Source organism: Perognathus longimembris, chromosome 16 (assembly GCF_023159225.1).
Source record: "Perognathus longimembris pacificus isolate PPM17 chromosome 16, ASM2315922v1, whole genome shotgun sequence".
NCBI classification, from domain to species: domain Eukaryota; kingdom Metazoa; phylum Chordata; class Mammalia; order Rodentia; family Heteromyidae; genus Perognathus; species Perognathus longimembris.
Window position 1 is genome coordinate 8,647,136 of NC_063176.1, and position 288,358 is coordinate 8,935,493.

The 288,358-nt window shown below is 34.6% G+C and overlaps 1 pseudogene; it reads left to right on the top strand.

Annotated features, from left to right (window-relative positions):
- The first annotated feature begins 53,811 nt into the window (after nucleotides 1-53,811).
- On the top strand, nucleotides 53,812-208,085 carry LOC125365030 (annotated as a pseudogene).
- Nucleotides 208,086-288,358: the final 80,273 nt, after the last annotated feature.

Genomic DNA, 288,358 nt, shown 5'->3' on the forward strand with positions numbered 1-288,358 from the left:
GCCTGAAGAAGTGGAAAAGTAGTGTGTATTGTTTAAACAGCTAAGCTTGCAATATCTTGTTACTTAAAGTTGTTACATAGCAAAACAAAACTAATACAGAAACTATTTAATTTCCTTTGACCACTTAGTTGTTCACTCGCCTGCCTTTGCCACTAGAATACAAATGCTTGTTGCTTTTTATGAAATTACATTTAGAAGTCAATTTATTCTTAACCTTCTTAATCACAAGCACCCACACACAAAAATAAATTATTTGTTAGATATTTATCATAATGTTGCATGTATTCTAATATATTGATCTAATGAACGAATACATGAGTAATTGAAGAAGTAGTGCACCAGGGACATGGCTGTAATGCTGGCTAATCAGGAGACTCATCTCTGAGGATGATGGTTCAAAACTAGAGTGGGCAGAAAAACCCGAGAGACTTTTTTCCAATTAATCAGCACATTGAAGATTGAGCTGTGGCACACAGTAATAGATCCCTAGCCTTGATAAAAAAAAATCTCAAGACTATTGCCCAGATCCTGAGTTCAAGCTCTATGACAGACAAAAACAAACAAATAATAAATAACTTATTATTTATTTCTAAATGATCTTGATAAAAGTCTAAGAATATCATGTAATTTTTAAAGTCAGGACATAAACTAATAAGAATATTATGTAGTTTGGCAAGTCTAGGTTTTGAACTATTGGAGACATAGACTGGTACAAGTAGAATATTTAACCTTGAGCAAATCTATTATAGAATTAATAGGATTAGCATGCTATAGATTAAACAAAAAAAATAGCTGGTGTGCTTAAAAGATCCTCTAAAATTTGACGGGTACTATTTTAATAAATTTCCCATGTCTTTTATTATTCCGCAGTTCCAAGAAAATCAGATCTCAAATTTGTAGCAGTCTCCAATTTGAAGTAATCTCAATTTTATGGCAATTATATCTTCCTTTTATGAGTAATTTTATTTTCATCCATTTAAATTTCACTTGTTTCAAACACATATTTTAATATTTTTTGGTTTTTTTTTTCTTTCCTGCCAGTCCTGGGGCTTGAACTCAGGGCCTGAGCACTGTCCCTGGCTTCTTTTTCCACAAGGCTAGCACTCTCCTACTTGAGCCACAGCGCCACTTCTGGGTTTTTAAAAAATATATGTGGTGCTGAGGAATTGAGCCCAGGGCTTCAAGCACTCCACCACCAGGCCATACTGTCAGCCCTAATAGTCTTATTTTATATGTTTATAAGACATAAGTAACACAAACACAAACATCCATTTTTAACATTGAAAATACATTATATATCTATATACTCATATATACATATGTATGCATAGCTAAATAAAATATACAACCGCATACAATTCAGAGAATGCTTCTTTTCTTTTCCAGAATTTAAAAACTTGAAATCCTTCTAATACATCTCTGTCTAAAACTTCATTAAATTCTAATTTTCACATGACAAACACTGGGAACATCACTTTTCTGCCTTCTCAAATGCTTCTATTCAACAGAAAGTGTACCTATCCTCTCTTGCCAGGGCTCTTCATTTCCAAACTGCTAATACAGCTGACATGTTCAAACCACTCAGAGTATAATGTCTATAAAGGCAGAACACAAATTCAGGCAGAGAAAGCTCTTTCTTCTTTCTGAAAACACACAAAAACTGGGATTTTATAGTTTCTATAAAACATGAATAAAATTTTATTTAGTTGTTTTTTCCATAGCACAATAAAATGTTTTAAATAATATGTAATCCATACATCTTTACATTTTTTCAGTAATTTGATCTAAGTATTTTCAGAAGATATATCCATCTAGTTAAATTATTTCTTCTTTGTGTTATAGTAAATGTAAGAACTAAGTAACGCAAAACCTATATGTAAATATGATATATTTGTTGCCCACAGAGGATAAGAGAATTCCTGGGACATTTTGCCTCCCAGAAATAATCAGTCATTCTTGTATTTCCCCCAAATACCATTTCTAGGTGGTATTTGCTTTTACTCAAGCTACATTGTTCAATAGCTATGTTAGTCATCTCTTTCTCCCCCCAAAAAACAAAACAAACAAAACAAAACGACAAAAAACAAGTACCACATCTTAGAACAATAGCTGTGTTTTAAGGAAGTACAGGCTGCGGTAGGACAGTCAGACTCAAATAGTTATTGGTTTACTGACTGATGGATCAGGCCTTTACATTCACAACAATGTTGTAATCCAAGAGAAAAATAGAAGACAGTAAGTCCTCTGAGGCCAATATTGAGTTGACACATTATTTACTTTAACAAACCTTATTAGACAGAGCAGATATACACCTATACACCCAGTTCATAAAAGAGCAGTGAGTTAATAAAAATGTAATTTTTGAAGGAAGCCCCTTGAAAAACCCTTGGACATAGGGATGGATGAACATTTGTGTGTGTTTTTTCAGGTAATATGCCACTATGAATCTCTATAGATTTCATTATGTATGCTAGGTTTCCTTGTTTTTTTCTTTTTCTTTTTTTATCCTTTTCTAGCAACATTTGATGTTGAAAGCAAAATTCTGTGTCAAAATTACTTAACATCCTGCCTATTTATGCAGACAGAATATTGCAAGAAGACAGAAAAAAAAAAACCCTGCAGATTTTTCTGGATGACCGATATTAGTCTTCTGCTGTCAAGTCCCATTTTTAAAGTACTCAAATTTTATCTGCTCCATTTCCCACTTCCCTGAAAATCCAGGGGCCACACAATCATTGCAGTGCACATACTTTGTAAGAGTATGAACTTTGGAAATCTAGAGACCTGGATCCGAAGCCCAGATTCTGTCCTACTACATGACCCTCAACAAATAATTCGTCTACTCTTTGCCTCTTTCTTTCCTCTAGAACACAGGTGAAATGGCCCATGTTTCACAGGTCTCCTGTGAAAACTTAGTGATTCTCAACAGCCCAAGAGAGTGATTCTGTAGTAGAATCTTGACACTTACTCATTTCCTCTACTTACAAAGCTTTCATAGAACATATTTTATCATTATAGAATTTTTTTTTCTGTAAGGTAATTCCCAATTTTTTTCATAAAGGAATGAGCTTATAATATTTTAGTGTGGAATTATATAGATTTCAGGATACACATATACAAAGCAAATTCAATTCAAACTATTTTGTAAGATATACAATTTTTTAGGATATTCTAATAGCTTTTTTCCAATCACTCACACATAGATGATAGAAAGATAGGTAGATAAATTATATATACATCAACACATGTGCCAGGAGTTGCATATTTCCAACGTTTTCATGGTATATGATGAGATTAGAGACCTATACTATCTTTGGGGGATGCATATTTTATGAGGATTTAAAATACTAAATAGGCAATCAAAACAAATATTTGATGAATTGATATTATCAGTCTTTGGGATATTTGTGGTTGTCTTCAGCAAGGGGATACTAAAGTTATTAATATAAATATAAAGAAAAGACATAAATGTCATTGATTCATAGGACACCAGAATATATTACTTGGTGCAGTGTAATTATTTAAATGGTCTCCACTTAAACTGATGAGGTTAGAGCCTCTTCATTTCTACAGGTGTGGCTCATTAGCCAGGCTTCACAAAAGCCAGAAGGGAGTGGATTATTTATATTCCCTTCAACACGAATAAGTTAGGTAAAACATTCAATCTCAGTAATGAGTTTTAAAGTCTAGTTTCATTCCATGTGGGGATAAGAAGAAGCAGCTTGTTTTAAAATCATATACAAATATCTTTTAAATCTATCTTTTCTCATTTAAATAAGCAGGCCCACATCCTGTCTTCTGAAGAGGTCTCAGCAGTATGTGTTTGGTAAACAATGAATCTGGACAAGTTATATTTTTTACTATACACTTACAGCTGCAAAGCTGCTCCCTATAGCCCCATGAAATGGTCCATGAATCAGAACTTCTTCTGGAACTGTCACACCTAACTACTCTTTAGAACAAATTTTCCCTTGCAAGCAGGTTGCTCTCAACCTGTGGTAAATTACTGATTGTTTAAGACTTCTCAAGGCCACCTCTTGGGGAAGGCTATTGTTATTTTAGGAAGTCTTGTCAAGTTTCCTCTCAGGGGTAAGCATCAATGCTTTGTCTACTTCTTAATGTTATTGCTTACTTCTTGCTTTCTTTAATGATAGTCGTCTTGTTGAGGTTTCCGTGTCATGTAAGGCCTGGTTCCATTAATGCTTGCCGAAATGTGTTACTAGGTGTGTGGCACTTAGGATTTTGTCTCTATGAGCTGCCTTGTGAGATCAACAGTCCTGATTTTTTTGTAGACCTGTTGACTTGGGCTCTTATCCTTCTCCCTGCCCTTTCTCTGTAAACACCAGTCTCCTCTACATGTACTGACCAATAACAGTCACTATTACAGATCAAAAGCCGTTGCTGACTTTACCACATAATGTGTACATATTGTTCTTATAACTTTCAAATAATAGGCCTTTTCAAATAACTCTGATTTATACATCCAGAAGTCAATGGAACGCTTATTTCATAAGACAACTTGGTTTTCGGGCTGGGGATATAGCCTAGTGGCAAGAGTGCCTGCCTCGGATACAAGAGGCCCTAGGTTCGATTCCCCAGCACCACATATACAGAAAACGGCCAGAAGCGGCGCTGTGGCTCAAGTGGCAGAGTGCTAGCCTTGAGCGGGAAGAAGCCAGGGACAGTGCTCAGGCCCTGAGTCCAAGGCCCAGGACTGGCCAAAAAAAAAAAAGACAACTTGGTTTTACTTCTGCTTTTGTATTGAGATTTTTTTTATATAAACCACTTTGCTTGAGGTCTTCCCATCCTCCAGATTATTAGCACACTCACATTTCTAAAAATACTTTATTTTTAGTGTCAAATAGTTTAGATTATGATTATCAAATATAACAAAGTTAAAGGAATACCTTGAAGACATTTTTTAAGTCTATGTTGTATGTTAAGAAAAAGAATCCCATTTGGCATGATAAGCATAAATAATGTTTTGGTTTTTGCAGAAGTCTTTAATCCTATTTATGTAGGAAGCTAACATCTGAGAATTTTGATTTGAAGCCAGAAAAGCCAAAAAAGTCTATGATTCACTTGCAAATTATTCAGTAAAATGCTGAAAATTGAGCTCTGCCTCAGGTGGTAGAACACCAGCTTTTAGTGAAAAAAAACTAAAGGACAATGCTGTGCCATTGAGCCCCAGTATCGACACACACACAACAACAACAACAACAACAACAACATCATAATAATAATAATCTTAGCATTTTAGGAAATGAAAATAAGAATTGGAAATGTCTAGCTAGTTTTAGAAAAGACCAACTAGATATTTCTCACATTACTGGGGTTAAATTCTCCCCCAACCGCTTTTTGCTTTTTTGCAGAATTTTATATCTTTTTACTTGCTAGCAACAAACTCACTTAAAAATACAAAAGGGTGAGTTTCCGTTTCATGGATAGCCATTAGTGTTGAAATAGATATCCTGTTTCCTATTCTTTATCAGATTGTCAAACCTATAGGCAGGGAGAGGCACAAGTACAAAAGAGAAAAATAGCAGCTGAGAAAGAAAGGCAACTGAAAATCTCCAGAGCTCATACTCTATTTTACTGTTCTTTTAAGTAAGCCTTCAAAATCAAGTTGATCCCGACCAAGTCCTCCTCCATTGGCACACACTTCTTTCTTACCAATATCTGCAAAGTGAAAGTTAGATTAAGCTTATTGAAATCATTCAGGTTGCAATGAAATTCTTCTGCTATTTATTAGATAAACTGCTGAAATACTGGGGAAGTACATGGAATTAAACCTAGAATTGATGAATCAAAGTGATAATTATATCACTAGTAATACTTTACTGACTTTTGAATGGCTTTGTGATCCCTCGGTGATTTGCAAATCAGAAATTAAAGCATTCTTCCATCGTGATGGGAGCCAACAAGAGAGAAAACCCGAAGATGTTAGTTATTAAGTTTTAATATATGAGATGTAGCTCTGACATGATTGTAAATCTATATATAACCTATTAGTGAAAGACCATTTGTGAAGGTTGTACTACATACATTTTTGCTTTTAAAAAATACAGTTAAAATTCTACTTGAGTATCAAGAATCAGAAATTTAAGTTTCCATTGAAGGTTACCCATTTCAGCCATAAAAACACGAATAAAATATGAACAAATATTCAAAACTCTAATTTTTGTACTGTCTAACAAATAATTTGAAATTTCAGCAAAAAAATGTGGATAAAAATTTTTGGACACATATGTCTTAATGAGTATGAAATAATGCAAAGATATTCCATCTTAACCCAATGTCTATAGTGTATATGATGATGATAAAAGTGCAAAAATATGAAGATACGTATGCAATCAGACTAAAATGTCAATTCTACAACTGTACCAGAAAAAAAAATGAAATTACATTACTCTTCTTTTTCTGTTACCTATCATTTGATTTAGTGCAGTGCCATACTTCAAGTAGCTGAATTTTCAAACCATGCACTTAAATCATATATTGATGACATTTATATTTCTCTCTTTTTTTTCTGCTCTTATAACAACTGCTCAGTGAATATTTAGAAGCAATTATTTGGGGCTATCCATAAATTCAATAATTCCAACTAGTTTGGGAGGTGGAGTATTTTGTCAGTAGTGAAAAATATTGTCCTTATAAGTAAGTGAACAAAAATCATGTCAGGGGCAGCTATAAATTACTTAAATCATAAAAAAATCCATGCTAATTCTCTCCGAACATGAATGTGTATATGTGTACACATGTATACAAAAATACTCAAATCAGTTTTGAAAAAGAAAACACCTGCAAAATGGATCCCTTCAAAATAATACTTATAGATCATGATATGTCTCTCCAACTTCTTAAATGAAACGCTCTTGTAAAAATTCTGATGGATTTTTAAAATTGTAAGCTAATATGCAACTCCTCTGCCTGAATAGATTCCATAGTGTGAATCCCAGAGTGTCATTTGCTCTCCAGCTCATCCCAGCTGCCCTGTGCCAGGTTTCCCGCCTCGTCACCAGCCCTGCCCTCCGCAGCATCGGTTCCCAAGGCTGGGATTGTCTCATTTGCTGCCGGTTTATCTTTCTACCGGTGGCAATCTACATCATCCATGGACCTCATCTGTTCCCTTCTAGACTTTCGCCATCCTTTAAAATTCACTCTATCATCAGCCTATCTATAAGTCACTCTGAATATCTTTATGGAGTATTAATCTGCATCACTTCTAATGTATTATTGTGTTGTATTTTTATTAAACAGATTTATCACCGTTTTCCTAGCATTTAGAAATTGTATCCATACCTGTTTTATTAGATAGTAAAAAGTTAAGAACAAAACCATATCTTGTTTCTTTCTATATGAGTAATTCTTTGAAGCATTGTCCTTTGTCAAAACTAGATGCTCAGTAAATATCCGTAGGATTACACTGAGAGGGGACAAATTGAATTAACTCAAGGTTGTTCCGCATGGAATTTGTCTAGTGTTCAGTATACATTGTTCTTGAATTGCACCACTTATCTCAGGTGGTTTTTTTTCCTGTACTTGAAAGCTGAGGTACACTTGGCACTTTCTTAAAGAATTGAGGGAATGACATTTATTAATACATTTGCATAGCTGACGAACATTCAAACTGTGAAAGATACTGAACACTGAAAAGGATTTTAAAAATAAAAACATGTATAGTAGAGCAAAGTTTAGCAGCACAACACAATCAGTGCATCTCAGTTTTTTTTTTTATCGAAATATTGAAAGAAAGGAGCACCTGTTGTACAGCTTCTGAAACAATGGAGCACAACTTCATTTGTAAAAGGTGTTATTGTCTTGCTGAAAGGAAAACCTGAGAACCGTTGCTAGGGATCTTGTAAGCACTCATGGTGTCTATGGAAACTAAGCCCACACGAAATGTGTGGGGAGAATAAAGAGATAATCTACAAGATCGCCCAGTGTGAAAGACCATGAGGAGATAGTTCTTCCAAGTGATAAGAAACAAAAACTATTTAAAAAATAATACTTACCTGGAACTTTGGACATCAGTGGAAAGTTTTAATTCTTGCAAAACTATAAAAACAATTTTAAATCATAGCTTTTTTCTAAAGAAGTATCTTGCTTAAAATTACCATTGTATTATGAAAATGTGAAAAACAATGGAACACTCCATGTAAAGTACTGCTCTCCACCAAACTGCCTATGCCCATTTAGTATCTGTAATTTCTGCAATAGCGTAGGCTCTGCAATCATACAAATAATTCAAAAGACATGGAAACATAATTTATTGTCTTTTTGAACACTCAGTTCCAATGTAGCAATGATTCTAAAACAGCACATTATTAATGTCCTCTTTCACAAAATATGAATGTATGTGACATGTTAGGAATAACTACCAGATAGCTCGATTTGAGGGCAAATAGACATAAATGTTATCCTCCTGGAGTATCAAGTTTTTGAGAAACAAAGAGCCATTGATGGTTGCCAAGTGGTTCATGCCTGTAATCCTAGCTAATCATGAGTTCAAGATGTGAGGATCGAGTTTCAAAGCCAACTCCAGGCAGGAAAGACTGTGAGACTCTTATCTCCAATTAACCACCAGAAAACAGGAAGTGGCACTAGGGCTCAAGTGGTAGAGCACTATCCTTGAGCTGAATAGCTCAGGGACAGTGCCCAGGTCCAGAGTTCAAGCCCCACCCCTCACCCCCACAAAAAGAAGAAATATAGTATAAATGAAAGCCATGTGGTAAGGACAGTTCTCTTTAAAATGAAAATAAGTATCCATTTTATTTAAATGAGGTAACAATGGTTAAAAAGGTAACTTTTTGCTAAGTCTTTAAAGCAATATTTGCTTTGGTATTATGGATCAATTAGCAACTACTTTGGGGTGTGTGTGTGTGTGTGTGTTAATGCTGTTTTTCTCTGTTCATTGAGGAGTGTATTTCATATTCTGCAATGTATTAATATTTATATATTCTAAATTACTAAGCAAATTCTTTACATTGAAGAATTAGTTCAAAGTTTTATACACTTAATTAATTGTAGGATTTGAATGACAAGTACACTGAGAGATTGTAAAACAGGTGAAAGCAGGAAATTGCTACAGAAAGTGGCCAAGATTGTAGAAAAGAGGAACCTGTCTCCAGGGACGTGTTTGGGCCTTGTTGAAGTCCATTACTTCGGGAAGAACTACTGGAGTTCAAACCAATCAATCATTTCAAACTCCACCACAAGAGGTCAACTTCTGCCCTCAATTACACGCACCTAACTTTCATTCAAGTCCCACAGAGTTATATACACAGTCCAAGGGGTAGAATATGGAGGCGGTGTAAATTGAGTGGGGAGTAATTGATGACTTTCTTCTTGCTGAGCTTGGCTCAGTAAGCGCAGCTAGCTGCAAAGGGCCTTACTCCTAAGCAGGGTTGGGAGGGTGCTGTAAAAAATACTCAGCCTTGAGATCTACCTCAGAGCCTTGGCAGCCGCTCTTCACTGTAAATCCACAAATGCCATCCATCTCTGCTAAGCCTTACGAGGTATACATTTTCTCGCGTTTTTCTCACTTTGTTTCCACTTTTGCATCCTCAATTGTCATTATTTTACACTCCAATAAAGTATTACCTTTTCTCTCTTGCTCCGTTTTTCCCCTTGTCTTTTTTCTGCCTTTCAAACGTATTAACGGGATCCAGAACTTCACATCTTTTGACATCATAAAAGTTAAGCAAATGGCACTTTTGCTCCGAATTTTATTATTCTGTTTTATTGCTGTTGTTAGAAGTATCATTATTTTTCATATTTTTCATATAATTCTTCCTGCTTTTTTTCAAAGTTAATTAGAAGAATTTACTTTTAGTGCTTGCCTGTATTTCAACTTGGACTTACATATATATTGACATTTGTTTAAGGACATTTTAATTATATAACATGTCATGAGAAAAGCTAAATATTCCTGTAGTGTAAGACTGTGAGAATGTTTTTCAAATATGAAAATATGTCTAAGCATGTTAGAAGAAAAGCTAAAAAGACAATGAAATTTAATGTGACAAAATTTTAGCTTCCTGAAGTAAATCAATGGTTAGTTGATTTCCTTCATTTAAAACATTTATATTTTAATAACTGCTGCTTTATGTTTTAAGACAATATAGATAGTTAGTTTACATAGTTTAGAGCTTGAAAATAGCTGAAAATATATTATACCTTTAAGCAAATTTTGCTATTTTATAAATACACATCCTACACATAATACACATAATACTGTACTAATCCTATATACACGTATATGTATATGCACATTTACATACATATTATTGTATATTATATATTACATTATATGTATTACATATGATAAATATTTGTACATATATTTAAATTTTGGATTTGTAAATACATATTTTAACACCAGTACCCTCAGTAGTTAAAAATATATACTGCATGAATTTTAAAACAATCTAAGTACAAAAACACAATGAACTTTTCAAAATACTGAGATTTTATGAATTATAATTTTTATACATACAATTTGAAGGTATCTCTGTTACTTAATTGGCCATTTTTTAGTATATTTCTCTCTTCACATCCTATATTCAAAACCCCTGGTATATATTACTGTTTAGTTTACTTCTCAGAATTCCTCAGTTTTTTCATGGATGATGCTGACTTTTCCTGTTCATCTCAAAATGTCAGTAAAAATATTTAGTATTTTATTTGTTATTTAAGGTTATCAACAAGTACATGAATGCTTACTACAAGCTAGGTACTGTTGCTTTAGTCGATGAATTATTCAGATAGATACTGCACTATTCCTTCTTCCAGAGATCAAGGCAGACATTGTAAACCACTCCCTTGTGAGTATCAGCTTCACGCTCCTACACCTATTTTGCGTTTTAATAAGTTAACTATTTAAATTATGCTCTCATATGTTACTAGATTTTGTCAAAAATATCACCATAACCATCATCTATGTACACGCACATGCGTGTGCGTGTGCACACACACAGACACAATCAGATCTTCTTTCTATCCTTTTATAAATCGATCTTTACTGTTGTTAAACTAAACTCCCCCCAAAATAGTTGTACCTTTCTCACTGAATATTCAGATCTTTCAAATTTATTATCTGTAAGTGAGATGAATAGTAATTTTCATAGTATTAATAACATTCAGTAGGCTAGTTTTACATTTTTTACAAGTACAGATATTTTGAACAATACCAAAAGTTATTTTCCAATGGAAATAAATAAACAAGGATATCAATGTTTCAGTCAACCTTCAGATAGGATTGTTAAAACAAACTACCAGATAGTATTAAGAGCCAATGACTAGGGTATGTTTGTCTTAAAATTTTGGTTTCTATAGCCAATCACAAATAGGCTGTGCCTAGAATCCTAGCTACTAAGAAGTCTGAAATTGGAGAATCATGTTTTGAAACCAGCCAGGTTGATAAATCGGACAATCTCCATATTTCATTAGCCAGCAGAAAGCCAGAAAGGTATGGCTGTCATGGTAGAATGCAAAGAGATCTGGTAAGCCAAGTAAAATGGAAGCCTTTATTTCAAAAGCTAGTACAGGCTATCTATTTATCTATCTATCTATCTATCTATCTATCTATCTATCTATCTATCTATAATGAATTGATACAAGTGTTAGTTTCATGGCATATCAATTAATACTATATGAAAAAAGTCACTACACATTCTCAAATAGAATGGAAAACTCAATATTAATAAAAGGTAAGATGAATAATAGACCTTTCAAAGAATTCATATGAATCCTCTGAAGATGTGTAACTTAGGTCAGATTTCTGAAACAAATTTTGTTTTGAAATCAAAACAGTGTCTCAAGGATTTGTCTACCCTACTTGCTCAAATGGTGATTCTCAAATCTAAGGATCCTGAAAACCTAGGTATATATGCTTGAACTACCTTGACTGAATGGATTTGGATTATTGAGCTCCAGACTTATGAAATAATAAATGTGGATTCTCTAATGTCAGTGATTCATGATAACTTATACAAACAGTAGGAAACTAATTCATTGAGTATGTTAATTTCAGATTTTTGTACAATCAACTGAGACTCCAGAACTTTATGAAAGGTTCTGTATTATATAGAGCTTATCAATAATGCAGCCTTTGTCACTGTTTTTCTGACTGTTGATTAACTCTACTACTCAATCAGACTCCAGATACTACCTGTATTGAAGACCTGATCTCTGAATATCCCTTTATTAAAACATGTGGTTCTGAAAGAAGGCTTTAAGTCCTTAAAACAGCTCCCCAGAAAGGAAAAGTTTAGGATTAAGTGCTCATACCTGTGATGATGAACCAAATCTTAGACAAAACTCTCCATGAATCTTGGAGAAAAATGTGTTTATCACAAATGCTATAAGATTATTAATGTTGAATTGAAGTTTACATACAGAGTATTACAATTCTCTCTTAAAAAGCACTGTTTGTGATTATTAAGTGCTTTCAGAGCAACTGCCAATAAGATGTATATGGGCATAAACATTAAAAACCTTAATCCAGAATATGAGTTTTAAAGTCCTCCTGGTTCAAGGTAGAATACTGCTTTATAAATAGAATGACAAGCATTGGTGGCTGATAGGAATATGCAAGTTATTTCCTTTGCTTTTCAGTAGTCATTACAGTTTTTTGTATTGATCAATCTTTTCTGGACTCTCTATCAATATTCTACCTTTTCGATAACTTCAATATAGCTAGCTTCTCTTTCTAAACCAATCCAGGTGTGGTCTAACCCTCTCCTATACTGAGTAAGTGCCACTAAAATAAACATTAACTCCTTTATTTTTCAAGGCCATTTTAATGACTTCCTAAACCCTGCACTTCAAATTTATTCTTTGTAATTGCATTGCATTAAGTTTTCTTGCTTATTCTTTATTTAAGCAGTTGTACAAAGTGGTTTCAATACAAAATAGCAATTAATAAATATAATGTATCTTGATCAATGTCATCCCTTCCACCATATCTCTGTCTCAGCCCTACTCTTTCACCTGGTTGCCTTTGAGAGATTCCATGTTGACAGTAGTCACTGGCTACCATGACTGTATCCATCCATCTTTTATTCTCTCCATTCGTCTGCCGTTTCCTTGAGTCACAACTCCCTCCTGCAAAACATGTTTCAGGGCTGGGGATATAGCCTAGTGGCAAGAGTGCCTGCCTCGGATACACGAGGCCCTAGGTTCGATTCCCCAGCACCACATATACAGAAAACGGCCAGAAGCGGCGCTGTGGCTCAAGTGGCAGAGTGCTAGCCTTGAGCGGGAAGAAGCCAGGGCTACAGTGCTCAGGCCCTGAGTCCAAGGCCCAGAACTGGCCAAAAAAAAAACATGTTTCAGGTTTCTGTTTTACATTTTCTTAAGCTGTTAGTTGTGCAAAGGAGTTACACCTTGCACTTCTCCCCTGTGGATGCCATGCTTTAGTCACTGTTTGTCTATAATGCATATGTCTCTGCATATGGAATTTTTTTTTCACCAGTCATGAGACTCCCCTTTATTCAAATGAGGGGCCCAAGACAATACCCTTTATTTAAATGAGGGACCTAAGACACACCCCTTTATTCAAATGAGGGATCCAAGACACACCCCTTTATTCAAATGAGGGACCCAAGTGTTTCACTCAAATGAACAATGCAAGCTCAGGCTGGGAATACAGTGGCTGGGAATCTGTTCCTGCATCCATCTGTCACATGGCTGTCACATGTCCGAGACATGTCCATCCATCACATGTCTGCCCATCCATCACATGTTCATCCCTCACATGTCGGTCCATCCATCACATGTCTGTCCCATGTTGGTCACATGTATATCGTATGCCTGTCATATATCTGTCGCATGTTGGACACATGTCTGTCGCATGTCCATCACATGTATTTCACAAGTCAGTCGCATATCAGTGCCATGCCCATGAAATGTACCTCCTATGTTGGTCATATGTTGCATGTCTGTCATATATCCAATGCATGTCATTCACATTACTTACATTTCTGCCACATACCGTTCGCATGTTAGTCACATATTCGTCACATGTCTGTCACACGTTGTTCACATGTCAGTCACATGGTCATATGTCCATCGCATGTAGGTTAAATGCACACAGCATGTACTTCACACGTTGGCCATATGTCGGTCGCATGTCAGTCACATGTTTGTCACATCCACATCACATGTCCTTTGCATGTCAGTCAAATGTCGGTCGCCTTTGCTGCATGTCAGTTGCACGTTTTTCACATGTCCATTACATGTCCATTGCATGTCAGTCACATGTAGGGTGTGATTTTGTTGCATGTTGGTCACATGTCTGTCATGTCTGTCACATGTTTGCATGTCAGTCCCATACACGTCAGTCACATGTCTGTCGCATGGCTGACACATGTCAGTCACAGGTCAGTCACATATCTGTCACATGTCTATTACATGTCAGTCGCATATCTGCTGCTTGTGGGTCATATGTCAGTCACATGTCCATCACATGCATGTCAGTCGCATGTCATTACCAGGCCCTTCAAATATACCTCCTATGTCGGTCACATACACACCTCATGTCCTTCACATGTAGGTCACATGTCGGTTACATGTTCGTCTCATGTCCATCTTATGTTGCTCACATGTCAGTTGCATGTTGCTCACATGTCTGTCGCATGTCCTTCGCATGTCCTTCACGTCAGTCACATGTCATCTCATGTCAGTCATATGTCCGTCGCAAGTCGTTCACACGTCACTTGCATGTCAGTCACATGTCACATTTCTGCCACATGTTTGCATGGCAGTCACATGTTGGGCACACGTTCACCACATGTTGCTCACATATTGGTCACATGTACAACACATGTCCTTCACATGTCGTTCACATGTCAGACACATTTCAGTTGCATGCCTGTCACATGTCCATCACATGTTGTTTGTATGCCAGCCACATGCCTGTCACATGTCATTCGCATGTTGTTCGCATGTTGATCATGTGCACATTGCATGTCCTTCACATGTCAGTCGCATGTTGGTCACATGTCCATCATATGTCCATCGAAAATCATGTGTATGTTGGTTACATGTCCATCGCATATCTGTCGCATGTTTGTGGCATGCCAGTCACATGTCTGTCGCATGTCCATCACATTTCAGTCACATGTCTAACGTATGTCTGTCACATGTTGGCCAAATGTCTGTCATATGTCTGTCCCATGTCAGCCACATATCTGTCTCAGTTTGATCGCATGTCCTTCACATGTGGGTTCCATGCCCATCACATGTCTGTCACATGTCACCACATGTCCATACCATATCAACCGCATGCCAGTCACATGTCTGTCATGGGTCGGTCATATGTCGTATTGGGGAGTAAGAAGGTGGGAGAAAAACAAGGGAGGAGGTAACACGTTTGACAAGAAATGTACTCTCAGTCCCTCATGTATGTCACTGCAACCCTTCTGCACTTCATCTTGACAAAATTAAAAATAAGAAAAGTCTCATGAACTTTTCTGCCTGGACTGGCTTAGAACAATGATCCTCAGATCTCAGCCTCCTGAGTAGCGTGGATTACAAGTGTGAGCCATGGGCTTCTGGTCCTTTATATAAATTTGATTGCTTACATGTGACCACACTGCAGGATTATTACATATGATTTATTTGTGGAGTACCATGTGTTTAAATCATAAAAGCAGTTACTTCGAAGTTGTGCTTTTCCTCAAAATAAAACATTAGCTTCACTGCCTTCTAGTGGGCAATATACAATATTCATTAATAGTTATTAATGTTTGTATATTCCCAGTATTTTCAATCATTGTTTTGTCAAACTTGCTACTTGCTAATTATAAATGTGACCACATATTTGTGCTAAGGTAGCACTTCTATTACTGATCATTATATGAAACTATAGAAAATGTCTTTGTACAGCAACTGGAAATTTCTCTAGTATTTACCATACATCATTGGAGTGTATATGTATATCTTAGTAAGACCGGTTTCTTTCACACGTAGAGTTAATTCACTATAATAAAAAAATAATATCAGACATTAGTATAGCCACTGAATAAAACACTGAAATAATCTTGTAACTGTATTTGAAAAACAGGCCAATGTCCAGAAAATTGCCCAGCATGAGAAATAAGAACTGGGATCCAGATCCTACACAATAGTTTATATTTACACAGATTTGTTCAAATAATATAATTTATGCAAGTTCTCACTCCAATATCTAAGAAATTGGGTGACAAAGTATATAGAGGGATAAAAATTCTTCTCTATATGTTTTTATAGCAAGTTGCATTTAGCAAGTTGTATTTAGCTCAAATTTGATATTTACTTTAATGATAAACTAAAGCAGGTGGTTATATCACATGATCTTTTAAGAATTGTTCGTGCACAAAAACAGCACATTTTGACAATACCAGTTTCTTTCCTTTTGAAAGCATATTAAAAAAAGAAGTCATTCTAAAGAAAAATAGTGTATTTTTTTTGTTTGATATCTTAGACACTCTCAACAACTGAGGCTTCCAGATTAATTTTAAAATTTCTTGTAATAAATAGTGATACATCTTTTCAGATCTATTGTCTATATATTGTCAATATTTGGTAAAACATAGCTAAGTAAACCATCTTTAAAAAATACATCACAATATTTACTCTTATTAAAATTTCAAACTTATAATGAGTAAAGAAATGACACTGTTCAAAAAGAAGAAGTATTTATTACCTGACTTATATAACTGCAACTGCTTTGTATATAACCTTTACAATAAAAACATTTAAAAAAGAAGTAAGACTTAGAACATTAAAGAAGTCAAACATTAATCAAATCACATGTGCTGGTCAAATGGCTGTCACTGCAATAAGATATCTGAAAGAAGCCAATTAAAAGGCAAAAAAATGTTAAACTGGATTATGACTTTGTGAGTTATGAGATATGATTACAAGAATTCACTTTTTAGAGCCTGTGAAAAGTTTATAGTTGGTGTAGTATGGTACAACAATACTACTTCCTGGTGCTTTGGAAAGACAGAGAGTGGTGGGAGGGAGGGAGGAGAGCAACCGAGAGGGAGAGGGGAAAAGACAGGCAGACAGAGACGGAGATTGAGAAAAGAGACAGAGTACAAGAGATGGACTTAGAGAGAGAAGAGCCAGAAGGAGAGAGAGAGAGAATCCTGAGCCTTGGAAGTTTAAAGGCATATGGTCTTACTATATACCTTCATCCAAATACACTCCACCTGCTTCAGGTTCTACCACTCTGGAATATTACCACAAGAATGAAGTCTTTAGCATATATTTCTTTAGGTTCATCTAAGACATAAAGCATATCATTCATTCTATCTCTGGTACCAAAAGGCTCAATATTCTCACTATGTAAAATGAAATTTAGTCCATCTCCAAATCCATTGAGACATAGAGTCTATTTTAAAAAATATTTTGGCTAGGCAGTAGTATAACAAAGTGAACATAGGGAAAAAAGACTATTCCTTGGAACCTATATTGAAAATTAACTATAAAATTTGTAAGTGGGATCAGAGGGGGAAACTAGGGGACAGCAAGTTAAGTGGTGACACTATCCAAAAGGAAATGTAACCTTGCCTAATTTGTGTAACTCTAACACCTCTGGTTCCAGCATCTTTCAAGTAGCAACAATATGTATACTAAAATAGATATTTACATATTATATAATATATATAAATATGTATTTATACACACACAAATATAACCAAACATATTTAGGGCACTATTCCTATATGCACAAACATAGTAAGTAAAACATGGTATGTGTTAGTAAGCATTTCATTGACATAACTCATTTAAACAAATAATATACAGTACTAGAAACCTTAGACCTAATTTCTGGTGTGCTACATTTTTTTTTTTGGAAAATGGAACTTTGCATATATAAAAAATTGAGAATTTTTGACAAGAGGAAATCATCTGATTACCTAATGCAGGTATGCCATAACTATTCCTTCATATTCATTTCATCACTGTAAAATAAAAGATATACAAATCATTCATTTTAGTTGTGAAAAGAAGGATGTTACCGTGGGTCTTATAGACATGGAAGTATACAGAGACACCATTATTTAAAAAAAAAAACATCACCAGTATGCATGAACACATTTGAATGAAATTGATTTATTTTAAGAAAATAGAGCTAATAGGAAAAATAAAGAAAAGAATTGAAAAAACAAATTTAAAAAGAGAAGTATTTTATGCTCCCCACAAAGGAATTATTAAAGACCCTAATAAATTTAAGTTTTATCCATGCCCAAATTCTTAAATAAGCAAAGTATTTATATACTTGTTACAATATTTTAATATTTGAGTGAAACAAATTTATATATAATGCCTATATATTACATATGTTTATATGTCTTGTTACGTTTACCTAACTATTCATATTAGATCATTTATATATGCACATATATCTATATAATGTAAAGCTAAATAGACATATACATGTGTATATTAACAAATTCTGAGTGTAAATATTTATGCATCAATGTACTGAAGATATTTTGTTTGTTTACAAGACATGTAGATATTTTTGTCATTTCTAAGAAATGCAATGTGACATGTGTTTCGATATTGCTATGCTATATTAGATGATATGGAGTTTATTTGACAAGTATAGGATATTTGAACAGTTTTCATACAGTCCTACAACAATTTAGGTTAGAGATTTGAGTGTAGGTTTATTATCTGTGGGGTAAGGAGTCATGCGACCAACCCTAAGTGTGTTGTGAAGTAAAAAGTTTACTCCCTTCAAAGAATGAAAATAATGTGAGTCCTTACTATCAATCCAAGTGTCATTATACTTTTAAAATTAATAATGTGTAGACATAAATATGCACATGCATAGTTTCAATGAAATATACACACAAAACTAAGTACAAATTGGAGACAACAAATAGTTTTTGTTAATAGAGTGAATCTGTCTTACTTGTGAAAATCTAAATAACATAGCTGTTCATTTATTACTGTCATTTATTTATTTATGGTTACTATTGCACTTGGACAATGCTACATTTCTACAAGTGCTTAATCTTTAAAAATACATAAGAACCCTGAACAAATACGTATTACTATAATTTATCATAGTATTTTGCCCCAAATTTTGGTGATCAAATTGAGTTCATCTTATCATCAATGTGACACCCTTCCGTTAAGTTAACATCGTGTCTTATTATGTAATCAAGTAAGTTTCAATCCAGTGTCCTCAGCCACCACTGAAAGGGCATTAGAATAGCCCCACACCTCAATGAGATTATTACTAGAGTGTCAAAACCGAGTAGGCAGCACATTGCTTGTAAGCAATTGTGTTAAAACAAAACCTCAGGCTAAAGAGCATTTGGATGTCAATTTAGAACAGGTGGATGGCACAATAGGGGATCTCAAGCACCAGGCCTCAACACTCAAGCAATAATGGACAAGGGTGCTATCTGGGCTATTTGGAATTTGAGAATTCATTCCTTCTAAAAATCTGTTAAAAAACCATTCACCAGATCTACAGATTGTGGGGGCTTCTGTAGAAGAAACCTTGCTCTTACTGTAACTTCTCACCCATTTCCCATGCTCCTTCAGAGCATTCAAGAACGTGTCAGAAGCGGCTGGGAGTGTCAGTCTTTAGGAGGTCACTGTACAAATCCATCTATCTTTCAAATTACCAACTTTCCTAGCCCATTTACATAAGTGGTAATTACATATAAAATTCCAATTAATTCTGAGAAATACCTTTAAAGATGTTGTTGTGTTTATGAAAACTGGCCATAGACTAAGTACTGGCAACTTTGATTCCTATGAAACCATATACAATAAGGCCTTGTGAAGTTTTCAGTCTCTATTTCACACATGTACAAATAGAATGCACAGGAAGAACAAAGGAATGTAAATCACAAGTGGTAAGCTGCACTTTCACAAACTTCTGCCACTTCTGAGCTGAGGATTTTTTTTTATAGTATCATTTCTTCCATATAATCAAATTGTGTTAAATCCCTAAATATAAAGGCAGAAAAATTGCATGTATTTGTAGAACTGTCAAAGTTATTTTATAACTGATTTTTCAGCCAAAAAATCTTTCACTTCCTGAAGCAAATGCATATTTGGTACAGGTGTGGCAATGTTTTTCTTTGTCACAACTGATGGAGGTGCAAGGGATGGCAGCAGTAACTATCGAATAGAGACCATGAGTGCAACTGTGCATCTTATTATGAAGGAGGCTTCCTACTACGAGAATGATTTCTCTATAACTTCAGTAATAGCACCTTTATGTAAATCCTGATGCAAATAAGTAATATAAAAAACCAGATACACACTAACACAGAAGAAAAAAAGGAGATATATAGTAGAGCAGTGCTTAAATTTATATTGATGAGGAATACTGACTTAAAAATAACACTGTGAATAAAAGCTAAGAAATAAGTGTTTTAGTGGTACATTCTAGTGGTTCATTCTACTAACTGGAGCAATTCTGTATTTGCTGAAGTTCCAGATCTAAGACATTTCCAATAATCTCTTCCTTTCACTCATAATTTTATAGTATGCCAAACAAGTGACATTTTATAGAAACTGTAAACATATCTTGGAAGTAACCTAGAAATAAATTTGTAAATTTTGCTAGGACATGGGAGGTGGATCATGAACTTATTTCTTACAGGGGCTTTGTGCTCCTGCCTACTCCGAGATCCTTTTTTGTTCAGAAAGTCCTGAAACTAGGATCTGAATAATAAACTAACTACTGGAAAGAATTATTTTTCCTCTGTGAAAATTTTTGCTCATATATAAGCCTTCATTAGAAAACATGTATAAAGAATATAATTCCAGGGGCTGGGAATATGGCCTAGTGGTAAAGTGCTTGCCTCCTATACAAGAATATAACCCCATTAGCAATTTTATGGGTCAAATCCTATTTGGAATTCAAGAATTAATTCCTTCAAAAAATCTGTTAAAAAATCATTCACCAGATCTATAGATTGTAGAGGCTTCCGTAGCAGAAACACTGCCAAGTGATACTTCTACTGGACTTCTGTGTTAGGTCTGAAGTACTTTGGAAGCAAACTTCTCTTACTGTAACTTCTCACCCATTTTCCATGCTCCTTCATAGAATTAAAGAACATGTCAGAAGCAGGCTGTATGTATTTCTTTAAAATCTAGTTCATTTTTGCATCTTTACCTATATGTCTTCTCTCCATTGTTGTCATTTCAAATTTTGAATGTTTGTTCAGCACCTGAGCATTTGGTACCTGTGATGTGTGGGAAATCATTCACCCCCTGAGAATAAGGAAACACTACTTCCATTCTTTCTTTTACTCTACCTGTAAGACAGTATTGGTATTATTATAACTTTTCCTTGCACCGCTCAAAAAATTACTAGCAAGATGAATAGCTAGAGAAACAAAAAAGCAGAATTTCACGTACAAAACTTTAAATCATCTACAGAATATTATAAGATTGGGAAAGATAAATAAGGTCAGTGCATAGTCCTATTATTTAAATCTGATTAAAATATGAAATGAGCTAGTAACAATGTTTGATAAATCAGTCTGTTTTAATAAAGTAATTCTTATATTATTAAGAATAAATTGACAGTAAGTCTCACAAATTTAATATAAACAAAGTTGTGAATAAGTAAATAGTTCTTTATTCCTTAACATACATTTAATCAACACTGTTCTTACTACCAAAGTAAATCATACATACCACCTCTTCCAGTTGTTCATAATAATAAATAAATAACATAGAAGGATAACACTGATACACATAAGTCTTGTTATAATACTTCAGAATTTCAGGTAGAATCATTTTCAATTATTTTCTTTATATATTATGAGAAAATTGTCACATCTTATCCATACTACTACTGGAATGAAAATAAGCACAAATTACATGAAACACAAAATATATATTTATTTCCTTTGTTAGTGTGTACTTGATTCATTTGTTTTATTCTCCTTTGATGGCATTGGGATTTGATTAAGGGGTTCAAGATAGGAACATATATTGCTGACAATTCATTTTACACACACACACACACACACACACATACACACGTCTCTATGGAGAATTATATTACCTTGTAACTCTTTACCTGTATCTGCTCTGCATGACTAACATATTTGTTTTTCTGGCACACATCTATGTGTACTTACAGGTGCTTTGCTTTGTCCAGCTAAATGCAACAGAGGGGTCTTTGTCAGTGGAGTCTTGTATTAATTATTATAATCATTGAGAACACATACCTTACACAAATTATTTTATTGAGAAATTATGTATGTGGCTTACAATTTCAGAGTGTTCAGTACCAGGTTGCTTGAAGAGGAATTCCAGGTGATTAGAATGTGTAACAGAAATACTGTTATACTTCATCATGGTCAGAGTGCAGTCAGAGAAGAGAAAGAGCTTGGAACTTATGATAGCCTTCAAAATCATTTCACCTGTGGCTTGTGTCTCCTACCCATGCCCAACCTCTTCAATGTTTTCACAACCTCACAAATCAACACCAGCAGCTTGCGGCCATTGGTTAAAAATATGTAGGGGTTATTTTATATTTAAGCTATAACATTGTATACGGGCCTCCAAAGATGTGTAGGTATCTCATGATATAAAATGCATGAAGTCAACCTCTAACAATTCGCAAAGTCTTAATAGTTCCAAATATTGTTCATAATTCCAAAGTCAAAGTTTCTTCTGATATTCAAAAGAAGCTTTAACTGTAAACGTGTTACAAAACAATAAACCATGTACATCCTAGATAAAATGGCACAAAGGAAAATTTTCTCATTCCAATTGGTTGGAATGGAATAATAAGAAAGGATTGAGACAACATAAGACAGATCTGACAAACTCTCGCTCCTGTCAGTCTATGAATAGCATCTTGGAAGTGTGACCCTGATGCAAGTTTCAAAAGACCCCTATGGCCTGGGTATTTGTACAATCTTTAATATTATCCCAGTGCAAAGTACATGATCAGTTTTTAGTGACTTAAATCTCTTCAACAATTATGCCCCTGTTCACAAAGTCAAACAGGCTCCTTTTCTCATCAACTCATATTATCTTGAATCTTTCAGCTCTCCTCTTTTGGTCTCAGTTATCATTAAAGCATAATTAAATACAGACAGAAATTGTCATGTCAAAGCTTGAATTCGATATTTTCTTGCAATTCCCTGTACCAATTTAATTGTTAATATTTTGAACTCATCCTCACTCAAAGTCTCAGAACTCAGACCTACTTTCAGCAGATTCTTTGTTAGAGTAAAATATATATGGCAACTCAAAAAAATCCTAATTTAGTCATCATATTGACCAGTACTATTTATTAAGTTCCTCTCACAGCATTTTAGAGAGGCATTACTCTGCATCTTTAAACTCTTTCAAATTCCTGTTCTTAAGGATTAAAAGTTATGTGGTTAGATTAAGTGATAGTAATTATCTTGTTTATTCTACTAGTTTTCTGTACTGCTTCCTTTTACGTCACCATGACTAAAATAAGTGACTAAAATAAACAACAAGGGAGAAAGGACTGCTTTTGGCTCATCATTTCAGTAAGTTCAGTCCATAGTCACTTAATTATGATTTTAGGCACATGGCAGATATGTAACACAGGGGTTTCTTTACCTTATTGAAGACAAAGAGAGCTAAGAGAGAAATAACAGGAAGACAGCAAAGGAAGATATAGACCTCAAGTACACATTTCCACTTCCTCTAAACATAAAGAAACTTCCACCACAACTCCATAGTCCATTCAATATTAGAGCATAATAAACCATTTTTATGGGAAAAAGCAAAGGAAGAGGTGATATTGCTCAAAAAGAAATGTACTCTTTGTCTGACTTATGTTAACAGTAATCCCCCTGAACCTCACCTTTATAATAATAATAAAAAATGCATGAAAGGAAAAAGGTCACTGAGGGAAAAAAACATGAATTAAATCAAAGATCTATTGATCTAATTGTTCCTGCAAACTCCACCACATGTACCATCAGAGGTCTGCTTTTCTCATCTCCAACCAAATTAATAACTAAGATCAACCCGCTCAAGGCTTTAAGATGTTTTGCTCAGTGCTGTACAAAGAACAGTCACGCCTTATATAGCTGCTAACCCTAGAAAATGAAAGGTTTAGAGCATACTTTGCCCCTATTACAGAATTATCACAACAAATCTATATATTTTAACTTATGAAAAGCTAGTGTGGACAAGAAATATATGTTTGTTTTGGTAAGCTACCAAACGTTCATTTGGTTAGCAACATTATTATTGTAATGTATGGGTAATATATTATTTTCCCGGGCAGTAAGTGAATGGTTTTTGTTTCCCAAAATGGCAATAGAAAAATTACTATTCCAGAAAAAGGGTTAATAGGAATTCAAGGTGGCAGCAAATTTTTATTATATGTATTTGGGAATATGTAATATATATGTATATGTATATGTATATATATATATACGCTTCATTAAATGAGTGCAAGTTACGAAGCCATAAACGGATTTACAATGACTAAATTGGTGATAAGATATTAGTAACAAAATGAATAGCCTCAGTATCTTAATGTAAGTTTTCTAATTTGTATGAGTTTCAGCTTTTATAGAAGAAGTAAATAATTACACCTTCGCAGTTTGTAACAGTCTAATACAAAAACAATCCAAAGTATGTATCATAATTTATAGCAGATTTTAAGGTCAACCAACTTTCATTATTGTTATTATTGAACTATCACTTTTTCGAAGAAAAATGGTTCTAGATAACACGAACACATTCAAATGTTTCTGATATCAATTTTTATTTTAGTATTTTCTAATGAAAGAGACTGTTGATTTCAGAAGTGAATGACAAGAAATAAAATTAATAAAGAAATAAAACAAGTTGTGGCAAAAACCTTGCAATTATTTATATAGGCTAAGTTATTTCAGCTATGCAGCAGACAACTCAAATTAAATTAACTTTATTATTATAAAATGCATTAACACACACAGACATTGAATACTCATTATGGATGATTGTTTTTTCAGTCTCTCCCATTGATCAAATTCTATATTGACTTAAGACTTGATAATATAGTTTTCTCCAGAATGCAAAGAAACTTCTCTTAGAAACTCCCCTAAATAATTGCTCTGATGTTTTACTCACCAAGACTGAACACTACATACTATGAAGGAAATAGTATTTTAAACTAGGATCTCATGTAGAGTTCGGGGTAGGTAGTGAGGCTTCCTCTGACTCATGAGGCACTAGGAACAGAGGTGGGTACTGAATCAAGCAGGGGTTCTTGTAGTAAAGAAGGCAAGTATATGACCTGATATATGGCTGTTCCTATGACAAAGACTTCCTTCCTTTAATAACATATATTTTTTAAAAGATCAACTAATTTTCAGCAACAAAAGGAACTTTTTTTAAAAAAGACACATGACATATTTGAGCCTTTTGACCATTAAACCTATAATTGATTTGGATTACAGCCACCACAAGCTATTCCAAGGAAGAAAAAAATAAGGAGCTTTTATGAAACATGCATCTAAGAATAGAAGTATGCATTTTCCCTCTACACAGGCAAAGCATATTATAGTACTTCTTGAAGAACTCTGCAAGAAGTTAAATTGCAGTTGTAGAAGTACAGCTCCACACAATGGTCCCCTGTTAGGCTCCTGTAGTCATTCTTGCATATAAAAATAGCTGTTTTAGGTCAACTAGAGATAGGGAATTTCAGAATCTGCAGAAGAAAAGTCTTGTCATATTTACATTCTATTCTAGTGTTACCATTTAAGTGATACTTTCCATTGTGTGGTCATTTTAATATATTTAAATTCTTCCAAATATTTTCCATCTTCAAAATAGTACCTCTTACATTTAATGTATTTTCATATACCATTTAGAAATAATTCATTCGTACAGAAATCTCATTATTCTTTTAAAAATCTTTTTAATTTAAATTTTATACAGAAGGGTTACACTTATATTCATCAGGTAATGAGTACATTTCTTTTTTAACAGTGTTACCCTTTCCCTCATTTTCTCCCACTTGTCCCTGTCCTGGTTCCATGTCTCCCTCCCCCCACCCAAGTTGTAAAGTTTATTGACAACAAAGTGTCTAGTGAGTATCATTCTTGAATTGGTTCACTCTTTGTCCTGACATTTCTCTGATTCCCTTTCCCTTCTCCAAATCAGTTAAACTTCTATAGTATACAAAAGATACAGAAATCAAAAAAGGTGACATCAGGGAATAAACCAAAGGAAAGAAAAGAAGGAAACTGGGCATAACTGTAAACTGTATAATACAAAAATCTCTTCTTTCCATTTCTTGGAGTACATTTTGATCAGCATCATTTTATATGTCTATATGCACATAACATTCTCCTAAGAATATGCTAGGCACATTCTAGTTACTACAAATGAAGGAAAATGCAGCCTAAGTCTCTTTGGGTCTAGCTTACTTCACCTGATATAACTTTTTTCCAAGTCTTTCCATTTCCTTAAAAACCAACCAATGCTATTCTTTCTGATGGAAGCATAGAATTCCATTCTCTCTCTCTCTCTCTCTCTCTCTCTCTCTCTCTCTATATATATATATATATATATATATATATATATATAATCTTTTGATCCATTCATCCACTAAAACAACAATCTTGTAATGAGTGAGCTACAGAATTAAAGAGATTTCTCCAAAGAAGAAATAACCATGGTCAATAGATACATGAAGAAATGTTCAACATCTCTGGTGATAAATGATATGCAAATCAAAACAACACTGATATTCCACCTAACCCCAGTTAAAATGGCCATTATCAAGATAACTAATAATAACAGATGCTGGTGGGGATGTGGCCAAAAGAGACCACTACTACCCTGTTGGTAGGAATGTAAACTTGTTCAACCATTCTGGAAAGCAGTTCAAAGGATTCTTAAAAGACTAAACATCGAGCTTTGCTGTGACCCTGAAATCCTACTACTGTGCTATTACCCAAATGACAACCCAGCCTGCACTAAAGCTGCCATCACAACCATGCTTATTGAAGGATTATTTTCCATAGTTAAGATATAGCATCATTATTCTTTAGAAACTGAAGAAGATTATATAACTTCACTATTTTTTTTCCTTTATATCCACTTTAAAAAATATATACCAGGATGGTTACTCCCAACTTATACTTACAAGCTAGGTACTTTACCAATTAAGCTTAATCCTTCCATCTGTGTTTTTTTTTTTTTTTTTTTTTTGCTTTCATTATTGTTTTGAGTAGTATCTCTCTGTACTCTGAGGGAATCTTGGCCATTATGTTCCTATTTATGCCTCCAATCATCAATGAACAGATGTGATGACAAGGCATACCAATGTAAATAGTTTTATTTGTGAAGATGAGATGTCCTAACCTTCTTCTCTCATACAAAAATCTTGATTTCAGTCTTTAGAGTATTTAGGGTTATAGGTATAAGCCACCAGCTAACATCATTTGAAATGTATTGCACATATACCACAATGCGATATCTTACAATACTCACTTGAATAACTCATATATGCATAAGACCAAAATATAATGAATACTCAAGTAATGATGGAGATTGTTGTGCAGCGTGTTGTGAGTCTTCAGTTGCTGCATATACCTCTACCATTCTATGTGAGTTTTCCTATTGTATCTCATGGCCTCACTTGTTCAATGAGTGAATTATGGATTTTCTTTTCATGTTTCCACGATTACGGATCTTCTTAGGCAAATTAGGTAACTGATTTGTGGATACAGAAACCTGTGCTGAATAATCATCACCTTCATGACCTTAAAAGCAACGCAAATAAATGTGTGTCTGTGAATCTCCCCAAATACATTGAGATAGATCTAGGCTTAGACTTTATCTCCTGGATTACAAGTGCTCCCATGATATCTATGTGGAGAAAATATGGTAGAACTTTGGTTCTCTGTGAAAGAACTGCTGCTCCTGAGATTTGCCGTGGGAACACATACCTTGTATGGAAATGTCATTATTATATTGCATTTGGTATCATTTCTAAACTCAGTAATTTTGATGCTATAATATGTTGAATTTTATACAATATCATCAGATACATAGTAGTTTTACCAGCAGCTTAATAATCATAATTATCTCACCTGCTTTTAGGACAAATTCCTATAGCAAACTCTACAGAGTCAGACATGGAAATATTCAAGTTCAATCTTGAAGTGATCTACATATTAAGTAAAAAAATTTATCTTTTCTAAAAATAAAGTTAACAACTGAAGGGCCATTAGGAATATTTTGTGTGTTTGTATTGAATAACTGAAGCTTAATTCTATTGGAAATAACCAGGAAAGGGTTTGAAAAACAAAAGTATTCTTTTCAATGTCAAAGGAAATTTTCCATTAACAAAACTTTTGTCTCTCATACTTGTAAGGCGGCTTTCAAAAGTTGTTAATTTTCTTTCATTTTTATTAGTTTCACTTTCTAGCAGAAGAAACTCTTTAGAAGATCAGAAACTACAGTTAGAAATTCCGTAGAGCGTAATGTAACTAAGAAAATAGATCTCTATGTGTGGTACTGATATTTTCTATTATTATTTAAATATTGGAGACTATCACAAGACTAGAAGTTCTGCCTCTCTAAATTTGGCTTTTCGTCACAGTTGTACTATAATTTTGTTGCTTTCTGATTTGTGTTTCTAACATGATGGTCTTCTATTTATAATAATTTTATAATTTCTGATATGTTGACTTTTTCTTTTTTTTTCTTTCTATTATATGTATTTTTTCTTTTTCTCTTGCCAATAATGGAGCTAGAATTCAGGGTCTGGAATTATACTTTAGGTCTGTTTGCTCAAGTCTGGTGCTCTACTCCTTGATCCAAAGCTTCCTTCTCAGCTTTCTGGTGTTTAATTGGAGATAAAAAAAAAAATCTCATAGACTTTTCTAAGTGACTTTGAACCACACTAGGCAGATCTCATCCTCCTGAGTAGCTACGATAATAGGGAAGAGTCCCAGGGGCCCAACTTCTGACACCATTTTTTTTTTAATGAAATTGTCCATCATATGCCCTGAGCACAGTCCAATCTGATCCCGTGTGCCTAAAACAACTTGGGCAACCTGTTTGCTGAATGAATTTTTTTTTTTTAAACTGCACAGCCACATTTATTGTTCAGCCTGGAAAAACATCCCTTTTAAATTTCACACAGCAAAGCAAGTTAAAAATTTCACTCATCAAATAAATGATCATTTAAACAAGAACTTGCTAAAGAAACCTCATCACAACAACATTTTTGGGGCTGATCACTTTAAGTCCATGGGGCCATTAATGAGTATCAACCAAGTATCTCTTTTATAATCTGCAAGTCTTTTTTTCCTACAAGAAGGAGTATCATGTTTCCTTGACCCAGGTGATACATTTAGAAAAGAAATCATGATTTTTTTTTTCTTTTGCTGTAACAGGCAGACACGGATTTCTTGTTGTGATCAGGAAAGATGGGATAACTGCTGCCCTTCTCTCGCTGCTATCAACAGTTTGTCACGCATTATTTCAATGCTGGAGTAGTCCGGCAACTTAAGAAGTTCACACAAGTCATTACAGAAGGTAAGAAATCATCTGGGTTCTCTGTTGATTCAAATGTCTTCCGGACAATAATCAAAGGTGGATTTAGACTCCGAAATACTCCAACAGGCAGTCGTGGGCTACCAGTCACAAACTGGAGAAACAACCTCTGCTGCTCATTATCAAAACTACTGAGAATCTCAAACAAGAACTTCACCGCTCGACTGTCATGAGTGTAGCCATGATCAGGCCTGCAACACTCCAGCAACGTCTTCACATCCCAAGTGTCTGCTTTACCGCCACACAGGAGCTGATCCAGTTCCACTGGGTAAAAGTACTGAAGTATGGAAGAGTAAGAGAAGATGATGAAGACAGTGATGATGATGGATCAGATGAGGAAATAGATGAATCTCTGAATAATATTTTTATCAGGATTTAAGAGGACCCTCGATTACCTTTGCTTATCATGTCTTTCCAGGATTTTTGAATCTTGAATTGTCTTCTTTTTGTCATGATATCAGTATAATACTTTTTATTATCTAACCTTTAGTATATTTGCCCTTCATATATTTTCTTCAAGTTAGGCATAAGTTTGACTGAATATATAAATACTTTGGGCAAGGAAAACATAAAGCCAATCCAGTTCATTTTGTACTGACTAAAAACTAAAATGCTTATTAATTTAAATGGCCATTCAATCATTATATGTGTGTATGTATGTATGTATGTATGTATGTATGTATGTATATATGTATATATTATATTGAGGTCTATATACAAATGCATATATGTTTATAAATAGTTCACAAAAAGTCAATATCCATTCACCTCATTATTGAACAATATAGACAATGAGGATTAGCAATGTCAGGAGTATTTAGCCTATTTTTGCTATTTTGTTTTTATCAGGTAATTTTGCCCCTTAATAGATAAACTTCTATATCTCTTTGTGGTTTTTTTTTCAAATCTTAAAAATTACTTTGATATGTGTATTGGGATGAAGAAATGGTTGCACTTATTGTTTTTCAAAGATAATAAAGTACCATCGTAAACTAACATTTATTTTTCAAGTATTAAATTCATTTAAACCCACTGTGGTATTCAATTTTTTTTTCTGATTAGTTTTGCAATTTTGTAAAGCAATAAAACTGATTCTCAGATAAGTATGAAACCCATTCAGCATTTTAAAATAGGTCTTGTTTATATCCTATTTTCTCGGAAACATCAAATCACTGATTCCCTTGTTTGTTTGGCTTTTGTAAGCCTATCTTACTCACCTTGAATTTACCTACCTTATTAATCTTGAATTAGAGTGAAGGGTTTCGCTGCCCTGAGTTAATTATCCATTCCCTAAGACATTGACTCTTAGTCATTTCCTACTTCTGTATCAAAACAGAACACAGAAACAACTAAATTGAACTCTTCTTCACCTGATCTGTGCTCTCTAGTGAATCCAAAGTCTATTACATAGTTCTCCTTTAATAAACATACCATAGTTAGATATAGTCTATTCACAATTTCAAACTTTGCATTTGGAGATATGAAAACTTAATACAATGATAAAATATTATATGCATATATTCTAGCTATAAGTCTTATAAGAGTTTTAAATTCTTAACAACCCAAATAACAAAAATATCTTCTGTTCATTTAAAATATGATTGTAATGAGAATTCATTTGTTTTAAAACTTTAGACTAAGTTCACATTTTATTTTATTATGATAATTGACTTTCAATCTATTTTTCTTGCTCTAAAATAGTTAAAAGAAAGCCAAGTCATGAAATTACTGTTAACTATTCTTATACTTGAAATAAGAAATCTCTGCTCTAATACAATATTGCTGGTTGGCATAGCATAGTCTTTCTTTAAATGATCAACAGCAACAAATCACATTACTACGTAAAACTTATTACTTTGGAATATTTCTCTAGACATTTGATGTTAATCCCATTATAGTGGACCAAAATCAAGAAACTGTGATAGTAGTAATTTTCACTGCTTTTATAGAAATTGTAGATGGATTGGACTCAGTCCAAAACCTACTCAAATAAAACAGCTATCCTTTTTTAAGTTATTGATAACACTAAAATCTGAACTGTCTTCTGTTTAGGAGAATATCATAAAACTACACAGTAATTTCTTAGAAATTATAATGTTTAAAGTTCTATGTTCATTTTTACTTTTTTTAATTCTACAGTAATGTACAGAGGGGTTACAGTGAGTATATTTCTTATCAACCTTTTTACTTCCTCCTTTTTTTATTTCCAACCTTCCCCCCTCTCTAGTTTCCTTCCCACCCTCCCCTGATTTGTACTGTTGGTTTATAGCATATTGTCTTGTAAGTATTGCTGTTGCATTGGTTCAAGTTTACCCTTTGTCTCTCCATTTTGGTCTTCAACTCGTCTAGTACCAATAAATGTAAATACAATACCTATTGTACCAAATCAGTTGAGGTGACATCAGAGGCAAAATCATGGGGAAGAAAGACAAAAGAAAAAGTGATAATTTCATAGGGTATATTGGAAATACCAACAACAAAGACAGACCACTTATTTCCAAATCTTGTAAAAAATTTTCATTGTAAGTTATTTTGAACAAACCTTAATTTTAATATTCAAAAGTTAAAGTTTTAATTACTTATAGATATGTTTTCACAGATCAAGTCTTCATGGCGTTTACAAAGATAAATTTGTTTATTAAGTATTCTGGTAAATTTATCTCTGATAAATTATGAAATCACTATAAAGACTAAAATAATTTGCATAAAAGTCTTTTAGCTCTATTTATACACTATGAAATTGAATAAATGAAATAGTTTTGATTGAAATACATTTAAAGAAGTATACACTTAGTAGAGTCTTTATCATATGCATTTGAACTTTCTTCTTCAGTTGTCTAACAATTATGAGAACGGTGCCTGCTAATTTTCAGGAGCTGTGTTTCAAGATCCCCACGGAATGCCTGAAACCATGTATGCTAGGAAGCATGATTATTTACTGACTTGATTTGGGATAGCAAAACTAGCATGAATTTCTTTTTCCCTTTTAAGTATTCCATAGAGAATAGGCTCATTCATATCATAGATACTAGGCAGCACACTGCCTTTTTGTATTGCCTAGCACTTTTGTGCTTTTTACTTAAAGAGAATATATATTTCAATTGTTACTATTACTGCTCCTACACTTAGGGTCCATCATAAATAAAGAAAGACCTTTTTGCACAAAAGCACTGGAATATTCTGATCATAGACTTGATAACCCACACAGCAGTGCAGTGACAAATATGCAGGTACAAGCAACAAAGGAACGGTTCATATCTTAGCTGGTATGGAGTAGAAAAGTGAGATTTCATTATGCTTCTTGGAATGGTGTCCAATAGGAAACTTATGAATTATTTATTTGTGAAAAATTCCATCTAATATTTTTACTCCATGATTAACTATGGAAAACTGAAACCGTAGGCAATGAAAATACTGATTATTGACTTTTTATGTAGTGAATTCACTCTGTGCTAAGACCTGTGCTAGGTGTCTTAATATTGCTCCTATATAGAAGCCAAATATAACCATTGGTTTAAACATATTAGAACAAATCAGCTTAAAAAATACAAGGCTAAAATTGTAGTAATACTAATGTGTAATGTTTTTGAATAAATCTTTTAGTCATCATGGTGGCTTGACAAATGTTTCATATAACTTGTAAATCTAATTTTTATTACTTTCTAAAGATAGCTCTTTTCTAAATAAGAGAACTGTAATAAAATCAAACCACTTTTCCAATGACATATAGCTACTAAAGAGAAAATCTAGGGCATTCACTGCCTATCAACAGGCAAATCTTTTAATGGTATAAATTGATTTGAGAACTGTTTAAGATCTAATGTGGAAATAAGCATCACTTACTGTTTAGTTTTAACATTGAAAAATCATATGCCAGGAATCAATAGCTCACTCCCATAACCTTAAGTACTCAGAAGGCTGAGATCTGAGGACTATAAATCCAAGCCAGCAGAGGAAGGAAACCTGAAAGACTCTCATCTCCAGTTTATTACCAAGAAGCCCGTGGTGGAGTTTTGGGTGAAATGGGAGAACAATAGCATTGAACTCAAACTTCATGCATAGGACCCAGGCTCTGAGTTCAAATCCTAGGACTGGCATACATACATACACACACACACACACACACACACACACACACACACACACACACACACTGGAAAAATATTCAGTAATTTGGATTGAAATAAGAACGATACAATTTCACACATTTAAACAATTATCAATTCTTAAAAAATTGGAAGTGCAGAAATGTACATGTACATCAGTATTCCATACATATATACATATTATAGAAGCAATATTGTTAATATAGGTCAAAGTTCATGAAGAGTTCAAATATATGACATATGTCTCCTTTAAAATATACTATAAGAAAATAATGTTTCAATAACAGTTCAAAAATAACATTTTCATAGGGATATTTTACATAAAACAGTTTAAAAAAGAGAACTATCTACATTTCTCGTTGCAAAGTATTTTAAATTTTGGTCAATAAATTGTATCTTTTAAAGAATATATTATTAGCATTATCTTTAAGTAATTGCACAAAGGAGTCGTCATGTAGTGAAGCAGTTTATGAATATAATGTATTTTCATCAGTATCACCCTCTTTCATTTTTCTTTTTCTTTTTGTATGTCAGTAGTGAGGCTTCAGTTCAGGGCCTGGACACTGTCTCTGAACTACTTCACTGAGGGCTAGTGCTTTGCCACTTCAAGACACAGATCCCCTTTCAGTTTTCTCGTGGTTAATTGGAGATAAGAGCCTCACAGACTTTCTTCACCTGGCTGGCTTTGAACACAAATCCCGAAATTTCAGCCTGCTGAGTAGCTACAAATACAGGCCTGAACCACTGGTGTCCAGCTTGATGCCACCACTTTCTTTGAAATAATTTCAAATGAAAATTATAAGATTAAGTGGAATATATATTATATTATATTAATTATGTTATACTATTGAATTGACAAAACTGTATAGCAATAGATATAAATATTTGCAGTGATGAATAGTTTAGTTAATGTTCAAAAGTAAAACAAAACTGAAAACATTTTGTTTTGATGGGCTGGAAAAATGAGTAAAATTTTCTCTCTTCTTTAAATAACTTCCAAAAGTTATTTTTAAAGCCCATGTTCATAAAGGGTATCTTTAGTTAAAGATCAGAAGAGTATTTTGATATAATCCCATTAAAAATAATCTGGGCAGGGGCTGGGAATATAGCCTAGTGGCAAGAGTGCTTGCCTTGTATACACAAAGCCCTGGGTTCGATTGCTCAGCACCACATATATATAAAATGGCCAGAAGTGGTGCTGTGGCTCAAATGGCAGAGTGCTAGCCTTGAGCCAAAAGAAGCCAGGGATAGTGCTCAGGCCCTGAATCCAAGGCCCAGACTGGCAAAATCATCATCATCATCATCATCATCATCATCATCATCATCATCATCATCATCATCACCTGGGCAGGTAACCAGGAAACTGACCATAAGGGGATTGCAGTTTAAAGTTACCCACCAAGTTGAAATAGGTATAAGACACCATCTCGAAATAAAAATGTGAAGGTGGGGGTCTTTGGCTCACTGCTGTAAACCTAGCTATTCAGGAGGCTGAGATCTGAGGTTCATAGTTCAAAGCCAGCCCAGGCAGGAAAGTTTATGAGACTTTAAATCTCCAATTAACCACCAGGAAACCAGAAATGGCACTGTGTCTCAAAGTGGCAGAGCACTATGCCTTGAGCAAAAGAGCTCAGGAACAACACCTAGGCCCTGAGTTCAGCCCCGTGACAGACAAAAAAAAAATTACACTGGTACTATTTGTGATTACAGCTATGATAGGAAGTATAATTAAAAGCATTGCCATCTAAGCCAGCCCAGTCAAAATTGTAAGTCCATTATCTCATAAAATTCTGGGGTTTTAGCACAATTGGTACAGTGTCTTCTTAACATGATTGAAACCCTTCAAATCACATTACCACATACGTGGTTTGTGTGAGTGTTCATAATGTGTAATTTGTACTTTTACAGTCTAATAGTGTCTTAGGAATTTCTTGTTGATTCCATTCTGCCATTATCAAATAATCAGCTTTACTATATTATAGAATTTCATTGACCTTTTCAAGAGAGTATCACATCATTTTAGATATTGTAAGAAACTCTTCAATAACTGAAGGTTACCTACTGAAACAAAGACACAAAGCATTCTACTGCTGGAAGAAATGGTTTTTCAGTTGATAATGGCTTCTACTCTATAAAGGGTGGATACTGATGTTTGAAATTGTGTGGGAGCAGAAGAGAAAAACCTTAATTCCCAACTCTTTGAACTGGGCCAAGAAGAACAAATAAAAGTTGGAGACAGACCATTAAGAAAATAATATAGAAAGACTTGACTTCAAATCAGTTAAAGAAGTATGAAATAATTTTGTGTAAAGGGCTTAAAATAAAGGTGACATTTAAAAACCAACAGTGTGAACTTCAGATTGGAGAATATTATATTTAAGAAAAAGGGAAAGATAAGGGTTGGAGAAGCAGAAGTAGTAGCATGGGCAGAAAGTGGATGGGTCCTCAGAACATTCAAAATATTTGTTGTAAAACTGCAATCATAGTATTTACTAGGCAGACACTATATCGCTTGAGCAATACCTCCAGTAATCATAACAATTATGAGGCAGTAGAGAACTCCGAATCACGGGCATTGTGTCTCAGGGGCATTCTGCTTTGGAAAATGTAGCTGACTCAAAGGAAGGATTCATGGATGTAAGAACACATTGTTCTTAGAATAAACCTTAAACTAACCTTTCTCCCAAAGGAATCATCAAGGAATAATAATAGTAATAATTAATAATAACGAAACAAGTAGCAATAAATTACTTTCGTTGTTTACAGTCATAATTAACTGAAAAACAACCAACTATTTAAGAAGTTGTTTTGATTTCTTTTGGTGTGAGTTTGGGCAATGGAGAGGAACATTGGGAGATTGCTAAGGATTTTAAAAGCCAAATAAAACAACAGGTGAAAACATTTTCATCTACTGAAGTCACTGAATCAAGGAGGGGAAAGAAGAAAGATATCATTTTTATAAAGAGTCATCTGAAACAGGAGAATCTCTGTGCTTAAATTCTTTGAAGAGCAAACTTTTTTTTCTTTCTGTCACTGTTATTTTACATTTAAATTGTAGATGTCAGTATTGCTTCCTTCTTTAAGAAAAAGAAATCCTAGAAGTCTTGCAAATCATTCATAGCACAATGTCTTTGGAAGGTGATTTTCAGTTTTTCTTAGGAAAGGAATTGCAGATAAGGCATGTAGAAGTCAGAGTCCCAGTGAAAGACAGGAAATGAAATGGATAGCAATGGAAATGACAGCAGCACTCAATGTGTAGCATAAAATTATTTGATTGTGAAACTCTCAGAAATAAAATAAGATGGATCCCAAAAGCTATTAGACTATGGATTTAGTGAAAGCAGTTTAAATCATTAAGTGTGTGCTTTAAGGAAGGGGTCACTGGATTTCTGGTAGTTTTGTCTAAATCATTCATAGTGTTCCATGAAGGGGATATTGGGACATTGGCTGTTCTGTCTTTGCTTTCAAACAATCTTTGGGTGAGAAGAAGTCTTGGACAGGAACTCCATAATACAACATACAGTGCTGCTAAATGTACAAAATGTTAGGGCCAAGAGGCCTTGTTCTGGACTCTGATATGAACTCTGAAATTATGACCCAAAAATAAAGGATGTCCTAGAAGAGCATCACAATAGCTCAATAGCTACGTGTATATGACCATATAAAATGATGCTAATTATTACCAGTGAGGAAAACCATAGAGTCTATGTTTTTCTTATGTCTGGCTCACTTCACTTAGTGTATTTTTCTCCAAGGCCTTCCATTTCCTTACAAATAAAGATGTGTCATTCTTTCTGATAGAATTCCATTGTGAGTATGTACCACATTTTCTTTTTTCTTTTTCCAGTCCTGGAGCTTGGACTCAGGTCCTGAGAACTGTCCTGGCTTCTTTTTGCTCAAGGCTAGCACTCTACCACTTGAGCCTGGAATTTCTATATATGTGGTGCTGAGGAATCAAACCCAGGGCTTCATGTATAGGAGGCGAGCACTCTTTCAATTAGGCCATATTCCCAGCCCTGTACCACACTTTCTTGATCCATTCATCTACTGAGGGTTGGTTCCATACTTTAGCGATGGCAGATTTTGCTGGTGGTTTTACTGTGGTCTTGCTTGTAATCTTTTAGGTACATGCCCAAAAGCAGGGCTGCTGATTCAAAGGGAGTTCTGTGTTTAGTCTTTCAACGAACCTCCATAATACTTTCCAGAGTGATTGAACAAGTTTATACTCCCAGCAACAGTGTAGTAGGGCTCACTTTTGTCCATATCCTCTCTAGCATCTGTAATTGTTAGTTTTCTTGATAAAGGACATTCTTACTGGGAGAGGTAGAATCTCAATATTGTTTTGATTTGAATTTCTATTATGGCCAGTGATGTTGAGCACTAGCTCAATAGCTATGTACATATGAACACATAAGATGATACTAAAGGTCGCTGTTATTTTCAATGTATCATCTGAATTTATGCCACTTTCTTTTGTCTCTTTTCCATAGGATTTTACCCCTGATGCCACTGTTACTGATTTCAGTACCCTAGTTATTGTATATATGTTTACTGGATCTAGGAAAGGGAAGGAGAACACCAAAATGGAGAGACAAATCCTAAAAGGTGAAATGATGCAGCAACAATACTTACAGAACTATATGCTGTAATACAACTGTACAACTCATGGAGGGAGGGAGCTAGGGAGGGGAGAAGAATGGAGAAAAATGAGACAAGAGGTAACAAGTTTGATAAGGAATGTACTCACTGCCTTATATATGAAAATGTAACCTCTCTGTACATCACTTTGACAATAAATAAACAAAAAAGAGAAAAAAATGATGGCAATACAAATGAACTACAAGACATGAAAAATGAAATATTTCCTCCATGTAACTTTTTACCTCAGGAATTTGTCTCATCCTTGGAAATATGACAAAATTGAGTAATATTTTTGTATGTCACCAATATTTGTGGATAGTTTATAACACAGGAGAAAAGAAAAGGGATAAATACCAATGTATAATACTATGACAATATGTCACTTTGGAAAAAAATGCACTAATCTGCACCTGTATAATAGAGTAAATTTGATTTGAAATATCTGGAAAACATTAAATTGCTCATCACTATATGTGCATTTGAAATTTTTATTTTATTTTAATTTTGTTGTTGTTGTTTTTTGTCAGTCCTAGTGCTTGAACTCAGGGTCTGAGCACTGTCCCTGGCTTCTTTTTGCTCAAGGCTAGCACTCTCTCACTTGTGCCACAGTGACACTTCTGGCTTTTTCTATATATGTGGTGCTGAGGAATCGAACCCAGGGCTTCATGTATACAAGGCAAGCACTTTACCATTAAGCCATTTTCCCAGCCCTGAAATTTTTATAACAACATAGTTGGCCACAAGTGGCAAGCAAATTAATCTCTATTATTGTAAAGATGAAAGTGAAGTGCTTTCAATTCCAGAACTTAAAGAGCAAAATATATGAAAAAGACAAATGAAAAATAGCATTTTGTAGTCTGCGCTCTGCAAAAGCAATGCTGCTGGTACTGAAATAAATCTCTAAATTTAAAACATATTTTCAGTATTCAGAATTTTGCATGTCATTAGAATAAAAGAGAAATCTCAAGGGAACAAATGTGAAATAAAATATGGACATTTGAGCTATTATCAGAGGAGACACAAAGCCCTGGACCTAAGAATATTTCCTCTGAAATAATTTTTCAGCTGTTAGATTTCAAAGGAAGCCAGGCTTATTCTATGTAAAGCAAAACTTCAAAATCATTTTTTAAAAACTGTTCCAATAGAGAAAGAATTCTTTATCATATAACTTTATCAAGTCATTCATCTAAGCATCTAAAAAAGGAAATGAACTTATTGCATTGATTGAATGTTTTTTAATATTAATGACTTAAAACAAAATGAAATCAATTAAAAAGAAATAGAAATTTATTATAATGAAAACCACTTTCTATGTCACATATAAGGTTAGTTGAATATAGAAAAGTCTTAGCTGATATCCCTTTTATGTCTCTGTGTTCCTTATAAATATTCTCACTATATGAACCAAGCCACAGGCAACGTCCTAAAGGTAACAAGTGTTTCACTCTGCCAGAAAATCCTCCTTTTATTCTTAGTAGAACACTTATTTTAATAAAAAAATTTCCATTTGAAAATATATAGCTACTACCTTCAGGATTCTTTATAACCCAAGGCCTCAGATAAAATAAATAAATAAATAAACCTTAAAATACTGCCCTGCTCTTTACCATCAAGGCTACTACTACACAGTAACATAGCTCCTGAGATATGATTTACATGCCTCTAAACATCCTATCTACTCCCAAATGAGAGCTATATATTTAAAAATAGTTTCCTAGCTAACTATGCTTATATACTCCTTTATTAAACCTTCTATAAACATTCTTTGTTGAAACTGCAAAACTAGTACAACTTTAAGGCATATCGTTATGGACTAGAATTACTCCTCCATGACTCAGCCTCAAAAGATGTTCAAGGTTTGGGTAAATAAAAGAAAACTTAGACTCTATCCTCATCTTGGCCTGATGTATGCTTAGCTTTTGTACAATGGAAATGTATTGAAGTGTCCACAGCACCTTGGTTACCACACTGTTAAGAAGTTATTGTTTATGTTTAAACTTAATTCATAACAAATATAATTTTAAAAAAGAAGTTATTGTTAGGTTGAGAATGGTGTCTCCTGCTTATCATTCTATCTACTTTGTAGATGAACTCAGTTAAAGAAGACACTAGTCAAAAAAGTCTGTTTCATCAGGTGCCAGTGGCTCACATCTATATAGGTTTAGTCTCAAGGATCATAGTTTGAAGCCACCTTGAGCAGGAAAGGCTTTATAGATGCATCAAAGAAGAAAACAGTAAGAATGTCCATTATCAGGAACACTGATAATAACAAATGCTGGAGGGGATGAGATCAAAAGGAAACTCTACTACATGTTGGTGGGAATGTAAACTTGTTTAACCACTCTGGAAAGCAATGTGGAGGTTCCTCAGAAGGCTAACCATAGAACTCCAAAAGACCCAGCAGTCTCACTTTTGGACATCTACCCAAAGGATTACAAGCAAGACCACACTCAAGCCACTAGCACAATGCAGCACAGTTTGTCATTACTAAAATATGGAACCAACCCAGATGCCCCTCAGTAGATAAGTGGATCAAGAAAATGTGGTACATATACACAATGGAATTCTATGCCTCTATCAGAAAGGATGACATTGCCCCATTTGTACGGAAATGGAAATACTTAGAAAAAAAATCATACTAAGTGAAGTGAGCCAGACCCAAAGAAACATAGACACTATGGTTTCTGTCATAGGGAATACTTAGTGATTCTCTAGGATAGTCATAACAGAAGATCACAATAGCCCAACAGCTATGCCCCTATGAACACATAAGATGATTCAAAGTGAAATAAACTCCAAGTTATGGAAGTAAAAGTGGTATATCATTGTAGTTATTTTCAACATGCCATGTGAAACCATACCTTTTTTTTTTCTCTTGTATTCCTTTCCTGTGGTTTTACCCGTGCTATTACTGTAAGTGATCTTAGTATGCTGGATAATGTATATACATGTATTGGAACTAGAGAAGGGAAAAGGAATACCAAAATCGAGAGAGAAAAGATAAAAAGACAAACCATTGCCATAGCTATACTTACACAACCAATTGGTATAAACCAAATGCACAACTCATGGAGGGGCAGGTGGGAGACGGGTGAAAAATGAGTGAAGTGGTAACAAGTTGGATAAGAAATATACTTGCCTTACATATGAAACTATCACCCTCTGTACTTAACTTTGGAAATAAAGAGGAGGAAAACAACATCAACAACAAAAAAGCTGGAAGTAGAGATGTGGCTGAAGTGTTAATGCTAGTCTTGAGTAAACAGAAGGTCAAAGGGCCAAGGAGCTGAGTTCAAGCACCAGGAACAGCACAAACACACACACACACACACACACACACACACACACACATTTATTCCTAATCACAAACATTAGAACTACTTTTCTCTAGTTTCTTAACTTTTAATTGTTTTGAATCCATAAAAGTATTCAGCCATTTTTATTATCATTTGTAAATAAAGCCAGGATTAATTGCTATAAAAATAAATCTCAAACAATTTGTACATCTTGTAAGTAGATGTTAATAAAAATAATTCAAATCAGCTGCTGACATTGTAACTAAATGTGAAGGAAGAAAATCCAGAATATTAAAAGGTAGCTATTTAAAAGCAAAACAGTAGCAAGGAATAACTGCCAGTTTCTTGCCAATTTTACAATATTGTCAATGTTTTCCTGCTCACTGAGTTGAAAGGCCCTTGCTGCAGGACCAATTCATTTGAAAGGAAGACTAGTTAGTCATAACCGAACCAGAATGGAATTTGTGATAATATTAGAATCTCCAGATGCTATTTATTTGTAAAGAAAGCCTAAGAAAATGATGCAAAGTCAGAAAGTATATATCACAAAAGGTTCTTCTGCCCTGTCAAACCAAAGGGAAGAAAATGAGCTTTGAAACAAAAACAAACAAAAACCAAACAAACTTCCTCCTGATCTGTCAGTTGTTTCAATGAGTGAGGAACTCAATGGATAAAATTTTAATTCTTGCAAGTACTTAAATTGTAAGTTTGAAAACTACCTATGACCTTAATCCATCCAGGAAAAGGTAAAAAAAAAAAACCCTTTTTCAACAATGAATGGAAATATGTTTGTACATTTGAGGAGATTCTCTGCATGTATAGGTTTCAGATTCAGAAAACAATACCTAAATGCATTATAAATGAATCAAGGCACACAGAGAATTCAACTTATCACCAAGCTTTAGAAGAGAACTATGTAGATAAATCCTAGAGCTACTTCTAAAAGCCTTTGGTAGATTATATCTTCTGTTCCAACAGGTACATATTGACCTAAATTCAAAGTGAAAATATCTAAAGCAGTATCAACCATAATAGGCATAATATATTTTCCATATAAGGCCTTCTAGAATGTACTTGAATAGTAAAGTAACATGTACATTCAATTCTATCTGTAGGTTTTAATGTTATTTAACAAATGGTATTTTAGGAACGTCTTAAGAACAAAAATAAACACTAATTTATGGGTTATCTCTTACTGTAAGACTTCAAGAGGAAGTAATATTTTATATTTTCAAAATAGTAAGATATTTAATACTATGCTGTTTATTAAACTATAATTCCAAATTTCATAACTTCCTGATTATATATCTCAAGGAAATATTTCAAATGAAAAGTTCACCTCATAATAGAGGTGCATTTATTTTAAAATCCACTGCTCATCATGTATTACAAAAGTCTCTGCTATTGCATTTCCAAGTGTTGTATTTTGAATATACTCATAGGAATTCATTCTTCTGAATACATTGAAGGGTAACTCTGGCATAAAGTGTGTCCTAATTTGAACTACAGTGGATATAAAAGTTAAATATTTGTGAATGATGTGCTAAATCTTCAGGCTCAGTTAAACTATTCATTTGATAACTACATTCTTCTGTCTTCTTTTTAAACTACTCAGCACTGTCACAGAGAAAATTGCTGCAAAAAAGATGATACTGTAAAAATATGAGAACATTTCAAAGACAAGAACACATCTGAAAAGAAAAAAAAACTAATGTTTGAAACACTTTCATTTATCTCAAGGTTTTAAATGAAGGCAGTAAGATACATTTCCTCCAAGGATTTGAGCAATATAGGCTGGTTATTTCAGCTCTCATAAGGTATATCTTGAGTAGCTTTTACACTTAATCAGAACAGCTTTCTGCAATTGACTCCAAGTAGGTTTCCATGTAATTACTGGGAAGAAAATGACAAAAAAATTATCATAAGTTTTCAATACTAGAGACTTTTTTTTTAATTGTCAAGGTGATGTACAAAGAGGTTATGGATCCATACAAAAGGTAATGAGTACATTTCTGGTCAAACTTGTTATCTCCTCCCTCATTTTTTTTTTTTTTACCGCATCTACAACTTAAGACATTAACTCATAACCTGGATACTCTGTAGTTCATGTACTTAAAAAAAGATAAAAAGACTCAGAAAATTGGAAATCAAATTGGATTGGAAATCAAATAACTAAAAACCTTATTTCTAAAAACAATGATTTTTTCAACAAAATGGAGCTGAAATACACTTTTTGAGGGGACCATTGGTTCTTTGAGGATTTTTTTAGAGGAACTTAATTTTTTGAGTTCTATGTATATTTTAGGTCTCGTGAGGCCTTTGTCTGTTGTAGGGCTGGTAAAGCTATTTTTCCATTCTGTGTGCTTTCTATTTATCTTGCAAGCTATGTCCTTTGCCATACAGAAGCTATGCAGTTTGATGCAATCCCATTTGTCCAATCTTTCTTTGAATTGTTGCATGTCTGGGCCTTTATTAAGAAAGTTTCATCCTGTGCCAAGGAGTTCAAGTGTTTCTCCTATTCCTTCTTGTAGTGTTTTCAGGGTATATTCTAGCAACAGCAATTGGTTTTCACTACAGAACTTCTAATAATGAACTCCTATGCCTTTCACACCCAAGGCTATCCGGTACCTAAGCCTATCACTGGACTCATGTTAGACTGACCTTTGTCCAAAATTGCAACATAAAGCCAGCTCCATCACAGTGACTGTAGGACAGTGGTCCCAGGATCCCTGATATGTGATTGTTCTTTATTTTTAATCCCTTAGAATGGCTTCGTCTTAAAGAGAATGATACCTGGCTACCACACTTCAAGACAGGGGGAGTAATAAAAGCAAAGGATTTCTTTTTCAATGCTAGCCTTTCACAAAGAAGTCAATCTCTTATCAAGTGTTCCACCTTTACTGAATTTAAGGCTTCTGAGAAATCGTGTTTTCCCCTGCTGCCACCAAGGCTACCTCACCCAACTCCAATTCCTGGCTTTGCCCCCTCCTTCAGCCAGGTATGGGGCCTCTTACCCTTCTCTACTTGGCTCTACCTTGCCTTTCTGCTTCCTCTTCCTTGTCAGCTGCTCCTCAGCTCATTTTTGACTACTGGCATTCCTCCTCCTATCTCTTTGGAATACACCTCGGTCTTTGTTAATCTAACTCTTTCAGTGAGGAGGCTTCTAATTTGACATCTTACCCAAGAAGCCTAAAAACTATAGCAATACTATCATCCCTTTTATTTAAATGCTGCTTTCTATATATCACATAAAATCAGCTTGCTGGGCAGGACATTTTTATGGTACTATAAAAACAAATTACATGAACATACACACACATACATGTAGATATGTTTGTTACCTACTTTGATTATGTATGTATATATCCATGTATATATGCTATAAAACGATTTATATTGTTAGTAAATATCTGAAGTTAATATCTCTTGCTAACATTAATTGAGCCAGTTATGAAGGCATAAAGTAAGTAAAAATTATGTATGTTTGATTATGAGGAACAAAGAAATAACTTTCTTTCTATAATATGTTTAATCAGAGTAGGTGACTCAACACAATGTATTATATTAAACAAGCCTCTGTTGCCCTTCTTTTCCTGGATTATTTGAATCTCAAAGCATGAACTTGGAAATGTGACACATTAAAAATAGAACAAAAATTCACAAAATAGAAGCCAGCAACTGAAGAGACATTTTTCATTTTATGCTTCTCTCTTTTATTCTCCACATTTACTTCTGTGTTGTTGTTTTCTGTAACTCCATCAACTTGTTTTGTGTGTTTTCTAATGTGGATAACAGAATCATCAAGGATTGTTGTGGATTTCATTAGCCTTGTTCTTTTCCTTCTTCTCAATACCTTGTCCATGCTAACGAGCCTTTGAAGTAGATGGGGAGTCCACAGTAGATGTGATTAGTAAGGCTTAGAACAAACCAGAATAGCTTCTTAAAGGGCAGAATACTTTTCCACAAATATTTAGCCTGGAGTGCCACAACCCTTTTTAAATTCAAGTTACTTACCTGTTCTCACGTTTTTAGCCCATGTGCCTTAGATCTGTTTAAGTCTGTTTGAGAACTTGAAACAAACCTCTCTTTGAGTGTACCCTGAACCCTGAACTTTTCTCTCAGGACTTCTATCGTCTTATGGCACCATGTCTTTGTGTCATCTTTTGTAGAAAATTGTAAAGGGCCTGAAAAGTTATGACAGGGTGAAATAAAAATGGTAGCTGCTGTCAGGCACAAAAATGATGAGACAGATACATTTTGAGAGGGCTGTTGAACCCTGACAGATGACAGAAAGCTAATCAGGTAAAGCAGCTCTGTCAATGCCAGGAAGAATCTTGGCAGGGAGAGGTGTACGTGTGTGCTGAGAACTATGGGACATTGACTAGTACGTGGGAACACAAGGAGGGTTGATCTTTTCTTTTTTCTTTTTTTACTTTTCTGTATTGATCTCTCTTGCCAACCCCCACTTACCTTTGGGAAAGAGAATTCATTTCTATTAGATGTTTCCTAATAAAAAAAATAAGCTGGGTAAAGAATGTTTCTAACTTCTTTTTCTGAATAAGTAGGGTATTTAGTTATCCAAATGTTTGTATCATCACCACAGGTAATAGGAGGATAATTAGTAGTTGAGATTGATTTTTTTTTTAAAAAAAACATTTTAGGATCAATAGCAGTAAAGGAAAAAAATATATAAGACAAATAAATCAGATGTCACTCACTCACAAAACCTATTAACATTGAAATGAAAACTCAGAACTGGAGAAGCTGGAGCTAGCACAAGGCTTTCTATAGGGAGATAGCTTTGAGTGGGACATGTCTTCCAACTCATATATCTCCTGTCATCTGTAGGTAGTTTTATTTAAAACTCAGAACACGTTTTTCTTTTAATCATTGTCAACCTAGAAATCAGGTTTTTATATTATTCATTTTGAGACAAGCAAAACAAGATGAATAAATGATTTCCTTCAGAATCATTTTTAGCTTTATACTTCTAATTCTTTTGATGAGAAATGTGTGATTGATGAGATTTTTCTTCATCAAATATGTCTTAGGCTTCCATATAACACAAACAGAACCTATTTAAAGCAAAAACTTACAAATTTTGGAAATTGCCATTGATTTTCTTGCTAATATTTTTATAAACCGAAATGTCAAAAGTAACAAAATTTTCTCAGAAACAAGCCAGGGACTAGTTATTGTAAAAATAAATGATATTTATTTTGCTTATGAGAAAATTTATTTATATAATAGGCAACAAGTTCCAGGGTGTTCTATTTTGGTACCAATATCAATCCCATAAACAGTGCAGACATAAATTAAGTCTACAGGAAATAAAAGGAAAATAGAGAGTTATACGATTTGGTGGTAAGAAGCTAGGAAAAAGTGAGTCACCTTTGAATCATGGTAGGATTATACATTACAATATTAACAAAATGGTTGTAAGAAATAACAGTGATTTGCAATGAGAATGGCATGAAGGAAAAAAGTTCTCAGCACAGAAGATATTGCTTTCCAACTGGCAGGTTTTTTGGTTTATTTTTTTTCCCCTCTCTAGTAAAATAATTGATTTCTGCATCAATGCCTTTCAGATAATAATTAATGAAATTAAAGAACAGTAGATGTAACAGAAAATCATAGGCACATGTTAATTGTGTGAAAATTTTCGCTATTTCTGCTTATGGGCTCAATGATCAGTTAAATGAGGGAAAGAAAATAAAAATAAAGATTGTATCTTTAGAATCATGGTATATTGGCCTGTTTAAAGAGGAAATAGAGCATATTTCTTAAATTTATTTCTTAAGGGTAAGAATTGTCTAATGAAAGAAATGCTAATTCAACTTTAGTGTAATTCGATGTTTATAAGTAAATCAATTACAAAGCAAATTAACATTATCATCACATTTTATTTCTAAATCTTGTTAGAAATACATATATATACATATATTTCTCTATATATGGTACTATTGGGTTTTAAGAGACATTTTTGAAGATTCTAAAAAGAATCACTATATTTTTTTCTTTTAAATGATTCATTTATTTTTTTAATATATACACCACATTTATCAAGATACAAATATACTAAGGTTAGAGAAAGATACTTTAGCAATCAATATGTCAATAATTTTTGAAACTCTAAACAACTAAGAACAGAAATAGTAAACATAAATTATCTGGGGTAATGATTGATAAGTCTTAACCTTCTATGAATCAAAGATAGTTTGGGATAACTACAAAGAGTAACAAATGGCTAATTTCAAATTGTTAAATGCTTTATACAGAAGTCAATGAACACAATCGAATGATAAAATGTTATGTAACATAGTAATACAATGAATGGAGTCTATAATTAACTTGTTATCTTAGGTTGCACAATGACATTTATTTTTCATTCAATATTTAGGATCAATTTCTCAGTTTTTAAATGTACATTTAGGTCTCATTTGCATTTTGAAAGTGAGAAAAATTTGGCAAACAAATATATTTACTAAAATGACACTAATTAAAAATTAGTATGCTCTATCAGATTTAAAACAGTTTAACATTGAGTTAGTAAGTAATTTTCTAAGTATATTCCAACAGAATTCTCAATTGCTTAGGGAATTTGGATGGAAGAGAATAGTACCACTAAAATAGGGGAAATGCTGTGGAATGATGCATTTGTTTTGTTTTAAGATTTGATAATATCTCAATCTGATGGCACAAACTCTCTTGTTTAGCATATATCAAAGATTCTTGATTGTAATGATAATCAGATCTTCAAAATTACCCGAAATCACTGATGAAATGTTTGGGCATATGAGTTTTACCAAATACACCAAATAATTATTGAGATCCAGCACATTTGATTAACACAAATTGGATTTTATGATATCAAAATTTAATTTAGAATCTTAAAAGTCCAGAAGTGATCTGCTTGACATAATGACCATGTTTTCTTTAATTAATTTTAGCATGATGTTAATAAATTTTATATGTTTAGAAAGTATTTTTTGCTTGGTCCTTTACATGCATATTCTACATCTTATTTTATAAAGTGATAGGTTCAAAAAAGACACTTTATAATGTCTTGCCTAATACAAAGATCACAAGAACCATTTTTTTTGTTTGTGCCGTTTTTAAGAGATTTATGGGAACAGAAATTAGTTGGAAAATATTGAAACGAAAGAGATATATTAGAAGTTTAAGCACATTAAGATTATTTCAAAAGCTTTTTCAAATACATTTCAGACACTCTATTAAGCTAATCAGATGAGACATAGCTATGATTATAGGAGTCACATTGAAATGAGAATTATATTCTTAGAATGGCATAAGAGGATTGATGTGAATAAGATATATGTATTTTACTTTGCCAGATGTGTGGCAATATGACAAAAATATTTGTGGCATTGCATTAATTGTCATAAAAAATAAATATTGACCTTATAAATGTGTTTTCTTTAAGCCAAAATTTGACTCATGGGATATTTGCCTTGTCTCTGATATATGGTTTTAATAATCAATTTATTTTGGTATGTAGAAACACAGGTGCAGTGAAAATTTGTTGGTAGGATATATTCATATTAAGTGAATCACTAATTTATTTATTTATTTATTTATATTTTTTATTTTTTGGCCAGTCCTGGGCCTTGGGACTCAGGGCCTGAGCACCTTTCCCTGGCTTCTTCCCGCTCAAGGCTAGCACTCTGCCACTTGAGCCACAGCGCCCCTTCTGGCCGTTTTCCATATATGTGGTGCTGGGGAATCAAACCAAGAGCTTCATGTGTAGGAGGCAAGCACTCTTACCACTAGGCTATATTCCCAGCCCCTCTTATTTATTTTTAAAAAGGAGTCTTCTGTATCAAAATTATGGAAGAGGTTCTAATTCAAGAATGGTTATTGATAATTACTGTGAAGAACTTAGATATATTTGTCTATCAAAGGAATGGCATTATCCCCAACCTTATTAATAAGGGATGAACTAATTAACATAGTAATCAAATTTTCAGTATTATCAAAAAGATTTATTTAAGTTACAGTATTTTGGGTGTATGCTGATTGAATTATCTAAGAAACATAAATATTACATAAGAAAAATAAAATAGTCCTGTATAACATAACACCAAATATTTAACGTTCAAAAAAGGATTTTATACTATGGTATACAGAGACATTTCCATAATATATCCATATATAAAAATTATATAGACATGTACACTATATAGATATAGATATATTTATGTAGATATACAGAGAGATTTATATAGATATATAGATATGTACGTGTGCATCTTTTTTGTATTTATCTGTCTGTCTGCCCATAATATAGCTATCTATCATCTATTTATTATTTTCTAGTACTGATATTTGAATGTAGGATTCTTGTTCAACTTTCTCACTCCAGCCTGGTACCTTACTTTACTCACAGCTATAGTCAGGCTTTTTGTTGGTTATTTGGAGTGGAGTTTATGACCTTTCTAACTGAACTGGTGTCATAAGCACAAAAATCTCAGCCTGCTGAATAGCTTAGATTATAATTATGAACTACCAGCATCTTGCTTATATATTTTAGACACATGTACAAAAGTGATCTAATCATCTCGGGTTTATATGTATTGAATCACTATTCTTTCAACATTGACAATATTATACTATTTGAAACATAAAACATTAATTCAGAAAGTTCAGTATCATAGGAAAGATTGCACATTGTCATAAGTGTGTAACATTTTTGGCCAATATAACATGCATGTTTTGTTTGTTTTTTAATAATTTTAATCATTTCCTTAAGTTTTATGGTGACATTTTATGCATATTATTTTCCATTTTGTTCCATAATGTAATTTAAATGTTTTGGATTACTTTAAAACTTTAAAACAGAATTGCTAAATATTCCTTAAGTGTATTTCCCATCTTTTTAAGTTGTCATTTGCTATTTGATTTGTTTATTGCATGATTTTTCATGTTTTGAAATTGTGTTTTTCATATTTCTATGCACTCATATATTTTCTTAGACACAGGTTTCCATTCCGTTGCGGGAAGAGAATCTTACAACTTATGTTACCATTCACTTTTCTAATATTTTCTCTATTTTGGGGGGTTTGTTTCATTTTGATTTTGCAGAGTTAGAAGTTATCTACTTATTGTAGAGAAAATAAAAGACAGAAGAGATACTTTTGCTTTAAAATAGATAATCATTTAAGTATGATTATTCATATAAAACATTTTTCCCACTGAATTGACATGTGACCTTATATCTGTGAAATTTTATAGATGAAATATTAAATTATTCTAATTCATTATACCTATGACAATTTCATATTGTTATCAAAAGGAGTTTTGTCTAGAAATATTTAATTTTAGGTAAATCCAAGCCTTTAATAACTCTTTGTTGCTCTTCCTTACTGCCTTATCCAGTTGATTTGGGACTCAACTAATTAATATTAGAATCTAGAAAACTATCCTCAGGGACCATCAGTGCAATTTCATAATAATTGTATTTTGTGTTGGTTGGATGGTTGTTTATTCTTTGAAATTAAATCTTCTCATTAGAAGTGTAACTCTGTGTTATTCCACATTATGTTAATATTCTTAGAAAATTGGTTACTTCCCTCTCAGAAGTTATACATATTCCTAAATTACATCATCTATCTTGCTTCTTATAGTTTTTATTCAATAGTTTGCCTAGATATATGTGTATTTTGCTATTTATTGTTTTTGTTAAATTACAGAAAACTATGTTGTATCTTTATTTGTGTCTTTTTTTTTTTTTTTTTTGAGACACGATCTCACTGTCTAGCTAATGCTGGCCTGGAAATTGTAATCATCTTCACTCATCCTCCGGAGTTTTGACTTTACAAGTATAAGTCACAAGGCCCTGATTGTACGTTTCTTACATCTACGCATCTCAAATAAGATTATTATAGCTGAGCTTCAGTGTCTCAAGTCTGTATTAGTATTTACTATGGTGGCTGAAAAGATGGGGATGGAATTTTAACCTCTTGGTACAACTACTTCACAATAATTTGTTTTTGAAAGATGCAAGGCCCTGAGTACTCATGTGTTTTAAGAATACTTTTTGTTCCTAAGCGTTTAATAATATCATGAATAAATATACATATATATAAATTCATCTTCTTTTAAATTTAATTGGGAAGTCAGTACTCTTCAAAATCTGTCTAATATATATTTACTTTGCTTTCATTATCAATTTTATTTTCCTTCTATTCCTATATATTTTGTATACAACAATAACTGTCACATTTTTTTCAGTTGCTCTTTGGAATATATTGTTGACTGGATGTCAGTGGTTCGTGCCCATACATGCTCCTTGCTAATCAGGTTACTGAGATCTGAATAAAGAAAATGTGGTGTATGTACACAATATTTTTATATAATTTTAGCCATAAGAAGAATGAAATTAGGGATCAGAAACTCTTCCCCTCTCTCCATTTCCATGGGCACCTTTACCTTTCTATTTGCAATAAACTTCTCTTCTGCTCAAATTAAATTAATTAAATTAACTTATAATATAAAATGAATATATATCTATAAAAATTAAAAAATAAAGTATATTGACTTGCAATATCCTCTCAGCTCCACTAGGCTGTTATGTAGCCATTTTAGTTTTAGTTTGTTCACTGTTTGTAAAAGGAGTATAAGTAACTAAAACAAAAGCTTTCACCTAAGGAAAACAGTGTTTTAGCCACATTTCAGGACAAATATTCACATTTTTGTGCTACTAGAAACTTGTGTTAATACAGATCGTACACAAGTCAGTAACTCTGTACTCAGTAAGGGTATGTGTAAAGAAAAAGTACCATTATGAGGCTGGGAATGTGGCTTAGCGATAGAGCGCTTGCCTAGCATGCATGAAGCCCTGGGTTCCATTCCTCAGCACCACAGACATATATAGAAAAAGCCGGAAGTGGTGCTGTGGCTCAAGTGGTAGAGACTGGCAGAAAAAAAAAAAAAAAGACTTTAAAGAAAAAGTACTATTAAATCTTTTAACTTTAGTTCTATGCTAATTTCTCGGTTTCCTGAGAGGGTTTTTTTTTTTCCCCCTTCTCAAAGTACGTGATAGAGTATACTTGTGCCACATATATAAGAAAAATGTTATAACGACCTTATAAATCATGAGTTATAAATTAGAAGATTGCCTTTGCTTGATTGCTTACAAAAGTTTTCTCTGGTTTGCTAGGTGTCTGTTCGAAGCAAGATGGTGAGACAGTGGCAAAGTGGCACATGCATGTAACCTCAGCACTACCGGGATTTAGGCAGGAGGAGTCACAAGTTTTAAGCCACTTGAGACCAACTCAACGAAACGAAGCAGTAGCAATGCTCCTTGGAATGCATTCTCACTTTTCCCTGATACCTAAGCTTTCCAGTTTGCCTATGCCTCATTTAAAAGAAAAGACACTGAAGTTGCACCAGAAAGTGTCATAGGTATGAAACGTCAATTAAGCACATTAAAAGAACACTCATAAGAGCCTAAAATGCCACAAGTCAGTAACTATCAGTTACTGCTACTCTTAATATCTGTATGATTATTTTGCAATAGCCCAAGCATTACAGTTCTCATGAGAAGTAAACCTTTATTTCTAAAATTAGTCTTAAACATTTTCGAGTGTTGAGTTTCAGCAGTCAAATCTTTAAAGAAGCTTTAGTTCTAATGGAAGAAAAAACATGTGTAATCTTCTACCACCTTTAAACAAACAACATGTGAATAAGAAAAATAAAAGCATTTCTTTTTAGCTACATTTACTTAGTACCCAAAGTAGTTTAAGTGCAATATTACTTTATCTCATATATATATATACTGTTGTAATATATTTAACTATTATATAATATATGCATTACTTTGCAATAGTATAAGAAGACTTTTTGTTAAAATCCTGATAAAATTATAAAGAAATAGAAATTGGTGATTGTAGGCTGGTTTTCATTCGTGCCTTATTAAGGCAATGCTGTTTGATTTTTCCTAATGTAGCTGAACATTGTTTTTGTCCTTGGACCTAGGGTTTCAGTTCTGGATCTATCACTTATTAGTACTACTAAATTGGCTAATTTGTTTGTTTGTTTTGTTTTGTTTTTGTCGTAAGACCTTAGTTTCTCCATGCGTAAAACCAAGATTATCTTTAAATCAGAAGAGAGCAGGATAGATGTCATGGCAATATGGCCCCTCGGTGGTATCACACAGCTTTTCCCTTGCGGATAAACATACATTATTCTCAAATTTTATTCCCTCAAGAATGGCTGAGGATATTAGTGTGCGTAAAAAAAGTAGTTTTTATTCCATCAAAATCCCAAGCATAGATGGAAACTGCATCCAAGTACCTCATCCTGTGCAAGTACTGAAGATGGTAGGGAAACTGATTATAGAAACTCCAGGCAATGGGCCTGCCCAAACCAACTATGTCACAAAGCACCCTGTGAAACAAAGACAGAGAGCCCCAGAGGCAGAGCGGAGCACCTCTTCCAGGTGGAGCAGCACAGATGTTAGTGAGGCAAATAGCACAGTACTGCAGTCCTCTGACCTGGAGGCTATATGGTATCAGTGTAAAGAACAACAAACTTGGTGTCAGTTAGGAACTGAGAGAAGTAGGAATCCACAGTGAAGTAGAATGAGTGAGGCTTGGAGGTGGAGACCCCAGAGCCCAGAATTGTCTCTGGATAATGTACACAGAACTCCAAACCCTCAATATACTAGAAAACAAGCCCAAGCCAACCCTTCAAATAGGCAGCCACTTACAGCCCTGAAGCACCACTCAGACTTTGAGGGAAAAAAAACACAAAAATGAACAGAGGCCAGCTACTCTGAAGAACAAATCAAATAAAATTCAGATTCTTTTTTTTTTTTGCTTTGGTCTTATTTTGGTTAAAAATGTAAACTTATTTCTTTTGAATAGTTTGTACTTTTTCTTTTTCTCTCAGTATTAAAAAGGATCTCAGCTCTCTCTCTCGGTATCTCCACAAAAGGCTGGTGCTCTACCACCTGAGGCACTCTTCAACCTGTGGCTTTTTACTAATTAGTTGGGAAGAATTTCATAGACTTTTATGCTAGGACACCTTTGAACTATGATTGTCAACTCATAGCCTCTTTTTTAAAAAATTTCTTTATTGTCAAAGCGATGCACAGAGGGGTTACAGTTTCTTACGTAAGGCAGTGAGTACATTTTTTATCCAACTTATTACCTCATCATAGCCTCTTGAGGAGATAGGATTACAATTAGGAGTCTCTGCAGCCCAGCTATTCTTTTGTTAGTTCTACTTTTTTACCTTTATTTTCTTTGTGGTCATTATATGAGACACAATACCTACACTTCAGTGTTAATCTTAAACCAAATAGTCTTCTTCTCTTCCAGTTACTTTCAGCCATTTATTATTTCCTTCCATCAGGAATTACAACAGCGCTTTCATTCAAATTTCCTCACATCTTGTTTGTTCCATCCGTACCTCTTTTTGTTACCTACACTTTTAGCATGAAATAAATTCATCCGGGAAAATTAACAGGTATTAAAAACAAACTTTGTCTTCTTTTTATTATTTTATTTTTTACTTTTATTTTATTATTTGTCTTCTTTCTCTTCCTTGTTTCTCCCTCAATGCAATATTAACTAAATCTTTACTACTTATAACATTCCATTTTCTTCGTTAATCACTTTCCTCTGCCTTAGCCACAACCTTTCCTGGTCTTATACAGCTATAGAACTTACATTATTCTTTGGCATTATTTCCTCTATGTGCTTCCCATTGCCATGCCTTTTTACTAAGTGTTGCTTCCCAAATCAAAAAGATATCATTTTTGCTCCCATATCGAGTAACTAACTGGTATTCATGTGGGATTGCTGAAATCTTAAGGTTGCGGTATGTTAAATGTTGCATTTTCTCCAGGTAAGCTCCTCTCCCTGATGAGAGGAGGCAATGAATCCAGAATGGGGTGCACTGTGACTGAATGTCAAACTGCTAAGCCAACCCCTACCCAACCCTAGAAATGAGAAAATAAACAACTCAGCTGTCAGTCAATTTTACCAAAAAGTTATGAAAACTTCAATAGCAAAGACACAGGACCTTGGGCCATCAATAAAAATCATGGCTTCAGATACATAAATGCCAATATATTGTCATAAACAACATGAACACAACAATATTGCTCAAAAGCCATCAAGTTTACAACAAAGAGCTTGACACAGTGGAGTGGGTGAAATTTCACTGTGAGCCCAAAAGAACAATAAAAATTACAAGAAATACCTCATTATAAAATTTAGAGTTTACACTAAAACTATTTTCTTAACTGTGGATATGGTTAAAAAAATAAAACATTTTTTTATCCTGAGTTGTAGCTTTCCTTAAGATCATGAACAGGAAATTTTTTTTTACGGTAATGATATGAACAACTGTTTGTGGAAAGCCATACTTCTGACCACAGTGAGAAAAACAGCTGACCAAACAAGAGTGGGTGAGGAGATGCCAATAAACAAACTCTTGTAAAACTCCTGGATGCAAGTGGTGGCAGACTTTGGTCATGAATATTGTTAGCATTTAAAATATTTCAGGAAAAAATCTGATATAAATTGACTAAACTGGATAATAAATGAATAAGTATGATGAAGGACAGGAGATGTTAATGATGACACCCAGCTTTTTTGATACTGCAAAGTGAAATGGATATGGTAGCCATGTCAGCAGCATCAATAATAATTAATGAAGACCATAAAATATTAGGAAAATTTCCTACAGCATTGAAGTCTGAGTAATTGCTTTCACTCCTGCTAGAACGATTGAACTGGGCTTCCAGAATGTAATCCATTGTTCAAAATGTATTAGAATAGAAAACAGTTGAATATGAATGAACTGGACAAAATGACATTATTTCTAATATTTTCTAATCTTAAAATTTTTAAAGACAAAAGAAAGAATTTTGGCTACTCACTCTATTTCCATTTCAGATGTAATAATAGGAGCGAAATTCCATTTCCTGCTTAAAACAATTAAGGCATAAAGTGACAGTTACTTATGAGTGACTGTCAAGCTCGTTGCTTTCCTAAAACAAACAGTATGAGCCTTGAATATGAGATTGTTGACTGTAGTTGGTTTCTAGGTATATTCCAAGGGAAATGAACCCAGACAGAGTCCAGTAAAGAAAGATACCTGAGAATACAGAGAGAACAAGCAACTAAAGTTATAAAATGCAACAGAAGAATCAGAACACAAGGAAAAACTAAAAACCACAAGTTTGAATAATTTTCCATAGAAAGATTGCTTCTCTAGTCCCATCAAACAAAATGACAACAAAAAATCAGAACTTGATAAACGTCAAACTGACCTAACATTCATGGAGATCAACAGTTGTATAAACATATAAAATTAAGCAGGTTAATGGTGGTTGATACCTGTAATCCTAGCTACTCAGGCTACTGAGAGCTGAAGATCACAGTTCAAACCAGTGAGGCAAGAAAGTTTGTGAGTCTCTTACCTCCACATAACTAATTGAAAAAGCAGAAGTGAAGCTGTGGCAGAATGAGAGTTTCAAGTGAAACAACTTAAGAGACAGCACCTAGGCTCTGATTCCAAGCCCTGCGATTGACAAAAAAAAAAAAAGCCTATAAAATTATTCAACACTAGATAACATAAAAATCATACAATAAAAAGTCACATGCAAATAAGTTAGGTTAAGTTTGTTATTTACACTTTAAGGGTAAAGACAATTAAGATGTGTATTTCACATTTACTATGCTTTCCTTTGTCTTTTGAATGTCATAATAATGGTAATATATACAGGTCTAGTAAAAAAAGACTTCAAGAAAATGAGTAGCAAAATAAAATAATGAGTTTTGCATATAATCATAGAAAGATTTATGAGAAAAATTTCTCCATGGAATTTCATTGTCTATATTCTCCATAGACTCAGTGTACATTCAAAAAGCAGGTTACAACATTCCAAAGTACGTCTTTCATCAGAGAAGTACTAGGAATCATTAAGTTTCCCCACTGACTGGACTATATCATTCTTTGAACCATAACAAGTTTTATGCAGCAAACTATCTCATGAAGCTGATCAGTAAATGTCTTCAGTAAGGAATGCAACTAGAATACCTAGCTTAAATCTTTCATGAGGCTTCTGGTGCTTGGATATATCTAGACAGCTTCTTCTCTACCCTGTATTATCATCTCAAAGTAATCATCTCTGCTGAAGAAAATATCAACTGACTTTTCACACAAGGGAAGACCACACATAACCTCCGAGTTTTATTCTGTTAGAGTAAAAGAGCCCTCATTGAAAGCTATAATTCTGGCACTCAACGAGACAGTAATATTTGAAGCTCCACTTAGAGAATATCTGCCATTTTGATAGTTCTTGCAGGCCTTGACCCAGAATCCGTTATCTGAGCACTGACTCAGTATCAATTACTGATTGGAGAAGAGTGAAGTAGAACTGCAAAAAAAGATAAGACAGCAAGAACGGTAACCAAAATATAGAAACAAAATAAAGACCAAGGAGAAAAGTGAAACTTCTTTCACCGTATCCGGTGATTCTCTATTCTTTTCTCCATTTGTTTCCACTTGACTCAAGCCTTGTCAACATGTCTTCACCTCTCTAGTATAGCATTCATTTTACAGTATTTGTAAATCCCTTGTGTTGAATTGCATAACCCTTTCCCCAAAATCCTGCTGCTTAGTCTGTTTCCCATGCTTATTTCTTGAGCTAAAACGTCTTATCTTTTCCATTTGCTATTACTCACCATGTTTATTCTTGCTAAATGATCCCCTTGTGTCACTGCATCTACATTTCTCTTAGCAGAAACAGGACCAGATGAAATTTATTTTTCCATGGAATACCATAGGAATATTATGACTTTTCTTGTGACATTTGATTGTCTCTGTTGCTTATTAATCACTTGATGCCTCCTGCTGCAGTACATACTTCCAGAGTGCTTCTTGTGCTGAGCAGCTAATATGCTGGGAATTCATTAAGTCCCTTATGTATAAATTATTTATCTATCTATCTATCTACATCATCTATATCTATCTATCTATATATATATATATAAATTCATGAATATGTCTGGAGGAGTTTAAAAAAAAACCTCTTGTCTGTTTACTAAAATATGAAAACAACAGAAAATCCCATTCATTTTTGTTTCATGTTCTGGTATCCTGCACAGAATAGCTTGAAACAATTTTTCAAGTTTTAAGGTACTCAAACATAGGCCTTTTATTTATTATTTCATATAACCTACTTTGTGGAATATCCAGATTTCATTATAAAAGAATTCAAAGTCATGGGAAAAATTGTATTGGGGATTACATGACAAAATCAATGAGCAATAAGCTTTTAAACTAGCAGTTTATAAACCACTATATTTTACATTACTATTTATTAATTTATGCCCATCCACCTTCAGAAAAATTTAACAAATCAGCTACCAGTTTACTATTTACAGTAGAGCTGGTCAATTTATTTGTGATTAAGTAATTATATAAAGAGTTAACCAATTAGGTTTGAGATAAAAGCAAATAAATGAGTAAATGAAACCAATTTATAAAACAGACTTTCTTATTTAAATATAGGAACACTAGTGAAATTTATAATCAATTCCCAACATATACACACATGCACACTCACAGATATATGCCTACTTAGTAACTGATGTATTATATTTGAGGTATTTTATTTTTAAATGAGCACATTAAATTATTTATGAAATTTTATTTTCTATTCATATACAAATGTTTGAGATTTGGCTTATTATCTTTCAACCAGAATGGTAAAAGTCAAAGTTAAATATAAATGCAATAGTGATTAAAATACATGTGTCAATGGCCATGAATTCTTACCTAGAAATTAGTCTGACTTAGAGGCTGATGGTCATATGTAGGAGTGTATCTCAAATAGGAAATATGGGAATTTTTTTATCAGTTTTGAAAGTTATATATAATACTATTTACATTTTCAGTATCTTAAGTCCAAGCTGTTTCCTCAAGAAATATTTCTGCCCAACATGTTGCCATTATGTTCAGATACACAGTCATATATTTTCTCTTGAAAAAAAACACAGCTTCTTTTTAAAATTTCTTTTCTTAATTTATTGTCAAAATAATGTACAAAGGTGGTTACAGTTTCATGCATAAGGCAATGAGTACCTTTCTTATCAAATGTGTTACATCCTCTTTCATTTCACTCCCTCCTCCCCATGAGTAGTACAGTTGGTTTATAGCATATAGTTTTCTAATAATTATTGTTGCATTGGTTCCTCTTTTATCCTTTGTCTCTCTAATATGATGTTCCTTTTCCCTTCCCTAGTTACAATAAATATATATACCATCCCCCAAACAAATCAAATAAATGTTGAACAAATGGGATTGCATCAAACTGCAGAGCTTCTGCACGACAAAGGACATAGCTTGCAACATAAGTAGAAAACTCACAGATTCGGAGATCTTCGCCAGCCATACAACAGACAAAGACCTCATATCTAAAATATACGTACAACCCAAAAATTAAATTCCCCCAAAAACAAATCCTCAAAAAATCAACTGCTCAACCCCCTCCCCCCAACAAATGAGCTAAAGACCTAAAAAGACAATTCTCTGAAGAGGAAATGAGAATGGCCAAGAGACACATAAAGAAATGCTCAATATCACTGGCCATACAAAAAAGAAGCCTTCGTGGGATCAAAATAGGATCTTAAATTCCATAGATGAATTTGCAACAGGAGCAAGGCAAGTGGAAACTCAAATCAGACTGGAATGTACCTTATGAGTAAGAAGACTGCAAAGGGCTGAAGCATAGATTAAGCTAGGAGGGCAAGAGAAGGAGGAAGTGAAAAACAAAGAGGGAGAAAGGAAAGGAAAGAGGGAAAGATGAAAAGAAGAATCAGAAAAATAAAATGAAACTATTCAATTTAATGAGAGATTTGTGACCTTGAGAGTAGAGGGAAAGTCAACCTAAATTCTCCTTGAGAAAAATAATCTTCTCTGAACAACAAAAACAAAACCCTCTTCTAGCATTCTTGATTTCACACAGAATTACCTGAAAAATTTCGCAGGCACAGCTCAGTCTCTATGGGTATTACGGATATCTAAAGTAGGTCACTTTGAAACAATTCTTTATAAATATCCTTCTTATTCACTCAGAAACCAATATGATCAAAATAATATAAGAATCACAAATAGCACAATGGTAATGATGCATAAAAGGTGATTTTGACAGTACGCCTTACCTGACCATATGGACAAACTCTCGATAGAAAGAAAGTAGCAGGAAATCAGAGAAGTGGTATTAATGGTTGATTTCTGATGACTGGTTTTGTTGTGGTGGTGGTGGTGGTGATAGTGGTTGCAAAAGTTCATGTTATTTCATCAGTAGAATTTCACAGACTGATGAAGGAAGCAGATGGCATAATCATTTATTTTAAAAAATAATTCACCTCATATATATGATAACTCTTACTTCATTCTTTGAGATTTGCATTTTAAATGACCAAGAATCCAGTAAGACAGCATGAAACCTCATTAGCAAAGATATATCTTCAGGCCTGTACCTGAAGGCAAAAGTGATGATTTTTCCATTACATAGGCTTCAGTTTAAATACCTGCTGATTTGTTTTATCTTTACGTACTTCAAAGAATTTCAGCCACAATAATGCAGCCTTTAAGTGCAGAAACCATCAGAATACAAAAAAAAAGCTTTTTCTTATATCCTAAAGTAAACAAACTTTGGAAAAAATTTATGAAGCTTTTGCTATGTGTGGCAGTTAAGCAAGGGTTCCTTTTGATGATAAAAAAAAAAAAAACAAGAAAGAAAAAAAAACTGGACACAAAAGCCTGTGATTTTTATAGTATATCATGAGAACTGACATATCAGATTTACTCATAAATAGATGTGTGTGTATGTGTGTATTTAGCCACTGCTTTGAAGTAAGAGTCTGAGAGCAATAGGGGTGCAGACATCATAGATTCTCATTGTACCTATTGAAGAGGCATGGTAATAATTAAGGTTTAATCAGAACATTCTCCCGCTGTTTTGGAGTCACTGCTGAGGTAATAATAGCACTATGGATTAAATAGCAGACTGCAACAAACTTAGGAAACATCATCATAAAAAGTAATATTGATGTATGAAAGAATTAGGTAAACTTAAGTAAATGAAGCATAACATCTCATTTATATTAACCTCCAGCAGGGCTCCCACAGTCCTAGACATCGATCCAATCATTTGCTCAGTTAAATGTTGTCTACCTTCTGTTCAGACTGAAGACTTTTCTGCAACAATCACTCTTTAGATTATTTTCTGTTTTAATAGAGAAAACACAGGGTTTTCTCTATTTCAGGGTAGACCTTGAGGGGGAAAAGGGGTTGACTATTTTCCACACACAAAAAAAATATTAAGTTACATGCAAAAACAAAACAAAACAAAACTGAAGGTATACACTTGAATACACTATTCAAAACAAAAGGAAGACAAAATTATGAAACATAAAATAATGAAACAGTAACCCCTCTGTACATAACTTTGACAATAAAGAAATAAATAAATTAAAAATAATATGTATCTATATATAATGAAAATAAAAGAAGACAAATCCTTTGCAGTTTGTATACACACACACACACACACACACACACACACACATATATATATGTATGATCTTATGACTATAAAGAGGCATTTCACCTTTGTTTTTCTCTCCGAAGAGTATCATTTTTTTTTGGTCTTACAGTGTATGAGTATCGAGAATTCTGTATAATTTATCATATTCTAGTGTATTTTAGATCTAATTTCCACATATCAGAAATAAAATGAGATTTTTGGCTCTCTGAATTTGGCCTACCTCATTTAACATGATTTGTTCTCATCCCCATCCATTTTCTTGCATATGCCATTATTTCTACAGACTGTGAAAAATTCCGTTGTTTTTAGGTACCACATTTGTTGGCTCCACTCATCTATTGTGGGGCATCTGGGCTGTTTCCCTGTGTTGGCTATTGTGAGTAGTGCAGCAATGAGAATGCATGTGAAGGTGTCATTATTATATCTTGGTTCATTATGTTCAGGGAAGATGCCAGAAGTGTTTTGGCATGGTTGTGGAGAGGTCTATGTTTAGTTTTTTGAGGAACCAGCTTAGGAAGAGGGTACAGAATTTCAGGAGGAAAAGGGTGAAAAAGAATTCACTGGACACTGATGAAAGTGAACTATACAACTCATGGGAGGAAGGGACTGGGAGAGAGGAAAGAACAGATAACACTGTATGAAAGCAAAGGTACTAATCACCGGACTCACGTAACTGCAAACCCTCTGTGCATCACCTCTATATGAACAATAAATTAAGTTATTATTTTTAAAAGGAAAAAAAAAATATCTGGAGTTTTTTTTTTGTGTGTGTGTGTTTTTCCCTCATGACTTGGCCATTATCAGCTTAAGTCCAGCACAGCTTCCAGCTGACTAGCTTTCCAGAACAGTAAGGTGTGCATAGCACTATGATCTTCGTGATGAAAGTCAGAGAAAAGGCAATCACAGATGTGGGGGGTTGGGAGTGGGGAGCGTGGATGTGTGTGTTTACCAACGTAAAAGCATTATAGTGACGGCGAGTACTGTTTGAATCGTCTTTTCCTCAGTCCTGAGGATATCCTGAAGGTTTAAAATTGTATTTCCATGGTAAACATTATACAACACAGAAGAATAGTGGGTACCCTAGTAAGTGAAGAAAATAGTGTTCAGAAGAAAGAGTTCTTGGTCTGGATGAATTTTAAACTATATTAGCAGATAAGTTGAGTGAAAAGTACAGATTCTATGGAAAAAGAAAAATTCTACTCTAGAATCCTTAAAATCCCAGTCTTTCAGCCATCAAACATGCAAAAGAATAAATAAAAATGTACTTATGAAATATTATGTATTATAATATATTGATAAAATACATCATAAAACATATGAATCCAAATGTAATCATGTCAAACATGATAAAATAATTATATTAAAATAGTTTAAAATTTACACTAAATTTTTATTAAATATAATGGTATTACATTGCATAATATATAAATGTTTATATTTTATATTGTATATATTCTTATATAATCATAAGGTAATTTTATATTGATATACTATATATGATACATGTATAATACATAGTACATAAATGTATAATTATATACATTTGTGTAATTATATGTAGAATGCATTGTTATATTTTTATACATTTTCCTCATTTACATATTTCATATTTAGTTGCTATCTATAATGTTTGATACATAATTTGATAATTAATAAATATCATAGAAAAATGATGTAACATTATATTTGAATTACAATTAAAATATAATATATTTCTAAAGTATGTTAATGAAAATAAAATATGCCTCAATAACCTACAAAAGAAAAAATAATCATTTAGGAGCACCGTGGAAGTAATATACAGTCAAGTCATAGATTCATTAAGAGAGGTTTTCAACTAAGATAGAGGTAATATGAAAAGAAATATGAGAAATACATAAGGTTTTTTTTTAAGCTATAAGTATTCCCTAATTAATGTATATCCATGAATAATCTGTCTTAAAATACTGGAGGAGTAAAGGAAAATATTATCTGCTATGTTAAGCTGTCAAATATAATTTTTTAACCTCTTTAAAATGGACACCAATAAAATAAAAATAAGTAGCAAATTGTTTTCCTGTGAAGAATATCTAATTTTAATAAGAATATTTTGATTAATGAAGAATAGATACAAATATTCCATGTATTATATAGTATCACTGGATGCTTGAAGGGTAACTTTAATTCATTAGGAAGATAAGCTTTTAGTTAAACTTTTTATCAATAATGAAAATGAGTTTCATAATATGTCACTAATCACAATGTTTCCAATCATCTTACCTGCTGTCAGCACTCTACCCAGTAGTGTTCATGGCATCAGAATGAAAATATAGAGAGAGAAATAACTAAATAAATAAATAAATGATAAATCTATGGGAACATAGCTTTCCTGTATGTAAAGTATATGAAATCTATATTAAATAGAACTTTACTATAATATATTCTTATAAAAGGGAATGCTGGTACAACATAGCATAATTATCTTCTTGTTTGCAAATGAGTTGATATCCCCAAATTCTTTATCATATTAAATAAAGGTTAATCTCTCTTTCTATCTGTGTGTTCCTCCCCTCCCTCTCATCCCTCCTTCGCTCCTTTCCCTCCTCTCTCAATTTCTCTCTCCCCATCTTCTCCCTCACTCATTTTCATTGTATTATCTACGATCTCCCAACCACCTGCAGGACTGACACAGTAACAACAACAAGAAAATAGATAACTATTAAGTACTTAAATAATTACCAGACCTTGAAATACTTCTTGCAGGTGTTTTATTCTTTAGATTATTCACCTCCAGCCCTCTAAACATTAATGCTTTCAGGAGTTCAAGGATGTTTTGAACTTGAATAATAACCCACAGAGATAATATGAATCAAGTTTGCTTCAAAGTTATAGCTTAAACTATTTAATTAACAAATGAGAATTCTACTTAAAATAAGCAGAACTTAAGTAATACTATGAATAAATTTTACACAAAATTTAGACAAATGATGTCATTTGTCCATCAGCATAAGCCTGATATTTCTTTCTATAGCACTTTTGTTTTGTTTTGTTTTTCTCTTGCTCTCTAGTTCACTCATGTAATATAAAATTTGATGAGAATAAAAAGTAAAATATATGCAGTACATGAAAATTATTAATTGCTTGGAAATTCAAAGTGAGAAAAGAAATCAATTATGAGTAAACATCCCAGAATGAGGCCTCTTGACCTTCTCTGATGCTTATGGTTGAGACCCTTCAATCATAAATGTGCTGATGTTGAATTATCACAGGATATGATCTATCCCTCAATAATTGAAAACTACCACTGTTGGAAGAGAACTAGCTGTTTTTTTTTTCTTTTGAACAGCCACTAATTTTTTAGAGTGGAAATTTAGTGCACTAAGAGACTGCACATTTATCTACTCTGATTTGTACACACACACACACACACACACACACACACACACACACACGAGCACATTATGGCCCACCAGTTTTTATTTTTTTTTCTTTGTTGTCAAAGTGAAGTTCAGAGGGGTTACAGTTTTATATGTACTGCAATGAGTACATTTCTTAGCCAACATGTTACCTCCTCCCTCATTCCCCCCCCCCTTGCGCATCTCCCCTCCCCCTTTCCCTCTCCCCACCTTGAGCTGTACAGTTGGTTTACACCAAATGGTTTTTGTAAGTATTGCTTTGGAATGGTTTGTCTTTTTACCCTTTGTTTATCTCTCAATTTGGGTTTTCCCTTTCCCTTCCCTAGTTCTAAACGTATATAAAGTATTCAAGGTACTAAGATCGGATACAGTGATAGGCCCACCAATTTTATATACCTACACTGGCTTTTAAGAAACACTACTCCATGATAAATTATTACAGGTTTTATAGATTCACTTAGTACTTCGAACATGCATTCTTTATCAGATCATAAAAAATACATCATTATACCACAAATATCTTGCATGAAATGAGGATGAAAATTTGGAGTTTATTACCTATTTTGGAACAAGGACATGAACTAGAAAAGAGATTACTAGTTAAATTTTCATTTCTTTATTTAATTAATCAATATATCACTAATGGAAATTTTTTGTAGCAGGCATTAAAGTTATTAATACACATAAGATGGGTTCAACAATTTCATGTTTTGGTTTTGTCATCTAGATATAGTTAGTTACATTTGTATCATAGAAACAAGGTTACTCGTTATAGTATTTGTTGTTCTCCATATGCCTGTTTTCAATGCATTAATTTTTGCTGTGGTAAAAAATATATAACATAAAGCTTCCCATCTTACTCATTTTCATCTATATATGTCAGTGGTATTATACACTTTCGTAACATTGTGAAAGCATCTCTAATATCCTGTCCATAACTTATCTCATAACACTTAAACTCTGTACCCATTCCATAAGGATTTTCTTTCTCCTACTCTGCTGAGCCCTAGAAGCAAGCATGCTTGCTTCCTTTCTCTTCATTTTTAACTATGCTAATTCCCTCATTTGAGTAGAATCATACAATATAGAGTTTGGTGTGTGTGATTAGCTTGTGCTAATGTCCTCACGTCATTAAAGTTCATGACCATACACTCATGTTTATCATATGCATATACCAGATTTTCTTTATTCATTTGTCTATGAACACTTGAGATACTTCCCTGTTATAATTACTTGTGAGGAAGACTGCTATGAATATGGATTCGAAATGTTCTTTGAGAACCTTCTTCCAATTTGGGGATATTTATCTGAAGTGGAAGTATTGGACCACATAGTAATTCTATTTTTTACTTCTTAAAGAAAACCCCTAGTATTCTCTACAGAAACCATACCTTTGTATATTCACATCACTAATTTTCAAGGATTCCAATGTATTTATATTTCACCAGTATTTGCTAATCTGTGTTTTGTGGTTGTGATTGTAATTATATATTCTTAATTAGCAGTAAGTGATATTTCATTATAGTTTTGTGTCCCGCTGCTGATTGATAATTTTATAGCATTTTCTTTTATACTTGTTTTATTTTCCTTGGAGGAAAGTCCTTTGGCTTATCTTTAATCTTCCTCTTTTGTTTGACTTTTGCCATGGGATTTGAAAGTTCTATCTATATTTGTAATTGCAACCCATTAGATATACATTAACTACATATATTTTCTCATTGTATTGTTATGCTTATAACTCTGTGGATAGTATCCTTTGTTGCTCTTAGTCTAAAATTGTCTCTGAACACTCAAAAAATTAAATATGAACATAAAATGAAATTATTCAAGATAGTTATTCAAGATAATTTTGCTAGGTATTGAAAAAGCAAAGGATCACTAAACAATGTAACTCATTTTCACTGATAGCTTTGCTCAATATGATATCAAATTAATGGATCTTTCATCAAATTAGTATATCTTTTCTGCTCAAATATATGTAACAGCTACAAGAGGAAAATATCATGGTTCAAACTACTGTAGCAAATGAGATAGATATCAGAAATACTAAGACATTTTTTTAGAATTTGAAAGAGTCTCTAAAGAGTACTATCTTTATTATTCACAGCACTAGAGAAACCTAATAAAAATAAAAATTTAAAGAATTAAAGATATATTTCTATTTGTAAAATACATTTACCTTTCCCATTTTTAACATTCATTAAAAATAATTTGAGCACTTATTCTTCATAGATATTGTTCAAGATTCTAAAAACATAATACTGAAAGTTATAGTGAATTTCTCATCAAATAATTAGTGAGAAATGCAGAAATAGGAATTGTAATTGACATGAATGTCAGTAGGGATGAGATTGGTTTTTCACTTTTCTAGTCTGGACAGTGGCATGAGGATAAGGTTAATTCAATAAGTAGCTATGATTTTGTGACACATAAAGAATACTAATATTGATCAGGAGCGGATGTGACATGATCTCAATTTTTTCTTTCTATTGACATATAATTCCAGTAAAAAGAAAAGTTTCCATCATAAGCAACTTCTAAAACTAAGCATGGATATGAAAGCAAATAGATACCTAGGACCGACTTTGTTCTTATGTTTGTAGTACACGAAGTCTACATGAAGCAACAATTTCTCTTGGTGTCTGTCCTAGGAAATTACATGTATTTTGTTCTCTAAAACAATTCAGAAAAGTACCTGTAATTTGAGGACAGGATACACTCCAGGTAACTTGATTCCTAGTTCATGATGTGTAATAATGACAAATTCTGAAGAGAACAAAGATCAACTTTAGGTTAGAGATAGAAATGGTCTAGATTAAGTGTTTTAACAATGATTTCTTAAACATCCGAGATGATACATCTTCAATTTTTTTAAAAAATTCTAAAATAGTGATAGCGATTATTTTACTGGCCTTTTGTAAAGATTCAATAAAGGTTCACATTTGTTGGAACAGATCATAGGCCCAATACATTTCATTCCCTTTTGTTTCTTTTAAAGTGTTTTAAGCATTCAATTGAGTGAATTAAAACTCAGTTTCCTATCCTGTGATTTTTTTTCTAAACTTTTCTTTGTGAGTTGGCTAGTCCATTGGAAAAATATATCAATTTTTCCAGCTAGGTAACTGAAAGATTGTCTATTTACAACATAATAAATGAATATATTTATGTGGGAATTAGGTATGTTGCATATATTTATCTAATCTTCTCTTGCTCAACAAGAAATGAGCCTGTTATAAAATTAAATGAGAATCACTAGTACCCTAAGTTTTAGAAAATAATTTGTAAATATATTTTAATAATGTAAAATGGATAAAATCATTTTAATAAACCAGAGAGAAGTATTGGCCAGGTACTGGTGGCTCATGCCTATAATTCTAGCTACTCAAGAGGCTGAGATATGAAGACTGCAGTTCAGAGCCAGCCCAGGCAGGAGAGTTTATGAGAATCTTCTCTCAAATTAACCCACCAGAATTAGAATGCTAATCTTGAGGGATAAAGCTCAGGGACAAACACTCAGGCCATAAATTAAAGCCCTGTGACTGATGAGAGAGAGACAGAGACAGAGAGAGACACAGAGAGAGACAGAGACAGAGACAGAGAGACAGAGATGCTACACTCCTCACTGAAATAAAAAAGAAGAATCTGTACATCACTTTGACAGTAAGAAACGAAAAACAAATTAAATGCAAACCAAATTAAAGGAGAATCACCCAAGCAACACCATCTCCAAATTTGCTAAAATACTTGGAATACTAGCCTCCCAATGTCCTTAATACAGGAATATTCAAAAGTAGGTCAAGGTTTGAGTGATACTCTAACATATGCAACAAATTCAAACAAATATATATATGTATATATATTATAAAAATATTCCATAAAGGAATCATCTCTCCCCTTCACCTTGACTATGTTTGATGGCTGTAGTTTCTGGAGATTACAAATGACCAAGCCAATTAATTACTCATTTTACATATTTTGATTCTTTGATTTTCACTTCTGTCTGACCACCCTTGGTCAACCATCTGCTGCTGTGATTAAATTCTGATTTCTATCTGTATATATGTAGACGCCAATTACTTTAATATTTAACAATTGCTCTTCCCAAGTAACTTTCTTCAATACCCTAAATGATCAATCATTTCTGATATGGGTAATAAATGTGTCAACACTCCCTTTATAAAGGGTTTCATTTTCATTGTACTCGCTAAAGTCAGAAGTAATTCCTCAATATCTGACATTGAAATTGCTGATTTCGGAAATCCTTCATTCCTCAATCCACACATCTGGGAGAGCAGAGATAATTGTGATGTGTATGGTGATCCTGTCCTTGGAGCCTTTCTCACATCAAGAGCAAATCTCCCTTTTCCTCATTAGTGTAGCTGCACCTGTCCACACACTGTGATTTCAAAGGCTGTGGGAAAGGTTAGCTACTTCTCCAGCAATCTTTCTCCACACCTCTAATTTTTCTAATTGGGATAAAACCTTTCAAAAGAAAAAGAATGCATTGCTAGTATGTGATACTTTTCCAAAAAAAAATACATAACATTGAGACGAAATAGAAAAATGCAAGTTTACTAAACAACATGACCCTGACAGAGATGGTTTTGGACTGACGATTTGCAATAAATAGTTAAAATTAATTGGAAAAGAGAAATCAAGGGGATTGAAAAGGGAACACATTCTCCTCTCAATTACATTTTTCTTTCTGCACATCTCATTTTGGTTTACATTCAAATATATTTCTGCCTCAGCAGAAAGTACTTTGTGAATATAATTTAGGTGAGGTATCAAAAAAAATCATGAGCCCTCTAATTATTTTTGGACCTTTTGTTTATGGAGCCTATGGTTATGGTTTTCTATATTTTGAAATATTTTGACCATGGGTGACCTTGACCTTTTCTCAGGAACATAAGCTACATGACCCACTCCAGTGATGTTCATAAAAAATAGCTAAGTATAATTATGCCAAATATTTTCCAATAGAATTTGTAAAAATCTCACATTAAATTTCCATTCATTTGAAGCTTCCATTTACCATTTACCAGATTTTGCAAAAGTCAACAGTTTCATATGGAAAACATATTGTAAGTAGGATGGTATTAGCCCTTTACACTAAGAAGCTAGAGAAACTATCCTATTTTTAAAAAAAAAATAGCCTTAGTATAAATAAAACTAAAAATCAATGATGAAATGCAGTTTACCAACACATTTTTGATGAGCATTGTATGGTGATGCTGATTTTCACCATCACAACACATTTTGTGTGTGTTTGGAACTGTCCTTTGTTATTTAAATATAAAGGCCAAGAAAATAGAAACACCATTTTATATGTTACATGATTAGTAGTAATTAAACTGGTCTAGAAGTGCAGAACTTTACGTAACAATTTTCTTCTTTATTCTGGAACTTTTTCTTTTGAAGAAAAGTGATAAATCACTATCACCTAATTTATTGTATTTAAATTCAAGGTCTACGCTTGTTGTATTTTTACTTATAATTAGCTTTAAAAATTCAACTCAAATATTCACAAGGTAAGTTCTATTGTTAATAGGGAATTTGTTTTTGTTAAAATGTAACTGTCCTGAACACAGTTGGATGAATTATTGTTGGAAATAGGTGTACAAGTATTTTTTTGAGAAATACTTTTGACAAGTTTTACATATGTAAATTTATTTTTCTGAGCTGTCACCAATCCCAGAATATCAATTATAGTGGGGATTTTTTCCCCCACTGTTTGCAAGGAAATTCTATTTTTCTTAGAGCGTGACATACTCCTACTTTCCTGAACATCTTGGGTCATATTTCAAATAAAATTTCACATCCTGCCTCTCACATGGAGCATGATTTTATGATTTTCACATTTCTATATTTATAAATCCTCATTCTCTTCTGAAATACTATTTTGCACACACCATCGTTAGAGTCAACATAAAATCTTCTTTCAATAATCAAATAGCACTTGCACTGAATTAACTTTTTGATGACTTAAGTCCACAGTACATTTTCTTTCTTGTGCTTTCTTAAAAATACAAACTTTATTTCTTTGCATTGCTAATAAAAGTTTACCCTACCTAATATCATCCTGACTAAAATTGTGACCAAGTTTACAAGACAGAGAAGAACAACATATATTCAAGTGAGGGTAAGTAGAATCTAAAAATACATACCATGCACTACACTGCATCTCATCTGCTTCTTTCTATACTATACAGAAGAAATGACTCAAAACCAGAAAGTGAGGGTGTGTGCCTCAGTGTGAGCAAGTGTGAGTTTAGTAATAGGATCCCCAGTACTGCAAATAAATAATGGAATAATGGATTTAACACATGAACTAGCATATTGTTCAAAATATAGTTGATTATAGAGGACTTTCCAATTAAAGGCAAGGAAATGTTTTCATCACAAATATTAAAGCATGAGTGAATCGATGTATTCCAGATACATTTCGCTGACGTTTTGTATAATGCAAAAAAAAGGTAACATCTACTTTTATTCTTATTCCTTCTTATACGAATATCCTACTTTGATTTTTTTTAACCCCACCATGGGTTACTCATTTCAAAATAAGATAAGTCCTTCAGAAGTAAACCCAAGAGTTCACAGATTGAAAGATCTGCTTCCACACCTGGATCTTTTTGGCAGAACAGTGCTTTCTTTGGAGAAGAAAATTAGACTAAGATCCAAGAACGGTCGTCTAATGTACTTTGGCAGGTCTTTTTTAATGCCACCATACTTTCATTTTCAGTCTCTTGTGATAATTTCCAGAAAAGAATCTTCTAATGTGTTGCTGAAATATCTGTTATATTGACAGCCAAAATAAAAACTAACTCAGCTTTCTTAACTACTTAAAAGATACAACTACTTCAAAATGTTATAACATGGTAAATTATGGAATAAATTAATATTAAAACACAGTGCCATTTTCACAATATTAATTCTTCCAATCCAGGAGGATGAAAAGTCTTTCCATTTTGTTAAATCTACAATTTCTTTTTTCACATTTAAAACATTTTCCCTTCACCTATTTTGTTAAGATTATTCCTAGGGATTTTTTTTGTAGTTATTCTGAATGGGTTCTTTCCTGAATTTAGTGTCTTATCATCTTATTGCTGGTACATAGAAAAGCTATTAATTTTTGTATATTGATTTTATATCCTGTTGCTTTGTCATGGTTTTTAATCAACTCGAGTACTTTATCAATTCCAGTACTATATTGAAGAGGAGTAGAGAAAGTGTTCATTCTTGTCTCATTTCTGATCTTAGTGAAAAATGGTTTTAGTTTTTCACCATTAAGCGTAATGCTGGCTTGTAGGTTTGTCATACACAGCTTTTCTTATATGGAGCAATGTTCCATGTGTTCCTAGCTTCCCCAGAGCTTTTATCATAAAGAGGTGTTATAAGTCTATAAGGACACACATTGGGCAATATGCGTGGGGTTACAAATAAATTAACTGAAGTATAATAGTGTGTTTGGAAAGCTCAAAGAGTACAATCATTTAGGAAGAATAGGTTAAAGCCCTGCAAAACCATATTCAGGCCATGAGTATTCTGGGGGAACAGGCTTCATTCTTGACGGCGTTCCTGGAAAGCATCACTCCTGGACAGAGACTCTATCTACCAACACAAGTGCAGAGCTTGGTCAGCTCATATGAGAGAGGATGAGGCTCTTTAGAGAAGTTCCTCCTTCCCAGATCTCCCATTGATATTGATTCAGGATAAGTAGGACTTCATATCAATAGATATTTTTGCTTAAATAATTATGGTATTTTCCATCACTTGAGAAGTCTAGGGCAACAACATTTAGAAATACAGTGACTTCTTTCTCAAATTAGAGTAAACAGAACAAAAGGCTGACAGAAACCCTTTCTTATGCAAACAGAGTAAGAAATATTAGTGAGTTGTCAACCCACACATGTGCATCACATACACACACACACACACACACACACACACACACACACAAATGGTGCACATTGCTGACAAAAATTACCAAAAATTAAGTAGCATGTTGTTTATGCTGACAGCCTGGTAACCTCACAAAGTCAATACACGGCATATTTCTTTAGGCACAGTAGGTTCAAACTTAATTCAATGTTTTCAAGCACCTGATAGTTTTCATTATAGAAGAGTTAAGAGATTATTTTAGAATATATTTCAGTAGATAGTAATACATAAGCACAAAATAGATACATCACATCAGAATAAATAATGATACAAAATTGGCCAAAAAAGTATACCTTACATTTTGATCCACTATTCTAGTTTCTGAAGAACTATGAAAAAAATAAGTAAATGCTAAAGTGAAGAGAAAAAGAGAAAATAATTTCTTTGTACTTTTTCAATGGAAGCATATTAATTCTTGAGTTTATTTTTCCAAACAAAAACATAAAACTTTTCCCCAAAAGTAGAATAATGTTGTTCCTTCCATTTCACTAGGAGCAGAAAAGATTAGCCTGTATAGCAATTTTATCATGATTATGCAGGTGAAAAAATATCATTAACTATGGAAACATTAGTGATAGTGATAGTGGACTGCTCGTTAAAATAGAAAAAAAAACTGATGTTATAGTGATCAAAGCAAAAATACTGAAAGGAAAAAGACTCAAAATCACAGAAAACCAAAACTATACAGTGCGTTAAAAGAATAGTTTACATTTAAAGAAGATAATGTTTTTGTAAATAGCTAAAGATTGTGATAACATGAGTTTGAACGTTGGTTGGGCCTTCATTCTACTTTTATAAATAAACTATCAATGATAAAATACACACACACTTATATAAAACTAATATAACGAATTCTGCCTTGATGCCGTGGCTATTATTTTGATACCTATTTAAAATATCAACTTATCATCTCTCTTTTTTTTTTTTTTTAGCATTTGTTGAATCCCCAGCCAAAAAAAATAGGGAGTACAATTCAACATAAGTAAGAAAATTTGATGGGGCAAGGATTCTGCTTATATTGTTTAAATGTGTCTCTCCTGCTCAAAATGTGTATGCTGAAATTCCAATATTAGGTATATCAGTATCAAATTATATTTGAAGATGGAGATTTGAAGGGATAACTAAGTTGGAGAGAAAAACCTTTAAAGAGATGACTATATTAAAGTAGGCCATTAGAATGTACACTGTTCCTTTCTGACTGTCATTAAAATAGGACTAGAAGAGGACCCACAAAGAGACATCAAGAACACTCTCTCGGGCTGGGGATATAGCCTAGTGGCAAGAGTGCCTGCCTTGGATACACGAGGCCCTAGGTTCGATTCCCCAGCACCACATATACAGAAAACGGCCAGAAGCGGCGCTGTGGCTCAAGTGGCAGAGTGCTAGCCTTGAGCGGGAAGAAGCCAGGGACAGTGCTCAGGCCCTGAGTCCAAGGCCCAGGACTGGCCCAAAAAAAAAAAAAAAGAACACTCTCCCGGGCTGGGAATATGGCCCAGTGGAAAGAGTGCTTGCCTCCTACACGTGAAGCTCTTGGTTCGATTCCCCAGCACCACATATATGGAAAACGGCCAGAAGGGGCGCTGTGGCTTAGGTGGCAGAGTGCTATAGCAGCCTTGAGCGGGAAGAAGCCAGGGACAGTGCTCAGGCCCTGAGTCCAAGGCCCAGGACTGGCCAAAAAAGAAAAAAAAGAAGAACACTCTCCCACAAAGAATAAAGGATATGGATATGTGAAGACATAGAAGAGATAGCCTTGTGCAAATAAAAGAAGAAAGACATTAAGGAAAAAAATCAAATGTACCAGTTCATGGTTTGGGCCGTTTCTCCTCCAGAGCAGTGAGAAAATGTGAATTTTTCAAGCCCCAGCAACCTGTAGTAAGTATTTGGTTATGGCAGCCATTGGAAATTAACATGTAATCCCTCACTCACTGGGCATTGTACCTTGTTCAAGTCTTCCTAAGTAGCTTTTTGTAAATAACTCTAGCATGATTCCAGAATTAATGCCTATGGAAAAGCTTTCCTTAAGTAAACACCACAACAGTAAGAGCAAATGATAAAGATAAGTATAAATAGTCTGCTAATCTATAAATGCTTTATAATTAATGGCTTACTGTAGTTAAAATCTCTAACTTTAAAGCAACTTAAACCTCTTTATTGTGAATATCTGTAATCGGAGTGACAAGTAAATTTAGTTGTTGTTATTTTTTGCTATGAAATTGTTCAAAACAATTTAAAGATTTGGAGAAATTTGATTCTCACTTAAATTCTAGTATTCTTATCTCTTATTAAACAACTACTTTCCATTAAAATAGAATGAGCATGAAAATGTTAATGAAATGGTATTTGAAGCCACTTCATGACTGTCAAATGAGTTCTTCTTTACTTCTACTTTAATATATTTATTTAATAACATAGTAATATGATATTCATAGCGCTTTCTTGTTCATATCACTTTAGCTTATATAAGTTTAGTTAAAAACTCCGTATAACAAGTTTGTCAGTGCTTAAGATTTGTCTAATTCTTTCTTGGCACAAAGCTAAAGTTATCAGGAAGACCATAACCTGTTCAATACTGACTAAAGTATGTTTTCCAGAGAAACTTAGCCTATCATCATAATCTTGACTGGTTTTAATTTATATGCATTAAATATGCTTAAATTATTAACGTACAATGTACTAGACTTAAATTAGATATTGCATGTGCCCAATTTAGTGATCATTTAAATAGAAACAGAAAAATATCAAAGAAGATTGGAAGAACAGATTATCAATTCTAGGTCCCCATGACAAAGACAATATAATTGGGAAATGTTCCTTTCAGGAAATCATTTCTTTCATGTACTTCTTTTTCCTCTTGGATATTTTCTTCGTATATGAAATTTGAGCTTGCTGCAATTTGTGTGTTCATCATGTGTATGTATTTCAACTCTTTGGCCAGGGTAATGAGAAAACTTAGTGAACTGAAGCATGTTGCCTGAGCAGGTAAACAAAAGAGCTACAAACAATTTTTGAACTTATATTTATTATCATTCAACAAGCTTATTAAGCAGTCAAATCAATTATGCAATTATGTTACTTCAGTAATCAAGCAGCTAAGCAAGCTGGTGAACACGGGAGAGGGTCAGGGATGGGGATGTACAACATGAGTTCTCTTACTAGGAATTAACCAGTCTCTTCATTCCCATGAGAACTGGGCACTCCAGCTGGTGTGCAATGGTGTCTCTTTGCTGATTCTCTTAACCCAAGCTGTGGAAGGAATAGAGTAGTTTATTGCACACGGTTTTCATTCCAACATGTAAAAGCTGCATATTTTTCCAAGAGATAGAGTGATATCACTATGGACTCTAAGAAATTCAATGGCAAAGAGGAATTTTTATGCTACTAATAAACAGGGGTGGCTGAGAACTAACCTATATTGTTTTGGCTCAATACTACTTCAGTCACATTACTGAATTTATACCCATAGTATATAATCATTTTAAATGCTTGATAAATTATGTTTTATCTGTTTAAAAAACTAGGATGGTTTACACTTTAAGCATGTTGCAGATAGTTACTTTTCACTGAGTTAGATTAATAAAGGCTAATCAGTTTTGCTTAAAGTTATTTTGCTACATATTGAATTGTGGTAAATAAAGTGTACAAATATTTAATTTATCCATACTGTATCATATTATTAACTATGTATCCAAAATACACATATATGAACACACATATATCTATGCTTATAGTACATATTTTTCATCATAATGACATATATTTCATATATGTATTTATATATAATATACCATTGCAAATATATTGCATTATGAAGCAAAAACATATTTTACAATATTTAAAATCATAGACACAAAATAGACTTATGGATATATGTACTAGTATTATTTTAGGGAAACAGAAGTCATTTTATGCAGTTTAATACAAAGGAGATTCAGTAGAGGAAGATTTGCACTTGCAAAGGGATCATTGCAGTGGATTTGAGAAGATGACTTAGTCAAGGCCATGACTAACACACCAGGAAACAGTAGAACTTGTCAGTGCATATTAGTATATCAGCTACATGAAATCTGAAGAAGATTGCAGTCACAATATTCTGCATACTTTTCTTTTCTCTTCTACTCTTGACTCAGCTTCTACTACTGCTGTCAAAGAGAGTATTGCCCCATTCATAAGGAAATAGAAGGACTTGGAAAAAATTATACTAAGTGAAGTGAGGCAGACCAAAAAGAACATGGACTCTATGGTCTCCTTCATAGGGAATAATTAGCACAGGTTTAGGCTAGTCACAGCAGAGCATCACAAGAGCCTAATAGCTATGCCCTTATGAATGCATAAGATAATGCTAAGTGAAATGAACTCTATGTTATGGAAGCGACTGTTATATCACTGTTGTAATTACTTTCAACATGCATGTGAAACCGTAGCTTCTATTGTTGATGATCCTCCTGTATCCCCTTCCTGTGGTCGTACCTGAACTATCACTGTAGCTTATCTGAGTACACTGGAAACTGTATATACTGGCATAAGAACTAAGGAAGTGAAAGGGCATATCAAAATTGAGAGACAAAGGATAAAAAGACGAACAACTCCAAAAGCAATACTTGCAAAACCATTTGGTGTAAACCAACTGAACAACTCATGGGGGAGGGGGAGGGGGGAATGAGGGAGGAGGTAACAAACATTACAAGAAATGTACCCAAGGCCTAATGTATGAAACTGTAACCTCTCTGTACATCACTTTGACAATACATGAGAAAAAAAAAAACAAAACAAAGAGAGTAGTCTTCTTTTCTACCATACAAATCCCATCTATATACTAATTATTGCCAATGAGGGAAACCATTGAATCTGTTTCTTTGGGTCTGGCTCACTTCGTTTCATATAATTTTTCTAAGACTTTAAATTTCCTTATGAATGGGGTGATTTCATTCTTTCTGATAGAAGCATAGAATTCCATTGTGGATATATACCACAGTTTCTTGACCTATTCATCTACTGAGTGGGAGCTGGGTGGCTTCTGTGTCTTAGCTAGGGTAAATAATGTTGCAGTGAACATGGTGGTGCTGGTAGCTTTAATATGGCTTTATTTGTGACCATTTGGGTAAATGCCTAGAAGTGGGATTGCAGGGTCATAGGGAAGCTCTGTGTTTAGTCTTTTGAGCTATCTCCATACTGCATTCCACAGTGGTCGAACAAGTTTTCTCATCAATAGTGAAGTAACATTCCTTTTGGGCCATATCCCTGCCAGCAGCTGTTGTTATTAGATTTCTTGATATTGGCCATTCTATCTGGGGTGAGCTGGAAGCTCAATGTTGTTTTGATTTGCATTTCTTTTATGGCCAGAGATGTTGAGCATTTTGTCAAGTGTCTATTGGCCATTCTTATTTTCTCTTCAGAGAAGTCTTTAGTCCACATTAATAAATGGGGTGGTTGTTTCCTTGAAGATTTCTTTTGGGAGGATTTAATTTTTTGAGTTCTACATTTTAGGTATGAGGCCCTTGTCTGTTGTGGGCTTGTATTAGTGTATGTCTAGAATAATACTAGCAGAGGATCACAATATCACAATAGCTATATACATATGATCACATAAGATGATGTTAAGAGAAATGAAATCCAAATATGGAAATAAGAAGACTTTGATTGGTATTGTTATTTCTAATGTACTACATGAAATTATTATTTTTCTTTTGTTTTTCTTGCCTGTTCTTTAGCATCTATTGTTTGTGTATTTGATTTTGGTGCCCTGGTTATTGTATATATGTTTTCTGAATTAGGGAATGGAAGGGGAACACGAAAATGGTGAGATGAAGGATAAAGGGTGAACAAATGGAACTGTGGTATTCCCAAGACAATTTGTTTGAAACTAACTGTACACCTTGGGGGGGTGCCGGGGTTGGGGGAAGGGAAAGTGGTAGGAAAATGAGGGGGTGACAAGTTTGACATGAAATGTACTCACTACTTTATGTATGTAACTGTAACTCCTCTGTACATCAACTTGACAATAAAATTAAATTAAAAAATCCCAATCCCATTCATATATTTCTTAACTAGTGAGCTCTAACTAGAATATTGCTGACACAGAAACTTTGAAATGTAGGTAGCCATAATTCTGGAAGAGATTAAGAATTTAGGCATAACATACAGTATAAACATATTCTGTCTGTCGTATTTTAAATAGCCTTTAATACATTAAATTATTTAACTCTACTAGAATAATACTCCAATTTTTCAAGCGTATGAAATATGATAGTAAGGAATTTTACGCGGTGTTTTTATGGATCAAGTTACCTCTAGTTATGACAATTCTCATAAACCAAAGAAAAATATTGAAGACATACCTTGTTCTTTTTTGGGGCAATGGGAGTTTTGACTTCAGAAATATATTATGTTTATCTGGGTGAATTTTAAACTAATAGAATATAAGAAATGATGCCAATGACATTTGTAAAATGTTTCAATTAGTGCTGTAATTAGCTTCAGAACAATCTTGATTATAATAAATATTTTGATTGCCATCTGTAAGTTTCAGAGCTTTAGATAACGTTTTAATTTTTTCTAGAAAATCTTCTTGTGTGTAGAAAACGATAACTAAGAAATAAATTCTAGTAGGTACTATTATCATGTTATCTCTCTATAGTGAAATTTCAAGATACTATGTAATCTTATACTGTAAGAAATACTCCAGGTATCTGCAACAGGATGAGATTTGTAAATAATAGTAAAAGCGCTTAAGAATTTACTTTTATGGCATGATTTCAGAAGCTGGATATTTCTGAATTACTATGATAAATGAGAAGCTGCAAAGTTAATGGTTTTTCTAAAACTACCTATCTCCTCAAATTCATTTCATAAAATCCATCATTAATGTGTTTCAAACTGGAAAACAGTGATACTGATTAAAAAGAACTAAGTGGGTTTTTTTCCATACTTCTTAATAAACCCTAACCTTTTCTTAGTGTGGCTGTGTTTCTTTGATCTTAACAAAAATAGACTCAAAGAAGGCCAAGTAGAAAAGTAATCTCTAAAACGAGTATTTTTGTTTTAATTAGATGAAATTATTAAAAAGAAAATGTTTAGTTTCTCACTTTCTTCCTGTTTTACATAATTTAAAAATATATACTCTATTATTATTTGTTGAATATTACTTTATGTACTAGGCATTCAAATGCAAGATGGATACTGGGAGACTTGAATCTAATTGTATTTTTTTTATCTTATAGAGGTGAAGCTAAAAAGAGAGAGCCAGTTTAAAAATTAAGGATATACGACCTATTAAAGATATATTACCTGCTTTTCAAAAAGGAATTTATGCAAGTAGCCTACTATTCCTTTTATGAGTGCCCAGAAAATACATAATATTCAGGTTGCTTCCTCATTCTCTCTGGAAAAAAATAATTTTCTCCTTATTAAACCGTCAGCATAGAGAAAAGGTCAAAATAGTCCTAGTATGTCCTGAGGCAGAGGCCTATGCCTGCCATTGAACTAAAATGTAGAAGGAAAGGTTGAGCTCCCAATGCTAAGCTTGAGTGACTCCCTTTTCTGGAACAGAATTCATGATTCTTGACATTAACCTCTAGCAGGGGAACTTGTCATTCGAAAGGATAAACCTCAATCACAGAGGATTCTGTATAAGAAATGGTAGTGGGCAAGCGAATAAATAGTATCTCCAAACGACAACCCCATTATCAAGTGGATAAAAACTCCCCTGGAGAGGATTCTTCATCTCAGTCAAATGACTGCCTGGGAATTGTTTTTCTTTTCTCAGAGCATGAATATTTGCCAAGAATGCTCAGTGTAATCTTTTCTTCCTGTACTCCACTTCAAATGGCAACTACGATTGCATTTCTAATGCACCACTGTATTTCAGAGGAGTGTGAGTTTGTAAAATTGATCATTCCTTGGCTATGTTGTGATCCATCTGGACCTCAATGAGAAGAAAGCTAGTCATTTACGTATGAAGCTGGAAAAACGGTGTTCTCTTCCTGTGGAGATAGCAAAATTGACTTTTTTTTATTAGGTAGACATAGTTGAATTATGTTTAGGGTAATTTTTTTAAAAATAATTTTTAATTTATTTTTGTGCTTATGCGGTCCCAAGGAATTGAACCCAGGGCCTCATACATGCTAGGCAAGCATTATACCACTAAGCCATATTCCTTACCCCTAGGGTAAAAAAAAATTAAAGTGTACTGAATGGAGAGGAAATTTCTGGGCCCCCAATGAAATCACAACATGACGTTCTAATACCATTGACAGAGGTGATTCTCTTAAGAATTATCCAATCTCAAAGAGCATCAGTGTGACACTGAGGTCAAGACCAGTTGCCAGGCATGAGCAGATGTGGTAATCCTAACCAATGAGAGCCCTTTCTTGTTAGGGCTACATTGGCTGTTTTAAGCATAGCCATAACAAAGGGAAGCACAAATTAGAGAGTGAAAATTCCTAGTTAGTTGTTTGGTGCCACCGCAATAATGGTGGAAATTCCTGTGTAAAATTTGCCTTTTCAATGAATATAAGAGCTCAGTGGGTCCGGATTATTACAATACTCCACATGTAATGAGAAAGCATCTAGAAGATAACAGGAAGATAACTATTTGTTTAATTGAATCAAATCAAATTCCATTTAATGGTATAAATTGTTCCTCGGCTATAAAAATAAAGTTCTCAGATGAAAGGGAATAGGAAATTGTATCACACAATGAAATGTGTGTGAATTAGCTCTGAAATAATTGGTTTTCTTCCACTGGACATTTCATCTTAAAGCTTACCTTTTTAAAAAGGTCTTTGTTCTCAGCTGCACTCTTAAACCACAATGCAAAAAGCAAGGGCTGCACCTGCCAATACCATTCCTTCCTCATGGCTTACAAAAGACTTTATTTTTATCATTAAGATTTTTCCATGAGTATATTCCTTTCATCAGCTTGTAGTCTGTTCATGATCCATTGTTTCTTTTCTTTTAATTTTCTGGCAAAAACCTTTGCTGACTAGATAACTGAGACATGAAAAGTTGAGAGATAAATATTTGATACATTGGGATATATTGTGAGAAATTTAGTGAACAATATATAGGTAGAGATACCTGATATGTACATTCACTGTAGGTAAGGAAATTTGTATTTGAAATGGCACATTTCAGATTTTTAGTTTTATACATTTAGTTTGATTTAGACATTCAAATAAGACAAACTTACTCGAGAATATCCAATCTAATTGAGAGATAAAGGATAAAAAGACAAACGGTTCCAAAAGCAATAGATACAAAGCCATTTGGTGTAAACCAACTGTACAACTCATGGAGGGAGGGAGGGGGAAGAGGAGAGGGGAAGGCAGGGGGGAAGATGAGGGAGGAGGTAACAAGTTGAAAGAGAAATGTACTCACCGCTTTACATATGAAATTGTAACCCCTCTGTATTTCACTTTGACAATAAAAGGAAAAACGAATACCTAATCTCAGAAACAAAGAATGAATCATGTGGAAATATAAGGACGATGAAGAGGATCATGCAAGCAGACAAATGTAACTGTGAAAAAGAAATATCCTAAATTAATCAAGAATAATTTTTCTCCTCAATTGGCTATTTTAATTCTATAATCCAGGAACAATTTTAAATGTTAAATGCAAGTATTGAATGAGAATCATTTGGCTAGTTCAACCACCACTATGATATGTTAGACAATTTTCTCAAATAAATGAAATAGATAATAAATCAATCTCTATTGTTCAGACATTTATTTGACCACTATCCTGCCTTCTACATATTAGCATCACAGAAGAAGACAGACAAAAGGCCCATGAATGATATAAAATGAAGTGCCAGTATGCAAAGAGTATCCATCTCTTGTTCAGCCTGATTCAAAACTGATAAAGGCCATCCCTTGGAAAATTAATGGGAGAGCCAAAAAAGGAAACAGAATGAGAAGACTCATGGGGATATCATATTTGCACTCCACATAAGTAGTTGTCATTCATTTGGGGGAAGTGCCTGAAGCATGTTCATAGTGGGTTACGTGATTGTACTGGGTAACACTGACAAGGGCCTAACAAGGTAAGCAATGTTTGCCACCACAATCACTGACCGTAAATGCCATAGACCGAAGTGCATCAGAACAGCGACAAGGCCTTGTGTTTCAAGTGGAGCTGAAGCTCCAAAGTTAGCACTGAACGTGGTTTGTGTTTTGTGAACCATACAATCCAAGATATCTACAACCACAAGGGTAAGGGTCCCGAAAGCCCTTCAGAACATACAATTGGCCCTGCAAGGAAAAGTATGTTTCATAGACCCTGAAATTTATACTTGGAATTAAATATACTTCACTCCAAGTTCTGCCAGAGCCAATCTAACTCCAGGTTATGAACTAACAGAAAAATTTGAAATACTGTACACATATATACACACACGTATACAGAAATATATACATGTGTTTCTATGTGAATATATAGTGCATGCATTCATATATATAAGGATATGTATACATGCACATGTACATATACATACATGTGTATATAATAAAAATTAATTTACATATAATAAAAATAATAAGAGTACATAAAATAAAAGTAAACTAAAAAATCTAAAAGTAAAAGAGGACATATACATATGTATGTATCTATACACACATGTATATGTGTGAGTATATATTGCATGCAAATATGTATATGTATTTATGTATATGGTGATTATTAACAATAAGCACCAGCTTACAGTTGTGGTTTCTTTTTTGAATGAGCTTAAGTGTCCTAATAAATTAATAACTGTTACCCTAGAAATAAAGGACATATATTGGAATTAGGCACTCAATTTCATAGCATGTAACAGTGTGTGGAAAGGGTAGTGGTGGTGATACCTGTAGCCTGGTTACACAGAAAGCTAAACAGGAAAAAACGAAGATCTAAGGCTTTTATCTTCCCTCACCCAGCAAAAATCTGGAGGTGAAAGTTGGGTTCATGTGTAAAGCATGAACCTTAAAAAAATGAGGAAAAATCCCCTCTCTCTCATGTACACACACACACACACACACACACACACACACACACACACCCATAAAACAACCTATCGAGATAAGTATTTCTTCAATACTTCAATGAGATCATATATAAAAGACAAATTGATACTGCTACTTTATTATTTACTGTTTTAACAGAATAAACAATCTTCATTCACAGCACTGACAATTATAATAAAATGCAAACTAAAAATCAAAGAGACCATTAACTTAGAAAATAATAAATTCCACATAGTTTAATGAAATTGAGGACAAACATGGTACAATAGCCAGTGCATTTGCTTATTGGTTGGCAGCAGCAAAATGGAGTATATCAATAATAATTAAAACATGACACCTATCTCATTTTGTACCATTTTACAGTTTCTCATGGGTGTTCACTATTTAAGCATCACTGTGGATTAATATTACACATAGAAGTACGTTCAACACAAAACCTAAAATTAAGGTAAGTAAGAGAAGGGATGGTTTGGGAGAGGTGGGAAAAAATGTTGAAAGGAGTGACATTGATTAAGATGCACTGATAATAAAAATATCCACAAAAAGAAATAGAACCAAGAAACATATAAAACTTGTTTTCTACAATATGATCTCTTGGTTCTCTTTTAGTACTAATTACTGTAATTTCTTCAAATATTTTCTGTGTGTTGTAATTTGTGTCCAATTTAGTCTAGACACTGGGGAAACTTCTTACATTTTGATGAAGAAATAGGTTATAAACAGCCTAATAAAACAGTGTTACTAATTCTAATGAATGTTTAATGATTTTTTCATTTTTATAGTCTTGACTTTCCAGTAGGTCACAGTCATCTTTTCTTCCACCTAAATACTTTCAATTATTTTAAACTATAAGAAATATATAGACTTTTTTTTTTTTTTTTTTTTTTTTTTTTTTTTTTTTTTTGGTCAGTCCTGGGCCTTGGACTCAGGGCCTGAGCACTGTCCCTGGCTTCTTCCCGCTCAAGGCTAGCACTCTGCCACTTGAGCCACAGCGCCGCTTCTGGCCGTTTTCTGTATATGTGGTGCTGGGGAATCGAACCTAGAGCCTTGTGTATCCGAGGCAGGCACTCTTGCCACTAGGCTATATCCCCAGCCCTAGACTTATTTGCAAGGCCATATATCTATGCTGGACTCCCTATTTGAACCATAATTCTAGATTTCTGTCTGCTCCCTCTTAGCATTCTTGCCTGGAACCCCAACAGGGTTATCAAACAGAATTTTTCATTTAAACTCATTTCATGTGGAAGTGGGTTTATAGCAGGAACAAAGGAGAAGAGCTTAGATATTTTACAGCAATTAAAGACTGAAACTGAGCTAATAGTATTTGCATACAAGCAGAGCCTTATATGATTTTAACCTTATATGCTCTTTTTGGTGCCCAAAGAAGAATAGGTGTACTTTATAAACTTTCTCAGACATGGAGTAGAGGGGAGATTGGAGAATTAAAGCAGCCTGTAGACAAACATTAAAATGTTGAGTCCAACTTTTATTCCAACTCAACCATTATGAGCTGAAATAAACACAAATATTATCACACTAATAAGCATGACTTCTATAATAAGATAATATATAATACATAATAATATAAAATAACATGTTTATGAATGCAAAGAAATATAAATTAGAAGTTCTTAGTTTCTGTTTTCTTTCTGTATGTTTGAGTGGGTAAGGGGCACAGAAAAAAGGGGAAAAGGGTGAAAAAGTATAGTACTGGTGCTAATAGTACACTGATGAAAGTGAACTCCGATACAACTTGAGACAGGAGGAAGGATGTGGGAGAGAACAAACGATGGGATGACAACCTAGGAAAGGAAATGTACTCTTTGGCTGACTTACATAATTGTAATACCTCTGAACATCATCTTTATAGTAACAATAATAATAGTTTTAAAAATGTAAATACATTCAGCTTCTCTATTTGTCCCCATGTATTTACAATTGCTTGACAAATGTTGTTTTTGTTTGTTAATGGCTTCTGTGACTTTGTGTCTAGAACATGAATATTGTAACATCAGATTCTTACTGCTTTGTTCACTGCCATATTTCCAGGAGTGAAATGGCATCTCTCACATAGGAGATGCTTAAACAAAATTCAGTGTACATGTCTAAATATGTAATCATGTAAATTGAGGGAGTTGGTAAAGTTGGAGAAGATGGGGACGAAAAACAAAAGTAGTGACATTGAGGAAGATGAACTGGTCTCACAAATTGATGTGTTAAATTGAAATCCCTTTGAAAAAGTACTTAAAATAAAATTTAAAAAGTATGAGATGAAAGTTTATTTACTGTAGCTGATATTTTAAATGAAATCTTAAAAAGAAGGAATTTTAGCTTTTAAAAGAAGCACGGTAAGGAAGGTGTTAAAAACACAGAAATTATGCCTCACTAAAAGTACTACTGACTTCATCCTCTTGTACTTTGGCAATTTTTTCAATGCCTTTAACTCCAATTTATCCACATTAAGTCGTCATTTAGTGTGTTCTTAGGGTTGTCTCACCTGTCTATTGTAGCAGAAAAGACTTGCAGTGAAAATGACTTTGACACTGATTGAGTAAATGCTCTTTGGTGATCTTGTTTTGTCTATAGCATTAGGTATGGCTCATTGGTGGTTTTAATGGAGAAGTAAAAAAAAAAATTCAAAATGATTTATGAACTCTATGTCCTCAACACATTGCAACAGAGGTGTCAGAGCAGCGTGTCAAATTAGTTGACTGAAGTTTAAGAACAAAGACCCAGACTCAGGAATCAAATTAAACCTGTGTTTCTATTAATGGTTTAATGATACTCACACATCTAAACATAGTAGGCTTTCCATTACACAGACTGGAAACTTGTATTGTGATCCCATAGTGTCTGTTTGAACTGTTGTAACTTTTTCTGCTTATAATTTATCAGTCTCATTCTTCTGTAGACATTAAGATATTAAAATCAAACAAGGGGATCGTTCTTCCTTTCAGTTATTTACTCAGCAAATGAATGTTGTGCACTTCTACTATACAAGACAATGTGCTAGATATTGGATTGAAACACATACAAAGGTTGTTCTCAAAGATTACCTAAAATTCTGTGGTTTTCTTTTACATAATTGTGTGTTACAATGAATTTCTCTGAATAATTATCAAACAAATTATCATGTACTCAAACAATATGGAAATTTTTGAATAGATTAAATTCTTAATATGTATTATGCCTATAGGTTAACAGAAATTCATATTCAATAATTTAGTGCTCTAGTCTATTCCAATTTTTGCTGAAGAATTTGTCCAATATACCATGTGAAATTCTGCCCCTTTTTTTTATCTTTCTTTCCCATGGTTTTACCACTGACATTATTGTAACTGATTTTGGTACCCTGGATATTATTTATGCTTGTATTGGAACTAAGGACAGGAAAGGAAATACCAAAATCGAGAGATAATGTAAATAAAAAAATGCAATAGCAATACTTACAAAACTATATGATGTAAACCAACTGGACAACTCATGGGGGGGAGGGAAATATAGAGAAACAGAGTGGGGGGAAATAAGGGAGGAGGTAACAGGTTGGATAAGGAATGTACACACTGCCTTACGTATGAAACTGTAAACCCTCTGTACATCACCTTGACAATAAAGAAGTGGGAAAAATATATATGTAGCTATACATATAGTGCAAACTCAGCAGTTGTGGAAAAGATATTCTGTAGAATATCCTGCAGAAATATTTCTTTATTTTGTATGTGAAACAACTTCACACTTGTGCTATATACACATTTTCCCTCTTATGAAAATTACTTCAATAAGCATAAAATAACTAACATTTTAAATTCTACAAATCATATATAAGTATCATTCATTTTAATATTTCCATTCACTTCAACCAATAACATATTGATCAATGCAAATTAATAAACAAATAGACATCAAGTCAAGTAAATATGATAACATCAAGATTTGTGAGAAATGAGAATAAAATTCCTTAGCATCCAAAAAAATTTTTATTTCACAATCTAGGATTCAATCATTAACGAATTTAACCTTAATCCTCAGTGACTGGTACCTATAATGTGAAAAACAACATTACTATTTACTTGATATTCTAAGAAATTTAGGAAAAATGATTATATAATATTTCATATACCGGTAATGTTCAGTATCAATGGGTGAATAGCAGTATATTAAAATATGCCTGAATTTGTCTGTCCACAAGCCAGAAAACAGCATTTCAAACAAAGCTTATTTTTTTAATGAAAACAGGATAAATAGATAATAAGGTCATGCTGAAATAATTTACAATTTTTCTTTCAAGGTAAGATGATTAGAGAAAAGTAATTTGCTGTGTGCAGAAAACATGTTTCATTAACAACCTAAAACAATAAGGGCTGCTTTCAGAATTTTTAAATACATCAACAAATTTTCATTATTTTCCCTAGAGACAGAGTGTTTAGTTTTCTTCATATTAGTATTCAACCTAGGAGCAAATTGCAATAGGACTTTTACTGGTGTGGACTGCGATATCCTGGAGCTATTTACTAGAGCCAAAATCAAATTGATCGCCTATCATGTAAAATGCCTACCCTAAAGAGAAGTGTTATTTTAATAAAATACAAATGAGCAAGAGTAATAACAGAAGAAGACACTAAGCTTAATAAAAGAAACTTATAATATCACATAGCATTTCAATGTGTTTAGCAACATTATTTTAAGAAAAATGTTCGGTAAGCTTCTTTAGATTATTTTGAGGTCCAGATAATGTCAACAAAGCAAAATCTCCTACATCAATTTGCATGTAACAAACCAATTTTCTCCCATTTGAGAAATACAGATAGTAAACTTTAACATTTAGTATATGGAGAATGTCATAGATCTATAAAAAAAACAGTCAAAAACTACTATTCAAACACAACTGACATGAAGACATAGATTATCAAATCCAGAAAAAAGTAAACATAAACTGAAGACTGAGAGTATGAGAAAGACTATTTTCAGACAGAACACTCAAAATTGGAAGAGTTAAATTATTTTTTTAATATGAATCTGAAATAAAATGCAAGGTGAAAATGAAGATGATGTGATGATGATGATGAAGAAGAAGAAGAAGAAAAAGATAATATTGATGAGAAAACATAGCAATACATTACCAAATATCTGATTAAATGGAAGATTGCACCACTGCTATCGCTATTAACAATATTATACATTGAGCTTCTCCCCAGGCATCATGATACCATTTTTAAGAAGAATAATACAAATTATTTTTAATTAGAGCCACATTGATGTATCTTGATTCAAGTAAACCCACAGTTATACCTCAATATTCACATTAGATAGTCATAATCAAATACTATTGCAAAATCATGCCTGTAGTCTTACAGGAAGATGTGCACAATGCCCAGAATGTCAAGAGAGTCACGTACTAGTCTGGAATCTTTTTTTTTTTTTTTTTTTGGCCAGTCCTGGGCCTTGGACTCAGGGCCTGAGCACTGTCCCTGGCTTCTTCCCGCTCAAGGCTAGCACTCTGCCACTTGAGCCACAGCGCCGCTTCTGGCCGTTTTCTGTATATGTGGTGCTGGGGAATCGAACCTAGGGCCTCGTGTATCCGAGGCAGGCACTCTTGCCACTAGGCTATATCCCCAACCCTAGTCTGGAATCTTAAAATTCTCTCTTTTCGAGCCTTCCAAGCATCGGTAGCTGTTGGATTTTAATTATACAAAATTTAGTATATATTTCTCTTGAAAATGATAAAACTATCAAGAGTGGCAAAGCATGTGTTTCATAACAAATTGTTAGAAATCAAAAGTGGGTGGGTGGGTAGTATTGTTATAAATATACTCTCCAAAAGCTACTGAAGTCACAATGACCAGAAACAACTAATGAAAACAATTGTCTCGATAAAGCAAATTTCCTTCTGTACAGAGGTAAATCATCAAAGAATCTGCAAAAAAAAACTATGAAAAATAAGCACACAGAGCAGGCAGGATATTCCATTTATCCTTAATGAAGTAGGCCCTGCCCTGCTGCTCTAATCGGTTAAGCTCAAGTTCACCAAATGCTCAGCACTGGGTAGTTTGGAGAAGTTAAGTTGTATTTACAGGTAGTGACCATTAAAAGTCTGAAATAAGGTGATCAGGACATAGTCAATCCCAAAGCATACCCACACCCTCTGCTATTGAGGTATATCAATTCCATCTTGAAACAATCATTTAAGACAAAGCCTTACATTTCAAAAATCATTCTTTAACCCACCACAGTTTCTTTTTCCTTTCTTGGCCTGATGATATTGTATTAGTAGAATAATCAGTAAGGGTAAAGCCTCCAAGCCAAAGAGGAAATTTCTAAGCAGCCCAGTTTGCTAGAAAAGATGACATTGCTCACAGATGCACAGATTGAGCTATACAGTGAGAGTCTGTCACAACTTTCCAAGTGAATAAAAATGAATATACTAGAAATACCTTGCCAAATCATTGGAAAAGCATATATTCCATCTTTTATTTCTTTCTGTTGCTTTCCTTTTTTGTTACATCTTTTTTCTTACAATAGTAAAAAAATAAAAATAATGAATTTTAAAAACAATACCATTCATATCAACATTTTCCTTGTAACATCCATATTATTTTCTATGTTTATTTTCAAAGAACAGTTTTCTCTTCCTGCTACTTGATATACTTCATATATATATATAATATCAAACTGAATTACAGAGAAGTTACAGTTTCGTACATTAGGCATTGGATACATTTCTTGTACTGTTTGTTACCTTGTCCCTCATTCCCCCCTCCCACGTCCGCCTTTCCCTTCCCCCCTCTCATGAGTTGTTCAGTTAATTTACACCAAACAGTTTTGCAAGTATAGCTTTTGTAGTTGTTTGTCTATTTTTTTTCCAGCAAAATATATCAAGGAAAGTTTATTACGTAAAAGTTGTGTTTGTTTTTTTTCAAATTTTTATTATCAACCCTGTGTCTCTCGATTTTGGTATTCCCTTCCAATTTCCTAGTTCTAATACAAGTATACCGGTTTCCAATATACTCAGATAAGATACAGAGAAAGTGTAGGTACAACCACAGGAAGATGATACAAGATCATCAATAATAGAGGCTATAATTACATATGGCACGTTGAAAGTAGTTACAACAATCGTTTCCATAACATGGAGTTGATTTCACTTAGTATTATCTTATGTGTTCATAAAGGTATAGCTATTGGGCTCCTATGATCCTCTGCTGTGACTTGCCTAAACCTGTGCTAATTATTCCCTATAAGGGAGACCATATAGTCCATGTTTCTTTGGGTCTGGCTCACTTCACTTAGGATAATTTTTTCCAGGTCCTTCCATTTCCTTACAAATGGGGCAATGTCATTATTTCTGATAGAGGCATAAAATCCCATTGTGTATATGTACCACTTTTTCCTGATTCATTCTTCTACTAAGGGGCATCTGGGTTGGTTCCAGATTCTAGCTATGACAAATTGTGCTGCGATGAACATTGTTGTGCTGGTGGCTTTAGTGTGATTATGTTTGTGGTCTTTTGGATAGATACCCAAAAGTGGGGCTGCTTATCACTATAATTTAACATAGTACTTTGAGGTTTTATAAAACTTTGGACAGACATGAACCTTTTCAAAATATTTTTTCAAAGGAATTTGTGAAATGACCTGGTTTCCTTGATAGATGGCTTCAGAATGACAGTGTATGCAATGTTCCCATGTTATGAGCTTGTCTGCCAGTGAAGTACTGGAATACGGCAATTCTGGCAACAATTAGCACAGAAACATTCACATGCAAGTACAAATGCTGTGGGAAAACATAGACTTCGTGAAGGAAACCAAGGAGAATGCAAATTAAAGAAGCAAATATATAGATTCTCATGACATAAAAATTGATCAGTGATCATTGCATATGCTACAATTTAATACATGAGTATTAATTCACTTACTGTTTATTAAGAACCTATCATGGACAAGCCACTCTTTTAGCTTCTGGAAACTCAAATCAATTAACTTGATTTTATTAATCAGTTTAGCTTCTGTACCTCTGAAAATGATTTTTAAAGATAAATAATTATACTGTATATATTCTATTATTTCTTGAAAAAATATTAATGTCTATTAAGCAAAATATTTGAAATGGTAAATAAAATTGTAAAAAAATGTGCTTGAAAAGATGTTTACACTATATTCTTTTTTGCTTTTACTTCATTCTTTTCTCCTTTGTTTTACTAATTTATGAAAATCAAGATTCAGAAGATATTGGACTTCAGATTCTTAAAAATGATATTATAATCTAATCTTGCTGGAAAAAACTGTGTAGATTTATGTGTAAGTGCAGACATAAAAATATATAGGAATATACATTTACAAATACATATATGCATATGCAAGTATATATACATATATAAGCACCTAGATGTGTGTGTTTTTACTTACATATATATTTAACAGTCACATATATAGATTTATAATACTATATATGAAGACATGTGCACATGTATATATGTGATAGTGTGTATATGTATGCATACACCTGCAAATGTATATACATATGTGCATTATCAAAAAGAATTTGGGGGTTTTATTTTTAAATTATATGTGCAGTCAGATGATGAGCAATGTATTTTTAGTTCTCTCACTGATACCTTTTACATTTCAGTAAAAAAATAATGTGGAATGAGAAAGAGATCTGTGAAACAATTTTGCAAACACTTGGAACAAAGTGATTGTGGTGGACCTCTCAGTCCTTTGAAATCTTGAGATTTGGGCATGTAACTCTTTTATCAAAAATTTTAAGTGATCTTCTTCCAGTTCCCACAGAAAGTTTACAAACGAATGCTGACACATCATTTACACTTTGTGTAAAATCTACCCTTATAAAAGAAGTTTGCAACACGATAGTGTCACATTGAAAACAGGCTATTCCCATTAATAAAGTTGTGGACTTCACTCAGATATTTCTAGTTTTTAATGTGTTTTTGTCTGTGTAGATACATAACTGTATACTACATTCTTTGAAATTTTATTGCCTGTGTAATAAAGGTGAAGTAAAAGAAATTTCAGTATCACTTCAAGTAAGATACTTTAGTTTCTTTAATGATACAGGCAAAACTTTCTCATACTTCAGAATAGCAATGAAAAAATAGACCAATTTAAATGTACAGAAATAGTAACGATTTCTAACATGAAATATAATGTGAAATGGTGTTAAAGAATATATTATTTTGACACTTGTGAAAGTGCTAAGAATGACTGTATTCAAGAGTATTGCAAATGCTTATTTGTAAACAGACTAAAGCTAAGTCTTAACTGCAAATTTAAGGGCCGGTAGACATGGAGAGCATAAAAGTAGGCTAATAGAAGAGCAATTTCTATGACAGACAGATATCAAAGATAGTAGAATTTTTGGTAGACCAACTTTAAAAAATTTCTGTGAAAACCATTACAGGATGGAACAGACAATTGTGGTGAAAGATAAAGGAACTGAGGAGATTTTAAATGTAATCAATAACTAGGGATATATCTAAAGTTCTTGTGAAAATAGTCATTCAGGAAAATCAAGGACAAATGAGTTTGAAACCTACTTGGGAAAGAGAACTCAGAGGAATCCAACTAAAATTTACTCATCAATGAGTTTTTCTAAAGATCATTTGGAATTTATTAATTTCATGTTTGTAAATAATTATATTTGGTCTTTTGCCAATTTAATTATTGGGTTGTTCAATTGGGGGGGGTGGTAATTTTGAACTGTAAGTATGTTTTAGATATGAGGTCCTTGTCAGAGGCATACCTAGTTAAGATCTTCTCTTAACTTAAATTATATTGTTAGCTATGTTCTTTGCCAAGACTGAGGGGCATCTGGGTTGATTCCAAATTTTGCCTATGGTAAAATATGAGGCAATTTACATGGCTGCACTGGTAGTTTTAGTGTGGCTTTGTTTGTGTTCTATTGGATAAATGCCCAGGAGAGGGATTTCTAAGTCTTAGGGTAGCTTTATATTGAGACTTTTAAGGAACTTTCTTACTGCTTTCCAGAGTGGTTAAACAAATTTACATTCCCTCCAACAGCATAATAGAGTTCTCTTTTGGCTCCATCCCTGCCTGAATTTGTTATTGTTAATTTTTTTTATTTTCAAAGTGAAATACAGAGGGGTTAGAGTTAAATATGCAAGGCAGTGAGTACATTTCTTGTTCAACTTGTTACCTCCTCCCACATTTCTCCCCTCACCCATCCCATTTACCTCTTCCCCCATGAGTCGTATAGTTGATTACACCATATAGTTTTGTAAGCATTGATGTTGCATTGGTTTGTCTTTTTATCTGTTGTCTCTCGATTTTGGTATTCCCTTTCCCTTTCCTAATTCCAAAACATGAATATAAAATATCCAGGGCATTAAAATCAGTTACAGTGCTATCTGGGGTAAAACCAAGGAAAGGGAATTCCGGGGGAAAAAAGGGGGGGGGCACTGTTTTCCATGTCATGTTGAAAATAACTACAACAGTGATATACCACTTGTTTTCTCTTAGGATCATCCTATGTGTTCATATGGGCATAGCTCTTGAGCTATTGTGATCTTCAAGGACTATCCTAGACAGGTACTAACTATTCCCAATGAGGGGAACCACAGAGTCCATGTTCCTTTGGGTCTGGCTCACTTCATTTAGTATGATTTTTTTCAGTCCTTCCATTTCCTTATGAATGGGTCAGTATCATTCTATCTGATAGAGGCATAGAACTGTGTATATGTACCACATATGATCCACTCATCTACTCAGGGGAATCTGGGTTGGTTCAATATTTTAGCAATGACAAATTGTGCTGCGATGGACATAGTTTTGGTGGTGTCTCTAGTCTCGTCTTGCTTGTAATCTTTTGGGAAGATCAAAAGGGCGGTAGCTGAGTCTAGAGGAGCTCTATGTTTAGCCTTCTGAGGAACCTCCATACCGCTTTCCTGAGTGGTTGAAACAGTTCATATTTCCACCAACAATGTATTAGAGTTCCCTTTTGGTCACACAACCCCAGCATTTTGTTATTATTAGGTTGCCTGATAATGGACATTCTTACTGGGGTGAGGTGGAATCTCAGTACCTATGAATATCCCAACACCATTCTTTAATGAAATAGAGGAAGCAATCCAGAAATTCATATGGAAAAATGAAAGACATGAATAGCAAAACAATCCTAAGTAGAAAGAAGAGTGCTTGAGGAATTCTAATGCCAAACCTCAAGCTGTATTACAAAGCTATGGTAATAAAACCAGCTTGGTATTGGCACAAGAACAGGCCTAAGGACCAATGGAACAGAAATGAAGACCCAGACATGAACCCGCAGACCTATGGCTACTTAATCTTTGATAAAGGAGCTAAAAGAATAGGATGGAAGAAAGATAGCCTCTTCACCAAATAGTGCTGGCAAAACTGGTTCAACATCTGTAACAAACTAAAACTAAATCCTTATATATCACCCTGCACCAAAATTAATTCCAAATGGGTCAAAAACCTTGAGGTAAAGTCAGATACCCTGAATAAACTACAAGAAGTAATAGAAGAAACCACTGGGCTCTTTGGCACAGGATGAAACTTTCTTAATAAAGACCCAGAAATGCAACAAATCAAAAAAAGTTTGGAGAAATGTGATTGCATCAAAATACAGAGCTTCTGCACGGCAAAGGACATAGCTAGCAAGATAGAGATGATCTTAACTAGGTATCCATCTGACAAGGACCTCATATCTAAAACATACTTAGAGCTCAAAATATGTATCATATAGGTGTAATCTCATATATAACTCATGTATTAAATATATATATGAATTCTACTCATCCATCACAAAAAGTGATATTGAACCAATTGTAAAGAAGTGGAAAGACTTGGGAAAATTGTATTAAGTGAAGTAAACCAGAGCTGAAGGGACATAGGTTGAATGGTTCCCCCTTACTTGTGGTAAGTAGAAGGTACCTATAAATCTAAGTAAGCTTATTGAATGATTAATATATGTGTTTGTGTATACATATATACACATATATTTACCTGATTAATGTGACTGTAAGCCCTTGTATATGAACCCCCTACTAAAAATTCAAATTAAATTAAATTTTAGACAGGAAGGTAAAAAGAAACATGAAAAAGAATTGTATTTAGTACTATGGATTAAATGATCACATACCAAGTTTTCATTATGTTTTTAGTCAGTGAGGAATAAAATGCTGAAGAAAGATTTTTGTCTTGTTCAGATGGAGGAAACAATACATAGGCAACAATAATGATTAAATAACCTGAGTTTCTAAAGAAAGCAGAATAGAGCAATGTCACAAAGAGCATAGGGGATGGTCTGTTATTATTTGCCGACACCCAGCATGCCACAGTCAGATTCTGTGCCCTTACTGCTTCCTGGACATTATGTGCTTATGTCAGTCCTTCACTCAATCTAAGCCTCTATCTCTCCAGGAAAGTAGTCTTTGCAACCATTATGCACTACATAGCTTAAAATCTCCCCAGCTTTCATTTATTTAGGTATTTTGTTCCACTTCTCTGCTACTTGGATTATGAGTTCTAGGATATCAGAAATTTTTTCCCTTTGTTAATAATATTCTCTACTCCCAGAAAGCTTACAAAATTAAATTAACACTCATTCTCTGTGTGTGCCAGTACTGGGTCTTGAACTCAGGACATGAACATTGTCTTCTGGCTTTTTTGTGAAAGGATGGAGCTCTACCAGTAGATTCAAACGTTTTCACTTTAAAATTTTTCATGATTGAGGACCAGTCTCACAGGCTTTCAGACCTAGGCTGGCTTCAAGCTGCAATCCTCAGATCTTAGGCTCCTGTGCAGAAATGAGGTGGGAACCACTGATAATTGGCAACACTAAACACACACACACACACACACACACACACACACACACACACACACACACACGCACACACACACATCACTGAGTTAAAAACTTTACCAGTTATTCTGACTTATTTGTTTCTGAATTATTTCACTGAATTGCATGCCATTACAATATTCATTGGACTCATGAGAGAATTGTACCATGTCATGCTACTTATCTAAAGCTGCACAATATAATGCTAACTATTATTGACTAGGGGAGCTGTGATTTGTTTGTAGTGATTTTAAAAGATGAACTTTTAAGTACTGCTTCTTCTTTGTTTGATTTATGCTAGGAAGGAAAACAATTGTCTATACATATATAAATTCACATAAAAATTTAGGTAGTCCAATTCAAACCAGGAACTGTCAAATTAAAAAAAGTATAGATTTCACTTTCTCATTGCCTGATCTAAGGACTTACATATTTACATCTTGCAAAAGCTTTCATGTGCTTTACAATTTCATATGTTTGGGAAATTGCAGAGTTTTTGTTAATGGTAGACGTTAGGATGAAAAGCATCTGCAAATAACCCATCACATATGAAAGTAAGGCCACTGTAGACATATCACAAAATAATTATTTTTAAAGCTTTTGGATGAATGTGTGAGATTAGTGATAAAAGAGCAGGTAGAATGATTACTTGATAAATTAGAGTATTGTGTTTTGAAAGGAAGGCAAATACTAAGCAACAAAGACAATTGTAAAACTACATAATTATGTCCTTTCATGAAAGAAAAAAAAATTCCTCCTCATACCCATTTGAAGTTCTCTTTAGAATAAAAGATAAGGTTGCAATTAGAGTGGTGCAAAGCACAAGTACCAAATTATGTTTATTAGTGAATAAAAGATTTAAATGTAAGTATTTTTCATGTGCAGTTACAAATGAAAATTGCATGACCTCTCTTTGAAAGAACATAATAAACCATTTTTTGCTATGATGGTATATTTTCCTTTTAAATGGTCTTCAGTGAAAAATCTATAGAAATAGCTGTTTTTCATATTTTAGCCACTTTCAGTTGAAGATGTTGGAGAATGATGGAAGGGATGACACTGACCAAGATTCATTGTACTTATAAATTGACATGTTGAATTTGAGCCCCTTTTACAATGCCAAGATCAGAGAGACAAATGACACGTGTTCTCTGTGATATGCAGAATTTAGATCTAAAAAGCACTGGAATATGACAAATTGGAGAGGATTCTAGATTCTCACAGCCTTTGAGACCGAAAGAGTCTAGTCTCAGTAGAGAATCCAAAATGTGAAATATCCAAGTGTCTTTTCTTGTGTGTGTGTATGTGTACATATATACATGCATATCTATGTGTGTATATATATTTACATATCCATGTGTATATATATTATACATCTTGAAGTGAACACTGATCATATGGAAAGAAAAGACTTTTTTTTTCTTTTTCTGATAATTCTTTAAGCTCTTCTTTATAAATAGTGTAGTCACATGCTCAACTGTGGGAGGGTGGGGTGGAGGACACAGAATCCAGTGGAAAAATAGAGAAACAGTGAAGCAGTGGAACACACTGGACACTGACGAAAGTGAGCTATACGACTTGTGGGTGGCGGTGGGAGGGAGGGAATGGGAGAGAATGAGGAAACAGATGACACTGTATGAAAGGAAATATACTTATTACCTGACACATGTAAATGTATCCCCTCTGTATATCATCTCTAGGAAAACAATAAAGTAATTTTTTAAAGTGAAAAGCAAGTCATATGGCTTTCAATAATATATTGTAGTAAAATAAATTAAAGCACTGATGGTGGGATTGTAAACTAGTACAACCACTCTGGAGAACAGTCTGGAGGTCCCTCAAAAAACTGAGCATAGACATACCCTATGTCCCAGATATACTGCTACTAGGCATCTATTCTGAGCAACAGGATCCAGGATATGACAAGGACACCTGCACATCCATGTTTATCACTGCACTTTTCACAATAGCCAAGATATGGAAACAAACCACATGCCTACTACAGATGAATGTATCCAAAAAATGAGGAACCTGTACACAATGGAATTCTGCACAGCAATTAGAAATGATTCTATAATGGCATTCTCTGGGAAATGGACAGGGCTAGAATAAATCATATTGAGCTACATAAGCCTAGAACATAGAAACTAATGGCATATGGTCTCCCTGATATGTGGGTGTTATAACTAAATAAGAAAGAGACATGACAAAGAAAGCAGGACCCAAGGTCCTAATTCACAGGGAAACAAAAAAAAAAAGTCAGTCTTGGGAGAAAGGCACCCAAAAGTAAAACACAAACACTAATTCATATGTACATAAATTTTTACATACATAAATTAATATCCAGGCTGTAAAGAACTCCAAAGATAAGGAAGCAAAAGACTTCTTAGTAATTAGTCTTAGAGAAATTAAAGGACCCTATAACCTTTACCTCACGCAAGGTGTAAACATTTGCTCATCCGAAAGAAGCTGGAAAGAAGGTACAGAATGGAAAATGGGAGAAAAATACAATAGAAAGGGACAACAACTGCAATGGACACTGATGAGAACAAATTAAGCAATTCAAGAGCAGCAAGGAGGAGAGCAAAATAGAGAAAAAGAAGGAACTGTTAACACTAAGCAAAAGAAAAGCATATATATAATCATCTGATCTAGAAGAAATTGTTTTACAGTTACACTTATGCATCACTGAATGAAATAAACTTAACAAAGCTAATAATTCCTTTTGTTAAGCTAGTTATTGTAATGAATTATTTTGTTATATATGATGCCATTTTGGAAGAAAAATGCATTTTTACCTAATATTCGCACATGAACTCAGGACCTGCTTATGGCCTTATGTTCTACTACTTGAGCCATGCCTCAAGTCCTGGCTCTCTTCCAGATGAATAAATATGAAAATCTACAAGATTTGTCTACTTGAACTAGGTCTGAGCCTTGATTCTCAGATTTTAGCCTTCTGAGTAGCTAAAATTACAGGCAAGAGCCACCTGTGCTCAGCTGAACAATGAATTCTGGTTAAGTGAAATGTCCTTTATTTTAAAAGTTATTTTGAAGTACTATTCTGAAAATATGAAATGATATATCTTCATGTTAATGAAGCATTTAGTAATGTGATGCTTTCATACATATGCATATGGATTTAGATGCAGCCAAGTTTGTGAAAGTACCTACATCACTTACTTTGATTAAAACTTTTGATATACTTTCTTCCAGCTTTTTGAAATGCACAGTACATTACTGTCATGTATACTCATACCCGTGTTCAATACAGAGTATCAAAAATTCTCACTCCTGGAATTGTAAATTACTATCCACTGTCACTAGTTCATTTCTTCAAATTCATTAAATGCATTTTGTGTCAACTGATCTATCATTAAGAAAAGGAACTCATCAAGACTTCAGAAGAAAGAAATACTCATTATATTTGTCCCTGTGAAAACACAAACATTCTCATGGTCTTCATGTTACGGTAACACTGTCACATTTTAAAGAGTTAAGACACTATTGTTTTTTGTTTGGCTACAGCATCAATAATATACTATCCTTTAACATAACTTGAAAATTTTAAGTAGAATATAAAAATATGTAAGAATCTAGAAAGGTTCCCTGTTTTAGCAATGGTAAATTATGCGGCAATGAACATTGTTATTGTGGTGGCTTTAGTGTGATCTTGCTTACAATCTTTTGGGTAGATGTCCAAAAGTGGGGCTGCTGGGTCATAGGGGAGCTCTATGTTTAGCCTTCTGAGGAACCTTCACACTGCTATCCAGAGTGGTTGAACAAGTTTACACTCCTACCAACAGTGTAGTTGGGTTCCTATTTTGCCACATCCCCTCCAGCAGCTGTTGTTATTATTTTTCTTGATAATGGACATTCTTACTAGGGTGAGATGGTATCTCAATATTGTCTTGATTTGGGGCTGGGGATATAGCCTAGTGGCAAGAGTGCCTGCTTCGGATACACGAGGCCCTAGGTTCGATTCCCCAGCACCACATATACAGAAAACGGCCAGAAGCGGCGCTGTGGCTCAGGTGGCAGAGTGCTAGCCTTGAGCCGGAAGAAGCCAGGGACGGTGCTCGGGCCCTGAGTCCAAGGCCCAGGACTGGCCAAAAAAAAAAATATTGTCTTGATTTGCATTTCTTTTATGGTTAGTGATGTTGAGCATTTCTTCATGTGTCTCTTCGCCACTCTCATTTCCTCTTCAGAAAAGTCACAGATGCCCCTCAGTAGATGAAATGATCAAGAAAATGTGGTACATATACACAATGAAATTCTACATCTCTATCAGAAAGAATGGCATTTCCCCATTCATAAAGAAATGGAAGGACTTGGAAAAAAATTATCCTAAGTAAAGTGACCCAGACCCAAAGAAACCTAGTCACTTATGGTTTCCCTCATTGGTAATAATTAGTACAGGTCTAGGATAGTCCTACCAGAAGATCACAATAGCTTAATAGCTAGGCACAAATGAACATATAAGGTGATGTCAAGTGAAATGAACTCTGAGTTATGGAAATGAGTCGTTTAACATTCGCGGTTATTTTCAATGTACCATCTGAAATTTTGACACTTTCTTTTGTCTTTCTCCCCCAGGGTTTTACCCCTGATGTCAGTGTTACTGATTTTGGTACCCTGGGTATTGTATATATGTTTATTGGAAGTGGGGAAGGGATGGGGAACATCAAAATTGAGAGACAAAGTGGAAAAGTTGAACTGATGCAACAGCAATACTTACAAAGCTATATGTCATAATCCAACTGTACAACTCATGGTGGAGTAGGGAAAGGGGGAGGTGGGAAGAAGGGAGAAAAATGAGAGAGAAAGTTAGGAACTAACCCCTCTGTACCTCACTTTGACAATAAAGGAATTAATAAAGAAAATCTAGAAAAGGGTGTGTATAGTGCTGGTAAAATAAGTGCTTTCACAAAATAAAAGCTAAGGTGGGTAAGTCAACAAAGATTAGTTTCTAGAAATAGATAACCAACACAATGTTTATAAGGCTCAAGAACATCTGAATTATCAAAGGGAAAAAAAAAAAAACAGAAATCTACAGAATTTCCTGAGAAGCCATCATTCTCCTTAAACAATGACAGTTAAAACAATTTATAAATAGCATCAAGTTGAGTTGGAGTAAAGGTTGATTTAAAAAAAAACTTTCATTTTAATTTGGCAGCAAAATATACCACATAGAGAATGAATGAAAGTAAAATTTCTGCATAACCATCTGAAAAATATTAAGTATGTTTGAAACTGATTTTTGAAATATATTTCCTAGCACTGTTATTGAAATGTACCGAAGTCTGTTGGGTGCCAGTGGTTTATGAGTGTAAATCTAGATGCTCAGGAGACTAAGATTCAGAAGATTATGGTTCAAAGCCAGCCCAGGCAGAAGAGTGTAAGACAGTGTCTTCAAATTACCACCAAAAGAATAGGATTGGAAGTGTAATTCATGTGAATAATACCAGCCAAGCAAGTAAGCTTAACGCCTAATATCACAAAAAGTATCAAAATATGCTCAATTTGTAATGATGGAGATTAATTGTTGCTTTGTTTTGAAGGCAGTTGGTAGCTGAGGTGTTGGTGAAGGCCCTGTTCTTTCTGAAACTCCTAGAGTACAATACTTTTTGCTTTTATTAGTGGCCACACATCCATAGTGTTGTTGGCTGTGAATACCTGGCTTTCCTTTCTTCCACCATAATCATTGGTCTTCCTGGGTTCTGAATTGTCCTCCATCTGTGAATATCTGTTTTATACCCCAAATATCAATTTATATGTCTGTATTTGGTTAGATTAGGGAGCCATTCTCATGACTTTAAGTTGATGACTTCTATACAGGCATCATGTCTGTATTAGGTTAAATTTTGAATTACTGAGCATTAGGATATCAACATATTATGGGAGAAGGGGGAGAGATAATTCAACACATAACCATGTTACTTGTGATATGCTAAATTAGTAAAATATGCAGTTAGCTAAATCCTAAAATCTGCAAAGGAAGTCTATAGGAAAAATAACCAAGCTGCAATTTAGACCTATTATATTGAGTTTACTTCTTATTTGGAGTGGTTTCCTTTCTCCCGTGTATCACCCATTCTTTCAAAGTTGTTTCATCTGAATAATTGCACTCTCTGCAATAGCTGGGAGGATTCACAGAATTCTGTCTCCTTGCAGTCTAAACTCAAAAGTACCCAGTTCATCAAGGTTGAAAGAGAAGTGGTCAGATGTAGAAAAGTCAGCTGGTGTACATATGGGTGAAATGTAATGCAGGTTTTCTAATCAAGGGACCAAATTAACCTCCTATCAGGAGTTTTCTCCAACTGCACAAAGGCAAGGTGTTTTATCTCCCCATTTCAAAGTATATGTCTTGTCATTGAATGTTTTGGGAGTAATCTCCAAACTGAAAATCACTGCAGATAAATTGAAGCATAGTTAAGTCCTTTGAAGTAATGCAAAAATAGCTGTCTTTAAATAAAATAAAATTCCAAATAGAATAGGAACACACTTTTAAATTAAATTTAAAGTAAAAGTTTAACAATCTAATAATTATTTGTAACATTTCTAATGAAATAATGGCATTCCTATATCATCATATTGTATATGAGAGAATGTAATGCCAACATTGTTCAATTTTCTGTCAGTACTACTAGAAAGATATTCAACTTTACTTATAAGTAAAGAACTATTTATGTAGTGAACAATATACAGCAACTCTTTCAAAAACAGAAACATAAAGTTATACAGATGAATACTTCCAACACCATTTGAATTTCATTGTTTTGTTTTGTTTTAATAGTCATCTTATTTTTAGAACAATTTTATAATTATAGATAATTGCAAAGAAAATTCAAAGGCCCCAGTTATCCTTGTGGAGTTATTACCTTAGTGTACTCCATATTAAGCTTTTTAAGGTCTGAGATTCTACCCAGAATACTTCATTTTAGTTATCGGGCTCCTTTGCAACCCTGCATCTTAGATAGTTGTTAACTAATTGTGAGATTTTTTTTTATGTCTATGACCATAATAGTTCTATTGTATATTTACTGATTTTAAAGCATACACCTCAACTGGGATTTAATGTTTATCTTATGATCAGATTAGGTTTGGGGTGGTTTTTGAGATTGGTAAAAGAAATAAGTGGCATTCTACTTGTTTCATCTACCCAGACGGAACTTTCAACAAGCCTTCTCCATGTTGATGGTAATTTTCATGTACTGAATATGGCAGGGTTAGTTGGTCATATATCCATATTAAAAAAATATTTCCCCTTGTTCTGTGCTATGCCTCTGTGTGGCAAGTGGATATTTGCTGCTCATACTTAAAGGGTTGGAAGCGTCTCAACTATATCATTTTGTTCTGCCTGAATAACTACTTACACATCAAGAACATTCCTTCTTGGCTTTTTATGAACTGCTGAATAGTATGATTTGCTTTCATTAATTTCAGAATACTGCCCAGTCATAATTATTTCAGATGTCTCATCTATTTTTTTTCTACTTTTCACTTCCTTCAAATATTCTACATGTGAATATGTTATAGGGCTTTATATTATCCAATACATATTAAATGCTTCAATGAGTATTTTATGTTTCACTCCAAAGGAAGACAAATTTCTGGATTATTTGTTTCTTCAGAGAATGATGAAAATTTTCAACTGAATCTGTACTACCCTGAAATAATGGTTTATATGGAGAGGGCGAAGGAGAGGGGGGAGGTTATACCTTCTGACCCACCACAAATGTTTCTACTTTGCATAGTTGCTATTTATTACCAAACTACATCTTTTGCTGATGTCAAAACATACTTTTTTCTATAACAGGAAAATACATTTTCTAGGCAAATTCTCTCTACATCAAAATTAGTTTTATTTAAAGTGCATAAGCAATGCATTTGGAGAATTATAAGTAATTATGAAACAGTGGGAGGTGTAAATTAGTTAATATATTTAGAGGACTAAAATACAAAATTCAATACACTTTTATACTTGAAAATTGCAGATTAGCATTACATACACAGGGAAAAATTGCTTTCTCAATTAATCCATACATAGAATCAACACATCCTCTAAAACTACATTTATTTAAATTCTTTTACAAGCCTATACAAATAAATATTTAGTAAATATTTATGGAGAGCATAATTGATGCCAGACTCTAAGAAACAGAAAAACAAAGTTTAAGAATTCATACTTTCTTGCACTCATGATTTCATAACTCTTTTCAGATATAATTTATATTTCTAAAAGAAACATGAACTGTAAACTATGTTAGAAAATGAAGAGTTTCTTTGTACTGAAATGTTTGTATATAAGGGGAAAAATCATGAAGAAAACTGAGAACACTGAGATGATATTGCAAGCATTGTTTACATTGTTCTACCCTCATTTTCTTATTGTTTCTTTCTTATTCTTTAGGGTTGAATAAGAAATAAAGTTTGATGAATATATTTTTTCCACTTTGCATGTCAATGGCACAGAAGTGTGTCAGTCGCATTCAGATTTGATTTCTGGAACTCCAGAGGATAATTGAGATATTAATGTGTCCTCACAAGTACAGGTATTTTTCTTGTTTTCTTTTTTTTTTGGGGGGGGGGGCCAGTCCTGGGGCTTGGACTCAGGGCCTGAGCACTGTCCCTGGCTTCTTCTTGCTCAAGGCTAGCACTTTGCCACTTGAGCCACAGCGCCACTTCTGGCCATTTTCTGTATATGTGGTGCTGGGGAATCAAACCCAGGGCCTCATGTATATGAGGCAAGCACTCTTGCCACTAGGCCATATCCCCAGCCCAAGTACAGGTATTTTTGATGAAGAAATAATGTAGATAGTTGTACAGTTGCCAATCTAAGAGGATACTGCTATAGTACTTTTTTTTTCTCAAGTACTAGTACTTGAACTCCAGGTCTTGAATTTGTACTGCTTTTTTTGTTTGTTTGCTATTTTTTTTGTTTTGTTCTTTTTTTTCCCTGGGTTTTGTTCATGGCTGGTACTCTACTGTGTAAGCCATCTGGCTTTTTCCTGGTTAATTGGAGATAAGAATCACTTGGATTTGTCTGCCTGAGCTGACATCAGCTGTGATTCTCAGATCTCATCCTCCTGAGAAACCAGGATGCTAGGTGTGAGCCACTGGCTATGGGTTCCTTCATAAAGATGAAATTTTAGTTAAAAAAAAGGAAGCAGATATTAAAGTTTTGAAACAAGGTCAATTTTCTGTACTTAAAGAAACAAGAAAACATATTCTTGAAAGAACCTGAAGTCATGACTTTATAAGTATATTGAATATGATTAGGCTATGTCTATGAAAGAGAGATACAAGCTCTTCTAATAGGAAGAAATGACTGAAGCCTTTTGGGAATGAATGGGGCTATAGGTTTTATCACAGACAAAACAAAGCAAGGGTTTGAGGATAGAACATTTCCTAAACCAGGCCTCATGTGCCTTTCTTTGTGTAATGCCACTACAAGTTTCTGCCTTCCACATTCTGAAGCTGTATTAATTACCCACAAGTAAGTAGTCTGTATTCTTTATTCTACCAAGAGAGAAAAAAATCACTAAGTGAATGAGAAAAACTATATTTAATTTATGGTTTTAAATTCATTGCTACATTGTTATTTAATCAGTCATCTTACATATTTTGTAGTTTTTATCAAATATTCAGGTTCAGTTTCCTCCCCCCTCTGCATTGTTACAAAAATGGCCTGAAATATCTCAGAGCATGGATTTAACCAGCCTCATACTGATGAAGTGAAAATCTTCTTGGAGCTAAGTAATATTCTCAAGATCATTTATATCCCAAAAAGTAATTAAATGATTTGTCTGCTATCTGGACCAGTTTGTATTAGAGTAAGATTGGACAATTTGTACTTTGGTTAAGAAGTGCTATTCTGGATTCTTAGAGCCAACATCCTGGTGTCACTTGGGAGTCACCATTTTTAGCAAAATTTGGCTTCATTAATCTCAAGTAATGTCAAGTAATGTTAGTTGAGGTCTTCAACCATTTCCTATGATATATAAAATTAATAATACCATGCGACAGGTATAAGGAGGATATTTATAATCAATTTAAGTTTTTCTACTTATATTTGCTTTATAAATTACCTACAGAAATCTATTTATTGCTTCTGGTTGTTTTCATTTGAAAGAAAGAAAGAAAGAAAGAAAGAAAGAAAGAAAGAAAGAAAGAAAGAAAGAAAGAAAGAAAGAAAGAAAGAAAGAAAGAAAGAGAGAGAGGGAAAGAAAGAGAGAGAAAGAAAGAGAGAAGGAAAGAGAGAGAAGAGAGAGTGAAAGAGAGAGAGAAAGAAAGAGAGAAGGAAGAAGAGAAAAGAAGAGATAAAGGAAGAGAGGAGAAAGGAAGAAAGAAAGGAAGAGAAAAAGAAAGAGAAGGAAAGAGAGAAAGAAACAGAAAGAGAGAGTGTGTGGGAAGGAAGAAGGGAGAGAGGGAGGGAAGGAAAGGGAAATGAAGGGAAGGGAGAAAGAAAACAACCTATCTCTAAAAGAACCATTGAAAAATGGCAGGGAGCATGCATAGTTCATGTGGTAGTGTGCAAGATTTGCAATCATGAGACCCTGAGTTCCAACCAATGTATCATATCCTGTCTGTCTGTCTATCTATCTATCTATCTATCTATCTATCTATCTATCTATCTGTCTGTCTGTCTGTGTGCATGTAAGTAAAAAGAAATAACCTTGAACTTCAAGGTAAATAAAAATTGGAAATAACACTGAATTTGAATGAGAAATTCTGACTGTATTACAAAACCATAGATCCATTCCTTAAATTTCTAAGACAGCTTTCAATAGGGAAAGCAATTAAGTATGTGATCTTTCATAACTAGGTTATAATTTTAAGGCTTTGCAGGTTACATAGTTTGAAGAGATTTAACTCAGAATGGTGTCAACAGTGCAGCTTTTATTTGTTTTAATCATATAGGACCCTTTCTAACAAGTGGTATTACTGCCAGGATAGCTCTCCCTCCCTTCCTACTCAACTGTCATTGCTACTCTGTCATCCATATTTCTAAGTCAAGAAAATAATTAATTCTCAGTCAAGTCTCTGTCCAGGACAATGATTTATTTCACACATCTCACTGATGTCCACATTTCTTTCTCCTGTAATGATCCCGTGACCACTCATAGCTGCAGGTGTCTGGGAATGAATGTAGCTGAGGAGGCAAGTAAAACTAAAACTGAGGCATTCTCTTATCAAACAGAGAGGAAAATGATTTGGGGTGATAGTTTAGTAATATTTCCTTTTTATTTTTTATTTTTTTATTGTCAAACTGATCAGTAATATTTCCTTCTGCCAATAAAACCTCTGAAATTATGGAGATACCTAAATTTTATACTCAACAAAAATAAGGTTCATGTTTCCTTTGTCTTTATGAGAAAAAAATGGCATCATAAAAATTGACTGGGAAACAATCCAACAAAAATAATTTATGGAAATAGATTACTTCTGATCATAAATGTAACTTAGCTCATTTAAATATTTCTGATATGTACTCAAATTCTATATTCTGTACATTATTTTTTCATCTTTGTTACTACTATTACAAAGTCTAAAGTAACTTTAGCAAAACATATGAGAATGAAAATCTTTAGTCATAGAGTTTGAAAGACAATCATATTACATGACAGATAAACTATGAATGAAATAAGTAGGAAATACAGTAAAATGAAAGATAAGAGATGTGCATGAATGTTCATATATTGCCTTCACATTTATCTGTAGATAAGTAATGACATAAATTTAAGTGTTTGGCAATAAAAAGTAAATAAAAAGGCAGATTAAAGTAGCAGTTCAAAGAAACAGATTTGTGTGGATATTGCACATATGGTGGCTGATTTTATGATAGCCTCTAGGTACTATTAAAATACCCACAAGTAATCCGATTGCTTGTCCCATCTGGAATCCACAAAGTTTCAGGTTAGTCGTTATGTACCGAACTGTATACCTTTAAAATAAATGCTGTTATCTTAATTTTTTCCTCATTGGTATTTTCAAACACAGTAAAAAATGACATGGATATAATACGTAAAGTGTCTGACGCTAAAAAATAAAGGGTATCATTTTTTTTGTATAGGTGATATATGGAGGCATTACAGTTATATTAGTAGGGTAAATGAGTCCATTTCTTTTTGAACAGTGTTACTTCCTCCCTTATTTTCCCCTGCTCCTCCCCCACTCCCCTACCACCCCAAGTTTTAAAGCTCATTTCCAACAGAATGACTGTTGAATTGGATCACCCTTTGTCTAACCACTAATGTGATTCTCCTTCCCTTCCCCAAATCAGATACACTTATTTACATGACCAAGGGCACATAAATCAAAAACAATGACAACAGGGAATAGACCAAAGGAACAAAAGAAAGTATGCAAAAATAAATAACTACTAACAGTACACAAAAATAAAAAAACAAACAGAGAATCCCTCTTGTTTCCATTTCTTGGAGTTCATTTCGATAGGCATCACTGTATATGGTCATATGCGCTTGATATCATCAGTCTTTTTTTGAAGTTTTGTAGAATGAGAAACATTTTATTTCATACTTTCTCCTTCTGTGCTTAAGTTTAAAAATTTTTGCCAATTAAAACATGTCATGGTCTACATGCCAATTAATAAGCATATGTGTGTGCCTATGTTGTATCTACCATCTATTACAAGTGAATGACAGGCCTCTTAAATCAATAAAGCAAATCTCTCATTATTGACTTTTAATCCCCACTCCAAATTTGTCTGTTTAAGACATTTCCTTAGAAAACCAATATCCTAGCTATTTGCCAAACAATGCTTAGATGAACCTTTTTACTTCCAATGATATTAACATATACACTTTTATTTTTAAATATAGGTATTTATTAAAAGGGATTTAAAATTTTTAGATTACACAGAGTACATTATTTCAATTTCTTATGCATTGTAAAGTAGGCCAAGTGAATGACAATGTCCTTCAATAAAGTGGAATCCTTAGAATCGTAACTCCCTTTTTCTCTTTCTGTATTTCTTTCTTATGTTCTTTCTGTGTCCTGAACATTCAAGGTCTTGAAGTACTTAATTAAGACAGAAAAGCCTAGCTCTTCATGTCTTTCATGATGACTGGAAAATAAATATTTAGTTCCGTGAAGCTCACAGAAGGCTGATAAAAACTAAGGAGTCCAATGCAAAGACTAGATTCTTTGACAAGAACAATTTTCAAAGCCAATTTACTTGGAATTACTTGAATGCCTATTCTAAATCTGGTTATTAGCTGTGAGGAAACCTGAATACTGAAATAATTATATTCTAGTCTCTCAGCATACCATTTAAAATGAATTCAGGTTTATTTCTCCATTTAGTATACACTTGACCATAATTAATTCTACTTTCTAGCATTTTTAGTTTCAATAAATTTAACTTATCTTTATCATCATGCTTTCCTTCAAATTAATGAATTACTTTTCCTCCAAGGTAACAAAGTGCCTCATTTTTTCCTTTGGCAAACTATTGCACAAGCGTTTCATAACCACACCTGCCTTGTTTACTCTCTAATTTAAAAACAAGGCAAAACTAAAATCTGAAATTCCTCTTTGGAGATCTCGATCGAAAGAGCCAATACCAATAAAAGTCAAATCAGAATGAGAGCAAAAATAGAGAACAAAGGAGGATTTCACAATGCAAGCAAAGTAGATGAAGCTAGATAAAAACAAAACATTATAAACTTTATCAAGGCCTTAGGTGTATACTAATAAGAAGACAAAACTTGGATGACTTATATTTGGTTACATAGCAAAATCATCCCTTAAATGTATTCAGAATTACTCAGGACATTAAAAACTTCACTGGAAATTGACGGGAATTAATTAATCTATGTTGGGCAATCTCATTAAAGCAAGTGAGGTAAATTCTTAACACAAAATTTTAGTCAGGCAGCAGTATATATGAAGCTTGAGCTATAATCAAAGGACTGAATTTGGCCAGCAGAATCCTGTCTAGCAAATAATCAAATCCTCATTTTTTGTAATTTTACTAACACAAAACTCAGAATAATCATTCGTACGTGTAAAATGAGTTATTGAAATGTAACAGAAATGGAGCCTAGGGAGCTACATTGTAGAACAAGGTAAACAGAACAGCATTTAATTATGTTCTTAGCTTGTTAATTTCAATGAAACTATAAAACATATTTACTTTATGTATATGTATTTATTTTAGTGTCTGTTAAATTTAAATGTACTACATCATGAAACAGTTCTTAGGAATAAAGTTGTTCTTCATTTCTCTACATTGATATGAAAAATTTATATTACTATTAACTTTAAAGAAATGTTTTACCCTTGCTATCACTGTATCTGATCTTAGTACCCTGGATACAATATATACATGTATTAGAACTAGGGAAGGGAAAGGTGAGGGAAAAATGAGGGAGGATCTAACAAGTTGGATGAAACCATAACCCCTCTGTACTTCACTTTGACAACAACAACAACAAAAATAGATGTTTTGATTTTTGAATGATATATTTCATTTAAAACACAAACATATTTGTACACATGTGTCAATAACTCATACACCTTGTATGTAATATATATTAACCAATTTAAATATATACATATATTATATATATTATGTATATAGATATAAACACACATATATATGTATGTACACACATGTACATATATGCACATCATATTCCCTAGTATTGGATTTTACTAATGCATACATTTTCTGGAAATTTTTAACTAATGTTTATGTGTGTGTGTGTGTGTGTGTGTTAAATTATGTGAATGTATATTTTCAGAGTTGTAGCTGCTATGAAAATGTTCCTAAAATCCAAATAAAATGTACATTATGTATGCTACTTTTTCTATTTTGAGAGTGGGGAAAATATTGGGCTATTTATGTTGTCTTGCAGTTAGGGGTGATTACATATCTCAGTAAATGATTTATGACTAAAACTAGAAGCAAGGGTTATTTTCACCCAATGTAAAATAACAGAGAGATAGTTTGTAATCTTTGACTTTCCTTGTCCTGCAAAATATACCTGGAGTTGAGAGATAAGCTAATGCAAATATATAATTTATAATGCAAAATATACACACTATAGGATAAAAGAGGGTGAGATATTTTGACATAATTATAACACCATAGTCTCAACCAAGTTAGAAAGTTAAATATGTTTATTCTGAAAAAATTCTGTCTTCAGTTATGAACTTGAAAAATCAAACACAGTATGAGCTTCCAAAATGCAATTATGGATAGATCTCACACACAAACACACACACACACACACACACACACACACACACACACACGACACTATCACTCCCAAAAAAAGAATAACTGACTACTAGGTCTAAAATTAGTCTGAAACTCAAGAATACAGATATAGCTCTTGAACTTCAGGCTCAGGACTTATCCATTCTTTCTCATTGTTCTGCCCTCAAGGCCCAATGTGATGAATCTCGGCTTCTGCCTTTGAAGGATACAGAAACTATACTTTTGAAATCTAAGTGGAGACAACTATGTCTCCAGGAATCTTGTGCTCTGTGATCTGACAAAGACCATGCAAGATGACCAAATTTCTGTCTGTGCCTTAAAGATAGTCAACGGCACACTGAATATATGAGCTATACCTGATGTTATGTCCTAGAAAGTTAATCTGAGCCCATGAAGTGATAGTTTACATCTATCTTCTACAAGAAGTGGCCTTTATCCTCAAATTATTTTTCACTTAGAGATTGTACTTGGGACCTGCAATTACAAGGTGTAGTATTGATAAGTCTATATTACCATACTGAAAAGATTATTAGTCCGGTGTCTTGCATAGTAATTCTTAACTTCTATTGTTATTATTGAGTCACATAAATAACTACGTTCCTCTCGTTGCTGTATCCTATCATTGTGTTCTCTGCCCTCAAATGCTTTCAAGTGCATATAGACACACTGAGAGTTCTCCATATCTTTAAGTTCTGATTCTATTTTGATTGTGATCATTTTATGTTAATTTACCTTTTCAATTACTTCATGCAATCAGAAAGAACAAAATTGTTCCTTCCTTATTTGTCTTAAACTTTTTCCTCAGCCAAGTTTTTACTTTCATTGTTCAAATGCTCTATTTACCATAAAATCTAAGATATGCAAACAGAATTCAGTCAAAGTCCTCCTCACTTTTAGGGGAGATCATTTTTCTACCATTTCCAGTGACACTCCTTGTTTCCCAGTATGATCCCTTTAGCATGACCTTTAAGTAGCCATCCATCTACCTACATTACTCAGGATTCCTTGGTTATAGTCTCAGCAGTTTGATGCTTTTTCTATAATTTTCTTTTTAATTCTGAATTCTTTCTACAATCACTTTGAGTATCCACTGGTGGATATTCAAATGTAGAATTTTTCTAGCATGTAACTCACAATACTTCCAACCCATATCCATTTCCCTCTTGCGAAAACACAGTATCTACAAATCTACATTTTTTTGTTTTAGATAATTTAATCTTCCAGAACAAAATATCTCTCAGTGTTGGAGGCATTATACATAATCAATGTTCCCTGGACTGGAAAATCTGAGATCAGGGCTGGGTATATGGCCTAGTGGCAAGAGTGCTTGTCTTGTATACATAATGCCCTGGGTTTGCTTCCCCAGCACCACATATATAGAAAACGGCCAGAAGTGGCACTGTGACTCAAATGGCAGAGTGCTAGCCTTGAGCAAAAAGAAGCCAGGGACAGTGCTCAGGCCCCAAGTCCAAGTCCAGGACTGGCAAAAAAAAAAAAGAGAGAGACAGAGAGAGAGAGACAGAGAGAATGAGGGAGAGGGAAAAACCGTTCAACAAGAAATGTACTCATTATCTCATGTAATAATTGTAACACCTCTGTACATCACTTTTACAATAAAATAAAATATTAAAGAAAATCTGATATCAATGCAGCAATGATGTCATCCTTCCTATTTCACACTGTCAAACCATGATGGCATGCCCTTATATGTTAGGAAGATGTAGGAAATATTTTGAGGTCTATTTGGAATGACAGAATCTCATTCATATAGACTCCACCCAAATATTCATTATCAAAATGGAACAAATTTTGCAGGGCCAAAAACATTCTGCCTACAGCAGGAAGAAAACAACACTGGAAAGAAAAAGATTTGAGCATCGGCTATTTGTTTGATTTTGAGGGTCAATTGGAATAATGATTTCATAGGTGGAAGAAAACACCGAAGAATTATAATAAATAGCTAGAAACTTGGTAAATGGAAATGTAGTGGAAAATATGGTAGTATATATGGTTTTCATGGATTATTTTGTATGACAAATTCTGATCATTACATTCAGCACTTACAATTTATTGAATAGAATGGAAATATTTGAATTTGTGACAGTAAAAGAATCCTCTATCTGAAAACATCTCTGTTAATACAGTATTTACAGGAGGATCAAGTATTAAAGACAAATAATAGAAAGAATGCTACAGTAGAAGTTGAACTCTATGTAACACTTGTTCCTCATACAACAGGCAACATCGAATTAAGTCAAAGGAAGGAAATAGTGGGGGCAGGTTATATTTTCCTACTAAGTGGATGATACAATACTGATATAACATAGGACTAAAACAAAGATTATTTTATTTGATTGTATGCACACAGATATTGATATAGAAATGAGCTCCAAGGAATGGAAGAAAGAGAGCTTTTATTGTTCTGTTTTCAACAGTTGTATTTTCTTTCCTTTTCTTTTTAATTTGGTTTATTCCCTTCTGTCACTTTTTTTTTTAATTTCTGTGCCTTTGATCTTGTATCTATGATCAACAGTGGGAAAATGGGTGAATCAAACTTAACAGTGAATGCTAGAAATGAACTTGCAATTTGGGGATGGGGGAGTCAGGAGCGGAAAAAAAAAAAATACCTGGAAGAGAATGAGGGAAGAGATGACATTATTCAGAAGGAAATGTACTCATTTCCTGATTTATATAACTGTATCCTCTTTGTATATGACTTTTACAATGAAATTTCAAAACAAAAATGATTACTTAACTTCTCTGGAAGTCTCATAACATACCTTTGTATCTTACAAAGAAATCATACTCTCATTATTTTGTGGATAAGACAATATTCCTGACAGTTTCACAAAACTCGATGGTTATGGACAAATACCAGTGACTCCATCGCAACAAATAATGAATGAAATAATATGGGTAAGTTGCATAAAAAGTTAGAGAGATTTGCTCTCTGAAAAACAGCATTTTAAAGGGTTTAAAATTCTGGGATTTTTTTAGACACTAAATTGTATATTTGAAGCCAGGTATTATTGGCTCATATCTGTAATCCTAGGTATTCAGGAGACTTCTATCTGAAGATTGCATTTTGAAAGCAGCCTACGCAGGGAAGTCTATGAGACTTTTATCTTAAATAAACTAGTCCCTCTTCCCCCCAAAAAAATCTGAAGTTGAGCTGTGCTCAAATTGTAGAGTATTAACCTCAAAAAGAAAATAATAATAATAAAAGCTCAAACACAGCAATTAGGCCCTGAGTTCAAGCTCTAGGACTGGCACGATAAACAGATAAATAAACAAACGAACATTTGAGCAGTTTTCAGAAAAAAAATTATCTATAAGCATCTTCCAAATATCACAGTAGCTTGCATACCCAGTGCCAAATGCAATTTGCTATTCTTTTATTAACCCTTCAGAAAAAATTCTGAGAGGCTGAACCAGAACAGTTGATGTGGTATAAATTAAGGCATTTAGACGAATTAAACAATATGGGGCTTATTAATGGGCTGATGATAAAAGCAGACATCCTTAAGACCCAGGATAAGCCAATTATCTGAACCTAACAGTCTAATGAACACTTACAGGAAAACACATATGGAAAAATAAAAGTTGTACAAGCCTCTTGATGGAAAAAGTAGGAATTTTTTGACAACTGATTTGTACTTTATGCACTCTACACTGGAGAGAATAAGAAAAAAATTGATTTTTCTGTTTTTCTAGTCCTGTTGAAAATAGGAATCTCTAAATCAAAACAGCATAAGAATGAGGTGAAGGGAAGGGCAAGGTGAAGCAAAGGTCATCATCAGTAGTAAATTTTTAATCCCCTCCTCATAAAATACATGGTGAGTTATTTTCCTTATTATTGATGAGTATAGCAATATCTCTTAACCTTATTTGAAGTTAAATAAGTATGTTGAATCCTGTGACTTAGAAATATCACAATTCTTGTAAAAATTGGAGGTAAAACATATTATTGTCTTAGGAAATCACAAATTTTTGAATTCAATATATGAAAACAACTGGCTAAAATAGCATTGAAAGGAGCAAAGGGAAAGATCTGAGGTCAATATTTAAGAAAAAAAAAAACATAGACAAACAAATTGGGCAAAGCAGAGTCTTGACTAAATTTCAACTTATCTGTCCAATTATACATAAAAGTACTAAAGCAGAACACTATTACTTAAAATTCAATGAAAATCAAAGATTAGTTATATGAAAAATGTATAGATTCCTTCTACTAACCTCTGAGTGGATATTGAACTGAATTACACATGATTTCACCCTAGCAGACTACCAATAACAAGAAAGCCATTAAAATTTTTTTTTTTAAAATTTAAGCAACTAAATCAATCACAAAAGTTGAATAATTTTATTAATAAAATGAGAAAAAATAGATTTCAACCTCTTATAAGGAATATTTCACCAAAGTTAGAGATACTGTTATGCAAGTTTTTTTATTATTATATCATAGCTTTAACTTATTGGTAAAACCAGTATCAATAAAACAGAAATTCAAAATATAGAAGAGTTTATGTATATAGTTCATTTTCAACATAGGGTCCTCCTGTTAGTTCCGCACTTTGACCCACCATTTCTCTGCCCATTCATAAACCCTCCCAAAGACAGATAAACAAGCAAGACAAAAGGAAATGGAAACAAAACTGGTAACAAAGCAGGAAAAAAATCCCTCTTGTTTCCACTTCCTGGAGTTTATTTTAATAAATATTATTCCATATGATTTTATGTGCTGTAGCTCTTGCACCTACATGATCCTCTCCTAAAAATATCCTTCTTTAGTCTCTAACCTGTGCAAATGCCCAGAGACCTGTATAATTTATCATACTGTGTGTAGCTTTTCCTTTTTAAGACAGTCTTCCATCAGAAATCAGTGAGTTGGAAACATGACTATTAAGTTCCATGGATGACTGCTGATCTTCCCGGAACTTCCACAAGTACATCACTGAGGTGTGTGGGAGAAAGCACTATACTTTCAAGGCTACTGACAACTGATTGAAAGGTAAATGAACACATCAAGACAAAAGAAAGACATTGGGATTTTAAGTTCCTTTTTTATTTCTTCCTGTTCCAGTGATAGATGGTACTAGGCTTTGAACTCAGAGGTAGAAAAGCACTCTTTCACTTGAGTGACACTCCTTTTTTTTTTTTTTTAAATTATTTAGATAGTTCTGTAAGAGTCTTGTGCATTTTGCCAGGGAGAGTCTCCCACCACAATTCCTGGTGTTAAGCTTATTGTATGAAATGTAGTCATGCTAACATTAAGACCAGGCTAACCTACAACAATGATCCTTCTAATCTCTGGGATTGTAGATGTTCAACACTATGCTCAGCACATGGTTGTTTTATTTTTTTTTCTTATTTATTGTCAAAGTGATATACAGAGAGGTTACAGTTTCATACGTTAGGCATGGGTACATTTCTTGTACTGTTTGTTACCTCCTCCCTCATGGTTGTTTTAATTTCTTATTCTTCTTCCATTATTTTAAAGGAGGTGACTGGGGAAATTTTTAAGTTTTTTTTAATATAAAATGTGGCATAAAAATGAAAGTATGAGGCAGACCCAAAGAAACATAGACTCTGTATTTTCCCTCACTGGTAATAATTAGTATATGTCTAAGATAGTCCTAGCAGAGGATCATATTTGCTCAGTGACAAGCTACAGATGACCATATAAGATGATGCTCAGCAAAATGAACTACAAGACATGGAAAAAAGTGGTTTTTTATTGTGAGACAAAGGGCAAAGGGTGAACAAATGCAGCATTGATACTTACAAGACAATATGTTGTAAACTAACTGTGCAACTTGGGTAGGGGGAGTGGGGAGGGAGGAGGTAACATGTATGCCAAGAAATGTACTCACTTCTTATGGATGTAACTATAACTCCTCTGTACATCACCTTGGCAATAAAATTAAAAATAAATACAGGAAAGATGTGTTAAATCATAAGCAATAAGTTGAAGCTATATTAAAGTTAAAAGTAATTAGTATTGATAAAAATAAGTGAATTATTTTATTTGAGACACATTTTCCACATAAGAGACTAAACATATTATTGTGTCTCTGCTAACAGAACTTTCTTAATTTATAGAACTGGATCAGAAAAAGAACTAAGTTAAGCTTGTGTTTATAAGGTAATTAACAATATAACAATAAGAAATAAAAGATAGGTGGAATATGAAACAATGACAAAGGGTTGATTTTTAAACTCCCATTTAAGATTGATTCACTGGAATACTGCTGTGAGCATAGATTCACTTAAAGTATAAGCCAGTGTAAAAACAAAACTCCGAAAGAGCTCTAGTGGCCTGTATATATTCATGTGACTATATCTTATATATTAAATTTTTTTTCTGGATGGGAAAGAAGGGTTCCCAGGTAAAGACTGTGACTAAAAGAGAATATTTTAGATTGATAATGGATGGGTGTCATTTGTAATTTAGTATTTGTCTGGGGTTAAATGCTGGTTATTCAACTATTTCCCACTTCATTTGGATTGTAAATATAGTTAATGAAGGAAGAGAAAGGACTTTGGAATCAATGAACAGGTGAATTAAAGGTTGCAGGGGTTTGTGTTACCACGTGGGGAATTTGTAAAAACAGGTATATTCTTTATTAAAGTGTGAGAGAAATATTAAAGGACTAGTACATTTAACTTTCCTCTGAGGGATTGACGTTATTGAAGGTATTATGAGCTTAATTAATTTTGAATATTTTGTATTCTGATTCATTTTTGTTTCTGGCATTCAGGAAGTGCATTCTCAATAATTTAGTTCTAATCTTGTATCTTCAATGGTCAACCATTCCTTTTAGGTAATTCTGTCATTCCTATTCCTTGAAGAAACCAGCTTTTTGTTCTCTGACACCCTCTTAATCTATTTATCTCTGATAACCTATAACGTTATAGATTTAACATAGCATGCCTGCATCTGCCACAAAGCCACCTACTCATCCGACTTCATTACCAATAGCAATGGCACTAGAGACATGAATTAGCTGTCAAGTGTTATAAGTTCTAACCAAATGATCCTTCTCGGGGTTGATCTGTACAAATGCATGTATTCTAAATAAGTTTTGATTCACTTTATTAAGATTACATCTTACTTCTCCACATTAATCTTGGGAATGAAGACCTTTGATAACTATGGTTATAGTTCTACGCACTGTTCACTAGAACCACCAGAGGAATTTATTACATAGCAGATTACCGCATCTCTATCTAGTAAATTCTAAGCCAAGAATTGTGAAATTGACCAAATAAATGTAGACCCTAAAATGGAAATGTGAGCTTCAGTGTCCTTCCCCTTTGGGATGGATTCCGGGGTTTGAAGAACATTTAATCTTTTAATGTTCAGGTCCATGAGGTCAATACGATGCACAAATACCGACATGTCTTCTTCAGTGATGGTCTAGCACAATATCAAAATAACATTACGGGATCAGGCCCAACTCGTGGCTCACACCTCTAATATGAGCTACAGAGGATGAGGATTTATAGTTCTACTGGCACAAACAAGCTGCAAGTGGAGCAGTGGCCCTGAACTAAAAAGCTCAGGGAACATGTACCACCATCATAATGCCAGCCCTAGGATTGGAAAAAAAAAAAAAAAACATGATTTTTCCACAGAGGATTAATTTTTTCTACTTTTCATTTATTTTCTTTTTTTATCACTCTACATCACAAAGGAAGCCATATGTGTGCTCACTCCGGAAGGAACTGTTTTCCCTGTTGATTGTGAGGTTTTTCTTATCGGATTAACAAGGAAAGCTCAAGTTACAACTGTTACATCATTAAGTTAAAATAGCACAAAACTTTCCTGAACTTACTTAAGAAGACATAATGATATTTTCTGGGTCTTTTTCCTTTCCTTACTTTAGTGTAAGAGGTAAGGGTACTGTATTTATCAACACTTTAGTTTTTTCCTCCCATAATGACTTTTGCATGTTAATTACAGACTAATTGCTTTATTTAAAGAACATAATCTCAAAGAAAACTCTCAGGGTTAGGAAGAGATGTAATTAAAATGGAGTTAAAAAGGGATTTGATGGCCTAATATTTTTAATTATCAAGTTGCTATATAATAGACTATACTTTTGTGTTTGTATATTAAATATTATTAAATACAATTGCTTTAACATGATCTATGTCTCTGAAATTATTTTTTTCTTTTTTGGGCGTGTCATGGTATAGCAATGGGGCTTTGAACTCCAGACGTAGCACATGCTAAGAAAGTGCTTCCCACATGAACCACGCCTTAGTCCCTTCCTTCTCTAATTATTTTTGAGATAGGCCTGACTTTTGGCTTAGGCCTACCTGAACTACTACTCTTTCTTTTTGCTGTTTGTGTTGATAAGAAGACAGTCACATCTTTCTGCACCCAGTGATTAATAGATATGGGATCTTACAACTTCTTTGCCTTTAAACTTCATTTCTTCCTGATGTCTGCCTCCCAAGTAGCTTGGATAACTTCAGATACCCACCTTGAAGTTATCTTTTTTTTTTTTTTTTGCCAGTCCTGTGCCTTGAACTCAGGGCCTGAGCACTGCCCCTTGCTTCATTTTGCTCCATGCTAGCACTCTACGACTTAAGCCACAGTACCACTTCTGGCTTTTTCTATACATGTGGTACTGAGGGATCAAACCCAGGGCTTCTTGTATACAAGGCAAGCACTTTACCACTAGGCCATATTCCCAGCCCCTGAGACAATCATTTTTATAGAAACTATAGAATATCAGCAGTAAACTAATATTTTCTTAATTCATAATAATTTTCTTCAAAATTATAACTAACATTTTTCAAAGAGTAAATAAGTATTATATTACAAGAACATCTTACATTAAATCAACATTTCAGTAATTAGAAACTGAGGTGTTTTCTCATGTCTCTGACTATTCTGAGAAGACAGACTGCTGCCAATAACTACATTATATCTAGCAGATATCACTGTGTCTGCCTGAAAGTCAGTTTTAAGCTTAAGATACAGTTACTTTCCACCATAATTTCTATCTTTCCCCACTTTAAGTCATATTTGGGATGATACGATGTAATCTAAATTTATCACTTCTATTGTCCCAGTCTTCCTTTGACAGGTGAAATTGGCAGACAAGAAAATGAAGATGTTTAGAGCAAAACCTAAACATCATTATTCTAAATATTTGTTACTTTTTTGTTTCAGCTGATATTATTCAGATATCTGATGTTCAACATGGAAAATGACAAAAAAAATTCCATGACATAGTACAAAAAAATACAAAAATAAAAATCATGGATTTATAAAACCATAAGGGGGGCTGGGAATGTGCCTTAGATGTAAAATGCTTGCCTAGCATGCATGAAGCCCTGGGTTCAATTCCTCAGCACTACATAAACAGCAAAAATGGCTCTGTGGCTCAAGAGGTAGAGTGCTATTCTAGAGCAAAAAGAAGCCATGGACAGTGCTTAGACCCTGAGACCCAATCCCCAGGACTGGCAAAATTAATAAATAATACCATAAGGAAGAAAAGCAAAATCTAGTCTTTTCAGTTTCAGTAACGTATTTAGAGGAGTTATCTTATTCTAAACTTCAATTATCTTATTTCTATAAAACATGTGGAAGTATTATTTATACACTTCTTGTAGGTTTATTGTGGTTACTGAGTCAATAACATACTTACATAGATTTCCCGAAGATGTCCGTTTATGAAAAGATCAGTATAAACCAGAAGCATGTGGGAAAACATGAAGACTTTTCATGCATTTTTGTTTTAATGTTTTATTCTCTAAAGGAATTCCCACCTTGTAGTTTCCTCATGGTATGTGGTCCAGTATGTACTGCTGAGTAAGGAGAAAATCTTTTATAGCTAAATTTACATCATATGGCCAGTAAGGGTCATTTTGTTCACTCTGCAGTCATAATTTATTACACCAGCTTTTTATTAGTTTGAAGAAGTCTATGCTAGCATTCCCTATACACTAATATGGCCAGGATTATTGTTGTGAAAGTGCTATGAAGTGTTCAGTGAATAATATTCTATAAACATAATTTGATGATGTTTTAATAGCAAAGGGTTGGTAATAATTATGCTCTCCATTGTGCTGAGTAGAAAAACTCTTTAATGTCTTGTGCTCTTGAGGTCTTAACTCTGTAACATGACTCTTGCTAAATATCTGCCAGCCATTCTCCCAGGAACATAACTATCAGCTTTCTATTTGGGTGTGCATGCATTTTCCACACAGTGAAACATCTTGTCTTATTTCTAGTTGATGTAGTTGTGACACCACCTAATTACATTCTTCTCAGGAGTTAATATGACAGTAACTGTGGTGGACACAGTAGTAGTCATGGATTATTTCCCACAGTGTGCTTGCCAGCCATTAAAACAAAATCTATCCAAAATTACTATTGAAGCAAAGACATTGCCCATTGATAAGCATGTTTGTTGCACCCGAAATCAGAGAAAGCTACTGAATATAAATATTTTAAAACACTATAATTTATTATGTAAGATTATGTGAGCACTTCATTTGATCTTCCCAATTCTTTACCCAATTATTTCATATATTTACTTCCTAGAACAATTAACTAACATTATAAATCCAAAATAGCAATAAGTACACTTTCAATAATTAATGTGGTATTTTTGCCTGATAGAAACTTGCAAATTAATGGAAAAAAAAGAGAAAGAAATAGTAGGTTTGAATGGACTGTATTAATTTTTAAACCTCTTTTTTCGTTGTTGTTGATCATGGGGCTTGAACTTGGAGCCTGAGCACTGTCCCTGAGCTATTTGCTCAAAGTTGGCAATCTACCACTTGAGATTCAGAACCACTTTCAGTATTCTAAGGGTTAATTGGAGATAAGAGTCTTGTAGACTTTCCTGTCTGGGCTGTCTTCAAACTGTGATGCTCAGATCTCAGCCTCCAAATTAGCTACATTTACAGGCGTAAGCCACTAGTACGCCCTTTTAAAGCTCTGTAGAAGGTAAATCTGAAATGTTTATAGAAATGAGGGAGAAATTTTCATGACTTTAAGATATTAAGTAGATCTCGTAGAGTGGTACACTTTATTTCTCCTTACCTTATTCTTGATACATAAAGCATACATTTATCCATAAACAAAGGAGTCTTTTTTGTTACAGCAGGTTCATTTTAGCTTACATATGAAGTAACACAAATGAGTTTTCAAATTAGTCATTTTTGTAAAAAAATGTGTTGTGTCTGATTCTCAATATACTGTATCATTTGTTACATTCTGTTGCTTGTCAATGAAAGTGATCAGAGCTTGCACCGTTAAAAGAAAAGTGATGTTACACTTTCAAATAATTAACTTCCACTCAACAAAAAATTAGAAAAATGATTACTATAAGTCACTTACATTTTGGACTACTGAGAGAAAAACTTTTACATTTTAAGTTATTTTACTATTCTTTTGAACATCATTCATATTTACCTTATTTGAACAGCGTTTTAGCTATAATCTCTGGTACTGTTTTGCAGGGAAGTATCCTCAGGTTAGAACCTAAATGATAATGTATCACTTTTCTCTGATTCTCCAGAAACCATTTTGTATGCACAGCAGACTCAGACCTACGCATTATCTATCTCATTCCCTCTTCCTCCCTTTGCTACAACTGGCATAGTCATTCTGACTTCCTCTATGAAATGTACAACCTGCTCTGAATTCTTACAATTAGCATTTGGAATCTCTACTTGAACAAACCCTTTTTGTGATCTTCGATCAAATTCATATATTTACATTTGTAATTTTTCCGTAACCTCACAATCCTTTAATTTCCTTTATGCCTCTTTCGGTTGTTCCTCTCAACATCTTTTCAATATCAGTGTCAAACAAATGATCAGAAATCTGACATTTTAAAAATCGTAAAAATGCCTGGCACTGGTGACTCACTCACAAATGTTCACCTAGCTACTCATAAGACCTAGAGCTGAGGGTCACAGCTGAAAGGAATCCTGGAAAGGAAAGACTGTGAGATTCTCCAGTTAACCACCAAAAAATCTGGAAGAGGAGCAGTAGTTAGGTGGTAGAACACTGAGCAGAAAAGCTAAGGGACAGTGCCCAGGTCCTGCAAGCACCAGAACCAGCAGAAATAAAAATCAGAAAATTATTCTTGCACAGTTCTGCAGTCCAGAAGATTCATAATGAATTCTTAGAAGAATTGGTCTACTATGGAGGTTCTGGTGAAAAAAAACATTATTACTTACATCCTAGCATCAGTGGTTGTTGTGAACCCTTGAGAGTAAATTATTCTAGTTTCTCTCTTTGACTTTTGTATGTCCTTTTGTATCATTTATGTGCTTTCAAATTTTTCATATCGACACATTAAATTTAAGGCACCATCAATAAAAACGAACTGAGAATTATCTCATTTCAATATTTTTAAACCTAGTTACATCTGCAGACATCCATCTAAAAATATCATTAACAAGTACCACGGTCAAAGATTTGGACATACAATTTCCATGGGAAATCAGTAAGTATGTATTAATCTTTTATTAATTTTCACATCCTTACTAATGTCAAATGTGTAAACAATTATTATGCATGTGAGTATATATATATATATATATATGTGTACATAAATAAATGTATATAGCTTGCATTTTGTGATGGCCAATTTATGATATAAAATGGGTGGTAAAATATTCAAATAGAGTTTGTACGTCTTGGTCAAAGAAAATGTTGGGAAATACAGGAGAGGACTTCAGGGAAGACGGCTTAGGAGCAGCAGAGCCCTAGCTGAGCTCCCTCCGACATCGGTTTTCCCACCCCAGAGAAACTTTTACTCCTAGAAAGACAGACCAAGTAAGTTATGACAGTACAGGGATTCTGGCCAGGAAGGAAAAATCGACTTTGCAGGCCCGAAAACACAGATTTGAGCTCCAGGCAGCGACCCACAGCCACGCCTGTGCCTGTGCTGGCACAGAGCCCTGGACTCCACACCTAAAGCACACAGCAGTGAGCAGAGAGAAATCCTCCAGATGGCGGCAGACACATGCGGATCATAGGCTAAGCACAGGTGGGCTGAAAGCACAGAGAAAGCGTGAGTACTCCACGAAAGACACTATCACTCGTGCCCACAGAGCAGCTCCTTGAAGGTAGCCCTTCTCCCACTGCCAGAACAAGCCACCATCTTTGGTCTGGCCTAGGGCCAGACCAGACTGGAACTAAAGCAGGCCTGGGGAAAGTGAGGACAAAGTGGCCATCTTTGAAAAGGGCAAGAGGGACCAATCAGTGAGTGCCAGCTCTGCCCAAGAGAACACCCCCTGCCCAGGCAGGGGGCTCGTCCTGGGCTGCAGCTCACACACTCAGGTGAACTCAGCCAGAGGAGCCCTACCCTGCCCGCTGGAATTTCTAAATTAACCCTGAAAGTGGTGAGCAGCTACTGGGGGCACGGAACAACCAAACGGGAGAAAAAACTTCCAGAGACAGATAAATGGTCCCATCACAGAGGAAGCCCAATTCCCAGCCCGAAACAGAGCTGAATTCCATAGCCAGCTTCGCCAGGAGGCCGCCTTGCGCAGGATGGAGGAGCCTCCCCCAGGCAAGCAACTCTCAGCCAGGTCAACCAGGCCCCCGGCCCTGCTGAGTCCACAGCCTATTCAAAGCCAGGTGTTAAAGGCAGTAGCCCCACAGCAGACAGAGGAGCCATGGTTCCCAAGTCTGTTCACATCCCCATCTACAGTGGACGCCCAAAGCCTACCTGCAAGCTGTGTGAACCACAGAGACCCAGGATTGCACCAACAGGGGAGGAGGGTCAGAACAGATCCACCCCCTGCAAACTGAAAGTAAGTCAAACCAGCCAAGCAGCAAAATGGACTGCAGACCATTGCAAGGAAACCAGAGACTGGAGAAAGCCCACCAAAACAAGGAAAACTCCATTTTTTTTTCTTTTCAAAACATTTTTATAAGCTTTTGTTTTTTTTTAATTTCTGAAACATCATTGGTTTTTGGTTCTCCATTTTTACCTGTTTGTTTTATCAAGTTTTTTATTTTTTGGTTGTTCATTTTACTGTTTTTTTTTTTAAATAATTTTTCTCTGTTTTGTGCATTTGTCTTCCAGTATTTTTTCTTTATTTCTCTCTGCATATTCTGTTTCTTTAAAAATTTACTTTTGTATGAATAACACCTCTATTCTTTTCTGCTAACACTCCATTGGCTATCATTTTAACCTTGTTCTTTCTACTGATTCTACTCTTCACCACATTTAGTTTCACTGAAACTAAAACAAATCATCACCCTCCCCCCATACACTTTATTCTCTTTACTATCTCTAACTTACCCTCCTGACTTACTTCCAGGACCTCCAGGTTCCATTGACCCCTGGTTATTGGATAGAGGGTATCTCTGCTCAAAAAGAGTGAATCAAAAGGGTTCAAAGACAAAGCCACACAGACCAAAAAGAACTTAATATAAGAACAAAAATTGCTCATAGGGTTGTAACAGTAAATAAGTAACTACTGAATACAGGGCTCAGGAGTGGTTATTATATTGAAATTATATTCTTTAGGAACACCAAATCTAATTTTATATACAGGTATACAAGGTATCTGTATATAATTGTGAACTACTAAGATTTACACAACAGTGCTTGGTAAGGTCTGCTTTGGGTCTAAAACGGTGCTCACAAGTGCTTGTAGATTGGCATCCCCAATCCAAATGGGCAGAAGAAACACAAGGAAGATGGCAACAATGGAGTCTCATTTCCCACTCAAAACAAGCAGGAAGCAGAGCAGTAAGTCAAAGACATAGAAAAGAACCCTCAAAATACTCTACAAAGACTACAGATAAAAATGATAAATGAACAGTTTGAATCTCTTCAGTCAACTATTCTACAGCGTGAGGAGGCAAAGCAAAAATTAATGGAGAATTTCATGGTCTCAACAAATAGAAAGATAATTGAACTTCAAGAGTCAAACGAAAAGATAATTACCCAGCTAAAAGACTTAAGAGACAGCACTCAAAACCAAATCAATGAAGTAAATGAAGAAAAGAACTCCATGCATGACCTAACAGATAAGTATGGCAAGGACATGGAAATCATCAGGAAAGTCCAGTCAGAAGGAAAAGAGATTTGAAATCAAGTAGCTAGCCTATAGTCCCGACTAACTGAAGCTGAGGATCAAATCTCAGGAGCTGAAGATTCCCTAGAATCTATGGAGAAAAATAAAAAAAAAAACAATACAAAACCAATCTAATAGACAAAACAGATTGCTCCAGGAGATTCAAGACACAATCAGGAAGCCCAATTTAAGGATAATAGGTATTGAGGAAAACCTGGAGAAAGAAGTTAATGGAATATGCAACCTATTTAACAGAATATTAGTGGAGAACTTCCCAAATATCCAGAAGGAAAGGCCTATACAGATACAAGAAGCACTTAGAACCCCAAACCTACCAGACCAGAATAGGACATCTCACCAACACATAGTGATCAAAACAGGATCAGTAGAGTACAAGGAAAGAATCCTTAAAGCTGTTAGGGAGAAGAAAAAAATCACATATAAAGGAAAAGCATTCAGAATTTCCCCAGACTTCTCAGCAGAGACCAGGAAAACAAGGAGAGCCTGGAATGGGGTACCCCAAACCCTAAATAAAAATAACTACCAACCAAGAATACTATACCCAGCTAAACTCTCATTCATAGCTGAAGGTCATATAAAAGTCTTCCACAGTAAGGAAAAACTGAAACAATATATCTCCACCAAACCAGCTTTACCAAAAATACTTAAAGATATACTATGCAGAGAAAATAATCAAGATCACAGTACAGACAAAGAAATGGACCCTAAATAGAAAACTAGTATATTAGATCTATAAATGGGAAGACACAGTTTTTAACAAGATAGATATAATGAAAAGAACAAATGATCATCTCTCAGTCCCAACTCTCAACATTAATCAAACGACATAGTCTCATAAGTTGGATCAAAAATCAACAACCACCTTTCTGCTGCCTCTAAGAGACACATCTATCCAGCAAAAGTAAACATCTTCTAAAAGTGAAAGGCTGGAATAAAATCTATCAAGCAAATGGCCCCCATACGCAGGCTAGGGTTGCAATCCTAGTATCAGATAAAATTGACTTCAAATTAAAAACACTAGGAACAGACAAAGAAGGTTACTACAGTCTAATAAAGGGAACTCTCCTACAGGAGGATATAACCATCCTAAATATCTACACACCAAATACTGGAGCACCCAACGTCATCAAAAAACACTACTGACTCTAAAAACAATCATAGACCCAAAGACATTGATAGTTGGGGACTTCAACACTCCACTATTACCTCTGGACAGATCAACATGCCAAAAAATGAACAAAGAAACCACAGAACTAAATAATTACATAGACCAACTAGACTTAGTCGACATCTACAGAATATTCCATCCAGCAACAACTGAATATACATTCCCTTCGGTAGCTCATGGAACATTATCCAAAATAGATCACATCTTAGGGCACAAAGAAAATCTGTACAAATTCAGAAGTATCAAAACCATTCCCTGCGTTCTCTCAGACCACAAAGGAATAAAATTAGAGCTCAACTCAAACATCCACCTCAGAATATCCTACAATACATGGAGAATAAACAATACACTGCTGAACCATCAGTGGGTCATTGAAGAAATTAGAACAGAAATTCAAATGTGTGTGGAATTCAACCAAGATGAGTACACAAAGTACCAGCTCCTTTGGGACACAGCAAAGGCAGTACTCAGAGGGAAATTTATATATCTGAGTGCCTACATCAACAAACTGGAGAAACAGCAACTCAACAACTTAAGGAAACACCTTAATCTCCTCAAAAGAGAACAACAATCCAAATCCCAAGTCAATAGATAAAAGCAAATAATTAAAATTAAATCAGAATTAAATGAATTAGAGACAAAAGAAAAAAAATCGAAAGAATCAACAAAACAAAGAGTTGGTTCTTTCGAAAAATTAACAAGATAGACAGACCCATAACAAAGTTGACCAAAGAATGAAAGCTGCAAACCCAGATAAACAAGATAAGAGATGAAACAGGTAACATCACCACAGAAACAACCAAAATTCAGAACATAATAAGGGATAATTTTGCAAACCTATAAGCCAACAAATTCAAGAACCTGGAAGAAAGGGATGATTTCCTAGAAAAAAAATGATATGCCCAAACTCAACCATGAAGATTTAAACCTTCGGAACATACCCTTATCCAGCATTGAAATAGGAATGTCAATAAGTGATCTCATATCCAAGAAAAGCCCAGGTCCTCACGGATTCACAGCAGAATTCTACAAGGCCTTCAAAACAGAACTCACACCAATATTTCTCAAACTCTTCAATGAAATTGAAAGAGATCGTTCACTACCAAACCCATTCTATGAAGCCAGTATGATCCTCATCCCAAGACACCAGGCAAGGACTCATCACGGAAAGAGAACTATAGACCGATTTCCCTGATGAACATAGATGCAAAAATAATCAACAAAATTCTAGCCAATCGACTTCAAGAGGTCATCAAAAAAATCATACACCATGATCATACTGGATCCGTCCCAGGGATGCAAAGTTAATTCAATATACGCAAGTCAATTAATGTAATCCACCACATCAACCGCAGCAAGGTAAAGAACCACATGGTTATATCACTGGATGCAGAAAAGGCATTCGATAAAATCCAGCACCCATTTATGCTAAAAGCCCTGGACACACTGGGATTCCAGGGAACACTCCTGAATATAATAAAGGTAGTCTATGGCAAACCAACAGCAAGCATAATTCTAAATGGTGAAAAACTAAAGACATTCCCTTTAAAATCAGGAGCAAAAAAGGGATGTCCGCTCTCTCCCCTTCTCTTCACCATAGTCCTAGAATTCCTAGCCATAGCATTTAGGCAAGAAAAAAATATAAAGGGGATCCAAATAGGAAAAGATGAAGTTAAACTTTCTCTCTTTGCAGATGACACGATCCTATACCTAAAGAACCCCATAGACTCTACACCCAAGCTACTAGAGCTGATCCAAAACTTGGGCAAAGTTGCAGAATATAAAATAAACCCTCAAAAATCAATGGCATTTCTCTATGCTAATGACCCAAACACCGAGGCTGAAACCAGGAAAGCAACTCCTTTTGCAATAGTGTCAAGAAAGATAAAATACCTAGGAATAACCTTTACCAAAGAAGTGAAAGACCTCTATGATGAGAACTTTAAAAACATGAAAAACGATATTAAGGCAGAACTAAGGAAATTTATAAACCTCCCATGCTCCTGGATTGGGACGATTAAGATAATCAAATTTGCAATATTGCTAAAGGCTATCTACAAATTCAATGCAATACCCATTAATATCCCAACACAATTTTTTAATGAAATACAGAGAGCAATCCAGAAATTTATACAGAAGAATAAAAGACCTAGAATAGCAAAAACAATCCTAAGCAGAAAGAACAGTGCTGGAGGAATTACAATATCCAACCTCAAGATGTATTATAAAGCTATTGTAATAAAAAAAAAAAAAAAAAACAGCTTGGTATTGGCACTGGAACAGGCCTGAAGACCAATGGAACAGAATTGAAGACCCAGAAATGAACCCACAGAACTACACCTACTTAACGTTTGATAAAGGAGCTAAAACAATAGTTTGGAAGAAAGATAGCCTCTTTAACAAATGGTGCTGGCAAAACTGGTTCAACACATGCAACAAACTAAAACTAGATCCTTATATATCACTCTGGACCAAAATCAATTCCAAATGGATCAAAGACCTCAAAATGAAAAGAGACACCCTGAAAACACTAAAGGAAGGAGTAGGAGAAACACTTGGGCTCCTGGGCGCAGGACGGAACTTCCTTAACTAAGTCCCAGAAAGGCTACAAATCAAAGAAAGGTTGGACAAATGGGACTGCATCATACTGCAGAGCTTCTGCAGGGCAAAGGACGTAGCACGCAAAATAAATTGAAAGCCCACAGATTGGGAGAAGATCTTTACCGGCCATTCAACGAACAAAGGCCTCATATGTAAAATATATGCAGAACTTAAAAAAATACCTTCCTCCAAAACAAAACCACAAAGAACCAATAGCCCCCTCATCAAGTGGGTAAAGACTTAAAAAGAGACTTCTTTGATGAGGAAATGAGAATGGCCAAGAGACATAGGAAAAAGTGCTTTACCTCACTGGCCATAAAAGAAATTCAAATCAAAACAACATTGAGATTCCATCTCACCCCAGTAAGAATGTCCTATATCAAGAAAACTGACAATAACAATTGTTGGAGGGGATGCGGCCAAAAAGGAACCATACTTCATTTCTGGTGGGAATGTAAACTGGTTCGCCCACCCTGGCAAGCTCCTCAGAAGGCTAAACATAGAACACCCCTATGACCTAGCAGCCCCACTTTTGGGTATCTATCCAAGACCACAAAGATCACACTAAAGCCACCAGCACAACAATGTTCATCACAGCACAATTTGTTATAGCTAGAATCTGGAACCAACCCAGATGCCCCTCAGTAGATGAGTGGATCAGAAAAATGTTGTACATATACACAATGGAATTTTATGCCTCTATCAGAAATTATGACATTGCCCCATTTGTAAGGAAATTGAAGAACTTGGAAAAAATTATACTAAGTGAAGTCTGCCAGACCCAAAGACACATGGACTCTATGGTCTCCCTCATAGGGAATAATTAGCACAGGCTTAGGCTAGTCAGAGCAGAGGATCACAAGAGCCCAATAGCTATACCCTTATGAACACAAAAGATGATGCTAAGTGAAATGAACTTCATATTATGGAAACAACTGTTATATATATATATATCACTGCTGTAACCACTTTCAACATGCGATGTGAAACCGTAGCCTCTATTGTTGATGATCCTCTTGTATCCCCTTTCTGTGGTTGTACCTGCACTATCTCTTTATCTTATCTGAGTACATTGGAAACCGTGTATACAGGTATTAGAACTAGGAAACTGAAAGGGAATACCAAAATCGAGAAACACAGGGTAAAAAACAGAAAAGATTACAAAAGCAATACATGCAAAACTATTTTGTGTAAATCTACTGAACTACTCATGGGGGGAAAGGGAAAGGGGGAGTGAGGGAAAAGGTAACAAACAGTACAAGAAATGTATCCAATGCCTAATGTATGAAACTGTAACCACTCTGTATATCAGTTTTACAATTAAAAAAAGAAAATGTTGGGAAATACCATTGAAAATTAAGGAATAGATAAATATTTGAGGTTATATTGAATTCCTTTGTGACTATTTCATGTAGAAATGCTCAAATGACATCTAAAGACAAATGTTTAATTGTTTCTTACAAATGAAGGTTTGGAGTTCAAGAATTAGGCAAAGATTACAAATGGTGATTTTTTTTTTCTGGATACCCTAAATGATATTTAAAATAAATTACAGATAAAAGAACTCCACATTGAAATCTTGGGAAGAGAAGGGTCCAAACAACGTACTCAAAGGATTTCAATATTACCAAAAGAAATGTAGGACAAAATAAAAATCTTAAAAGTAGCCATGCAACTTCAAAAATGATGCAGGAGAAGGGGGAGAGAGACAGAGACAGAGACAGAGAGACAGAAACCGAGAGATAGATACAGATGGAAGAGAAGGGAGAGGGGGAGAAGGGGGAGAGGGAGAGGGAGAGAGAGAGGGAACCTCAGTCCTCAGATCTCAGCTTTCTCAGTTGTTAGTTGTTCTTAAAAGTTCCATCTTGTTTCATTGCCAGAAGCCTTAGAGCCAATTCTCCAATCAAAACTTTTGGAAGGACACAATGAAACTGTATTAAGTCATGACGGTGGCTACTTTTTCACCGTCTTCATGATAAATTCACTGAAAATTTCACTGAAGTTAAAGAAAGGAAAATACAAACCGATCTCTAACCTTTAGAACCAAAAGCATTAATGTTTTTTGCTGTCCACCCCTTACTTTACAAATAAAATAAAATAATACAAATAAAATAAAGGAATTTACAAATAAAATAGAGATATAGGACGGTTTTTATGGATGCAGATCCTCTTCTGTAAATATAAAACACCAAGCTTGAAAACACAGATTAGCTATATCTAATTTGTATCAGCTTAACTATTATTCTAATTATTTAATAGGTCATAAAAAGTAAATCTTATAACTTATAATGCAATATGAAGAGTTTATGTTTTACTTTTACTGTTTGTATTTATGTAGCTTACTGTTCACTGTTTACAACTATTGTTTTTAGTTTATATATGTGCTTTACTGAAATAGTGGCAATCTGAGATTTTGATAGCAAACACCAATAGACGGGAGCTTTATCGACTAATGAAAAGTTATATATATATATATTTTTTTTTTGAATAGTGGCAAAATATATTTGAACAGCCAAAAACTATGGCTTGAATTCAGTGCTGGATTCTTTTCCTTTTGCGAACTGAATAACAATAATTCTCTCAAATATTATTTGCCGTGTTTCTAGAAGGAGGATTAATAAAACAACAACAATAACAATAGCAATAACACAGTAACACTAACATTTATCTGTGAGTTGTTATTATGATTTTTCTGTAATATAAATTTATGAATATTAAAATGAAGCTTACAGTAGAAAACATAATTCAACAAAATGTCAAAACAAAAACATGAAAGAGTGAAGAAGTAAGGTGAGGTGAGGTAGAAGAGAAAGCTTTTAAATATGGAGCCTTTTTTCAAAAGATGTTTACTGTGAGTTGATTTTTTTGCTTTTTGTCAAAAGCAAAACTCACAGACTGAGAAATCAAAAGGTTCCCAAGATTATTATGTCAGTCTCCTTTTGTAATCCATGACACTTAAACTTTGAGAAATAATGCCATCAGCCAGTGATTCACAAAATTGTAACCCTCTTGTATGCTGATTGCCAATATTGCTTTTTCTTTCCCTTTTCTTTATTTTTTTATAATATCGCACCTTCTCGCAGACACAAACAACACATGTCATCTCAGTGTGTAGAAAGAAACAAGATAAAAGGTTCCGATCTGTACCCCATTCAGTCATAAGTTCAAATGACTGACATTCAAAATCAACTCCAGGCAATGTCAGATGAAAGGCATATCACTCACTACTTGATAAAATTGCTGAGGATTGTAGATTCCTTGAATAATACAGAATACAATAATGTGAATGCTTGGTCAATCAAAGTTCTGAAAACTCAAAACACTGCAATTCCATTTTGTGATTAACTACTATCTACCTTCCCGGTAGTCTCTGTAACTTGAGAAACATCACTTGGTACTTTCCCCAAATTGATTGCATTGTCATATTGATGACACCAAAACAAAGAAAAATGTGCTTCCCACATGGATTAACAGCAACATCTGGTCCTATCAGTATAAGAAAAGAAAAACACATAATCCTCTATAAAGCACATGCATAATATGTACTCCAAGTCTAGTACATATCTTGCATTGCAATGTGACACAAGTTTCTGTTCTCTGATGATTTGGTTTTAGTCTCTGATTTAAAGGTTGCCAGCTGCAGCTAGAGTATTTGGAGAAACCCACCTGGGACTGCAGATAAGTCACTCTAGTATGAATATTTGCTCTTGCTGAACATCGGGATCCTACAAGCCAATTCAAAAGGAGAGAAAATGTCATTATGCTTAAAGATGCTCAATTATAGATTCAGAGGAATCTGCTATTCATCACTTTTAATCATTGTCATTGTCTGATAAGAACACCAAAGGAGGAAAGCTCAGTGTGATGCTGACAAGACCTAGTCTCCAAAACCATTCCAGTTCTCAACTATTTTCAGAGGGTGAAAATAGGTCAAGTGGCATCCTATGCACTTTGTAATGACATAAGATTGCTGAGAAATAAATATTGGATAATGCTAAAAATAAATTTCCCTTTATTTTTTTCTTTAAAGAAATCACATTTCTTCAGAGTTATTAGCTATGAATTTTAGGTTGAAGTTCAACATAAGGTTTGTAATTTGTATTTTATATAAAGTAAACTGATGATCTGAGAAACACTTTGATGTGTGGTGTAAAATTAATGACCTATTTAATAATGAGGAATCAGTGAAAGGGCACAAATAACAAATAAAGGAAATCAAACAGTTCCCGTAAGAAATTTCTCCCAGCAAGTTTTCATCAGCTTTATTAATTTTAATTTATTCCTTATTGTAAAATGCATTCCCTTGAAAAAGGGAAGATTCAGTATCTAAGCATATTAACTATGTGTGTACGCTACAGTTTTTATGAAATAAGCCTACCATTTTTACAGCAGAAATAAAATTTCATTGTAGATGATATATATTATCTGAAACTACAACCAATTATTTCTTAAGTAACACTAGAAATACATGCTGAAAAAAATCTAAAATGAACATATGCTAAAACTTTTAGTGATCTTTTTAATTAGGTCATGTGTTCCTTCCTTCCTTCCTTCCTTCCTTCCTTCCTTCCTTCCTTCCTTCCTTCCTTCCTTCCTTCCTCCCTTCCTGCCTGCCTGCCTGCCTGCCTTCTTTTGTGCTGTTGCTCATACTTGAAATCAGGGCCTTGGCACTATCCCTCAACTTTCGTGCTTAAGTCTAGTGCTGAAATATGTTAAACCTCTGCTCTATTTTAGATTTTTTTTTGGGGGGTGATTAATTGGAGTTGGTCTCATGGACTTTCCTGCCAGGGCTGGATTTGAACTTCAATTTTTAGATCTCAGCCTCTTGAGTAGCTAGGAGTACAGGTGCAAGCCACAAGTGCTCAGCCTATGGTAATGTTTTAGCTCTTTAATTGATTAGTCCATTTTATCTTTCATGTTCCTATATAAAAGTCTATTTAAATCAGGTAATGAGTAGAGTTCTCTTTGAACAGTAACACTGATTCAGAGCTATGTATGATACCAAAATCTTATACATATGGGACTTATCATAGAAATTTTCCTGTTTGTTAGCTTTTTTTTTTTCAGTAACAAAAAATCACAGCAATCAAATAACTGAATAAGTACATAATTACAAACAATTTGTGCTAAAGCAAAAGAGCAGATTAATTTTGAAGGAATTAGCAGGGAAAAATTAAAGTGAGAACCCACGGAAAATCTTTTAATAGAGGTGATTTAACTGAATACCCAATGGAACATCAAAGAAAGAGTACAAGGAAAAGTGAATAAAGTCTGAGAAGAATGAGTGTGGGCTAAATCTGAATGTGAAAGAATAAGCCTGTTAAAAATATTAAACCCAGAAAAATAAAAGCAGTCAAGCAAATATCAACAAAGAAGCAAAGTAGATTAATCATGTAAAATAATAAAAATTTCAACCCTTCTTTCAGTGTAGTAGATCACCTTATTGAGAGTATTTCTTAGAGAATATAATTGGAAGAATTGGTGGAGTTTGGACTTTTATGATTTCAAGTATGAGAGAAGTATTGTAACCATTTCTAAGAGAAAAGTTAAATCTCAGTGCAGATTATAGAGCAAGAGGACAGACATGGAATTATTTGATATGTGAACACACTTGATCAGTTAAGACTATATTGTTTGTTTGCAGTCATAAAGTTTCACTGTTGGTAGCTAGGTGTGCAAGTCCTATATGGGCCTTTTAAGTCAAGCACATATCACCAATAGAATGTTTAGTGTAAATGGATTTTAGTATGGCAAAGTTTATTGGTTTAAAATTTCTAAAGGAGAATAAGTCATAAAACCTTAATGGTTATTTCTATGTGATGTATTCTTTTCCGAAACCTATAGATACAATAGTCTACATAAAACTAGTCAAAAGATGCGATCGAATATTTAATAAATACTCTATTCAAGACCATTCTTTTGGAAAACAACAAATGTAGTTTTGATCATATTATTTATATCACTGACCACTTAAAAACATATTTCAGACATATAAAGGCATTTAAAGGAATAGAATGATAATTACTCTGTAGTATGAGTAAAGTTCCATTGTGTATATATTCTGAATTTTCTTAAGCCAGTCTTCTCCTGTAGGGAATCTGGGCTTTTTCCATTATGTAGCTATTGTGAATAGTACAGAAATTAACATGGATTTGTCAGTATCTTTACCATATTCTGACTTGCAATATTCTAGGTAGATGCCCTGACTTATATAACTGTAAGCCCTCTGTATATCACCTTGACAATAAAATTATTTTTTCAAATGACCTAGAACTACAGAAAAAAACACAGTGATATACCTGGATTATAGAGTAATTCTATGGATTGCTGTTGTTGTTATTGTTGTTTGTTTGTATTTTTGAATAAACTCCAAATTGTGTTCCAGAGTGGTTGTACTAGTTTACATTTCCATAATCAGTGAAATAAAGTCCCCTTTTCCCCACATACCCTCCAGCGTTTGCTGTAGTTTGAATTCTTAGTGCTATCCAATCTTACTGGGGTAAGATAGAAGCTCAGTGTTGTTTTGATTGACGTTTCCTCTACGGACACAGAGGTTGAGAATTTTTACATGTTTATTGATATTTCTTCATACTTTTGCTGAGAAATACCAATTTTGCTCTTTTGCCCAGGTTATTGATTGGGTTATTAATTTTGAAGTGGTTAGTTTCTTGAAATCCTTTTCTACTTTGGATATTTGGCCTTTGCCAGATATATTATTATGTCATTTGTAGGGAAATGGGTGGACCTAGAGCAAATCATTTTAAGGGAAATAAGCCATGTTCATAGAGACAAACCGCACATTTATTTCCTCACATGTGAAATCTAGATAGAAAATGAAAATAGGCATGATAACATACAGAGGATTTTCCATTTGCACACAAATAAACTGGGTAAAGGAGTGTACACTTAGGGGAGGAATCCCAAGGCATATATCCTCTGCACCAGTGATAAACAATACTGCTTATCAAAATGAATTCTAGGAAGTGGAAACAGGTGTGGTTGGAGGTGAAGAGTGGGCACAGGAGTGGAGAAAGGAAAGGTGAACAAATGAAGCCATTTGTAATGTGGGAAGGGACAGGAATAGGAAAAGGAGAGAGAACAATGAAAGAGGTAACAAATACCAAAAACATTGTACTCACAACCTGACTTAAGGAATTATGATCCCTTTGGAAAACTACTTAGTGAAAACAATAGAAAATAAATAAGATACAAAATATTTAAAAGTTTCAAAATGACTTGACCAAAGAAGTCACTCTACTACCACATTAAAGGTGAAACATACACAAAAATATACTCTACCAAGTAGCAAATATATTCTTTTGAGTAGAAATATTAAAACTGAAAAGAAAAAAAGGATGTAGTTAATCATATGTATTTCATTATGTGAATAAGGTCCAGATAGGTATAAAAATGTAGTTAATATTTTAATCAGTGGATGTGAGTTTGAGAGAGAACATTATTTTTTGTCTTTATAAATTCAGAAAGCTATACTTTGAGGGGAATATCACCTTTCCGAAGATGCCTATTTTGCCATTGTTCAATTTCTAAGCAATGTCAAGTAAACCCTTTAGAAGTTTCATTGTGAATATCAATTATGTATCAGTTATAAATCATCAAAAGCACTCTAATATTTGGCAATCATTCTCAGGAGATGATATTTGAAATGTTTTCCTTTCAAACACAAGAAAAATCTAATTAAATAGTTATAAAGTTTTATATATATTCATTATAGTCTCTTACAATGCAAACTGTATTTCTTCAGACTTATATTGGTAATGGGAGTCCCAATTTGTCATTACATGACTTCCTTAGTTTTATGGCCTTTAGCTATTTCATTTATAACACATTTATCGTCTGATTCTCTTTTAGCCCTCATGAATCTTGATTTCACAGCATAATATACTACACAAATACACTACAACATTGTTTTCATTTAAATTATGTAAAATTGATATTGTGTTGCATTCAAACATCTTAAGGAAAAATGTGTATTGTGTTTGGTTATGGCAATACAGTCAGAGGCAATGGACGCAAGTGTCGACAAAAGAATACTCTGAAGTTCTACTAAATTCCAGAGAATTGTTTCAATTTGGATACTTTCATCTTGGATTCAGTTACAAGCCACAATGTGACTTTCAATTTGTACCTTTGCAAAGTCTATTGAAAAAAGTGATTAGCGTGTAGTCTACTCTTGTTAGATGTCAAGTCTATTTTACATGAGAAATATTAAACACCTTCTGTACCTTAACAAATGCCATTTGCTTTTATCTTATTGTCTAATGAAACTAAGTTATATATCACTTCACAAGATGAACAATAAATCTGTAAAATGTATATAGCATTCCAGAGACTAACAATGGGTATATTTAATTCAGGTAGAAAAAAGAACATGTCAACATTCTTTTGAAGTCATTCATGAGGTTGAAAAATAGTTGAATCCTCTATTGTTATTTTTCTTGTGCTTTTTGAAATGGACAATTAGCCTTTGAGGAGGAGCACCTTGCACACTGCTCAGATGAATATCAAGATACAGTGATTTATTCTTAAAGTCTATTCTTATGTCTATTTTGGCATACTAACCTTATTGCTTTACTGATTTAATATTAGTTCGGTGTGTGATCAAAACTTCCAACTTAGTAACTTCTGGGATCCAACAAGTCCAATAACCCAACTAAAATAAAATCAAAATATCAGGGAGATTCTTACATGAAAATACTAGTCATCTCAGCCAAATGTTACATATATTTGAAATATTCATTTGGTAGGTAAAAAACAATGTTCATTAAACATCAGGTAGATTGCTTTGCAAGTATGTTCCCTGGAAAGGGTTTAAATTTCAAGCAGAGGAGTGTTTGCATCCTCCACTCGTGCTGGTATCTATGTAAGCGTAACAAGATCATTGAGGATACTTTTATTCCAATTTGCTCCTCTCTAAAGTATAGATGAGAGACAATAAATATAAAAGGAAGTCACTCAGTACAGGATATAAAGTAAGTGGTGAATATTTAAGAGTTATAAATATTGCACACATATATTACAATAAAAGTATGGAATAGTCGCTTTTTACATTAAAGATAAAACATAGATGGATAAAATAGGTTTGTCTGTTCATATTGTACTGACTACATGAAGGGAACCTGACAATCTTGCAGTTTTGAGTGTTACTGTACCAGCAGGTGCTGTTCTTTTGCATGGTAGAAGTTACAGAGCAGTGTGGGCATGAACAAATGACTCTTAAAGCCTGCAGATTTCAATTTTGTATCAGAATCACTTGGGGACTTTTCTTAAAACTTCCTGTTCTTTTTAGGGCATATAAATTCTTTTAAAATTAAATGTTTTATTATCCTTGAAATTCTAACAAGTGGAGAAATTTAGATAAAAATAAAAGCAGATGTATTAGTTCCTGCGGTGAATTTGAAGGTTGATTCATGTGCTCCATTTGTGAATCTCTTCTGGAAACCTTTTGCATGTCTTCACTGGTGTTGAGATCCAACACACCTGGCAGATTGCCTTTATGAATTTCTTGCTGATCATCTCAGCAAAATGGTGAACATAGAAAGGCATGGATTTTCTGAGTATAGACAGAGTAAAAATAACGCACTGAATCTGGTTGATAACTCTTAATTTTGTTCATTAGTCAGTGACTTCTAGTCTCCTAGTAGTGCAAATCCATTCTGCCAAGGGACACAGGCCCACGAGACCCTGCGTGGTAAGGATTCCAGTGGTATCAGATAACAAGTTTTGACAAGCTGAGCTTTGTGAGACTCTCTGAATTTTGTGTGTTCAATAACTAATGCATTTAGAATTATTGGTAACTTCCAAATCATTTTCAAACACTGTCATTTTGTAACATTGTGATTTTGACTATTGACTTTTATGTTTACATCAAGCAGGTAGCATGTTATTTTCTGCGGACCAGTTTGGCTATTGCAAAGAATTTAATATTTCAGAACTGATGAAAGCTAAAGACCTTCAATTAATTAATTTTCACTATTTTATTTTTATTTAGAAGCGAATTCCAATTTTATTACCAATACTGACAAATAGTTTAACCAAAATGTGAATATTCTAATGAACTTATTTTAAATCTATTTAAAATCATTTCTAATTTTAAAGTGATAAAGAAATTTATGACAATAAAATAGTATATTTTCAAGTTTAATCAAAATTGCTTTGATCTAATGCCCTGGCATTAGAATCATTTATCTCCATTTTGATAACAATTTTTAATTTTAAATTCATTTTCAGTATTTGTAGTAATTAAACCACTGTAATATAGAAAATAAATTAAAATATGACAGGAAAATACTCAACTGCAATTTTACAAATCTGTATACTCTGTATTTGCAATTATCTTCAAAGCAGAGTTTCAATTTTTATGAGTGCTGTTCCATTTTCAGTCATCTCTCCTTTATTCTATGATAATTTGTAACACTAAAGGCTAAAACCACTTGCCTTATATCTTTTAATGTAGCATTTAACACGGGAAAAATACCTATCACCACCCTCATTCTATAATCCTAAGCACATCAGTTCAATTTTGTTGGTCATTTCTTGAAACTCCTGTTGTTCACTAGAGAGTGTGGAACACTACAGGACAATATTTTAAGATACTAAATATGAAAGATTTGAATTTAAGTTCCTATTCTGCTTTAACCACTAATAAACAGGTTTAGATATATGCTTTTTATCTCAAATTTTCTGTTTCCTTATCTGAAAGAATGTAGATGACAACAGTATTAACTAAGAACTTCCTACTTGAGCTAAGATAGTTCTAAACAACCCATATATGCATTTTCCATTTAATTCATCTCATGTGGGTCATGTGTAATTTTTTTTCTTCTTGTAGAAAGGAAAACCATGAAAGTACAATATTAATAATCTTATAGTTTATAAATTATTATACCAATCATGTTGACATCAATTAAAGCTGTTTCAGTATTAAATCCATATATACTTACCACTAACAGTATCTACCTCAATGACATTAACATATTTTTCTATTAAATATAAAGTGATATACACTGGAAGCTATATTAATAGTGATTTAGGTGAACAATATTTAAAGTGTTTCAGGTGAATTAGTTATGCAACAGTACTCAAGTTTAAAATATAAACATACGGGACAAAAATTCTGTTCTTAAAATCAATTACCATTCGAAGTTTTGTATTACTTAGATCAATAAGGACACAGTGTGCTCATTAAAAAGCATTTAGACTGGGATGGAAGACATTATGAATAGCTAAAATCATGTCACTTAAAACTTACTGAATAAAATGAATTATTTACTGTGTTGCTTATCAATGAGTACAGTTGTATGAATTTAATAGCACTATACATATATACATGTGGTTTTAAAAGGCAAGTTAAATTGAAAATAATATATTGTCTCTGCAGCAAGCTTTATAAAATATATTTTTCCATATTTCCTGTATGTTTATGTTGTTTATTCAATAGATGGATAGATAGATTATAGATAGGTAATAGATGGTCATTAATGAATGATAGATATTAGACATATAAATGTATAGATAGATAACAGATAGTTGATGGATCACTACACAGACATATAGCTACATTGAGAGACCCCTGGTTAGACATACAGATAATAAATACTTGGAGGGCAGATAGATATAGGTAATAGATGAGAGACAGATTTTTTTCTTATACTTATCAGAAATAAAGCAACTGATTATCAATTCATGAAAATTAACCTTGTTAATTTAACATAATAAAGTAAATGATGACACAAAAAATACCAAGTATTTAAGATCCCTGTCATTGTTCTTTTGTTTGTATATAGATGCTATGTTGGAAACTTACGCAAATATATTTTTGTTTGTTTTGTTTAACTTGTGAAAAACGGAGGAGGTCACATGTTTATTTACTAAACACAGCCTTCTGTGTTAATCACTATGTGCCGTTCAGAAAATATTTTTCTAAAATGGTGGGCTTTGATAACACTTCATGCAGCAAAATTTTCAGATTGCATTACAGAAAAATCACAGATTTGTCAATTAATAACTGTTCTTAAATATGACATTTTGGACCTTCAAAGGGGCAGACAGAACAAATACTTGAGAAAATATTTTTAATTAAAGACTAAATTCGGAGTATAATACACCATGACTAACAAACAACTACAACTGACTTGTTTTTTGTTGTTGTTGTTTGTTTGTTTTTGTGCTGGTCTTGTAGCTTGAATGCAGGGCCAAGGCACTGTGCTTGTGTTTCTTTTGCTCAAATCTAGCACTTTACTTCTTGAGCCACAGCTCCACTTGCAGAGCAAATTTTTGGTATGCCATTGGAGATTAGAGTCTTCTGGACATCACTGCCTGGGCTAGCTTTGAACTGCAATCTTCAGATCATAGCCTCCTGTACATTTAGGATTGCAGGCACAAAGCTCTGGTGCCTGGATTACAATTGATTTTTAGTTAACAATTCTTCTGGTATCAAGCTATTTTTATATCAAATTTAAAGTATTTAATAGCATGTGAAAGGACTGACATGCATTGTGGCTATCTTTTTGTGCTTTTATTATATTTCTACTCAGGTTTTCATTTGTGTATGCTACAACTATTCCCTTACACAATATTAACTGAATTTAGCTGGAAACAGCAAGATGTGGTCAGCCATTAAATTTCTTCAACCTAAGGCAAAGGAGGTCAATGTAAATATTATTTGTTATTTTTGTAACCCGTTGTTCTCAATTAATTATGCCATATATATCATTTTTAGACTGCCTAGATGTTCATGATTTTGACAGTATGAAACAAATGCATTTAATAAAATGCACATTATCCAAGATATGTGTTATTAAGCTTAGCTATTCTGCTGAGAGAAATAAGCAAGTAACTGAGATTAATTTACAGAATGAGGAAAGAAAGTTTCCTTGAGGAATCCAAAATATGAGCTCAAACCAGCTCAAGGTAAGAATTTAATTTAAGATTATTAAAAGTTAGTATTGCTCCTTTATGAATTTTATAAGCAAATACAAATATTTCATCTTTCTCTTCTTCCTCTTGAAGACTCTTGCCTTCAGGAATTCCTAGCAGTAAAGCTTCAAGAGTAATAGTATAATAATGATAAGAGAACAACTACAAACAACCACAAATGGCAAAGGAAAATAAAAAACAAAACAGAGATGCACAAAAATTTCATTTATAAAAATTAATACACATGATGGCTATAACGTATTAAACATTTGATTACAACAATGATATTGAAATGAATAATGGGTGAGGTTCATTCCAAATGGAAAACAAGATTCTAGAAGTCAACAATATAGTATGTACCTAAACACTTAATTGATCTGTTTAACAGTAGATTAAGTATTAGATGAGGAAAACTGTGCTTGTTCTAATGTAAAGAAATTATACAAATTGCTTATTAGTGGATCAAAAGGCAAATGGTAGGAAAACACTGACTATGGACATAAATTGAAGTTGAAATATCTCGTTTAAATCAAATTGAGGAACCAGAAGAGCATGAAAAATAAGAAAACAAAAACAGAACAATAAAATGGATAAGAATTTCTTCATTGGGAAATAAAACATACGCCAAGTTCCCAAAGACCATCTAATCCCTTCTCAAAACTGGAGAGACATCGTTGACACTCAGAATCATACTGTGCAAACCCCTGAAAACAAAAGTCCACCAAAAGCATCAAGAAATTAATATTAAATGGATTTGTGAACCTGTTATAAGGAATTCTTTTCTTATTTTATTAAATTATATTTTAGAGGCATTACTTAAATCTTCTTTTCATTCACATATATTACTTATGCAAGGCATTCAATGTGATGTTTGCATATGTACATACAGAGCATTCTAATCAACTCATTCCCTTCATCAGTCCCCCTCATACACTCTTCTCAGAAAAAGTTCAACAGATTTCATTATTCTATTTTATAAACACACACACACACACTAAAACACACAAGTAAAGCACTTCAACACAATCAACCTTCAGTCCTCTCTTTTTACCCTCTTTCCTTTCTACTGATACCCATTGCCCTATATAACCTGTTCTGCATTCCAATTATTTATCTATTATTGCTTATTAATGAAAAAAATTAGTTACACTATTTTACTCATGAAGATATGGATGAGTAGCTGAAATATGAAGATGATATAAAGACAGATACAAAAATAGATATGTTGGGACAGATGGAGATAGATAGATAGATACATACATACATACATACATACGTGCATGCATACATACATACACATATGAGATAATTAGAGAATATGTGTGTTGTATTTTAGGTGCAGATTCCAATCTTCTTAGTGGAAATAATAGCTTCTTGAATACAGTAAAAGTAAAAGTTCAATGTACTTAGAAAAATGAATATCCACCTCAGATATAATGCAATGAAAAAAAAATACCCCTCAACCACACTTCATACAAACAAAACCTCATAAAACTAACAAAAAAAGAACAAATGAAGATCAAGATTTTAGACACATATACTTATGAATTTTATTTCAAAATAAGGTATATATTTGCATTAAAGGTAGAAATATTTGAATTAATAGAAGTCTCATTTCTTACATTTCTAGTAAATTCCATTCATTTGGTAAGACTTAATAGCAGTGAAGAAGAAACATTAGTGAGTGTAGGGAATTTATCCACAGACATATTCAAATCCTAAGTATACATTTACATTTGTGAGAAATGTATGATCTTGAGATCAAATGTGAGATTATCATGTATGCAAAAGTTTAGTATAATCATGGACACTGATGAAATCACACCATGAGAGAACATAAACTAAAAAGAAAATATTCAGCTGGCACAGGTGGTTCAGTCCTTTAATCCTACCTACTCAGGCCGCTGAGATCTGAGGATGTTGGTTCGAAACCAGCCCAGGCAAGAAAATCCTTGACACTCTTATCTCCAACTAATCCCTAGAAAATTGAAAGTGGTGCTGTGGCTCAAAGCAGTAGACCACTAGCCTTGACCAAGAGCTCAGGGACCTATTTACATCCTGAGATCAGACCCAATGACAAAACCAAAAGAAAAAAAAATAACAAAAACAAAAGCTACGAATGAATGTCATGAATGTGGAGGATCTGAATAATTCACAAGTAATTTTGGTAATCAGTTAAAAATCTGAACTCAGTTTTCTAAATTTTAAGAGGATAAATTTCTTTACAAATTCATAACATTGAGTCCATCTAACCCTTACTTTCCATAATTGTAATAATAGTTGCCAACAATATTTAATGGACATTTAAACGCTGTATTCAAAGGAAGTATAGAATAGATTATATGAATGTATGGAAGGCAAATGCTATTAATTTATTTGTAATGACTATAGTAGTCTCTTGTATTTCTATTCTTTCTATATACTATAATAAAAATTTAAAGGGTTTCTCTGTATCTGCTTTGGACATTTGCATAGCTTCCATGCCAATAAAACAGAAAATATATAAGTTGGAAACAATTCTACAATGAAAAATAGACATAAAATGGAAAAAAAGAAGAAACTGACTTCTTAGATGTGAAGATTCTAGTTCTCTAAAGAGATGTGCCAGTGAAGATACAAAGGAAAGAGTGGAGGCGGGCATGCAGACATCTGGAAGGAAGCATTTTATAAAGTTTAGTTTGTTTGGGAAGACTGGAACCCAGCTGGCAAAAAAAGGATGTGATTCAATTTCACTAAAAGAAATTAACCTGTATATAGAAAAATGGTAGCAGCATTATCTGTCTGGGGGGTATTTGTAATAAGCAGACAAAAAGATATGAATCTTTCCTCCAAACCATAGATCAAGTGGAATTGTTCACCAATAAAGTGTCATAGGAAAATTTAGAAGTTGAATTTAGAGAGATGGGCAGGCACAGAAAGACACCAAACAAACAAAAATATTTTTTATTTATCATTAGGGGTAACTTGATAAAAAAACAACATTGTCACATCCAGGTAAACATTAATGTACCTTTATTTAAATGCCAAAGGTAATTTGTTTACAATGTGATATAGCTAAACACTATGCTGTGGATTCCTTAGAAATACATTAGACACAAATGCAAACTATCACATCATCCGAAATTGTCAGTTAAAAGAGTTTTAATTCAACCCTGTAAGGTATGAAAATCCTGAGTGGAAAGATTACAGTCTAGGCCTGTCTCAGCAATACATAGCCAATCCTCTCCAAGTCAAAATGGATTAGATGTATAGTTTAAGTGCCTGCCTAGGAAATGAATGACCTTGAGTTCAAGTCTAAGTATTACCGAAACTAACAAAAAGAAATAAGTCAAACCAGTGAATCTTATGCTAAAAAATACCTTTTCCCCTAAAATGTGGCATGTTCCTATTATTTTCAAACACATAGTGATTTTTGTATCTCTATTAAAAAACTGAAGAGCAGGGGGCTTACAGTATCATAAGCAAGTAATGAGAACATTTGTTTTTAAACATTGTTAACCCATCTCTCATTTTCTCCCCACATATCCCTCATGACTCCCCTCTCCCAGGAGTTTGAAGGTTCATGTCCAACATAGTGTCAAGTGAGTATCAATGCTGCATGCTTTCATCCTCTGTCCTGCTGTTTCTGTGATTCCCTTTCCTTTCCATAGATCAAATAAATTTATATACAAGGCACAAGGTACAGAACACTAAGAGAAAAGCAAAAGTAATAATTACATACAGGACATGATAAGAACCTCTTCAAACCCATACTTCTTAGTGTCCCTTTCAAATTATCCTGTCTCTTTTCTATTATACTACCGCTTGCATTGATCTTTCATTATTGTCTGTAAGTTTCACTTCACATCCGTGCGTGTGAATTTATATTCTTATTGTTGAGGTTTGAATTTCTGTTTCCAAATTTTGTGTAAAGCATTGCTGTAGTTGAATTCACTATCAACGCATACCACCCTACTATCTTCTCCAACTGTAAAATATCTATTTGGTACAAATGTTTTCAATGATTACTAGACTTTGGAAAAAAAAATCAACACAAGGTCCACCTCAGTGCTCAAATACATAGCTCCATCTACAATCACATGGTAATCTGTAGGTCTTACGACTCAGTAAATAGATACCCTGTAATTTGCACTTATGCATATTTATCCCATTATCATTATCCCATTGCCTTTTGCCTTCACTTGTAATCGATTTTGGTGGGGTTCATCATGCCATTTTCATACATAATAAAATTCTGAATATTCAATGTAATTTTTACCTGTGATGCTCTAAGACATAGTATGAAATGAAATCTCAAAATAAAATGCACAGCAATACGGAAGCTAATCTGACTCCAGAACCATAGGCTTGAATGTGTGCAAGTGGTCCAAGCCAATAGCTTTTAAGTAGCTAGTGGGCATCACAGAATTTTCCTCAGAAGCAGACATCCTAAACAATAACATGCGTTCATTGTGGATCATTGCATAATTCCACCTATTCTTCCGAACAGTAAATCATATTGAAACAACATTCACCTATGAGTGTGTGAAGGCATATTCTGAGATGACAACACCTTGTCAGCACATTTACAGGTAACATTATTAGAGTGAGCATATGACTGATGAGAAGAAACACTAAGAGTTGAAATTTCCATAGGCAAGTTGTGCCAAACCCCTGGCAACTGCATTCAATATTCAAAAGGTTCATGTCCACAGAGCAGATGGTACATTTGTTAAAGAAATTGTCAGAAATTTTTTTATCAAGGTAGTGTAGCTATAAGGAAAATATAATTAATACCTTGACTAATATTTATTCATAGCTAAATTTAAACTATCACTATTTCCAAATATCTAATGATATTGAATGGATGCATGACCTCCTGAATAGCACTTTGTCTGATCCTAAAGGTACTTCATGTTTCTAAAACACTCACATCAAATACTTTTCCTGCACCAATAGTAAAAAAAAAGCTATGTGGCTTCAAATGAAAGAAAATTATAAAACAAGTGAGTAGATTAAACATTTCCACTTACAATTTGTTAATTTAAGGAAATAACTTGTGATTAAATGGGTATATAGTATAGCATGTGTTCTGAATAGAAACAACAGTGTAATGTATAAATATTCTCAACTTAAATATGATGAAATTGAAAAATATGGAATATCAATATAGAACAAGCAGCTTTCTGGTAATACTCATTTACTACTAACTGAGAGAGGATGTAGGGAAAGGTAATTTTACTAGGTCCAGTAGTAGTTGGCATTGTACTTGTTTCTGAATGCCATTCAATTCATGAGGGTATATGAAATCAGATCATGTTCCCCTAATCCTATTTCCTCAGAAATCTGAGAACTGAGGATCATAGTTTTATGCCAGCCAGGGCATAAAGGTTTGTCAGTCTCTTGTCTCCAATTCACTACCAAAAGTGCAGAAGTGCATCTATGGCTCAAGTGATAGATCATTAGCTTTGAACAGAAAAATAAAACTCCGGGGGAGTCCATAGGCTCTGAGTTCAAACTCCAGGACCAGTGCAAAAATATTATTTCTTGCCAGAATAATATTCCAAACCAAATAGTAAAGAATATGTTATATAATTTGCAAGAAAGGAAAACTTAAAATGTTGGACTACATACATTTCTGTGTTGATAATAATCATATATAGGCTTATTTTCATATCTTTTGTACTTTACATTCTCTTTTTTTATTATTGTGCATTTATTGAAGGTAATGTTATGGGGCCCGGGGAAGGTACTCCAAGTGGGACTCAAACCCACGAACCTCCAGAGTCCACCAGGAAGAGACAGTCTCAAGCAAAGTTGGATTTAGTGGGGAAGTAAAAAGCGAACCTACCGTCCAGGGAAGCAGCACAGACTCGGGAGCTGAAACTGCGACCCCTAACAGTCCTTGAGCTTGGGTTTATAAAGGTAAAAACGTAGCACAGATGTAGGGGGTTGACGCAGGGGGTAGAGCAAGCAACAAATGAGTTAAGCAAGCCATTTACAGAAGCAGAATTTTGCAGTCAGGTTGACCTTAATATTTAACTTCATTTTAACAACTGCTGCCATGTTTACCTAATCAAGATAGAGTCATCTCTACTCCCTACAACAGTATGAGAGTAAATGAATGGGTATGCACTAGTGAAAGGAAGATTCAACCAGGCATGGTGGTACACACCTGTAACTCAGTTACCTTGGACTGAGAAGCAAGCAGATCACAATTTTAAGACCAGACCAGGCAACATTAGTTACATTCTTTATCAAGAAGAAGATAAAACCCAGAGGAGTGGGGACATGGCAGAAGTAGTAGAATATATGAGATCTTAGAGTACTGGGTTCAATCTATGGTACTGTAGAAAAAAAAAATAGAGCAATCGATTTTGTATGCAAGGAGTCTATCTTTTGTTTCTCCTTGTTCTCTATTACCATATTTAAAACTAATTGATTTTGCCATGGTGTATATATACATGCTTTAACTTATGAATAAGGGAAAGGGGATAAATTCAGTCCCATTGAAAAGTAAAATAGCAGAAAGCTGTTAATATTAAGCAATCATTTTCAGTAAGCTCTTATCACAGTATGATTGACTCATCCTCTCTTGTCTTCATGGCCTTATTGTGTATAAAATAACCTCTGAAAAAAATCCAGTGGGCTCAGTGGTTTCCTGTTCTTTATCTTGGAATCCACACTGCATTGCAAACATGTTCCAATGACACAATGGTTAATCATTTGGATAAATTCCTTTTGCAAAACAAAAAATAAATTGCATGACATATCTAAACACATGTTATGAAAGTTTAAAAACACAGAATAAAAGTTGAAAAGGCTATTACTCTATTGTGTCTGTTATTTGTATTTGCAAAAAATAATTATGTGAAATCCAAATAATAAAGGTATATATCCAGTAAACAGAACAGGATACAAACACACTGGATGCTTAATAAGTGTTTATTGATAAATAATATTGTGTATTAAAGACTTTGCAATTAAAGTATTTCATATCGCAAAATTGTTTTATTTTTTAACAATCTTTAGGTAAAATATAAAAATAATTGTTCAGTGTCTGTAGGCTGAAATTTATCTTCCTAAAGCCTTCTCATACACAGGTAAATCTGTATCGATTTTGTGATTTAAGCATTGGCCAATGTACTCAATACAATTTCCCACTGGCTTTGTTGAATTGTACTATATATTATGTCTTTTGCATTGTTACTAGATATTACTTTTCCTAAAGGAATATATCAGCTTGTAACCTTTCGATTGCTTCTTATTATCTATAAAATATTCTCACATTTTTTTCTATTCCTTTAAAGAAAAGCTACCGAAAGCAACTCAATAATTTCCTTGAAACCTTTCCCAACTTCTCTTTGTTACTAACTTCTTTAGCACTATATTTTGCCTCTCTGTGTTCTAGAATTTCTCTGTAACTCTTCAGTTCACATCTATAATTTTCTTTTAGCCAGTCAACAAGTCCCTTTAATAATTGCAAACTCTGTTTTGAGCAACAAATATTCTTAAAAGCAAGAATCTCCTATATATATTTAAGTGTTACATATAACAACTGGTGTCCATGTCTTTATATTATTTTAATTTTCACTACAAATAAGTATTAAGGGTAATTTACTTATACTATTTTTAAGTTAATTCAATAATAATAAGCAATAGGCACAACATACACCTCTTGATCTAGTGACTAAGTTTTAAAGTTGTTAGAGAAATTTAACAGAAAACATCAGGTCTAGAATACAAACATGGGTTCCTTCCAGAAAGCAGTAGGTTTTTCCCTGTAGGTAATAAATGTCATTCTAAAAAATTGCAAGAGCATTAAAATTAGATTTACGAAAAGGAAAATCATGGAAACAGCACCACAGGCAATAGCCTGAAAAAAACAGCACCTAGGAATTAACCTAACCAATGATGTAAAATATCTTTATAACAAAAACATTAAAAAATCTGAAGAAAGAAATTAAAGAGGACACCAGGGAATGGAAAGAACTTCAGTGCTCATGGATAGGTAGAAACAATATTGTGAAAATGGCCATACTGCCAAAAATTATATGTCTACCTATTTACACACAATTCATTGCGATACCCATCAAAATCCCAATGAGGTTCTATACTGAGAGAGATAAAACGATTCAAATTCATTTCTAACAACAAAAGACCTTGAATAGCCAAAGTAAATCTAGGCCAAAAAAATTGAGCCGTATCTCAATACCAGATTTCAAACTCTACTACAGAGTCATAATAACAAAATCAACTTGGTTTTGGCATTAGACCTAAAGATCAATGGAACAGATTAGAAAACCCAGAAATAAAACCACATACTTACAGTCACCTGATATTTGACAAAGGAGCCAATGATATGTAATTGGTGCTGGGAAAACTGGGCAGCCTATGCAGAAAACATAAAGTGGATCTCTGCTTGCAATTATGTACTAATATCAATTCAAAGTATATTGAACACCTCAACAGCAGACCAAAACTCTGAAACTACTGCAAGAGTGAGTAGGATAAACTTTAGAACTTATAGGTATAGGCAAGGACTTCTTGAATACAGCACAACAGATAGGAGAAAGACTCAACATGTGGGAATACATTAAAATAAAATTTTAAAAAAAAGTTTCTGTATAGACAAGGACACGTTACTAAACTAGAAAGATAGCCAACCAACTGGGAAAATATCTTGACCTGTAATCCATCACACAAAGGCCTGCTATCCAGTATCAACAAGAAGCACAACCAACCAATCCCTCTCATACTTAATACAATAATTACTAAGTGGTCAAGGGAGCTAAGCAGAGACTTCTAGAAGAAGAGGTAAGAATGACAAAGAAATACATGAGGGAAATCTTCTAATCCCTCACCATAAAAGAAATACAACTCAAAACAACCCTGAGATTTCATCTCACCCTAGTTAAATTGGCCAACAATTTGAACTGAAACAGCAACAAGTGCTGGTAGGTATAATGAGGGGAAAGTAACCCTACTGCAAAGCAGGTGGTAATGTAAACTAGCACAGCCACTCTGGAAAGCAGTCTGGAAGTTCCTCAAAATTCTAATCATAGACATTCTCTACAACCCAGCCCTACCTCTCCTAGGCATTTATGTGAGCAACATGAAAAAGGATACTATAAGGACACCTGCACATCCATGTTCATTGGTGCACTATTCATAATAGCCACGATACAGACACAAACCAGATGCCCCACAATAGATGTAGGGTTCCAAAAATCACAGTACCATATACAATGGAATTTGACACAGAAATCAGAAATAATAATATGATGTAATTTGTAGGGAAATGGAAGGGACTATAACAACTCATATTAAATGAGGTAAGCCAGCCTCAGAGACACAAACAACACATGTTCTCCCTGACATGCGGAAGTAGGATCTAAAACTGGTATATGATAAATAACACAGGATTCTAGATTGAGTGAGACCAAAAGAAGATAGTCTTCGGAGAGTATCAAAACTGTGAAATGCCCCAAAATGATGTTACTGAAACAAACTCCAAAGATACAAAAACAAAGGACTTTTTAATTTTTTTGATGATTCTGTATTCTTTACCTTATATCCAGTATGTTCACATGAATTTTTGTCAAGGGTGGGCGGTGGGCAGAGCACACAAAATCCAAAGAAAGCGGAGAAAGTGCAGCAGTGGAGTGCACTGAACATTGAGGAAATTGAACTATAAAACTCATTGGTGGAGATGCAAAGGAAGGGAGAGAATGAGGGAACAGATGACTGACACAGTACAAGAGTCTTATCACTTGACACATGTAAATGTAACCCATCTGTATATCATCTCTATAATATATAGAGCCTTTATTATACATAGCCTTTATTATGTTGAGGAATGTTCCGTGGATGCCTAGCTTCTCCAGAGTTTTCATCATAATGGCGTATTGGATTTTCTCAAATACTACTTCGGCATCTCCACAGATGTTCGTGTGATTCTTGTCCTTGCTCCTATTGATGAGTTGAGTAAACTAATTGACTTATGCATATTGAACCAGCTTTTCATCCTTGGAATGAATCCCATTTGATCATGGTATATGATTTTTTCATTAGTTATTGAATTCAGTTGTCAAGAATTTTATTGAGAAGATTCGCATATAATTTTATGGGACTCTAAAACTCTGCTACTTCGAAGAGATCTCTGTTAATTTTCCAAAATTTTCCTACAAACTCTCCTCATTCAAATTTTTTTTCTTTTTCTTTTTCTTTTTTTTTCTTTTTTTTTTGGCCAGTCCTGGGGCTTGAAATCAGGGCCTGAGCACTGTCCCTAGCTTCTTTTTGCTCAAGGCTAGCACTCTGCCACCTGAGCCACCGCACCATTTCTGGCCTTTTCTATACATGTGGTTCTGAGGAATCAAACCCAGGGCTTCATGTATGGGAGAGAAGCACTTTACACTAGGCTGTATTCCCAGACCCTCCTCATTCAAATTTCTTAAAGAGTATTAATTAAAAGTACTCATCACGCTTTTAGAAAACAATTTTGGATTTATGTATTAATAAAATTATTTAGGAGAAATTTGATTAAAGGAAAATTCTGCATTGTGTTTGGGAAAGGCTCTATTAGATATCAACATTTAGAGAAATGGAGGAGTTGATTACTAAGAGAAAAGGTCATGGAGTTAGACCTATGTTCAAGCCAGGCCTTCCAGCACATGTTTGTATTTCAGGCAGGACAGATGACACCTCTGAGCCTCAATTTCATTATGTAGAATAACACTAGTCCTTAGTACTTTAACAACCATAATTTTTAAAAAGAGAACATTAACACAATCTTGAATAGGGAAAAAATGAGTTTGATAACTGAAATGTCTTTTCTTCTGGCAATCGGGTGTTTTTAATCTGAAGACACTATGACTTGGAGAGCATGGTTTCAGTTTCTTGATATGGCTTTGATAATTTTTGTGTAATATGGTCTCTGCACTTTGGCATGGTCAGAACACCAAGTATTTCTTTTTTAGAAGAAAAAAGTGTGTCTATAGATTTAACTTCAGAGTATGAGACTCATTCTTACTTTTCGTCCGATTTGACCCATACTTTTTCATCATTTCATGCAAATCCTTACGGAGATATTTTAAGCAATGATTTCATCACTGACTTGGACCAACTCAAGCACAGACCCCCGCCCCCCAGCTCTGCTTTTTCTCATTGTTTGTAGAAAAGTGCTGCCCACTTTTCCTGAGATCATTCAGCTTATGTAAAACACATATTGGGTATAATACCAAAAGATATTGCTTCAATGAACACTTCAGGTCTCCATTTTCTGGTTTTTAAACCCTCATTATTTCTGTCTTAGTGGCCAGTGATCCTTCCCATAATCTGCTCTCTTGGTTCATGGACTTCCTTACCTCTGGTGATTTCCTTCTTCACCTTTCCTCACCAGCCAATTCATCTATCCATATGACAGGCATTACCAATAATGGCACCCCATTCAGATCTCATCTACATTTTTCCTTATCTTCTAGCACAACTTCTCACTTTTCTGCCAATTTCCTTATACACTCACTACCATTCTAAATCTGTGAGCCACAATAAGAATTACCCTAGCAAACTTACCATATGTTACCACTTTGCTTTCATTGGTCTCTCATGTTAATCGCCACCTTGAAAACTACTTAAATACTCTTCGTTTCTTTGTCCTTCCACTGCAATGAGATTTCTGTTATTTGCAATATGACAGAAACCAAATAATACCTGTTCAAAAATGTCATCCTTTTTGAAGATAATTCAAATAATAACATTAGTCAAAATATAATAAAGATTTCAAGTATTTTATGATAGTATACTCATAATATAATATAATGTTTTGTAATATTACACCAGGACAATAGAAACTATCCTTTCTATTAGGGTAGAAAAATAAGGACCTCAGTTTTCTTTTAACTCCTACTGTACTTGCCTCACCACTGGCCTCTGAAAATGTGACCCCCTCTTGCTTTAGACCACTTTTGATATTTAGGTGATTCCAAATATTGGCATGGCCCACTGTGATTCTGACTTCTGCTTAAACATGACATTTATAAGAAGACCTTCTTTAAATAGTCTGCTTAAAATTGTACCTTTTTTCATTATTTTTTCTATCCCACTATTTATTTCATCATTGGGCTTATTCTTCTGCACTAACCATATTCCCTATTTATTATTTCTCTCATACATGAGTATAAACTCTTAAAAGCCCTGGATTCTTTTCATTCTGTATTCACTAACATATTATTAGGAGCTAGAAAATAGATGGGCATCTAGTAGGTGTTCATAATTATTTGCTGGAAGAATGAATAATATGGGGAAAATAGAACTGAATAACAATTCTAAGAGAAGAATGGGAGAGAAAAAAGTTTTAAAATAAGCTTTAACCTGTCAGAAGAATATTATTTTTAATGAATAATAATACTGTGCTTTCTTTAGCAACCAAAAAATCTCGTTTTTGTCCAAGAAGAGGTGTTAGTGGCTAATAATGTTGGCCAATTAACATTGTAATTATAAATAGATACAATAGAATGTGTATGACAGCTTGTATACCAAGAGCTTATGTACATACTTTTTTTCTGTGTATAGCTATTATTAAGATCATAAAATTCTTAATACTTGTCTGGTTGATGAAAGGTAAAAATAGCAATTTTCTTATATTAATCAACTGAATAGAAGGATATTATAACAAAAATACTGGAGTAGGTAAATAGCCTAAAAACCCTATGACCACTGGTCATGTAAATCACATATTGGTGTCTAGACAAGAACTGAGAAGTTAAGCCACACACATATATTGATTTATACTTGCCTTTTCTGCACTAGCCTCAGGCTAAAGAGCTATGGTGACAAACAAAAACAAAAGATACAATCAAATATAGAATTGCAAATGTTCACTGCACTTGTTACCTGACAAAGCTGTAAGCTCTATGTGAACATTGGAGACATATGGTCGCCACAGTTGTGGTTAACAGGGATGCAATTGAAGGCCCATTGAAGGATGAGATGCTGTGAAATCTTTTAAACTGTTCATGTATACAAGGAATTGCTCACTGAGTTCAAATACATGCACGAACTGCTTTGTCATTTCTTAAGCAGCAATCAAATCATCTCTGCACCCCAGAAGAACCTTAACTCGCTTGGAAATGATAGTGAATTTTATGTTAGGGTATGCATCACAGGGACATCCATACACGGAGAAGGTTTGCAGTCCTGTAATCCTGCCTTCATGTGACAGAAAGAGAGTTTAACTGACATGTTGTTGTGGCTTTGGCAACACTGGAAGAGGTGTGCATTATCAACCTGATGTGTGACAGAAGAGAGGACAGTAAATCTTCTCTAGACATTAATAAAGACTTCAAAATGAATGATAACCTTTTAACTTTTTAAAGAATTGATCTACACAAAAATCAAAGTGATTTTCAAAGTTAAAAGAAAAAAAGATAAAATAAAGTCCTCTATAGAAACTTTAACATGAATGTTCTTGGACAATATTCCTACTTGTACTATTAATGTGCTTTTAAAATATAGTTGAAGTGGTGGTGATGCTTTTCATAACAACGTTCACATATTTTTCTGCTACTACTATGACTTGAAATCTAGTCTAGTTGTTAAGTGAGGGAAAGTGAAGAGATGTTTACCTGTATCTGTATGTTTATTTTGGAAAAGAACATGTAGTCTGTTTTACGATGAAGATTATTGATATCAAGGTTGTGTTTGAACTAATAATCATTTCAGGTCAATTATTAGGTCAACTGTTAAATATTTTTCTTCCAGCTTTTTCAAGATGTTTTAATTGAAGGAAAAATTTGAATTTGGTTCTGTAAGTAATAAAAAATGTACTATATGCTGTAACTAGCCATTGACATCCTGAAAGGAGAATATAGGTATCACAACTAAGAGAAAACAAATTAGATCCTAACTGAAAGTACATGGTTTAAAAAGATGAAACTCATGGAATTATCAGATGGCTAAAATAAAGGAATGAAAAGTCTAGTGCTGGTGGCTCATGCCTGTAATCCTAGCTACTCAGGAGGCTGATATCTAAGGATCACGGTTCAAAGACAGCCCTGGAGGAAAAGTCCCTGTGAGATTCATGTCCAATTAACCACTTAAAAACTGAAAGTGGAGGGGCTGCGAATATGGCCTAGTGGCAAGATTGCTTGCCTCATATACATGAAGCCCTGGGTTCGATTCCCCAGCACTGTATATAAGAAATGGCCAGACGTGGTGTGTAGCTCAAGTGGTAGAGTGCTAGCCTTGAACAAAAAGAAGCCAGGGACAGTGCTCAGGCCCTGAGTGCAAGGTCCTATGACTGGCAAAAAAAAAAAAAAAGCAAAAACTGAAAGTGGAGGTACGGCTCAATGTGGTAGTTTGATACCCTTGGGCCAAGTAGCTCAGGGACTGTGCCCAAGCCCTGAGTTCCAGCTTCCATCATAATGATGATGATGATAATGATGATGATGATGATGATGCTAATGGAATGAAATTGAACTTGACACAATGTAACATTTACAAATAAACTAAATATGCTTTTGAAGTTTTATTTTGCACTACATTTCAGAGTGAAGCATTCATTACTACAGCATGGAAAGTCCATTGGACCCAAACTCCAGATTCAATTTTAACATTCAGAAAAAAAACAAATTCCTCACAAAAGTTCATCCAATTTAATTTTATTTTTTTTAATTTTTTTTGGCCAGTCCTGGGCCTTGAACTCAGGGCCTGAGCACTGTCCCTGGCTTCTTTTTGCTCAAGGCTAGCACTCTGCCACTTGAGCCACAGCACCACTTCTGGCTGTTTTCTGTATATGTGGTGCTGGGGATTCGAACCCAGGGCCTCATGTATACAAGGCAAGCACTCTTGCCACTAGTGCATATCCCCAGCCCCCCAATTTAATTTTAATTGTGCCTCTATTTTAAGCCTTGTAATGACGGACTGGTTATAGGTGAAACAATGAGTGACAGGTGAGGAAAAGTAAAGGACCAGTGTACCAATTCACTTTAATGCACATTTTATAAATAGTGTACAATCAAGTTTCAATAAGTTACTTTAAATTTTTCAATAACAAATTAGTCATAGGTTATTATATTAGACATATTTGAAAATATTTTCATGAGATAATAGACTTTAGTAGACATTTTCACACATGTGCCCATTGTACTTCAATCACATTTCACCTTCTGTTGTTCCTATTGTAGAACAAATAATTTCTCTTCTACTAGCATGTTTTTTTTTTATCATTTTTGTTCAATTACTAAAGAAATCATAGGGCCTGTATATGGAAACAAACATTAAGGTCTCTGATCTATTTTTTTTTTCACTTAACTTAGGGATTTCCAGGATTATCAGATTTCCTGCAACTAGTATACTTTCATTCTTTTTCTTTACAGACGAATATTATCTCATTGCGTCTACATACTTGAGTTGATTTATCTTTTCATTGTTAATGATTTTACAGGCTAATTCCACAGGCTAAAATGGATACTTCTGAAGCATGGCAGTATACTAATCTCTATTCTATGGTGAGTTACATACCATACAGATATGGCATCCCTGAATCAAATGGTAATCTATTTTTTCTTAATTTTTGAAAAAAAATAAAAGCCTATATACTGATTTCCATAGTAACTGGGATAATTTGCATGCCATCAATAATGTGTGAGAGGCTATTTTTTCCTTAATTGTCACTAGCAAGCTCCTTTTATTTCTAATTAACCATTTTTGATTATTTTAATTGCATTTTTCCATCTATTTATTATGCACTAGTATTTCTTTTTGTTATCATATAGAAAACTAATATTTATGGTGAAGAATGACAAAAAGTATCCTCAATAAAATAATAGTAAACCAACTTCAACTACTTATTTTTTCTTTGTTGCTGTTCTTGTTTTCTTTTTTTTTTAAGAGAGAATTATTTTTTTATTTTTTTTATTTTTTTATTTTTTTTCAAATTTTTATTATCAAACTGATTTACAGAGAAGTTACAGTTTCATACGTTAGGCATTGGATACATTTCTTGTACTGTTTGTTACCTTGTCCCTCATACCTCCTTACCTAATCCCCCTTTCCCTTCCCGCCCCCCACCGGAGGTGTTCAGTTCATTTACACCAAACAGTTTTGCAAGTATTGCTTTTGTAGTTGTTTGTCTTTTTTTACCCTGTGTCTCTCAAATTTAGGCATTCCCTTTCAATTTCCCAGTTCTAATACCAGTATACAAGGTTTCCAATATACTCAGATAAGATTACAGAGATAGTGTAGGTACAACCACAGGAAGGTGATACAAGAACATCATCAATAATAGAAGCTACAGATACACATGGGACGCTAAAAGTAGTTACAACTGTGATATAAAAATCATTTCCATAACAAGGAGTTCATTTCACTTATCATCATCTTATGTGTTCATAAGGGTATAGCTATTGGGCTCTTGTGATCCTCTGCTGTGACTTACCTAAACCTGTACTAATTATTCCCAATAAGGGTGACCATATAGTCCATGTTTCTTTGGGTCTGGCTCACTTCACTTAGTATAATTTTTTCCAAGTCCTTCCATTTCCTTACAAATGGGGCAATGTCATTATTTCTGAGAGAGGCATAAAATTCCATTGTGTATATGTACCACGTTTTCCTGATCCATTCGTCTACTGAGGGGCATCTGGGTTGGTTCCAGATTCTCGCTATGACAAATTGTGCTGCGATGAACATTGCTGTGCTGGTGGCTTTACTGTGATTTTGTTTGTGGTCTTTTGGATAGATACCCAAAAGTGGGGCTGCTGGGTCATAGGGGAGTTCTATATTTAGCCTTCTGAGAAATCTCCATATTGCTTGCCAGAGTGGCTGAACCAGTTTACATTCCCACCAACAATGAAGTATGGTTCCTTTTTGGCCACATCCCCTCCAACAATTGTTATTGTCAGTTTTCATGATATAGGACATTCTTACTGGGGTGAGATGGAATCTCAATGTTGTTTTGATATGCATTATGGCCAGTGATGTAGAGCACTTCTGCATATATTTTACATATGAGGCCTTTGTCCGTTGAATGGCTGGTAAAGATCTTCTCCCAGTCTGTGGGCTTTCTGTTTATCTTGCGAGCTATGTCCTTTGCCGTGCAGAAGCTCTGCAGTTTGATGCAGTCCCATTTGTCCAACCTTTCTTTGAATGTAGCCTTTCTGGATCTTTGTTAAGGAAGTTCTTTCCTGCGCCAAGGAGCCCAAGTGTTTCTCCTTCTCCTTCCTTTAGTGTTTCCAGGGTGTCTGATTTGATTTCGAGGTCTTTAATCCATTTGGAATTGATTTTGGTGCAGGGTGATATATAAGGATCTATTTTTAGTTTATTGCATGTGTTGAGCCAGTTTTGCCAGCACCATTTATTAAAGAGGCTATCTTTCTTCCAAACTATTGTTTTAGCCCCTTTATCAAAGATTAAGTAGGTGTAGTTCTGTGGGTTCATTTCTGGGTCTTCAATTCTGTTCCATTGGTCTTCAGGCCTGTTCCGGTGCCAATACCAAGCTGTTTTTATTACTAAAGCTTTATAATACAGCTTGAAGTTGGGTATTGTAATTCTTCCAGCACTGTTCTTTCTGCTTAGGATTGTTTTTGCTATTCTAGGTCTTTTATTGTTCCATATGAATTTCTGGATTGCTTCCTGTATTTCATTAAAAAATGGTGTTGGGATATTAATGGGTATTGCATTGAATTTGTAGAAAGCCTGTGGCAATATTGCCATTTTGATTATATTAATTCCCCCAATCCAGGAGTATGGGAGGTTTTTCCATTTCCTTAGTTCTGACTTAATTTCATTTTTCATGTTATTAAATTTCTCATCATAGAGGTCTTTCACTTCTTTGGTTAAGGTTATTCCTAGGTATTTTATGTTTTTGGGGGCTATTGCAAAAGGAGTTGCTTTCCTGAATACAGCCTTGGTCTTCAGGTTGTTAGCATAGAAAAAGGGCATTGATTTTTGAGGGTTTATTTTATATCCTGCAACTTTGCCAAAGTTTTGGATCAGCTCTAGTAGCTTGGGAGTAGAGTCTATGGGATTCTTTAGGTATAGGATCACGTCATCTGCGAAGAGAGAAAGTTTAACTTCATCTTTTCTTATTTGGATCCCTTTATGTTTTCTTCTTGCCTAATTGCTATGGCTAGGAATTCTAGTACTATGTTGAAGAGCAGAGGAGAGACTGGACATCCCTGCCTTGTTCCTGATTTTAAAGGGAATGGCTTTAGTTTTTCACCATTTAGAGTTATACTTGCTGTTGGTTTGTCATAAACTGCCTTGATTATATTTAGGAATGTTCCCTGGAATCTCAGTTTTTCCAGGGCTTTTACCATAAATGGGTGCTGGATTTTATCAAACGCTTTTTCCCCATCCAGAGATAAAACCATGTGGTTCTTTTCCTTGCTCTGGTTGATGTGGTGGATTACATTAATTGACTTGCGTATATTAAACCAACTTTGCATCCCTGGGATGAATCCAGTTTGATTGTGGTGTATGATTTTTTTGATGACCTGTTGAAGTCGATTGGCCAGAATTTTGTTGAGAATTTTTGCGTCTATGTTCATCAGGGAAATCAGTCTATAGTCTTCTTTCCGTGATGAGTCCCTGCCTGGTTTTGAGATGAGGGTTATACTGGGTTCATAGAATGTGTCTGGTAGTGAACGTTCTCTTTCAATTTCATTGAAGAGTTTGAGAAATATTGGTGTGAGTTCTGTTTTGAAGGCCTTGTAGAATTCTGCAGTAAATCCGTGTGGACCTGGGCTTTTCTTAGATGGGAGATCATTTATTGCCGTTTCTATTTCAATACAGGATATGGGTCTGTTTAGAAGATTTAAATCTTCATGGTTAAGTTTGGGGATATGAACTTTTTCTAGGAAATCATCCATTTCTTCCAAGTACTCAAATTTGTTGGCATAAAGGTTTGCAAAATAGTCCCATATTATTTTCTGAATTTCATTTATTTCTGTGGTGATGTTACCTGTTTCATCTCTTATCTTGTTTATTTGAATGTGCTGCATTCGTTTATTGGTCAGGTTTGCCAGGGGTCTGTCTATCTTGCTGATTTTTTCAAAGAACCAACTCTGTTTCGTTGATTCTTTTGAAGGATTTTTTCGTCTCTAATTGATTTAATTCTGATATGATTTTAATTATTTTCTTCCATCTATTGACTTGGAGTTTGGTTTGTTGTTCTCTTTCAAGGAAATTAAGGTGCTTCCTTAAATTATTGAGTTGATGTTTCTCCAGTTTGTTGGTGTACGCATTCAGAGATATAAATTTTCCTCTGAGTACTGCCTTTGCTGTGTCCCAAAGGAGCTGGTACTTTGTGTCTTCAACTTGGTTGAATTCCATAAACATTTGAATTTCCATTTTAATATCTTCAATGACCCACTGATGGTTCAGCAGTGTGTTGTTTAGTCTCCATGAATTGTAGGATTTTCTGTGGTGGCTGTTTGAGTTGAGCTCTAATTTTATTCCATTGTGGTCTGAGAGAATGCAGGGAATGGTTTTGATACTTCTAAATTTGTACAGATTTTCTTTGTGCCTTAAGATGTGATCTATTTTGGAGAATGTTTCATGTGCTGCGGAGAAGAATGTGTATTCTGTTGTTGTTGGGTGGAATATTTTGCAGATGTCAATTAAGTCTAGTTGGTCTATGCAATTATTTATTTCTATAGTTTCTTTGTTCAGTTTTTGGTGGGTTGATCTGTCCAGAGGTGATAGTGGAGTGTTAAAGTCCCCGACTATTAATGTGTTTGGGTCCATGAGTGTTTTTAGAGTCAGTAGTGTTTGTTTGATGAAGTTGGGTGCTCCTGCACTTGGTGTGTAGATATTTAGAATGGTTATATCTTCCTGTAGGAAAGATCCCTTTACTGATATGTAGTAACCTTCTTTGTCTCTTCTTACCTTTTTTAATTTGTAGTCAATTTTGTCAAACACTAGGATTGCAACTCCAGCCTGCTTATGGTGGCCACTTGCTTGATAGATTTGATTCCAGCCTTTCACTTTTAGAAGATGTTTACTTTTGCTGGATAGATGTGTCTCTTGGAGGCAGCAGAAAGATGGATCTTGATTTTTGATCCAACTTATGAGCCTATGTCGTTTGATTGGAGACTTAAATCCATTAATGTTGAGAGTTAGGGTAGAGAGTTAGGATTGAGAGATGATCGTTTGTTCCTTTCATTATCACTATCTTGCTTGCAGCTGTGTCTTCCCATTTCTTGATCTGATGTTTGCTATTTAGGGTTCATTTCTGTCTGTATTGGGATCTTGATTATTTTCCCTGTATAGTACATGTTTGAGGATTTTCTGTAAAGCTGGTTTGGTGGAGATATATTGTTTCAGTTTTTGCTTACTTTGGAAGACTTTTATTTGACCTTCGACTGTGAATGAGAGTTTGGCTGGGTAGAGAATTCTTGGTTGATAGTCATTTTTATTTAGTGTTTGGTATACTTCATTCCAGGCTCTCCTTGCTTTCATGGTCTCTGCTGAAAAGTCTGGGGTAATTCTGATTGCTTTTCCTTTATATGTGATTGTTTTCTTCTCCCTAACAGCTTTAAGGATTCTTTCCTTGTTCTCTACTGATCCTGTTTTGATCACTATATGTCGGTGGGATGTCCTATTCTGGTCTGGTCGGTTTGGGGTTCTAAATGCTTCTTGTATCTGTATAGGCCTTTCCTTCTGGATATTTGGGAAGTTCTCAGCCAATATTCAGTTAAATTGGTTGCCACTCCCATTAACCTCTTTCTCCAAGTTTTCCTCAATACCTATTATCCTTAAATTGGGCTTCCTGATCGTGTCTTGAATCTCCTGTAGCGATCTGTTTTGTTGATTGGACTGGATTTGTATTGATTTTTTATCTTTCTCCATAGAATCTAGGGAATCTTCAGCTCCTAAGATTTGTTCCTCTGCTTCAGTTAGTCGGGACTGTAGGCTAACTACTTGATTTCGAATCTCTTTGCCTTCTGACTGGTCTTTCCTGATGATTTCCATGTCATTTCTTAGGTCCTGTATGGACTTCTTTACTTCCTTAACTTCATTACTTTGGTTTTGAGGGTTGTCTCTCAAATCGTTAAGCTGGGTAGCTATCTTTTCATTTGACTCTTGAAGCTCATTTATCTTTCTATTTGTGGATGCCATGAAATTCTCCATTAATTTTTGCTTTGCCTCCTCACGCTCTAGAATAATTGACTGAAGAGATACAACCTTTTCATTTATCATGTTTATCAGTAGACTTTGTAGAGCATTTTAGGGGTTCTCTTCTATGTCTTTGATTGACTGCTCTGCTTCCTGCTTGTTTTGAGTGGGGGGATAAGTCTTCATTGTTTGCCATCTTTCTTGTGTTCCTTCTGCCCATTTGGATTGGGAATGTCAGTCTACCAGCACCTGTGTGGACCGTTTAAGACCCAAAGCAGCCCTTACCAAGCACTCTTGGGTAAATCTTAGTAGTTCACAATTATATACAGATACCTTGTATACCTGTCTATAAAATTAGATTTGGTGTTCCTAAAGTATACAATTTCAATATAACAACCGATCCTGGGCCCTGTATTCAGTAGTTACTTATTTACTGTTACAACCCTATAAGCAATTCTTGTTCTTATATTAAGTTCTTTTAGGACTGGCTTTCTCTATGAACCCCTTTGATTAACTCGGATTAAGCAAGGATACCCTCTATCCAATAACCTGGAGTCAATGGAAACTGGAGGTCCAGGCAGTAAGTCAGGAGGGTAAGTTAGAGGTAGTAAAGAGAACAAAGTAAAATGTATGGGGGGGTGATTTTCGATTAGTTTCAGTGACGTGGAAATGTGGAGAAGAGTAGAATCAGTAGAAAGAACAAGGTTATAATGATAGACAGTGGAGAGTTAGTAGAAAAGAGTGGAGGTGTTATTCATAGGAAAGTAATTTTTAAAGAAAGTAATGCAAAGAGAGAAATAAAGTAAAAATACTGCAAGACAGATGCAAAAAACAGAGAAAAATTATTTTAAAAAGAAAAAAAAAATAAAAAGGAACAAAACCAGAAAAACGAACAACCAAAACAACAACAACAAAAAAAAAAATACTTGATAACACAAACAGGTAAAAACGGAAAACAAAAAAACCAACGACGTTTCAGAAGTGAAAAAATTAAAAAAAATTTTTAAAGAGTTTAAAAAATGTTTGAAAAGAAAAAAAACAAACCAAAACTGGAGTCCTCCTTTTTTGGGTAGTCTTTCCCCAATCTCTGGTTTCCTTGCAATGGTCTGCAGTCTATTTTCCTGATTGGCTGGTTTGACTTGATTTCAGTTTGCAGGGGGTGGATCTGTTCTGACCCTTCTCCCCTGTTTGTGCAATCCTGGGTCTCTGTGGTTCACACAGCTTGCAGGTAGGCCTTGGGCGTCCTCTGTAGATGGGGACGTGAGCAGTCTCGGCAACCGTGGCTCCTCTGTCTGCTGTGGGCCTCAGCCTTTAACGCCTGGCTTTGAATAGGCTGTGGGCTCAGCAGTGCGGGGTGCCTCTGGCCTGGTTGACCTGGCTGAGAGTTGCTTGCCTTGGCGAGGTTCCTCCCTCCTGGGTGGGGCGGCTGCCTGGTGGAGCTGGCTATGGAATTCAGCTCTGATTCGGCTTGGGAATTGGGCTTCCTCTGTGATGGGACCATTTATTTTTCTAAGGAACTGTTTGTTCCCCCATCTGGTGTTCCTGTGCCGCCAGTATCTGCTCTCTGCTTTCGCTTTAAATTTAGAAATTCCAGTGGGCAGGGCTGGGTACCTCTGGCTAAGCCGTGGCCCAGGAAGAGCCTCCCTCCTAGGCAGGGGGCGTTCTCCTGGGCGGAGCTGGCTCTCACTGGTTGGGCCCTCTTGCCCTTTTCAAAGATGGCTCCTTTGACCTCGCTTTCCCCGGCCCGCTTTAGTTCCAATCTGGTCTGACCCTATGCCAGTGGCAAAGATGGCGCTTCGCTCTGGCGGTGGGGGAAGGGCTGCCTTCCAGAAGCTGCTCTGTGGTTGGGAGTGAGAATATCTTTCGTGGGGTACTCACGCTTTCTCTGCGATTTCAGGTCGTCCGTGCTCATCTGCCGTCTGGAGGATTTCTCCCTGGTCTTCCCTGTGTGCTTTAGCTGTGTGGAGTGCAGGTTGCTGTGCTGGGCGCTGTCCTGGCGCTGGCACTGGTGCGGTGGCGGGACGCCACCTGGAGCTCAAATCTGCGTTTTCAGATGAGCAAAGTTGATTTTTCCTTCCTGGCCAGAATCCCTGTACTGTGAGAACTTACTCTGGCTGTCTTTCTAATAGTAAAAGTTTCTATGGGGTAAGAAAACTGCGATGTCAGAGGGCGCTCACCTAGGGCTCTGCTGCTTCTCCGCCATCTTCCCGGAAGACCCAGTAGTAGTTCTTTTGAGGACAGTCCAGTCTTTCAGCCTTTTAGTTCTTCCTAACGTCTCTACTCAATTTCACATACAGCTTTTTTCTCTCCTCTTACCAGAGTTCCTTCTGCAGATCTCCTCCAAGGCTTTTTCTGTTCTCTTGTTCCTGGCTAGTGTTTCTCTTGCAAGTAACTGTGTTTGTAAATCTGACTCTAAGTCACAGCCTGGTCCTGGTCCTACCCTGACTCTCAGGGTGGTCACTAGCTTAGCCAGTGCATGGCAATGAGACCTATAAGTCCAGAGAATAAAATTCTGAATTTCTGCTCTCCTTAGACAGTAGATTTGACATTGGAAGCTTTCATACAAGAATCTCCTTCCACAGCACTAACAAGCAAGCTAACAGTGGTAGAGGCCTTTTGTCATCATCTGTTTGCTGAGCGGGGGGTGGGGGGGGACAGATTTTTTTTGCATATTGCCAGCAGATGCACCTCCTGTGTTTCCCAAGATTTTATTCATTTGTTTGTAGCCCTATTGAGGGACTCTTCCTCAATATTAACTGCTCAGTATCAAGGTGAATTGTTTCTTTTATAAAACTTAAATTTAATATTTCTTCCTCCAACCCCCAGTTTCACCCACGACTCTCTTTAGCCTGATGTTTCATTTTAGCTTTGTCGGCACTGTAGAAGAATGCTGGAGGATCTCATCCTCCATTTTCCCTCTGTTAATTCTTTGCATAGTTTTAATTTTTAAACATTTTTGTTGTTGTGTAATAATACTTACTTCAACATAAAAACATGGTAGAGCTATACAAGATATTTTCTTCATAGTATTATTCTATAAGTTTTGTACACATGCTTATTTTGCTTCAAAAGTTTCCCTCGTATGTATGGCATCTGACTATAGTTAGTTGAGCTGATTAATTAAACTGTATTTTGTTGAAATATTTAGAAAAATAGTGGGCCATAAACATTTTTTTCTAATTGAATGCCTGAATGTGTCAACCATAATCATTGTCTAAATATCAGGCAAATCTTTCATTTATTAGATATCTGTTAGCCTATGAGAGATGGTTCATTGTTTTTGAATGGGTAAAATCATATAGATCTTGGAATGACAATATGATTTCCATGATATGAATATAAAAACACCCATCAGTGTAATGAAAGATCTCTCAATTTTCAATTTGCTACTTAGCTGTTTTAAAAAACATTGGTCACACTTTCACACATTTTATTCCATGTTGTTAGAATTTAATATGAAGAAAGATCAGCATACTAGTTGCACCTCAACTCATCTTTCCTAGAATAAAATAAAGATATATAATCAAATTAATATTTTTATAAAATCACTTTAGATTGAAAGATTAAATACATACAATTGTAAAAATTAAGAAAGTTGTAGTGCTTTCTTTAAAAATGCTTTCTACTTTTAAAAACAATTTTAGAGGGGATAGAGAAAATAAGTAGTTTATGTTTTATTACAGCTTTTGGGGGCATATTAAAATATTTTATAGGCATTTAAGTCATTCTATTTCAAGGATAGCTCAAAAAAAGAAGACATAACAGCTCTGAAAATTTGGTGAGATCTAATTGTAATTTTATGTTTTGAATACACTTTTTTTCACCAATCCTTTGCCATCCTCCTCCATATTTAGGGGCGGATCCAATGATTTGCCAATTTGTTAGTTAATAGGGAGAATAGTATATAATCAAAACTTGATTTCATGCCTGATTTGATTACAGGGTACTGATTAAACCAATGCTAGCAAATTCAATTTAACTCAGTGATTAGGAAAGGGGTATTTTCCCCAAACATTTCTTAAAAGACCAATCAAAACAGGTAAAATTCCTCTTTCTTTATGATAAGGAGAAATGTAGCATGCTTTACATAATGTATTCATTCTTCTCAGTGTTAATTTATGAACAGGTTCCTAGGTTTTCCTGAGAGAACTGAGACACTATGTTCCTAGCTAAGTAAGAGCAGAGTGATCTCCTTGTCCCTTGAGCTTACTGACACTTATTACTTCATGATTTTGACAAGTCCTGTACTACATTTTTCCTTCTTGAATAGTAGCAGTATGCTAGCTTCGGAAACTGACATAGCGTTAGATATCTTGCCCAGTAGGGTTACAAGTTAATTCATTAAACCAACTCATTTTCATTAGAGCACTAGTTTCATGCGTTACTTCTAGCACTAAAAATAAATCATTTCATTCTCTCCATTATTGTAAGTGATACATTGGATAAGTTTATTAAGTTAAAGTGTTCTTTCAAACTCACATGTTCAATTATTCTTGTCACCACTCACTATGCTGATAGCTCTCTTAGGAATCTTTACCTATAAGAATAAATCCCCAAATGTGTTTCCCAGAACTGAAGCTCCTCCAGAGGTTCAGCATGGCCTGCTATTCTACCCTCATGTCCTGCTAATTACATACACAAACCTTCTATGCCATGAGACTGTCCTAGCCATAGTCCAAAGGTCCCCACACACACTGATACTAGCTCAATATTTCTCTTACATTCAGAAATCTTCAACGTCTCTTCGTTTAGTAAATTATATTCCATCAGATTCAACCATCTTGGGCTATATAAAACTCCCTGCTACTTCTTATCTGCACTTGTCTCTTTGCAGATGACAGGTTCTAGATGACCATTATATGTTGTATTTACCATGTTGGTCATTCAATAGCTGTTGTATACTCCTCTGGTAAATACTCTTTTAAACTGCTACCTGTGCTTTTATTCTTTACATATTTTTTCTATTTTATGTTTCATTTTTCCCCCAAGTTTGGCACTGAGAACATAGGAAAAAAATGTTACATTCATGAAAAATATCACTTGCATATTGTATTTGTCTTGGACACACAGTTGGAGGCATACATCTACCAAATGTCCTTTGAGTCAGCTCTAAGCTCTCATTTAACATATTGGTGACTATTCTAATTTCCTTGAATGTACTAAGAAATGTCATGCCTTAGAGCATAATTTCTTTCAGACAGATCTTTCTATAATTTTTGAAAACTTTCCAGACAAGCATGTACACCGAATTCTATAAGTGCATAATGTCTATTCACTTTTTCAGCAGTATGTGGTGTTGTATATTCTTTGCATGTCCTACTCCAGAGTTCAATCAGTTTGAAGGCAACAAAGTAATCGATAATCCTATAATTTGGTCACAATATTTCCAAACTCAAAAAGATTGGTTAAAATAAAACAATAATAGAGCAAACAGTGGAAACTCCACAACATGCAAACATAGAGTAGCTCAATCCAGTGCTTACTTTTTGAGTGGTGGTGATATGCTACAAGGAACTTCTTTATTATAAATACAACACACAATTTAAATTAGCTAACTTTCAGTGACTAAAAACATAATGCAGGAACATTATATTAATAGGAAAATCTAGTATTTTGGCATATGTAGGTATAATGTTTGCATATGAATAGCTATACATATATAGATTAAATGTGTTAATGAAAAATATTGTAATAAACTAACAGCATTTTGCAAATATAAGTTTAATATACTGAAAATAAACTCATTAAATGTGATATATATCCCATATGCAATGTGTATAATCACTTCCATTCTATAAAACAGATGAATCAAATTTTTGATCATTATAGTAATCATTCCATAAATTTCTGACAATATTTATTAAATATTCCAATAGTTTAACAACCAAGGATCCAAATGTTAAATCTGGAATATGAGATATAATATTAAACAAGAAAATCATGGCATTATCTAAGTATAAATATTAACCTCTATTGACTTCTAAACCAATATGATGTTTTGAAATTTGTCTTTATTTTTATGTGACAACTTTGCTATGCTACAGTCTTTATGTAAGCACATGTTTATCAAAGTGCTGTTCTGAACATTTTCAGAATCATCTTCTTCCCTTGTCCTCTGCAAAGTCCTATATCACATCATCCTATATTCAACTGCAGTTTTATCATTATGCACCTTTTGTGAAGTGCCTATGATATACTTTAAAGATTCCAAGTCTTTATATGTACTCAACTCCTAACACAGGCTTTCTCTGACAGTCATGCACTAGTCAGTACATGTACTGCAATGTGTACCTATGAATCGTAGTTATGAAGCTGAATTTGTTTGTAAGTCTTTATTTAATAGGTAAAATATACACAATGCCAAAAAAAAAAGCTTAACACATTTCTACTCTCTGTTTGTTTTACAATGCTAAAATAATTGAGAACCATGAGCTCACATTGGACTCAAAAGGAATGCTACACACTTGACATGATTCCAACCTCTTTGGTAGTATCTGTTCTTAACTTATCCCCAAATTTGTAAAGTATTTCCATCAACCATAGTTCATATTTTTTAACTATAACTGTTTTTTGTTTTATTTTCCAGTTTACTATTTGAACCCAGAGCCTTCCATATGGTGGTGAAAGTTCTCTAGCACTTGAGCCAAATCTCCATCTCTTTGGCTTATATGTTCAGAGAAGGTACTGCACAAACTACTCTGGCTAAATTTCAACTTAAAATTCAACTGCCTCTACTTCTTAAGAAGTTAAGATGACATTTGTTTGCTAATACATAGGGATGTCTTTGTCTTGGAAATGTCCACTTGACTCATTCAAAACAATAATACTCTGATATAAAAAAGTTACATTTTTCACAAATAAAGTTCTAATAAACACTGCCTGAATTTTATCTATGTTATTTATCAGTATAGATGAAACCTTCAATATTAAGGAATCATAGGATATATTTACAGCTCAATAGAGGCCATTATATGAAATTCCAACCAATAATGCTTGTTTTAGACACCAGTGTTTTTAATTTTTAATTCCATTTTATCTAGTAGCTAACACGAATTGCATTAAATTATAAGAAATGAATAGTTTATCAAACAACTCACAATTTTATTGTCATTACTAAAATATTACAAATTGAAAATATTTTTGCCGTCTCTTACATAAAACAAAGGGTGATATTTTCCTTAAAATTTCTTTAAAGATGCTATGTGACGTGTCTCTGCTTTTGAATCCTGTGTCCGGTCTCCTGGCTCTTCTCCGGTCACCATGGCATTCCACTTCTGTTCTCCATTGAAACTGAATTGGTTTGCTGGTATTGTGTTAGTTCTTTCTTTCCTATCTGTCCTGTTTCCTAATGGTATTAAGTGTATGTGTGGGCTGCAGGCCTTTGTAGCAGGTGGATGCCTTCAGACTGCTAGTGCTCTAAAAGACTCCAAGTTTTGACCTCTCAAAATGGGGCTTCTCTGATTGATCACCATACAACAATGTGGACAGGTCACACACACGAAAGAGTCCTGCCTCTCCATTACAACAAGGCACATGAACACATATGTCAATCAACATCTGGACCTGTCATATCAGCTAGGTGGGAGGCTAACCTTTCTGGGTCCAGGCCAGCTGGAACAAAACGGTTTGTGACAGCCCATCTCTGTTGAGATCATCTTGGTGTGGTGTTGTGTGTGTCGTGTTAATTTAGCTGCGGTGGAAAGTACATAGGAGGATCATAGTCCAGGAGGTCCAGAGTAAAATTTACAAAGAAGGTTGTAGGCATGGCTCAAGTAGTAGAGCACATACCTAGCAAGTATGAAGCACTGAGTTCAAACTCCAATAATACTGAAAAAAAAAAATAGAACAAAATGGGTGCTGAGAGACACATCTTTCTCCAGGCCTTGAACCTAATCTACTTTGTGTCCTGTTCCTGTGTTGACAGGAGAGTCTTTTCTTCTCTTCTTTCATCTCCTCTCATTTCTTCTCCTATACTTTCTCTTCCCTTGTCTTCTTTTCTCTTCTCCACCACCTTCCCTCCCTTCCTCCATCCTCATTTCTCCCTTTTGTTATCCATTTTCTCTATATATGTGTATATTCACACATGCAGGTACTACATACTTCTTTTCCCAACTCAGCTTTCAACTATCTCTAAGTAGTTTGGCCAATGCAAAGAGGTAATAATGTTGGAGCTTCTTGGTTAGGGAGAGAGGATTGTTTACAACTATTTCCATTCCTGACCAAGGTCTCCATATCACGCCTAAGCACTCTCAGTTTTTACAAGGTGACCAGAGCCATACAAACATTTCTAATGGTCAAGTAATCTGAAAAGGGAAGGGAGACTTCTTCTCTGCCTCATCCTTATCTCTAAAGTCCCATGTCTTTGTCTACCAGAAACTAAAAGAATGTGCAGACCTCTACAATGAACATTCGTTTTTTGAACAGATTCTCCCAAGCAAGTACCCTATGGAAATGGGATTGGGTCAGCAATTGCCCCATCTGATGGAGGAGACAACGGAGCCTTAGTGGGACTATAGTGATGTATGTAAAATCATTCAGCCAGTTAGCCAATGAGTGGAAGTCTCCATAGATTCTAAAATACAAAAAAAAAAATATATATATATATATACTTTAGAAATTTTATCAATTTTGTGAAAGAACGTTTTCAGTCTTTTCTTTCTTCCATGTCAAAATATATTTTTCTTTATTTTTCATGTTTATTTAACAAAACAAAACACTTGAAAGAATGGTAGAATAGTAATCTAGTCTTTTTGTTTGTTTGTTTTGTCAGTTATGGGGTTTGATTTTTGTTAAAGACTAGTGCTCTACCATTTTGAGGGCTACTTGTCCTTTTTGAGTGGCTAGTTGGAAATAAGGATCTCGCAGACTTCCCTGTGTGGGCTAGCTTTAAGCCTCCATTGTCATATCTCAGCCTCCTGAATAGTTAAGTCTATGGGCGTAAGCCATAGGCATGAACTTTTGTTGTGCGGATTTTTGAATTCTTTGTGTATAGAGAGAAAATATTGATTGAGTCAAAATGCAAAATAAAATAACTAAGTCGAAAAATGGCTACGATTATAACTCAAATGGTAAAGAACCAGACTAGCGTACATTGAGGTCCTGAATTCAATGATGCCAAAAAGAGATTTCTACTGTCAGTTAAGAAATGTGGAAAAGTTATTTCATGAATAAAACAAGGAAGTAAGTGATCATAGTTACAAGTAACTTTGATGATAATAAGGAAGGACAAAACTAAATCAACATTTAATAAAAAGAAATATAGACCTGTAAATAAAACTGCACCAAACCTTAAATAAAGGGTTTTAAGTAAAATTTAACTGATATTGACCCCCCAAAAATTTATAAATTATACAGAGATCAATTAAAAGATTTAAACAATATCCAATAACAAAACTATGCACAGATAACTTGAACAAATCAGAAACATGATAATTAAAGACAGAAAAATGTTGCAATTGTCCTAGAAAAATTTGGCAAAAAAATGGTAGACTTTAAGTCACTAAAATGACTTTTTATCAGAAATTCAAAATAACTACATGCATTCAAGGTGCACAGTAACATTGGAAAAAAACACATTGGGAAAATATCACTATATCTATCTGTGATACTTATTATTTTTTACAATATGTGAAAATTTATGAGTAGAAAGCTGGAAATAATATTTTCATGACGTTAGACCTCTACAACTCCAATGATGGTTTAAAAATTAATGTCTTTGTTTATAAGGACATAATCAGATTCCTATATTTTCAGTTACAGTACTAACAGGGCCAGTTTTATGTTTCTAACTGAATAAACAAAACATGAAACTATGGTAATACAAATATGAGGGCAGTGCATACAGATTCAGATATTTCAATTTCATCATATCTTTCCTTGCAGTCTCATACTCGTATCTCTAGACCAAAATTCTAATTCAAAGTGTCAGTTAAATTAAAACCATAAACCAAGTACAGAAAATAATAAGCAAACTTAAAAACCATAAGACAAATTCCTATTGCCACCCAACCAGATTATTCTCATAGGTGGCTATTCTGTGATGTCAGTACCACATCTTTCCCTTACATGTTTGATCTCAACTGATTGATCTTTGGGTAAATGTCACAGAGCTCACAGCAGGATCAAACATATCCAAGTTCAGTGGCATTGTTACCCTTCTTCATAAAAAGCTCTTGATTTTAAGATCCTACAACTCTGATTTGTCCCCTGACCCTTATCTTCTCATCTTTTCTACTATGGCACCTTTATTTTTTGCTAAATTTCTTCAACTCACAATTTAAGCACTTCATCTCTCTTTGCTTTCTCTTTCTCATGATGCTTGCCTCCTGCCTACATTTTCTGTGTCATATACTTTTCCATGTCTCAAGGTCTCAGAGCCATCAGCAGTCAGTCACGTTCTCTCAGAACCTTCCATTCTCAGGGGCCTGACATAGGGCTGGGGATACTTATCTCAGTATCAGGAAACTTCCTTCTAAGCACTTGAAGTAGAAAAAGAAACTGGCCAATGATACCAGGAAGGTGAATCAAAACACATCTGAGCTGTCTTCTGTTTCTTTAGCTTTAAACAACTCCCAATAGAATAAAAGTCACACATCAAATGTGATAGCTGTATGGAACAGCAGACATTGAATTCAGTGTACTTGAAGCATAGTAATTATTCTATCATCTTTCTCTCTATCTTTTTTTTACTTTCAATTCTCCTTGACATTTCTTTTGACAATATCTTATAAAAAAATCATGGACACAGGACCTTTGCCTTGTTTTATCTGTAGGAACAATGAATGATGTGATTAGAGGAAATGCTAGCCCTGTATACTTCCTCTGGTGTGGCTATTAGTTACTAAAAATCTATGTTAGGAATAGTTTCTGGCTGCACAGTTTATAGAATTCAGAGCATAATAGGTTATAAAGAGAAGATCATTATGAAAAATTCTTAATACGTAATACCTTAATAAATATGAAAAACATCATCATTACACTTGCACAATGAGACATTTTTTGATCAATGCAGAAATTGAGAAGTAGAAAAACTTTTACTTTGTATTTGAGAAGCTCACACTGTAAGGTGTGAAATGGCCTTTCAACATTGATGTTACAGGCAAGTTATGGAAGGGCAACCAGACACATTATTTTCTCTCTCCACAAAAACAAAACTTAAACATTCATTCAATTCTTGATTTACTTATAACTTTATTTTCTTTCTCTGATTAAGAAAGGAAAAGTGTTTATCTACAAAGAAGAGAAGTAAAATCACCTGTCCTGAAAGGAAATGAACTCACAGGATGTATTAGCTATCAGGAGAAAGTCCTGTCTGTGGAAAATAAGCACAATATTTTATTTCCATCCATGTTATTGCTGTCGTGCTTCTCTTTGTCTTCCTCCACAATTTCACCACTAGTGCCTATTAAATACTTTCTGTTGATAAGAAATATTTTAAAGGGATTCTATCTTATTCTCCTTAGCTTATTCAGTTTTCAAACTTCATCACTTTATACGCCTTATTATTTGTATATTTTATGATATACCAATTATACTTTAGCTTCTTAAGAAGTTAATAACTATGATTTCAATACCTGAGCCCAGACAATCATGGGATAAAATCTTAATCTCTAGCTTGGCACTATTTAAAAGTAGGAGAAAGTTGAATAAATTAGATGTTGGGGGAAATTTTCAAGTCATTGGGGTTATTTCCTTCTGATTTGTTTTGTTGTTGTTCCAGGGCCATGAACTGAGATTTTCCTCCTGCCACCAACTTTCTTCATGAAATATTACCCAAAGTCTCCAGATAAATTGATGAACTGAAGCCCCTAAAATTGTGAACCATATACAAATTGGTTATCTCCAGCATTTGTTATAGTTATAGAAATCTGACTGACCCATGATATTCTATTTGTCCTATAATATCAGGAGTTTGCAGCCTTGCTATCTAAAACAGGAGATATCATTGTTTCATAAATTTAATAGTAAATAGAATTTAAATTCAATTGTTTTGCAGTGTCCTCCATATTTTAAGGGCTCACTAAGCAAAAAGAGCTACTGGTCTTAAATCTATAAAGTTTATTTTAGTACAGAATGCTCTGAAGTGAAGTAAACAATGCTTGATGATGAATTCATAACCCTTATTTTTATTGTGATTAATTTAGTTGATTTTTACTGACCTTTCCTGCTATCTTCCTTTTCCTAAGCCATTTTTCCATTATGTTTGCAATTCTCTCTTTCATTTTCCCCTTCATTCATTCTTAACTACCTCAGCATATCTCAGAGAATTCCTTTTAACCTATTCTAATAAAAAACTGGACTTTAAACAATACAAACTCCTCTCAAACTGTTTAGTGCAGGTTGCTACTGACTGATTGCTTTCATATACAAACGGCCACTCGAGTTATAATCACACTTGTTCAACTGATACCTGTGGATAATTTTTATTAACTACTGTACCTTAAAACATATTATATCCTAAATTAGTTTTTATGATATTTTGAAGATGAGTCCCAATCTAACTTTCCTTATTCTTGTCTAGACTTAATCCATTTCAATCTCTTATCAGTAAGAAACTTGAGTGCCACTTTAATGTGCTTTTTCAACACCTTGATCAACATTACACTTTTCAGTCTTACTGTGTGGCTTTGAAAAAAATACACGAGTTTAATGAACATCTTTCTGAATTAAAATGCATACCTAAATATTAACTACTGTCATTACTATGACTAAAACATGCCTTATCACCAAGAGAAATCTCTTAGTAATAAAAAAATATATTCACAACTTCAGTATGCAACAAGATTGCCTTAACAGCATTTTCTACATAGTATCTATCTATACAGTTTATATAGATGAAAAATGATACTTTGTTCTACATATATTGGAAATCAGTAAACTTCAAAGATTTTAATTACAACATATGCAAGCAATTTGAATTCAAATAGAAACAATAGAGTATAATCCTCTACTAGATGAAAGAGAAATGTAAAGGAAATCAGTTCTAAATTTCTTAACATCAGTGTCTGTTGTTTATTTGATGTTTAACTCCCATATAAACAACATTTAAAAGGAAACACAAGAGCTCATTGTCAAATCAAACATACTTTCATCTAACAAAGAGCAAGAACACAAGGACACAATGAGCTTCTCATACTCCAAAGCAATTGCTCCAAGCAGTCTTCTTTCTCCCCTTTGGCAGATGGTACTTGTTACGATTGCTCTCAAATGAGAGACTAGATTAAAACAGGCTTCTATTTACAATTATGACTTTCACATAAGGAGGTTTACTAGGGTTCTATAGCCAATTAGCTCTGTCCACATCTCAAGTTGTTCTTCTAGCACATAATCATTTTGGTAGTTGTGGGGGGAGGAGAGCCTGGGGAAAGAGTCATGTGACGCTGAGTATAGATGTGAAACACTAATAATGTGTTGTTCCTCCAGAAGTTTGAACTTAAGAATCATCATAAAAGCAAGGCTATGATGATGAAGTCCTGAGACAGGGGGCAACTCAAGTGAGTCGTGACGAGTCCAACATGAGAGATGTACCTGTAAAATCCCAGTTTGGGTGTATTTGTCTACATTATTTATACACCTACACAAAAAAGAAGGCTTGAAGCCATAGATGATCATTGGACAGTTGCATACATGAAGAAGTCTAAGGGAAGATTTTTAACTTCTATCAAACTAAGGAATCATTTTATCACCTCAGTTAAACAAACACAATACAAAGATACCAAGATATATTGTTATTGTATAATGTTAAGAGTGTGAGGACAGGCAAAATAAGTAGAGACTGACTAAAGTTGTGCAGATAGAAGAGCTTTCCTGAGGAAAATGAAGCCAGGAAGCCAATCACCATCCATCTACACTCAGAGCAAGGTGCTATCCAAAATAAAAGTATATTAAAATGTCAGGTGCTCCATTATTGATTTTTAATAGTTGTCACATAAATAAAATCCTTGTAATCAAGATCCAATAGTGGAATTTGGCAAGCTCACAAAAAGAGTCTCCAAAAAAAAAACATTTATATCAATAAAACTATGGAACTTGGCCTTCTTAAGGTTAATACCGCTCCCTTACTCTTCTGCCTTTCTTTCCTACTTCTCTCTTTGGTTATAAACTACATCATTCATCTTTACATCACTTATTCCTTAGAAAAGAGTGTCTTTATAGATTTATAAAATAGTAAGTCACTAGAGGTCAGAAAATATTGACATGGCACATCTTGCTATTCTAATACTAATGCTAATGACAGTACTACATAAGAAAAAAAAGATTAATAATAGCCCATTTTTCTACATATTTGTTCTCTAAAAGTTGATAAAAATTCCTGAAGATAAGAACAAACTTGAAAATATATTGAAATAAAAAGTGCATAAAGGCTAAAAAATATACAGGTGCCATATAGATTATAAATTATCTAAATAAATCATGCTATTTCCCAATATAAAACCATGCAATACTAAGTGAAGGAAAACAGGAAATATGTAACACACAAAGCAGGCAATATCTGCTTTTGGCTGTAATTTTTCATTACATGTTTATATATTCATAAAAGTCATGACAGTAACAACATAGTTGAAAATGTCATTACTTAAGTTAGTCTCATTGTGTTTTACTGCTCTGGGCTACCTGGCCTCTGATAAGATACTTATACTTTGTATGTTGTTGTATGTAACCTGCCATTAAAGTACATCAATTTACTATGAATGAACCCATTCATTTTAGATAGTTTTTGCATGGTATGTTTTAATACATGACTTCTAGATATTATTGAAATTATCTGAAATCTCATACACTATGTGGTATAAAGAGTAATTTTTTAAATAGTATATTATTATGAATTTGGATGCTTGTTATTCTACATACTTCTTCAAATTGATACTGATCATTATAACATTGTTAAAGATTTTTTTTGTGTGTACTGAAACTGGAGTTTGAACTGAGAAGCTTGTTGGTGTCCCTTAGTTGTTTAGTTCAAGGCTGGAGCTTGACCACTTGAGCCAGTGTCTCACTTTTGGCTTTTTAGTCATTAAAATTGGACATAAGAGTCTCATAAACATTCTAGCACAAGCTGGCAGCAATGAGAAAGAAATAGAGACATAGGGAAATAGAGATAGAGACAGATAGAAAGTTAAACTCACATTGATTTTAAAAAAAAATTATACATAAATATACATTTTGAGTTGGAAAATAAATCCATGACAGAATTAGAGAAGATGGTAGATGGCTAGTTAGCCCACCGTTTTGTAACAATGTTTTTCATGAAACCAATGTGAAACAAGTTTTTAAAGTGAGCCAAGTGCCAGTGGCATGCACCTGTTATCCTAGCCACTCAGGAGGGTGAGATCTGAGGACAGAAGTTCAGAGCCAGCCCAGGCAGGAAAGTCTGTGGTGAGACTTTTATTGCCAGTTAACCACCAGAAAACCAGAAGTGGCACTGTGGCTCAAGTGGTAAGTAGAGTGGTAGCCTTGAGTTGAAAGAGCTCAGGGACAGCGCTCAGACACAGAGTTCAAGCCCCATGGCTGACAAAATAATTAAGTGAATAGTGCTTACATTGAGATACTGTATATATTGTAGTAGTGACTTTGCAAAGGAAAAAAAGGGGGAAAAGGGAAGGAAAAAGAAGAAACACAAAAATAACTGCAAAAAGAACATTGAAAAAATTTCTTGTTTCAATATCTTGGAAGTCATTTCAATAAGCATCATTTCATATGGTTATATGCACATAGCTAGCTACTGCGTCCCTGTGATTGTCTCTATAGAATATTCTCCCTTGGTCTCACTGTGTGAATGTGGAGAGTCCTGTCCAAAAGACTAAACATAGAGCTTTGTCTTCTATATAAATTGGGAAAGGGAAAGGGAATCACAGAAATGGTGGGGAAAATGGTAAACCACATTCAAGAGTGATACTCATGAGATATTATGTGGGAAATTAACATTACAACTTGTGGGGGAAGTTGGGTTGGTGAAGTGGGAGCAAATGAGAGAGGGGATATCATTATTCAAAAATACTTTTTACTTTAATTATGTAACTCCTCTGAAGATCACCTTTACAATAAAATTTAAAATTAAAACTAAAAAAATGAAAAAAATTCAGAGAATGAAAAAAAAGGCATAATGCCTTAGTCTATGTGCTCAAACTACTTCTATTTGCTAAAGTAAAGTCTCAGCCATGAATTTTCATGGTACATTTGTCCTATAACAAAACCACTGATGGAGAAATAGAAATCAGTAGTTTATGTCTAGGAGACTTTCACCTTTATCTTCCCTTCTAGCGTCCTTGGATTTTCTTTTCAGATATTAAATCTTCCATCTTTCTTTTTTTTCATGAGTAAAAAGTTGACCCACCACAGGAATCTAGAAAACCGGAAATTCATTTGTTTGAACTGGTTCCCTGGATTAGAACTGAGAATGTGTCCCTGAGGTATTGTTTTGAGTCTTAAGAATCTCATGGCTAGGAAGTTAATAGACTGATAGTCATTGTTTTATATTTACTTGTCACATTCTTAGTTACATAAAATCTTGGCTAAGGTTCACTTTTAGCCCTTGGGATGGTGATCTACTCTTGAACTTTGTGGTTAATTCCCCATTCATTCACTCATTCATTTATTCATTCATGCAGCCCATATTTCATTTTGTCATTCATAGTTTCTGAAACACAGATTTATTATACCTCACTAATGACCTTGCCCACATCTCTTTTACAGGAGAACTGTAAAAATCTGTATATGCAAGCATTATCTAGAAATCCAAAAACTATCTCATTGCTCACCAGTGTCATTGATCAAATATTCTCTCACTGATCCAAACTCATTTGTATTTTGTTTCATTTTGTGTGTTTTTTCTCCTACAAACAAAGTGTAAAAGTCATTCTACCTTTCTTGAAGTGGGTACAGTCTTGCCCTTCCTGCCTAAAGAAAGAAAGCCTTGTAAAAATGATTTTGAAGTTCATTATAGCTTTGAAAAATCTTACTTTTTAAATTATATAGATATTCAAAGACATGGCATTCTCTGAAAATTTACTAGACTAAAAAGCAACAAAGAAGCAAAAATATATTTATAGCCTCTGGCAACAATGTTTGGCATGGTAAATATTTTAACGGAGTATTTCCAACAGTTATTCTTTTATACTACTGAAGGATCAACATTCAGATATAGATAGAAAATGATTATAGCCATTGATCTCTTGAACAAAAAAAAAGTGCTGATGGATTTCTTAGTAGGGAAATAAGAAACACATCATTTGCTCCTGTTTAGGTCTTGTGAGTGTCTTAATGAGTCCTGCTCTCTGGTACTTGTGAATATAAAACTTCCATTGATTCAAATATACTTCAGTGTTGCTTAATACAGACAGAGTAAGAAAAGAGATTTCTCCTCCGTAAGTCTTTAAGGACAAGTGGCATTAGAGAGTGCACAACTCTTGCCACCCAATCTACATTGATCAATAGTTATCTTCTTACAGAATCCTTTCTTTCCTCTGTCCCACATATGATTCATTTTTATATAAATGAGATCTTGTCATCAATGCTAGATTATAAGAACCCATCTTGAAATTTTCCTGATTATTACTTTTATGTGGTAAATGATCATTATAAATGTGTTATTATTTTCAAAACACAAAGGGATGTTGACTTGTAGAAGAAAAGAGGTTTTCCTACATATACTGATGAGATTTTGCAAATGCTGTAACTCAAGTTCATTGCTTTCCTGGTGAGCATGCATTCAAGTGCTGGCCAACACAACCTGGTCCTATAATCACTGAATCCAAGCCTGTTTGAAATTGGTGTGTCATTCCTGAAGACAGAGGAACCATGGCCATGTCCTTTGATTGGCTAAATTTCTGCTTCAGAAAGTGTGTGTGTGTGTGTGTGTGTGTGTGTGTGTGTGTGTGTGTGTGTGTATGTATGTATGTAGGCAAAAAGAGTATTTTGAAAAAAAATACAACACTGCAACAAGATTAAGTCCTATCATTTGAATATTCTGTCCTGAAAGTACGTAGCAGACTCCAAGAAAAGAAATTTAGTGTTTATATTCGTATATACTATATACTACAAAATATTACATATAATATATTATATATTAATATTTTATATGTTATGTATTTTTAAGATGAATATATGTATGTTTATATGGAATTGATGGCTGCATAAGTTATTCACTGCTTTGTCTGAACAAATTTAGGTCTCTCTCTCTCTCTCAACACATGAGGTAATAACACATTCCACCACTGACCAGATAGCACAGATTCACCTAGCTAAGCAATTTTAGCATATGTCAACCTGCAGAAATCACAAAGTAGGATTTTACCCCCATCTGCCTTCATTTTCCTGGGACGTGGATTCACCACTCATTAGTAGATGCTTAAAAAGCAAAAAGTTGTGGGGGGATGGGAGGGAATGCAAGGAAGATCTGAAGGAGAGTGGAAATTTTCCAGTTGCCAATAGACCTCATGCTGGATTTTTGCATCTGAAAATGACAATGTTTATACTAAAATACTAAATGACTACTATGAGCACACGAAGAACACATGGACAACACACACACACACACACACACACACACACACACACACACACACACACACACAGAGACCCCACAAGAGAGATACCAAGGAAAATGAAGTTGATTACTAAAGGGACTGAGTTTTTGCTTACCTTTGTAAGGCAAGGCATGAATATGTGCATTTGTACTGCCACAGAGAAGAGACTCTGGTACTCCTGAGTGTTAAAGTTCCAGTGGGGACTAATGAGCATGCCTTCTAGCATTTACTCATTAGGCTCTAAGTCTTTTCTTCTGCTTTCTGAATTTTTTCCACTACAAATGCTAGATTCAGTTAATATTAAAATATGCAGAAATCACTGTTTTCTGGAAAAGTCAGCAAACTGCAGCATCTCTACTGTTTTCAATAATACATTGCACAGCGACCTTCCTTCACAAATAATTTATTTACCAACTAAAATGCCATAGTCTGAAGCTAGATATGTAATATTAAGAAATCTTCCACAAATATATTACAAAGAAGCAGCTTTCCAGAAAGCTGTCACACTTCATGTCCACAAACCATACATTCTAAGCCTATACCAAAAGACACCTGATTTAAATAAAGGCTTTCTCACCCAGCACAGAAAAGTCATGACAATTTCAATTACAAGTAATAAAAATTGCTCACATGTACAGAATACCACATAGTTTAAAACAGCTTCACACATATACAAACCTTCTTATACTCTGTCATTATTTTAGCCATTGTTTTTCCAGATCGCTATAAAGCTGGTTCTTCAGTTTGATTTTACTACTTGTCATACTAAAGGGAGAATGATCTGGAACAGCTGGTCAGATTACAAACAGGAAGAAATAACAAAAGATTTCACTAAATATTCAAAATCACTTTCAGGACATGAAACCTCCCTACTATGTCCAGTCAGTGTCTTTAAAGCAACTCAGCAGTTATGGGAGGAAGTCACCCTTTAAAAGTACCTAGTATTGTTGTATCCTAGTCATCAAGGTGAGACTAACCAATGGTGGAACTCTAACCCATGGCCAGACCTGTGGTGTTTTATCCTGAATTCAAAGGAGACTCCAAGGTACTCAGTTAATTGAATAGGATTTTATTATTCGCACTGTGTCTGCACTCCACCAATCAGGGAGCTAAGTGCAGCACTCAATTGCCTGGTTTGGGGTTTTTGTTTTTGATTTATTTATTGACAAAGTGAGTACAGAGGGGTTACAGTTTCCTATGTAAGTCAGTGAGTACATTTCTTACCAAATTTGTTACCTCCTCCTTCATTTTTCTCCTGCCTTCTCCCCTCCCCATCTCCCTCCCCCTTCCATGAGTTGTACAATTGGAATATGGCATATAGTTTTGTAGTTATTACTACTGCATTGGTTCACCTTTTACCCTGTGTCTCTCCATTTTGATATTCCCCTTCCATTCCATAGTTCCAATAAACATATATACAATACCCATGGTACTGATATCAGTAACAGTGACATTAGTGGTAAAACTCTGGGGGAGAAAGACCAAAGAAAAATGGCATAATTTCACATGCTACATTGAAAATAATAATGGCAATGGTAATCCACTTATTTCCACAATTTGGAGTTCATTTCATTTTGCATCATCTCATGTGTTCATATGTACATAGCTATTGAGCTTTTTTTAATGATCTTTGTCTGGGACTATTCTAGGCATGTACTAATTACTACCAGTGAGGGAAACCATAGGGTCTATATTTCTTTGGGTCCATAGGCCTGGGTTTTTAATGGTGAAAACCACATGCAGGTGGTTGAGCAAGGTAGACAAAGCAAACAAATAGATCTACAGAAGCAGAATTGGTGGTTAATGGTTACAGATGATTACAATTCCCATAAAAAAGGTAATATTGACCAGAACACAGTCCAGGTTTTCCTTTTCAGATATAAGACCAGACCATATCCTAGGCTTTTTTCCACTCTTCCCAGTTTCACTATTTACTAAATTCTGGTAGCCTGTTATTACATTGCCTAATTTATCTTAACTCTCTACTTCTGGAATTCCCCATCCCCAACTGGGCATTTTGAGGGGAGTCATCAAAGTCGGCATGTCACAGTATCAGTTAAGTCACAGAACTTTTTGGCATTTCAATTACTGATGAAAATTTTAATGTTCTAGCTAAATTAAAGGATGTTTAAAATTTGTTCTAAGAATTATTTATTCACTGGATTCTTAGACTTTTGAAAAGGGAAGAACAACACAATACACAGCTATACTTCTTAATGATGATTTTGCAAATTTAAAAAAAAATAATAGTTTTCATACGTTTGTTTTCTTTTTTTTTCCTCTTCTATTTTCTTGCAGTGGTTTTACCCCCGCTATCACTGTACCTGATCATAGTACTCTAGATACTGCATATACGTGTAGTAGAACTAGAGAAGGGACAGGGAATTCTAAAGTCGAGAGACAAAGGATAAAACAACATTGCAAAAGAAATACTTACAAAAATACTTACAAAACCAGTTGGTGTAAACCCACAGTGTAACTCATGGTGGGGGAAGAGGGTAAAGTGTAGGGGTGAAGCAGGGGGAAAATGAGGGAGGAGGTCACAAGTTGGATAAGAAATGTACTCACTACCTTACATATGAAATTATAACCCCTCTGTTCTTCACTTTGACAATAAAGAAGAAAAATAATGGTTTTGAAGAACGCAGTGTGAGGTCGACCTCCATTGTGTTGGATGAGAAAATAGAAGGGTGAATGGCCAGAGAGACCACTCAGGTTGGATTTGCAAGTTTGGTTTCCACACAGTAATCAAAATCATTTTGTAGGATGCCTGAATATTTTTGAGATATTATATTTTAACAATTTTGTTATTTCAGACTGTGTTGGGGAAGGAACAGAAAAGAAGAATGGAAGATCCCCAATAATATTTTGTTTCTATTTTAATGTTATCACATATTAATTGTACAGAGTAAGGGGTTTTATTATGCAGTTCTATAGCTACAAATAATGAACTTTGATCACATTCACTCCTTCTGTTTCTCTTTTTGTCTTCACACTCTGAAGAATTATTTTTAACTTTTTGACCCTTTTTAATTTTCTTACAATTTTATATGGAATTCATTGTGGACTTTGAGAACATACACGCAGTGTCCTTTGATCATAACCACTTCCCCCTTAACCTACACTTTTCCTCCTCCAACATTCTTCAGCTTCAGAGCCAGTTATCTTCCATGTTCTCATTCTGTTCAAGTTCTTCCTTTTTGGACCTAATACTGCCTATGAAAGAAAAGAGGCAATACCTGTCTTTCTGAGTCTGTTTTACCAGCTTGGCATGGTCATCTCTAGATTTGTACATCTTTCTATGAATGATATAGTTTGTTTCTTCTTTGTTACTGAACAGTCATCTATTGGGGACACATACCACACTGGGTATATGCTACATTCTTCATCTTCTACCACTAGTCTATGGGCAAATAGACTAACTCAATGATGAGCTATTGTGCCCAGTGCTGCACTAAACAACAGTGTATGGATTTCCATACTATGATATATTGCTTTCCTTCGAGCATTCAACATTTAAAAAAAAAATAACATCCTAATTTATTCACTAACAGTGTTTTCATCTCCATTCTATTGTCTTTAGAAAAACAATAGCTATAAAGTGTATTTTTTACTTGTTGTCTTCTTGGAATTAAAGTTGAACAACTGCTATCTCCAAAGGGGACTTCATAGTGAAGAAAGAGCAAATAAAACTATATTGAATTATGGGACTGATAGTGCAAAGGTTTATATCTATTGAACTGGTAGCTAAGAAGGAATGCTATATTTATACTTTCAACAAATATTTTTGAGTGTCTAACATATATCAGCCATCATTTCTGGATTCCCAATTCTTACGACAGTAAATAAAGGCTGAAAAAATCCCAACATGTGATTTTAGGTATAGTGCTATGGCCAAGAAGCATGGAGAACAGTTTTGTGGTCCTAGTAGTTTCTCTGTAATTTAGAGCAAATTTTGCACCAAATTTTCAGTCAAAGTTCATTTATAAAGAGAGTTTTATCACAAACACATGTGTTTTTGAAAATTGAAAACATGGGAGGGAGTGAAGGAAAGGGAAACATGGTTAAATAAAAGCATTTTACTCATTACCTGATCTATGTAACTATAACCCCTTTATATATCAACTTTACAATAACAATAAATTAAAAATATTTAGTATCTATTAACTCAAATCCTTCAAGATAAAGTACATGTGTGTAATTAATATCACCAAGAAATTTTTCTCATTGAATCTTTTTTTTTTTTTTTTTTTGGCCAGTCCTGGGCCTTGCTTGAGCACTGTCCCTGGCTTCTTCCCGCTCAAGGCTAGCACTCTGCCACTTGAGCCACAGCACCGCTTCTGGCCGTTTTCTGTATATGTGGTGCTGGGGAATCGAACCTAGGGCCTCGTGTATCCGAGGCAGGCACTCTTGCCGCTAGGCTATATCCCCAGCCCTCTCATTGAATCTTTTAAAAAAATAAAATGGAATGATTTTTAAACTAAAATTATTTGTAAAACTTTCCCATGCTCCTGGATTAGAATGATTAATATAATCAAAATGGCAATATTGCCAAAGGCTATCTACAAATTCAATGCAATACCCATTAATATCCCAATACCATTTTTTAATGAAATAGAGGAAGCAATCCTGAAATTCATATGGAACAATAAAAGACCTAGAATAGCAAAAACAATCAAAAGCAGAAAGAACAGTGCTGGAGGAATCATAATACCCAACTTCAAGCTGTATTATAAAGCTATAGTAATAAAAACAGCTTGGTATTGGCACCAGAACAGGCCTGAAGACCAATGAAACAGAATTGAAGACCCAGAAATGAACCCACAGAACTATGCCTACTTAATCTTTGATAAAGGAGCTAAAATAATAGTTTGGAAGAAAGATAGCCTCTTTAACAAATGGTGCTGGCAAAACTGATTCAACACATGCAACAAACTAAAACTAGGTCCTTATATATCACCCTGCACCAAAATCAACTCCAAATGGATCAAAGACTTCGAAATCAAAACAGACACCTGAAAACACTAAAGGAAGGAGTAGGAGATACACTTGGGCTCCTTGGCAAAGGACGGAACTTCTTTAACAAAGACCCAGAAAGGCTACAAATCAAAGAAAGGTTGGACAAATGGAACTACATCAAACTACAGAGCTTCTGCAGCACAAAGGACATAGCTCACAAGATAAACAGAAAGCCCGCAGATTGGGAGAAGATCTTTACCGGCCATTCTACAGACAAAGGCCTCATATCTAAAACATATGCAGAACTAAAAAAATTACCTTCATCCAAAACAAAACCGCAAGGAACCAATAGCTCCCTCATCAAATGGGCTAGAGACTTAAAACGACTCTTTGATGAGGAAATGAGAATGACCAAGAGACATATAAAAAGTGCTTTCCATCACTGGCCATAAAAGAAATGCAAATCAAAACAACATTGAGATTCCATCTCACCCCAGTAAGAATGTCCTGTATCAAGAAAACTAACAATAACAAATGTTGGAGGGGATGTGGCCAAAAGGGAACCCTACTTCATTGTTGGTGGGAATGTAAACTGGTTCAGCCACTCTTGCAAGCGGTATGGAGATTCCTCAGAAGGCTAAACATAGAACACCCCTATGACCCAGCAGCCCCACTTTGGGTATCTATCCAAAAGACCACAAACACAATCACACTAAAGCCACCAGCACAACAATGTTCATCGCAGCACAATTTGTCATAGCTAGAATCTGGAACCAACCCAGAAGCCCCTCAGTAGACAAATGGATCAGGAAAATGTGGTACATATACACAGTGGAATTTTATGCCTCTCTCAGAAAGAATGACATTGCCCCATTTTTAAGGAAATGGAAGGACTTGGAAAAAGTTATACTAATTGAAGTGAGCCAGACCTAAAGAAACCTGGATTCTATGGTCTCCCTTTTAGGGAATAATTAGCACAGGTTTAGGCAAGTCACAGCAGAGGATCACAGGAACCCAATAGCTATACCCTTATGAACACATAAGATAATGATAAGTAAAATGAACTCCATGTTATGGAAATGATTGTTATATCACAGTTGTAACTACTTTCAATGTGCCATATGTAAGTGCAGCCTCTATTATTGATGATATTCCTGTATCACCTTCCTGTGGTTCTACCTACACTATCTCTATATCTTATCTGAGTACATTGGAAACCAGGTATACTGGTATTAGAACCAGGAAATTGGAAGGGAATACCAAAATCGAGAGACACAGGGTAAAAAAAGACCAACAAGTACAAAAGCAATACTTACAAACTATTTGGTGCAAATGAACTGAACAACTGAACAACTCTTGGGGGGGGGAGGTAAGTGGGAAGGGGAGGGGGGAGGGGAAATGAGGGACGAGGTAACAAATAGTACAAGAAATGTATCCAATGCCTAATGCAGGAAACTGTAACCTCTCTGTAATTCAGTTTGATAATCAAAAATATATATTAAAAAATAAATAAAATGGAATGACTTTAAATTAAAATTATTTGTATAAATATCATTAATTATTTGAGAATACTCTGTTATAATGATGATAAAAGTGACCATTTAGAGTTCCAATGTAGTATTTTGAGAAACAAGTTCTTATATTTTATTTAAATGTAAGTATTCTATAGCAGAAATATGTGCAAATAGTAAGTTTCAAATCTGCCAGCTGGAACTATAATTGAAATATCCATAGAATTCCCTGGAGAGATCATAATACCTGTCAGTTCTGAAAGAATATTTGTTAAAGTAGTTTACTTGGGAGGACTGAGCTAAAAATATTCTGGATAAATATCACTGGAAATGTAACAAATTAAAATGCAATCCTTTAGTGTTTAGAGCCCATGTTTTATATTTACTCTGCTACTGACACATGAAATATGTGTCAATCCCAGTACAGAATGCAGAAAGAACTAGCTGGATCACTAGATTTTTTAAAAACCAAACAAAGAGTGTAAGGAAATCTTCCAGTGTTAAGACCAAGGGGAAAGAAAATCAACAGACAATAATCATACTTTAGCATAGACAGCTAGAAAGAATAATAAGAGATTTTTTTGTCTTATTTGATAGGGACCTTTTTGTTGTTTCTATATGGTATGAATTGGATCCTAGCCCAGAAAAAAAAAGGGGGGTTTTGAGTCATATTAAGCTTGTGATACACTCATAGCATCTTAGTTACTAAGAGAGATTTATTTGTTCCCCACTATCAGTTACATAGTGGGAAGTACAGTTGTATAAATCTCTGTACCTTTAGAACCGTATACAGATCTTAGCTTTGTTCAGTGTCTTCTCTTTCAAACAGATATGGAGAGAGACAACATGATTATATGTATATGTCAAATTTCAGTAACTAATAGAATAGGGAATTTTTAAATTTAATTTTTATTGTCAAGGTGATGTACACAGGGATTACAGTTACATACCTTAGGTACTGAGTACATTTCTTGTCAAACTTGTTACCTCCTTACTCATTTTTTTTCTCTCACCTTCTCTCTTCCCCAATCTCTCTCCCCCAAGTATACAGTTAATTTTCAATATATTGTCTTGTGAATATTGCTGTTGCGTTGGTTCTCCTTATATAATTTGTCTCACCATTTTGCTGTTCCCCTTCATTTCCCTAATTCAGATAAATGTAGATACAATACCCAAGGTAGCAAAATCAAATACAGTGACAACAAGAGCTAACCCACAGGGAAAAATGAAAAGAAAAAGAAATAATTTGATATAGTACATTAAAAATAGCAACAATGACAATCCACTTGTTTCCATATATTGGAGTTCATTTCCCTTAGTGTCATCTTATGTGATTCATTTGTCCATACCTATTGAGCTACTGTCATCGTCTGCTATGACTATCCTAGACATTTACTCATTATCACCAACGAGGGAAACCACAGAGTCTATGTTTCTTTGGGTTTATCTCACTTCACTTAGTATGATTTTTTTCCCAAGACTTCCCATTTCCTTACAAATGGGGTAATATCGTTCTTTCTGATAGAAGCATAGAATTCTGAGAATGGGAAATTTTGACATGCGCATCATTATCAATATTCACTTTACTTCCTCTTCTCCATTAAATTTATCCTCTCATCTAGTACACATGCCACACTGACATATTTCAATTTCCTAATTATAGATTATATACATGTATGTATTTATTATCTTTTGTTCTTTATTGTTCAAGTGAGTTTCACAGTGGTATTATACTTATGTATGTTCATGTGTATGTATATATTGCAGTTTGAGATTGGAAGTCAGCCAGAATAAGTTTTTTAAATAAGCCAGAGAATCATATTTACTTCATTTACTAATGAAGGTGAATGACTTTTTAAAAAGTAATAGACACAAAAAAATTAACTAAGATAAAATTATTAAGTATTAGGAATACAGAATTCCAAACTGATGTAGAAAACTTTATGAATCAAAGCCTTTGTGTGATATAGAAAACAAATAGCATAATAATGGTCAATTTCCAAGATAAAATAATAAGCAGACTTGAAAACAATAATGACAAATAATGTGTAGAAAAATTTCAGAAAAAAAGTAAAACATACAAAGGAAAATATCAAGAACCTCAACTAGTTTCAGAAAAAGAAGCTGGAAAATCCATAGTTCAATTGATAGTGTAGTCTAGGGTATATATATATATATATATATATATATATATATATATATATATACATACATGTATAGTTTTATTTTATTCCTATTGATAACACAAAAGAAGCAATGAAAATGCAAAAAGGAAGGCAAAAGTAACAAACAACACGTAGTACCTGTGGCACTGTTCCTTCTCAAGAGAGAGAACAGAATTATTGTTCAACATATATGACAGCACTACTATGATCCAGGCATTTGCTTAAAATGCCAACAAGATTAATAAACTCATCTCCATGCATCATCTATGTGTACCTTATTGCAGAATGTGTTGTCCATGTCTGAATACTGATTGTGTCTATAATCCTTGCACTCAAGAGCTAATGTTGGGTACTTTGAGCTTCTCAAACTTTTGTGGGAATTGGCTTCTTTTGTTTGTTTTTCTTTTTCTTTAAAAGTTGTAAAATACTAAATAGCTCTTCTACCTAAAGTTATCTAACAGGATACTTTAATAAAAGTTTTACTTTAGGATAACTAAAAGTTATTTTTTCCCAATCCCAAATATTAGAATTTTCTCTGTGCTCTACCTGAATTCATAACAAATAATGTAGTTTTCTGGGACATCAACTCTCTAATCTTCATCTCCAATGTTTTGCTAAATCAGAGAGGCTTTACTGCAATTATCAGCAACCTGAACATCTCAGTGGCTAAAATTAACATTGTGTTGCTAGTTGACACCACGTTTCCTAAATGGTAAGGGAGATTTGCTCATTCCAGTTACCTACAGTGGGATGACAGTGTGTAATTCAGGACAAGAATCTATTCAAAGGTTTGAAAGTCAGTTTCAAGAAGACCCACACACTGGCTCTGAACACTTATGTATACAACTACTTAGTACTTGCTTTCATATTTTATTGGTACAAGTGAGCTACATTTCCATACCAGAATTCAAATTCATGGGAATGTGTGATTTCACTTCAAAAACCATCAAAGAGATCTTTGAAAGTCTATACTGCACCTGCCATTTGGCTCTCCTAAATACCATACTTTGTACTCACTTATCACTTCTCTCCCAGGACTGGAGCTTTATATCATTTTTAAGAAGTAGTCTTAACCTCAATTTTAATAACCCATTAACCACTCCCAACCCTGATTACTAGAATGAAGTTCTTGGTGTATCCTCATCAGTCCAGGTTTCCTCTTACCAACTTCTGCTTAAGACCACCTATGCGCATATATATATACATATATATATGTATATATATATATGTTCTGAGTCACTTATTTCATGATTTCCAGCATGTATCTTTAAGCATCATAGCTCAGGCCATGGTATATCATTCATTAATTTTTATTTAATTTTCCTTTTTCTAGGCAAAAATAAAATTTCAGCATTTGTTTTTGCAGTTAGGTTGGAGATGGGTAATGAAACCGAAATGACATATGTATGACACTCAACATGTAGTGGCTTGGCCCTATATTCTCCTGTCTCTACTTTCTCCTTTTCTGTCATGATTGATAAAACAAGGACTAAAGAAATTGGTATCAAAGGACTAAGGAAACCTTTGAAATTACTGATGAGTTTCCTATGATGAGAAACTCAGAGGGGAATCATCAAGCTTGCACTTGACAAGGTGCTAGCTCAAATCTATATATAGCTCATGCCTGAGAATTTACATTTTACTACAATATACATGATTGCAAGTGCACCTAATAAAATAGGAAAACAACTCAAAGAACAGACATAATCACATTCATGAGAAAAAGAAGCAATACATATTTTGTGCATTAAAATTATATAAAACTTGACACAAAACTTTTAAATACACAGTCATGATACCTCAAAATAATATGTGAAAAGTGAAAACAAAATTATACATAACATGTTAATTTCCCTGAACCAAGTGTTTGAGTCAAATATGGAAAGAATTATTAAAGTTAATTTCCCCTGGAAAAACTAAAGGGAATCCAACACTGAAGAATTTTAGCTTCTATCAAGACAATTAATATGTATTGATTTAGTTCTGGTTTCAATTTGTTTTTAAAGAAGGAAAAAAATCCTGAGCCCAGTTGATCACCGATATCTCAGATTTATTCTCTCAACCAATTATCCTGTAGGTCCTATCAAAAATCCATTATGTATAGCTAATCTTAATACTAAATCCAATTTCAAAGAATATGTGATAAAGAGTCTCTCAAACAAATTACAGACAATTGCTGAGCTTGACTCAATTTAGATTGAGTTCAAAAATATCTCAGGCTCACTCTGTACTACAGAGTTCTGAATGATCTCATTCAGAAAGCCCAACTACGTCCATCCATCCTTTCCCTTTCCCTTTCTTCACATGCATATCTGCTATAACCAGAACTACTTATTCCAGAATCTCATTATAAATACTACTTCATTTCTATCTTTCTCTGTAGGAAACATTCCTTTCAACTATATCAATTTTACTTTAGATTTGTTTCTTCCCTGCCTCTTCCTTACACAAATATTTTTTTCTACTTGGTAACTAAGCAAGCATATAACACTATGTAATTTTATTTTATTTATGCAAATCATTCTGTATATGGAATTGATATTATACTCATAGTTTATTACCCATCCATAAATAATAGGATTTTCATGATTATATGATAAAATTACACCCAAATGTTGTCTTTGAGCATTGATTTTGTCTTGTCTCATTTAGTCCTCAGAATTTTATGAATAAATCTCTCTCTCTCTCCCTCTCTCTCTCTCTCTCTCTCTCTCTCTCTCTCTCTCTCTCTCTCTCTCTTCTTGTTACCTCAGCCTCATAAGTAGCCAATGCCTTGGGCACCCAGCTTGGGTATCCTTTTGTTATCCTTGGTATCTTTTTTAAAAGAGGAAAATAGCATAGGATTATGTGAGGATACAATGTGAAGAGATTATCTACAGAGCATGTGAGGAGATCCCAGTTAGGTGGACTTAGTTACCTTTGCCAGTACCAGGATCCTGGGCCTCTAACATGACAAACTTCAAGAAACAGTATAAATCAAATTTGGTTATGGCAGTCCAAAGAGGAGAGTGCAGTTGTTATTATTTAATAGTTTGTAATGTATTCCCTGGACAACACCCCCCACACACTTCTCTACCAGCCTGAAATTAGTAACCACTTGACTGTCAATCACCTGACTGTGAGTCAGCAAAGGACCCCAGACTCTTAGATCACTTCCTCATCCTCTGAGGTCATATCCTGGACTTCCTTTGACAGTGAGAGGTTCCCCAGGCTCTGAGATCACTTTTGTATCTACTGTTGTCCTGCCTTCTGCTTTTCACTGTACAATCTGGCTCAACGTGTCTTGCTCCTTTATCTTCCTCTCTTTCTTTTTTCTCTCATTTCTCTCTTTTCTTCTTCTTCCTTCCTCTCTGTCTTCCCATGCCTCCATCCAGTGCTGGTTGCAAGGAACCTTACATTATTATCATATGGTTTCAATCATTTTTTTCTGATTATATGACAAACCTATGTATGTTTATCTCTGTATAGATTTTAGTTTGCCTTGACCATATGAAAACTCGTATTCACACTCTGAATACAAGCCTCAGGAAGTAAATCCATTAGAGTCTTCACTACATTTCTAGTTGCTTGGACAAAGCATCTGTCATAAACAAAGGAACAGAGATTTAGTTTGTTTCACTGCATCACAAGAGCCAGTCTATGGTTGGTTGGTTCCATGTACTAGGGAAGAAAACCATGGCAGGAGGAGAGGACAGTACAAGATGTTCTTCACCTCGTGGAAGACAGAAAAGAGAGTGTGATAAAGGAAGGAGGCAGGGGAAGATATAACTACTTGGTGGGATTATACTTCTTCCCACTTGGCCCCACTATTCAAAGTTTGTGCCATCTTTGACATAGCTTGGTATCAAGCATTAAACACATGGCAGTGAAGGAGGCATTTTAAGTTTAGATCACAGAATACAGTAACAACCTCTTGTTAGCACTTTAATAAACTTTCCATAGACTATTTATGTGACATGTGTTGGACAGTACAATGTGGAACAAGCAGCATGGAACAATATGGTTGTTTATGGGGAATTATCCTTTGGCTGTTATAGTAACTCTACAACTTTTCCTGTGCTCACATGCTAAAAGACATAGTCATCCCAGCCTTGCTCGCTGAAACCACCAAACACTACCCAGTCATATGTTACACACAGCTAACAAAGATATGTGGGGGAGTAAAGATAACATCAAGCAACTTTGGTCTGGATGAGAACAAAAGCTATGTGAATTCAACAAAAATAAATCATCTGAAGGATATGAACTCAAAATACAACTGTCATAAAGTAGGGTGGGTTTTTCTTTTATTGTTGAAGAACACCCATACTGATTTCCATAGTATTTGTATTAGTTTATCTTCCCACCAACGCAGCTTAAACCATTCTATTTTCTACACCTTGCCAATATTGATGTTATTGGTTTATTTGATGATTGCAGTTCTGACTGGAGTGAGATGAAATTTATTGTAGTTTTAATTCCCATTTATTTTTTTATTAGGTCTGAATAGTTCTTCTATGTACTAGTCATTTGTACTTCTTTGAAAGATTGTCTATTTTAGGAAACTACCGTACCATGCTAAGACATATATCTCAAGGAAGAAACTCAATGCACCAGAAAGTTACCTTCATATGCATTGCACCTCTATTTATAGTAATCAAGTGGTGGAATCACTTGAGATGCTTAATAATTCGTGAATAAAAAGACCATGTTACACATATTTCTTGAGATATTATTCCAGCAAAAAAAAAGAAAATGTAATTGTGCATATAAAGGAAAATGAACATAATCAGAGATTACCACGTTTACAGAGATAAGCCAAATGCTATCACATGTTCTTATTCATTTGTATTGAGCAAAAATTATGTTACTAATGGCAATGTCAACTGCAGTAATAGTGGGTCATGAGTGCATAAAGGATATTACTTACTAGAGGAGCAGTAAGAGCGCAAAGGCATAGGAGGGGATAACTGGAAATGAAAATGATTAAAGGATAGTGTAGTTGGTTCTTGTAGCTCATAACTGTAATCCTAGCTACTCAGGAGGCTGAGATCTAAGGGTCATGGCTCAGAGCCAGCTGGAGCAGGTCAGGCCATGAGACTCTTATCTCTAATTAACCACCAGAAAACTGGAAGTGGCACTGTGCCTCAAGTGGTAGAATGCTAGCCTTGACCTGAAGAGCTCAGGACAGCACCCATGCCAAGAGTTCGAGCCCAACAACTGGGAAAAAAAGAATAGTATAGATAGAAGTTAAACAATACATACACACACAAATACAGGAGAGAGAGAATAATAAAATCTATGAGATATTGCTTGAAAAAGAGTTGAGGAGGAGAAGGAGGAATTCAAACAAAATATAAATATCCAAAATACATGCTATGTGTGGAAATACGATAGTAAATCCAGCTTATGTTACAAATGTGCAATAATTCAAAACTAAAATACTTTACAAAATTATAAAATATAATCACTTGAAGGTCCTAGGTTTTTAGTGAAGCTATTAAATAGGAAGAGATTACAGATAATACAATTTCTTGAAAGCAGACACCCAAATCTTCATAATGCATAATACTCTACATTCTAAATAACTCCAACAAAAAGCCAGCTGTGAGTGGGCATGTATTTAAGCCAAAGTTTATTAAATTATCAAAGCATTCTTATGAACAAAATATATCTATCCCATGTCTTTTCAAATCAACCAAGTAACAATTTAATAAAGACATGGAAGTTGTAATTTACTATGTAATATATAATCATGAGTTAAGGTTCATTTTCCAAGTAATCTTTCTTCGTAAAATTATTTGGCTTTTTTCTTTTGCTAGTGAAAACAACCTTATTCATATTAGTCTTGTTTTTTTTTTTCTCTCCTAAGATGTTCGCATATTTGCATAGTCACCTGGTATTTCCTATAATGTATGCAGTAGTGATGTTTTCTTTATTTAGCAGTAGTGATGTTTCCTTTTAATTGATGTAATATTACTGTATTTTCCTTGTCATCCCAAATTTTAGGGGTCAATATTTTCCCATTTGTAAACACAATTAGAATCGTGGAAACACAATTCTAAATGGTTTTTGAAAGCCATTGGGAAGCTCAAGTAGCTCATTCTAAGTTCTGTCCTCAATGAAAAGAAAAATTTCAACATGGTAATAATCTGTTCTTAAATGTCCTTAGAGAAAGCTTCCATACAATTTCATCAAAAACACTGTGAATAAGCCACTATTATCATGTCACACAGCAATGTGGCCACAAATACCAAAGGCACTCCTGCCAGCCCAATTAGAAACAACATTTAGTTCCTTCAGAATCACAGCTGGGTACCAGGTACAAGTAAGAAAGTATATTGTTTCAAGACTGCACTAGTAATCCTTATTTTATTGCCTTGTGTTTCATCAGTATCACAGTCAACTGCTAGGGTATTTGGTAGGTGAAACACACTAAAAGACATCGGAGCACAGATTGGTATGGGGGCAAACCTAGCAGATGGGGGCTTCTTCCTTCTGTATTTGGTTCTATTTATTTTCATGCTTGTGATTTCTAAGTGTCTCTACCAACTCAGGTAAGCTCTATGTACTCAGGGGGGAAAATTATATTTTTGATCATTAAACATAATAACATTAAGGTGTAATTCATCACTAATGGGCAGCACTGCTCATTTTATTTAAAAAACAAAATTCTGCCAAAATGCATGCTGAAGTATGAAATCACCCCTGTGAAATGGACATTTTGGTTAAGATAAGCCCTTGGTTTCCAAAGACTGCTAAAATGGCTCCATATTAGGAGTCATTCAGAATAAAATTTTAAAATATTGCATAACAAATCCCCCTGGCTTTTTTTTTAACTCGCTTGCTACATGTCAAACTGTCACATTTTTCTCAAATAACATTTCCAAATCATTCACATTTGAGAAATTATTAAATTAACCTTGTCAATTTAAATAAGAGTTTTATAGAATCAAGAACATTTTGTTACTAATTTACACTCACTTTTTAATTAATAATAATACCTTGAGTGAAAATTAGAGGCCATGTATGGTCACGCACACCTATTCTTTCAGCTAGTCAAAAAGTGGAAACAGGAGGATTGAAGTTTTCAGAACAATCGAAGGAAAGTGAATGGGGACTTTCCTCAGAAATATCAAAGCAAAAGGGTTAAAAACAAAGCTCGAATATTACCCTTTGTTTTTAAAGAATTTTGACTATCCCACTAAGGCAGTATTACAAATCAGTTAATATTAGTTTGTTATTTAAATAAAAATAGGTATTCTAAAGGAGAAATATTGGGATTAATTACTGGTTCTAGCACCACCTTAAAGACTATTCCTTTGTAGAAGCCATTTGTACCAATTTCAGCAAATTGCATTTGATGATTCGCCAGCTGTTATAATTTTATAATTAAATAAAATAGCTGTTAAGACATTTTTAAAATTAGAATTAAGTTTTCAGATGATACATAGACTTCCTATAATGATTTAGTTAACATATATTAAATGTTATGAAAAATGATTAGTAAAGAACAGTTGATAATGTGAAATTTTCTAAATACCCTAGTCTGATAGCATGAGATCAAAATGCCTTCAAATTACTTCCAAACAAGAAGCTAAATAAATAAAGATTACAATTGTAATTAGTTATTTTTTCATGTGATGTGAAAGCATCTTAATATTTTCCTATATATAAATATATTTTATATATCTACAAGTATACATTACATGCATAATCATGACATATAAAATACAGAAATAGAAATTTCCAAACAGATTTAAGCATGTTCTGGTATTCTTGTCTTCTTCATTTTATAATTTCATTTTAGTTATAATTTATAAATTGCACCAACTCATTATCTGTGTTTTATGACTAATTATGGGTCAGCATTAGTAGTTTGATGAGTATTATTTGCACAGAAATAAATTCAAGCACTTGAAATTTTTTCTCAATCCCTCCCTCCCTCCCTCCCTCCCTCCCTCCCTCCCTCCCTCCCTCCCTCCCTTCCATCCTTCCTTCCTTCCTTCCTTCCCTCCTTCCTTCCTTTCATCTTTTTGTCCTTTGCTTCAAGCTTGCTAATCTTGTACTCCAGCACTTGAGCCATTCTCCCAGAAGCCCCTGTGTTGTTTGTTTGTTTGTTGTTGTTTTACGGATAGAATCACACAAGTTTTCTTTGGGGCAGGTCTTAGATGACGATCCTCTTTTCTATGCCTTCCAACTATCTGAGATTACAGTACAGATATAAGCCACTATATGCAGTTTGTTTGTTGAGCTATGTCTCACTAATGTTTTACAAAGTCTAGTCTTGAACCTTGTTACCCTTCATCTTTGCCTCCTCTGGAACTGAGGTTATAGACCTCAACCACTATACTTGGCTCTCATTGCTTCTAGTCCTTCTACTTTAAATATTTTTGTCCTCACTTTTCCGTATATTAACAAAAGAAATATAGCATCTAGATTTTATTAATGTGTAATTCAATTGATTTTCTTTCTGCCTTCCTACCTAAAGTTCTATTCAGATGAGCAATTCCAAACAATCATCTCCTCCCGCCCCATTGACTAAAATATAAGAGGACAAATTTCCCGTTTCTAGCCTTAACCCCAACAACAAATAAAACCTGAACAAGCTAGAAAACCAACAAATCTCATAGAAATGAGGTCACTGACCCTCAAATTAGAGAACCATACCAAAACTGGGGGGCTACAGGAAGTCACAAATCACAGGAGTAGAAACTGACGAATAGCAACCTCTGGGGTACCCAGAGCAAGGATAAAGAAAACAGCTGTAATTCACAAATGGTCGGAGGCTTTTTGAAGACCTGGTGGGAGGGAAATATTAAAATTCCAATAGGATGCAGTCAGAGGAAGGAAAAGAAGGGAGAGAAATCATTTTCAACTCAAGGAGTTGTACCAGATGCTTTTAATAACCAGAGAATGTTCCTTCGTGTGTTACATAGGGGAGGGATAAAAAAACCATTTTTAAAGAAATACTCAGTATGTTTCCCTTAAAAATTGAGCACTTGCCTTATCTACTGCTACCATCTTACTACATGGTGGATGAACTTTCAATTACCTAGTCGTCCACCCTGAAGTTTATACATTTTCTTAAAGAAGTTTGTTTTAGTTTTAATGTTTTAAGGATTTTTAGGCACCTCCTAGGTAGACTCTAAATTTTGGATGACCTAGAAACTGCTGGACTAGCTCACTTCCCTGATTGCCTTTCTGTGTGCATTCTTGTTTTCTGGTTCATCTTTTCTTATGACACAGAAATAATTTAACTGATTATGTTTTTCTTGCTGAAAATTCTTCACTCAGTCTCATTAACCTTTAGGAAACACAATCCAGAAAGAAGATGTCATAATGAAAGTAAATCACAATACCTCTAAGAGTACACTCTAAACATTTTCGTGCAAATCTTGTTGATTATTTCATAAATTTAAAATGATTTAAGGTTGATTTGTGAAGTGCAGATAAATAGATACTTCTAAACAACAGAGGCTTCTGCATTTATTTACAATTGATATTAAAAATCTGTCCTTATGTGCCAAAAGCTTATACCATATATGGATGTTGAGTAACGTGAAGAGTGAATTGAGGCACAATATGGATTATACACAGGATACTTACTGGCACATTTAATATCATTAGAATTAACATGGAAAAAGATCTAGAATTTACCATGGAGGGAAAAATGGTAATGGTAGAAAGTGGCAATTACTTTATTACTTAAAAAGGACAGAAACAAATTCGAATATACATTGATATTTTATAGACTTATTAGAGGAAAGTATCAATACTAGACTCTGCACCAAAAGTTAGATTATTTATTTGCCATATTAAATATTGGGGGAAAAACTTAAATTCTAAGGAAGATTTGAATTTACATAAAAGATAGATTTGAACCTATGAACTGATCAGTTGGCAGCATAAACTGAGAGAAAGTGGTTATCAGTGAGAACCCTGAGCCTTTATCTAGAAAATGCTGCTTTAGTCATTATACTAAGAGCTGAAACAAAACACAGAGCAACCATGTAGCAATATTAAAAGTGTGGAGATCTATGAGAAATCAGTAGCCTATTGCTACAAACCTTTCTCCAAGCACAAAATTAGGCAGTTCCAGGGAGCTGTCACATGAGGGTGTGAAAAACTGTTTAAAAAACAGACAACAGATTCATTAATTCAGAAACACATTCAACATAAATTCGTTCCTTAGAAATACATCCCTTGGTTAATGGCTATGCTTCTGTCAGAGGACATGTGCACAATTTTGCGTGCATTTGTTTATGTGCACATGTTCAGGCTTAGTCAGATAAAAATAATGTTTCTAAATTCCCAGTGCAATCCATCATTATCCTGGAATGATACAGTATTTGGAATGCTCATAAGAAGAGCAATAATGAAGTAAAAAAAAAATACCCATCCTTTCTTTTCAATTGTCATATTCATTTGCTTTACAGTGACCTCATAACAAGTCGAAGGAGAATATTTAAGACAGAAAAACAGACATTATTCTATAGCATTGGTGATTAAGACTTTTGGGGGCTCAGTCTCTCCAATAACACTGTTTTCTTCAATATGTTAAAAATTCCTCCTGAATTAGTATAATTTTATAGAATCTCATCACATCTATACTTCCATCATTCCTTATATGCAAACATCTCATAGTCTGAATGCTGATAGACTGTCAGCCTAATCCTACCGCTGTAATCACAGCAAACAAAATTCATGGCCCATCCAATAGCCAATCCTTTATTCCTTGCTTATAGATGCTAATTTCCTTGGGATAGAAAACAATGTGTTCTGTACCAGAAAAATGAATCATTTGTACTAAGCCAACTGTAGTATTCATTTATCTTTCCAGTTCTAGAAGTAATCAAGTGAACAATTTCTGTGAAAGAGGAAAAGGGTTTAGGAAAAATGATCTTCTCTCACATAAATGGAGAAAAGAATGACAAGCCATTCCTCCTCTGTTCTTCCAGATTACAAAACAGTTTACTTAGGATGCATTGCTTAGCGTGCCATCACTTAGAATAGAAAACAGATGCAATTGGGTTTCTCATTGGAACTAGTTACATACCTACTGCACATCAGACACACCTATATCATTTAAGACATTTTTCAAGTAGCCTGTTACAAAAACTCAGACCAAAGTAATTTGTTCTCTTTCATTATGTTTAAAAAGCTGTGAATGACTAAAGTAAAACTTTTCTTCACCAGGTTAACTAGTTATAATAGTATAATTTGAGAATTTCAAATATTTAATTTGGCATACCACTTGTTTTCTAGCTGAATATGCTATTGTCAATGCCACTATTTCCTATTCATTTACATCACATGGCTCTTCTCACTTCATGGAAATAAATTTGAATCTGCTATGTTGTAAATTTCACAAGAGGAAGAGCAATGGTTGGTGTGGTGCATCACTCAGATAACACTTTTCAGATGAAAGATACTTCATCTCTTGCTTTCTCTTATAGCTGCAGGCTAGCAGCTCACAACTGAGTATCAATCTTGGTCAAAGGGAGCTGGTTCTCCAAAGTTTCCTCCATCACTAGAGGGCAGCTTGAATCCATTAATTTATTGGACATCTCAGAGGAACCATCCCTAGTTAGGTGATTTCAGGACTAAGTGTGAGGCAAGGGGGACCCACTGAAACCTCTGTTGCTGTGATAGCAAAGTTAATTTCTGGAAAGTAAGTGACTCTCTGTCTCTCTCTCTCAATCTGTCTCTCTCTGTCTCTCTGTCTGCCTGTCTGTCTGTCTGTCTCTTTTATACGATCTCACAGCTAAGAGTTACCATAAAATTACTAGATTAAAACACCAGAAACAGACTCCATACCTATCTCTCTCTTAGTCCAGGCTAACTTGTACAAAATACTCAAAAATGTCATTTTTCTCTTGGAAATGTTTAGGGACACCATGACATGAGGCTCCAGAGTTCTCCATAGATCTTTTTTGAATAGGACCATTTTTATTCGCAGCTTCTACAGAAATTATTTTTTATCCATGTTTGGGCTGTTGATTTCACTTCCTTATGTACTGTTTTAATAAACAGTGCATTTATTTATAAATAAAGTCTTGTGGAGTCAACTTTCTCCTGACTATAAAAAATTAACTAAGGTATAACTTTTAAAAATTACAACTTTATTTATTTATTTTATATGGATCTGGAGGTTCCAACCCATACTTTCTTAGCCATGTAGGCTTTGGCGTTTCAAGGGTAGCACATTATGGCAGGAGTATACTTTATTAGTCAAGAAAAATAGGTGAAAGAGAATGAGCTTGAGTTCTACAATTCTCATTGTGATTATGCCCCCACTGGTATAAATCTCCCTCTGGAATCTACATACAAAAAGTTTTCCATATCTCAATATTACTTCCATGGTTTCCAAGCCTTCAATACATACACATTTGCATGACAATCGATATTCAAACTATAGAAGTCACATTGACAGATTCTCCATGAGTATGAAAGTTTAAGAACACTATTCAACCCAGTACTATGGTTAATAAAAATATGTTGAGATCATGGAAATATCATTTGGAATCACATAACTCTAAAACCATTTAACTAACTTTCTCAGCGAAGCGGACGAAGCAACTGTTAATAATCTCTTTTCTTAACAATTTTGCTTAATAATCTCTTTTCTGAAGGAAAGGTATTGCGGTCTCTATGTTAATACTAAGACATATTTTAGGTTTTATTCTAAAAGAAGACACCTGAAGTGATGATTTAGCAGGGCATATATGGAAATCTTTACTATGTGGAAGAATAAATGGAAAAATCAATTTTATGAATACATTCACAGAATAATTGACATCTATAACAAAAACCTAAATTCAATTGAAGGTAGGAGAACATTTATGATTCTAAAGGCATCACTTAACATTGAGGCATTAGCGTGATCAACCAAACATAGGCATACAATACATCCCGTGCTCGCCTCCATCCCTACCATTTTTTAGTCTCTTACAGCAGAGGTTCCTGGCTTTAAGATTTGTTGCCCTTGTGCCAGTGGTCTTTGTGAAAATATCGGGTTTTGTTATAGGTCTGTATGAGAACAGATCTCCTTCTTTCCCAGATGATAATGTTGGCATTGAAACATGAGGTGGCCTCATAGGTTACAAATCAAATTCCAATGCCAGTTGGACTGCCGAGTCATGAGACAGTCTTCCTGAAGAGAAATGAACTGGCATGTTGTGTGCAGGCCAGGCTGCCAATACTCTTGTCTTATTTCTATGTACTATTGTAGGTGATTTTATTATAATGTGTGACTGGTCACCAAGAGATTACACTCCCTTTCATACTCATTCAACTGCAAAGAATAAAAGAAAGAAAAAATATTCGTACTGTCACTCTGCATACACCTTGGAACTTAGCTATGCTAAGGCATTAGCATATAACCAAAAACTAAAAGAATCATTTATGGTTATCTGTAATAGCACTCATCCATTTATTCACTTATTCATTGTCTTAATTATATGCCTACTACCAGGTAGAACAGTATGTAAAGATGTTAAAGTGCTTCTTAAAATTTAGTTATAGTAAAGTAACAAATTTTATTTTATACAAATTTTAGCATATTTCTTTTCATGTACAGAACACTATTAGACTGCTTTATTAATCTGTGTTGGGTTAAAATTAAAAGAAAATTAAAATATGTGTGTGCATGTGTGTGTAGTTAATTAGTTAGCAATTTAATATACAGGAAGATTTCCCCCCCAAAAAAACAAAAATAACTTATCTGTATCATAGTACCGGCTAGTTAAATTTCAACTGAGCTTTCAGAAAACTCCACTTCATTATCCATTTTAAAGAAAATTTCCTTTGGCTGTGTTAACCTACGCCTGCTATTACTGTAACTGATCTTAGTACCTAGATAGTGTATGTACGTGTATTGGAACTAGGGAAGGTAAAGAGAATGCCAAAATCAAGAGACAAAGGATAAAAAGACAGAGCATTGCAATAGCGATACTTACAAAACCATTTTGGTGTAAACCACTGTACAACTCATGGGGCCGGAGGGAAGTGGGGAGAGGGGAGATGGAGAAAAATAAGAGAGGAGGTAATAAGTTGGATAAGAAATGTACTTGTCTTACATATGAAACTGTATCCCCTCTGTACTTCACTTTGACAATAAAGAAGAAAAAAGAGAAATGTCCACCCAGAGTAGATAAACCATCTGTTCCTTAAAACTTAAGGCCTTCCTTAGAAATTCAAATATGTGTTGGTTCCATTTATCTATTTTCTTTACATTTTATGTTGTTACAGAGATTGTATGTCATATCCCATTCAATTTGTTCCATACTATAAAAAATAATCCAAAATAATTTAGCTGATGAACAGACCAATTTGTTAATTAGCATGGTAGATTATCATAATATGACAGCGAATGTAAAATAGAAGTAACATACAATGTTAATTTATTGTCAGTGTCAAGAAAAACAAGATGCTTAATTCCTACAAAGAAATCCTGTGTAGAAATATCCACGTATATCATAAATTCCTTGTAGCTTGATTTTGCTGATTTTTCACATTAAGACACAGTTAGAAAGAAGGTCATTTAAGAAGACTGCCACTCCCAGAAGTCTCAGGAGGGCACAATAGATCAAAGAGACCATGCCTTTTGTGTCCCTACAGGACAGAAGGATACTTCAAACTAGTCCACGGAAAAGCTGAAAACTAATTTTTCTCTGAATGTTTGGGTGCACAATGAAGAGTCCAAGTGTGAGGTGGCCGAAGTGAATATGCTCGATTCAGAAAAGCATCTATTGACAATTGAAAAGGCAAACTCGTCTTCTTTTACGAAGGAACATCAAATGGAACTTGGCAGATACCTCGAAATCAGGAGAATACGAGAAACATGTGGAAATCCCCATCTCGGCATATGAAAACAGCACGGATGAACTAGAGACTAATGTAAGCCTTGCCAAAGAAGAGCCTGACACAAATCTCTGGCTCCAATAAAGGAAGGAAGGGTGAAACTTCTAAGAAAAGCAATAGGAATTTACACCAGCGTCGTCAAAACAGAGTTCACCCAGGGAATGATCTTGTCCACAGAGAACGGAGAGTAGGTAAACCCTCTGGGGGTAGCCAGCCCTGACAACTGAGGTGTTCAAGGCTAAGCCTGGCTCCTTCAAAATCCCAGCCCAAACCCACTAATGTCCTAATCCTTGCTTGTAAGATAACCCTTAGAGAAACCTTCATGATGTCACCAGAGGAGATTCCAGCCTTTAACACATGCTCCTGCAGTGTTCCAAGTTGACAAAGGTGGGAAGTTCATTATGGTAGGTGGCAGCCCACCTGGGGAATTGACTTCTCCGGTGCGTGGTGAGAAGCATAATGTGATGACATGGAGCTTTAAGACGTGTCTAGGTAGGAATTTCACCACCATCCCTTTGACTTTCCTTAACAAGAATGGAGAGACAGCTGTGGTGCTTGGAAGGCTGTGGCATCCTGGTCCCTGAGGCAGAGCCCATGCGCAGGGCTGTCAGTGGTACTCCTTGGAGGGCATTGGACCTGTGCTGTATGTTGTTTTAGGGCCAGAATCGGGGACTACAGCCTGCTCAGCGCTCATTCTCGCCCGCTCCTGATGAGGTCTGTGATTTCAAAGGATTGCATCACCTCAACTGCCAATTTGTCCCTGGGGCCCTCCCGTCTACACATACCTTGTGTTTGTGCATGTCTTCTACCCGGTGGGATCCAAGAGCGATCCTTTTTTATATGCACATAGGCTACATAAATACAAATTCTTTTTTTTTTTTTTTTTGGCCAGTCCTGGGCCTTGGACTCAGGGCCTGAGCACTGTCCCTGGCTTCTTCCCGTTCAAGGCTAGCACTCTGCCACTTGAGCCACAACGCCGCTTCTGGCCGGGGATATGGCCTAGTGGCAAGAGTGCTTGCCTCGGATACACGAGGCCCTAGGTTCGATTCCCCAGCACCACATATACAGAAAATGGCCAGAAGCGGCGTTGTGGCTCAAGTGGCAGAGTGCTAGCCTTGAGCGGGAAGAAGCCAGGGACAGTGCTCAGGCCCTGAGTCCAAGGCCCAGGACTGGCCAAAAAAAAAAAAAGTCATTAAAAAAAAAAACATTAAGAAGCATTATTATCTTTCACTCATGTAAATTAAAAAAAAAAAAACACATACAAAAGTAGGAAAAAGAAGTTAGACCTTCCCTTGATAAGAATCAATAGAGAGTTCCTCAGTTGCATTTATTGTTTGTCTATATATTATCACCAGTCGAAAAATGCACATGTGTACCACCTTCAAAGTGAGATCAATTTGTCACATATATGTGGATGTGTCCTCAGGGTAAATCTTTGTTCACACTTCCTAACCTATAACCATGCAAATCCTTTCCAGTTCAGTCTACAAAAGGCCTCTCTCTCTCTCTCTCTCTCTCTCTCTCTCTCTCTTTTTCTTTCTCTTTGATGATGATAATGCATCATAGGTAACAGCAAGGACAAAAGGAAAAGCAGAGGATACAAAATAATGGACTCTAATTCAGAACAGACTATTAACTTCTTCAGTTGAATGGAGCAGTATGAAAATCTAATTCCAGCACTCCTATTTTATTTCATGTGGTTGTCATACAAAAGAAGGAACTTTTGATGGCAATTGAATACTCAGAGTGAAATCAACTTGTATTATCTTAATTTAGCCTATTTACTAATTTGATGTCAGGATGGCCTCAAGCTCAGCTTTGTAACAGCAGATTGGATCCTTCAGAGCTATGTAACTAGCAGGGTTTCTTTTAGTGTCTCATTACATTTGGAATCAACATTCAAAACAATGTCACTCATTGTGCTTGGAATTCCAATTTATCTCTCCCATGAAATAGGGTTTTTTGATATTTATGTGTAAGAAAAATGAGCTTTGCTAATATAGATTGCTTAATATTAATGTTATGGCCAACTAATGGTGTGAGAGTGCACATGTTTCTATATGAAATGATGTGAGTTTTCCTTAACATTTTTATTTTATTGCTGATAATTTTTTTCTTTTTTTAACCTTATTTTTTATTGTCAAGGTGATGTACACAGGAGCTACAGTTTCATACACAGTAGTGAGTACATTTCTTGTCAAACTTGTGACCTCCTCCCTCATTTTTCTCAACTACCTCTCTTTTCATTATATTTGTATAAAATGGATCCAATTATAACTTTTTAAAAAAATTTTATTGTCAAACTAATGTACAGAGAGGTTTATTGCTGATAATTTTGTATGCAACAGGTCTCTAATTAGACCTACAAATATAGGCAATCATTAGAAGAGTGATGCTTTTTTAGTAAAGCTTCCATGTATTTCTTTCTGGAAAATGAATAATTATCCTCCATTTATATCTATTTTACAGTGGTGAATATTTACTTTTCATTATATTTATTCATAAGTTTATGGCTTTAAAATGCAAATTTTATCAAACTAAACTCCAGCAAAACTATCACACTTTTAACTATGAAAATTGTCAGTAATTACCTATGGTTAATCACATAATACATTAATACTAAATTTCTCCCCACACCTTTTCAGACTTTAGTTCTTATGATGATGACTTACAAAAGATTTCCCCAGAAAAAATACTAAATACATACAGTGATAAGAGTTATCCTTTCCTAATTTTGCTATCAAAGAAGTGATGTTTACATGTGTTTATTCAATATGTTTTCTACATATCAGTAATTAATAATGTTTGTAAAACTAAAGAAGCATTCTCCATGTTCTAATTTGTTGTGCATACATTCCAATTTTGTCATACAAATTTTTACTGTGCAGTTTCAATCAATCATGTTTCCTCTACTTTTTTACTGTAAATGTAGTAAATTATAATATGATCATTTGTGTTTCTAACCTTAAACCATCTGTGTGTTAATGGACAAGCTCAATTTGCTTAGGGATTAGTATATATTTAAGGCACTAATGATATCTAAGTGCTATAATTTTGTACAGTACTCTTGCACAGATGCCTATAAATTTCCCTGTAATTTTAAAATCACTTCTTTAATATGTGGCAAACAGCTTTTAAATTGTCTCCTCTATGTTCCGGACTTCAAGTCCTCACAGATGTACAACTTTTCCCTTTGAGTGTGTCCTGGACTTGGCCAAATGTTGTTAACGATTAGAATATTGCAGAGGTTGTCACTTTTGATATTAAGTTTGAAATATAGTGTGGCTTCTATATTGATTTCTGTCATGAGTACTTTTTCAAACACCTTACTCTGGGAGGAGCAAATTGCCTTGGTATTAGCAGTTCTATGCACAAACCACTAGTTAAGGCAAGTTACCCATTCCTATGAATTTTACCTTTATGTCTAATCACCTCTATTGCTTTCCACTTCATCATCCCCTTACATGGGGATTGAGTCTCAAAATATACATGTGAGAGATGGTAGAACCATTCACATCATTGTAACTATTTCTTAATTGTATTGATTGAGTACCATACACATTGTAAACCAACTACTATTAATACCACTGTGTTTAACCTCTTGGAAAAGTTTTAATTTCTGGTTTAACTTTTACTGTTATAGGAACTAATTAGATTCACATTTTTATGTTGGTATTGGGGCTTGACTGAGGAACTGGGCACTGTCCCTGATCTTTATACTCAGGGCTAAAATTTGAGCCACAATTGCACTTCCAACTCTTTGCTGGTTAATTGGAAATAAATGCTAGTGGAAATGTGGCCCAAAGGGAACTGTACTAAATTGTTGTTGGGGATGTAAACTTGTTAAACCACTATGAAAAACAGTACGGAACTTCCTCAAAAACAAAACATAGAACTTCATTATGACCCAGCAATTCCACTCCTGGGCATTTATCCTATAGACCACAAACAAAGCCACACTAAAGTTACCAGCACAACCATGTTCATTGCAGCATTGGTTACTAACACGAAGATATGAAATCAACCCCAATGCCCTTCAGTTGACAAATGGATCAAGAGAATGTGGTATATTTGCATAATGGAATTCTATGCTTCCATCAGAAAGAATGATATTGTATCATTTTTAAGGAAATGGAAAAACTTGGAAAATATTTTATTAAGTGAAGTAAGACAGACCCAAAGAAACATAGGTTCCATACTTTCCCTCAATTGTGGTAGCTAGAATGTACCTATAAATCTCAAAGTAAACACAGCAAATGTTTAAAAAAAACATGCTGGGATATGAAATATTATGCAGGTCTTGAACATTAATTCACACAGAATGAGACTAAATGAGGATGTTCTTAGGGGATGATCACATAGGCACAATAGCTATGAGTGTCTGACCATATAAAATAATATTTATTATAATGATCTCCAAGATTTGTAAACAAGAGGTTCATATATTTCTTTGTTGTTGTTTTCATTTGCTTTTGTCTTGTTTGTGTGTTTATCTATCTTGGGTAGGATAACAGGAAACACAGAAATGGTGGGAGAGTTGCATGCCAGTGGCTCACACCTGTAATCCTAACTACTCAGTAGGCTGAGATCTGAGGATCTCCATTTGCAGCCATCCTGGGCAGAAAAGTACCCATGGGACTCATCTTCAGTAAACTACACAAAAACTGGAAGTAGTGCTGTATTTCAAATAGTAGAGCACTAGACTTGAACACAAAGCCTCGATACAGCATCCAGGCCCTTAGTTCAAGACTCAAGCCCGGCAAAAAAAAAAAAAAAAAAAAAAAAAAAAAAAAAAAAAAAAAGCAAGAAAATGAAAAAGAGAAAAAAATGCTGAGACAAAGGCTTAATACAGAAGTTACACTCAGTAGATGTTATGTTGAAAATGAACTCTGTAACTTGTGGATGGGGACAAGAGGGGAAACAGTGGGAGATAGTAAGGGAAAGGGTGACATTGTTCAAAACGAAATGTACTCTTTATAGGACTTATACAACCCTAATCTTTCTGTACCTCACCTTTAAAATAAAAATAAATGAATTTTTAAAAAGAGACAGCCTCATGGAATTTGTCCATTGGCTGGCTTCAAACAGGAATCCTCCTATCCGAGGCTTTGAGTAGCTAGTATTCCAGGCCTGAGCATAGAAAATAAAATTTAAATTCCCCTAAAACTAATCCTCAAAGAACCAATGGCCCCCTCAACAAATTGGTTAAAGACTTAAAAAGAGACTTCTCTGAAGAGGAAATGAGAATGCCCGAGTCTACATCACTGGCTATAAAAGAAGTGCAAATCAAAACAACTTTGAAAATCCAACTCACCCCAGTAAGAATGTCCATTATCAGGAAAAATAATAATAAAAATGCTGGAGGGGATGTGGCCAAAAGGAAACACTACTGCATTGTTCATGGAAATGTAAACTTGTTCAGCCAATCTGGAAAGCTGTATGGAGATTCCTCAGAAGGCTAAACATAGAGCTCCCCTATGACCCAGCAGTCCCACTCTTGGGCATCTACCCGAAAGATAACAAGCAAGACCAGACTAAAGCCACCAGCACAATGCTCATTGCAGCACAATTTGTCATTGCTAAAATATGGAACCAACCCAGATACCCGTCAGTAGACGAATGGATCAGGAAAATGTGGTACATATACACAATGGAATTCTATGCCTCTATCAGAAAGAACAGCATTGCCCCATTTGTAAGGAAATGGAAGGACTTGGAAAAATATATGCTAAGTGAAGTGAGCCAGACCCAAAGAAACATGGACTCCATGGTCTCCCTCATTGTTGGGCTCCGGCTATACCTTTAAGGGACAGTCCTGAGAGACCTGCCTCTTCTCCTGCCCTGGGGCTGCGTGGCTGTTAGCCACTCCAACCTTTTCCCTGGGTCCAGAACCGGAAAGGCGGCTCTGAGCAGCCCCCCCCCCTTTCTGCCTAGGCCACATGTGTGTCTAAATGGCGCTGGGCGGAACCCAGGGGGTGGTCCCCTGGGATGTGATGACTGCCCATAGAGGAAGTCCCGTGACCTCACTGTGATGGACAGCTCATAATCAGTCTATGCTGTGCCTAGTTAGCCACTCCAAATCCCTCCCCTTCCTGCCACCATTACTGCTATAAATGTGGCTGTTTTTCCCTGAGTAAACTTGAATTCCGAGAAGCTTTCCCCGAGAATGCCTGCGTGTCCTGCATCCTCATTAAGCATAAGAGGGGGGAGGAGCATCTTTGCGTCTACACACAGTCCAAGGCTTGCACATGGGAACACACTCCAGCTTTTCCACCAGCGGGACGGCGCGAGGGTGAAAGGGTCTCACACCCCATAGGGAATAATTAGCACAGGTTGGCTAGTCACAGCAGAAGATCACAAGAGCCCAATAGCTATGCCCTTTTGAACACATAAGATGATGCTAAGCGAATAAACTCCATGTTATAGAAATGAGTGTTATATTACTGTTGTAATTATTTTCAAAATGCCATGTGAAACCATAGCTTTTTTGTTGTGGTTCTTCTTGTATGCCTTTCCTATGGTTTTCCCCACACTACCTGTTGGGGTTTTTTCTTGCCCCTCCCAGCTTGGACTCTTTCTTCTCTCTTCCTGCCCTCCGTAACGTCCTCTCCCCCAACTCCCGACCAGCAGGTAAATTAGAGTGAGACGTGGGGGTTCGGTCCGGCCTGGCGCGCGAGTGACCTACGTGGTAATGTGGCCACTATCCTTCCCTGGGAGCTAGCGTACATAGACCACGGAGTTGGCTTCTGAGAGCGAACTAACTTTATTGAGAGAAGGACAAGGGGAGATGATTCTGAAGGAAGGGGGTTGGCCAGGATTCCGATAGGCCAAGAGCTGTCACCTGACCCCCAAGGGCTAGCGTCACTCTGAGCGCGCCGAGCCAGGGCGGGGTTGGTAGGCGCTGGGCTGGCTGGCAACCGGTTGGTCCAACCGGTTTCTCTGGATTCCAATCTAGAGGGGTTAGCAGGGCCGCATTCCCCAGGGCTGGGGGAGGTGCATCAAGCCCCTTCCATCAAGGGGGAAGATGGACCCCAACACTACCACTGTATCTCATCTGAGTACTCTGGATACTGTATATACTTTTATTAGAACTAGGGAAGGGAAAGGTAATATTAAAATCAAGAGACAAAGGATAAAAAGAAATGAATCCAAAAGCAATACTTATAAAATCATTTTGTGTAAACCAACTGAACAACTCATGGGGAGGGGAGGGAAAAGGGGAAGGGAAGGGGAGAAAGAGGGAGGATGTAACAAATTGTACAAGGTATGTACCCACTACCTTACGTATGAAACTGTAACCCATATGTACATCACTTTGACAAAAAATAAATAATTATTCAGAAAAAATGAGAACCTCAGATAAAACATCAGTTACGCATTCATCAAAGAAATGTCAAGTCTCAGTCCATATGGAAAACATGTGCTATGTGTATATACATACATATAATTATATGCATGTATGTAAAAGGCATATTTGAAGACATATTTGAAAAATATGTATAGTGAATATTTGAAGGATGAAATGTAAATGTTGAGGGCACCAATGGCTCACACCTGTGATCCTTGCTACTCAAGAGGTTGAATAATCAAGGTTCAAAATCAGCTATAGCATGAATGTCCATGAGACTTTCATCTACAAATAAATACAAAAACATATACAAACAAACAAACAAACAGAAACTGAATTACAACTGTGGCACAAGCGGTAGAACATCATTCTTAACCAAGGCCCTGAGTTGAAGCCACAGAACTCTCTGCACACACACACACACACACACACACACACACACACACACACACTGAAAATGACAATCATTTAATAGAAAGGAAGTAATTCAAATCATAAGAGTGATTGAACTTATTAGTTTACTAAGCATTACTGTAATCCATTCTTTGTATACTATTCCATTTTAAATACATTATCTTTTGTAGCTTCAGGTCATTACCCATCCCCATATCAACCTATACCAAATTCTATAAAGTTAACCAATGATATTACAATTACAGTTTGCATTTCCTTGCTTATTTTACTTGCCAGATATGAATATACTAAAGTCATGTAATCTATTTACATAGTTTAATTGTCATAATGACAGTGTCTGGCACAAAAGATAGCATATATAAATGGAAGGTATTGATTAAATTCATTTTAGTTAGGTTGTGCAAGTGTGGAAATAAGCAAAAATTGACTAAATAAGAATAAGTACAGACTGTTGATCTAGAACTGGCTACAGTAAACAAAGTCAGTGATCATCTCATTTGTTGTGGCAAGACTCAAATGCAGGCATAAAATGGCCTTACAATGGAAGGCTGGGAATGTGGCTTAGTGATAGAACACTTGCCTTGCATGCATGAAGCTCTGAGTTCAATTCCTCAGCACCACATAAACAGAAAAAGCCAGAAATGGTGCTGTGGCTCAAGTAGTAGAGTGGTAGCCTTAAGCCAAAAGAACCCAGGGAAAGAAGAGAGGTTCCATGAAGATGGCAGAGGAGCAGCAGAGCCCTAGCTGAGCTCCCTCCAACATCGCAGTTTTCCCACCCCAGAGAAACTTTTACTCCTAGATAGACAGCCAGAGTAAGTTCTCACAGTACAGAGATTCCGGCCAGGAAGCAAAAATTGACTTTGCTGATCTGAATACACAGATTTGAGCTTCGGGCAGTAACCTGCCACCATGCCAGTGCCAGCACCTGCACCACGCTGTGCACTCCATGCAGCTCAATGGAGACCAGGGAGAAATCCTCCAGAAGGCAGCATACAGACACGGATTGCAGGCTGAGCATGGATGGACTAAAATCGCAGAGACAGCGTGAGTACTCCCACGAAAGACAGTCTCACTCATGCCCAAAGAGCAACCCCACCCCAACCGCTAGAGCAAAGCGCCATCTTTGACACTGGCATAGGGTCAGACCAGATTGGAGCTAAAGCCCGCCTGGGGAAAGAGAGGACAAAGCGGCCATCTTTGAGAAGGGCAAGAGGGACCAATGAGTGAGAGCCAGCTCTACCCAGGAGAATGACCCTTGCCCAGGCGGGAGGCTCGTCCTGGGCCCCAGCTTGGCTAGAGGTGCCCCGCCCTGCCCGCTGGAATTTCTAAATTAAAAAGCAAAAGCGACGAGCAGCTATGGCGGCATGGAACTGCCACACGGGAGCACAAACTTCCCGAGACATATAAATGGTCCCCTTTAGAAGCCCAATTCCCAGCCCAAAACAGAGCTGAATTACGTAGCCTGCTCTGCCCAGAAGGCCGCCCTGCCCAGGAGGGAAGAAACTCCCCAAGGCAAGCAACCCTGAGCCCAGTAAACCAGGCCAGAGGCGCCCCGCCCTGCTGAGTCCACAGCTTATTCAAAGCCAGGCGTTAAAGGCCGTGGCCCCACAGAAGACAGAGGAGCCACGGTTCCCAAGACTGCTCACATCCCCATCTACAGAGGATGCCCAAGGCCTACCTGCTAACTGTGTGAACCAAAGAACCACAGGATTTCACTAACAGGGGCGGAGGGTCAAAGCAGATCCTCCTCCTGCAAACTGAAAGCAAGTCAAACCAGCCAAACAGCAAAATAGACTGCAGACCATCACAAAGAAACCAGAGACTTGGGAAAGACCACCCAAACAAGGAAGACTTTTTGTCTGTTTTGTCTCAAAAGTTTTTTAAGCTTTCATTTTTATTTTTATTTTTTTCTTATATTTTTATTTCTGAAACATCATTGGTTTGTTTTTGTTTTCCATTTTCACCTGTTAGTTCTATCAAGGTTGTTGTTGTTGTTGTTGTTCATTTTTTTTCTTCTTTTTCTGGTATTTTATTCCTTTTTATTTTTAAAAATAGTTTTTCTCTGTTATGTGCATCTGTCTTCCAGTATTCTTTCTTTCTTTCTGTCTTTGTATTCTCTTTCTTTAAAAATTACTGTCCTATGAATAACACCTCCACTCTTTACTGCTAACTCTCCATTGTCTATCATTTTAACCTTGTTCTTTCTACTGATTCTACTCTCCTCCATATTTCCACATCACTGAAATTAAACCAAAATAATCACCCCCCCCCATATATTTTACAAAGGTTACTTTATTGCCTCTAACTTACCCTCATGACTTACTTCTAGGTCCTCCAGATCCCATTGACTCACGGTTATTGGATAGAGGGTATACCAGCTTAATCCAAGTGGAACAAAGTGGTTCAAAGAGAAAGTCAGTCCAAAAGGAACTTAATATAAGGACAAGAATGGCTCATAGGGTTGTAACAGTAGATAAGTAACTACTGAATACAGAGCTCAGGAGTGGTTGTTATATTGGAATTGTATTCTTTAGGAACACCAAATCTAATTTTATACACAGGTATAAAAGGTATCTGTACATAATTGTGAACTTCTAAGATTTACACAACAGTGCTTGGTAAAGTCTGCTTTGGGTATTGAATGGTGCTCACAGGTGCTTGTAGATTGGCATTCCCAACTAAATGGGCAGAAAAAAACACAAGAAAGATGGCAAACAATGAAGTCTTATCTCCCACTCAAAATAAGCAGGAAGCAGAGCAGTCAATCCAAGACACAGAAGAGAACCCCCAAAATGTTCTACAAAGTCCACTGATAAACATGATAAATGAAAAGTTTGAATCTCTTCAGTCAATTATTCTAGAGCGTGAGAAGGCAAAGCAAAAATTAATGGAGAATTTCAGGGCCTCCACAAATAGAAAGATAAATGAACTTCAAGAGTGAAATGAAAAGATAGCTACCCAGCTAAAAAATTTGAGAGGAAACACTCAAAACCAAATTAATTAAGTCAATACAGGACCTAAGAGATGACATGGAAATCATCAGGAAAGACAAGTCAGAAGGAAAAGAGATTCGAAATCAAGTAGCTAGCCTACAGTACCGACAAACCAAAGCAGAGGATCGAATTTCAGCTGACGATTCCCTAGAATCTATGGGGAATGATCAAAAATCGGTAAAAAACCAATCCAATTGACAAAACAGATAGCTCCAGGAGATTCAAGATACAATCAGAAAGCCCAATTTAAGGATAATAGGTATTGAGGAAAACCTGGAGAAGAAAGTTAATGGAACAGGCAACCTACTTAACAGAATATTAGCTGACAACTTCCCAAATATCCAGAAGGAAAGGCCTATACAGATACAAGAAGCATTTAGAACCCCAAACCAACCAGTCCAGAATAGGACATCCCACCGACACATTGTGATCAAGACAGGATCAGTAGAGTCCAAGGAAAGAATCCTAAAAGCTGTGAGGGAGAAGAAAACAATCACATATAAAGGAAAAGCAATAAGAATTACCCCAGACTTCTCAGCAGAGACCATGAAAGCAAAGAGAGACTGGAATGAGGTATGCCAAACCCTAAATAAAAATAACTACCAACCAAGAATAGTGTAACCAGCTAAACTCTCATTCATGGCCAAAGATCAAATAAAAGTCTTCCACAGTAAGGAAAAACTGAAACAATATATCTCCACCAAACCAGCTTTACAAAAAATACTCAAAGATGTACTCTATAGAGAAAATAATCAAGATCCCAATACAGACAGAGAAATGAACCCTAAATAGTAAACCAGAATATCAGATCAACAAATGGTAAGACTCAGCCTTTAACAAAATAGGAATAATGAAAGGAACAAATGATCAGCTCTCAATCCTAACTCTCAACATTAATGGACCTAATTCGTCAATCAAGCGACATAGGCTCATATCTTGGATCAAAAATCAAGATCCATCTTTCTGCTGCCACCAAGAGACTCATCTATCCAGCAAAAGTAAACATCTTCTAAAAGTGAAAGGCTGGAATCAAATCTATCAAGCAAGTGGCCCCCATAAGCAGGCTGGAGTTACAATCCTAGTGTCTGACAAAATTGACTACAAATTTAAAAAGATAAGAAGAGACAAAGAAGGTTACTACATATCAGTAAAGGGATCTCTCCTACAGGAAGATATAACCATTCTAAATATCTACACACCAAGTGCAGGAGCACCCAACTTCATCAAACAAACACTACTGACTCTAACAACACTCATAGACCCAACACGTTGATAGTTGGGGACTTTATCATGCCACTATCACCTCTGGATAGACCAACATGCCAAAAACTAAACAAAGAAACCACAGAACTAAACAATTGCATAGACCAACTAGACTTAACCGACATCTACAGAATATTCTACCCTGCAACAACAGAATACACATTCTTCTCAGAGGCACATGGAACATTCTCCAAAATAGATCACATCTTAGGGCACAAAGAAAATCTGTACAAATTCAGAAGTATCAAAACCATTCCCTGCATTCTCTCAGACTACAATGGAATAAAATTAGAGCTCAACTCAAACAGCCACCACAGAAAATCCTACAGTTCATGGAGACTAAACAACACACTACTAAACCATCAGTGGGTCATAGAAGAAATTAAATCAGAAATTTAAATGTTTATGGAACTCAACCAACATGAGGACACAAAGTACCAGCTCCTTTGGGACACAGCAAAGGCAGTACTCAGAGGAAAACTTATCTCTGAATGCATACACCAACAAACTGGAGATACAGCAACATAATAATTTATGGAAGCACCTTAATTTCCTTGAAAGAGAACAACAAGCCAAACCCCAAGTCAATAGATGGAAGAAAATAATTAAAATCAAATCAGAATTAAATCAGTTAGAGACAAAAAAAAAAAACCATCGAAAGAATCATCAAAACAAAGAGTTGGTTCTTTGAAAAAATCAACAAGATAGACAGAACCCTATCAAACCTGATGAAAAAACGAAGGCAGCACACTCAAATAAATAAGATAAGAGAGGAAACAGGTAACATCACCACAGAAACAACCAAAATTCAGATCATAATAAGGGACTATTTTGCAAACCTTTATGCCAACAAATTTGAGAACTTGGAAGAAATGGATGATTTCCTAGAAAAAAATTGATATCCCCAAACTCAACCATGAAGACTTAAACCTTCTAAACAGACCCATATCCAGTATTGAAATAGAAATGGCAATAAGTGATCTCCCAACCACGAAAAGCCCAGGTCCACACAGATTCATTGCAGAATTCTACAAGGCCCTCAAAACAAAACTCACACCAATATTTCTCAAACTCTTCAATGAAATTGAAAGAGAATGTTCACTACCAGATACATTCTATGAAGCCAGTATAACCCTCATTCCAAAACCAGGCAGAGACTCATCATGGAAAGAGGACTATAGACCAATTTCCCTGATGATTATAAACTCAAAATTTCTCAACAAAATTCTGGCCAATCGACTTCAACAGGTCATCAAAAAAATCATAAACCACGATCAAACTGGATTCATCCCAGGGATGCAAAGTTGGTTTAATATACGCAAGTCAATTAATGTAATCCACCACATCAACCGGAGCAAGGTAAAGAATTCCATGGTTATATCACTCAATGCGGAGAAAGCATTTGATAAAATCCAGAACCCATTTATGTTAAAAGCCCTGGAAAAACTGGTTTTCCAGGGAACATTCCTGAATATAATCAAGGTAACAGCAAGCATAACTCTAAATGGTTAAAAACTAAAGCCATTCCCTTTCAAGTCAGGAACAAGACAGGGATGACCACTCTCTCCCTTTGTCTTCAACATAGTACTAGAATTCCTAGCCAGAGCAATTAGGCAAGAAGAAAATATAAAGGGGATCCAAATAGGAAAACATGAAGTTAAACTTTCTCTCTTTGCAGATGACATGATCCTATACCTAAAGAACCCCATAGACTCTACCCACAAGCTACTAGAGCTGATCCACAACTTTGGCAAAAATAAACCCTCAAAAATCAACGGCCTTTCTCTATGCAAACGACCCGAAGACCGAGGCTGAAATCAGGAAAGTAACTCCTTTTACAATAGTGTCAAAAAACATAAAATACCTACAAATAACCATAACCAAAGAAGAGAAAAACCTATATGATGAGAACTTTAAAAACATGAAAAATGAAATTAAGGCAGAACTAAGGAAATGGAAAATCCTCCCATGCTCCTGGATTGGGAGGATTAATATAATCAAAATGGCAATATTGCCAAAGGCTATCTGCAAATTCAATGCAATACCCATTAATATCCCAACACAATTTTTTAATGAAATAGAGGAAGCAATCCAGAAATTCATATGGAACAACAAAAGACCTAGAATAGCAAAAACAATCCTAAGCAGAAAGAACGGTGCTGGAGGAATTACAATACCCAACTTCAAGCTGTATTATAAAGTTATAGTAATAAAAAAAACAGCTTGGTATTGGCACCAGAACAGGCCTGAAGACAAAGGGAACAGAATTGAAGACCCAGAAATGAACCCACAGAACTATGCCTACTTAATCTTTGATAAAGGAGCTAAAACAATAGGATAGAAGAAAGATAGCCTCTTTAACAAATGTTGCTGGCAAAACTGGTTCAACATATGCAACAAACTAAAACTACATCCTTACATATCACCCTGCACCGAAATCAATTCCAAATGTACCAAAGCCCTCGAAATCAAAACAGACACCTGAAAACACTAAATGAAGGAGTAGGAGAAACACTTGGCCTCCTTGGCACAGGACGGAACTTCCTTAACAAAGACCCAGAAATACGACAAGTCAAAGAAAGGAAGGACAAATGGGACTGCATCAAACTGCAGAGCTTCTGCACGGCAAAGGACATAGCTCGCAAAATAAACAGAAAGCCTACAGATTGGGAGAAGATCTTTACCGGCCATTCAACAGACAAAGGCCTCATATCTAAAATATATGCAGAACTAAAAAAAATTACCTTCATCCAAAAGAAAACCGCAAAGAACGAATAGCCCCCTCATCAAGTGGGCTAGAGACTTAAAAAGAGACATCTCTGATGAGGAAATGAGAATGGCCAAGAGACATATGAAAAATTGCTCTACATCACTGGCCATAAAAGAAATGCAAATCAAAACAACAATGAAATTCCATCTCACCCCAGTAAGAATGTCCTGTATCAAGAAAACTAACAATAACAAATGTTGGAGGGGATGTGGCCAAAAGGGAACCCTACTTCATTGTTGGTGGGAATGCAAACTGGTTCAGCCACTCTGGCAAGCAGTATGGAGATTCCTCAGAAGGCTAAACATAGAACACCCCTATGACCCAGCAGCCCCACTTTTGGGTATCTATCCAAAAGACCACAAACATAATCACACTAAAGCCACCAGCACAACAATGTTCATCGCAGCACAGTTTGTCATAGCTAGAATCTGGAACCATCCCAGGTGCTCATCAGTAGATGAGTTGATCAGGAAAATGTAGTACATATACACAATGGAATTTTATACCTCTGTCAGAATGACATTGCCCCATTTGTAAGGAAATGGAAATACTTGGAAAACGTTATACTAAGTGAAGTGAGCCAGACCCAAAGAAACGTGGACTCTATGGTCTCCCTTATAGGGAATAATTAGCACAGGTTTAGGCAGGTCACAGCAGAGGATCACAGGAGCCCTTATGAACACATAAGATAATGTTAAGTGAAATGAACTCCATGTTATGGAAATGATTGTTATATCACAGTTGTAACTACTTTCAATGTGCCATATGTAACTGTAGCCTCTATTATCGATGATATTCCTCTATCACCCTCCTGTGGTTGTACCTACAGTATCTCTATATCTTATCTGAGTTTACTGGAAACCGGGTATACTTGTATTAGAACCAGGAAATTGGAAGGGAATACCAAAATCGAGAGACACAGGGAAAAAAAAGACCAACACCCACAAAAGCAATACTTGCAAACTGTTTGGTGAAAATGAACTGAACAACTGAACTCATGGGGGGGGGGGAGGGCAAGGGAGAGGGAGGAGGGGGAATGAGAGAGGAGGTAAGAAACAGTACAATAAATGTATCTAATGCCTAATGTATGAAACTGTAACCTCTCTGTAATTCAGTTTGATAATACAAAAAAAAAAAGAAAAAGAATCCAGGGAAAGTCCTCAGCCCCTGAGTCCAAGACCAAGGATGGGAAAGAAAGAAAGAAAGAAAGAAAGAAAGAAAGAAAGAAAGAAAGAAAGAAAGAAAGAAAGAAAGAAAGAAAGAAAGAAAGAAAGAAAGAAAGAAAGAAAGAAAGGAAGGAAGGAAGGAAGGAAGGAAGGAAGGAAGGAAGGAAGGAAGGAAGGAAGGAAATCACAATGAAAATGAAGGAGTGCTTTATGGATGACATAGTCAAAGGATGGTGATGATGCCATGAGATTCGTCTGAGTATGTTACTTTGAAAATCGATCATCTGTTGGATTCTTGGGGTTTATATAGTTCTGTAGGTATTACTACAAATGTAATAGGATCACAAATTAAACTCTGTTATTATATAATTTAGTATCTCTTATAAAGAATATTACCTCACAAAGAAATGTGCTCCTGGGTTAAAATAATGTTCTTTAAAAGAGCGTGAGCCTCCCAACACACACCAGTCATGTGTCCTGAAACAGAGCCTTTTAAGAACTTATTTACATATGTGTTTGTGTGTGAGTGTGTTTTGGCCCTGAGGCTTGAACTCAGACCCTGGGTTCCATCCTTTAGCTTTTTGCTCAAGGTTAACCCTCCACCGCTTAAGCCACTGCTCAACTACTGGCTTTTTGTGGTTAAATAGAGATTAGTCTCATACACTCTCCTGTCCAGAATGACTTCAAGCCATAATACATATCTCAGTCTTCTGAGATGCATTTTATGATTACAATGCATCTTGATCAATGTTCCCCCTTTCAACATTCTCGCCTTTCCTTCCTAACCTACTCCTTCCCTCACTCTTTTTGATTTTGGGGAGTATGCACTAAATTTGTGATTTCAATCTTGCCTTTCTCCTTGTCATCTGTCCCTTGACCCCACCTAACCTCTTCAAGTACCCACTTTCTGATGTTCAATTTGCTGCACTTTGACTTTTCTACTTTAAGGAATCATGTTATTTTTGTCCTCCCTTCAGTCTACCATATTTCAGTAATGCATTTGTAAACATTTCATGTGACTCAACATATTTATTTTTAATTATATACACGAAATCTATTATACCTGTTTAACAAAAAACATGCATCCTTTATCTCTCTAGGCCTGACTTGATTCACTTAACATAATTTTTTCCAGATTGGTACAACATTTAAAAAGAGAACACTTACACCGAAGAAAAGATGAAGCCACACCTTTAGCTCAGAAGCAATCAAAATTTTTCTTAATATTCAATAAATTCTGTCTATTTGTTATATAGTACATTAATGAGGAATTAATGATCAAAATTAAATTATTTTAAGGTTGGTTAAGCAGAAGCACTTAAGAGTATATTTTGTTCTTGGTGGAAGGATAATAAATGTCAAACAATATCTCTTGTCTTAGTGAGATTTCAAAAGGTGATTGAATTTTTCATTACTATAGATCTAATCTAATTCTCCACGGAGAATCATTAAAATTTATCATTATTATTTTCAATAGTACCATTAACACTCACTAGATCGACATAATGCCAAGCAGCTTTAAACTCCCCAATATTTCTTTACCTTTTAGTCTGAATATTTGAAACCATGTCTATGAATAAAATTTCATTCCATGGTTTGTGCTGAATCAGTTATATCAGTCTGGACACTTAAGTCACAAAATAAATACTCAAGAATTTGAAAAATATAGTTCTATGTGAAATGCAGAAGGAAGACTTTCAATAGTGGTTTACTTCTTGGTACCCTTTCCTAATACAATACATATGTATGCTTATGTGTCATATACATACACAACTCAGTAGATTATTTCTGCTAATGCTTATTGCATGCGACCATAAATCATGTTACTTTCTATGATTTAGTATGAACTTACATTACTGAATGAAGTACAAAGATTTAATTGTAGGTATTATTTTTGAACATTTGGAATACCTTTATCTGTAAACAATTATATACACACCAATACACACACACACACACACACACACACACACACACCTCTTCTAAGCAAATGAGGGAATTTTCCTATCATTTAATCATTTTAGAAAATGGTGGTACAGTACTTTCGTGATAATTTCTTGCATTACCCCTGTCCCAGGAAATTCCCATGTGTTCTGTTCAGTATCTTCAGCTTGTTCCCACCAGTGGATAGTAATACCCTGCCAGCATCTCATCAACATCCTAGGAAAATTACATAGGAAGGCAAAAGGTAAGAGCAAATCTTGTCATGTCAGAACACAGCATATTGTGAAAAGGGTTCCTCCTCTAAAGCATAAAGCCCATCTAATGAATGAGGTAGAAATTCTTGTTAGGAACTCAAGATATAATGCACTTGTCCTGAATATCTTTCCAGAAATGATAGCTCAGCATTTACAGAAAAGAAATATTAGGTAAGTAGTACTATTCTCTTGAGCCAAAAGAAATCAATCTTATTTAACATAGAAAATAAAAACATAATTCTAAACAGTAATTATCATTATGGTTATTAGCTAACCAAAGTTACTGATTAAGTAAATGCAATTTAAATGGTGAAACACACACATACACACATGGGGGCATGCCCGGATGCCTGGCCTCAGAGGAAGTCCTGCTAGCCTCGCCTGTTTCCCAGCCCTGAGGCCGCATGTCTGTTACCCACACTCCGGGAAAGGCGGTCCTAGTTGGCCCCGTCTGTCTTCAGGCCCCCGGGTCATGTGTGGGTATTACATGAAACCCGGAAAGGCGGTTCTAGCTGGCCCCACCTCCCAGCATTGGGACCACGTGTGGCCAAGATGGTGCCTGGTGTTGAACCCAAAGGCCGTCCTGTGGGCTGTGATGTAGAATTAGGCCGCCTCTTAGGATTGGTCCCTCAGCCCTCCACCTTTGATGGACAGCTCTGGCTGCCCTTCACAGTCCCTAGATAGGTGCAAGTACACGCCTCCCCTCCCACCGATCTTTGACCTGATTGGCTCCTGTGTCTTATTCAATAGAAGGACCTACCTCAATAAAGCAAGAAGTTCGCAGGCATTCTCCCAGTCTCTGTCCGATTGTCCTCCGGTGAGGGGGGCTGGGTGCGGGCAGTCCATCGACCCTTCTCCTTTCTTGGCCTGCCCCTGTCAGGGTGAGCTTCCCCATCTCTCCTGCAGGTCGGGAGAGCCCTGGGGGCCAAAGACCCTGACACACACACACTCACACACACACACACACAGAGCATAGGGTGCTATGAGTATTTAACAATAGTTGAGGGAATGGGAAAAATAGTATGAACATAAAACCAGGAATGTGTCTGTGACACAAGTATTTGGATACCAGGTTATACTTGGAGCAAAAAAAGAAAAACTCACTTGAACAAGGTTAGTTTGCACAATATTCCCCACCCCATGCTCAGAAGATTAACTTTATTGTGTAGCACTTCTGTGTTGATCTGTTCAAAAGCACTCTGGAAACAAGAGCGCTTAGAAAAGCTGTGTTTCAACAAGAAGACCAATTGGATGGTGAGAAAATGGATCCTTTAAATAGAAACCACCAATTATTAATCTATTTCTGTTTGGGTAGAGAAGGAGAAATTTTGGTCTTCAACAAGGTCGGGGTTGTGTAAACAATAAAGTCCCATAGTTCAACTTGAATAAATGCGTGTCAAAAACAATGATTACAGGTGAATATTGCAACAGATTGTAATTAATGAAAGTTACTTAACTATAGCAAGCGATGCCATAACTGATTTCACGTTTAATTGATCGATGACACATCACTACAGTGAACATCTGTAAACAAAGTGATTGGTGATTGCCTCGCCTTTTGAAAGCCGCCAATTTTAACAGGTTCACTGCAATCCAAAATATTTGGTGAGTAATTTTAATCCACCCTTTGCCCCTGAATCCACACAAGTCTAATTCTGGGGCCAGGAAGACACCAAGTTTGTCTTAGTGGTATGCAATATCATATCTGAAATGCTTATGTATATTTGTCTTGCTTCTGAAGCCACTGTTTTCCAAGGAGTGTGTGGTCTTTTTCTTTCTGTCTGTTCCTTTTGTATTTTCTCTCTCTAGTCTTGAAGAAAGCTACAATAAAGATCATCTAGGATGGCCTAGATCCTCACTGAGGTTGATAGTCCTGGAATAAAGATTTTATTAAGGGATGTCATCTAGTATGAGATCCTATAATTTACTTTGAATCCTCATCGGAAACTTCATAGGAATACCAACATCAGGCATGCATTTTAGGCTCTGAAGGAAAGGCGCTGAACAATTTTGGGGGAAAAAAATAACTATCACTAAAGATAGTAATTTTTATCATGATGTGTTATGGTCTGAATATAGGATTCAATTGTATTTGGTAATATTTTATCTAGACATGGATATTGATATTTATCGTTTAAGTTGCTATATAATTTGAGAGTTCCATGCATCAATTTAAGTACAAGTTTTATACATGTTTTAGAACAATTTTTACAACACTATAATTTTCTGGCCTTTTGGAGTTATTGCTAAATCTTCCCGTGGATATATCCCATTTTATTTTCTTATTTGTGGATTCATTTATTTAATTTCACTACTGAAGTTTGAACATAAGATGTCTCGTATGCTAGAGAAATGCTGTGTGTGAACTATTCCCCTAGTCCCCTGACCTGGGAATGGTTTTGTGGATATATTTTTAATAATTTTCATTCTTTGTTCCATGAGTCTTTTCTGTGTTTTCCTTCCATTAGAGCCAAATATAACTCATGCGTTTCTGCCATATCACAAAATTTATAGAAATTTTTCTCTGACATTTTATTTTGTTATCTCTGTTGTATGTTAATTATTAAGTGTACTTCTTTATGTTTGATATTTTGGGTTTCTTCTTATCACTCTTAATTCCTTTCAATTTTATGATTGATATTTGTTATTATGTGTTATTTGTTTTATATGTTTACTTGTGTCTTGTTTTTAACCCCTGACACTGTAATTGAGTATGTTACAGATTTTCTTCTGCTGTACTGGGCATGTCTATCTCTTCCTGATTTTTATACATTTCTACTTCCCATTCACTTATCCGCTTTCAGGCATCTTCTCAGTGCTATTATTAAAATTTTAAACAAGGGTACTTTGTGCTTGGAGGCATGCAATTTAATCTTTACTAAAGTAAACTAAAACATTTTTTAATCCTATGGTATTTTCTTTCCCACGAGTTTGGTTAACTCTTGCTTGAAAACATTTTGAATTTTATATATTTTTATCCTGGTGTTTTAAATCCCCAAGTCAATGGGCACACACACACACACACACACACACACACACACACACAAATTTTCCTTGGGTTGAAGATGTATATTAGTTCAGCAATCACAAAGCCCCAAGTTGGAACCACAATACCATCAATAACAAACAAGAAAACAAATTGATATTTTACAAGTCAAGATAATTTTCTTTCCTGAAAGTTCTTCTTTAAATAAGTTTTATTTACATTTGATTATAATGGTACACAATAATAAATTATATCTTAATCTTAATTATTTTTATTTTGTCTAATTAAAGAAGATAAATTTCTGTATTTTATTCTATCTGAAGAATTGCATGGATATTATCTTCCAGTTTCTCTTGTTCCTAGTTTACACACACACACACACACACACACACACACACACACACACACACCTGAGAGGAAGTTTGAGGTTCTAACAAGGTTTTTGTTTGTTTGTTTGCTTGTTTAGGACTGCCCTCTTCCATTGGCATAGAAAAGTGTAGTTTCTTTTATTTATGTTATTTTATTTAGGTTTTAATAAAAGTATGGTGAATGTAAATAATTATCTCCAAGTATAATCTTTGTCTTAATTTCTGGACTCTGTATTACTTTAAATGGTAAAAATGACTTTCTTATTTGAACTAATAATATTCAGATGAGGAGACTATCTTCATAGTAAGGATGGAGTTAATGTACTCAAAACTGGTTCTTAAAGAGACAAAGCCACAATTAAAGTAGAAACTTTAATGCAAGAAGACATCATGTGCCGCAAATGTAGGTGTCCAGCAGAAATTCAGAGTGTCTGAAAATGGATTTTCCTAGGATCTGTCTGGAAAGAGTCAGTCTTGCTGACACTTTAATATTCATCATCACAAAAATGATTTCAGACATTTAGCCTGCAGAATTACAAGAGAAAATATTTGGTTTAGTTAAGTGATGAGTGCAATTTATTAGAGCAATAATACAATGAGGATTTAATAAAGGATAACTCTATCATGTGCTTGCATTTCAACAGGATCATTAATTTCTCTTTTTGCCCTCTTCTTTTTCTTATCATTAAATCTCCAAGAGTAGTTTCCTCTTTCTAAACATTTCCTTGTCCTTCAGAAGCTACCCTTTTACCAGAATGAGCCCCACAATCTGTTCATCCTCTTCGATTTTTCACTATTCTGATCCATTAGACATTAAAATATCTGGGTCCCAATATACATCCTCCAGTGTGGGATTTGTCTTTGTGAAATGACTGCTGTGCTCTATCACATCCCAAGTAGAGTTTGGAACTGTGTCTGGGAATGGGGTGCTTTCCTTTCCATGTGTGCACACTTCGAAGTAGATAGTGTTTTCCATCTCCCAACAATGTATTACAATCATTACATTTTTTTGGTGTGAAGATTATAATTTTGGTTATACTGTTACGAGTCTCTGATGGTAAGCTCCAGGATAGAAATGATGAGCATTTTGCTGTCTTCCACATTTACTACATATGGCACCATGCAGTGGAGGGATCAAAGGATGCAAGTCAAAAGCTGGAGGAACTCTCTGAAACACTGGTAAAGCACAAAGAAGAAAGGTGTGGCTCAGTGGCACTTCTCTACCAAGCACAGTGATCTGAGTTCCATTTACCACTGCCCACTCACCTAAGAAAAGAACGGAATTGAAAAGAATCAACCCTTCCCACCATTGAACAAGGCTTTATTAGGAGGTACTAATTTTCTATCAATGGTCTTTATCATTCTATGACATTCAGAAACTTCTGTCTATAATGGAAAAATCATTTCTGCTCTGTATTTTATTAGACAAATTAGTAAACCAGCAAAGTTCTTTCCTCCCATTTTTACTGTTTGCATCCTCTGACAATTATTCCTTCACTTTTTTTTTTTGTTCCTTAACAGTGTACATTTCCTAAGGCTTATTCTAAAATTTAGATACCCAACTCTTATTTATGTAACTGTAATCTTTTGAAGCTTATTTAGTATTAAGTCAAGTGGTGAGTTGAAATCCCAGTTTTACTCCAGTATTCAAGTTTAACACAGGCTAGGATGGTGCCCTACCACTTAAGCAGCACAACCATGCAAGCTTTATGATGATTACTTTGTAGATGGATTCCTGTGAACTTTTCTTCCTAGACTGATTTGGAATTATGCTTTTCCAGGTCTCAGTCTCCTTTGGTATTTTCTTTAAAATATATTTTTAAAAAGCATGGACATGGCTTTCAAATAGGACAATGGACCAAAAACTCAACTGGCGACTTATGATTCTTTTCAAGTCATGCCACATAATTACTAACTAATCCATATAATTAGTTTTTCTTAATTTTTTTCCTATTCATCCGCTCATCATTCCTTTAGCTCTTATGTGTTGCTTTCCCAGATGTGTCATGTGCAGTTTTATTGCCTTATTTACAGGAAATTATTCTTCACAATGACTTTACCCATCATGCAAATGAAGAAACAACTGTAGTTATGGATTATAATGCTAACATAGGCTACAGAGTTCATGACTATAAATGAACTGTGGTATTTTTACCTAATCACATGGTCTTCTAAATCTCATAATCTTTTAGTCTGACCTTTTTGCAGGAAAAAAAACAAAACTCCCTCCTAGAGTACGTTTTCCAGATGTTCTAATTTATAATTTCCCTAAAATAAGTCTCCTCACAATACTGACTTGGGCTTCCTTGCCTTAATTTATGGCTCTTCTAAAGAATATACAAAACTATTCAATTCTGGCTGTAGCCGACCTGCTGGCAATAGTGTCTAACTTATCTGTGCCAAAGTCCTGTAAAATATAGTGACTTTATTTCATTTTCCTGGGTTACAGACCAAAATATTTCCACAAAAGAGAACACATGTCAAGTCTAAATATTGAGTCTGTAACTCTTTTAACATTATTATATCCCAACCATTAATCTGTAGATTATTCATATCTGTGTTCTACAAAATATTAATGTTAATTTTTTAAAAATCTGTCAGTAGCTGTGCCTATGAAATCAGTTTCATTTCCTGCAATGTTTAAATTTAAATCTCATAAAGACATGCTCTTTTCTGAATATGCCAATAGGAGAAAATCTAGACACAAAAGAGTAATATTTTCCCAATAATAGAAAACATATTACAGACATAAGTAAGATTAAAATGGTCTATTGACCTATTATCGTGAGATAGTATGTAGATCAAATGAATTTTTTTTGCACTCAGATAAGATCATTCTTAGCAGTTGCTTGATAAATTAATAGATGCCTTTTTGAAAAATATGTTCCTCCTACGTTTAAATATTTTAAATATCTATAGCTTACTATTATAATTGTATTTTATTTGTGGGGCATCTTAAATAACTTAGATTAATTAATCAAGATAAAACTTGTTTATACTACATTTAACTGTGTGCCTACATTCAGTTGTTGTCCTAAGCAAGGAGTAGCATTTTAACATTTAAACATAAGCATACAACCCTGAGAAAACTCTTCTGTTATTACCTTCCCACTGTTTTCAAAGAAAACAAAGCTGTTCTGATAATGGCCTTCTTGGGTTGGGATATCTTGTTATTTATGTATTGGTATTCTCTTTCCACTGTGCTGGTTGTGTCTGTGTATATTTTCATCTATGATCTTGAATATTTCTAAAATGTGTTCTTTTTCCATTCTTTTTAACTTGCTATCTTTTAGACCCAGAAAATGTCCTTTCTCTTTCTGAAATGTGTTTTTGGAAAATACAGCATGTGCTTCTGCACTTACAAACATTACTTTCCTTGACTTTTTTTTTTAATATACTAATTGATAAAGGAAATCTTTTTAAAAAACTGTAATCTTTTTTTTTTCATTATTGATTTACTTTGATGTAACTTCTTTGGTTTCATTTTACATTTTGTTTTCTATTTGGAAAGATGGAAAGATAAGGAAGTTAACTCTGCCTCAGAGCTTTAAAAAGAGCTACATCCGTGCTGACCTTTTATTCCAGTTAAGTCCAGTGAGACCCATGTAAGAGAAGGGATGATACACATTAGTAAATGTATTTTTGTTTCTTTATACCATCAATCATGGAACCATTTCTCATACCAGCACTAAAGAACTAGTATTGGCCCACATTCTTTCACCACATGAACATGAACATGAGCAATGACACAAACTGAAACTCTTAACCAAAAAGGACCATTTAGCAGATACACTAACATCAGCATTTTGCTTATCTCTAAAATGTTTTTCAGAGACAGAGCTGATTCCCTTGAAGAGCAATGAAACATTAAGTAAGCATTTGAAAAGAAAAACAACTGTGGCTGATTACCTATATCTCTCAGTGAACCCACCTGATCAATGATTAGTTCCGTCGAGTTTCCCTTGTGTTTGAGTAGACAGACTTTTACTCAGCACTTCCCCTGTATTAATCAGCCCTTCCACTCACAAACCTGATGTTGATGCACTTTGTGAAAGGTGAACATTTATAACAGGCATTCTCTATACATTTTTAAAATTTATTTCAGCAATAGAATAATTAGAATTCAAATTGCTAATTGAAAGAAAAAAAAAGAAAATATCTCTATAGGAAACACTTTTGTGTTTGTTGTTTTGTTTTGTTTTGGTCATGGTGCTTGAACCCTAGTCTGGGTGCTGTCTCTGAGCTCTTCAGCTCAAGGCTAGGGCTCTACCACTTGAGCCATAGAACCACTTATGGTTTTCTGGTGCTTAATTGGAGATATGAGTCTAATGAACATTTCTGCCTGGGCTAGCTTTGAACCACAATCCTCGGATCTCAGCCTCCTAAGTACCTAGGATTACAGTTGTGAGCCACCAGAGCCTGGCAAGCAACACTTTTAATCAAAACTTTATAGTCTATTTATTTCCTTTTCCAAAGATCTGAAAGTGATGAGTCATTCTGTTTTTAATGTTGCTGTCTCTATAAAGAGTGCAAAATTTCAATAATTCCATGTTCAAGTGATTGTCTACAACATGTTATTGAAACAAAATATTTTGAGTACATTCATTAATTTGTATTTATTCCTGAAACTGTATGCATATCATAACTGAATATTATTGAAAATATTCAAGAAATAGATCTTCCTTCCACTGTGATAGAATATTTATTTTTCATTTGTTGTGAAAATATATTGTCCATCAAATATTATGTAATCTATCAAAGCATTCCCAAATGCATACACTAAAATTACATGCTATTATGTGATTTTTGTCCTGGAAAAGTTACATTTTTCCTAAATATTATAATAAGCCTGACTTATTTGCAGATGTACTATGCATGATTTTGACTGAACACACTGAAAAACTAAATTTAAAAATCACAATAAGTTCCAAGAAGAAAATGTCTGAGTTCTTATAGGTGACGTATACAGTTTAGCTGGTGAATAGAAACTCAATCAGTACTGTGTTACTGTCAGTTGAATTTACTGTTGTTGTTATTATTATTTGTTATTATTATTACTATCATTATTTGCCAGTCCTGGAGCTTGAAATTTAGGCCAAGGTACTGTCCTTTTGCTCATGGCTAACACTCTACCACTTGAACATCATCACCAGTCTGGCTTTTTCTGCGTAGTTAATTGGATATAAGAATGTGACAGACTTTCCTGACATGACCGGCTTTGAACTGCGATGTTCAGAGCTCTATAGGCCGAGTAGCTAGGATTTACAGGCATAAGCCATTGGCTCTCTGCTTGTCAGTTGTCTTTTATTTTTTTTTTTATTTTTTTTTTATTTATATGTTTTTTTTTTTTCTCAAATTTTTATTGTCAAACTGATGTACAGAGAGGTTACAGTATCATAGGTTGGTCATTGGATACATTTCTTGTACTGTTTGTTACCTTGTCCCTCATGCCCCCCTCCCTCCCCCCTTTCCCTCCCCCCCTCCAGTGTTCAGTTCACTTACACCAGACAGTTTTGCAAGTATTGCTTTTGTCGTTATTTCTCTTTTTTTACCCTGTGTCTCTCAAATTTGGTATTCCCTTTCAATTTCCTACTTCCAATACCAGTAAACACGGTTTCCAATATACTCAGATAAGGTTACAGAGATAGTGTAGGTACAACCATAGGAAGGTGATACAAGAGCATCATCAATAATAGAAACTACACATACACCTAGGACGTTGAAAGTAGTTACAACTGTGATATATCAATTGTTTCCATAACATGGAGTTCATTTCACTTAGCATCATCTTATGTGTTCCTAAGGGTATAGCTATTGGGCCTTGTGAACCTCTGCTATGGCTTGCCTAAACCTGTACTAATTATTCCCAATAAGGGAGGCCATAGAGTCCATGTTTCTTTGGGTCTGGCTCACTTCACTTAGTATAACTTTTTCCAAGTCCTTCCATTTCCTTACAAATGGGGCAATGTCATTCTTTCTGATAGAGGCATAAAATTCCATTGTGTATATGTACCACATTTTCCTGATCCATTCATCTATGGAGGGGCATCTGGGTTGGTTCCAGATTCTCGCTATGACAAATTGTGCTGCGATGAACATTGTTGTGCTGGTGGCATTACTGTGATTTTGTTTGTGGGCTTTTGGATAGATACCCAACAGTGGGGCTGCTGGGTCATAGGGGAGTTCTATATTGAGCCTTCTGAGGAATCTCCATACTGCTTGCCAGAGTGGCTGAACCAGTTTACATTCCCACCAACAATGAAGTAGGGTTCCCTTTTGGCCACATCCCCTCCAACAATTGTTATTATTAGTTTTCTTGATATATGACATTCTTGCTGGGGTGAGATGGAATCTCAATGTTGTTTTGATTTGCATTTCCTTTATGGCCAGTGATGTAGAGCATTTTTTCATATGTCTATTGGCCATTCTCATTTCCTCATCAGTCAGTTGTCTTTTAATAGCTGTGTAATCTACGCAGTGTTTCCCTTCTCTTTGATTTTTTGAAAATCTACATTTTAAGTGATGTCCAAAAGCAAGGACAAAGTTGATGTGCTTAATTTAATATAACAAAGTGAAAATTAGAGATTTGTTTAAATGGGCCACGTGTCCAATGGGAGATGGGTGGTACAATGGGAAAAATGAATCAGATATTTGTCCTTAGTACTCAGTTGAAATCTAGCTATAGTGAGTATTAGTGAATTTTCTTTAGTGAATCATCTTAGAATCATATGCCAGCGGGGCTTCAAGTCTATTGTATTTAAAAACTGGCCATTTGAAAATATTAAAATATATCCAACCACTTGATTAATGGTAGCTCTGTGTCCTGAATGAATTATATAAAAAAGCACACCACTCCATCTTCCCAACAAAACAGAAAACCTAAAAACAGTTGTTTACATTTAACCAAATAGTCAATATCATCATCTGATATCTCACCCCATTTTTCTGTAGAGATGATTGAACATTCTGAAAAAGAGATGATTCAATTTATCACAGTATCGTACCAATTATTAATCCTGAAATATCACATTATCTAAGTATGAACAACTCAGAAAATTGTATGTTTATCAATTTATATGGATTATGGATTTATGTTACAATATGACTTTTTTCATCTATTCTAAGAGCAATATTTTTATATGGATAGTTATTTCTGTAACTTTGTATTCCAAGAAAACGAATATATATTCTCAGCTGGATCAGAAATTTTATAGTATATTTACTAGAGCATTTCCATTATATTTCAAACTCCATCTCTTTTACAACTCTTCAAGATGGAATGCTTTGTGTTTTAATAGTGAAGCAATTATTTGTTTATAAATAATTTATGGAATATAAGCAATATTACCATTTTTTTAAAGATTCTATGAATGTCTGATATTTATCCTTTCTATCTAAAAAGCTATTAATTTGGAAAGGAAAGGTTGCTGTTTCCTTAAGGCTACCTCAAATGACCAGTTTGGTGTATTGTAATGATTAATAGGTTAAATTGCTCTCTGTAGCAGTTTTTCTTAACTAGTTATAACAATGGAGTATGGCTATCTTTCATCAATCTTAAAATCTAATAAAATCCTCTAGGAAATGCAATTTTGTACATGAATGCAAATTCCACATTTTGTTTTCACTGTGCTGAGGACAGATCTTTGGGCTCCTGCATGGTAGTTGCTAAGTAAGAAATCTGCCACTCCTAGAGCTCCATTCCCAGCATTCCACACATCTTATGTATTAATCCCTAAGCCTAGGTTTGAAGGATATTATCATCCATTACACAGTGATGGGAAGAGGAGAAGAAGCATTACTACTGCTTCAGGAACCTCCCTGAGGCTGCAAAAATACTCATCATGATTGGAAAAGGGAGACAGAAACCAATTGGACTTGATACCTTTGGGCAATTTTATGAATACGGAAGGTTTCCTGGGATATAGAATAAGAATGATCTTCTTTGACTTACATCATGGAGGTAGAAGTTTAAATTTTTTCTAGGTAATAGTTTATGTAGTTGTATAAACTTGAAATGATGACATATATCCAAATAAACACGTTACAGTCAAAACTGAAAACCTACAACCTTTTTCACTTTGCAAAGTGAAATGGCTGATGAAAAGTACCTCTCATGAAGACCCCAAAGTGAACTGTGAACACGGATACAAAGAAGGGATGGAGAGAGATGAAAAATGAATAAAATATTTACAAAGGATGATGACAATTCAGTGTGTGCCCTTATAGCTAACAATTCAACATTTGGAAAACTAGGTGATTATCTACTAGAGTAGAAATCACTTTGAACAAACCAATAGAAATCTTAATAATCAAACCTGACAGAAATATATTTTGACCAAGCATTCATCCTTTGAAATAATCAATATTGAAAACAAAGGCTACCTGTAAAGCAATACCTCAAAGTGCTCCCATGGCAATAAATTTGCTCATGTGTTTGCACCATACTGCTTTTTCTTGAGATTGAACTCTGGACAAATGCCTTGTTTGGCTGGCACTTTCTGGTAATATTTCTTTACTCATCAATTTCTGACTAGTGGGAGAAATAATCATGAAATAGTAAACTCATGTGTTCTAAGCTTGTTATACGCCATAGGTATATATGAAATTAAGAAACAATGTGTTTTGTAAACTTTAAAGTGATACACAAATGTGTTTATTAGAACAAGTACTTGGGGATGATAATATCTCTCAACTTCCCACATACTGCCATCTGTTTCTTAGAAAAATATTTTCATGCCCTTTTTATGCTATAAATAAAGAAATCTGAAATTTGGCATTATTGTAATGATTTCTTTCAGTTAGGATTTTTAGACATGTGTTTAAAGTGTTCAATAATGTGTAACACTATTATAACATATTCTTGCACTGTAGATAGGCAAATTTACTACAGGAATCAATTGGTTGTTCTAGTTACTGCTCAAAATACTCTGACATTTTCTCTTTATTCATGATTTAAGTCCATGCAGGAACAAAGAACAGAATAGTATATTTTCACAGTTCAATTCATTAAGAACTTGAGTAAAAAGATGACAGAAATACACTTCTTTGTTGTTTCTAATAATTTCATTGATGATTACAGAATTTCTGTAGCTGATGTGCTTCTTGAAAAAGACATTCATGATGAGAAAAAAAATCAATAGCCCTATTCTCAAGTTTCAAACATGGAGGCTCCACTGTTAGTATGTGTTACTTACAAAAGCTTGCATTTTTGTAGTCTTAGAATTATCTTCATGTTTATTTTTAAGCTTTTATTTAGAAAAAGAAAAGAAAAATGTCCAATACCACATTTCTAGTAGGATAGACCCATGAAAAGTCATGAGGTGTGTCAGGGTTCTTTAAAGATATGGAAATAAGCTAATTGCAGTAATTATGTATGTATGTAAATACATATGTGTAAACATATGTATACATATATACACAGATATAGAGGGTAGTATAAACACACACATATGTTAGTAGTGTATGTAAACACATACATAGATAATATATGAGGGCTACATACATACATATATAATTTATATAATAGGTTATCTATCATACACACACATATACATATATGTATATATGTGCACATATATACATATGTGTGTGTGTGTATATATATATATATATATATATATACACATATATATCCATTCCAAGAGTTTCAATTGACTGGGCTCAGCCATACACTTCAACAGTCAAAGAAATAAGCAGTGCTAAAAGGTAGAGAAAGGAGATTCAGTCCTCCTAACTACATTGAATAAACCAAATAGAATAGTTTTGTGATATCCAGGTCTGTGTTCAAGAGGCTGAGAGGAATTTTGAGCCAAACAAAGGAAATGACGTGATATGTACAGCTTACAGGTAGGCTCAGGGTCTCAGTGATTGATTACTCAGTTCAGGTTATGGAAGGGAATGGGAGAAATTGTTATCACAGCCATCTCTTTAAAGGACCAGTCTTGTGCTCATGACTTGGTAACTAATGACCTAGGGTTCCTGTCATTGGAATTAACCCTTTTTTTGAGATGATCATATCTTTACATGTATACATATAAATAATACCTTTCCTGAAAGGTGTGCTGTTGCTTGAGGGTCTTCTTAGTTACTTTATATAAAGATATTTTTCAATCAGTGCCCTTGAATCTTTAACTGCATAAGTGAATAATTGAAAGAAGTTCTATAGGTAAAAAGCATCCAGAAAGGAACAACATGAAGTCCAACTACTCCCTGGTACCATCTTCACATATAAATGTTAGTCATAGTACTACACACATTTCGAAAACTCACAGCTTTCCTGACTTGACAATGTAATAAATACTTGACTTTTTCTAAATGTAACTACTTTGTAAGCAATAACAAAAACTACTCAGGATATCAAAAGCTAAGAAAATAACATCTGAAAATTGCTTAAAGTTGTTTGTTATGTTGATTGAAACTAGCTGAACTTGTTGTGACAATTATCAATACATTTTCTCGATTCGTTTTAAAATAGTTTCTAGCAATCATTTTGGAAAAGACATGATAGGCATCCATTGGTAAAGGAGTTTCTCTCTTCTTATTTACTTTTCCATGAGCATAAGCAAAGATAATGCATCGCACGACACAAGGAAAATCTATACACCTTTAGTGTTGTAACCCTTTTATATAGATGTCAAATAAATATTTTGGGAAAATAAAAGGTCTTAATCTACTTGACAGCTTCATAAAACATCTACATCCCATAAGAATGTTTCTTACAAAATTGTTCGGAATCCACCCCCATGTTTCCAGGAAGAAAGAATGCATTGCATGCATTCTTACAGCTAACTTTTACATACTTGTGAGATGTCTTAAAAAGTGAATGATGAACATTCAAGCAGAAAACTGAACAATAGAAACATTAACTTCTCATATAAATGCATATAAATGCAATTACATTCTTTTTTCACATTTCATTGATATTAGCTTTTTATCCATCTCTCCTTTTATCATCTAGTGGGGATAAAATTTAAACATAAAGATACTTTAGAAGTACAGTCCAGTTAAAGTCAAACTGAACATTCAGAAATCTTTGTGAAGAATTTAGATTTGTTCCTACTTGCAGCATTCCAAAGTAGAAGAAATTAAGTGGATAGTGTCAAGCTTTACACAGAATTTCTAAATTCACTTTGCTTTGAATGCTTTCCTATTTACTATCGTTACCAAATATCATTTGAATATATCTTTCCAAACTATAAATATTAAGAATGACAACAGGATATCAAATCTCTGCATTACATTAGACTACTACTTCTAATTAGATGAATATGATTTGTTTACAGATTTGTTTTAGGGGACTTTTCAGCACAAAATGAGTTTTCACATTCAGGTAAACATGGCATAATATCTTGAGGAATTTTCAAAAGTGTTAAATGTACAAATCAATACTTTAATCATCAGAAAAGAATGTCAACAGCCAAATTGATTTGCAAGTGGTAAAATTTTTGTAATTGCTACTTTTTGTCCACTTCTTTCTCATCAAATTTTAAGGTCCCTATTTCTCAACTGTCTACATCCTACAGAGAAAACGTATAGATGTCACAATAGTTCTCTACTTTAACAATATTGTTGATATTGGTGTTTGTTTTTTTTTTCCTGGATCATTTCATTATTAGGATATTTTTCCTAAGTTTGTTATTTTTGTAAATGTTTTCATTATACTATTAGAAGTCCCGTATAAACAATGACCTCATATTATACTTGATTTTTTTACTATATTAAAACTCCATGCTCTTGCCGGTTGGCTGTGGGAGGCAAGAACGCTGGTGCAAAGGTGTCTGCACCCAGCAGGGATGGAGTCCCCCTCACCTTCCCCTGGGAGCAGAAGGATGCTAAGGGCCTGAGGTGGAGTCGCAGGAGCAGTGCTCCCAGCAGCTGGTGCACCTGCCGACTGGACTTTGCTAGGAAAAATTCATTGACAAATAAGGGCCCACACTGGCCAGTTGGGTTAAGGCCTGCTTGTGAACTGCGTTTCATTGACTCAATCATCTCTCTAAAATCCACTGGAACAGACCCAGAAAGCCTTTCTGACTGATCTTAGCATTTCCTCTGTCGAAGGCACCCTCTGGAGGGCCTGAAGATAATTTTTTTTTTTTTTTGGTATTGTCAAAGTGAAATGCAGAGGTGTTAGTTTCACTCATAAGGCAGTGAGTACATATCTTATCCAATTTGTTACCTCCTCCCTCATTTTCTCCCCCCACCCAAAACCCTCCCCATTTCCCACTCCCCCCATGAGTTGTACAATGGGTTACACCATATAACTTTGTAAGTATTGCTATTGCATTGGCTTATGTTTTTATCCTTCGTCTCTCAAATCTGAAGACAATTCTATACTGAAAAGACATGGTTTTAGAACTGGATGGAGAAGTGTGTTTAAAATATAAACAAGCTTAAAACACTTGGTCAAGGGGCTGGGGATATGGCCTAGTGGCAAGAGAGCTTGCCTCGTATACATGAGGCCCTGGGTTCGATTCCCCAGCACCACATATACAGAAAACAGCCAGAAGTGGCGCTGTGGCTCAAGTGGCAGAGTGCTAGCTTTGAGCAAAAAGAAGCCAGGGACAGTGCTCAGGCCCTGAGTCCAAGGCCCAGGACTGGCCAAAAAAAAAAAAAAAACACTTGGTCAAGCAGGATCTTGGCTAATCCTTCAGTCAAAACAGGTCCTTCGAATCTTTGATGAACAACAACAACAACCCACTGACCTTTCCCAGGGCCCAGGAAGAACCTTGGGATCTCTGTCTTCATTTTTATCTCTCTCTTTTGTCTTAATGCCTCAGATCAGACACTATTTAACTGTGTGTGTAACAGGTAAATTCACTCTAGTGATGTCTAAAAATCACATACCTAACCCATTACAACCCCCTTCAAAGCTGAACGCACAGAGATGAGTCACTGAATTATCTTACTATCAGCTTCTGCCATGTAACAGTGCCTCCCAAAAGGCACTTGCAACTCTCCAGTCATTGTCTTAAACCTGCAGTCACCATGGATTTCCAGTAGCAGCAGAGCTTTGCAGACAGATCACCCCATGACCCAAGCAAGGATGAACGCATAGCTGGAACCAGATTGTCTTCTCAAGCAATAAGGACGTTTTCAGACCTGAGTGCAGCAGACCTAGAACTGAGATAATGATCAATAAGACCACTGGATGGCCAAGATTGCTTAATTATACAAAATTTGTTGCTCACTATCCAATTTCCTCTCTTTAAAACTAAGGTTTGTTTTGGTACTTTGAAGACAGAATTAGTTGGGTGTAGTCACTGCCTTGTTGAATAAATCTTTCTCTATTCTTCACCACAAACAAAGGAAGAAAAAACTCCTTGGTATTTTTACTCTATTTATTTATTTATTTATTTATTTATTTATTTATTTATTTATTTATTTATTTATTTATTTATTTATTTTTGTCAGTTGTGAGGCCTGGGTGATGTCCCTGAGCATTTTCCCTCATGGCTACTGCTCTAAGACTTTGATCCATTCCTGGTTTTTTGGTAGTTAATTAGAGATAAAAGTCTCAAAGATTTTCCTGCCCAGAATGACTTTGAACCATGATCCTGCTGAGTGGCTAAGATTCTAGGTGTGAACTACCTGTGCCCATCTTTATCCTTCCATTATATTGTGATATAACAGAAAGCCAGAAGGAAGTCAAAGGGAACTTACATCTGATAATCAAACCCAACAACATAAAAACAGAAACCATATAAGTAATAAAAGTATTCATCTATGAGTAAGTAGAGAGCATAAATCTTCTTCAGATACATTGCCAACCAATGGCTTCATAAATCATCTTTTTCTATTAAAACTTTTGCCAGATAGAATTAAATGATAGAATCTACTTTACTTTTGTGTATATCAGCATTTTCTCGGCATTTTTCTAAACTAGAAACAAGCTTTTATTGTTTAAAATCTGCATTGAGTGCAAAAGGAAGAGCTCTGTATTATTTTTTTTAGAAATGTAGAAATATCAGCTGAGTCTTATAATTGTTTTTAGATTTCCAGTCTAAATGTGTGAATATGTTTGAGTCCAACTTTCTACTTGACTTTCTATAATAATGTTACTATGGCAATTTTAATTAATTCAGTTTGACCTATTTTATACACCAAACTATAATGCAATGAAAAAAGAAAAATGTGGGCCAAATTTTAGTGTTCTAGAGTCAAAGAAAAATTCTCTTAGAGCAACCAAGTAGAAGAATAAGAGACATATTCCAACTTCTGAGTGCAAATTTACTTTTTAGTTTGAAGATAAAATATTATTTATCTCTTTTATGGAGATAAGAAATGCACAGAAAGTTTCAGTTGTAAAGTAGGCACAAAAGTATAAATATGCATGGTTGGGAAGTAGACATTCATCTAGAAAGAGTTCAGGAAGGCTAACAGGTAATTACTTTGAAATATATTTGAAAGCCTTCTAGCAATAGACAAAAATGATATTTAACTATAAAGTCATTTGGAGCATAATTTACAAGTTTTTGTTTCTAATTCTTTCTTATTCTAAAGTTACGCACCATGGAAAAAAATGAGTTTCTTTATACTGATAGTATATGATAGCTTGATGAAGAGAAATAATAATATAACCACTGTGGTCACAATGTCAGTGTGAAATGAGCAGTTAACAATTGAAAATAAGGCTTTGAGCACATATGTTAATGCTAGGTTAGGTGTATGGCTCGAAAAATATAAGTAAATGAAAAAACAAAAAACAATTCATTGGGCAAGTAATATTTACACACATAAATGTTTTTGAGGATGAAATTTTCCATAGCTTTATAAACTTTATGTTTCCTCCAAAATAAAATCCTAGATCTTAGGCAACTGTATGCAAAGTTTGGTTTGAGTTACTTTATTTTCTTTTCACAGGACATCAAATATCTTTCTTACTGTGTTTTGAAGCAGATTTGAATCTAAACTAGTGGTAGCTAGTTACTTGAGTTTATGAAAACTGAAAATTTTCACTAACTATAATGTTATATAGGAATCTTTTAAGTACAAAAAAGCTACTTAAAAGCTCCTCAAAGTCTTATCATTCTTCACCTCACGATATGCACTACAAAAGTGATTATTGAATTGCAGCCAAAATTACTAATGAACTCACGTAACAATGAAGAAGCAGCAGGCATCTTGCACATTACGGAACTGCGATGAGAGCATCTGCTTTCATTGTCCCATGCCCAGACTTAGGCTCATTCTAGAATCAGGAGGGAATCCTTCTGGCAGGAAAATTGCAGCTTAGCAGTGCCCTTACAGCACATGACACACACGACACCCATGACACGTGACACACTCTGACAGGTGAATGTTGATTCAAAATACTTGAATAAATTCTGAACACACCAAATCCTGCAACATCTGAAAAGATTATATTCACTGGGCACCGGTAGATCACACCTGTAATCCTAGCTTAGTGAGGAGGCTGACATGTGTGCATCAGAGTTTGAAGCCGGCCTGGGTTAGAAAATTCATAAAATTGAATCCCTAATTATTCACCAAAACCCTGAAAGTAGAGGTGTGGCTCAAGCGGTAGCACAGTAGCCTAGAGCAAAATGGAAAGAGAAAAAAAGCAGGATCAACAACAATACAACTCTTAGATCCCTAATTTCATGTCCTAGTAATAGCACACACACACACACACACACACACACAGACACACACACACACACACACACCACGAGTATATGCTACAAAATGTATTTAATTCTACTATCCAAAGCCAGTTTATCAAATGCAAGATTAATGTGACAATTTGGATAGCAGTCCAAAAAGATAAAATTCAGATGATCTTTATCAATGATGTAGAAAAAAACTTCAACAATGTAAGTGCTTTCAATGGATTCTACCATATAAACAAAAACCTAAAAGCAAAAGAAATCTCACAGAATTTCAGATCAGATTTAGAGCAAAACATGATACTAATTTCTGTCATTCCTAGTAAACAGAATTTGAAATATTAGTAAGAGCAATTAGATCAGAAACACACATACATACACATACACTCACACAAACACACACACTGCCACCCTTGAGCATAAAAGGCCCAGTGAGAGTATAAAGTCATGAACTAAAATCCTAAGAACAGTACAGAGAAAAACAAATGGATACTGTAAAATGTCCATGCCATTGAAGGTGATCTACACATTCACTGCAACTTCTATCAAAATCCTTTTTTGGAATAACAAAAACTTGCTAAAATTTGTATGAAAACAAAAATTTGTAAGGAAATGGAAGGACTTGGAAAAAGTTATACTAAGTGAAGTGAGCCAGACCCAAAGAAACATGGACTCTATGGCCTCCCTTATTGGGAATCATTAGTACAGGTTTAGGCAAGCCATAGCAGAGCATCACAAGGCCCAATAGCTATACCCTTAGAAACACATAAGATGATGCTAATTGAAATGAACTCCATGTTATGGAAACAAGTGATATATCACAGTTGTAACTACTTTCAACGTCCTATGTGTATGTGTAGTTTCTATTATTGATAATGTTTTGTATCACCTTCCTATGTTTGTACCTACACTATCTCTGTAATCTTATCTGAGTATATTGGAAACCGTGTTTACTGGTATTGGAAGTAGGAAATTCAAAGGGAATACCAAATTCGAGAGACACAGGGTAAAAAAAGAGAAATAACTACAAAAGCAATACTTGCAAAACTCTTTGGTGTAAGTGAACTGAACAACTGGGGGGGGGAGGGAAAGGGGGGGAGGGAGGGGGGCATGAGGGACAAGGCAACAAACAGTACAAGAAATGTATCCAATGCCCAACGTATGATACTGTAACCTCTCTGTACGTCAGTTTGATAATAAAAATTTGAGAAAAAAAAATCTCCTAAGTGCTAAAGCAACTCTACAAGTGCTACACCAAGTTAGGGAAATCATACTTCCTGGTTAAAAATCATACTATAAAACTACCATAAATAAAACCATGATGAGCATAAACAATGAATGTAAGAAGTGGGGGAAATGAATTCCATGTATATCTTATGAAACTAAGAAACCTGAGAGAAGGTGTTGGATTGGGAAAAACTGGGGAGAAGGAGAGGGGTGACATCAATCAAGATATAATATACTTATAAGCTGTTTTATTAAATGATTACTCCTTTGTGCCATTACTTAAAGATAATAGAAATATAATTTAAAACAAAAACAAAAAAAACAAGCCAAGCTACAGCGTGAAACCATGAGCTCACCTGAACACACACACACACACACACACACACACACACACACAAACACACAGAGTAGGCTCATAGACCATAAAAACAGAATGATAAATATAGTAATAATTTCAAACATTATATTGAACAATTTGTTTTCAATAATGGCATCAGGAGATGACAAGCATGCTAGCAAGAAAACTGCATTTCCATATATTTATAAAGACTAAATTTTAGGGCCAGGAGTTTGGCCTAGTGGTAGAGTGCTTCCCTAGCATGCATGAAGCCCTGGGTTTGATTCCTAGGTACTGCGTACATAGAAAAAGCCAGAAGTGGTGCTGTGGCTCAAGTGGTAGAGTACTAGTCTTGAGAAAAAAAGAAAAGACTAAATTTGAACCTTATCTTATACCATGCCCAAGAATCCACTCAACCTGTATTTGAGATCAAAATGTAAGATAAGAAACCCTAAGATTCTCAGAATGGAAAAGAGATAAAAGGATTCTCTAAAAAGAATATTGGGGCAAAGCTCTCAGCTCTCTCCTCCATAGGATAGTAATTGTTTTCAAGCAATGTGACAAATAAAGAAACAAGAATAAACAAAAGGTTCTCATCACACTAGCAAAGTAACTGAGTCCACAATGAAGCTGGAACCACTGGATTAGAACAAGTCTTTGCCAACCATGCATCGGATAAGGAACATAATAACTAGTTATCATGTTTGGGTCATTAGTTAAGGAAGAAGTGAAAATGTACTGTTTAGAAGACAGAACAGCAAGTATGTTGGAGATTTCACATATAAAAGAACTAGGTAAAGTCCACTAAATCACTGCATTTGGAATTCATGTGAAATGAGTATATTCTAATAGTTATTGCCACAAAACAGATAAAATTAGTTTCATAAGTGAAATGATGGGTATATTCATTAAACTTATGTAGTATTTTAATTATATGTGTAGCACATAGTATCAATTTATCTAGCTTACATGTACATCATGAAATCTAATTTAAGAATAAGAAAGCATTAAAAGAAAGAACAACTTAGGTGTGAGTTACTTGGCGACTAAAATTGCTAGTTAAATTTACCCTCAAGAAAACTCCTTGGCTAGTTCTCCGTTCTTCCCATGTGAAAGGAAGTTTTACATGTGAACATGAACAGATGTTAGGTGACTTTTAGGTTTGTCTGTTTCTCAGCCTGGCAGCTGTCACTGTGAACAGAAAAAGAATTAAAATGGTTCTGATGACACATGCCTGAAACAAAAACTTCGATATTACCAATTCCTTTCATTTGCAGTAATATTTGCACCAGTAGTTTAATGCTGTATGTTCTCTATTAAGCAATGCTTCTTTAGTGATCAGGTTTATTTGTTTATTTTTCCAGCTAAAATATGCCTACACCAGGTCAAGCTCTAATCCCTGTACATGCCGTTGACAGCTATCCATGACCAACTGTTATTGAAGGAAAACCAGTCACAAAATTAAACACATTACATTGTATTGTTCCAACCATCACTGAGGTGCTCAGACAAAGAAAGATATTTTATATAATTATGGGTTTTGATAGAAGTTTTCAGTTGAATAGCCAATTGTCTTATTCTGGTGACCTTCATAAAGAGTTAAGTCTCTTGTAACTTTTATAAAAATTGTTTCCACATTCAAAAAAAAGTATACCAGAATTTGCTTCTCTATTCATTTAACAAAAGTATATAGATATATCCATATATATATATATTCATTTTTTGGCGATGCTGCATATTGAACTCAAGCTCTTACCTTTACAAGACAGATGCTCTGAACTTGAGCTTTTTATCTAGCCTTTACTTCTTCATATTTATTTCAGATAACCTCTTCTGTTTTTGTTCCCAGTTGTTCCCTGACAATAGTCCTTTTACCTACATGTCCCACATTGCTGAGGCTATAAAACTGAACCACCAAGTCAAGCATGTTTGATTGAGATGCAATCTCAATAAACTTTTGCTCTGGCTGGCTTAGAATTGAGATCCTCCCTCTTCTTCACTACCTCCCAGATGAGATTACAGTCAGTACACTATGCACATCTGCAACATTATTATCATAAGAATGACCTCCAATATCATAACAATTGTTTTGTATGTCAAATATAATTCGATTAGGTAATTATATTTTTAAGTAAACTATTACTCCGCAAATATGTAGGTATTGTGCTAGGTATTTCAGATGGATACCTTTAAATAGACTTTCACACTAAGTACTAAATTTTCCCAAGTGAGTAAACATTAGCATACATAAATTTTTGTTGTTTGTGTATAGTTGATACACAAGGGGTTACAGTGACATGAATCAGTTACAATCAGTACAATTCTTTTTGAATCATGTCTCCCCTTTGTTCAGTCTCTCCCAGCCTTTTGTGCCCGTCCCCACTCATAAGATATCCAGTTCATTTTTACCTAGTATCTAGGGTCACTTGTATTTGTTCATCTTTGTTCCACCTTTTATGTCTGTTCCCTTACCCTCCCCATGGGACAAATACATTTGAAACAAAAAAAGAAAGATAAACTAGGGAAGGGAAGGGGAACATCAAAATGGAGAGACAAAAGATAAAAGGTGAACCAATGCAACAGCAATACTTACAAGACAATGTACTGTAAACCAATTGTACAACTTGGAGGTGGGGATAGGGAATTGCGGAGGAGGGAGGAAGGTGGGAGAAAAATGAGGGGGGAGGTAATAAGTTGGATAAGAAATGCACTCACGGCCTTACATGTGAAACTGTAATCCCTCTGTATATCACTTTGACAATAAATTAATTAGTAAATAAAAAGATAATATAAACAAAAAATTAAAAAGTCCAGTTCATCAACAGTAATTAAAATATGAAAAATCATGTGACAGAATAAAATGAAGTGACAAATGATAATAAAGGAAATTCAACTTTCTAAAAATATTTTAAAAATAAATAACATCATGCCAATCCATTCAAGAAAGCAAAACACATAATGATTTTTTTCATTAAATTTTATTGTGTAGGTGATATAGGTGAAGGAGTTACAGTTACATGAATCAGATAATGAGCATATTTCCTTTTGGACAGGGTCACATCCTCCCTCATTCTATGCCAAGTTTTCCCCTCCAGACACCCCTCCCCCCCAAAGATGTACAGTTTATTTCCAACACAGTGCCTACTGGGTTTCATTGCTGAATTAGTACACATTTTTCCCACCAATTCTTTGCTTCCCCTTCCCCTCCCCTAGCCAAATAAAACTTATATACAAAACAAAGAGCATAGAAATAGAAAAGAGCCACAGGAGGAAAAATATTTTTAGAGGTACCCCCAAACAATCAAAATATATAGGATATAGTTGAAGTTAATTTATTTTTTAATATTTTGTAATTGTTTAAAAAATTATTGTAAAGATCCCCCTTCCCTCTTCCTCAAGTAATGTAGTTAATTTCCTATATAGTGTCTAGTGGGTTTCACTGCTTAATTGATTCACCCTTTGTCCCAAAATTTCTGTGACTCCCCTTCCCCTGACCCCAAAATGGGTACTTTAAAAACTGTTTTAGATCCCATCTGCTTTTGAAATGGAAGTGGAAGGATTGTGATTTGAGGCTAACTGAAGCAAAAATGAATTGGTCTCTATCTCAAAAAGCAAGCTGATATTGACACAAACCTGTAATCCCATCTGTGCCAGAGTCCGAGGTGGGAAAATTGCAGACTTAGGCCATCCTCAACTGAAAATTAGAATATACCCCCAAATTAAAATAAAGCCAAATGGGCTGGGATATAGCACAAATAGTAGAGGCCTTGAGTTCAATTCTCAGTGACTCCAAAAAACAAAATGGAAGAAGTTAGAAAAGACTAGATAAAATGAAAGAAACATGAAGTAAGAAAATTCTAAAAATAAGAAAGAAAAATATGTTTAAAAAAAGAAAAAAAATCCCTAAAATGCCTAAAGTTATAAAACTAGAAGGAAAATTTCTTTTGAAGGAAAAAAAGAATCAAATATGTAATTTCCTATCTGGAAACTGACAGTACCATGTACAATGCAAGAAACAAAATTCATGAGAGAATATTATGAATAAATATCTTCTAATAAATTCAAAATTGTAGATGAAATGGGAAATTGTTTAAGAAAAAGAAATTATATACACCTCATAAGTAAAAGAAATTTAAAATCTCAATCTCTTTTAATGAAGCAAACTCCAAGCTTAGGCCTCTACTATGAACAGCTAATGAGGAAATAATCAAACTCTCTTAGAGAATAAAGGTACTAATTTTCAGTTTGTTATGCAAAGGTACCACAGTACCACAAAGCCCAGAGTTAGTAGAAATAAAGAAACTTGAGCACAAGAATTAATATAAACATTTAAATTGTAAATGAACTTAAGCAGGTAGATTCCAGCAAAATTTTAACATCAAATTTCCCACTTCAATGTTGATTTGGTCAAAAAAATTCAAGGTTATTTAAAACAGGCAAGATAGCCTACTTGTTTCACTTCAATCCAATCTTTTATTCAAAGAGCAGAAAAGTAACATAAATACTAGGTTTAGTAAGTAGGAAGTAGCACTGTGTGTATGCATCAATAAAATAATAATGTACATTAAAATATCCAAAGTAATCGTCAAAACACTGAATAGCATAGCAATATCTCAATATTCAAGGACAAAATACGGAGAATAAGAAAGCTGTATTTGTTAATGAAATCTGTTTAACTGAAATCTGTTTCTTTAAGTAGTTGTATAAGGAGTGGGAAAATGGTAATGTTCAAGTATTAACAAATATTAGCATTGGTGGTACATGATTCAAGAAATATTAAGAACATTTTTCTAATTATAACTGTCTGGCATAAATATATTTGAGATAGTGCAGAATTTCCTTAAAATTGTTCTTTCCTAGTTTTTATACCCATTTTTATACCCTCTGTTTTAGACTAATTTTAATTAAGAACATTTCAAAATGACCATATAAATTCCAAATTTCATCATGTTGCTCAATATAATTAAATTTGAAGCAATAAAATTGGAAATATTGCATATAAAGCTAAAACCCTAGGAAAATATGAGGATAGTGTAATTCTAGTATAACATCCTTCATCCATTTTTACCCAGCAAGATAATGTATCACATGCATTTGATAAATATTTAGAATATAACAAATAACTTAGGATGTTGGCCTTTCTTTCTTACTATAATGCAGGCTGATTCTCATACCTAGAGTACTCAATAATTACTCAGACTTCAGAGGGCTCTTTCATAAGAAAGTATTAATAATGCCAATTTGTAGTTAGTTTTCATCAACTATTTATCAAGTTTACAAATAATATTTTTATAGCACATGGGTCTGTCAATTCCATCATCTCCAATTGCCCAACCATTGAGACCTTTAGCATTGTATCATGTTCTTTCTTTTCGAGAATCTCCTAATGTGCTGTCCTCCAGACAAACTCCTGTGCAAGACTTCCAAAATCGTCTACCAGTGTGTAGACAATTGTTTTGCTGTGAAAATATATCTACCTAGTACACCCTAAAAAGTCATCATTAAACATTATTTTCTAAATAGTTCTCTGAAATAATTACACCTGTAAGAAAAAAAAACATATGAGTAAAAGACTTCTTCATCTTTGGTTCTTAAAGATCTGCATTTAAAAATATCTTGATGAATACATGCTTCCTTCACTGAATAACTTAAGAACTGTAAAGGGAATAATAGTCACACAATTCTACTTTTGTTCCACATACAAATAAAATAATCCTCACCTTCAAGCTACCATCTGAACACATTGTCTCAAAAAGCTGCAGCCTCAAATTATGACTGCCTCAAGGTACCCACAAGTATCTTTCCTCACACTGTGTTGCTGATTACTGCCCATTCACCCTTCATTTCTTACCCTAATTTATTCATCTCTTCAGAGAATCGATTGATGTTTCTAGATAAATTCGTCATGGGCGTGTATCTTGCACAATTCTAGGGCCATTCATCAGATAAGATAGGAATACTTAAAAAATTTTTAAAATTCCAAGTATTTTTGATCCACATTAAATCACTTAGTAGTATTCACAAAGTCTAAATTCTTAACTTTCCAAATCATGAGCATGCTGACTTTCCACTATCATTAACCTATCCTCTTGGAGTCTAGTGGTAAATTAAAACACTTACAAATCAATGACCACCCTGAGTCCACTGATTCTTTCTTATAACACAGCTAACTCTCAAATACTACTTGTGTCAATCATCTGTGATTGCATTCCAGATCAACATAAAGAAGATGAAGATGTGAGTCTTTCTAGAGTTCCAAGGAGAACTCAAATGTAGACAGTGACTTTGGCCCCTGTCATTCTCCTCATTTTACTAGATAAGCAGTATTACTCTTGTTTTAGAATAAAAAGCACAGATAATGATTATATCTTTTATTATTTTAATATACTTCTTCCAAGGGCAAAATAATAGTTTCCTTTGTTGCTCTGGGTCTGGATTACTTCACTTAATATGACTTTTTTCCTGAAGTCTTTCCATTTCCTCACCAATGGTACAATACGATTCTTTCTGAGGGTGTAGTAGAATTTTCTTGATCCATTTTTGCATTGAGGGGCTGATCCCATATTGTGGCTGTGGTAAACAGTGCTGCAATGAACATGTTTGTGCTGGTAGCTTTAACAGCCTTGCTTTTACTCTATTAGATAAATGGCCAGTGATGAATTTAGGTGGTATTTCTTTTTCTTTTTTTTTTTTTTTTTTTTTTTTTTTTTTTTTTTTTTGCTCAAGGATTTCACTCTACCACTTGAGCCACAGCACCACTTCTGTTTTTTTCTCTGTATGTGTTGAACCCACAAGTTCATGCATGCAATGCAAGCACACTGCTGCTAAGCCACATTCCCAGCCTTAAGTGGTATTTCTATGCTTACTTTACATTTTTCAATAACATTCATTTTCTTTTTGAGCGTGGTGAAACAAGCTTCCGTTCTCACCAACAATGTAATACAGTTTTCTTTCGGCTGTATCGTTGCCTCATTTGTAGAATCTAGAATGTGCCTATTAATCTGTAAGTAAGCACTCTGGATGGCATACAAGTGGTTACAAATGAATTAACTGGAGTATAACAGACTCTATAATAGCTCAAACAGAATAATTTTTTAAGAAAGACTTAGTAAATGCCCCCCCCCACTAATAATTTCCAGTAAATGGGTACTTTGAAGTGGAGAGGCAGAAGAAAGAAGAAGAGGAATGAACAAGGGAGAATACAATTAAAATGCATTGTAGATGCTACAAAATTAAGAGAAGGGGTAGTTCTAAGTGGGGAGGGATGTTAAAGAGAAGAGGATACAGAATGATATCCATTATATACATACATGTTATTGGTAAAGGGCAAAAAATGGAAATTGAATACATATCCCACAAAATTAATAAAGGTGAGGAAAGGGGTGGTTGGAGGGGAAGGTAAGAATGTTGAAAGGAGCAACATTGATCAAGACACTGTGTATTCAATAAACCGCTGTGCTGAATACCAACTCATTTGTACAACTAATTAAAGGTAAAAATATTCGAGGGCCTGGGGATTTGGTTTAACGCTAGAGTACTTGCCTTGCATGCATGAAGCTCTGAGTTCAATTCCTCAGCACCACATAAACAGAAAAAGCCAGAAGTGGTGCTGTGGTTCAAGAGGTAGAGTGCTAACCTTGAACAAAAAGAAGCTAGGAGCAGTGCTCAGACCTTGAGTCCAATACCCAGGACTGGCTAAATAAATAAGTAAATAAATAAAATTGGGCTTCCTTTGGGTAATCTGTCACATACCATCTTTGCACATTTGAGTATCTTCTAGAATTCTTTTTTTCTCTATCAACCTCATGAACAAAGTGATAAACATAATACTCAGGAGGAAGGAAAAGATCTCAGATACCTTACCTGAGGAAAAATATCTTATTTGAAATGTTTTTGTTCCACTGAATAATTCTTTTTTCTCAATCTCAGAAATAAAAAATTATGAAGTATTACTAATTCATACTACATCCCCTTTGTTAAAAGTTTTAATCTCTTTAATCTCTTTTTAAGCCCCCCATCTTCTACAGATCTGTCACTCTAAGACGCAGTTCTATGAACTTTCAAAATAAAGAAGGAAAAAGTCTTCAATATCACTTTCAGTACTGTTAAGAAATTTTGTTTAAAGACATATTCAGAAAAATTACTACAATGTCATTATAACTTGCCAATTTTAAAATTTTATAAAATATCTTCTATACATATATAAACCTAAAATTATATTTAAATTCACGAGTCTAAAATACTTTCAAGATATGCTTTTACAAAACTATACTGTGCTTAATAAAACTCTTATAGAGTTAATTATTTCCATAACATCACATTATGTCCTACTCCTCATTTTTAATTTAGAAATTATTTTGATGTATTATTCTTTTTGGAGTTGAGGAAAGTCTCTAGATATATACAGTGCTGACTACAAAGTTACTCTGCTCCTAACTTAGCCTCATAAGCTCTGGAATTCCAGACATGTCCTGCAATGTTCACTTGGCCCTTTATTCCTAACAGAATGCTAGCTAGAACTTTAACCCTTCTCAGTGGCTCTACATATAACTCTGAAATAGTCACTGACTTTTTTTAAACCTAAATAGTTTACATATTTTAAATCAACTTCTAAATCATTATAGACACTGTTCTGAGCATCTATTTGTCTAAAATATTATTATTGTAATTAAATTGCTGTAAATCTATTTTAATGAGGTTTTTCTAGCATACTAGCAGGCTAAGTCTTTGTACATGATATGAATATGTATGGCTTTCCTGTTCAAAATGCTAATATAACACAGCAGATGTAACATTGTCATTTAAAAATCATGAGGAATTTTTCAACATATTTCTTTGAATAGATTCTGTGTTACTCATAAACTAAAGATTGATATTCATGTTCAAGTTTGCACTCTATTTGTATTCTAAAAGTCATTCTGCCTTTTTCAGTTGTTGGCAACTTTCATATCATTGCTGGTTCAAATGGAATTCATGTCAGTGGAACATAGACTTCATGATTGCCTTCTACAGAGTATATATAATTTTACCTGGCTTAAAGCATCTTCTACTTAGAATGATAGACTAAGAGAGACCTGAAATATTCCCCTAAACCAAATAGAAATACAATCTATGACTTGTAAGCCAAATGTAGTCTATTTTCTATTTTTGCAAATAAATTTAATCAAACATAGCTACATCCATTTTTGCATACTACTAATTAATGGTTTTGAACTTTTTATAATAAGAAGTTTTTGCAAGTGATTTTATGTCTTTAAAAAGTTGAAATATTTACTTACTTGGGGGCTGGTGATATGGCCTAGTGGCAAGAGTATTTGCCTTGTATTCATGAGGCCCTGGGTTCGATTCCCCAGCACCACATATACAGAAAACGGCCAGAAGTGGCACTGTGGCTCAAGTGGCAGAGTGCTAGCCTTGAGCAAAAAGAAGCCAGGGACAGTGCTCAGGCCCTGAGTTCAAGGCCCAGGACTGGCCAAAATAAAAATATATATTTACTTACTTAACGCATCACAAGTAAAGTTGGTGAAATGATAACATAGCATGATAAGTAATAGAATATACTTTGAAAATCCACCAATTGAAGATAAGCATCAATGGCTCACACCTATAATCCAAGCTACTCAGCAGGCTGAGACCTGAGGATCGTGTTTAGATGCCAGTCTGGCCAGAAGTCTCTTATCTCCAATTAATATCACAATGCCAGAAGTGAAGTTATGACTCACTGGTAGAGCATTAGCCTTGAGCAAGAAAGCTCAGAGACAGTGCTCAGGAGAGTGCCCTGTGTTCAAATCACACACACACACACACACACACACACACACACACACCCCGCTACACACAATATAACAACTGTAAACTTAAATGTGTGTTCATGTGAGATAAAAATAATAAAAGTAAACCTTACATAATGTTTACCATGTGCTGCTATAGTCTGAGTCATTGTGGTATATTAAAACAGTCCCAATAACTTAATGAAACAAATTAGGGGGAAGAATGGGGTATCAGACCTTCAAAATCTTTGACTTCAGAGTCACCAAAGTCCACTAGCACTTAACACAACCATCTGTGCAGCATGAGTTCTTGTCTATCAAGGATGTTTAGCCAGCTACTTGATAATTTGTCAGAGATTGTCAGTTAATCACTAGCCCTGTAAGTTTTTTCCCACAGTAAAATCTCAACAACTTGTCATATCCCAGCCAACAGAAAGCAGTACAGAAAAAACAAATAAACATGCTTGTTTCTAACAAGACTAAGATTATTTCTAAAATTAGAAATTGAGCAAAACATACAAAAATTCAAATACTTGAACTTTCAATCTCATGAAAAAAGCAAAAAAAATAGTTCTAATGAATATGTAGAGTATGAAGAGAATTTTTCCACACACTACTTTATCCCTGATGTACTAAACACTATTGCTATGCTATTTTCAATCTTGTGACTTTATAGAAAGTCATTACTGAAAGATCAGGGGCAACAAAGAAAATAGGGGGACAAAGGAAGAACAAATGCAGCATTGATACTCACTGGTTGCTATGTTGAAAATGAACTATACAACCTGTGGGTAGGAGGGAAAAACTGGGGGATAGCAAGAGAAGGCATACCATTTTTTAAAAAGATATACACTCTTTATTTGACTTATGTCACCATAACCCATCTGCACATCACCTTTATAATAACTATATATATATATATATAATAAATATTAATGCGTAACTATCTGGTGCTGGTGCCTGTAATCCTAGCTGCTCAATAGGCTGAGACCATGGTTCAAAGCTAGCCATGGCAGGAAAGTCCATGAGACTCATCTCCATTAACCAACAAAAAGCCAGAGTGAAGCTTTGGCTGAAGTGATCGAGTGCTAGTATTGATTACAGAAGCCCAGGGACAGTACCTAGACGCTGTGTATAAGCTCCAGGCACACACATACAATTTTAATGCATAAGAAAATCATTGAAAATATTCATTCTGACTCATCAACACTTACAACTCTTAACTAAGTGTATATGTTATCAACACATACCACAACTTGCAGATTGGATATGGTTAAGATACAAATAGTTCTGAGATCATCTACTCTTAGCATTTTGCTTCATGTGAGTCCCATACAGTAAACATCTATCCCAGCGTATGCTCCTGTGTCATCCTCTAAGAAGATTCTGTATTACAAGAGCAGTCTTCTCCACTCAGCTCACTATTTCTTCCTCAGAAGAAGAGATCCAGAATGCTCACACTTTCAGAGACAGCTAGAATCCTTACTTATCCCTATTATCAACTTCCTGATGTTCATTGCACATAAATACCTGAATGTCTTCATTGGTACATTAGACAAAGATCACTGAAATTAGAATGCCTAGAACCAAATCCACATTCCTCCTCAGTGTGGCCCACACAGCAAGTAGTACTTCACTTCTTTTGGCTACATCATTTTCTCCATTACAAACAGAGCATAGGAACAATTTTTTGAAAGATTAGATAAGATAAATCTTATACAAGATTTAAATCTGCTTCAAAAAACTCTATGCATTATTAGGTATTATTAGGTGTATATTTTTTCTTTCTGAACCTAAGTGATCAATTAACCATCTCTTACTAAAGCCTGATCATGGGTACATTCTTAGGGGGTATACTGAATATTGTATTCTTTCTCAGTGAATATTTTAAAATTTCCCCCATAACACAATTAGAATAAAACAGAGTCTTTTAAAGGACAAATTAAAAGGAGATTTAGAACACTGAAAAAAAAAGAAAGTTACACACAGAGCAACTTCATGCTTAGGGAAATATAGGTTTTATTGAAAGAGATAATCTATGTATTTAGATTAAGACTTAATTTTCTATATATGTTTCACATGAGGCTTGATCTCTTATATGCATTTTGACCTCAAATTTATATGTTCATATTTATATGTGCCTGTTGTATTGCGATTTTTTCTTTGGTCAGTTCTGGGGCATGCACTCTCTTCCTGGGCACTGTCCAATAGCTCTTCAGCTCAAGGCAACAGCTCTACCACTTGAGCCACAGCAACACATCTGGTTTTCTGGTGGTTAATTGGAGATAAGACTTTCATGGATTTTTCCCCCCAGGGTGACTTTGAAATGTCATCTTCCGATCTCAGCCTCCTGAGTAACTAGGATTATGGGCATAAGCCACCAGTTCCCAGCTTGATTTTGCAAATATTTTTAACCATGGTTATTTTAAGATATAAAACCAAAGAGTAGAAAGAAGGGTTAAGTCTGGTAAGCAACTCAAAGTAAAAATCAACAGTATATTTCATATTAAGAAAATGTGTTTTGGGGCTGGGGATATGGCCTAGTGGCAAGAGTGCCTGCCTCATATACATGAGGCCCTGGGTTCGATTCCCCAGCACCACATATACAGAAAATGGCCAGAAGTGGCGCTGTGGCTCAAGTGGCAGAGTGCTAGCCTTGAGCAAAAAGAAGCCAGGGACAGTGCTCAGGCCCTGAGTCCAAGGCCCAGGACTGGCCAAAAAAAAGAAAAAGAAAAAAGAAAAGGTGTTTGAATCTAAAATGTTCTAGAATCTACAAATAATGGTCATCAAAAGTCATGCTCAGCCTTGGCTTCCAGTCAAAATTGGTCAATTTGGACACATTTATCTTTAGCAACACAAGAAGAGGACAAAGTGTTACCATATGATTCTTACATTATTTTTAAGTTCTTCTAAGACCCATGGGAAAATTTCAGTTTTTTGCAATAAATTGTATTTCACGTAGTTCAACGTCTTTAGATGTCACTTAGTAGACCCAGGCATTTTTGGAGAATGTGATGTATGCCTTCTTTTTAAACATTGTCTTCCATTCACCCATCACCAGAACAAATATAATACTGAAATAATTCAAAATATCTTTGCCATTGAGCAACCAAAAAAATGAATACACAAACGAACATTGCATAGAGTAGTAGTGCTTCACTAGTGTAAAGAGCACTCAGGACTTTATAAGCACAATTTATATTCACTCAATTTGTTATAAGAAGATAATAATTTATGTATATGAACTTTGACCAGAGAATCAATGATTTTCTAAAGAAATAACACAAAGGAAAATTATCTCTTCTGAATGTAAGCTTATTTAAAATACACGGAGTATCTATAGTAGTTCACATTGAAATTAAGTTTTATAATTACCATAACTAAGTAATACTTTCACTTGGTCAAATGAATTTTGCATAGGCTCCAAAATTTTTTTGCATCTCTGGTAATTGAGCTTCATGTAAGTCTTTTGTTAATGTTTGGCACCATACTCACACTTCACACACATTAATTTCACTGTCATAGCATTGTCAGAAATATATCAGTTATTTTATGATGATGAATTTATATTCATTTATAAGAAACATCCATTAAATCATTTGACTTGTCTATTAATTTAACGATGAAATTAATTTGTAAATACTATGTACTGAATTCTAGAGCTAGTGTTCTCTTAAAGAAAACTTATAAACACAAAATGATTACACCCTTTCTTCTCTAATTAGGTTCTATAAACTTGCAACTCAGACATTTTGTTATCATTTTGGTTTTGCAGTCCTGGGATATGAACTCAAAGCCTGTGCATGAACTGTGCCATTGAAGTGACATCCCGGTGCCTTTTGCTCTTTAAATATCTTATTATTATATAGAATCTCATGCTAGTTTTGTTCAAGCTGAACTTTGACCACCATCTTCCTGCTCCAACATCCCACATACTGAGATCTTTCAGGCATGTTCTTCCATACAGTCCCTAATTCTCATTTTCTAGGAGCTTGTTTTACATACACTCCAAAACAAAGTATAGAAAATAATATATTAGTAATGTTTCATTTCTTCTGATACTGGAGCTTGCAAGTCAGAGCCTGGGTACTAACTCTTGGGTTTTTTTTTGTTGTTGTTGTTAGTTTATCTCAAAGTTAGTATTCTAACACTTGAGCCACAGCTTAATTTCTGATTTATGTATTTATATCGGTTAATTGGAAATAAGAGTTTCTCAGACTTTCCTGCCTGGCTGTTTTCTAACTCAAAACTCAGCTCTCAGCATCTTGAGTAGCTGCTTTGAAAGTCATGACCTACCGGTACATGACACAAATGGTATTTTTAAAGCAAGGACATTGGAGTACATATTACATGTTAAATATTGCATGTAATTTTGTAATCTTATAAACTTTTTTTGCCAGTCCTGGGTCTTGAACTCAGGGCCTCAGCACTGTCCCTGGCTTCTTTTTGCTCAAGGCTAGCACTCTGCCACTTGAGCCACAGTGCCACTTTTGGACTTTTCTATATATGTGGTGCTGAGGAATTGAACCCAGGGCTTCACATATAGGAGGCAAGCATTCTTGCCAGTAGGCCATATTCCCAGCCCCATCATATAAATTTCTTACAAAAGGAAGCTACAAACAAGTTATGCTATTACATTTCATAATAAGATGCATCTAGTAACTTCTAATAAGATATATCTAGAAACTAATCCAATATATACAATAAAACCCTTCTTTATCTGGCTTCTCTTGGAAATTTTTTCTTTGGATCTTCACAAATATAGCATCTGCAGGTTTATGCAGGGCTTTTGCCATCTACAGAGAGAATTATATTAGCGATGGCTACTCTTTCGGTCTTTCAGAATTTAGTCCCATTACTAGACAAGTCCTGCCCATTCCATGTGCAAAACCTGTCAGCTGCATTGCAGTTTCTACCATGCAAGCGACTAATCCTATTATTGTCAGACAAGTCTATGTTATGAAGGATTCAAAAAGTTCAAGCAGTGCTTAAAATAGAGTCTTCACCCTGCTTCCTCAGAAGAGCCTGATTCCTCTCTATATGAGGGTTTTGAACTATAGCCATCAGAATCATGTTTCTTTGGACAAGCACTGCTCACTGGGCATGGGTATCCTGGAGCTCTACAGCTCTCTTCACGCAAATGTTCCATAAATCCAAAAGGGTCTTAGCATGAAAAGTTCACTATTAAAATATGCATTCTAAATCATAATTACTCAAAAAGAAACTTACACGAAGGAAGTATCTTGTGACATGATCCCAAACTTATTCCTGTATATGTCATATTGAGGATCCTGTACCATCTAGGATTCGGCACACACCTTTTTTGGTGCTCTTCAATCTTGTTCCATTGACTGATTAATCCACCGTCAATGAGAATATCACACTAATGATACTATTAGCAAGCACTGTTTATGATGCATGTTCTTAGATGTATCTATTAATGATATCTTCAAGGTAGTGGAGCTGTGGCTTAATGATAGAGCACTACCCTTGAACACAGAGGCTCAGGGACAGTGCCCCGGCCCTGAGTTCAAGCCCTGCAACTGACAAAAAAATTAAAAAGAAAGAAAATAAAGCCACAGGACATTTTCAAAGCATAGAGAATACACATTCTTCAGGAGACAATTGTAGGCATGTCAATTTACCAAGGTGAACCCTCAAAAATTGTTAGTTTGAATAAATATTAAGCTTCCCTCAAACATGTTTCCCTTCAAGTCCTGGATTCATACTCCATTCCCTGCTTAGGCCTTTTGCTGAGATTATGATTGACCTCTCATTACCATAGATAACAGGGAGATAGATAATGATGCAATACATCTCCAAGAGAAATTGCATCATCGTTAGAAAGTTCTGGAAAACAAGCACAGAAGTTTAGAAAATGGAAGCTATTAATGTGTTCTGATTCCTTTTTAGGAATATATATTTTATTAATTTTTAATCATTCACTTATATTTATGTTGAATGAATGTTTTCCATTGAATAACTGCAAGCTATGAACAAGTTATTAGTAATTACACTGTAATGACTAATTAATTATATTAAAATTGTTGAATCCACTCAGCATTGGCAAAACAAAATTTGTCACATTAGCTTTCTATGAAAGATTCTAGGGAAATCTTGGGGGTTATTTTCAGATACTAAGTGGATGACAATTGAGTCTTTGTAAATGATCTTTACCAATCTTTTTTTCTCTCCCACATCCATACCATAAAATCAATAACTTGTAGCTACATCACACTATCAGTTGTCCTTTATGACAAATTGCCATTAAGATTCTTTTTCTGTTTTCATCAAAACAACTGAACGATTGCAAGTTGTTAAGTTTTCACAAGAAAACTGTTTCAAAATTTATTTCAATCTAGTTTATTTCCATAAGATATGAGTTAAATTAATGACAAGGAAATATCTGCATCTAAAATAACATAAAACCTGATTCACTTCTTCCAGGAGAGGGAAACCAAGGTCAAGCATCCCAGATCCTTGGGCTAATCTGGTCTAGTTGCATCCTTAACAATAATAACCAGTCATCATGGAATATTGTTTAAAAAATGAATGTGCTGAAAATTTTCTGATTCACATTCATTATCCACTGAACTGTTCTCAATGGAACTCACAAAAAGAAGCAAAACTAATTACCTCAGGCCAGGCTGTCTGGAAAACAATGGCACAATGATTTAGCAAAAAGCATTCATGCTGCAGGGACCTTTTGGAATGGTGTCCAGCTTTTAAATTAAATATCACCTTTTTTTGATGACACAACTTTTGCATTGAACTAATATACTATGCTTTCTCTACATAGACCAGTACTAAACAATGATAACCTTGGTAGACTCAATATCAATAAGGGTAGTTTGACTCTCCTGAGTCATCTTAACTTAGCTGAGCATTCTTACTTTATACTGAAGATTATATGAGGGTATGGGAGGTCAAAAATTAAGAAAGAAAATAATTTCAGAACCTATTGTTCTAGAAGTTATTGTGTTCTGCACACATACACAGTTCATGAAACGTTACAGGAAAAACATCAAAACTAAGAAGGAGCCAGGCACTAGTGGCCCTTGCATGTAATCTAGTTATTCAGGAGGGTGAGATCTGAGGATCACCGTCAGAAGCCAGCCTGGGCAGAAAAGTCCTCTGAAAGACTCTTATCTCTAGTTAACCATCCAAAAACAGGAAATAGAGTTGTGATTCAAAGTAGTAGAGCATTAGCCTTGAGTAAAAGAGCTCAGGGATAGTGGTCAGGCCCAGAGTTCAAGCCCCACAACCACCACCACCACCAACAACAACAATTAAGAAGGGAGACTGTCACATGATTCTGTTCCTCTAAGCATAAAGTTGAATCTCATCATGAACACAGAGGAAGCATAACCAAGTGTGAGATGTCACTAATTATAATAATGTAACTAAAGAATAATCAAAGTCAAATTATTATAAAACAGCTAGGCATGGAACTTTGGATAAAATAGTGACGATTCTGTTAAAAATATATATTAACTATCACTGTCCTTTCTTTTTCTTTTTTCCATGTTTTTTTTCCCTCTTTCTTTTCAGTGTGCACAATTGAACTCAGGTTCTTAAATACATTTAGCAAGCACTCTACCACTAAACTGTGTCCAGCTCCACCCACAACTTCTCTCTAAATATTACTGTAAAAGTAATCCTGCCTTTGGTAAAGTGTTCATCGAAACTCTTGTGTAGAGTACTTATTGATATTATACCATGAGTCTGTGCAATTACTATATTTGCTACAAATAACCCTGAAGTAATGTCACAATTATTATTAACATTATTAATTAAAACTATGGGCATAATCTCAATATCCTTTTTATTGAACTGAACTTTGAAACTGATATTTGGAGCAAATGAACTGTCACTAACTTAGAATGAATTTATGACACTTCCAGCAAAATCTAAAATCTTAAATAAAGTTTCCCCCAAAGTAACTCTGATCACATTTTTCTACTGAAATATTTTAAGTCAATTCTAAGAATTTACAATTTTATTTTGAATAAAAAAAATGTTCCCTACAACTGTGGATGATGGATGTGCAAAAATATCTTGGAGTGATTGTCAGTATGGGCTGTTGTTGATGTGATAGTTTTCCATTGTCTAGATAAATATCACCTCTTTATTTCACGAAAGTTCCTCACATCAGTGCTTTCAATTAAACTTGTTTGACTAGAATAATATTTGGAATATTTTTCATAAAAGATATACTTTGCTTTAGTTTTTAATTTTCATTTATCTTTAAGTAGGTGTACAAAGGGGTTCCCATTCAGCCAGATAGTGTATAAACACAATGAATCTTGAACATTGTCACACCTTTCATCATTCTTCCCCATTTTGTAGGCTATACATTGCACTTTATGACTGCATCCCCTGCCTTCCACTCTTCATTTGCCTGTCCTGTTCCCTTTGATCTCAACCACCACTGTTGAGTACTAGATATTGAAATATGCTCAATATTTTAAAAGGCTTTTAAACTTGGTTCCAGGTTGTAGTAAACGAGAATCTACAGGCTTTATTAGGGTTTCAATTTGTTCATCCCAAATACATATGTTTAGAAACTTAACCTGCAGTGCATTAATACTATTGAGAGTTGCGGTGTGGAACAGTCATGATTAGGTTTAGATGGTTACTATGGGAGAATGTAATTATCAAGATCAGACTCTGGTAGGAACCCAGCCTAGCACAGCTCTCTTACTGGTGTGTCTCACAAGCACCATTTGCCCTTCCTTCACATCATGATTGCAGTTGTTTGTGGAGATCCCCTTCTCCAGCCAAGTGTTTCTCATATTTTAATGAGTTAGTCATACTCTTACATTATATTATTATATACGGGAATCTAATGAATCATAATTCAATGTAATGAATCCCCAAATCCCCACTTTCATCTCAGCTTTCATTGAAGGTACACTAATTCCAGAATATTCTGTAAAACAAGATGGTGAAAGATTCTATACTAGCACAATTTAAGAAGTGCTTATATATCTTTAGTCACACTTGTTTTTGTTACTTTTAAGCAGATTCCAACAAATAGACTATGTTCTCTTCAGGCAAGCTGTCTTGCATGTTGTTATTCTTATTGGCAGAAAAGAATGACAAGCATTTCTTAGTTCAATCTTTCTGAAAAGTGTAATAGCTTTGTTCCCATCTTGCTTGAACATCTGATATCTGACAAAGCATTTCTATCATTTTCACTTGTAAATTGTTTTGGGATTAAGTAGAGTAGCCATATTAGCTCCCTGTTTTCATGCTCATGGCAGTGATTCTGTTATATTTTCTGTGTTCTAATTAATTTTTCATCACATACTGAAGGATGTGAACAAAGTATCCATCATTGTCTTACTCCCATGTCACTCAAACTCCTAACCACATTTGTTTTATTGTCAATTACAATTATGACATTTTCTTTACCAAATCTACATCCCATTTATCCTTCAACTATCAGATTGATTTACTAAGTTGTTAACAACTTTTCAAGACCCAGAAATCAGCAAGGAAAGCAAAGGAGTAATTCAATTCTCCATTAATAGTAAAATCTGAGAAAAGAATAGCTATATCCTTATGGCTGCTAATTGTGTGATTATAAAAATAAGTTATTGACATGACATTATAGCTGGCTTTTTATGTTTGCAGAATAGAATTCAGCATCACTATGGTACCAATAAGTCTTATAAGTAAAATACTCTTAATGTGTACTTTAATTAAAGTCAAACTTATCTTTGATATTGACTCACAGAAGATGTTTAAAATCCTATTGCAGACATTTTAGTAAGACTTCCAAATTTTTGTTTCCACAGGTTCAAATTAAGAATAATATAATGCATGGATAAGTAAATAATAAATGCATAGTATTAAAATAACAAATATAAAAAATTAAAATGTATGATTCAACTGTAAATAGTTTCACTATTTGATTTATGTGAAAGTATTTGATTCTTAATATGTCAATTTTCTGGGTCAAGCAGGTCCATATGTCTAATCCTAGCTACACGGGAGGCTGATATTTAGTGGAACCCATTCCAGGCCAGCTGAGTACAGGCAGAGTGGTGTATATCTCAACTGTTGCAGAAAAGCAGAGCATCTTGGTCCTTGCTAGTAGAGGCAAAATGTAAGACCTGATCTACTAAGTAAGTAGAGGTAAAAGGATGGGAAGGAGAGTAATGATTCTTGCAATAATGCACCTGCCTATCAAACATAAAGTCCTGATTTCAAACCACAATATCTCCATAAGGAAAGAAAAGTGTGTGTGTGTGTGTGTGTGTGTGTGTGTATCAGAATTAAACATAATTTATCAGAGATAAATTTACTAATTGTCTTCTTATTTTCCCAATGTACAAATTTCACCCAGAGCAATAAAGAAACAACCCAGATTTCCCATTTCACTAAAAATGCTTATGTTGATAATTCTACTACTTAATTATAAAAATTAAAAGAAAGGGGAATGCGCTTTCTTTCTTTCTAATTCGACATACACTGAATACTCAATGAACACTTGTTGACTGAAATAACACTAGAAAACAGGATGAATAATGTAACAGAAAAGTAATGAATGTTTGCTTTCTAGAAGACATAGTTTCCCCATTTACTATCACTGTGATGTTGAGTAATTTAACTAACATCCTTGGATATATACTTCCTGTTTCTCAGGATATTCCTGAAGCTACCTAAGTTGCTAAGATATTTATGGGGATATTTAAATACGAGCACAATGCTTTCCATCCAGACGCTTCTCAATACTGGGACTAATGGGGAGGAAGGAAATGCATTAATGTTTGCATTGATTAAAAGACTAATACTGTTGTTATATAAACACACTTTAGATATCTTAACAGAATTTATTGAACTAAAATATAGAATTCCTACATTAAAACTACAAGATTTTTGTCTTTGCTCACTGGGTAGCTTAGGGATACATTTTAAACCTATTTACAGAGAATTCTCTTGAGATTTATCCATATAATTATTCCATATTAAAATTTACCAAATTCCACTTACCTAATTTCTGTGAATGAGAGTTTCTGTATTTGGGTCTTAGCTTAACAATTCACAAGTAACGCCTATACATCATTCTACAGTGTCCTCAGAATTTCCCTTATTTCTGGTAATTATTAGGACTGTTTCTTGGCATTCCACAGCAAGCTCAAAGGAATTTCCACACTCATGTGAGCTCTGCAGACTCCCAGATTTATATAAGAAATGACCTTAATTATTCAAAGCTGTTCACTCTTTCCAACTCCTTTAAATATTGCAAAAATATATTATCCAGAATGATGCTCAAAATATTAATATTTCCATCAGTCATTCAGACTTTCTTCATCCTTAGCAATGGAACCCATTACTCTTTGTATAAATAATAATTAGATGAAACCAAAAATGGGCATATTCCTTCAAATGAAAGATCACCTGCTCTATGCAAACTCTAGGAAGTACTTTCTATTAACGGTATTTTGGTAGCCAATTTTCTCTATCAAAGAGAAAGGAAAAATGGATTATAAAACAAATTTTGATAAACAACAAAGTGAAAGTAGTAAGAACGTACCATTTGGTAGATAGTATATAAATAAATAAAGTATAATTGAATTAAATTCTTCAATTAAAAGATATGAAGTAACTGAACTCATAAAAATGTCAAAATCCATTTGTATTGTTTACAAAAAAAAATCATTTGTCTATAACAACACTCATGAACTGAAAATGAAGGAATGGAAAATAATAGTCTAGGCAAATGGAATCCAAAATAAAAGCAGCAGTAGTCATTCTTCTATAACATAAAATAGATTAAATAAATTGATTGGTGATTAGGTAAGAAAAATGCACCACATGAACAAAAATTTAAAAACAAAGGATATATAAGTATGGGTGCACACATTTTCGTAGGACATGAGGCTTGATCTCAGGGTTAAGGTGTTCTCCTTGAACTTTTTTTACACCTCCCCTTAGGCTTTGCTGATGGTCAATCGAAGATAAGTGTCTCATGTGCTTTCCTGCCTGAGCTGGCTTTGAGCTGAAATCCTAAAATGTCAGCCCACTGAGTACCTAGGATTACAGATGTGAGTCACCAGCACCCAAAAAAAACTACTTATGTTTTATCTGTATAGCCAAAGAAATCTTGTTGAAGTAATTTTTTGTATAAATACCTAAAATGATGGTATACAATTTCCCTAAACATTTTCAAAGATAACAATGAAAAAGCTCTAAGATGGGTATTTTTATTGTTATCTCTGCTTTTCTTTCTAGACTGAGTGTAGATTCTTGCAGCTATATTCCCTCTGCCTTTTAATCTAAAGGGGAGAAGACGTAGTTGTAGGTTTTTAGAAAGTAAAATATATAAACCAAGTACATTTTTTAGAAAGGTCCTCCAGAGTGGTATGGGCAGTGTGAGCATAGGTTCTTAAAAAGAACCATGCATTCATTTTCACTTTTATTAGTGACAGATTTTACAAGTGATGGTCTAGAAAATATATTGTTTAGGAAAGCCCTTCTTTCAAATTCAGACGAAGATGTGAAGTTGACAAAAATGCTAAATCCAACTGTCAACTACTGAGGAATGAACTTGACTTTCATTGTTTCATTGGTTTGTTTTATCTTCCAAGAATTCTTCGTGTTCAAAGGTATTATTTTGGAGTGGATGCAGACTTGTCATCCCCAAACATGGTGCTTTGGTATCTTGATTGTTATCAGCTTTAAATCACTGAGAATGAAGCAAATACATGAAAGGCTATCGGACTCCTTCAGACTCCTCTTTTCTACCTAACAGCATGGTGTTAAATTACCCTTCAGTACAGTATCCTTCAGTACCAGGTAAAGGAAGAAATTCCTGTCAGGAGATGCAGGGATACAATCTTAATAGGAATGTGTGCCATCTAAGAAAGGTCACATCTTCCATTAGTTTCCTACATATACTACTTAGTCATTTTCCCATAATATACTACTCGTAGCCCACAATCTACTTTCTTCTGCTTGACACATCTCTAGGGATTACTTTCTTTGTTAAAATGGTCAGTAAACTCTCAGGCATATCTTCTTCTTTGAGACTTCATTTCTAATCCATGAATGCCTCCTGTACATGTGAAAACTCTAACCATCAAATAAAATTTGTATGTGTCCCTTCTGTTTGATTCTTTATGCTGTGTTTAAACTTCAAGCTCAGCCAGAGGAAACTGGGAGGACAGAGGCAAAACTTCTCTCCTCTACAATGTCCACTTTACAAATTAGGACAATGACTAGAGAGAAATTTAAACATTTGTAGACAAAAACTATTTCATTTCACTCTGAATTTACCCCCACATTCTTCCTGTTGTGAAGATTATAAAATTATTATTGCATTTTTAAAGTTTCTTGATTTACTTTCTGGTAGTATTTTTAGAGACTTTGTTTTATTTATGGCTATAACAAGGCAGTAGGAGAAGGGAATCTCAAAGAGAAGAAAGATCATAAAAAAGACATCTAAAAGCCAGACACTGGTGTCTTGTGTCTATAAACTTAGCTACCCAAGTGGCTGAGACCTGAGAATCATGCCTGGAAGTTATCCTGGGAAAGGAATTCCTTGAAGCTCTTATCTCCAATGAACTCCCCACACCCCACCCTGGAATCAGCTGGAAATGTAGCAGGGGCTCATAAAGTAGTGCACTATCTTTGAGCAGAAATTTCAGTGTTAAAGGACAGACCCTGAATTTAAGCCCAAGGGCCAGCACCAAACTAAAGTGACATTTAGACTGAAAGAAATAGAAGCATGGGTAAAATCCACCAATATTCTATTGCTTCTATAATACACATGTGAAGGATGAGTGAGTACTAAAGACTAGAGAGAGATATACTGTGACTTGTATGAAAGGTTCATCCACTGTATTGAATACCATGGAATTGACCTTGAATCAAAAAACTCAACAGTGTATTTTTAAATTTACTATCCTTTTGAAAAGCATCATGGGAAATGACAGCACATGGAAGTACTTCCTGAAAAATTGATTGTATACTTTACATATATTAAAAAAATCACTAGACATTTCAATATTATTGACATAATCATAATTATTGCAAATATTGCCTTTCTGTCCAATTTAACCTTATTGTTTTATCCATGGGTTAAAGTAAACAGCTCTAGTTTCTTTCTTAAGTATTAAAAAAATCAATAATTAATTACTGTGGATTAACACATAAATTATAGCTTTAGAGTCTGTACAGTCTACTAGTTTCATCTACATGACGTTTAATTAGAAATAAGCTTTACTTTCCAGTAATCTGTCATATTGTTGGATGTAGTTTAATCATCCTGCATAACTTGTGACCAAGTCTTCTAAAGTAAACCAAATAGCTTAAGCTACTTTCCTGAAGAAGATGGCCCAATTTTGCCTTCTGTTTGCCTCTGTGTTTCTGATTTGAAATTGTTCTGACAAGTAGCACATATCCTCAGGGTGAATACCTTTTCTATGAGAAAATCACAGCAAAAAAAATGGGAAAATAGTTGACAACAATGGCCAGATTTTCACACATTCCAATCTATTTTAGGAATGCAGCTAAGTCTCAGCACATCTGGTTTGCAGAGTAAATGAAATAATTTATCATTTGTGTAGTATACATATCTTTTCCCATTGTCTCTTTTATTCTGCAGAGGATCTTAAGTCTTCATATCATGGGTTAATACAATAATAAGCCTAGGAATATTTCATGATACTCCTCCAGGAACAAAAAGATCACTGGGGCTGAATCAGCCTACGGTAAAATTATTCTGCCTATGGTAATTGTTGGTTTGGGAATGCATGCCTTTAATCCTAGCTACTCCAGAGTCAGGGATAAGGGAGGAAGATGTACCTTGATTTGAGGCCAGCCTAAGCAAAAGTGATTGACACCCATCTTAGTTAATTGGCTGTCCATGGTGGATCAAGTCCATAATCCCAGCTTCATAGGAGGTATAGGAAGGAGAATCATAGAATTGAGAATAACTAGATCAGGAAAAACTAAAACAAAACTTACTGGGAATATGGCTGGTACAAAACCTGTATAGCATGCACAAAATACTGAAATCAAATACTAGTACTAATTACATCCAAAAGAGAAAGAAAAAATTGAGAGACAGAGACAGAGAGATAGAGACAGAGAGAGGAAGGAAAGAACAAAGCAGAGAAAAGCATGAAGTGAGGCATGGAGGAAGAGAAAGGAGGGAGGGAGGGAGGGAGAGAGGGAGGAAAGGGGAGAGGGAGGGAGGGAGAGAGGGAAGAAAGGAGAGAGGGAAGAAAGGAGAGAGGGAGGAAAGGAGAGAGGGAGGGAGGGAGGAAGGGAAGGGGGAAGAAGCCAGCTTATATCAGTGTTCTGACTAGGGTTTGTGAACATAGAAAAATTGTACATGAACCAGCTACAAGGCCAGACCTACTATGTGATTGGTTCCACAAGTATAGTTAGCTTTTCTGGTTGGTGCTAAGGAACAAAAGTTATAAAAGTTTCATAAGTAGATATAGACTCAGTGGTAGAACATACAGGAGGGTCTAGATTCTATTCCTAACACCACATTATGTACACACACACAGATACACACACACGCACACACACACCTATATACACATACACATATATGTACATATATATGCAAGATGTTGTTCACTAATCAAGTAATAAACAACAATTCAGAATACTGCAAAGATGTTTATTTGGATTTGGAGGCCCTGTGTTAGGTAGATGTGTGTCCAAGTTCTACTATTATACACTGGCTATACTACATTCATTTTAGCAGATGGCAAGGCCTTAGAGATTTCAGATTCAAAACAAATTCGGAAATATTTACAGAGAAAAATTGGTGAAGAATTTTCAATATTCTAACTGAATACAACAGACCTTTCTTTTCTAAATACCTGTCCAGTTCTCAACTTATGAGCAGTAGAAATCTGCATAAGTCATTTAAGGGAAAAGTCATTCATGCACACACAATTTACAAATGAAATGATGCAAAAATGTTAAGTTAAAATGCATTCTTATGAAATTCTTGTGAAAAAATAAGACAGTCATTCACTTGTCTCAAATCTACTTAGCCACACTTTTCTTCACTGTTAAATGAGTCAGTCCTCAATGAATAATAGTAGTTTTAAAAATCCTTAAAATTATTACTGACATATCAAACTAAACTCATTGTAACTTTAGATTTAGTCCACAGGAAATATCTTGTATTTGTTTCCTCCAGCTTCTGATTTCCTTCTCATAGATGTCTTTTCTATTCTTTATTCACTTACCTTTGTTCTTTCCTTATGCTTCTTTCTTTTCTTCCTTCATTTCTTTCATAAAATATGTTTTCTCATACTTTGTGATTGTATAATCACCCATTTGTGTGTGTATCTTGTGTGTCTGTGTGTGTGTGTGTGTGTGAGTCATGGAACTTGAACTCAGGGTCTGTTGTGTGTCTTTGAGCTTTTTCACTGAAGGCTAGCAGTCTACTACTTTGAGCTACAGTGCCACTTCCAGTTTTCTGGTGGTTAATTTTGAGGTCAGAGTCTCACTGACTTTCATGTCCTGGTTTTGAACCATGATTCTCAGATCTTGGCCTACTGAATAGGTTTGATTACAGGTGTGAACCACTGGGGATCCTCTCTCTTTTTTTCTTTTTTTTTTCCTGTCCTGAGAAAGATGCCCATTCTGGAATAAATCATTTTTGTGATGGTATAAACCCACCTCTAACTATTCCTTACACCTGCAAACCAAGTAATTGAAGCCCCTATCTGCCTCATTTATTAAGCTCTACCAACTCTCTTACTCACTAGAGGACATCTCTCTGGCCTCAGTGGCCTACATGGCTTGTAGTAAGCCTCTCTTTATTTTCAGTGGCAACTGTCTCCTGATCTGTTGCCATAACTATACCTAATTAATAATAAATTCTGTATTTTCACACCATGATACCTAATGGCGAAGGTATACATGGATTGCTGAGTGTAGGAAAAAAGTTTGCTCAACATGTTTTATAGAATTTCTTTGAGTTAAAACAACTGATTGGTTTTCTGATGAATTTTCAAGTTGTGCATATATATAGTCCTTAATGAGCACTAATGCCTTGACCTTGTTTAAGGAAAGTAAATTTATGATAGGTACAAAATTACACATAAAGAACTGGGAGCATTTTTGATGTTCCTATCCTCAGAAAACAAAAAAGAATTGTCAGACTTGCCCATACAATTGTTATATATTTATTCAAAGAAATTACATGGCTCATTTTCCAAAAAAAAAAAAAAAAAATAGTCACCCTACAGGAACTCCCAAATCTCTTCCCTCAAAATGAAGGATTCAAGTAGCAAAAAGTAGCTAAACATTTTCCTAGATGTATGTTCACATGAACAATTTCAGAACTTTGTTGAGAATGCCAGTGCTGTGTGTGTGTGTGTGTGTGTGTGTGTGTGTGTGTGTGTGTGTGTGTGTGTGTACTGGGGCTCCAACTCAGAGGTTGGGTGCTGTCCCTGAGCCGATTTACCCAAGGTGTTTTTCCACTTGAGCCACAATTTTACGTTAACCTTTTCTGGTGGTTAATTAATGGTAAGAGTCACACTAAATTTCATGCCTGGCCTGGCTTTAAACCTTGATCCTTAGATCTCAGCATCCTGGGTAGCTAGGATTACGTACATGAACAACAGCCCCCCCCCGCCCCATGCAGTTTTTCCTTCTTTTTTTTTTTTTTTTTTTTTTTTGCCAGTCCTGGGGCTTGAACTCAGGGCCTAAGTACTGTCCCTCCCTTCTGTTGCTTGAGTCTTGTACTCTACAATTTGAGCCACAGCGCCACTTCCAGCTTTTGCTCTTTATGTGGTGCTAAGGCATTGAACCCAGGGCTACACACGCTCTACCACTAATCCACATTCCCAGCCCATGCAATTCTTTTTAATAGAAAATATAAGGCGAATTCAGGTTGTTTCAAACTAGCATTATCCAAATATGTTTGGTACTCCTATCCTTACTTCCAAATCTCAAGCATGTCTTCCAAAGCATAAGTTTATTTCCAAAGTGTGGACTCCATTCAATCCTCAATTAAGCAGTAGTGAAGCATAATGTATTTCTAGATTGACGGCAAGAAATAGAATTTTTCTTTTACACTTCAGTGCATCCTTATGGCACACACACCACACATACTTCTTGTTAGAGAACTTTAAGAAATAACTTGCTTTCCAGTGTAGCTTATCGAAACAATCTGCTTATCCTCATCCTTGCCTCTTGGCTTTCCTCCATTCTTGACACAGCCATCAGAGTGACATTTTTTTTAAAGCATCAGTCAATTTTGTCTTTCTTAAATTCTGATGCTATTTTGCGACTGTCACAGGCTAGATTTTAGAGAAGCAAATATTAGATGTGTGTCGGCATGCAAGTGACTTCACAAAGAACTATTCCCAGTGGAGCTGACCAGAAGCTATGCCAGGAAAGAATTGGAAAACTGTGACAAAGATACAAAATCCAGCAAACATGTATCACAGATGAACTATCAAGAGTACCTTCAGCCTGTCCTTGCTCCCACAGAGCAATTAGAAAAGGAAGCTCAGCATTCCTAAAAGGCTATACAGATTCATTTTCTAATTGCCATCTGCAGAATCATCTACGTAAGTTTTCAGATACATTTCTGAAGTGTGAGCCTGTCAGACTAGAGCCACTTGGAGACAATCTTAATAAAAAATGACTCTCAGAAGACAAATACTTTGAAGCTGAAATACACACAAAAAATAGATCCCACATCCCACATAAATTCTTCAATGGCATTATCCTTTGCAAAGTTCTACTTAGAAGGCAATCAAACTCCTTCACCATGACTTCATTTAATTTTGCACTTATATCTACAAAATCATGTTTTAATCATCCCCCACCCAAACCTCAATCATACTCAAACTCACGTGTTCTAATGAAGCAAATTTGATCCTCATGGCCTTAGTCTCTGAGTGACTTCTCTTTCCAATTCTCATTGTCAATAGTTTGCTCCATAATATGATTCTAATTGGAATTACAATGATTCCTTTTCAGGGGATTTCCTTCATCTTCTGTTCCAAAGAAACTTCCAATACCCACAAAATTTTGTTTAATTCAGTGAATTTTATTTATTATTTAGTAGTATTAATTGCCATCTGAAATGATTTTCTATTGTTTTATTACTGCTCTCTCCCTTCACTAGAATGTAAGCTTCATGTCTCTCTTGCTCACCCTTTAGCCTTGCTACACAATACCCTGTTTGACCCGTGGCAGATAATCAATATTTATTTAATGAGTAAGTGCAGGCTATACTTCCTTTGCTATTTTCTAATTATCTATGCCACTTTCACCTTGAATTCTTGCTGCCTATTATTACACTTGCTCCTAGGAAATGGAGGACATCCCATTAAGAATAAAATAAAGGAGGAAAGGAAGGAACTTCCCAACAAGTAATGAAGTTGCTATATAAGCTATTAGAGAACAATGCCGAATGTTCAAACCTCCTGTTTGTAATTACAAATAATGAGTCTTTAATGGATGACACTGAAGCACTTTGCAAAAAATACAGCTATTTCTCTTTATATATGGTAAATTATACATGCACACAAAAAGTGAAGAATGTATCCTAAGATCTCAAATTTATAAATTGTCAGAGGTACCAAAGTTTAACCTAAACTGCATTAGACATTCAGGGAGGAATATAACTAATTAAATTTATGTACTATCAATGTGTATTTTCAACGTTTCCACTTATGGATTACTGCAAACCCCTTTCTCTTGAGTAGCTGGTGTTTAAAGGTTGGTCCATTTTAATAATTTGGCCAAACAGAATTTATAAAGAGCTACTGATTTGGAATAATCCCCAAAGTCCCTGGATATGATTCCAAACTGGAGTCACTTAGGCTAAATTTCCTCACAATAAAATTGAAAGTAAATTTTGTATCTATCCTAAAAGAAGTAAAGAGACAGAGAAATTTTAGTTTAATCTTCAGACAGGACACTTTTAGCAAGAACAAGTAAGTGGGCTTTAACCCTTTCAAGAAAGCACAGAGCACCTCAAGCAATAATGATTTAGTCAAAGTTAGAGCAGAAATGAGGTGTTTATGTATCCCACGGCTTGGGTAGGTTGTAGGCTATGACATCTTGGTTTGTGCACATACTGCACCCTCTTGTGACATTTGCACAAGGACTTTTTCCTAACCGTGCATTTCTCGGAACACAGCCTCCACTCTACTGATGACTGTTATATGAAATGCCTGGATGTTAATCAATTTACCTTTTTGTTCTGTTTCCACTCTTTTCCCACTTTTTGTGCTTATGAAGACAATGTCTTGCTCAGCTCATCCAGCTGTTTCTTCTAAATGTTTGGATGGCAAAAGAAGAAGAAGAAAAAATATCTTTTAACCAAATTTGTTGAAATTTTGGCTTTGGAAACATTTGTCTAGCATAAGTCTAACTTCATGAGTTAAGGACTCTATTCAATTATCTGTCTCTTAGGGGAAAAAAAAAGTATGACTAAATACTCCAGACGCTTATCTCTGTACCTACCCCGAAGTGAGATGCATACTTCCAAAGGAAAGATGTGCCTTTTATGCACACTTAGCCTGGGGTAAGCTTGGAGCCATTCCATGTGATGTTCTTTGCCTTTAGCCCAAGTTCATGGCTGAAGCATATGTTCTTGCTGCTTTCTGATGGAAAAAGTACATAATTTGGAGACTGATTTTTCTTTCTAATTTGGTTTGGTCTACTTCCTAAGATTTTCTTTTCTTATAGCTAGAATGTATTTGAAATACGGAACATGATAACATAAAATATAAAATTTCAATATTTACATATGCAAATAGGCAATTAATATTTCCTATTCTAATATGCTAAGTGAAAAAGATTTTATTTCAATTACTACAAATTGGGTTTTTTTTTTGGAATCTTAAACTATTAGGATTTGGGTCCTATTGTTGCCAATGTCTTTGGAATTTTAACCATGATTGCAAGATAGAATTCATTCAAATATTCTCTATTGAAATAGGAATAGTTTTATTTATTTACATGTACCTAGCCACAGTGTTTCAGGATATAGTCAAAAATTCAAACTAGAACGCTGAAAACTCTTGTTTTTCCTTTTAGTGTTGCTGCTGTCATACCAATGTTCATCAAATATAATGTAGGCAAAGAAGAGACCAGAAAGGCAACTATTAAAAACAAAAGGAATTACTAGGTCTTTACTACATGAATTCTTTACTTGTAGGCAAGTGGAGGAATATAATACTGATACTCTTTCCTTGGACTGCTGAGAAGTATATTAAATTGAGATTCAATATGAAGAGAAGGTAAAGAATGTATAAGTAGGACTGTTATTATTTCATAGACAAAACTTCACAGACTAAACATAAACATGTTCAAAAATATCAAGATTCCAAAATAGAAACAAAGGATCAACCAAGCATTGATGGTACAAACCTTTAATCGCAGATAATCTGAGGACTGAAATTAGAGAAATGTGGTCCAAAGCCAGACCTGACAGGAAAATCCTAGAGACTCTGATATCCAATTGAATTTTAAAAAATTAAATTAAGTTAAAAGAAGCCTAAAGTGAAGCTGTGATTCCAGTGGTAAAGCATTAGCCTTGAGCAAAATATGTTAGAGGCAGTGTCCAAGCCCTGAATTCAAGTCCTACAACTGGCACACATACATACAAATGCACAGACACAAATAAACTTAGAGATATGAGCGTTTATAGTACATAGTACAAAGCAATAGTGAAACAAACTAGGTAAGCTTGAAAAACAGCCCTTCATGTACTGAAGTAGGAAGGATCTGAGAAGTGTGCTATAATATAAAGAATCATTTGATCCAGCCTAAAGATATAGGAGAGTAGATCTCAGCACTGCACGCATTCACACATCTAGGGAACTTAAAAAAAATAATTACAGCTTCTGTCCTAGCTCAGATCTATTAAATTTTAAACTCTATGGGATGAGATTATTTTTAAAGAACTCCCTTGTGATTCTACTGTGTAGTCAGAGTACAAAGCCACTACTCAAGAAAAAGATTCTTCTACACATAATGATATGAATTTCAGTGTTACACAAGATTCAACACATCTAAAGCTAAGTAAATACAGTGCCTTGAGACAATTGTGATAAAGGCATCATTCGATGTTAGACCCCAAGTGGGACAATTTTGAGCAGGTTCAAAATTCTTTCAGTTTAGAAATCTTCTGAAGGTGGTTCAACAGTGCAAACAATTATGGGGCTGGGGAAAGGTTTTCCTAGGAGGAAAGTTTTGTTGGAATAAGCGATCTGACCGCAAGAAGCAGTAACAGTCTCCAATGGCCAAGGAAAGAAAATGAGACAGGGTGAAAACTCAGTCACCAAGAGCTGTCTTGTGCCATTGACTGCATTGAGATGACAGAGGTGTGGAGAGTCAGGAAAAATGAAAATTTAGCATGGTAAACTCCTAGAAATAAAACATGCTATCCTTGAAAAGATTGGTAAGCTATTGAATCGAGCAACTGTCATTCTCTCAGAGAAGATTATGCCGCAATAATCCTACACATTACAACATAAATTCTACTTTAGGAAATGATGAAAAACAAGAGAGAACCAAGCATATTGAAATGTCATTTGCCAATCTATGATGCCATCTTTCCCCAATCTTTATAAATTGCTTAGGAAACAACCCAGTAGTAGTGTGGCTATTCTATCAATTCTTAGCTAATACTTTTCTGCCTCCCGCAATACCCATAGCAGAAACTTAACATGCTGAAAGCCAGAATTTCATCTATCATACTTTTACAAATCCATTCTTCTTCTCCCAGTGGAACCTTTCCACACATTCGGAGCCAGCTGAAGGAAGGCACCTTGCATTTGTGTCCCTTTATCAAGTTTCCTTTTCTTTCTCATTTGTTTTTAAAGTTAAAAATGCAGTCAAACCCCTACTGTAAAATCATATGGACAATCTAAACACTTAGACTTGGATCATGCTGTGTCACCTTGTGAGGTAATGACAAGGCTGGGGTAAATGTGGAGACCCTGATGTGGGTAAGGAACGTTAACAGCCTTGCGCTCCAAATCCATCTCAGCCTGACTGCAGTTTGGTGCCACCTGGCGGCAGTTATTTCCCCAGATTATATAAGAAATCAGGGTGATTCTGGGTCTTCTCAGAGGCTGGAACTTCAGGGATAGAAACTGTGCTTCCAGGAATCTACTTAGCTTTAGACCCATTTTATTGGAGTCAGTGATCAGGAAGGATCAAGCCAACAAAATAATGAAAAGATGAGGACCTTCTCAATATGTATCTATCTAGGAACTACTTTTTTGGCCTTATCTCCACTTTATATGAAAGACAGCTCTAATTTTGAAAAGAGTTTGGGCTTGGCCTATGAACTAATCAATATTCCATGGTGTACAAATTTGAACTATTTCTGGGTAAACAATCACAAGGTTTCCTTTGTGTTCTTTTTCTTTCTCTAGTTCATGGCTTACAATAATTTTGCATTTTAGCATCTTTTTCCAAGACCTTTGTCAGATTTATGATTGGAAATCCCAGCAGCCTCTTGGCCTATTTCTTAGAGCCTTCAGATTTGAGGTAACAAATGCTCTTCCTAAGTGTTTCCCATTCTATTTTGTTGCTTTGCTTTTGCTCCTCTAGAACAGTCACACATTTATGGGTTGCATAATTGCATAATTTGAAAATCCGGTCATGGACAATATTTGGTCCTGTTGTGAGTTGAACATACATTGAGATGTTGATGAGCTTTGTTTAGTGAGCAACTTAGTTTGTTCATATCTATGTATCTTTCAGTAATCTGCAGAGCAGAGAGAATAATTCTAAATTTGGAAGGACATGTTTACTAAGACTTTTCTATGGATTCTGTTTCATTTACTTTAAATCACAAAAATACTAGACATTGTTTATTTCCCTGGCTGAAAAATTAATCTAATTAATTAATTGCAAATAATTTTGTGTAGAGAAGAAAAAGCTAATATTGTAAAGTCCTTTAACAGTTGTTTGAATGTGAATTTAACTCGAACCCTATTTGTACAGAAACCTCACAGGAGTATTCTTAATGCATGTCAAAATTATTTATTGGCATCTAAATTGTTCCTCCTTTACCTTACTTTTTTATTTTTACAATGTTTTTACTAGCATAAGTTAATTTACTAAGGGATTGTTTGTGGTATATTATACAGGTATAGTGTATACTTTGACCATCCTCCAAGTAGATTTTGATTTCTCATTTCATTAAAAAGAATCTAAGATACATCCTCAATTTTATTTATTAGCTTTCTCCTGTAACGAAAAAGAGGAGTGGTTGATTTTAATGAAATAAATTATTTCAGGTAAATGGAATAGCCAGTAATCTTTTTTCTTTGTTAGAGTTATAATGACTTTTTTTTGTTAATTTCCTCACACCTTTTCAGCATTAAGTTTTCTGAATGATTGGAAAATATTATGTATGATACAGATAGTTAGGAATACAACATCCATGTATTGCAGCAGAAACCACACTTATAAAATATACCATTGCTGTCTATTTTAAATTTCACCTACTGGACAAGCAAAAGGGTCACAGAGAACATGTGAAACAGGAAAACCCAAAAAATGACATAATTGATTAAGAAAAAGGATATTTCTTGTTTCTATCTCAGTTGCCCTGGTTATTCACAGTATGATCAAATATGAATAAGTAAGTATGTGAAAAAGGGGAAGATAAAGAAAGAGAAATTCTGAGTGTTTCCTGCACTACAAATACAAGAAACAGTTAAAACTGAGCAGAAACTAAGTCACCGAAATGGCAGGCAGAGAAAAGGGCCAAGTGAGTAAACTGTGAAACCGTGGCACAAGTAGAACACTTGTCTTGAGCAAAAAAAAGCTCAAAAATAGCACCCAATCCCTGAGTTCAAGCCCCGGGAGCACACACACGCACACACGCACGAACACACACACACACACCAGAAATAAAATGGTAACCACTCTAAAATGCATACAGATCTTATAAGCATTACCTACTTCCCCATTACCATGTAGTATAAAACAGATAATTCCCTACGCTTAGATTTTCTATTGTTCTTGGGTGCATGTCTGTTATTTGATGTAGGATCCACATGATAACTATCCCTGGTTTAAGGTGGAAAAGAATCTTTGTGGGTTTTCGATACATCAGTCCTTACATTTTCATTTTATGTAAGTTAATCAGAGGAAGAAAATGTAGCTTAATTCTATGAATTCTAAATCCTATGGTTCCAGTAGGTCTAATCTTAAGAAAATTATCAAAATATTTTTACACAGTATGTTTTGTTTCCTTAGATTTTGTATTAGTTTTCTATGGCTATGCAAGACATTATCACAAACACATAGGAGGCAATGAATAGCACATGTTAATTGCCTTACAGTATCTGTGTCTCAAAAGTCAAATGTGCATGTGGCATAGCTGAGACTTTCTCTCTCTCTCTGTGTCTCTGTGTCTCTGTCTCTCTGTCTGTCTCTCTGTCTGTCTCTCTCTGTCTCTCTCTGTCTGTCTCTCTCTCTCTCTCTCTCTCACGTTTCCAGCTATAAGTGTATTTCAACTGGAGGCTCACAGTCATCTTCATCTTCCAGTCTTAATTAGTGTTGACTGATTTCAGGGTTTCTTGTTCTTTTGTTGTTGTTGTTCGTTTGTCTGTTTTGTTTTTTTTATGTATGATTAGAGGAATGAAGTCTCCCTTCTCCTCCAGATGGAGGCCAGGAATCACTTCAAGTCACAGAGGCCACTCTTTATTTCTTGAATTGTTGTTTTTCAATAGGTAAAACTCAAAACAGGATTTTGTATTTGACAAGGTCAGCAGGATTCTTCTTAACTCAAATCTTCCTGACCTTTATTCAATGCCTCATATAATTAAAATAGTCCAAACCTGGATAATCTCTCTTTTGATTAACTCAGAGTCACTGATTGGGAACCTTAATTACATCTTTGAAATATCTTCTGCCATAATGTAATGCAATCATAGGCAGAATAGTTCATCTCATGACAAGTCATCTCAGATGAAGAAGGCATTATATGAGGCAGGTACGCCAGCATGCTGGGTAATTCTGTCTATCACAACCATAATCTGAATATTTTGCATTAGAGGAGAGCTCTTAAACCTTATACAGTCTCAGAAATTTAAGAACAAAACTTTAGCTTCATGAACTATGAAGTTACAAGCAATAGTGGCCATATACACTTTAATGGACTACAGCAGTCACAAATGGTCTTTTGCTCTGAATACATAAAGAAAAAATGTTAGCATTATGCTTGACTGTCTAAATAACTACAGATATTTCTAATAAGAATCCGGATAAACACTTGGCCATATACATCTTTTTAAAAAAATATGAGTCTGACCATTTTAGTTCCCATGTGTAAAGATTGGAAGCCATTAGTTTCCATTTCACAAGAATAATCAATCTGAAAAAAGATGAAAATCCCTGACTTTTTTTGCTTATCAAAGAATTGGGATTTCTTTTGAAAAGAGAAATCACTGTGCTCTCCCTCCCCCAAACTGGAGAAACAGAAAAATGCAATGCCATAGTTCAGATCTATTTAATGAACAAATGTTGCTAGGACCACAAACTGCTGGAAAGAGTAAATTAATAACATAATAAACAGCCGCATGCCAAGTACAGACTGGAACTTGAATGAAACAGTTCTGGAAATTATAGTCTTTGGGCACTTCTTAGACTCTCATAGGTTTTGATCCCCCGGGTTTATCTCAAGGGTCTTAGAATGAAGAGTCATAAAAACTCATCATACAGCTCTGGCAGAATAAGGAAGAATATTTATGAAAATGGCACAGAGCCCTTGCCATAACAAAGACTTCCCAGGGAAAGCCTGCAGCAGATGCTTCATCTCACCGTGGAGAGGGAATTCCTCCACTCCAGTACTTGATATTCTGCCTAGCCCCTAGCCCAACTAGGCGGAACATTCACTAAGGAGGGGGCATGATTTACACTGGAGAAAAATATGTTTTCAGCCAAGAGATCCAAACTTCCTAAAAACTGAGATTACACTGGGAGCTTTTAGAACAACTGTTCTAAAACCAACATTTTGTTGAGGGCTTACAAACCATAATTTTAACTAACGTTCTTTATCTTTTCCATGATTTTGTCATTAACTTGTGCCAGGAGGTTCAGTTTGACATGTCCACATATGCATACATTAATTGGACACATCACCTCATTCAATTCTGTTATTACACAACAAATTACAACAAGATTAAACAAGTAGGACTGCCTCAAATACAATAAACCTGCACAGCTCTTATCTTGGACATTTATCCAGAGAAATGCATGTCAGGATAGAATAGAGACACTTGCAAATCCATGTTTGTCACAACACCATTCCCAATCTTCCACATCTCAAGAGAGCTGAGATGTCTGCCAACAGATGAATGAATAAAAAATGTTATATGTGACTAGATGTGTATGGATCTGTATAAATTACTGAATATTATTCAACAATTAGAATGATATAGAGCCATTTGTAATGACATGGGAAGATCTGGAAAAATTATGGTGAGTGAAGTAAGTCAGGCCTTTATATGCAGAAGAAAGATTTAGCTTAATAAACATATTTATTTTTACTGGGTTGTATGGTAGTTGCATGTTTAGATTTAGTTGTTTATATTCAATTTTATTATTATCTTCAATAGTTGTAGTTTAATAGCTTAATAGTTGTAAAATGAGCTTCTGTATAATGAAGCAGTTTATGAATAAAATATATCTAGATCTTGTTCATTGGTTGTATGCAAGTATATACAAATGTATTAACTAAAATATGACAGTTTCAAAAGAAAACTCACATGGTATATGGTATAATTTATTAGAAAGGCAAAGCCAAAATTCAGCAATATAAAACACTAGGAGAAAATGAGGGAGGAGGTAACAAATTGGATAAGAAATGTACTCACTGACTTATGTATGAAACTGTAACCCCTCTGCACTTCTCTTTGACAATAAAGAAAAAAATGTGCTTATTACCTTATCTGTAACTGTAATCCCCTTTCTCATCAACTTTTCAATAAAAATAAAATTAAAGAGAAATAAAAAAGAAAGTGATGATATTGATCGAGATACACTGTATTCATAAACTGCTTTGTTAAATAGTAACTCATTTGCACAACTACTTAAAGATCTTAAACAATTATAGTATATAAAATTATATTGTTTGTAATGAAATAGATATGAAAATCATCAATTAAGTGAAGTAAGTCAAGTTCAGAGGGATAAAGTTCACATGCTTTCTCTCACATATGGATCTGAGAACTGAATGATAAATATATACATATATATGCAGTCTCATATGCATAAACAATAAATGAATGATAGATGATATCTGATTAAATACAATGCTCTGCATCTGTGAATAAATAATGTAGTGAAGTCCCTTTGAACAATTAAAATGTACTTCATCCAAAGAATATACTAAGATATGAAGACTATAGGTAATAGTCGGAGGAAGAGTGTGAACAGCGAGAGTGAATGTGTTAAATATGGATAAGATACTTTATGTATATGTGTTTATATGGAACAAGGAAAGGTGTTGAGATTAGACTGGAAAAGCAGGATAAGGAATAATGGAGCATGATGGACAGCGTGTGCGATTAAGGTAAATTGAATGCATACATGTCCATTTCAAAATGAAACCTCATGTTCCAACTACTTGATGGTAATAAAACATTAAAAATACAAGCTCAGTGTTAATCTACTAGCCACATGCAAATATACCTACATGCATACGACATGCATAATAGTATATGAAATTTTTGAGAGTAAGAAAGTTTATGGAAAAAGATTCTTCTAAATGTGGCAGGTGTTTATCAAAATAATATCTAAGGAAGACTTTTTTAATAAAAGATTCTAGTAGCCATAGATGGCAGATTATCAAGTTCAAATTCTCATAGATGTTTTTCTGATGTAATCTTGTGTATGTGTCTCAAAAATATCATAACAGCACCATTTGAAATTATACCACTGAAAAGTACCCCCCCCCTCCCTTGGATTTAGTGACTGATAGAGCAGAGCTTCTGGTTTCTCTGTCTCTCTGTGATTCCTTACACTTGCTTTAGTATGATAGTGCTGGCAGCTCCCAGCTATTTAAAAGCATCAGCTAAAGGACATGCTGATTTTAAAAATAGCCTGTGGCATCCCAAACATATTTATATTTTATGAGCTACTAATTCCTTAGTGTGCTGCACTTTTGTTAATCTAATAACATGAACAATGGGTTAGAAAGAATTTATGGTACCTATTTAAGAGTGAGAATGCAATATATTTCTAAACTTTACATATTTCTACTTTCTCATGACACTGAGACAGTCTATCAATTTTCTTTGATAAATATTGTTAAAAGTATGCTGAGTCTCCAACAAAGGGATATGATAAAACTTAGGGAGACATACAACATAAGTTGTGCTATAATATGTAGATTGTGAGGTAATATTCAGAAGTACATTCATTACTTTGTTACACACATTTATTTGTGCATATATATATGGTGAGGTATGAGAATAACAAATGTATAAATGAACATGGGAGGAAACTGAAGAAAAGACAACACTGAAAGTAGGTTGTTCTGAAAACATACATAAGATAACAACACAGTAGTACATACTAATAAAAAACACATTGTAATAAAAATAATTCAAAAGTAGTGACTTTGTGTAAAATAAACATATTTATTGTTCCCCAAGAAAATTCCAGGGGAAGTGAATAGTTTACATATTCAGTTCTCCTCCATACATTCAGGAACACAGACAGTAAGATTTTGCCATTTTTTTAAAGTATCTTTGAAAGCAAACATTGACATTAAATGTGCAGAAGTGCAAATGAACATGAAACCTAAAGAAGCTTTCCTAGGCCTGGCTAGGCAGTGGTAAAACTTATGCTCATCTTCCTTTGCATGCAGCTTAGTCTAGGGCTATACTTAACAGTAAAGCCATATACCTTGGGTATATGTCATCACCAAGCTGGGTTGTTCTACATCTTATAGAAAACGATGCTAGTAAATATTTATAGTAAATTTACTATATGCTTGTTTTTCCTAAGTGATTTACATGAATTAACTTGTTTACAAAACTACTGTATGTATAGATGCCGCCTTAGTTTTCTTACCTTGCATAAAAGGAGACCAAACAGGTTCATAGGAATGATGTACATATGTAACCGCTGTCCTTAACAAGTATCAACATCAAGGTAATGAATTAAAGGTCTAGCTTTGATTTCCGAATGAAACACTCACTGCAAATGCCACAAACACAGGAAGCTTGAGTTATGACTGTCATAAAGGCTCTAAGCCTCTAAAATACTACTTAGGAGAAAGAAAATTCATCAAATAACTTCCCTACAGGTATTTCAAGCAATTTAAAAGTTCTAGGACTTCATGTAGAAAGGTTAATATTTACACTGCAACTTTAACATGTAGAAAATAGACAAATGGTTTACTGAAAATATTTTAGAAACATAGAGATCTATTTGCCAAATGTTTACAAGGCACTTTGACAAAGGGTATTGTGGAATGTTTATATGGCCACGTATTGAAATTCTAATCATCAACACATTGTGTGAAAATGTTAGACAATATTGGATAATTTTCTTCATTTTTCATTGTTTTTTTATAATTCTTAATCAAGAGATGAAGCTATACAATAAAAATAAAGTCAGTTTTCCTACCCTTTATTTAAAACCCTGCTGCAGCTGCTGACTGACAGGCTAGACAGGCTGGAGACAGCATATTGAAAGCTAGTCTCTGAGTCAATCAATGGATTCGTGCCTTGAAACCAGTTCAAAAAACATTTTTACCAATCCATTCAAGAGTACTGAAGGTAAAACTGTAATGGAAAGGCCTTCTGTGAGTGGGGTCATCCATTTTCCTACTTAGTTTTTACTTTCTAATACAAAAGTTAACCAATATGTCTTCACAGGTCATCTGCTTTTTTTGTTTTGTTTTATTCTTCTTTTGTCTTCCTTCAGATTTATGTTCTATTCTGTGTGATACCCTCTACAAAGAAAAGTACTTATTGATTTCACTTCGAGCAGCCAACTGCAAACTTGCAGTCTCTTGGCTCAATCAACCAAAGTTGAAATATTTTGCAAAATATTAACTCTGAAAGACTTTAGGGGAATGCTTCTTTAAAATCTTAACTTTATTAATTGAAGGAAGCATATCCATATCGTCAGAGATATATCTTATGTGGATATTTTTCACAACACAAATTTACATTAGTGACCGTTTTCCACCTTTTACATTCCCAACTATTAACAATCATACGATGTATTGTGGTAAAATACTTTAATATTCCCCACTTGTCTGCCCATTTCTAAGTGTTTGAGCAAGATTGGTTGATTCTCTTTTTGGGTTGACCTCTGGTCACTCAAGCCTAGAAAAAGTTGTATTGTGACTATTCATAGAGATAGCTAAACTCTGGATAGAAGCAGAAAGAAGGGGGATCTGGAATTAATAGTGACATCTAACTTGGATCCACTTCTTCAGTTATTTCTTCAACATTTACCATCTTACTCCCATAAACAATCAGAAAACAAAAACGAACAAAATTAACAGAAGTGCTAAAAATGTAAATGAAATAATCATTATGAGAACAGAATGAACACATAAAATAAAGCGGGTAATGTAGAGGATTGTAGCTTTGTCAAAATAGCTTATGTTCCATGATAGAGATGTTCATGGTGGTATGAAAAATTCTATTTCACAAGCCAATACACCTCCTTCTTAAGTGCTATGGGTTAAATCTTCTGTCACTTTCATTCAAAGGCATCTCAGTGAACACTCAGACTTAAATTTATTTCTCCTATAAAAATTACTTAAGCCTTTAATATGACTGGAACAATATTCCTATTATTGTAAGTTTTTATGTTCTCAGATGTCTCCTTCCTACTGATACATGGTAATTTTAATGCAGTTGATCATTCTAAGAGAACTGTTGAGAAATGTAGAATTTGTGCTATTTTATGCTCAGGGAAACACAGTATGGGGTACTAGAGTATATGAGCATCATTTTTGTTCTTAGTGCCTGCAACATAATAATAAACATAAAAAAAGAACTGGTGTATAAACATAGTGACTTCTGATTGTCGACACATCTGCTTCATATGTATCAAGATGTACTTCTATTATGTACTATAAAGACAGTACTTTTACTTCTTACTTACAATATAATCTCAGTTTGTACATCCTATTTTAAATCTTTTGATACAGTAACTAAGAAAAGTATATTGCAGCAGTGAATATTTTTAAACTGAAAATAAAGGTAAATGATGACAGTTTTCTAATGATTCTGATACTCCTTTTATTTTTCATTAAAGCTGATTGTTTGTAATAGTGTATTTAATTCCAGCATGTGAAACAAGTATTTCCTAACTGAAAATTATGTATGACATACGAACATTACTATATGCTCAACACAGAAAATTAGAAAAATTAAAAATGAATAAAGTAAAAACAAAGAAATC